The sequence below is a fragment of the Balaenoptera borealis genome (genome assembly GCF_965194805.1).
Source record: "Balaenoptera borealis genome assembly, chromosome: 16".
Lineage (NCBI taxonomy): Eukaryota > Metazoa > Chordata > Mammalia > Artiodactyla > Balaenopteridae > Balaenoptera > Balaenoptera borealis.
In genome coordinates this window covers 21,346,359-21,566,758 of record NC_138872.1, presented here as the reverse complement: position 1 = coordinate 21,566,758, position 220,400 = coordinate 21,346,359, and the positions used below count along the sequence as shown (strand labels likewise).

Sequence of the window (220,400 nt, the reverse complement as noted above, 5' to 3'; positions counted from 1 at the left end):
GGCCTGTTCACATCACTGGGGGTACAGTCAAAGGGCACCGGGGGGGGGTCTCTGAAGAACCCCTGAAATAGGGGCTGAGGGAGAATACTCAGCGTCAATTTCATGCCCAGCCTGGAGAGAAATGTTTCCCCCATCTCACTCGTCATTCCATCTGATCCTGGAGGTATTGAGAGTGGGGGTGGGCTGGGGAGAGTGGGCAGAAACCTGGTGAAGAGGAACACATTTGCATAAGTAAGGGGAGAAGGTTCCCATCCCCTCCCAGCAGACAGCAACCCACCCTATGCTTGGCCCCAGTTGGTGGAGAGCAGAGAAGTCTGACGTATCAATGATCATTGAAAACATGATTAATACATGAGATGGACATTTAAAATAATTGAATGAAAACTATGTTCCCCATTTTTAGTAATACAAGACTTGTTACCTAAGAATGATCAGAAGACTGATGACTGCCTGATATTTTTCTAGGGGCAGGGAAAAGGTACTTCCACTTAGAAAGTTTAAAGAGACAGGCAAAAAAAAATGTTTTTATGATGACATACCAGAAGTCCCTCTTTCAACATACTGGTCACATTTATAAAGGATTGGGCTGTGGCTGGGAGGCCAACATTCCATCATCTTGGAGTTTGTGACCTCACAGTGGCTGAGAGATTCGTGGAGCCTGGAGATGGGGGGGATGGGGAGATGGGGTCTCGCCTGGCTAGACAGATTTTCCCATGGAGGTGATGCCCAGGGTCTAGGCTGGAAGTCAGCAGCTGGCCCGGTGAGTCCCGCAGGATCTCCAAGCCCGGTCCCCGCACTAAGAATGATCAGCATGCTGGCGGTCTTGCTAATTCTGTTCATCTTCCTCCTCGCCGTCTTACTGATCATCTGTTACTGCATCTTTCGGGAGGAATAGGCTTGGGCTCCTGCAGGCTGGGACTGAGGCCCATTGGTAGCCTTGGCCAGTCCAGCCACCCAGGGCCTCTGCTGCCCCATGGCCTGGGTCTGGGCCTGTTTGGGAGCCTCCAGCAGCCCCCAGGCCCTCACTGGATGCTCAGACACACTGAGATGAGACAGAGGGTCTCCTCGGCAGGGTCAGTTCCCACCGAGGTGTCAGCATCCCCTCCTCCCTGTGTCCCCTCGCTGGTCCTCTGACCCCCACAGCCTCTTTGTCACTAGTTCCGCTTCTGGTTCATTTCTGTCCTGGGCTGAAGGCCACTGGTTCCGGAGAGGGGGGTCAATGTGGGCTCAGTGAAAGTCTAAATGGCTCAGGCCTCTGCCATGGGGACAGACAGGAGAAGAGGTGGCCCACTCCCTTCCCAAACAGGCAGGGCTGGGCCCTGGGGGACCAGAGTCGAAGCAAAAGACTGATAACCTTCGCTGGTGACATCACACTTTCCTTCTATCTGTGGTGGACAATCCTTGAAAACGACCTTCTTGACTAATGAATCTGGATGGTCTTAGCTAATTAACTTGGGTTTCCCTGAACAACAACTTTGGACCTCCTTTGCTAACTAAATAACTGAGATGTTTGTCATTAATTATACTTAAGCTTTCCTGGCTTGAGAATCATGAACTTTCTTGCCTGAATACCTGGGCCTTCCGGGATAACAATATTTGACTTTGGGTCGTTATCTCTCACCATGCTAGCTGACTATATCAATTCTTTACTCTTAAGACCTTGGGTTGTCCTGGCCAAGGGCAGCAGACATCCCTGACTATTTTTCTGGGACTTCTAGGATAAAAGTAGAAGAATTCTTCTATGATTTCACCATTACATGTGATATTGACCGATGGTTTATGATGTATATTCTATTTTTAGAATTCTAAGACTCTTTCAAAGTTATGAATGAATAGTAATTTTTATCAAATTATGATAATCGTGATGATGATGGTGATAGCTAAAATGTATTACTAGCTGACGATAAGCCAAAAGCTAAAAAAAAAAAGCACTTAAGGTACTCATGTATTTCAATGCATTATTTTACCTATTTTTAAATTTTTGAATTGTAAAGTACACATAACATAAAATTTACCATCTTAATCATTTTATTTTATTTATTTATTTTTGGCTGCATTGGGTCTTCGTTGCTGCATGTGGGCTTTCCCTAGTTGCGGTGAGCAGGGGCTACTCTTCGTTGTGGTGCGCAGGCTTCTCATTGCGGTGGCTTCTCTTGTTGCGGAGCATGGGCTCTAGGCGCATGGGCTTCAGTAGTTGCGGCACGAGGGCTCAGTAGTTGTGGCTTGCGGGCTCTAGAGTGCAGGCTCAGTAGTCGTGGCGCACAGGCTTAGTTGCTCCGCAGCATGTGGGATCTCCCTGGACAAGTGCTTGAACCCGTGTCCCCTGCATTGACAGGCGGATTCTTAACCACTGCACCACCAGGGAAGCCCCAGTCATTTTTAAATACTCAGTTCAGTAGTGTCAAGTACATTTGCATCGTTGTACAATCAATCTCCAGAACTCTTTTCATCTTTCAAGCTGAAACGCTGTACCTGTTAAACACTAACTCCCTATTTCCCACTATCCCCAGCCCCTGGCCACCACCATTCTACTTTCTGTCTCTGAATCTGACTACTCTGGGCACCTCATATAAGTGGAATCATATAGTATTTGTCCTTTTATAACTGGCTTATTTTACTTAACATAATATTATTAAGGTTCATCCATGTTGTAGCATTTGTCAGAATTTCCTTCCTTTTTAAGGCTGAATAATATTCCATTGTATGTATAGACCACATTTTGTTTATCCATTCATCCATCAATGGACACTCGAGTAGCTTCTACCTTTTGGCTATCGTGAATAGTACTGCCATGCACATGGGTGGACAAATATCCCTTTAAGACCCTGCGTTCATTTGTTTCGAGGATAAGTGGAATTGTTGGATCCTATGGCAATTCTATTTTTAATTTTTTGAGCAACCACCATACTATTTTCCATAGTGGCACACCATTTTGCATATTTTATCTACTTTGAAGTTGAAAACTTGAGGTTCAGAAGGATTAAGTAGCTTGCTAATGTGTAAAATGTGGTAGAGAAAAATTTCAAGTATGTCTATTGAATTAGTTTCCTAGGGCTGCCATAAGAAATTACCGCAGGGCTTCCCTGGTGGCTCAGTGGTTGAGAATCTGCCTGCTAATGCAGGGGACACGGGTTCGAGCCCTGGTCTGGGAAGATCCCACATGCCGCGGAGCAACTAGGCCCGTGAGCCACAACTACTGAGCCTGCGTGTCTGGAGCCTGTGCTCTGCAACAAGAGAGGCCGCGATAGTGAGAGGCCCGCACACCGCGATGGAGTGGCCCCCGCTTGCCACAACTAGAGAAAGCCCTCGCACAGAAACGAAGACCCAACACAGCCAAAAATAAATAAATAAATAAATTAATTAATTAAAAAAAAAATTTACCACTGTTTAAAAAAAAAAAAAAGAAAAGAAATTACCGCAAACTGGGTGGCTTAAAACAGAAATTTATTCTCTCACTATTCTGGAGGTTAGAAGTCTGAAATCAACGTGTCAGCAGGGCCATGCTCCCTCTAAAACTCTGAGTAGGAGTCTTCCTTTTCCTAGTGTTTGGTGGTGTCCATCAATCCTGCAGCTGTGTCACTCCAATCTCTGGCATTCTCCTGGGGTGTCTTTCTCCTCACTTATAAGGGCACCAGTCATGTTGGATTAATGGTCCTCCCTCCTGCAACATGACCTCATCTTAATTTACATCTTCGTTACATCTGCAAATACTATTTCCACATCAGGTCACATTCCCAGGTACCAGGTGTTAGGACTTCAACATAACACCTTTTGGGGGTACATAACTTAATCCATAATATCTGTCTTCCTCCAAATTCTGTGATATTTACCATACTTTTGACCTCTTAATGTGATAAACTACCAGACTTCCCAATAGAAAGCCATGCTTGCATTTATGGGACAGAACTTATTTGATATTAGTGGATTATTAGACTCTAAGCTTGGAGGAAGGCAGACACAATAGGCTTCTTTCATTCATCCCTTTGCCTCCAGTCATTATACAAAAACAAAAACAAAAAACAGTATTGGAAAAGTGGTATAGCTTTTCCAGTGCCTTTATGGGGAAAAATCATTTGAACAGTTGTTTGGGGAATTATTTAGGTGGTAGTTTTTGTTGTTCCTTTCTCAATTTCCTGCCAATCAGGCTGTTGTTGACATCTGTTGGACACACCCACCAGCATAGTGCCCCATAGAGCGGAAACGCTTATTTACCATGTATTGAATGAATGAATGAATAGAAGGTTCATTGGCTCAGCAGTGCCCCTGCCCCCTTTTTGCTGCTACTGTTCTGTCTTGATGACCAGTGGCTCCAAGTGGCTGGTGGCTCCTCCTCCCCCTACAGCCTCCTTAAGCCCCCGGTGTCCACTCCTGAAAGAGCCTTGGTCCAGGCAGACCTAATCACCAGCCTACTTCTGCCTGGGTAGGTCCCCAGCACATCCCCTTCTGGCAAAAGACCCACTTGAAACATCCATCCCTTCTGGAGCTTGCAGAGTGTGCACTGCAGTTTGTTTTGTTTTTAACGTCTGCAGACACATTGCTGACTGACAAATAAGGACAAGCCACTGAGCATGGACTGTTGTCTGAACGCCAAGAGCAAAGGTTGTCGTAACACATTTATTTCAAGACCTCAACATGCTGCCCTGTTTGCTGGAATCTCCAGTTAGGTAGGCCAGTGTCGTAGATGGGAAAGTCATCTGAGATAAGCATGCAGTGCCTCGTGCAAATGCCAACCTCCCCCCCCAACCCCCACTGATGGAATACCTTAATAACTGGCCATTTAGGATAAGTTAAGGAAAAGACTTGGGCATTTAGCCAGGAGTGTTGGTGACAGAAGCCTAACTTATGCTAAAAAAAAAAAAAAAAAAGAATTACATTCTTAGAAAGCTTATGTAACCGAACAAAAGGAAAGGCAGAGGTGGAACTGGGCTTCCAAGATGACAAACACCAGGGACTGAAATTCCACCAGTACTCTCTGTCCTGCATCTCCCCCTCTCTCTGTGTGTGGATTTCTGACTTTACATTTACTCCGTTTCTTGTATATGGCGTGGGGGGGCCATATGCTACATTTGCCCTGAAGTACATCTCCATACATCTTCCACTGTAGGTAGGCAGGATTGCCACATATGGTTGTGCAGGTTGTGTACTGCCCAACTCATGGACGTGCCATTCACATCATAGACTCTGGCTGAAAAGCAGAGATGTTAGGGATACTTGGCTGAACATAGAAAACACTTGATGTTTTCCTAGCACATCCTTCTCTCGTCGAGCAGAGTCACCCTACGTTCTACCATCCTGAAGGGAGGGGTTCAAAAATCTCCATTCTAATCCTTAAATGGTGGGCCCTTCTAATGAAGACTCTTGGGAATATCTTTAAAGGGCAACACTTTGGGGGAATTTTCCCAGAAGCTTCATGAGGACAAGCAGATGATAATTAAACCTGTGACAGTGTAACCCGTGCAGGTCCATTAGAATAAGAGAAAGGTTTGCAAGAAGTAGAGGGGCCTTCTGAGAAATGCAGCCCTTAACGCCACAATCTTGGAACTCTCAATCCTCAAAGTTACTTTCCAGGCCAAAGGATAGGTCCTCCTACCTTTTCATAGCTGTGGGAGGAGTCACCCATCTCAGAGGTCTCTCATCTCATGGGTGGGTTGGGAGGTGTTGAGCGTGCATAGGTGCATAGGTGTTGAGCGTGCATAGACTTCAGAGTCTCTGTGGTTTGCCCTGCTTCGGATGCTTGGCCAAGACCCAGCTCCTTCCTGGATGAGCTCACTGGGCAGGCCCTACCCAGTGATGCAGTGGGCGGAGTGTGGGCAACAACGGTGAAAGGAAGAGGAGCCTGAAGGTGATCGAATCTGAGCTGGGTCCTCTGTTAACCTGTCATCACTAACCAAGGCTGCTTCCGCCTGAAACTTACCAATATACTTTTAGGATGTTTAGGTCTACATTACTGAATAAATTAACCTGAAATTTACTTTTCTTTTATTAACCTTTTCTAATTTGGGGATTATGTGAACTGAGAACTGTTCTCTCTTTATAATCTGGGAGACTGTGTAAGGCTACAAATCTTTGTAGAATTTACCTATTAAGACAACTGGGGGCTTCCCTGGTGGCGCAGTGGTTAAGAATCCGCTTGCCAATGCATGGGACACGGGTTCGAACCCTAGTCCGGGAGGATCCCACATGCCGCGGAGCAACTAAGCCCTGCGCCACAACTACTGAGCCTGTGCTCTAGAGCCCGCGAGCCACAACTACTTAGCCTGCGTGCTGCAACTACTGAAGCCCACGTGCTGCAACTACTGAAGACTGCACGCCTAGAGCCTGTAATCTGCAACAAGAGAAGCCACCACAATGAGAAGCCCGCACACCGCAATGAAGAGTAGCCCCTGCTCGCCGCAACTAGAGAAAGCCCACGCGCAGCAATGAAGACCCAATGCAGCCAAAAACACAAATCGATAAAATAAATAAATTTTTTAAAAAAATAATAAATAAATAAATAAATAAATAAATTTATTAAAAAACAAAAAGACACCTGGGTATGATGTTTTCTTTGTGGGAAGATCGTTAACTGATTCAATTTTTTTAATTGTTATGAAATTATTTAGGTTTTCTATTTTTCCTTAAGGCAATTCTGTTAAATATATTCCAGGAATGTGTTCATTTTACCTAAATTTAAAATTTTATGGGCAAAAAGTCAAATATATTGTTCTCTAACTTTTTACCCTCTGCTGACTGTACAAAGTCCCTTTTCCCATTCCTAAAGTTGTTTGGCTATGTTGCTCTAAATATGGTTATGCTCATTTTCTGCCATTTTGGTTTCTACTCATTGTTTTATCGATGTTACTTTATTTGGATCATTTCAGTTGTCCTTTTCCTCATTTTTTTAAGCCCTCAGGAACCAAGAGCAGACTGAGACACACGGAATTTTTCTTACATTTCAGAATCAAGTGAGTGCCTCTCCCATTGCAACAATGAGAATTTCTTTCTTCTCTTGTAACATTTAAAGATTCATCTATTACAGGCCATGCAATGAGATGCCCTATCCAGTTTCTAACTTCTTCACATCCCAACACATGTATCCACTCCCCCATCCCTTCCCCCACATCAGCTTGTGCGTCTTCCTTTTCCTCCCTTTTCTGAACAACTTCCCCTTCCCGCTTTCTGTTTGAGTCCTTCAAAACACTGCTAAGGTACACCACCTACAAGAAACCACCTTAGTCTGGAAATTGATTGAAGTATGACTCCACTCATAGCTCCACAACTAGCCTCCAAGCTCCTTTAGGATCCCTGCTCTCTCACACTCGAGATACATAATTAAGGAAGAAAGTATAATTTTCCCAGCTTGGGTCCCACGCCCAACCCTTTCTCAGGAGAGGGCAGGACACCATAATTGATATTCCCAACAAGACTGAATTCAACAGGAAAAGTGAATGCCACAAGAAAATCAGGGAGAAGGAGTAGACAGGTCAAAACTACAGATGTCCTAGCCATTTAATATTCAGATGGGTGGTTGGGAAGAGGAAAGGATGCTTGGAGACTTGGCAGGTCAGAGTTTCAGTTCTCATCCACAAGGGGGCGCGAAGGAACCGCTTGCGCGGGTTCCGCCCTGGGAGCTGCCTCTCTAGGCGGCATCCCGAACCTCGACTGCATTTCCGCTGGCGTTCAACCGCTGGACGCTGGGCCCTGCGTCCTAGTCGCTGGGAACCGTGCAGCATCTTCTCACGTCGTCCCCTATAACCTGCAGCCGACAGTCCCTACGCACTGGGTGAGTCACTGCGGGGCCGCGCTGCCCAGGGACCCGCGGCGGCCTCCAAGGCCGGTGCTCCGTCTCCCCGCTCCCGAAAGGAGGGGAAACTGAGGCCCGAGGGGGCGGGGAGCTCCGGCCGCTGGTCACCTCGGAGCCCTTGTCCCCTCCCTGTTCTGAGCCCGTCCCCTCTGCCGCGTGTGGACCTTTCGGGACTCGTGTCCTCGACAAAGAGGCCTCGGGTCACCGCGCCACCGGCCGGCGCCGTCTCGGAGCCTCACCCGCCCCGTGGGGAGACTTGTGCCCGCTGATGTCGAGAGACCGGTCGGGTGACGCGTGGGCCCGAGGTCCCGCAGGGGGTCGTGCAGAGCCCGTGTGAACCTGGCCCGAGGGGCGCCAGAGCCCCTGATTCACTGCCCATCACCTCCGACTCCAGCGTTTCACGCCCCAAAGCCGCTCGTCGGTTACCGGCCAAATACTCTGGTGACCGTTAGCCCATTTCCCCTTAATAAGCTTTAAGGGAAAGTGTTGAAACCTCCATTTTCCAAACGGGTGTTTGAGCTTTAAAGTGAGGGCGCCCCAGGGCCCCCGAGGGGCAGAGTCTGGCTTCCTGTCCCTGCTTCGCACTAAAGCCCTTCCGCACCCGTTCCCTGGCCGGGCCCCGCGCTGCTGAAGACCCTCCCTCGAAGGGCTTTGCTGCGCCTGCCTCTGCCAGCGCCCCCTCCTCTCCTGCAGGGCCCTGAGCGCACTGCCTCTGCGCCCCACTGTGTCCAGGGGCTGAGCTGTCCCTTGGGCACGTGCTGCTCCTGAGGGCCTTGAACTGGGGGCCGTGGCCTTCCTGCCCCGCCGCAGAGGGGGTGGTCCCTGGGCTCACGGGGGGCGGGTCTGAGAACTGACTTGCAAAGCCTTGTGCAGGAGGCTGGGGCTGGGTGTGGGGGCCAGAAAGGCCTGAGTTCAGGTGCTGACGCAGCCCCTCCTTAGCCGTGGAACCTCGGGTGAGTTACTTCATCCTCCTGAGCTTTCCTCTCCTTCCACAGGGGAAACAGCAGGCAGTCCGGGAGGGCATAGGCCTGGTCTGTGTCTTTGAACCCCCAGTGCCTGGCAAGTGGTTAGTAGGTACTTAGTTGGTATTTTGTGGGTGGATGAGTACTTGAGGCATTTTTACGAGAAGCTGGTCTTCCTGTGGCCTCTATTGACGAAGGGAGATGGAGTCTTTCCATGAAGAGAGGATAGCGTTGGCGTCCCGGGCTTGGCTGGGCAGCTTTCCCCTGTCTGGGCGGAGAGCCGGCTGTTAACATGGGCTCCTCTGCCTGGCTCTTCTTCTGCCCTTTGTTGCCCCTGCATTGGGAAGTGATCGTGGGCTGGCTGTGCCCTGGTCACTGGTAGTGCCAGCAGAGGAGTTGCTGAAAGCGTTTCCCCGTGTTTGGAGGGTTCACTCCCGTCCCTTCCGAACTCTGGAGCTGTCCCACACGGCCTTCCTCCCGCCGCCTTTTACATCTGCCTCCTGGCCCCTGGTGTCCGGCTTACTGAGTGCTCCCTATGCGAGGCCCAGTGCTAGTTTCAGAGAAGCTTTTAAAAAAGGAAGATAGGGCTTCCCTGGTGGCGCAGTGGTTGAGAATCTGCCTGCCGATGCAGGGGACACGGGTTCGAGCCCTGGTCTGGGAAGATCCCACATGCCGCGGAGCAGCTAGGTCCGTGAGCCACAACTACTGAGCCTGCGCGTCTGGAGCTTGTGCTCTGCAACGAGAGGCCGCGACAGTGAGAGGCCCGCGCACCGCGATGAAGAGTGGCCCCCACTTGCCTCAACTAGAGAAAGCTCTCACACAGAAACGAAGACCCAACACAGCCAAAAATAAATTAATTAATTAATTAAGTAATTTTTTACAAAAAAGGAAGATAAAGCATGGGCTGTGTCTAAGGAGCTATGGGCTGGCTGTGGAGCCCCTGTTCGGGTAATTTTCATCAAGGGCTTCCCTCCAGGAAGCCAGGTCTGCCTCCTCCCTCTCCCCTTTCCAAGTCCTTAGTCAAGCATGTTTCCTGGTGTGATGTAGTGTGGGAAGTGGCTTGATGTGAGATGAGGCCATTAATCGTACTTCATGGAAATCGTTGGTTTTCTTGTATTTTTGCCTCTCTCTGCTCTGATCTCAAGGCCAGTGTCTGAGTTTTGCCTCTCCACGGGCTCAGTGCCTGGCAGGTGTCCGGTGCTCAGCAACTGTGGAACAGCTGTCCAGCAGGAAAGAAGAAAAGGACAGACGCATCCCGGTGAGGTGGCGTGGCCCATCATGTCATGGAGAATCAGGGGAAGACTGCTTGTGAGCCAGCCAGCCGGGGGAGAGGTGAGGGCACTTCCTGTGTTTCCTTTTCTTGGAATTGTTCTTCCTATTGACCAGTATTTATCCCTTGGCATGAGATGGAGCCCAGTCCGCCAGGGGAGACTTTCCCCCTGGCCTGCGGTTATGGTGGCAGGAACCAGAGCGTATTGCAATTGGACAAGGCTTAAATAGACACCAGACCTCACCTCCGCAGGCAGCCTGAGGTGCCTTCACCCCTCCTATCCCACCCCCGGGTCAAGGCCAGACCAGGCTGGGCACGGCCTGTCAGGTGCTGCATGCTCCCAGACCTGTCCTGGACTTTTATCCTGTTCAAGATCCAGTTTCCAGAAACTGTACAGTGTCATTAGAGTTTGCACAAAAGACGATCTGAAAAGGCCTCTGCCTCAGATGCACATGAGCTATTGTCCCATGTGGAGTAATAACTTCCGTCCTGTTCATGAGTAGGTGGCATGGCTCGTGGGTTGGTAACAACAGCCCACTTCACTTTCGTGAAGTGGCTAGCCGCTATGCCACGTACTCTGCCTGGGCTTCCCAGGACATGCTGTGACCAGGTGGGATCTAGGTTACTCATCCAGGGCTTCTCGATTGTTGCAGAGGAGACCCTTGAGAGGTGACCCCATCCTGTCAAGAAGCGGCTGGACCACGTGCTGCTGAAGTGAGCTTTGTTCCCTGGAGGTCTGAGGCTTTGCCTCCCTCAAGGTGCACGCAGGTCCCGCCGTGGTCTGGGAAGCAGCTAGAGGAGAGACAAGAGTGGCTTCGACCCGGCCCTCAGCTTTACCCTCTCTGGGGCCTTTGAGAACACACCTGGTTCCTCTTTATGTGCTTGTTTCTGAGAGCCCCTGGGGAGCCCTTCCTCAGACTGTTATGTTGGCAGCAGAATGTGTGAACGGAGGCAGGGAAAGGATTTTGGTGTGTCCACCTGTACCCAGGTGTCAGTCACTTCTCTGCCTCCTCCTAACTTTGGGACCTTCTCTTATCGCTGGTTTCATCCTCCATAAAGCAGGACTACAATGAGGCCATTTGTCTTCAGATCACCTAGTCCCTGTCTTTTACAACCTAAGAACTCTGTCACTTTTCTTTCAGAGGTGTCCTCCTTTTGTCTCTCCCTTCCGGGCCACGTGGAAGGTTTTTTTGCAGGATTAGAAGCAGATACTGGGCCCTTGTGCTCCATTAGGCTGATTGCTCCAGGCCTCTGCCATTGGCCTCCTTTTTCAGCAAGCCCTCTGTCCTTTCCTGCCCCTGCACTTGGAAGTGATCACGGGCTGCCCGTGGCCTGCACTTTGGTAGTGCAGGCAGAGGAAACGTGGTAAGGTTGTCCTGCATTTGGAGGATTCACATCCTCACCCTCCAGTTCCGGGAGCTTTCCCACACACTCCTGCTTCTTCCCTGCCACACCTCAGGCCTCCGGGGCCTTGGGGTCTATCATGCGTGCATTAGTGTCATTGTTGGGGCATTCGCTTCCTGCCCCTGCTGTTGGGAACCAGGCCCTGTGTGCTGCTTAAGTTCCCCTTGATGCCCAGTTGCTGTCAGTCGGCCATGGCACGTTCCCGTAAACCTGGCAGTGGCATCCTTTTCCGCCTGTCACTGATCAATTACACATTGATCAGCGCTGGCCACCCTGCCATAGGCCATCCACTGTCTCCCTTTTTAGAGTTAACTACTATTTTTTGTATGAAGAAATAGTGTGTCTGTTCAGGAAATAATAACAGCCAACATATGCAGAACGTTTGCTGTCTGGTAACTCTTGCACTAAGTCCTTTCCTGGTGCCTGACATGCTCTGCTGTGAGCAGGGACAAGTCGGGTGCTCATCCTTGGCTTCTTGTCTGTTGCAGATGAGTCCACTGTGTGCAGAGGTGTCATGGAAGTTGTCATGTCAGGAGTGGTCTAGACCCCAGTGTCCTTGAGGTAAGGTCTCTGGTCCATTCTCTGGAGTGTTGGGTCCTCTCATCCGGTAGTCGTGTGTGTGTTCCCAGGGGCTTTGGGTGAAGATGTAGGGGAGCCGAGAGGTGAGCTGAAGGCAGCATCCACGAGTCCCCAGGTCTGCTCACCACCCCAGCCCTGGGCATCCTGGACCACATCTGGCCCTGCAGTGGCTGCTGCAGGGGTGGAGCCTCTAGAGTTCCACTGGGACAGTGAGAGTCGTGGGGTATCTGTCTTTCCCTGGAGTGTGGGCAGAAGCATGTTGTGATGGAAAATGGGTGGACCTGGGCATCAGAGATTCCTCCCCTGGCTTTGAATCCCCTTCTGCTGCCATCTTAGTCAGTGTCCTATTCAGAACCTTGTTTTCTTCATTTGAAAAACCAAAGCTGTGTTAGAGGTGACTTTGTGGTTCTTAAGACCACATGATTTCTGTAATTTCCAACCGTAGTATTTTCCCGTTTTTGTCCAAAGTGACTTCTCTTTTTTTTTTTTTGAGTGGATCTTTTACTATGCCTTTTTTTTTTTTTTTTTTTAATTTATTTTTGGCTGTGTTGGGTCTTTGTTGCTGTGCGCAGGCTTTCTCTAGTTGTGGTGAGCAGGGGCTACTCTTCGTTGTGGTGCGTGGGCTTCTCATTGTCGTGGCTTCTCTTGTTGCGGAGCACGGGCTCTAGGCACACACGCTTCAGTAGCTGTGGCTTGCGGGCTCTAGAGCACAGGCTCAGTAGTTGTGGCACACGGGCTTAGTTGCTCCGCGGCATGTGGGATCTTCCCTGGCCAGGGCTCAAACCTGTGTCCCTTGCATTGGCAGGCAGATTCTTAACCACTGCACCACCAGGGAAGCCCCAAAGTGACTTCTCTTTGATTCCCCTTGGGAGAAGGTTTCTGTTGGGCTTTTGCAGGAAAGAGTGGCCACTCCGTGGGTCCTGTGCTTGGCTGGGTGGTTTTTCCAGACTCAGTCTACCCTGTAGGCCACTGGCACTCCCTTCTCTTCCTGGAGCTCTCTCTGCCTTGTATGCACCTGCATTCAAAAGTGACCATGGGCTGTCCGTGCTCTGGTCGTTGATAATGCAGGGAGAGGAATTGTGGAAAGCAATTTCCCGTGTTTGGAGGGTCCACACCTGTCCCTTTCAAATGCTGGCGCTTTCACACACTCCTGCTTCTCTCCAGCCCATGCTTTCCAGCCCTCAGGCACTGGGGGCTGCTGTGTGACAGGCAGTGACAGGAGACTTCCGAGCTTGGCCTGTCTCAGCTTGGCCTCCTGTTAGCAGAGCCAGGCTACGTCTGTGTCAGGTTTAGATACTTTAGGGGTGTAAGGAACCAGGATGAATTACACATAATGAATAAGCACGATGTTGGGTGGTGTATAGTGGTTGCCATAAGATTTTCAGAGGGAAGCAGCTTGTTGGAGGTGGTGGACCTGGCCTTTGGAGGAGTGGGATGTGATAGGCCGTAGGAAGGTCTTTGGGGGGAAGGGAGGGACACGAGGACGATTTGAGGCGGGGGTGAGCGTGAGCACCTGGGAGTCCGGTGTACAGGCAGGTAGTGACAGTGCGGGGGACAGCTGCTGGGGGTGGCGGTCCCCACTCCTGCCACAGGGGGTGGGGCCGAGTGGGAAGAGCTCCTGAGAGCAAGCTCTCCAGCTGTCTCTCTGCCAGTTACTACATTTGCTCTGTCGCCGTGAGAAGGCCCATTTTTTAAAGACAGTGTTCATTTTGACTCTTCTCTGGGAGTTTTGAGATTCCTTTTTGAGCCGAGTTTGGTGTGAAAAGCCCTCAGCTCATGCCTAACTAATTGGGGGCACTCTCACATGTATCAGCTTGAAGGAAGACGAGGTAACGCTGGAGAGTTATCCCTGGTCCTGACCTCCTGCCCCGTGGCCTCCTCATCACTCTGGGGTGCTGCCTTGGAGGAAGCCTCAAGGGATGGAAGCTCTGGCCTCTCAGGATGGTGACCTGGGTCCCAGCTCCCCTGGAAGGGCCTCCTCATGGTGAGTAACTGCCAAGGGGCCAAGTCGGCCTGTGTTTCTGAAATAGAAATTCCAAGCTGCCGGCTTCATGTGACTTCCTCCTTTAGGTTGTTTTGGGGCTGTTCACGGATGCTGGCGTAGCAGAGTGGAGAGGGATGTTGCCGCTGATCATCACCAGACCTTCTTCTCCTGTTGCCTTAGCACAGTATAGAAGGACTTTGCCCCAGTGAGCGGGGCAGAGGGAAAGTCCTGGGACTCTGGGGACTTGGGATTCAGAACTGGAGACCTTCAGCTGTCTCTGCCCTTCCCAGCAGGTGCCACAGAGCACCGCAGACCCAGAAGACTGCTTTCCTTCCGTCTGGACCAGGTCATCCAGTGGCCTCCGTGTCCCCTTGTCTGCTCCTGGTGTAACTTTTTAGAAACAAGAGTTCCCATTGGAGTCTTCTGTGCTGGCCATCGTGTCCTCTCACCCACTTCAATAAATCTTGAAACTGCCTTGCCGCTTTTTATGGTTTTGTTTTCTTTTTTTAATACTTGCTTCCATGTGCACAGCTGGGTATAGAGACAGTGGGTCACAGGGGCAGGTCTTCCAGGTTTCAGTCATTGAGACTTTCCACTTAGCACACTCCTGAGGCCTGACCTAGGGATGGGGATGGGTTGTAGAATTGACATGGGGTTAAATAATCCCAAGTGCTTCTGGGGGCTCAGGTTTAGCAGAGACGGGAATTGTTGGCGGAGGAATGTTTGCTCCAGGGCTTTGGAAGAGAGGATGAGGGCGGGGTGGACGTAGAGACAGTCAGGGGCTGAAGTCCTCGAGGAAGGCAGGAGAGCCTTGGGCTCTGGGGGTGAAAGTACACGGGGTGAATTTGGGGAGATGGTTTTGAGCAGGGCTGGGAGAGGGATGTATGAGGAACAGCCGCCCTTGGGAGAACTGGGGGTGTGGTGGGCAAAGGCCAGGTGTTGGGGTTACTGGTACAGTAACAATAACGGCAGTGGTGCGCTTCACCGCCCTGTGGGTACATGGTACTCTGCTCACCTTTCAGGTGTCGTCCACACGGGAACTCTGCCAAAGGCCCTGGTGAGAACGGAGGAGTTCGCTGTCCATTCCTTCCAGTGACGTTGAATCACCTGACTGGGGCTGAGGTAGAAACCAGGTGGTTAGGCCCACCTTTGTGAGGTCAGCAAATTGATGGCTTCTGTCAGTGGGAGGCATTCTTGGGCCTGGAGGGTCCACGCCGCCGGGCAGCCGCAGCAGAGGTCCTTGTTTCTGCCGTTCCCCTCTCCTCGGTACCTGCCCAAGGGCCATGTGAAGTCTCCCATTTGCTCTCTTGAAGACCGCCCACCTGCTCCGACTCCTCCCTGGGCCAGTTTCATCCCACCGTGGCCCTAGTCCTCTAGTGAAAAAGGAGCACATGTCCGCCCACTTAGCCAAAGCCCCTTCCTTTCCAGCGAGATTTCACTGCTGGTTGTTGCCTTGACGCTTGGAGCCCTCTTTCTTTAACACCGACTGTCCCCTCATTGCTAAGCAACTTCCTGTCAGCTTTTGGTACCAGTGTCTATGCCCCATTCCCCTCCCCTTTATTCTGTTTATTCTTTCATGGTTTTCTGGACCCCCTACCTCAATCCTATAGCCTGGGGGCCCCTGATGCCATTTTGTCTGTGTTCTGTAGGAAGGGGCAGCAATGGAGCACTGGAGAGGGGAGAGGCGCGAGGTGCTGTGGTTGGTGAAATGGGGGAGGGGAGGGGAGTCACAAGCCTACGGAGGTGTGATCTCTGACCATGGCTTGGCCCAAGGGCACCAAAATTTCCTTCGTAATTCGCCAGACTGGTCGCTTTCCGGAGGCGTCACTCATTCCTCGCCCTGTTTCCGTGGCATCCTGGTATAATGACTGGAGGTGGGGGTGGGTGAAGTAATGCATTAGAAGTGCAGGTTGCACCACCCTGCCTGCCCGCCCCGCACGTAGCACTCAACAGAGGACAGCGCTTCCTGATCGTTAACCTGTTCACTTTCAGATTATAAGTGATGCTCACCCCTGACCCAGCCTCTTAAGTCTGCCCTCCCCTGCCCTCTGCTACCCTCAGCCCCAGCTTAGGCTTCCCACTCGCCAGGGTAGACACGCAGGGCCCTCCCCTGTGACCGTGGTCTACTGTCCACCCGCATCTCACACATCACGCCCCACGAGCACCACAGGCCCCAGCCATGCTACCATGTAAGGTTCCTGACCATGCTGCCCTTTTCCTGGCCTGCGTGTTGTGTGCCTGGAACGCCCCTTCCATTTCAGATGCTCGCCTGACTCAGCTTGTGTCACTTCCTGTGGGAAGCCTTCACTGGCTAAACCTGCACCCAGACTGGATCCCCTGCCCTTCCTTTCACTCACATCAAGTTCAATTTTGGATAGGCATAATTCTAGGAAATGATAAATAAAAGAAGGCAAAAGAGCGAAAACCCCTGCCTTTATGGTGCTTCCATTTTAGAGGACAGGGACATACCATACACAAAGTACTGAAATGTCTAGTGTGCTAGAGAAGGACTGAGAAGAAAACTCATCAAGCAGAGAAACAGGACAGGAAGTCTGGGGGCCAGCAGGGGGCATGGCCTTTGAATCTGTAGATGGAGGAGGCCTCACCTAGGAGGTGTGACTGGGGTAGAGGGGGGAGCTCTCACCTCTGGGCGTTCGTGGCAGCCTGTGCAGTCTCCATCACAGCACGGACCAGCGATGGGAGGGATCTTTCCCCTGGGATACCAGGCCCAGGGAACTGGGGGGACGAGACACCTCTGAGGCCTCTGCAGGGCGACGGCTAATTAGCAACGTCTGCCGTGTGGTGAGGGCGGCAGCCGAATCAAGTTGGGATTAGCTAGTCAGACCAGGCTGTGCACGTCTGGAGGGCAGGCTCCGCATTGTCAGCGCGCAGCCCCTCGCCCCACCCCCCGACCACGGCTCGGTGGACTCGGTGCCATCACCCATGGGCAGGCCTAACCCATGACCCTGGTCTAGGACCAAGAACAGTGCTAACCAAGCCAGGCATGTTTTCCTCTTGGGGAGGAGTTCTTAGCGTGTCAAGAGCCTGAGTGATTGGTTGCAGGAACAAAAACAGGAAGAGATGGAAGAATTAAGTCCCTTTAACAGCAGAGTCCAGAGGTGCAGAGCATTGAGCTCCTGTTGTAGGCAAGAGAACCATTTCTAGAATTTTTACAGGGAGAGGATGAGATTGCAATTTCCAAACCATGTTTGTGCTGCTGTACGAGGCCTGGCTATGGAATCTGAGCAGCACTTGCTACAAGGCCTGGGGTTCAGTTTTCCCTGAATTCTTATAAGGCGTGGCCAAGTGACCAAAATTCCCGTCTTCCTTTTCTTTCTAAGAGACATTACATTCACCATCGCTGTACCATTAGTAGAGGGAGCTAAATGAGTCTCTGCTCATAACAGCCTACAAGGTGTTACTTACCAGTGTAGTGGCTGACACAGGCGAGGAGCTCAATCTGCATTTAAGGATGAGGGATGAAGCCAGTGGTGGCCTCGACCATGGGTACCAGGAATGGTTCACTGAGGCCCCTCTGCCCCCATGACTACAACTGCCATGTCACCAGGATACCTAACTCGGCCTGCATTAGGAAGCGACCTAGAGAAATCATTAAGAGCCTGTTGAATTCTGATGTTGTCCCTTAATTGCTGTGGGGCCTGGAGCACATTCTTTTGCCTCCTTGAGCCTCGGTTTCTGGCTCTGTAGTTTGACCATCAGAATAGGACCTACCACAAATAGTAATGATGAAATAAGATGATGCTTGTTAGATGCATAACACAGTACGTGCCTCGCACTGAGTGCTCTGTACACATCAGCTATTTTTATTCGATGAGCACGTCTAGCTTGTTGATAGTTAAAATGAAGAACAAATATAAAATGTCATTATGACAAACTCACCTATTAACGTGACACCATAAATACTTACTTCTTTGCAAATTTGCAGACGTCCCAGTGGGGCTGGTGTTAATCATCCCTACCATTGATTGAACTTTTATTAAATTCCATGCACTGTACTAAGTGAGCCTGTATATATAATTACTTCACTTAATCTTCACAACAACCGGTGAGGTAGACTTAATTATCCTCCGTTTTATAAATGAGGAAACCAAGGCTCAGAGAAATGAAGGGACCTGTCTCCCTTCCAATGAACGGTTCAGCTGGTTTTCCATTGCCTGGTGTATCAAGTAGTGAAAAATGTTGCAGGCTGATTTCATAAATAGCACAAGCATACGAGGCTGTCAGATGCTTGTTTGTACTGGGAGACTGGAAATTAGGATATTTTACTATTCCCTCCATCTGTTTCAAATTATGGCCTATTATCCAATCTTCCTAAAATAGTCCCCATCTAAATCACCAGTCTTGAGGACTGAACTTGTGAACCTGACATGTACAGAGATGATAGGCATGTTTCAGCCAACGTCAAAGTATCAAGTGCGCATCTCATTACGGTTGTGTCTGAGGCAGGTGTCATCCTAGGTCTTCTAAGCTTGAAAAAACCTTGGCAGGGTATGACCAAGGTGGCCCAAGAACCAGGATTAGGGTCAAGAAGGGCCATGATCCTATCAGCAAGTTGGTGCCTGGTACCAGAGGTGAGGCAGCTGGTGGGAGTTTTATATACAGTATAATCAAGCCAGGAGAACGGACATCTGGGAGAATGAAGGTTTATTTGTCCATGCAAAAAAGATTTGTCAGGCATTGTGCTGAGAAGCAGGATCTGCCCTCATGGGGTTCACATACAGGTATATAGATAATAAGTTCTATTTCCAGATATTTATGGAACAGTCACTATGTGCGGGCCTTGCTCTAAGCTGTGCACACAATCCTGAACTAAGCTGAGGAGGGGCCTCATGGAGTGTACAGTCTAGAACAGCACTGTCCAATATAAACCCATACATGTAATTTAAAATTTTCCTACTAGCTGCATTAAGGAAATAAAAAGCAGATGAAATACATTTTAGTAATATGGTTTTATTTGATTCACTACATCAAAAAATATTGTCATTTCAACATATAATCAATATAAAAATGATTGAGATGTTTTATATTTTTCCCCCAAACGAAATCTTTGAAATCTGATATACATTTCATGCTTATAGCACATCTTGGTTATGCTTGTAGCACATGTGGCTGGTGGCTACCTTATTGGACAGCACACAGATCTAGATGATGAGGGGTTCGAGGCTAATTCCATGAAAGAAGAGTGCCTGTAAAGGATGCCTCCTTTACAGGAAGGTTGCTGCATCTGGTAAAGAAGTTCCTCCAGCCTGGGTTCCCCATCCCCTGGAATCCCTCTTCCCCATCTTGGCAGAGCAGGGCCAGGTATATATCAGGTGTGCCAGCTGGAATCCCTGCATCATGTTCCAGCACCTTCTGGAGGCAGGATGCCAAGTTCCATAGTGCTCGTCCAGCATAAGCCACACCTCCTAGAGTTAACCTTAGTGTGCTGGGAGTGTGTTCATTCAGTCAGTTACTACTTGTTACTGAGCACCTACTAAGTGCCAGCCTCAGTGCTAAGTAAGCACTGGGAACACACACCAGTGAACATAGACAGTTGGTAGCTCACAGTTCCATCATGATAAACAAGTAACCCATAAATGAAGAAATCATTAAAGACTGTAAGAAATGCTATGGAGGACAAATGACAGGTGCTATGAGATTCAGCAGGGCCACCTGACCTCTTTGGGGGTCAGAGAAGTTCTCCTGGAGGAAGTAGAATTAACTGGGCAAAGGAGGAGTGGTCCACGTGCAAAAGCAGCGTGGGGGATGTAGGGAGGAGCTCTAAGACAGCCAGTGGGGATGGCATGCACCACTGAGGATTAGGGCAGCAGCCTGGAGTGGCTGGGAGAGCGCTAGCTTTAGAGTCGCACAGATCTGGTCCAACCCAGCCAGAAACTTGGGTGACAAGTTTCAACCTGTCTGGGCCCCAGTTACCTCCTTTAGAGGGACGTGGTGAAGGTTAAACAGAGTGATGAATGAAAACTCTTGATATAGCAGATGCCCTACCTCATTGTTAAATTATTGACCTTTGTTATTATTTATTGAAGGTTCTTCTGCACCATATCAAGAAGATGGCCAAGTTTTGTGTTTGTTTCCTTCTCTTGGGGACTTCAGAAGGCTCCAAAGTAGAAGTGTTTGGAGAACTGGAGACAGAAACCTCCCCCACCCTTTATTTCTTCCCTTTATTTTTACTAGAAAATTTGAACAGTACAAGTAATAGATGACTTTTAAAAATAAACCCTTTATTTTGGAATAGTTTTAGATTTGCAGAAAAGTTTAAAACCTAGTACAAAGAGTTCCCATGTATCCTTCACCCAGGTGCCCCTAATAAGCAAATTTGTCAAAATTAAGAAGTTAATACTGGTACCTTACCATTAACTGAACTCCAAGCTCAGTTTAGATTTCACCAGTTTCCCCACTCATGTCCATTTTCTGTGCCAGGATCCAATCCAGAATACCACATTACATTTAGTCATTATGTTTCCTTAATCTCCTCCAATCTGCAACAGTTTCTCAGTCTTTCCTTATTTTTCACGACCTTGACAGTCTTTTGTTTTTGTTTTTGGCTGCTAAGTATGTGGGATCTTAGCTCCCCCACCAGGGATCGAACCTGTGCCACTTGCATTGGGAGCACGGAGTCTTTTTTTTTTTTTTTTTAAGGTCACTGCAATAGTGGTTGGAATAAGAGGCTGAAAGGATTTTTTTTTTTTTTTTTTTGGCTGTGTTGGGTCTTTGTTGCTGCGCGCGGGCTTTCTCTAGTTGCGGCGAGTGGGGGGCTACTCTTCGTTGCTGTGCGCAGGCTTCTCATTGCGGTGGCTTCTCTTGTTGCGGAGCATGGGCTCTAGGCGCGCGGGCTCAGTAGTTGTGGCTCGTGGGCCCTAGGGCGCAGGCTCGGTAGTTGTGGCACACGGGCCTAGGTGCTCTGTGGCATGTGGGATCTTCCTGGATCAGGGATTGAACCCGTGCCTGCATTGGCAGGCAGGTTCTTAACCACTGGGCCACCAGGGAAGTCCCAACCTTGACAGTTTTGAAATGGGTTGGTAAGATATTTTGTAGAATGTCTCTCAATTTGGGCTTTTCTGATGTTTTCTCATGATTAGACTGGAGTTATGGGTTTGGGGGAAGAATATCACAGAGGTGAAAAGCCCGTCTCATCACATCCTATCAGGGAGTATATAACATGACTTACCACCAGTGATATTAACCTTGATTACTTGCTTAAGGTGGTGGCTGCCAGACTTCCCCACTATGAAGTTACTATTTTTCCCTTTCCATACTCTAGTCTTTGGAATATAGGCTTGATTTTAATAGATACTTAAGAAAACATATTTGGAAATCATTGCCCAACAGTGAGAGAGTATACCTCTTTCTCAAGCACATTTGGAGTATTTACAAATAATGACCACATTATCTGCTGCAAAGCGAGTCTCAAATACCAATGCATCAGTATCACATAGATTACAATATGACTACAACATAAAGATACGTAAAAACAAAACTTTAGACAATACTTAGACTTGAACTATTACGAATATACCATATATCAAAACTTGTGGAGTGCGGCTAAAACAGTACATAAGGAGAAGTTTGTAACTTCGAAGGCCTTCATTGAGAAATTCCCTATAGTAAAGGGAGCGTGTGACTCATCACATAGGAGACTTACCTCCACTGACCAGTGTGGACAGGAGTTCAGAGGGTTTCTCCCCAGTGTTATGGTCTTGGGCACTCCTCCAGGACTTTACCAAAACCCTGAGGGAATCAGAACCGCAGTGAACCACTGAGATTGAATGTCCCATCAGTTCTGAAAAATGGAGGCACAGAACAGTTCCTATTCAATTCTACAAAGAAAAGGGATAAAGGGAACTATGTTCAATATGCTGTGATAGGGACTTCCCTGGTGGTCCAGTGGTTAAGACTCTGTGCTTCCAATGCAGGGGGCGCAGGTTCGATCCCTGGTCAGGGGACTAAGATCCCACATGCATGCCGTAACTAAGAGTTCGCATGACACAACTAAGGAGCCCGCCTGCCGCAATAAGACCCAACTCAACCAAATAAATAAATAAATATTTTTTAAAAATCCTGTGGTAAACCATAAAGGAAAAGAATATAAAAAAGAATATATATATGTATATAACTGAGTCACTATGCTGTACAGCGGAGATTGGCACAGCATTGTAAATCAACTATACTTCAATTAAAAAAAAAAAAAGAAAAGGGATGAGATATTTTCCCCACCCTAGCTTTGTGAAATAAGTTGCAGTTGCGATATCCATCAGAGGTGTTGAGGGAAACCAGAGTTTATGTTATCTTTGATTTAGGTCTGCTAAAGACATTGTTTTGTTGGGAGCAAGAGTTTTATAATTTTTTTAAAAAGCTGTCCTTTCCAAATGCAAGAAAGACAGCTTCTCAACAGTGAAAAAAGTACACAAGAATATAGGTTTAACCTCTTCTTAAAATAAAAAATTCTAAGTAACGAAGTTTGCTCCGACGTCACAGGTATTGCCTTTAAGTGCTACCTTTTTCAGAATGTGCCACCTCCTTGTAAAACTCTCGCCACTTCTAATAGACCCTGTGCGGGTTCTGCTGTCATAGGTTTAGCTGTCTTCTGCTTGAGGTGATCAAGCCTGGGAATACAAAGCTTCAAAGGGCCGATTCTTTGAGCTGTTCCCTGGCAGCTCTACCAGGGAGATCATTAACGGTTAGGGTGGGATTCCTTGAGCTCCCTTGGAATGGGCTTGTCGAGGACCACCCTTCCCCACCAGAGAAGAATGTACTAAGAAAACCTACCCTTCTGTTTCAGTCAAGCATTTTCTATGGCGTGGGCTCAACCAAGCACCCGCAGCACCTCTGCTTCTCAGCTATGAAGTGTGATGCGAACGGCTCCCAGGAGGTGTACAGTGTACGTCCGTATGTGGCAACCTGCCTACCTTCAGTGGAAGGCGGATGGAGACTTGCCTGGGATAAACCTAGGGTATGTCTCTCACTGTATGCAAAAAACCGGAGTGAGTGTGGAGTCAGAAGTCCACACACAGGGAGAGGCAGAGCTGCAGGACAGGGAGTCCCAGAGGAATTCCAGTCCCCCGTGCTTGTTGTCTGGAAGGCCCAACTTGACCTCTGCCCTCCCCTTATTTGACGACATAAGCTTTCCAATAAATATTTCTTTTTAAAGTATAAGTTAGATTTCCATCGCCAATGCATCCTCGCTAAAAGCCCGAGTTTTCCCCTTAACTTGCCCCAAATGGCCAGTTGTTAAGGCGTTCCCTGGAGGGTTTGCTTATCCAGGTTGACCTTGCCTACCTAACGGGGATTCCAGCAAACAGGGCAGTGTATTGAGGTCTCAGAATAAACATGTAGTGAGAGCCTTTGCTCCTGGCATTCAGACATCTGTCCATTCTCAGTGGCTTGTCCTTATTTGTTGGTCGCTAAATTTACTTCCTGGTATTCAAAATAAAAGAGTAGGCTCACTCCGTCCATGTGGGAGATGTATGTGTGATTTGGACCTTTTGACTGGAGGGGATGTTCTGGGGCAGCCACTCCAGTGGGGGCCCAAGTTGGCAATTAAGACTGCCTGGAAAATGGTGCTTTCAAGAGTGGGGGAAGTGAGCTCAGAGGAGCTCAAGGGGCCTATAGGGAGAAGAGGAGGACACCAGCCAAGGCAGTCCTAGTATGTGCAAGGTCTTGGCAAATATTTTTTGTAGAGCCCCTGTCTATATAAACAATTTTCTTAAAAATGTATTACAGAGGGGAATTCCCTGGTGATCCAGTGGCGAAGGCTCTGCACTCCCAATGCAGGGGGCCCGGGTTCGATCCCTGGTCAGGGAACTAGATCGCACATGCCTCAATGAAAAGATTCTGCATGGTGCAACTAAAGATCCTGCATCCTGCAACTAAGACCCAGTGCAGCTGAATAAATAAATAAATAAATATTTTTTTAAAAATGTATTACAGGGAATTCCCTGGAGGTCCAGTGGTTAGGACTCCGTGCCCTCACTGCCGAGGGCCTGGGTTCCATCCCTGGTGGGGGAACTAAGATCCCACAAGTCACACTGCGCGACAAAAAAAAAAAAAAAAAAAAAATTCATGGGCCCCATGTGGAGCATTGTGATTTACTGATGAAGATTTAGATAATGGGTAGAGAAGAGGTGCTGAGACTTTATTTCTTGTCCTATCAGTGCACGTGAAGATTCTTGGTAATATCCAGACACCATCTCTTCCTCTTCAACTCCAAGAACCATCTCTTCATGTTATTTATTGTGAAATGTGCCATTCTTGCTTAGTTTCTTATTTCCCACTGCAAAAAAAGGTATGCCGTTTGGAACCTGTTAGTATTGAAGCAATATAGATCTTCTTAACTTTGTATTTCTCTATAATACGTTTCTTTACTTATATATTACATTACAATTCATACATTACTCATGATGCTGCAGCATCCGTGGTGGTGGTCCCTACTTACTGGCTTCCAAGGACTCAAAGATTTTTACTGTGCCTCATTGATGAGAACTACGAATATAAATCTTACCCAGAGTATGCAGGAAAATGAGAATGATGATCTATTTTCTGGTCATGTTAAATTTATCATTTGCAATATTGTTTTGTAAATGTGGAGTAATACATCTTCCAATCATGACTTGAACTCTCTTCTTTTTTGGTAGAAAGGAAAGTTGCTTTAATCAGAAAGCCAGCAATCTGGGGAGAATGTAGACTCATGTCCTAAGAACAACTCCAAAGATTCTGCTCAGCCATGACAATTTTTAAAGGGAAAAAGGGGAAATAATCTCAGTTAAATATTAAGAAGGTCATATTCTTTGTCATTTTTCCATTGCGTGCAGACCTGCCGACTTCTCCTGATCTTCCTTTGGATGCTCTCCTGTCCGTGTGGTCTGCCTGCAAATTTACCAAGGGGAACCTAGGGGTAGATAGTAAGTCATTCTTTAACTACTTAATTCTTCATTATTACTCCTTCTAATCCAGGAAAGGAATCAACAGGTTAGGCAAGGCATTGTGTACATTCAGTAAAGCAAAAATCAGGAGTTAGGTTAAATGTTACCTAGTGATATCATTTTTATGATTAAGGTCTGAGGAAAACAGAGATGAACAAACAGAAAAGGGACAAAAGAGATGCTTACATATCTACTGTACAAAAGCCTAGATTTGCTGAGAACACCGTATTTCTCTTTTTATTACAAGTCTTTTCTCTGAAGTCAATATTTCATTCTGTTTCTTGGTAATATATATTTTCTCTCTAACTAATTTTATTCTTTTTATTCCAATTCTGGTTTTATTTATTTAAATTAATTTTTATTGGAGTATAGTTTCTTTACAATGTTGTGTTAGTTTCTACTGTACAGCAAAATGAATCAGCTATACATATACATATATTCCCTCTTTTTCAGATTTCCTTCCCGTTTAGGTCAACACAGTGCATTAAGTAGTTCCCTGTGCTATACAGTATGTTCTCATTAGTTATCTATTTTATACATAGTATCGCTAGCATTGAGAAGCTAGCATCGTTTTGGATTTGGACTCTGCTATCCAGAGTATTCACCAAGACTCGGGGCTTCATGTCTTTTGAGAATCGGCTCAGCTGGTTTTCTAGGTTCTCATCCAAGTCTCTGCAAGAAACTGTTGGGTCAGCCAGAGCTTAGGGCTGAGTCCTCTAGGATTCTATTGGAACACACTCTCCAGCTTGGCTTTGACCCTTTGGAGACTGGCTGAACTCGCTAGGCAGTCAACCAACTGCGTTACTGTCCAGCTTACATCTCTTTATCTCAGTTAAAAAGATATCATGAGGGTTTGGGTCAAGGGCCTTTCAGGCATAATATGGTTACACACAGGCCTTCCCAACCTATTAGTCTCTGATTCTATCACAAAAACCAAATAGGATTACTTGCTATAACTTATTCTTGGGAATCCTTTACTGGCTCCTAGAGCTCATTGGTCCCTCTCTAAGGGTCTACATACTACCTATTTGGGAACAATTATAGTTTGTTTTTTTAAATAAATTTATTTATTTTATTTATTTATTTTTGGCTGCTTTGGTTTTTCGTTGCTGTGCACGGCTTTCTCTAGTTGCGGCGAGCGGGGGCCACTCTTCGGTGTGGTGCACAGGCTTCTCATTGCGGTGGCTTCTATTGTTGCGGAGCACGGGCTCTAGGCATGTGGGCTTCAGTAGTTTTGGCTTGCAGGCTCTAGAGCGCAGGCTCAGTAGTTGTGGCGCATGGGCTTAGTTGCTCCACGGCATGCGGGATCTTCCCAGACCAGAGATTGAATCCGTGTCCCCTGCAGTGGCAGGCGGATTCTTAACCACTGCGCCACCAGGGAAGCCCCTCGATTATAGTTTTGAGTGAGCTAGAATTTGCCGCACAGTTTGTCAGGTCTATCAGAGTTTATTGAAGGGCTTCTTAACCTAGGGTTTGTGAACTTGCCTGGGAATAAATTACATCTTTATTTCACTAATCTCTAACTGAAATTTCGCATGTTTTCTAATTGTTAATGTAAGCAACAAATCACAGTAATATTAGTTAGCATGACCTTGACTTTGTCGCCAATACAAATCATGGAGTTTTTACATCACGCTGGAGTCGTAGACATTTCAAAACACCTTTCAAGTTCAAAACTACTTCAAAATTGTGGTACTTATAAGACCTGCTGCTAGATCTTGTTATTTAATGCATTACTAAAGAGGCACGTATATTACCATATTGCAGGTTTAAAAAATATTCTAATAGCTTTATTTTAATATAATCGGCCTCCCTTGCAATCTGACGTATTTCATTTGATGCATTTAAAAATACGACTCTGAGAAGAGGTCTGTAGGTGTCACCAGTTTGCCAAAGGGGCTCATGTACAGAAATCCATGCTTGTCATGATGGTAGCAGCCCCTCCTCAGAAGCCTCAGGGGCCAGAGCTCTGCCCGGAGCTCCCCTTTGCCCAGACAGATCTCTCGAGGGGCAAAAGAACCCTCACCTCAACTTTGGGTTCTTGTCTTCTCTTCACTCAGACTAAGCTAACACTAATGAAGCTTTCCTTTCGACTACATGTCTTGAACTCTTTAGGCCATAATCACTGCATTCCTGAATTATGATTGCTTTCAATGCTGACCACAGTCCTGCCTTCCACACACCACACCAGTGGGGAGCACAGGAAAGGGGCCTGTGAGCAGAGTGAGAAGAGCGGCCCCCTTCATACAAGATACATCCATCCCTTGTTCTCCATGGCTTAAGACAGATGAGAGCACCATGTCATCACACTGATTGGAGGCATGAAAAGTACATCAATGGAAAGAGCACATCGGCATTGCAGATCAGCATCTCAAAAGTCCTTGGAGGAAACAGGCATGGCCGCTTCTGCCAAAGGGAGTGAGGTGACCACCCTGGGGGCTAGCTGGGGAAGGGACAGCAGGACACACAGAGTAAAGGACATCTGCTGCCCTTTTCTCCCATTTCCCTGGCTGCAGTAGGTCAGAGGGGCACTGTGGTCTGAACAGAGAGGTGCAAGCCAATACCTGGGTCCACGCTTGCAGCTCAAGCGTCTGCAATGGATTGTTGGTGGCTCACAATCTTAAACCCAGCCTGGTTCCAAAGTGAGTGAGAATCATCTAAATCAGCATACTAAAACTATTTTGGCAGCCCAGTCTTGCACAAATGGTGAAAGAACTACTGTATCAGATAGCAAGAGTGAGGTCCTTGCCTGGCTGTCCTCTTGGAACCAGAGCTGGCTATGGGGCTCCATGATATGAATCCTGGAGTATCTCAGGGCATCTGGTCAACCCCACACATGAGTGAGAGAGGGCTGGGGGTAAGATAGAGGGTTGAAGAGTTCTTCAAAGAAAAGAAATGGAGAATGAGACCCACCGGGGATGGACATGGTCTGGGACGGGGTAGCTGTTCCTGGACGGCACCTCTGGCCAGCCCCAACCACTGAAGTGAGACTTAGAAGATTTCAAGGTAGAAATTTCTGGCCAACAGGACCCACATGGGGCCTGGTCTGGATTGGGGCACCTGGCCAAGATGTCATTGGTGGTCTTGGAGGGGCACTCAGAAAATTTTGGGGAATACCAATCCAAAATGCAATACCACTTGAGGCACAAGGTCTGGGGCAGGGGACCTCTTACCTAGATCTAATGATATTTTCTACCTCTACCACTGGATATTATTCACTAAGACTTAACGGTCCAGCAAGAAACTGGGTTCAACGCTGAGCCAATGAATCTTCCAACCACCCACCCATCCATCCAACAAATGTTCGTTGAGCACATAACACTGTGCTAGTGTTGCGTTAGGTTCAGGAGAAATAGAAGTGGATCTTCTTAACCATTATCCACACCAAGCTAGTTCTGTACAACTGAAAAAGGAAGAAAAGGAAAAAAAAACTGGCTACAGATGACATACCTCTCATACATCTGTTCAGTTAAACACTTTTCTCAATTATGGCTTTCGAAAACTGTTCCAGTTACTATGGTTCCACACAATTTACCCCAAAACTTAGTGGCTTAAAACAATGACAATATTTATTTTGCTCATGAATCTGCTATTCGGGCTGGGGTTATCTTGTCTCTGCTTTGCTTGCTTTCAGGTGAGTTGGCTTGAAGCCTGGGGACTGGAATCATCTGAAGCCTTCCTCACTCACATGTCTGGCCATTGGTGTTGTCAGCTGAGACAGGTCATCTCAGGTTGTCAGCTGGAACATCTCCACATGCTCTCTTCATGTGGTCTGAGCTTCCTCCCAGTATGGTGACTGGGTACTGAGGGTGAGCATTGCAAAAGGGGGTAAGCCAGGTGGAAGCTGAATCCTCTTTATGACCTAGCCCCAGAAGTCACCAAGCATTACTTCTGCCCTATTGGCCAGAACAGTCACAGCAGCCAACCAGACTCAAGGAGAGGGAATATGGATCCATCTCTCAGTGGCAAGATGTTGGTTACATTGTAAGAAGAACTGGGGGATGGATTATATATATTGGTGAGGTCAATTCAGGAAAAAAGTGCCACATAAGGTTGATACAACTGCTCCATTTTTTTTTTCCTTTTTCAAATGCAATACCTTTTAATACACAGTAATTAAGTACATGATACAAAGTGATTATTCTGACAGTACAGTTTCAGATGAAGACAATTCCCCAATTCATTCTACTTTTATAGTTAGAATTTACGATGCAGAACAGATTTGAATTGTGCCCTGTTTGGATAATCCAAATGTTTTATTCTGTATAGCATTTCATATGTCTCTTCAGTCCATTGTGCATGCACACTTTTCGCATATGTTTCAAAGTGTTCTGATGTTTAATTTTCCCTCAAGGTGTTTTGTGTGTGTTACAACTTTATTTTTATGTTGGTTTAAGAGAAACCCTGAAAATTTTTTTTAAAATTGTAAAAGAAAAAGATGCAGAAATATAATATCACCTTTAAAAAATGACTGCTCACTTGTATCTTTCCTCCACCCACCACCCCTCACCTAATATTACATCTTGTCTTCTTGGTCAGTACATTAGTCCTTATACGTTACATTTTTATGTAGAAGCCACATTCTTTTTTTTTTTAGCATTTTATTTTATATTGGAGTATAGTTGATTAACAGTATTGTGTTATTTTCAGGTTTACAGCAAAGTGATTCAGTTTCATTTATTTATTTATCTTTTGGCCACACCGTGTGGCCTGTGGGATCTTAGTTCCCCGACCGAGGATCGAACCCGTGCCCCCTGCATTGGGAGCGCAGAGTCTTAACCACTGGACTGCCAGGGAAGTCCCACAAAGTGATTCAGTTACACGTATACATGTATCTATTCTTTTTCAAATTCTTTTCCCATTTAGGTTGTTACATATTATTGAGCAGAGCTCCCTGAGCTATACAGTAGGTCCTTGTTGGTTATCCATTTAAATATAGCAGTGTGTACATATCAATCCCAAACCCCCTAACTATCCTTCCCCCCACCCCCGTAGAAGCCATATTCTTAATTTAAAATTATTTATTTATTGCTTATATGATTTTTGTTTCCATTGTTCCATTGCTACATTTTTGTCTGTTAAAAATATTTAGGTGTCTTGGGTTGGAATTGAACACCTATCTTTTTCCCATTAAAATTAACGGAAGGGCTTCCCTGGTGGTGCAGTGGTTGAGAATCTGCCTGCCAATGGGGGACACGGGTTCGAGCCCTGGTCTGGGAAGATCCCACATGCCATGGAGCAACTAAACCAGTGTGCCACAACTACTGAGCCTGTGCACTAGAGCCCATGAGCCACAACTACTGAGCCCACTTGCTACAACTACTGAAGCCCAAGCGCCTAGAGCCCGTGCTCCGCGACAAAAAAAGCCACCGCAATGAGAAGCCTGAGCACCGCAACAAAGAGTAGCCCCCGCTCTCTGCAACTAGAGAAAGCCTGCGCACAGCAACGAAGACCCAATGCAGCCAAAAATAAATAAATTAAATAAATAAAAATTTAAAAAATTAATGGAAATATATATTTTTTTCATTTATCAGCTTTTCACTTAGAGGCAGGATTTTCAGCAATGAATTAAAGTCATCAGGTGGGAGATAGATGTACTTTCATCATCTCCCTAAAAGCTTTGACAGCCTCCCAGTCCTGTGTCTGTCATTTTTCCAGTTCCCACCACCCATTGCTCTTCTAAGCCATCACCTCCATTATCAGCTCCTTACCTGTCTGATATATTACAGATGTTCCATATTTATTACGTTAGGAATGAGTCTGGTTGAAAGTAACAGGTAACTTGACAAACTGTCGTCTAAAAAATATTTTTTCCCCCTCATAAAACAGGAAGGCAGTCCAGGGTTTGCGCAGCTACTTGAGTATGTCCTAAAGTACCAGGCTTCTTTTGTCCTTTTATTTCATCTTCCTTAGCACAATCCTCCTCATGGTCTCAAGGTGATTGCTGCACCTCCTGGTGTTGTGCCTTAGTTCCAAGCCTGAAGTAGGGGAAGGGTGAAGGTCACAAACTTCTCCAAAGAGTTCCTTTTTATTCTGGAAGGGAAGCTGTCCCTTGGGACTGCTGCCTACATCTTATTGGCCAGGACTTTGTCTTATTGCCACTTCTAGCTGCAAGGGAAGTTGGGAACTGTGTGCTTTGCTTTCCAGCCTCTGTAGTTTGGAAAGGCAAGGGATAAGTGGTTGGAATAAATATTGAGAGCCTTTTACATGTGCCACACTGCGTTTAATTGAAATGTATTGCTTCGATCCACAAAGTATCCTGGATATAGCCTGTTCTTGTCCTGGAACATTCTTCCTTTTCCTTTTCTCTCCTCTAGTTACTTTCCTGGGTATGTATGTATGTGTGTGGGAGGAGACAAAATATTGAGGAAACACTTTTTTTTTTTTTCCGTGAGGATACCAGTTCCCTTGTCTCTCCTTCCTCCATGGTCTCTTCTAACTGAGGGTAAGGAGGACGAGTCAGCATCTTCTTTGCTCCATTCTGCTCTTTTCACACACCGTGACTTCAGCACTTCTACCCTGATCCCTTCCTCTCTGACTAGCAAGGAGAGTCTCAAGGCCAGGTTCTCCCTCCTCTTCTTTCTCAGGGCAAGTTTCCTCCTTTACACTCCCAAGGGACTTGAGCTGTATCTCTCTAATGGTATTTATCATTTTCTTCGTTGAAGCTGAAACCAAATGATTGGAAGTGGTACTGTTTACGAAATGTGTGGTGCATTGTAGGTGCTCAAACCGGTAGCTCTTGCTATTATTACTACCATTAATAATGTCTTATCGCCTATATCAGACTCAGCTCCTTAATGACAGGCTCTGAATCTGATGTCCGATTCATCTTTGTGACACACATCTGGCCTGGAATTGAACATTGCTCATAATGCTATCAATATAACGGGGGGGGGGGGCGGGTAAAGGACAACATTTCAAAGGAAGGGTGCTGTAATGGTGTGAGAAATTCCTAGAACCTGAGTGGGAGCCAGAATCTTGCGGAGAAGACCCTTACTCCGTCCGTATCAAAAACACGCAGAATCCCAACTATTTCGTAGGGAAGCATGTGGACCGCCTCCACGCCTGTATTGCGATGAGGTAGGAGCGTCTGTCACCTTATCCCTCCTGCTCCTCCGGAAAGGGAGGCGGGACTATACCCCGCGCGCGGCGATCTGGGATAGCTGCGCACGCGCAGCTTCCGGCTCCGTGTCTGGGGAATTATTTGACGCCGCCGCTTCGGCCCCCACACAAGTCTCTGATCAGGCGCGCCGCGCACGCGCAGTGATCCACTAGGCTCGGGGAGTTATTTGACGCTGCCGCCCCTGGCAGTCGGAAGTTGCCTGAGCAGAGCCCAGCCGGCCGGCCCGAGTGGCCTTCGTCGACCCGGGCGCCCTGGGAGAGTCGCTGACGGGTGGACGGAGCGACCGCCTGAGGACAGCCGGCCGGGGCAGCGAAAGCGCCGGGCCTATGGCGCGGGTGGCGTGAGGCGGAAGGCCGAGTGCGGCCGGCGGCGGCGGCGGCGGCGCCCGCCCCAGCAATGCGGGCCCCGCCCGTTGCCTCAGGTAACCGGGCGGCCCTCCCCGTCGCGACCGGACCCTCCCTTCTCCTCCCCTCCGGGTGGTCTAGGGATGGCTAAGCCTTGTTTCTCGGCCCCGGTGGCTCCAAGGGCCCTTCGGAAGCGCATCTCATTTTGGGGGGGACCCACGGGGTCCGGGGGAGCTTGGCCGTGGAGTCGGCGGCTTCTGTCGGGTCTTTTCAAACCCGGGGTGGCCCTTGAGAGCTGCCCCGGCCGGGCGAAGCTCTTTCCTGGCAGCCTGGGGGAGGGGGCGGGTCTGGAGCGGAGCTAGACAACTCTGGCGAAGAATCTGGTCCAGCAGCAAGGTTGGTCGAGTGGCTGTCTCCCGGTGGGGACGATGCTGCCCATTGCACGGTGACTGTCGGATGAGGAAGAGTTAATAATGAGAATAAACAGCTAGCCCTTGTTAAGCGCTTACTGTACGCCGGCCATTGTGCCAGACCATTACGTTCACCCCATCTAACTTCACAGCAACCCGGTAAGGGAGAATGATTATCCCCATCTTACTGACGAGGCAACTGAGGCCCTGAATGGTTAGGTGACTTCCTTGCCCAAGGTCACGGAGCTGGTAAATTTGACTCGAGATTCAAGTTCTTAACAATTAGGTCAGTGGCTCTCCAACTTCGCTGCACGTAGAAATCACCTGGGGCAGCTTTTAAAGATTCCTGATGCCCAGGTAGCAGAGCCAGGCCAATTAAATCACCGTATTTGGGAGTGGGGTCGGTGGGGGAAGCCAGACAGCAGTATTTCTTAAAGATCCCCACATGAATTCAGTGTGCAGCAAAGTTTGGGAACTGCTACCGTAGATAATTCTGCATCTCAGTAAAACGTTTCGGTGTTTCTCCAGTTTAAGTGTGTAAGAGACTTTTTTGGGAGTTTGTTTAAAATGCAGTTTCCACCCGCAGAGATCTTTTCATTAGGCCCACGGACTACTACACCTTGTGAAAGCCTGTTGGGGATGGGAAGTAACTTTCTCTGCAGGATTTGTGAGTCAGCTGGACCTTTTAAAGTGCGTGCATCTCATACAAAACTGTTAGTTTGCAATTTTCCTGGATACACAGTACTCGTGGTTACAGCATCTCTGATCTCTGGGTCTTGTTTGAATATGCTGTTCTCTGCCTAGTCTGTCCTCTGTGCTTTCTCCCTGCTCCACCCAGACACACACACTTCTGCTGTTTCTTACACACATGCACGTAGTCTTTTCTTCCCATCTCTGGCTGCGTAACTCCCAGCATTCAAGAAGCCACTGTGACCCTCACACCTCTCACTCCCAACCACCTTGGGTCTTTCCTGTTTGCTCTTTAGCATCATCATAATGGAATTTACCAGTGATTTTTCTGTGTTGTATTTATGTCTGTTTTATTAGATTGTGAGCGACTTGAACCATGTTTCCTCATCTCTGTATTCCTCCCAGTTCTTTGACATACCAGACTCACAAAAGTTTTACTGAATGGAATGTTTGTGTCCCTTTTATGTCACAGACTGCATGCTGCAAACCGATTCTTCTCTATTTCCAGTTTTGCAAAAGGTGTTTGGTAGTTCTTGCTCTACAGAGTTTTGTTCTTTTTGCTTGAAAATACTCTAGTTAGGTCTGTTAACTTTTCCATCCAGCAGTTAAATAAACACATTGAGTTCTTACAACTGGTGAGACACTAGGGAAGACTATGTGCTGTCAACATTGGTTGATTTTTTTTTTTTAATTATTTATTTATTTATTTATTTTTGGCTGCGTTGGGTCTTCGTTTCTGTACGTGGGCTTTCTCTAGTTGCGGCAAGCGGAGGCCACTCTTCATCGCGGTGCGCGGGCCTCTCACTATCGCGGCCTCTCTTGTTGTGGAGCACAAGCTCCAGACGCGCAGGCTCAGTAGTTGTGGCTCACGGGCCCAGTTGCTCCGTGGCATGTGGGATCCTCCCAGACCAGGGCTCGAACCCGTGTCCCCTGCATTGGCAGGCAGATTCTCAACCACTGCGCCACCAGGGAAGCCGGTTGATTTTTAATATCTAGTTTTATCACAGTCAGATACAATCAGTTCTGTAGTGGAAACCCTTTTATTGCCCTTAGGCCTTTGCGTGTGTTCCCTACTAAACACTATGCTGTCCAAACTAGTGTTTAGTTGTCATCCACTAAATGTTGTTACCTTTCTGGTACTTGGTAAATACTAGTAGATGGAAATGCTGTTGGTAGTAGTTCATCCTGTTACCAGGAGAGATGACTTAAGAAGTACTTAGATTAAAACCTTGATGTCAGAGGAGTTGACAAACTTAGTATATATTTATTACAGAATGCCTGAACTGCTGTTGCCCAGCATATTTACAAATTATAAAGGAAGGCAGCCCGGTAATTCAGATTATATTTGTTCTTGGCTGGTCTTAAAACCATGTAAGGTTTATAAAAGTGAGTGAGTGAGTATGTGTGTGAAGGTCATTATGAAGAGGTTTTTGGACAATAAAGTTTTTTATAGTAGTTAAATATGGTAAAGTATGTGGACTGAATAAGAAACACATTTCACGTAATGACATTCTTTACATCATACAGATTGTTATAGAAAGAGTTTTCTTCTTTCTGTTTTGTACTGTTTACTCAAATTTTAGGCTAAGGCTAATGTAGAAACTGATGGGATAATTTATGTTAAATTCAGATACTCAAGAAACTTGCCCTTGTTTCTCGGATCAGATATGGGCAGAGTATCCAGTTCTGGCCTCAGCACATGGAAGAAACTCAATCTTCAAGCCTGAGGTTTAAGTCTCTAGTTTGATCCCCCAGAAAAGGTGAAAAACTACACATGCTCAGTTAAAGACCAAAAATGACTCTAATCATGATAGCCTGAGACCTAGAAATGGATTCTTTTTAATTTGAGGTACCCATCAGTGTTAGCAGATGTGTTCCCTGACATGTGTAAAGGCCTTTTCGATAGAATACATGATTTTCTTTGGTGCAAGACGATTAAACGTTTTAGAATTAAGGTACATGGAGTTTAAGTTTTAGATGCAGAAAATAGGTAACTTGCCCAAGACTACTTGGTTGGCTGTAGCACATCTAAGACTAGAATGCAGGTCTCCTTCCTCTGGACTCAGTATCCCCTTCCACCCTCATGCCCCTCATGTGAGAGGATGTCTTGTTTCTTGTTGTTGTTGTTGTTGTGTGTGTGTGTGTGTGTGTGTGTGTGTGTGTGTGTGTGTGTTGGGGATGGGGGAAGTGGACAGAGTAGTCTGCTACGTTTGAGATATTAAGTTAGATATGTAATGAGTGCTTGTAGTATGACATGTACTTTGCTATATAAACTGGGGATACTAAGATAAATAAGACACAGCCCCTTTCCTTCAGGAATCTATAGTCTAGTCAGGGTTGTAGTAAAAGTAAAAGTATAGTATCTAAGGCAGCTCTGTCAAATAGAAATTTCTGCAGTGATGGAACTGTTCTATATCTGCACTGTCCAGTATGGTAGCAGTTAACCACATGTGACATTGAGGACTTGAAATGTGACTAGTTTACCTAAGGAACTGAATTTATAATTTAATTTAAATTTAAGTAATATGTGGTTATGGCTGCTGTGTTAGAGCAAGTCTGGGGCATAAAAGATGAGAACTGTGGTGGGGGTGGGAGCAGGCAGGGTATCCATACTTTTTTGGACAGACTAGCAAAAACTACCTGTTTTCACTTTTGGGGAGGAATGCAGGCAGAACCTGTCTCCCTTTCTTGTAATTCAGGTGTTTGATAGGATCCTTAACAGAATCTGGTGCACAGGTGAATACATTCCTTTTTGGCCAAGCTTGATTGATATTTTCCTTGGGGGTCAATAGGACTACAACAGAAATATGAAATATGTTCCTTTTGCCTTTATTAGTTGTAAAGGTTATATGGATGACCTTGAATGCACTTATGCACCTTAAAATCCAGCATTTATTTACTCAGTTCATTTATTCAGTGTTTTGGCACCCTGTACCCTATTTTTCCTAAGAGAAACAAGGCATGCCTGATAGTGTGTACCTTGCATTTGTACAGCTCAAAGTATGTTGACTTACGTTGTTTTATTTGATCCTTTTCCCAAGTCACTTTAGCTAGGTACTGCAGGTATTCTCCCTGTTTTACAGGTGAGGAAACTATGACAAAGAAATGCCAAGTGACTTGTCCAAGGTCATATGGTGAGGTACGGAGTCAGAACAAAAGAAGGAGCATTGGACTTCGAGGCAAGAGGTGGAGTTTCTTGTCCCAGCTCTACTGTTACTTGATGTGACCCTGAGCAAGTTGTAGAGGCTAGTGACATCTGTCTTGCTTAAATTTCTAGGCTTGTTATTGAACTGCAATGAAGTAACATGTGAAAGCTCTTTGAAAATGATCAATTATGCGAAGGTACATTGTTATCAAGCAAGATCTGCAATAGTTTTTCTGTTGTAGGATGCCACCTTTGTAACTCATCACGTCAGTTACCATGTTGAATACTGCTGTAACATGGATTTATTTATCATGGATTTCTCTTGTCTTCTTCACTATGAAACTTTCTCTTGGGCAGCCATTGTGTCCTATTCATACCTGCCTCCCTACATGTTAGGACAATACCTGACACATAGCAGGTGTTTAATAAATGTTTGTTTAATGAAATGACTGATGTACAAATTTACAAAGTTAAAAAAAAACTGTTCTCTGTAATTAGATTTGAAGCTCCTTGGGAGCAAGGATGATGTTTATTCATTATTATAGTCCCTGTGTTTGGTGTATAGAAGGCATGTAATAAATATTGGCTGAGTTAATTGATGTAATTAATGCCAAGCTGTGGTCTTAGTGTGTCTACCACTGTATTGATCATTTTGGTAGTTTGTCAATTAGACCAAACCTTCATGTTACTTTGTGGTAGTACCTACAAGTCATAAACTGTTACCCAGCACACAGTGACCTGATAGCAGAAACATACAGAGATTACCTAGAAAATGGATACATGCAGAGTTGGGAAGGAGATTAAGTGATCTGCAGGGTAGCACTGTCATCTTTGCTTCCCTCCTATCACTTCTGAAGTTTGAAAGTGGAGACTTCTCTGCTCGCAGCTCAAGTTGATAGCCAACAGAGCCTAGCTGGGAAGGAGACTCATATGATCCTAACACAGCAGTCAAAGCCCTCAACCGTCTGACTTCAGTATCTCACCACAGTGCCCAACCCTCCCTGCAATGTTCCCATCCTTCCTGCCCTCCCCTTCCTCAGTATATTAGAGACACTGGAGTCTGCTTTCCTGCTGTCCCTTCAGCCTGTCTTAGATACTTCAGTCAAATTTCCTTAATAGGAATTCAGTTCCTGTTGTATTATTCCTATGATAAAGTTAAACTTTCTCTCATTCTCTGCCCTCAGTTTTTACTAAGTTAATTTCAAATCTCCAATCTGAGGATTCATAGTATTCTTCCTCCATAAGAGCTATCGTTTGTTGATTGCTTACTATGGACTAGATAGGACATGTTCCAAACATCTTACATGTCTTGATTCTCTAATCACAACTCCAAAGTAGGCTGTTATCCTACTGTTATCTCCATTTAACAGATGAGGATGCTCAGGCACAGAGGTAGAGCAACTTCTGCAGGATTTTCCAACTTGTAGGTGGTGGAACTGGGATTTGAATCTAAGAAGTCTAGTTCCAGAGTCCTGGCTCTTAACCAGTCTCCTATTTGTTTCCATGCTTCTCATCTCTGTGTTTAATGGCTACATTATAGTATATAGAGTTAATATGCCCTAATTGCGAAGGTATTCCATTATTGATGGACAGTTAAATTCTGATCACTTCCCCATCTTATGTGCAATACTACAGTGAATGAATGCCTTGTGCATTTTTCTATTGAGTTGTTTATCAGGATAAATTAAGTGGTATTACTGGGTCAAAGCACCTGATATTACTATGTCTCCCACTATGTATTGGCAAAACATTCGTGCTATCCTTGGGTGAATGGTTAGAAAAATGGCATTAGCCTGAGGTGCCTTACAAGTGTGTCAATTTATCGGCAGGATAGAGCTACAAACAATTCCATGGCAAGTGAACTAGGCAGTCAGGGCCCAGCAGGGTTTTGCCATGGTGCTATCCTGAAAGGTTGATGCACATACGAACATCTTTGCCCAGGAGGACCTAGGCTGTGAATCAATTCTGGTTCTTGAAACTACAGATGTTCTCTGAGATCTCTGGGTTGCTTTGGACAGCCTGAGCTGCAACAGCAAGAGGAGGTTCTTATTTGTGTGTTTAAGACTAGGCTGGCCACTGACAAAACTGGACCCAACAGGACTTACCCTGCCAAATCTGTGACATTACACTCTGCCCTCATCTTTTTTTTTTTTTTTTCCTAACAGCAACAAACATGAAACAAAATGAAGTTATAGGACTTCCATAGTTGGGTTATAAGCCCAGACCCTGGAGCAGAGGTGGGATAGGGTGACTTTCAGGGCAGCAATGGCTCATTCATAGTGTATGCCTCCCTACCTTCCCTCCACAAGAATCATGCTAATTCAGTTACCAAAACTAGCATATGCCTTTATCTTTGATCAGAGGTGTAAGTTGACCCATAGATGAGTTCTTCTTAGCTTACATCCTGTTTTGTTTTTTTTTTAAACTTGAATTAGTTGCCAACATTTAAAGAGTGGACTTCACAGAGATGTCCAGATTTTCTGTGTCTCTTGAAAAACTGGATTATCAGGCAACACTGGGTCTACATTCCTTCAAGGTAATAGTTGGCTAGGGCTGAGTAGTGATTGTGTCCTTTAAAGAGAACCTTAATTCTCTAATTTGCCCCAATGTGCACCCTACCCACTTCACCCCATGTTTGGTTTCTTAGACTGGAGGTTTTCATCCTTCCCAGACCTAATGACCGCTTCACTATCCTGAAATTAACAGATAATATATAACCTACCAACACATAGAATTTTAAAAAAATCTTTGAAACTAACAATAACAAATGAAAACCATAAATTACTATCCTTCTAATAAAGTTGGTATTTCGGTAAAAATGCTCAGGTAGAGCTATACTAGAGGACATAACAAAGTGGTCAGATGCTTGTGTCTACTTATAACTTGAGAAGTAAGACAGTAATATGGCACTTTATATTTGACATTTTGAAATAAGGGCTAAGTAAGTAGCATGTAGTTCTTGTGATTGTGTTCCTGACAGCAGTGTGTGGTATTAGCAACTCAGACACCACAAAAGGTATGGCCTTAGGTGATGTGATTGTTCTGAAATGGTGAACAATTCTTGGTATGGTTAAGGTTCCAAACATAAAAAAGTTGAATCTTTCCTCGGTTTGCATGGTTAATTGTGTTACTGGAAAATTAAGTGTATATTAAAATAGCACAAAATATTTTGTATTTATGAGTAAAATGAAGTTAGATTTTTAGCCTTAGACAATTAAGAACAGAATGATTTTCTGGCAGACATTAGAAAGTCAGGTGAAATGTAGCAAAATTATTCATTGTGCAGGACTGTCACCTGTGTTACAGGATGTCTAGATATCCTGGATCTGCCCATAAATACCATAAATACCAGTAACATGCCCCAATCGTTGCGTTAACCAAAAGTGCACTTAATATTTCCAAAATACCCTGGGGGGGGTAGTCTTTTTTTTTTTTTTTTTTAATTGAAAATCATTGCCCTAAACTCTTGAGTGTGTCCTGTTGGCCTTACCTCCTAAATCAGAGTGAGTTTTTATCACTCATTTTGCTAGTTTAATATTTACAAAATGATGCCTTAGTTACTTTACTTTGTGTTTCTTTGATTTTTTTTTTATGTTTGTTTCCAATGTTTATTTTCTCTTCATTGTTTAATTTGCCTGTGCAGTTGGCCCTTTCTGTTGGTGGGTTCTGCATTTGCAGATTCAATCAACCATGAATCAAAGACACTTGGGGAAAAAAAATCCAGAAAGTTCCAAAAAGAAAAACCTGAATTTGCTCTATGTAGGCAGCTATTTACACGGCATTTGTATTGTACTTACAACTATTTACATAGCATTTACATTGTATTAGGTATTATAAGTAATCTAGAGATGATTTACAATATATGGGAGGATGTGCATAGGTTATATGCCACATACTTTTATATAAGGGACTTGAGCATCTGTGATTTTGGTATTGTCGGAGGGTCCTCGAACCAGTCCCCCATGGATACCAAGGAACAACTGTAATTATAAGGTACATCTTTGTCTTATTATTTTTTGTCTTTTATGCATTTTGTTGAAATTTAGCAGCTGTGTTTTTCTATTACATGCGTTAAATATTTTAGTTCAACTTTTTCTCTCTCTCGGTCTTAGTTGCAGTACGTGGGATCTTTAGTTAGGGCACGTGGGGTCTTTAGTTGCGGCATGCGGACTTCTTAGTTGCGGCATGCATGCAGGATCTGATTCCTGGACCAGGGTTTGAAACCAGGCCCCCTGCACTGGGAGCGCAGAGTCTTACCCACTGGGCCACCAGGGAAGTCCCTACCTTACATGTTTCTTAAAGCATTTATTTCATTTTCTTCCATGTAATCATTTAAACATTAATAGATTTGGAGAATTTAAATTTCTTACATTTAAAAACTTTTTAAAAATTTTAAGAAGAATTTAAGAGCTATTAATCCTGTTTTGATTGGTCTTTCATAGTGTTTTTTCAAGAAAGATACTCCTGTCTTTACTTCAGAATTGGGAAGGGTGGTAGCTGTTTCTTAAAAATGCAAATTCCCAGGCCCTAACCCAAACCTACAGAATTGAGCTTTTTAGGGATGGAGTTTTGAAATCTACATTTTAAACCAGAGGGCCCCCCCCCTCAATGATTCTTATGTATACAGTGGAGTTTGAGAGCTAGCTTGTCTTTTTTTTTTTTTTTCCTTAAAACATTTTTTTCCCTCTAACAATGTATTATCCGAAATGGCCGCTAAATATTATTTAAATATTCCTTGAATATTTGAAAACCATCCAACTACTTTTTTTATACTAATAAATAGCTTAAAGCAAATGGACATTTTCAATTTTTATATGTATACAACATGCAAAATTTTGGACTTCCTTCAGTGGCATAAAGGGAACATCTTCTAACATCTTCCTTTTTCCCATTGATAAACCTTGGCATTCTGAAACATTCAGTATTCACTGTGTGCCAAGGACTTCTCAAAAATTCAGGAAGTGAGGTTTCCCCTCAAAAAAGGTTGACACACTTGTGGTGAAGATATCTTTACAAAGCTAATGAATAACCAAACGTGAAGCTTAATATGAATAGCCTGTAGGCACTCAGAGCTGGTGAAGAGGGGTGATGGGAGGAGTCAAAAAAAGTTTTACCAAAGAGGACATTTGAGCTGTGCTATGAAGTGTGAAGACTTCGTAAGGTGGATAGAGGTGGGGAACAGCATGAGCAGTAATATAGGGTATGAACAAACTTGTTGGTTTTGAGCAATCATCAGTAGTACTTTGGGTCATAGCTTGGAGGATGGGGTGGGAAAGTGGCCGTAGAAAATAAAACTGGGAATGTGGATAAGCAATTTTAATTAGAATTTTAGCAAGGTTTTTTTCTTTAATTGGATAAAATCATCTTAAATTTTATATAAAAGAGTACATGCCTGAGAATAACTGATAAAGTTTTGAAAAAGAGTAGTCAAAGTAAAGGGGGCTTCCTTTTCAGATGTTAAAACATTCTGTAAAGCCACTGAATTTAAATCATTATGGCTGGACTTCCCTGGTGGCACAGTGGTTAAGAATCTGCCAATGCAGGGGACGTGGGTTCTAGCCCAGGTCCGGGAAGATCCCACATGCTGCAGAGCAACCAAGCCCGTGTGCCACAACTACTGAGGCTGCACCCTACAGCCCACGAGCCACAACTACTGAGCCTGCGTGCCACAACTACTGAAGCCCGTGCGCCTAGATCCCGTGCTCTGCAACAAGAGAAGCCACCGCAATGAGAAGCCCGTGCACCGTAACGAAGAGTAGTCCCCGCTCGACACAACTAGAGAAAGCCCACACGCAGCAACAAAGACCCAATGCAGCCAAAAATAAAAATAAATTAATTAATTTTTAAAAATCGTTATGGCATTAGTATAGGAATAGACAAATAGTTGAACTGAACAGATTTGTAAATAGATTCCTATATAAATGAGAGTTTAATATATGACAAAATTGGTATTTCAGGTCAGTGGGAAAGGACGTGCTTTTATTTTTTTTGTTTTTTGGCTGCACTGGGTCTTCGTTGCTGTGCATGGGCTTTCTCTAGTTGCGGCGAGTGGGATCTACTCTTCATTGAGGTGCGCGGGTTTCTCATTGCGGTGGCTTCTCTTGTTGTGGAACACGGGCTCTAGGTGCATGGGCTTCAGTAGTTGCAGCATGCGGGCTCAGTAGTTGCAGTGCATGGGCTTAGTTGCAAGGATGTGTTTTTAATAGATGATGTTGACACAACTTACTATACATCTCTAAGAAAATAAAATTGGATCTTTCCTATACCACTTGTAGAAGTAAATTCCAGATGATATAAAACTTAAATGTGAAGAATTAATTATCTTGCATGGAAATCTAGTAACTACATTATACACTCTAGGGTTATGTCTTTAAACTTCTGGACCTAGACGCATAGTAAATATTTTATGTATTTTACATTATGACCCACAACATATGCATATATAAAAAATGAAACAAGTCTCAGAACATTGCTTACCTTTACTGTGTGTGGTGCCTTTATTGTATATTCTGTTCCATGTAATTAAAAAGTATTATCTATTTCATTTATTTTATGACCCACAGTTTGAAAAACACTGATACAGGGGATAGGAGGGAGAAATCACCTAAGCCAGACTCAAAACTAGAAGTTATAAAATAAAAAAAAATATTTGGCTAGAGTAATGAAATTTCACTTCATACCTACCAAATTGGCAAATAAATAAATATGTAAATAAATCTGATTCTTGGCAAAAGATTGGGAGTGAGAGGAGGGAAGGGCTCTCATCCATTCCTGATGTAAATGGGAGTTGTTACAGCTTTTTGGGAATCTATCTGGCAAGACCTATTAACATTAAAAATACATATACTCCTTGATCCAATGGTTTCACTCTTGGAAACTTGTTCCATAGAAATTAAAAGGCCACTACTAAAGGATATATAAACAAGCATATTTATTGCATCATTATTTCCTGGTGACAAAATATGGGAAATGAAGTAAATGTAAATCATTGGGAGACTGAATAAATTGTATCATATCATGGAATATTACACAGCCATTAAAAAGAATCTTATTGAAGGATATTCATAAGGTACTGGTGAGTGGAAAAAAGATGTAGAAGAGTATATAGTCCCTAGCTATGTGTGTATATAAATTATTTTAATATGATTGAGTTAGGGTGGAGCAAAATACACAAGGAAGTGTTAGGTTGGTTAAATGGATTATCTATTCAGGGAAGTGAATTACTTGGATAGGGAATGAAGACAAATATAAAGGGTAAAAAATCACACTAAAAACAAAAAACCTTGTAGTATAATGTTCTTGTGCATTTATTGAAGAGATTATAGTGTGTGTATATATATTATACTATATACTATATGTATATGTGTGTGAGTGTGCATTTATATATATGTTTATTAAAAAAAGGTGAGAAAAAATGTTGTGTGGGTATAAGTTATCCTCTGATGAGAATGGCAACCTATCAGAGTCTCCCCTTTTTACCCTTCCATTTTTTAAAAAATTCTTATTAGTCATCAGTTTTATACACATCAGTGTATACATGTCATTCCCAATCGCCCAATTCATCACACCACCCCCCCCACCACCCCCATGGCTTTCCTGCCTTGGTGTCCATACGTTTGTTCTCTACACCTGTGTCTCAATTTCTGCCCTGCAAACCAGTTCATCTGTCCCATTTTTCTAGGTTCCACATATATGCGTTAATATACGATATTTGTTTTTCTCTTTCTGACTTACTTCACTCTGTATGACAGTCTCTAGATCCATCCACGTCTCAACAAATGACCCAATTTCGTTCCTTTTTATGGCTGAGTAATATTCCATTGTATATATGTACCACATCTTCTTTATCCATTCGTCTGTCGATGGGCATTTAGGTTGCTTCCATGACCTGGCTATTGTAAATAGTGCTGCAATGAACATTGGGGTGCATGTGTCTTTTTGAATTACGGTTTTCTCTGGGTATATGCCCAGTAGTGGGATTGCTGGGTCATATGGTAATTCTACTTTTAGTTTTTTAAGGAACCTCCATATTGTTCTCCATAGTGGCTGTATCAATTTACATTCCCACCAGCAGTGCAAGAGGGTTCCCTTTTCTCCACACCCTCTCCAGCATTTGTTGTTTGTAGATTTTCTGATGATGCCCATTCTAACTGGTGTGAGGTGATACCTCATTGTAGTTTTGATTTGCATTTCTCTAATAATTAGTGATGTTGAGCAGCTTTTCATGTGCTTCTTGGCCATCTGTATATCTTCTTTGGAGAAATGTCTATTTAGGTCTTCTGCCCATTTTTGGATTGGGTTGTTTGTTTCTTTAATATTGAGCTGCATGAGCTGTTTATATATTTTGGAGATTAATCCTTTGTCCGTTGATTCGTTTGCAAATATTTTCTCCCATTCTGAGGGTTGTCTTTTCGTCTTGTTTATGGTTTCCTTTGCTGTGCAAAAGCTTTTAAGTTTCATTAGGTCCCATTTGTTTATTTTTGTTTTTATTTCCATTAGGAGGTGGATCAAAAAAGATCTTGCTGTGATTTATGTCAAAGAGTGTTCTTCCTAAGTTTTCCTCTAAGAGTTTTATAGTGTCCAGTCTTACATTTAGGTCTCTAATCCATTTTGAGTTTATTTTTGTGTATGGTGTTAGGGAGTGTTCTAATTTCATTCTTTTACATGTAGCTGTCCAGTTTTCCCAGCACCACTTATTGAAGAGACTGTCTTTTCTCCATTGTATATCCTTGCCTCCTTTGTCATAGATTAGTTGACCATAGGTGCGTGGGTTTATCTCTGGGCTTTCTATCTTGTTCCATTGATCTATGTTTCTGTTTTTGTGCCAGTACTATATTGTCTTGATGACTGTAGCTTTGTAGTACAGTCTGAAGTCAGGGAGTCTGATTCCTCCAGCTCCGTTTTTTTCCCTCAAGACTGCTTTGGCTATTCGGGGTCTTTTGTGTCTCCATACAAATTTTAAGATTTTTTGTTCTAGTTCCATAAAAAATGCCATTGGTAATTTGATAGGGATTGCATTGAATCTGTAGATTGCTTTGAGTAGTATAGTCATTTTCACAATATTGATTCTTCCAATCCAAGAACATGGTATATCTCTCCATCTGTTGGTATCATCTTTAATTTCTTTCATCAGTGTCTTATAGTTTTCTGCATACCGGTCTTTTGTCTCCCTAGGTAGGTTTATTCCTAGGTATTTTATTCTTTTTGTTGCAATGGTAAATGGGAGTGTTTCCTTAATTTCTCTTTCAGATTTTTCATCATTAGTGTATAGGAATGCAAGAGATTTCTGTGCATTAATTTTGTATCCTGCAACTTTACCAGATTCATTGATTAGCTCTAGTAGTTTTCTGGTGGCATCTTTAGGATTCTCTATGTATAGTATCATGTCATTTGCAAAGAGTGACAGTTTTACTTCTTCCTTTCCAATTTGTATTCCTTTTATTTCTTTTTCTTCTCTGATTGCCATGGCTAGGACTTCCAAAACTATGTTGAATAATAGTGGTGAGAGTGGACATCCTTGTCTCGTTCCTGATCTTAGAGGAAATGCTTTCAGTTTTTCACCATTGAGAATGATGTTTGCTGTGGGTTTGTCGTATATGGCCTTTATTATGTTGAGGTAGGTTCCCTCTATGCCCACTTTCTGGAGAGTTTTTATCATAAATGGGTGTTGAATTTTGTCAAAAGCTTTTGCTGCATCTATTGAGATGATGGTTTTTCTTCTTCAATTTGTTAATATGGTGTATCACATTGATTGCTTTGTGTATATTGAAGAATCTTTGCATCCCTGGGATAAATCCCACTTGATCATGGGGTATGATCCTTTTAATGTGTTGTTGGATTCTGTCTGCTAGTATTTTGTTGAGGATTTTTGCATCTCTATTCATCAGTGATATTGGTCTGTAATTTTCTTTTTTTTGTAGTATCTTTGTCTGGTTTTGGTATCAGGGTGATGGTGGCCTCATAGAATGAGTTTGGGAGTGTTCCTTCCTCTGCAATTTTTTGGAAGAGTTTGAGAAGGATGGGTGTTGGCTCTTCTCTAAATGTTTGATAGAATTCACCTGTGAAGCCATCTGGTCCTGGACTTCAGTTTGTTGGAAGAGTTTTAATCACAGTTTCAATTTCATTACTAGTGATTGGTCTGTTCATATTTTCTATTTCTTCCTGGTTCAGTCTTGGAAGGTTACATCTTTCTAAGAATTTGTCCATTTCTCCCAGGTTGTCCATTTCATTGGCATAGAGTTGCTTGTAGTAGTCTCTTAGGATGCTTTGTATTTCTGCAGTGTCTGTTGTAACTTCTCCTTTTTCATTTCTGATTTTATTGATTTGAGTCCTCCCTCTTTTTCTTGATGAGTCTGGCTAATGGCTTATCAATTTTGTTTATCTTCTCAAAGAACCAGCTTTTAGTTTTATTGATCTTTGCTATTGTCTCCTTTGTTTCTATTTCATTTATTTCTGCTCTGATCTTTATGATTTCTTTCCTTCTGCTGACTTTGTGTTTTGTTTGTTCTTCTTTCTGTAGTTCCTTTAGGTGTAAGGTTAGATTGTTTATTTGAGATTTTTCTTGTGTCTTGAGGTAGGCTTGTATAGCTATAAACTTCCCTCTTAGAACTGCTTTTGCTGCATCCCATAGGTTTTGGATTGTCGTGTGTTCATTGGCATTTGTCTCTAGGTATTTTTTGATTTCCTCTTTGATTTCTTCAGTGATCTCTTGGTTTTTTTAGTAACGTATTGTTTAACCTCCATGTGTTTGTGTTTTTTACATTTTTCCCCCTGTATTTGATTTCTAATCTCATAGCGTTGTGGTCAGAAAAGATGCTTGATATGATTTCGATTTTCTTAAATTTACTGAGGCTTGATTTGTGACCCAAGACGTGATCTATCCTGGAGAATGTTCTGTGCGCACTTGAGAAGAACGTGTAATCTGCTGTTTTTGGATGGAATGTCCTATAAATATCAATTAAATCTATCTGGTCTATTGTGTCATTTAAAGCTTCTGTTTCCTTTTTTTTTTTCATTTTGGATGATCTGTCCATTGGTGTAAGTGAGGTGTTAAAGTCCCCCACTATTATTGTGTTACTGTCTGTTTTCTCTTGTATAGCTGTTAGCAGTTGCCTTATGTATTGAGGTGCTCCTATGTTGGGTGCATATATATTTATAATTGTTATATTTTCTTCTTGGATTGATGCCTTCATCATTATGTAGTGTCCTTCCTTGTCTCTTGTAACATTATTTTAAAGTCTATTTTATCTGATATGAGTATTGCTACTCCAGCTTTCTTTTGATTTCCATTTGCATGGAATATCTTTTTCCATCCCCTCACGTTCAGTTTATATGTGTCCCTAGGTCTGAAGTGGGTCTCTTGTAGACAGCATATATATGGGTCTTATTTTTGTATCCATTCCGCAAGCCTGTGTCTTTTGGTTGGAGCATTTAATCCGTTCACGTTTAAGGTAATTATCGATATGTATGTTCCTATGACCGTTTTCTTAATTGTTTTGGGTTTGTTTTTGTAGGTCCTTTTCTTCTCTTGTGTTTCCCACTTAGAGAAGTTCCTTTAGCATTTGTTGTAGAGCTGGTTTGGTGGTGCTGAATTCTCTTAGCTTTTGCTTGTCTGTAAAGCTTTTGATTTCTCCATGGAATCTGAATGAGATCCTTGCTGGGTAGAGTAATCTTGGTTGTAGGTTCTTTCCTTTCATCACTTTAAGTATATCATGCCACTCCCCTCTGGCTTGTAGAGTTTCTGCTGAGAAATCAGCTGTTAACCTTATGGGAGTTCCGTTGTATGTTATTTGTCGTTTTTCCCTTGCTGCTTTCAATAATTTTTCTTTGTCTTTAATTTTTGCCAATTTGATTACTGTGTGTCTCGGTGTGTTTCCCCTTGGGTTTATCCTGTATGGGACTCTCTGCGCTTCCAGGACTTGGGTGACTATTTCCTTTCCCATGTTAGAAAAGTTTTTGACTATAATCTCTTCAAATATTTTCTCTGGTCCTTTCTCTCTCTCTTCTCCTTCTGGGACCCCTATAATGCGAATGTTGTTGCGTTTAATGTTGTCCCAGAGGTCTCTTAGGCTGTCTTCATTTCTTTTCATTCTTTTTTCTTTAGTCTGTTCCGCAGCAGTGAATTCCACCATTCTGTCTTCCAGGTCACTTATCTGTTCTTCTGCCTCAGTTATTCTTCTATTGATTCCTTCTAGTGTAGTTTTCATTTCAGTTATTGTATTGTTCATCTCTGTTTTTTTGTTCTTTAATTCTTCTAGGTCTTTGTTAAACATTTCTTGCACCTTCTCGATCTTTGCCTCCATTCTTTTTCTGAGGTCCTGGATCATCTTCACTATCATTATTCTGAATTCTTTTTCTGGAAGGTTGCCTATCTCCACTTCATTTAGTTGTTTTTCTGGGGTTTTATCTTGTTCCTTCATCTGATACATAGCCCTCTGCCTTTTCGTCTTGTCCATCGTTCTGTGAATGTGGTTTTTGTTCCACAGGCTGCAGGATTGTAGTTCTTCTTGCTTCTGCTGTCTGCCCTCTGGTGGATGAGGCTATCTAATAGACTTGTGCAAGTTTCCTGTTGGGAGGGACTGGTGGTGGGTAGAGCTGATTGTTGTTGTGGTGGGCAGAGCTCACTAAAACTTTTATCTGCTTGACTGCTGATGGGTGGGGCTGGATTCCCTCCCTGTGGTTGTTTGGCCTGAGGCAACCTAACACTGGAGCCTACCTGGGCTCTTTGGTGGGGCTAATGGTGGACTCTGGGAGGGCTCAAGCCAAGGAGTACTTCCCAGAACTTCTGCTGCCAGTGTCCTTGTCCCCACGGTGAGCCACAGCCACCCCCCGCCTCTGCAGGAGACCCTCCGACATTAGCAGGTAGGTCTGGTTCAGTCTCCACTGGGGTCACTGCTCCTTCCCCTGGGTCCCAATGTGCACACTACTTTGTGTGTGCCCTCCAAGAGTGGAGTCTCTGTTTCCCCCAGTCCTGTCGAAGTCCTGCAATCAAATCCCACTAGCCTTCAAAGTCTGATTCTCTAGGAATTCCTCCTCCCATTGCCGGACCCCCAGGTTGGGAAGCCTGACGTGGGGCTCAGAACCTTCACTCCAGTGGGTGGACTTCTGTGGTATAAGTGTTCGCCAGTCTGTGAGTCACCCACCCACCAGTTATGGAATTTGATTTTACTGTGATTGTGCCCCTCCTACCATCTCATTGTGGCTTCTTTGTCTTTGGATGTGGGGTATCTTTTTTGGTGAGTTCCAGTGTCTTTGTGTTGATGAGTGTCCAGCAGCTAGTTGTCATTCTGGTGTTCTCACAAGAGGGAGTGAGAGCACGTCCTTTTACTCCACCATCTTGGTTCAGGGCCACAAATTTCCCCTTCCGTGTTTGAGAGTGCTTATTTTAGGGCGGTTGTGCCAGGGGCGGGGGGAACATCAGGATATCCTTAGGGGGGTTCCTTATAAATCCTAAGGAAATTGAGGGAACTTTAACAGTCAGTCGCATCCACCCATCCTTCACATTGTAGGTACCTTGTTTGATTCTGGTTCATCCTTTCTGCCTTCCCATTTTCAGGGCCTCTTGGTTCAGAGGAGGACCATATCCTCTTGAAAAACACTGATACTTACTGATCTGGAATGAGGTTTTGTAAGATAAAATTAAACAAAGCTACCAGTTTGAAGAAAAGCTAGTTTAAGGGATAGAACTTTTTAAAGCTTAAGTGTATCCTTAAACTCTGCTGGCTGGGCAAACAGATTTCAGAGCAAGTAGAAAATGAAAGTTAATAGAAATTAATTGGAAAGGACTAACCATCCTTGATTCTCCTCATGGGTATGGCATTTATGATTGTAATACTTACATTGCATTCATATAGATATGTTTTCTGTGACTAAAGTTTTTCATTTGTATGGTAGACTTAGATATCTTTACATGGAGAATATACAGCATAGGGAAAAGTAGGACATGTCATGGAGAATATATAGGTTAGGGAGGGGCAGTACATGCTGTGGTTAAGAGCATGGTCCCTGGAGCCCAACAGATGTGGACTGAAAACCCACCTCTACCATGTTATAGTTCTGAAGCCTCAGGGAAGCAGCAGACCTCTCTATGCCTCAGTTTTTTCATCTGTGAATTAGGGATAGCATTACTTAATTTTCATAGAGTTGTTATGTGATTTCATGAGTAGTATGTAGTAAATGCTCAGTAAGTGGCAGGTCTTTATATGTTTTCTGAAGGACATTGACTTCCAGGGGTTCCATTACCAGAAGAATGTATGCCACTGCTGTAGAGAATGAAATATTCTCAAAGAATTTTATGTCTGATTTGAGGGCATTGGTGGAAAATTGCAGGGGTATGTTTCTAGCAAGTAATAGGTGCTTGGAAACTGTTGACTGAAAAATCTGGGGCCTAGAGTAAACCCTTTCCTTTGTCTCCCTTTCTTACTTAGAGCATACCCTTCTTGTATCTTTTTCTATCCTGGAACATGGAATGTAGAAGGTTCCCTCATGCTGTGAGTGTACCAAATTTGATTATTTTATCCCCTTGCACGGTGGCCATCTGCCCCAGCTCTACTCTGGGCTTCTGAGGGCTCTTTTGGGGAGGTACTCAGACAGCTGCTTCCCAGGGTCTGCCTTTCCTACCTGATCTCACTAAGAGGCTATTTAGGACATTCTCAAGACATTTAAATGTTTTTTTTCCTCAGTCTTCTCGAGGCAATATATTTACAACTTCTTTATCTTGCTATGTAGGGTAAATATGTATTTTACTAAGTTTTATTAGTTTGCAGCAATATAGTTTGACTTGTAATTCTCTTTTGTCTTTTCAGGTGCCATTTGGATAGTCCTTTAGCGGCACGATGTACTCTGAGTGGAGGTCGCTGCATTTGGTGATTCAGAATGATCAGGGCCACACCAGTGTGCTACACAGCTATCCAGAGAGCGTTGGGCGAGAGGTGGCCAATGCGGTGGTTCATCCTCTCGGGCAGGCCTTAGGTACCCTTTCAGCGGCTGGTAGTGAGAGTTTGTTGAAAACTGACAAAGAAGTAAGTGTTTTCTCACTTCATTCTACTCTGTGAAAATATAAGTTTGTTACAGAATAATTTGTTTAACATTGTCTTTTTAAGTGGATTTCTGCTCAGTGTAGTGTGATGTCTTAATTTGACTGTATTTGGGTTGAGGGTTGGGGCCCAGAGTCTGTGGGAGTTATGAGGAATAGGTTGTACCATTGTGCTGTTGGGACTTCCTGCTAGCCGGACCCAGTTCTCCACTTGAGCTGTGAGCTGAGACAGAGACTTGCCTGTCAGGTCCCTTTCCCTAAGTCTTAGGCTCAGATTTCCATTCAGAGGTTGTGTTTGGAAGGTCTTCATTCCTACCTCTAGATAGCCTCTGACTGAAGGCTTATCTTGTGTTGTCTTCAAGCTACACATGTGCGCTGCGCTTGAGGCTCTCCCGCTGTCTCCATCCCAGTCTACCCTTGTCTAACTTCTAGGTTTAAGAGTGCTACAGAGCAGCTAAGTCTGTATGGCTGTGAGCCCACGTGTTTGGAATGGGGGTTGTGTTTGCTGTTTCTAAAGATGAGGAGCTTTTGGAGTGGCTTGGCCTAGAGCTGGTCCTCTGTTCTTGGGTTCAGGGGACGGGGCTGAAGTTAAGTTGCCAGTGGGGAGTCATGAAGGGGCCCTGAGAATGGAGTGATACAGAGCTTGCTAGTATGAGGTCTGGCTAAGATCGGGATTAGAACTTGTCCCCTGTGCTTGAGGACATTCATACAACCTTTAGGCTTTGAGTTTACCTATTTCTCAGACACCGCCCCCGCCCCCCGCACCGTTTTTCACTTACATTTTGATTTCTTGTGAAGGAGAGATTAGACTTAATCTAGATATAAGACAACTCTAGATAGGAGACTAAGGTTTATAGCTCAGGAAGCATTTTATTTACCCTCTGTAGGCCAAAGAGCCGGGGTTGCCGAAGGGGAAGCCCCTCATACTGAGGAGCATTTTGTTCCCAGAGTGCCCTGGCAGAGACTTACCCCGAGGACCAGCGCTTGTCCTGGCGCACTCTCTTCTTGGTGTGTCTGTAATTCCTTGCTGCCCTCTCCTGGGAAGAGATGGCATGTGAGTAGATAAAGGTGCTCAGTGCAGCCCTTGTTTTTTCTCCTTTTCTCCCCTCAAAAGGATATGAGAGAATAGGTCTTGAATCCAGTGTCCTCTCGAATTATACAATTGAACTATTGTGTGAAGATATTACCAAAGATATCTTCTCCTTGGTCTTTCTTGTGATAATTAGGGACTTGCAACCTCTTTTAAAATTCTTTCTCTTGTTCAGCTAAATCCCACCCCCTCCATACCCCTTCCCACCTCATTTGTAACAGCTTCACTGTGTTTTTATAGTCACTTTTAACATTTATTGCTGTTATATGTTACTTTCTATTATATTATATTGTTGTTATGTATTTTCTACCCTTAGCCTTTGTAGTTCTGAGGTTAAAAATTTCAGTACATGTATTTATCTTGTTAGATTCAGCTTTAGTTTTAAGCTGTTATAATCTTTTTTTAAAATTATTACTTTTTATTTATTTATGTTTGGCTGCATTGGGTCTTTGTTGCTGCGCACGGGCTTTCTCTAGTTGCGGCGAGCAGGGGCTACTCTTCATTGCGGTGCACGGGCTTCTCATTGGGGTGGCTCCTCTTGTTGCGGAGCACGGGTTCTAGGCACACGGGCTTCAGTAGTTGTGGCACACGGGCTTCAGTAGTTGTGGCACACGGGCTTCAGTAGTTGTGGCTCGCAGGCTCTAGAGCACAGGCTCAGTAGTTGTGGCGCACGTAATTGCTCCACGGCATGTGGGATCTTCCGGGACCAGGGCTTGAACCCGTGTCCCCTGCATTGGCAGGCAGATTCTTAACCACTGCGCCACCAGGGAAGCCCAAAGCTGTTATAATCTTTTTGAATCCTGAATTTCTATTTAACAAGTTAGTTTTGTTTTTTTTTTTAGCTTTGTGATATCTACAAATGGTCAGCATGTAATCTGTTTTTCTCTAAGTTAAAATCTTGGCAGAGCCTTTGGCATGCCATTGGGCATCTTCTTCCAAAATGATCTTGGTACAGTAATCCACTGCTATTCTCCCATGTTATTTTGACCAGTTACAAATCCAACCATTCTACCTCCTTCTGGACTGTATCTTTCCATCTTGTCCACAAGGACCAAATTTCTTGTTAAAGCCCAGATCCGCCTTTGCCAGAGAAGGCTGTTAATGGCATGGTGAGAATAGCTTTAGATTTCTAGTTGGAAGACCAGGGATCAAGTTTTCAGCTCCAGCATTTTCAGACGAGTGCCATGGGCCAAATTGCTTAATTTGCTAAACTTCAGTTTTCTTATGTATGAAATGAGGATGGGGACTTCCCTGGCAGTCCAGTGGTTAAGACTCCACGTTTCCACTGCAGGGGGTACACGTTTGATCCCTAGTTGGGGGACTAAGATCCCACGAGCTATGCAGTGTGGCCAGAAAATAAAAATAAAATATAAAAATAAAATGAGGATAGTTTACCCTTTCACACCGGTTATTTTGATGTTTAGATAATATTTATGAAAGTACCTCAGAGACTGGTTTTAAATCAGTGCCAGGTTTCTACATTTGTCAGCTGCTTTCATAGTAACCCTCTTTTTTTTATTTTTTATTTTTTAAATATTTCTTTTTTCCACTCATTTTGCGTTTTTTTTTTTTTTAATTATTTATTTTTTTATTTTTGGCTGTGCTGGGTCTTCATTTCTATGCGAGGGCTTTCTCCAGTTGCGGCGAGTGGGGGCCACTCCTCATCGTAGCGCGCGGGCCTCTCACCATCGCGACCTCTCTTGTTGCGGAGCACAGGCTCCAGACGCGCAGGCTCAGCAGTTGTGGCTCACGGGCCCAGTCGCTCCGCGGCATGTGGGATCCTCCCAGGCCAGGGCTCGAACCCGTGTCCCCTGCATTAGCAGGCAGACTCTCAACCACTGCGCCACCAGGGAAGCCCCCATAGTAACCCTCTTAATAAAGGAATGAAGCTTGTCTGGCATGACTTGTTCTTTTTGAGCAGGCTGGTTCTCAGTGACCCTGCTTCCCTTTCATAAGTGCTCACTGATCATCTGCTTAGTAATTTGTCCTGGAGTTTTGTCTGGAATTCACTTAAACTTTCCAGTCTACATTATCTGGAATATAGTTTCATCCTCTTTTGCAAATTAGGCCATTTCCCCTTTCTCATTGTGCCTTATTCGTTCATGACTGCAAGCAGTGGTTCAGCAGTCTCTTAGGCAACTTCTCTCGGCCCCTATGATTCAGACAGGTCAGGAGGCTGGAACTCGTTTAGTGCAGCTAAGTGCCTTTTTAAGATCTTACCCAGCTTCAGTCCCTTCTGACCTGTGTTTGTTCTTGCCCTTCCATTTAAAATATTGTTTTCTTTGCCAATGAAAATAGTCACAAAATAAGAGTTGGGCAGTTCATCTTCCTTCCTGTTGTTTGTTAAAGTTGCGTAATCTGGAAATGGAATATAATTAAATTTATGTAAGTGATTTCCTAAATGACACACATACCCGCATGCAAATTAAGTGGAGAAAAATATCTAAAATTTTCTATTTCTGTGCCTCCAACCTCTATGGAAAATCAAGATGACCTGTACTTACTTTTTATTTTACAGAGCAAACAATAATAATGTTTAAGGGGTGAAAGCCAGCATAGGCTTAATAATTAGAAATAAGTAATTTATTTTCTTCTTAAATCTTTTTTTTTTTTTTTTTTTTATAAATTTATTTATTTATTTATTTTTGGCTGTGTTGAGTCTTCGTTTCTGTACAAGGGCTTTCTCCAGTTGCGGCGAGCGGGGGCCACTCCTCATCGCGGTGCGCAGGCCTCTCACTGTTGCGGCCTCTCAACCACCAGTGGATTCCCAACCACTGCGCCACCAGGGAAGCCCTCTTCTTAAATCTTTTGCTTAGGAAACGTTGTCTGAGTATGTCTTATACATGGAAAGTACATTCTGTAGAATTAATCTGATGTATGTTGAGATGAATATACTTCAGTTGAGAGGTTTTTGACAATAAAAGAGGTTAACATTTTATATCTGTCTACTGATATACAGATAGGAATGTATAATAATTCTATATGTATATTTTCTTTTGTTTAGGTAAAATGGACCATGGAAGTAATTTGCTATGGACTGACCCTTCCATTGGACGGAGAGACTGTAAAATATTGTGTTGATGTATATACTGACTGGATTATGGCTTTAGTGTTGCCGAAAGATTCTATTCCATTGCCAGTTATTAAAGAGCCTAATCTATATGTTCAAAGTATACTAAAACACCTGCAGAATCTTTTTGTACCAAGGTAAGCTATACTAGTCTATCTGGCCTGTTATCAGGATCATAATAAACTACTCATCAATATTACTTTTTTATATTATAGGAACTAATTTCATTGTTAGACCTTTGAACAGTAACTTTCATTACTTGTTCAGTTAAAGAGTGTGTTAATATGAATGAGAGAGATGGGCTTATATAATGTTTACTAGGACTCTTTAACAAGTGTGTGTTCATTTTAACGGCTTTTGGCTTTGCTTCTAAGATCTGATAGCTATTAGACGTTAAAATACTGTGACCCCTTTCCCTTCCAGTCAAAAAAAAACATACTTTTGCCTAACGTAATTCTTTTCTCCACTTAAGCTAAAGGCGACTAAGCCATCTACCTTAAAATGAATCTTTCTTATGAGAAAATGAAGACATTGAAGTAAGCAGATTTGAAATTATAGGCACATTTGTAGTAGGCCAAAAGAATACTTTTGACAGTTTGTTACTGAGTTTTTCCCCTATCTCTGCAGCAGAGACCTTAAATATTGTAATGTAAGATTGCCTTACTTGTGCCTAAAACATTTTTTTCCCATTCTAAAAGAATTATATGTCAGTATAAAGGATTTTGGAAATACAGAAAATAATGGAGAAGAAAGCATTAGTTGCCTACCTATTTGTAGGGATTTCCTTTGAGAAAAATCTGTTTTCAGCTGTTTTTTATGTCTGTGGAAGGGGCAAGTGGGCTTCCCTCCTTTTGGAAAAGTTCTGATTAGGGCTTTTGGTCTGTCAGATGATGAGGACTTTGAATCATCCAAAAACCAGCCCTGTAGATTTTAACTTTTTAAATTTAGAAGGAAGATTACTTTGGAAAATCTGAATTAAAAAAGAGGAATCTCCTTTAAGAGCTCTGGTCTATAGGATCAGTTGTACAAACATACCTCAAGATATTGCAGGTTTGGTTGCAGACCACCACAATAAAGCAATCATTGAAATAAAGCAAGTCACATGAATTTTTTGGTTTCCCAGTGCGTAAAAGTTTTTATACTATACTGTAGTCTGTAAATATGCAATAGCATTATGTCTAAAAAAACAATTACATATCTTGATTAAAAAATACTAGCATTGCTGAAAAATGCTAACCATCTGAGCCTTTAGTGAACTGAAATCTTTTTGCTGGTGGAAGGTCCTTCCTCAATGCGATGGCTGCTGACTGATCAGGGTGGTGGTTGCTGAAGCTTGGGTGGCTGTGGCGATGTGTTAAAATAAGACAGCAGTGAAGTCTGCCACATTCATTGACTCTTCAGTTCATGAACCATTTGTCTGTAGCGTGCAATGTTGTTTGATAGCATTTTACTTACAGTAGTTCTTTCAAAGTTGGAGTTAATCCTCTCAGACCCTGCTGCTGCTTTATCAACTAAGTTTATGTAATATTCTAAATTCTTTGTTGTCATTTCAATAATTTTCACAGCATCTTCACCAGGAGTAGATTCCATCTCAGGAGACCACTTTCTCTGCTCATCCATAAGAAGCAACTCCTCTTCCATTAAAGTTTTATTATGAGATAGCAGCAATTCAGTCACGTCTTCGGGCTCCACTTCTAATTTTAGTTCTCTTATTATTTATACCACATCTGCATTTACTTCCACCACTGAAGTCTTGAGCCCCTCAAAGTCATCCGTGAGGGTTGAAGTCAGCTTCTTCCAGACTCTTATTAATATTGATGTTTTGATCTCTTCCCATGACATAAATATTCCTAATGCCATTTAGAATGGTGAATCCTTTCCAGAGGGTTTTCAATTTCCTTTGCCCAGATCCATCAGAGGAATTGCTATCTGTGGCAGCTATAATCTTAAGAAATGTATTTCTTAAATAATAAAACTTGAAAGTTGAAATTGCTCCTTGATCCGTGGGCAGCAGAATGGATTTTGGGTTAGCAGGCAAACATTAATCTTGTTGTACATCTCAGTGTTGACTGAAAAAACTGCACAGTCTAAAAGTTGAGAATTATGTTTTATTCGGCGGACTTACTGAAGACTATAGCCCGGATACTGTTTCTCAGCTCTGAGGGGCTGTTCCAAAGAGGTAAGGGAGGAGCGAGGATGTATAGGACTTTTGCTGGGAAAAAAACAAAAAAACAAAACTGTGTAGTGGAACATCAAAAGATTACTGCTAATCAAAAAACAGACATCTCAAGTTAATGATTTTAGTGCCTTTCTGTGTATGGGAAGGTGCAAGTGTTTGGGCTCATTGAAATTATTCCTTTGGTATGCATCTTAACTATCTAGGGCCACTATTTTGTTTCCCTCTGTCCTGAAGTCCCCTCAGGGTGCACCATGGGGGTGGGGGGGCAGCTGCAGCAGCTGATGGCTATGGCCACAATATTGTTTGTTTACTGAAATGGCAGGTGACATTCTTTGTCCACATCCATTAGATCTCTTGGATGACCCAGGTACATTGTTAATGAGCAGTAATATTTTGAAAGGCATCTTTTTTTCTGAGCCACTGTAGGTCTCAGCAGTGGGCTTAAAATGTTGTAAACAGATGTGCTGGCATCCAGGCTTTATTGTTTCATTTATATGGCACAGGCAGAGTAGATTTAGCATAATTCTTAGGGGCCCTAGGATTTTCAGAATGGTGAATGAGCATTGGCTTCAACTTGAAGTCACCAGCTGCATTAGCCCCTAACAAGAGAGTCAGCCTGACCTTTGAAGCTTTGAAGCCAGGAGTTGACTTCTCTATAGCTATGAAAGTCCTAGATGGCATCTTCTTCCAATAGAAGGCTGTAGGCTGTTTTGTCTCCATTGAAAATCTGTTGTTTAGTGTGGCCACTTTATCTTGGCTAGATCTTCTTGATAACTTGCTACAGCTTTTACATTAGCAATTGCCGCTTCATCTTGCACGTTTTTTTTTTTTTTTTTTTAATAGAGACATTTCCTTAAACTTCATGAACCAACCTCTCCTGGCTTCAAACTTTCCTTCTGCAGCTTCCTCAGTGCTCTCAGCCTTCATAGAACTGAATAGAGTTAGGGGCCTGCTCTGGGTTAGGCTTTGGCTTAACGCAATGTTGTGGCTGGTTTGATCTTCTATCCAGACACTAAAACTTTCTTCATATCAGTAGTAAGCCTGTTTCTCTTCTTATCATTTGTGTGTTCACTGGAGTAGCACTTTTGATTTCCTTCAAGAACTGTTCCTTTGCATTCACAATTTGGCTAATTGGTGCAAGAGGTCTAGCTTCCAGCCTGTCTTGGCTTTTGACTTGCCTTCCTCACTAAGCTTAATCATTTCTACCTTTTTACAATGTTGTGTTAGATTCTGGTGTACAGCAAAGTGATTCAGTTTTTTGTATATATATATATATATATATACACACACACATACATATATAAACACACACATACATATGTATATTCTTTTTCAGATTCTTTTCCATTGTAGGTTATTACAGGGTACTGAATATGGTTCCCTGTGCTATAAGGTAGGTCCTTGTTGTTTCTAGCTTTTGATTTAAAGTGAGAGACATATGATTCTCCTTTCACTTGAACACTTAGAGGCCATTGTAGGGTTATTAAATGGCCTAATTTTAATATTGCTATCTCTCAGGGAATAGGGAGGCCTGAGGAGAGGGAGAGAGCAGGAAAATGGCCGGTTGGTGGAGCAGTCAGAACACACACAACATTTATCAGTTAAGTTCGCTGTCTTATATGGGCATGGTTTGTAGTGCCCCAAAACAATTACAATAGTAACATCAAAGATCACTGATCATAGATCACCATAACAGATATAATAATGAAAATATTGCGAGAATTATCCAAATGTGGCACAGAGACAGAAAGTGAGCAAATGCAGTTGGAAAAATGGTGCCAATAGACTTGCTCAGTCAGTGCAGGATTGCCACAAGTCTTCAATTTGTAAAACAACTGCAATATCTGTGAAGTGCAACGGAATGAAGTGCAATACAATGAGGTATGCCTGTAAACTCCTTATCTTGTGTGAAATGCCTGCTGTAATCTGGCCCCTAACCAGGTTAGCTGCTGCTAATTCTGCGTGAGCCCTGCTCTTTGGTCAGACTCATAAATTAAACATTCTCCCAAGACTCCTAAAAGATCTTCCCCATCATTATCTACTCTTTTGCCATCCTCATCCTCCTCTCCCTGTCCTAGTTGTCCACATCTCTCTCTTGATGGTTCATCTTAAATTCAGCCTTACCTGATCATCCAGGCCCATAGTGATCACACCTTCTTTGACCCTGTAGGGTACTTCCTGTGTACTTCTTGTATCTCTCCAGTTTTATTGCTTATCTTTTAAAATGTGTATGTCTCATTTCCCCATCTAACCAACTTGAGGGTAGGAACTAGGTTATATGTAGTTTGGACTTCCACAGTACCTAGAGCAGTACTGGTATTACATTAGGGTGAATAAAATGCTGGTTGCTTATATTTATTGATTTCAAATAGAATTATAACAGGAAATGATGGGAAGTAAGTGGCATATTGTTTGTGGCTAAGCAGGTTCTTCTAAAATAATATAATACTTCTAATGCTTTCTTGTCATCCCATTTAGGAGACTAATTTACTAGGCTTTTTCTTAGTGCGTGGGACAGTCTCATGGATAGTACAGTCACTGTGTTTCTTTCCTCTTTGTACTCTTACCAACTCTCAGTGCTCAGTTAGTTTGTATTGATGAGAAAAATCAATGGCATTTGAGTTAATTAGGATTTTGCTTTGGCTTTTCTCTTTTGAGAAACATGACTACCTTATAAATTGTTCATCTTACTGTTTGGTAATTAGCTTATTTTCTCAAAAGTGTGTGTGTGTGCATACTTCTGAGTGGGTGCTGAACTGAGTATTAGAGTTCTCATGGCCAGTAATGTCTTAGGGAGCTGAATATTTTCAGTGCTAAATATTGGGAGTTGTGATCTCATCTCCTATTACTGGAAGTTTCATTTTTTTTTTTGATTCAGATAGTTCACAAAATTGTCGTCAAGTTTACTTAATGAGTTGTTTTTATGAAAACTAACACTCAGAATAGAGGAAACAGCCTCTACTACTTTGCTAGAGATTAAGTCAGAGTGGATGTAACCTTTCTCTTTTGCCTATCAGTTTTTTGGGTTTTTTTTTTTGCATAATTGAGTGAAGAGTGACCCATCGTTTAAAATTGTTTAGTGTTTTCATTGCTCAAATAAACTTCTTTAGAAAATGTGATGTTCTTCTAAAGCAGTGGTCGGCAAACTTTTTGTGAAGAATCATATAGCAAATATTTTAGCCTTTGTGGGCCATACGGTGTCTGTCACAACTATTCAACTCTGCTGGTGTAGAGAAGCAGCCATAGATGATATATAAATAAATGAGCATGGTTGTGTTCCAATAAAACTTTATTTACAAAAACAGATAGCAGGCCAGATTTGACCCATTGGCCATACATAGTTCACCACCCCATGTTCTAGAACAGTTTTCTGAAGTTCACAAGTTGCTTTTGAAAATATTAAGGGGAAAGGAACATCTTTGGTGTTTAGACCTTTCTGTTTATTTTTCAGTAAAGATTACCTTGTTTCTCTTAGCTGTAGAAACTTGGACACTGCTCTTAAATTTAGGCTGTCTGAGTGAGGCTACAGTACCTAAGGAGCAGATGTTTCTTTTTCTGCCACTGGGCAGGTAGTACCTAGAAAGGGTGGGTAGGCCTGGGTTACCATTTGGAAGGCTTCTAGTGTCATTGCTATCTTGCAAGAGTGTCACCCCCAGGACTGCTAGTGGTATTTTTCTTATTCTGGGTTTCCTCTTACATGGCTACATGAGGTTTGGGGCTGTTATGTATTTCTTACTCTTCTTTAGTAGCCAGAGCAACAGACACAAACTTGGGCCTCATGGCTTCCCATGGACTGGATTCAGATCAAACTGAACATGGGACATCTTCCTGCTCTTGGGGACTCTTGGCTTTGCCTAAGTGAATGTCTCATCATTTTACTTTAGATCTGACTTCTTTAGGGAAAACTTAAGGTTGTCATTTTTTGGCAACTCCAGTGTAAGTTTCTGGTTTTCTGGGTCATGGCCCAGAATCTGAGAATCTTTATTCTAAGGTTGTAATGGGAGTTCTAAGGGCACTCACTTCATTTTCTGGATTTCTTGAGGCAGCTCTGCGATTCCCTACTCTGATTCAGACATGTTTTATGAATTTGTAACATGAGTCATAATATATAGAAACTTGGCCTCAAGATTTATTTCAGTAGTATTAGTTACTTGTCTTGGGTTTCACATGGGAACTCCAGAGGGCAGTTCAGCATTTGCTGATGCAGTGGGTTTACTACGATTCTTGAAATTCTCACGGTGATCCACTTTGGACAGTGGGGATAAGGGCTGGAGCTTGGACCTGATATATTGATCTAATTCTGTTGGAGAAAAATGGTCCTGTGGACTAAAAAGCGTTATAAAACTGTTCTTTGGGAGTATCTTGGGGTACCTTTGGAGCCCCCATCTTGGGTTATGTTGCCTTTTTTTTTTGTAGAGCAGCAGTAGCAGGTGCTCATTTCTGAGGCAATTGCCTCTATATCTCGTCAGTTTTGGGGACCTGTTAGGATATTCTGTTCTGTAGGCTCTTCTCTAGCAGACATTAGCTTCAGAGGGACTGTGAGCACTATGAAATCACGTGCAGGATTCTTGTAAATGTATGTTTAAAATTTTTAAAAAGAATACAAAGGCCATTCTGCTGTGTGAGCAGCAGAAGTGGCTGTGGGTATTTGCTCATTCATTCAGCAGAAACCTATTGTGTATCTGTTGTATGTGCCAGGCACATTTCAGACTTAGAAAATCTAGAGGTGAAGTTTATTTTGTATTATCCTCTATCTCCCCAGGAGCTCTTCAAGCTCTTTAAGAGTGGTAGGCTGAGATCCCAGAGGGCCAAACTGTATGACGAGGAAGTAGCTTTGAACTGAAGAGGGTGCACCTAATTCTGTCTGCTGATGCTGTTAGGGAGTATCATTGGATCATTGCTTGCTGTATCCAAAAGTTGCCTGTCCTTAACTGTTGCATTCTCTCCTCAAGGCTTGTCAGTGATGTCTGTCTGTCTTCTTCAGACAGGAACAGGGCTCCAGTCAGATCCGACTATGCTTACAGGTCCTGAGAGCCATTCAGAAACTGGCCCGTGAGTCATCCATTATGGCCCGAGAAACCTGGGAAGTCTTACTGTTGTTTCTTCTGCAGATTAATGACATACTTCTAGCACCACCAACCGTTCCAGGTTTGTTAATTTTTTTTCTAATTTATTTCTGAGCTCCAAATGCTGTTTACTTTTAGTCTCAATGAGTAGTAGACTCTGTGGGGATTTAAATTTTGGCACTACAGTTGACAAACCAAGATGAACAGTTCTTAGAATGGAAAACCCTCAAAGGCACAATGCAAAGTTATGTTACCTTCAGTGATGATTTTGCTAATATAGGGAGGGACTCAGTGAATTAATGCATGTTTGATAATGACAGTAACAGTAGCTTGTTCAGTATATTAGGATAGAGCCTATATACGAAACAACTAATGTACCTGATTACAAAGTAGTTATCCAGGTAGACTCTGAAAACTTGATAGCTAGAAGATATTTTGTTTAGCAAATGAACCCTACAGAATCTTAAAGTGTTCTATTTGGAAGTATGACAGTATGTCATTCATTGCCTAGCCATTAAAAAGCCTCCAATTTTATAAGATTTTAGAGTGTATTTTAGACATCCTGCTTTGTATGCACAGTATACACAGACAATAAGTTGATATTCTAGATCCAAGTTCCCTTGTTGCTTATTCATCTGTGCAGTCTCTTTACTAACACATGTGAGTGTGCTTGTGCTCTCACACAAATGCAGTGTCCCGGAAGATATCTTAAAAAAAAACTAGAATTTTAGTGTTGCAAGGGACCCCATAATAGGAATGCCCTCTCTGGTATTGATGATAGCTGGCCAGACACAGATAGTGTGTCTCTCTGCTACACACTCCCCATGCCAGGGATTTCAGCACCATGAGGCAGGCAATCCATCCACTTCTGGGGCTTATTATTGTTGAAACTTCATTTTTGCACATTTGAAATAGGAATCCTTAGAACTTTTCCTTCTCATCCCAAGTTTGCCTTTGGAGCTATGCAGAGTACAGACCACTGCTGTTCTTCCTAGTTCCAGGGCTTGGAACAGAGGAGCAGCTCTGTTTTCATGGTTGAGGCTCTGTCCTGCCCAGCACCAGTCCTTCGGCTCCCTTCTTTGTCTCCCTCTCCCTTGAAGGGTAGCTTTCAAACACCTGAAGCATTTTATAGCAAAGTTTAGAGGTAAAAAGTCTTGGGTATTTGTTCTGATTCCTTTACTTATTGGCTGTGTGAACTTGGGCAAGTTACTTAAATTTCCTGAACCTGTTTTCTCATCTTCAAAATGGGTATAATCGATAATTGGTAAGAGATACTATAAACACCTATCCTGCAGAATTAATGTGTATGAGCTGTGTGCACAGAAACTGACTTATAGCAGTCGTTCATTATAGACACTCATCCTTTCCCTTCTTCCCTCTGTACTCCTTGTCCCACTGCTGGAAGATTAAGATCTTCAATACGAATCGAGCAGGGCCACTTGAAAACTTTCAAAGTGATAATGGGTTGATGTATCCATGATTTCCTTCATGGGAGCTTCTAAGAATAGTTTTTTGTTCTCACTGTTAAGTGGTTATTTGAAAGTCAAAACTTAACATTGCAGTTATTTTAATTTTTTGACCAGTTCTCCCAAGTCAGTGAATTAAAGATTCTGCTCTACAAATAAGTATGCCAAAGATGTTTTCTTTTTGTTGGTAAGGTGGCATTGCTGAGAATCTAGCAGAGAAGTTGATTGGTGTTCTCTTTGAGGTTTGGTTACTAGCTTGTACTCGGTGCTTCCCAACACCTCCTTACTGGAAAACAGCCAAGGAGATGGTGGCTAACTGGAGGCACCACCCGGCAGTGGTGGAGCAGTGGAGCAAGGTCATCTGTGCGCTCACTTCCAGGTAAGTTACCATCATCCACTTGCCTTCCTTCATCCGTCTGGCCTTGGGTAGCTTTCCCCTAGTTCTGTGTCTTTCTGGGAGTCACAGAGTACATGGTAAAAAGTCTCTATTCTGTGTCTCTTATTACTGTACTTTAGATAGAGAATCAAACCACTTTTTAAAAATAGATGTGTCAGTTTGGCTAGTGCCTGTCTAATCCAAAACATTTTAGATTAAGCAAGTATTTTGGAGAGGCAGATAAATTCTGAGCCCCACCACTCCCACCCCCAAAATCCCACTCTTATTCTGATTATTAAAATATTCATGATCATTATTTTAAAAAAACAAACCAAAGAAAGGTGTAACAGAAAGAGTTAAGTTCACCAGAAGTCTTATTATATATGTTTATACATAATTTTACAGAAATAGGACCATACTATAATGTTCTCCTGTGTAACCAAAGTAGGCAGTATTTTATTATAATAATTTAACTTTTTTTTTTTTTTTTTACCATTTATATGTAATGCCATCACTATTCTGTGAATAAACTGTTAGGCTTCGTTTTTTTCAGACTTGTTTTTTCATTTCTTTTAATATGACTCTAAAAGCTGAGCATTCTTTTTTAAACATAATCACAATACCACTTACCACACCTAAACAAAATGTTAATAGTTTGTTAATATTGGTTAGCTGTTGAGTGTTCAGATGTCCCTGAATGTCTCAATTTTTTTTATAGTTGATTCCATTGAATCGGAACACAAACAAGGTTTGGACATTGTATTTAGTTGACATGTTTCTTAAGCCTATTTTAAACTGTAGGTTACTGTTCTCTCATTTTTATTTCCTTGCAGTTTTTTTGTTGAACTGGATTGGTTGTCTTATAGAATGCTTCACATTTTGGATTTTTCTGATTATGTCCTAGTTGTGTTAATTAGCATGTTCCTCTGTCCCCTGTATTTCCTGTCCACTGGTGGTTAGATCTAGAGACTTGATCTGATTCAGATTTGATTGGGGGTGGGGTAGTGGTGGAGGTGAGAACAGATCATTCGTAGGTGGTGTCATGTATCAGAAGGTAGACTGGTCGTTTTGAGAGTTACTAAATGTTTATCTCTTTATCATCGTTTAAACTAAGATGAAGGTTTGGAATATTCTATTGATTCTGGTATATCTTTGTGAATGTCAATATTATGAATCTATTTTTAAATAATACATCCTTTTATCTTGATTATAAAAGCAATACATGCTTATAATAGAAAATTTAGAAGATGTAGGGGGAAATATCCATCACTTACAAATAACCAAAGTTTGAATGTATTTTTTGTGTTTTCTCTTTTTTAAAAAATCAATTTGAGATTATTTGATATAGTATTATCTGCTTTTTTTATCTGTTGTCTGATTCTTGTCCCAGTAATTACATGTGCCTTTTTTCTTCTTAAATAGATCTCAAGATCATTTTTAATGGCTTTATAGTTTTTCATTTTATAAATGGAATTATAATTCATTTAATAATTTCCTTGCTGTTTTGATATTTAAGTTTTTCTCTGTGTTTTATTTTAAAAATATTGTTGATATGTGAGTACTTTATACATAGTCTTTGTGTATATTCTGGTTATTTTATTAAGACATAATCTTTAGATTATATAACTATAATAGAGTATAATCTATTCTAATTATAATAGGTTAATAATTGGGTCAGAGGGCTTTGAACAGTTTTAATACATTTGGAATATTACTATTTAGTTAAGTAATTGAATTGTCAGATTCATTTTATGGCACACAGACCATAAATTCTAAACTTCATTTAAAGTTATGTAGCAGTTATTATGAATAAATTATAGCTTAGTTGTGTTGAAGGCATTTGCAGTGTGATGAATCTTTTAAAAGTAATTTAAAGAATTTATTATTTATATTATATGACTATATAATCAACATAAGCATAATTGTGTTTATGATTATATGATTTATTTGCAATTATAAAGTAAACTTTAGGTAATTTAATTTTATAAAGTAATATTTAATTTGTAATTTATATTATAGTATATATTATAAAATTATATTATGTATAATTATATACACCATTGTATGTTACATGTTATACATATTATAATGTTATATACAAGATGTATTATAAAATTTATATGAGATATAATATTTAATTTAAAAAATCACTTATTTGATAATTATAATAAAATCATATAAGTAAAATAAACTTACAATTAAATACATAAATTTATAAAATTATAAAGAAATTTTATAAGTAAATAAAATAAACTTATAAATTTTATAACTTAAAAATATATGAACTAAATTATAAATAACATTAATTATTTAAAAAAAGAAATACATGTTTTAAAAAATCCTTTACAAAGCTGGAAATCCTATTCCAGTTTATCTATTTTATAAGGAAGGGTTTTCATTTATTTTATTCACTTCAATGAGGTATAAGACAAGTTTCATCTATTTTCTCTTATCATATTTCTCTTAGTATATTTTAATGCTTGAATGTATTTTCCATTCTGTTACAAAATGAACTTGGTGGTGTGACTTTTTTTATTTTCTAGATTGCTACGCTTTACATATGGTCCTTCATTTCCTCCATTTAAAGTTCCCGATGAAGATGCCAGTCTGATCCCTCCTGAAATGGATAATGAGTGTGTTGCACAGACATGGTTTCGCTTTTTACATATGTTAAGGTACTGTTGTTGTATTTCATGTGGTCTTTACACAGTGAGTGTCTTAGGGCAGGAACGGTGCTATAATTCCTTGTTGGAGTTCACAGTGTGGCTGTTAAGCCCAGTCATCAGATGGAGCCAAATTGGACAGCACACACATCTACATCATGTGCCCCTGCTCTCCCCGTCCCAGCAGGGTCAGGCTGTCCTCAGCTGCTCTTGGGCCACACTCTCTAGAGGCTTGTTCCCTACAGTAGTTGCAGCATTTGTTCTCTTGCCTGTTGGTGCAGCTTGGATGATGATCTCTCTCCCAGGACTTTGTCACATTCTGTGGGGACTGGAGACTAGCTTGTTCCTCTCTATGACCAGCACTGACTGGTCAGTCTGGCTCTCAGGACCTCTCCTCCAGTAGCGTTGTTTAAAATTTCACTGAGGGTACACCATAAAATTTCACAGAGGGACAAATTGCTAAAAGTAATACTTCATGCTCTTTCTTTTTTTATAGTAATTCTATTCAATTCAATTTCATTGCTTCCTACCTTTCTCTCTACTAGCCCCATCCTTGTGCTCTGTGGAACTTTGGTTCTGTTGTATACTGTCTTGATTTGTAAACTTTTTCCTTGCATATCTTTTCTTTCTGGTTTGACGAGCCTCATTTTTCTATTTGTGTATTAGTGATTCTAAATTACTCTGTATGACCTGTTTATAAGTTAGGGATCTTAACCACTTTCTATCATTTTTTTTCAGTTGGTATTGTGTGTTTTTCATCTTTCAGTGATTTTAGTTTATTTTTTAAATCTGTCTTTTTCTGTGATTATTTTCTGTTTCCTTTAAGATTAGAAAGTTTTTGTGTTCTTTGATCAGATAGATATTCACCTATGATTTCTTCTGACTTTGTTTCCTTTGTGCCATTAAGTTCTTTTATATATATGGGTTTTGTCTTTGGGTCACATATTATTCCATTGATCTCTTAATTCATTCTTATAGGAGATTAACACTTTTAATTATTTTAACCTTATAATAGTTATTGATATTTGGTGGGACTAATATCTTTTTCCCTAAAACATTTCTTGGAATATTTTTAAAGATCTCTTCTTGCCTGTTTAACATTTTAGATGAATTTTAGATCTGTTTGACATGTTACAAAACACAAGTGAACAGAAGAACCTCACAAAACCTTTTGGGGTTTGGAGTGTATGTTAATTAGGGTAAGGAACATGTCCTCCTTTAGCAGATGAACCTGAAAATCTTAGTGGCTTAGTACAGTATGTTTCATAAAGTCTTGGGTAAGGAGCAGCTCTGCTTAGGTAGTTGTTCAGGGACTCAGGCTGGCAGAGTCTCTGCCATCTTCAGCATGTGGCTTTATTAGGGCCTTAACTTTGTAGGCAGGTGCCTCTGTATCTGGCTAGAAGATGGAAAAGAGAGAGAGCAGGAAAATTGTGTGGAAGGTTTTCATGGACCAGCTCCTGAAGTGTGATGTAAGTCACTGCTACCCATATTCCATTGGCTGGAACTCAGACATATGCCACACTTAATTGCAAGAGAACATAGGAGGAAAAGAGAAGCTAGTGAACATCTAACCAGACTCTGCCAAAGATGAGAATTGCATTAAGCTTGTATTTATATTTAAGAACAGCTGACATCTTAATATATTGTGTTTGCTTTTCTAAGAGTAGGTATTTTTCTTTTTTAGAATCTTATTTATTTAATTAATTAATTTATTTATTTAGGTTGTGTTGGGTCTTTGTTGCTGTGCATGGGCTTTCTCTAGTTGAGGCAAGCGGGGGCTACTCTTCATTGCGTTGTGCAGGCTTCTCATTGTCATGGCTTCTCTTGTTGCAGAGCACAGGCTCTAGAGCGCAGGCTCAGTAGTTGTGGCACATGGGCTTAGTTGCTCTGCAGCATGTGAGATCTTCCCGGGCCAGGGATCGAACCCATGTCCCCTACATTGGCAGGCGGATTCTTAACCACTGCACCACCAGGGAAGCCCCTAGAATCTTAAATATCTTGCAGAAGTGTTTTGTAGTTTTCTTCACAGAGATCTGCATAATTTTTTTTCTTTTTACCATTATTCCTATGTATTTATTGCTGATGTTGTGAAAGGCTAACTTTTTTTCTACTGTTAAATCTTGTAAGTGGCTATTGCTGCTGTGAAGAAAGTGTTTTACTTATTTTATTTTTGTATATTTTTTATATGTTTGGGATTTTAAAATGCTGTATTTCACTAATTCTTTTTAAATTTCTAGATATAATGAACACATATCTGCAAATAAATGTCTCCTTTCTAGTAATTCATACTCGAATCTGTGGTAATTAATTATAAGTGCTTTGATTGCAGTAAGATCTGTATATGAGTTCATGTTCTGCTACTTTTTTCTTTGTGAACTTGAGCAAGCAGTTTAGTCTCTCTGAGTCTCAGTCTCTTTTAATCTATACAATGGGGATAATAATAGTATCCATCTTGTTATAAGTATTGAAGATAAAGTATGTAAAACAGTACGTCTAATGCTTGAAAAGTTGCCATTGTTATAATTATTTTTGTATGTGTTTTACTACATTAGGCAGAATTTCTAGTACATTGTTGAGTTAAAATGATACTGTTTTGGCATCCTTCTTTCATTCTGATTTTCATTGGAATGCCTCTATTGCATGAAATTTTGAGTGGGATATTGGTTGTTGATATTAGATAGTTATTCTTTTTTATGTTCCTGATTTCCTAAGCAATTAAAAAATTTTAAATTTAAAAATATAAGTAAAATCAGAAATAGTACTGAATTATTTTCAAATCATATTTTGGCATCCATTTAAACAATTAAATGTTTTTTCTTCTTTTACCTATTGATAGTATGTTAATTTTCCCCCAGTACTGAATCATCCTTCATTGTTTAGAGAAAAATTCTGCTTGGTTATGGAATGCTGTTCTATTGAATCATCCTTCATTCTTTAGAGAAAACTTCTGCTTGGTTATGGAATGCTATTTTAATGTTTTCCCAGATTATCTCCGTTTCTATTTTTTGACTAATTTATATTTTGGTAACTTAAATAGGAAACTACCTATCTTTTTCTATGCTCTGTTGCATGAAAGTTATATATTTCTTAAGAGTTTGTAGTTCTTGGATAATCTTTTCCTATTCCTTCACTATTAATTGATCTCTTCAGGCTCTATCTTTCTTCTTGAGCTGAAAGATTTTAGTATTTTAGTCAGAGTTTTTTTTTGATATACAGAATAGGAACTTACTTAAACAAATGCAGGTGAAAGAGGGGTTATTGTGTGATGATAGAGAGGTCTCACTGGGCTCCAAGAAGCAGTGAACATTCAATCATGATAGGGAGGGATCAAGGCAGCCTTGGGACAGGCTGCTCTATTGTCTGTCTCTTGGCATTTTTGCTCCTCTTGGGCATATGCACTGCTATCCTTCTCTGGCAGGCTCCCCCTGAACCCCTGTTTCTTCCTCCCCAGTTTTCAGTATCAAACAGATACGAATTTAACAGAGCTCTGCTGGACTGAGGTGTAGTCCATTCCAAGCTTACTGCTTATTTTTATAATTTTTGAACATAGAACTATAATCCCCAGTAGGTACTGCTTCTAGAGACTTCTTATCTTCTCTATGCCACATAGTGGACCACAGTTCTTTGGATACAGTGTACTAACACTAGAAGCCCCTTTTCCATACATGCACACACACGCCCCTGTCCCCATTTGCAGTTATGTGAAATTCAGAGTCTGAGTAGATGGAGAAAGGTTTCAAAGGCTCAGGGCATCTATAAACCACTGATTTATGTTTCTCAGCCTAGTTCTTTTCGTCTTGAAGCTAGTGGAAGTTCTTTCCAGGTGCTGGCTGTAGGTTGACTAACAATATTACTTTGGGTTGGAAAGGCTGTTTAATGGACAGTTAAGCAGACTATTTTGAGTGGAAGCCTAAATCTATTTTTTAATGGAAATGTTTAAAATTATTTATATATAAAATATACCTCAAGCCCATTGTTTTAAATACATTGAAATGGGTCTGCTGCCCTATCCTACCTCTGCCACACATGCTGGGGTGTTGCTCCAGGACCTTACTTCAGACATCCGTGTGGCTGACAGGGTCGTGGTGCTCCGGCCTGGTGTCAGGCCTGAGCCTCCAAGGTGGGAAAACCAAGTCCAGGACATTGGACCACTAGAGACCTCCCGGTCCCACGTAATATCAGTCGGCAAGAGCTCTCCCAGAGATCTCCATCTCAGTGCTAAGACCCAGCTCCACCCAATGGCCACCAGCAAGCTCCAGCTTGGCTGGACGCCATACCAAACAACTAGCAAGACAGGAACACAACCCCATGCATTATCAGAGAGGCTGCCTAAAATCATACTAAGTTCACAGACACCCCAAAACACACCCCCCACCGGACGCAGCCCTGCCCACCAGAAAGAGAAGATCCAGCCCCACCCACCAGAACACAGGCACCAGTTCCCTGCACTAGGAATCCTACACAAGCCACTGAACCAACCTCACCCACTGGGGGCAGACACCAAAAACAACGGGAACTGCGAACCTGCAGCCTGCGAAAAGGAGACTCCAAACACAGTAAGTTAAACAAAATGAGAAGACAGAGAAATATGCACCAGGTGAAGGAGCAAGGTAAAAACCCACCAGACCAAACAAATGAAGAGGAAATAGGCAGTCTACCTGAAAAAGAATTCAGAGTAATGATGGTAAAGAGGATACAAAATCTTGAAAATAGAATGGAGAAAATACAAGAAATGTTTAACAAGGACCTAGAAGAACTGAAGAGCAAATAAACAATGATGAATAACACAATAAATGAAATTAAAAATTCTCTAGAAGGAATCAATAGCAGAATAACTGAGGCAGAAGAACGGATAAGTGACCTAGAAGATAAAATAGTGGAAATAACTACTACAGAGCAAAATAAGGAAAAAAGAATGAAAAGAATTGAGGACAGTCTCAGAGACCTCTGGGACAACATTAAACACACCAACATTTGAATTATATGGGTCCCAGAAGAAGAAGAGAAAAAGAAAGAGTCTGAGAAAATCTTTGAAGAGATAATAGTTGAAAACTTCCCTAATATGGGAAAGGAAAGAGTCAGTCAAGTCCAGGAATCGCAGAGTCCCGTACAGGATAAATCCAAGGAGAAACATGCCAAGACACATATTAATCAAACTATCAAAAATTAAATACAAAGAAAAAATATTAAAAGCAGCAAGGGAAAAGCAACAAATAACATACAAGGGAATCCCCATAAGATTTAACAACTGATCTTTCAGCAGAAACTCTGCAAGCCAGAAGGGAGTGGCAGGACATATTTAAAGTGATGAAAGAGAAAAACCTACAACCAAGATTACCCAGCAAGGATCTCATTCAGATTCGACAGAGAAATTAAAACTTTTTTTTTTTAAGATTTATTTATTGATTCATTCATTGATTGATTGCTATGTTAGGTCTTCGTTTCTGTGAGAGGGCTTTCTCTAGTTGCGGCAAGTGGGGGCCACTCTTCATCGTGGTGTGCGGGCCTCTCATTATCGCGGCCTCTCTTGTTGCAGAGCACAGGCTCCAGACGCGCAGGCTCAGTAATTGTGGCTCACGGGCCTAGTTGCTCCGCGGCATATGGGATCTTCCCAGACCATGGCTTGAACCCGTGTCCCCTGCATTAGCAGGCAGATTCTCAACCACTGCGCCACCAGGGAAGCCCCTAAAACTTTTATAGACAAGCAAAAGTTAAGAGAATTCAGCACCACCAAACCAGCTCTACAACAAATGCTAAAGGAACTTCTCTAGGCAGGAAACACAAGAGAAGGAAGACCTACAAAAACAAACCCAAAACAACAAAGAAAATGGTAATAGGAACATACATATCGATAATTACCTTAAATGTAAATGGATTAAATACTCCAACCAAAAGACATAGACTGGCTGAATGGATACAAAAACAAGACCCATATATATGCTGTCTACAAGAGACCCACTTCAGACCTAGGGACACATACAGACTGAAAGTGAGGGGGTGGAAAAAGATGTTCCATGCAAATGGAAATCAAAAGAAAACTGGAGTAGCAATTCTCATATCAGACAAAATGGACTTTAAAATAAAGACTGTTACAAGAGACAAAGAATGACACTACATAATGATCGAGGGATCAATCCAAGAAGAAGATATAACAGTTGTAAATATTTATGCACCCAACATAGGAGCACCTCAATACATAAGGCAAATGCTAACAGCCATAAAAGAGGAAATTGACAGTAACACAATCATAGTAGGGGACTTGAACACCCCACTTTCACAAATGGACAGATCATCCAAAATGAAAATAAATAAGGAAACACAAGCTTGAAATGACACATTAGGCAAGATGGACTTAATTGATATTTATAGGACATTCCATCCAAAAACAACAGAATACACTTTCTTCTCAAGTGCTCATAGAACATTCTCCAGGATAGATCATATCTTGGGTCACAAATCAAGCCTTGGTAAATTTAAGAAAGTTGGAATTGTATCAAGTATCTTTTCTGACCACAACGCTATGAGACTAGATATCATTTACAGGAAAAAAACTAAAAAATACAAACACATGGAGGCTAAACAATACGTTACTAAATAACCAACAGATCACTGAAGAAATCAAAGAGGAAATCAAAAAATACCTAGAAACAAATGACAATGAAAACACGACAACCCAAAACCTATGGAATGCAGCAAAAGCAGTTCTAAAAGGGAAGTTTATAGCGATACAGTCCTACCTCAAGAAACAAGACAAATCTCAAATAAACAACCTAACCTTACACCTAAAGCAGTTAGAGAGAGAAGAACAAAATAAACCCCAAAGTTAGCAGAAGGAAAGAAATCATAAAGATCAGATCAGAAATAAATGAAAAAGAAATGAAGGAAACAATAGCAAAGATCAATAAAACAAAAAGCTGGTTCTTTGAGAAGATAAACAAAATTGATAAACCACCTGCCAGGCTCATCAAGAAAAAAAGGGAGAAGACTCAAATCAACAGAATTAGAAATGAAAAAGGAGAAGTAACAACTGACACTGCAGAAATGCAAATGATCATGAGAGATTACTACAAGCAACTGTATGCCAATAAAATGGACAACCTGGAAGGAATGGACAAATTCTTAGAAAAGCACAACCTTCCAAGACTGAACCAGGAAGAAATTGAAAATATAAACAGACCATTCACAAGCACTGAACTTGAACCTGTGATTAAAAATCTTCCAACAAACAAAAGCCCAGGACCAGATGGCTTCGCAGGTGAATTCTATCAAACATTTAGAGAAGAGCTAACACCTATCCTTCTCAAACTCTTCCAAAATATAGCAGAGGGAGGAGCGCTCCCAAACTCATTCTACGAGGCCACCATCACCCTGATGCCAAAACCAAAGATGTCACAAAAAAAGAAAACTACATGCCAGTATTACTGATGAACATAGATGCAAACATCCTCAACAAAATACTAGCAGACAGAATCCAACAGCACATTAAAAGGATCATACACCATGATCAAGTGGGGTTTATCCCAGGAATGCAAGAATTCTTCAGTATATGCAAATCAATCAATGTGATATACCATACTAACAGATTGAAGGGTAAAAACCATACGATCATCTCAACAGATGCGGAAAAAGCTTTCGACAAAATCAACACCCATTTATGATAAAAACTCTCCAGAAAGCAGGCATAGAGGGAACCTACCTCACCTCAACATGATAAAGGCCTTATATGACAAACCCACAGCCAACATCGTTCTCAGTGGTGAAAAACTGAAACCATTTCCTCTAAGATCAGGAACAAGACAAGGTTGCCCACTCTCACCACTATTATTCAACATAGTTTTGGAAGTTTTAGCCACAGCAATCAGAGAAGAAAAAGAAATAAAAGGAATCCAAATCGGAAAAGAAGTAAAACTGTCACTCTTTGCAGATGACATGATACTATACATAGAGAATCCTAATGATGCTACCAGAAAACTACTAGAGCTAATCAATGAATTTGGTAAAGTAGCAGGATACAAAATTAATGCACAGAAATCTCTTGCATTCCTGTACACTAATGATGAAAAATCTGAAAGAGAAGTTAAGAAAACACTCCCATTTACCATTGCAACAAAAAGAATAAAATACTTAGGAATAAACCTACCTAGGGAGACAAAAGACCTGAATGCAGAAAACTATAAGACACTGATGAAAGAAATTAAAGACAATATAAACAGGTGGAGAGTTATACCATATTCTTGGACTGGAAGAATCAACATTGTGAAAATGACTGTACTACCCAAAGCAATCTACAGATTCAATGCAATACTTATCAAACTATCAATGGCATTTTTCACAGAACTAGAACAAAAAGTTTTGCAATTTGTATGGAAACACAAAGACCCCAAATAGCCAAAGCAATCTTGAGAAAGAAAAACGGAGCTGGAGGAATCAGGCTCCCTGACTTCAGACTCTACTATGAAGCTACAGTAATCAAGACAGTATGGTACTGGCACAAAAAACAGACATATAGATGACTGGAACAGGATAGAAAGCCCAGAGATAAACCCACACACATATGGTCACCTCATCTTTGATAAAGGAGGCAAGAATATACAATGGAGAAAAGACAGCCTCTTCAACAAGTGGTACTGGGAAAACTGGACAGCTACATGTAAAAGAATGAAATTAGAACACTTCCTAACACCATACACAAAAATAAACTCAAAATGGATTAAAGGCTTAAATGTAAGGCCAGACACTATAAAACTCTTAGAGGAAAACATAGGCAGAACACTCCATGACATAAATCACAGCAAGATCTTTTTTGGTCCACCTCCTGGAGAAATGGAAATAAAAAAAAAATAAACAAATGGGACCTAATGAAACTTAAAAGCTTTTGCACAGCAAAGGAAACCATAAACAAGATGAAAAGACAACCCTCAGAATGGGAGAAAATATTTGCAAACGAAGCAACTGACAAAGGCTTAATCTCTAAAATATACAAGCAGTTCATGCAGCTCAATATCAAAAAAACAAACAACCCAATCCAAAAATGGGTGGAAGACCTAAATAGACATTTCTCCAAAGAAGATATACAGATTGTCAACAAACACATGAAAGGATGCTCAACATCACTAATCATTAGAGAAATGCAAGTCAAAACTACAATGAGGTATCACTTTACACCGGTCAGAATGGCCATCATCAAAAAATCTAGAAACATTAAATGCTGGAGAGGGTGTGGAGAAAAGGGAACCCTCTTGCACTGTTATTGGGAATGTAAATTGATACAGCCACTATGGAGAACAGTATGGAGGTTCCTTAAAAAACTAAAAATGGAACTACCATACGACCCAGCAATCCCACTACTGGGCATATACCCTGAGAAAACCATAATTCCAAGAGAGCCATGTCCCACAATGTTCATTGCAGCACTATTTACAATAGCCAGGACATGGAAGCAACCTAAGTGTCCATCGACAGATGAATGGATAAAGAAGATGTGGCATATAGACACAGCCATAAAAGAAACGAAATTGAGTTATTTGTAGTGAGGTTGATGGACCTAGAGTCTGTAATACAGAGTGAATGAAGTAAGTCAGAAAGAGGAAAACAAATACCATATGCTGACACATATATTTGGAATCTAAAAAAAATGGATATGATGAACCTAGGGGCAGGACAGGAATAAAGACGCAGACGTAGAGAATGGACTTGAGGACACGGGGGTGGGGAGGGAAGGGTAAGCTGGGACGAAGTGAGAGAGTAGCATGGACATATATACACTACCAAATGTAAAATAGATAGCTAGTGAGAAGCAGCTGCATAGCACAGGGAGATCAGCTTGGTGTTTTGTAACCACCTAGAGGCATGGGACTGATTCAGTTTGTTGTACAGCAGAAACTAACAACATTGTAAAGCAATTATACTCCAATAAAGATGTTAAAATAAATAAATTAATTAAAAAAATATGGAACAGAAAAAAAAATAAATACATTGAAATGTATGGCTTTAGTATGTTCATGTGAACACAAACACTAATCCCAATTTTCACATAGTTTTTAAAAAATTGGAAATGTTAATATTAAAGTAAGATTTTCTCCTTGGGGTTCTTGTTGATTTATTTATAGTTTTACCATTCCATTGCTTAATTCCAAACATATTACAAAATATCCATGTATACGTTAAAAAAATTAAAAACTAGTCTTATTTTGATTCTCATTCTCTGAATAGGCAAAGTAGCTTCATGTAAGCACACTGCAGGTCTTCTGTAAAGTAGTGTTGATGTTTGAGTCCCTAGCTTATTAAATACAGATTAATCTCCTCTCTGAATCAAAGAAATAGGCACAAACAGCCTGTTCTTAAATTAGATTGCATGCATTTTATTGCTAAAGAAATTTCTAAATGTATAATTAATTCTTGCTCTCTCTTTTGATAGTAATCCCGTGGATTTGAGTAACCCAGCCATTATAAGCTCTACTCCCAAATTTCAGGAACAGTTCTTAAATGTGAGCGGAATGCCGCAAGAATTGAATCAGTATCCCTGCCTTAAACATCTGCCTCAAATATTTTTTCGTGCCATGCGTGGAATCAGCTGTCTGGTGGATGCATTCTTAGGTGAATTTTGTGTATGTTGCTAGATGTTTGAAGATAACTCTAGAGTCTAGTTTTAGAAACTTTTGTGGACAGCCCAAAGCAAAAGATGAACAGAGTTGATTACAAATAATAACCTGGGAAAAATTATTTGCAACGAGTGTGATAGCTAGAGGGTTTTTGTTATTATTATATAAATAGATCAAATAATGCAAAGAAAAAGAATAAGACCTGGTAGATAAATGGACAAAGACTATGAATAAATAATTTGCAAAAGAGAAAAGTGTTCATTCTCACTAGTAATCCAAGAAAATACAGATTAAAATGCATTAGGTATCATTCTTATGTGAATCATTAGGAAGCAGTTTATACTTTTTGTGAACCGTTGTTTTAAACTGTTTTTCACATGAAAAGTCAGTATTTTTTTAACCTGTTAAAAGGCAGCGATATTTAATACCTATCATTTTCAAAAACATTTTGTTATGTGCAATTAATATATTACAGAGGTAATATATTAGTTCAGTTAACTTTGGCTGCCCCCTAGCCAAAAGTACTAGTGGTTTAAACAAGGTAGTTTACTTTCACACGTGTTAAGTGCAGGACTAAGCTGTATACAGGGCTGCTATAGCAGTTCCACCATTGTCAGAGACCCAAGGCCCTTCCATCTTCTGGCTCTTCATCCTTTGTACACACTCTCATGGGCCGTGATGGCTGAAAGAGTTCCAGCTATCCTGTTCAGGAATTGGGAAGGAAGGAGCATCTACCTTTGATTGATTCTTTTAAGGAGATTTCTTGGGGAAGACCCACCCAATAATTGCCCACTTCTCTATGGTCAGAACATGGCCACATCTGGCTGTAAGGGAGCCTTCAAAATGCAGTTGTTTATTCTGGGTAGCCATGTCTAGTTAAAATTTGTGTTTTGTAACTCAGGAAGAAAGGACAAATTGATATTGGGAGGCAGCTAGCAGTCTCTGCTGTAGTCTGTTGTGAGCCTTCACTGGTGTTGCTTGAGGAAGATTTACTGACCACATATTTTGAACTATGAAGAATAACTCCATTTGTCTTTCTTTAAAGGCATTTCTAGACCCCGATCAGACAGTGCTCCTCCAACACCCGTGAATAGATTGAGTATGCCTCAAAGCACTGCTGTCAATACCACCCCACCACATAACCGGAGGCACCGGGCTGTTACTGTGAATAAGGCCACCATGAAGACAAGCACAGTAAGTTTTCATGACCGTTGTTATACTGTATAAAATGGGCTTTTTAATCTGCCCTCCTTTTAAAAAATCCTGCTGTTTTCTCAAACTTTTCATGAGTGTGGCTATATTCTTGTGTTCTTCTAATAGGTTAGTACTGCTCACGCCTCAAAAGTTCAGCACCAGACATCCTCCACCTCTCCTCTGTCAAGTCCAAATCAGACTAGTTCAGAACCCCGGCCACTGCCTGCCCCACAGAGACCAAAGGTTAACAGCATCTTGAATCTCTTTGGATCATGGTTATTTGATGCAGCATTTGTTCACTGTAAACTTCATAATGGGATAAACAGAGACAGCAGCATGACTGGTAAATATTGCTCAAGAAATACGTTGTCATTTTTTTCTTTTCTTTTTTTTCTTTTTAATCTTTCCTACCTGCAAGATTAATATGTATCTTAAAAAGCTCTCTGTCTCTGACCAAGCAGTGTCTTGTGCTTAACCCCTTCCAGCTGAAGTAATTTTGAAAGTTTCCCTACTTGTCCTTTTTATGTTTGTTCTATGAGGTTTGGCTTTTGTCTGGCTTTTGTCTAACACTTCAGGTTAGCCACTTTTTGTTAAACCAGATTCCTTTCAGTAGGTGACCTGGAAGTTCCCTTCATGTCAGCCAGGATAATAATATTGATATAAAGAATTAAACATAATTGACCAGAAATTTATTCATAAGAAGTGTTTTCTTAGATTTTGACAGCCATTCACTCATTACTACATATAAATATCAGAAATTTTCTGCTTCACAGAAGACTCTAACCTTTTAGGTTTTAGTCTAGAGAACTTTATTTCAAGGGCACACTTTGAAAAATATATTTTCTCTGAAAATAAATAAGACTGGTGAAGAATTAATAACTCAACCCTGATATCTTCATTTAGATTTTGTTACAGAAATGAAATTCTATCTAAATCTGATTGATATTTGTCATCTTACCATTATACATGGAAGTAGTGGCATAGGGTACAGGATGGAAGGCTGGGGTACTGCAGAATATACTGAATATTTATGACTGTTTTATAGAGCTGAACAATAAAAATGGCTAGCACTTATTGATCTGCAGTTACTCTGTGCCAGGCACTATGCTTTATGAATTAACTGTGCTTTATGTAATAATATAATTAATATTGGTTGGTTGGTAAGAGAAGCACTTTTCCACTGGGGTTGGAAATAACTTGAGATAAAAGGATGCCTAATTGCATTAGATTATGCATCTCTAGGGAGAGTGTTAATTTCAAGGATAAAACTAATAAAATGGTCATAAGGGTCTCTGCTTTCTCTCAGAAATGCATTCTTATTATGTATCATCTCGGAACTAAGGGTCTATGACTGTTAGCATTATATACATGTAAATTATTTTGGTTGTTCTTACAAATCTTTAAATAATTTAGAAAAGTAGTGCATATAAAGGCATTTTCAGGAATATAATTTGAGATTGCATGATTGAGTTGAGGGATTCCTTTGTTTATTTTCTTCAAATTCAGACACTTTATATTCTACCATTTCCATATTTTATTTGCAAGTTTGACTTATGGATAAGTAAATGTACTTATTTGATGACTAAATGAAAACATTTAAAAAACATTTTGGCTTATGTTTTCTTATGTTCATGTGCCCTATATTTTGAGTTTTATGACCCATGTTTATATTTATTAATTTGTATTGTATATTCTAGATTGAGTTAGTCATATTTTTATTTTTTATTTTTATTAAGATACAATTCTTTACAGTGTAACTTTTGGGTATCAAGCTGTTGACACTAAAATCCCTGAATCCAGAGTGGTTCAACCTGCTGCTTCCTTGGTCGGCTTGCTTAAAGGGAATTTATAGATCTTCCCACTCTCTAGGGAGTTTTTAACAGCTTTTCTCACCCTCTTGTGCCGAAAGATAGAAACTAGAATTCAAATCATGTGTGGGCTACAAATTCCTACTTTTAACTCTTACCATTTTCTTTGGTGGGGAAAGGATAGAAGCTCTTCTTCCCCCACCTTGTGTTCAGAGATGAGAAAGGCTGTTGTATTTATTACCCAGGAGATAGGAGGTGTCCAGATAGCTGAATGGGTTAGAGTGCTGTTGGGTGCTACTCTTGAGGTCTTGGGGGTGGTGGGAAGTTTGAGAATACTGACTCTGTTAGTCTGTTCTCTAAGTACTGGCTGCCATCAAGGAATTCTGCCATGTAGTTCACCTCTAACTTAAAATGTTTGCTTCTGTGAACTGGTTAGCTTTAGAGTTACATGACAGTACACTGTGCTTTGTAATTGTAACATTGAGCTGGGAAGGGTTAATGAACTAAAATTTTAATGCACGTTATGGGCAGTTCAAAACCTCAATTTTTTGTAGTTGTGTAATTTTCTTCGTTCATTGTTTTGCATGATACAAAAATCATAATTTTGGATCTGAATGCACAATTTCCTGTTTTTGAACTAGCTTGTGGTATCATAAAGCTTTTAATCTAACTTTTAAAAAGCTAAAAAGCTTCTTAACTTATTGTAAAATTTCACCATCTTTAAAGTATTTTATAATTACTACTGTCCTTTGATTTGTTTCCATTTATTTCTATTATCTTGCAGCATCTTTTATCCAAATTCTTCTTTCTTATAAATCTTGTAAGTAGGAACCAGAAGCTTCTCCTTAATTGCAGTCATGTTTTTATTTTTTTCATAATTCCATTAAAAATTTTGATTGTCATTGTCTCTTGTAGTTTTTGCACTTGGGAAGAAAAATACTTTTCTGTGTTTTGAATGGGGAAGATTGTTGGCAAAAGCAAATTAATCTGCCTGAATCAGTCCCATTATTTTCGTACACTAGTCTGGTCATGTCATGAATTCCAGGATTTTGCACTAACTGTGTTTTGGCTTTTTTTTTTTTTTTTAATTTAAAGCTTTAAGCGTATTTTTATACAGATTTAGTGTTTGATTTGTATGCATTCTGCATGTAGTGTTTTTCAAATGTATTATTGCTGGATAGCTTATTCAGGACTAAAAATGGCTCATGGGAAGTTGCATAAAGATTTATGCTTGACTCTGCATTCTGTTAAATCTGTTATTACAAATAATTTAAACATTTCATGTAGAGTGATAAAAGATTTCAGAGTGATTTTCAATACACTGTGAAATCTTTAGTTAAAAATAAAAGCAACTTTCGAAGGGCTTCTGTTTCAGTGACAACGAATGACCATGATAATCTTTCTTACCAATCCAATTTTCTGATTTATCAACCTCAAGTTAGCTGCTGTCTGTGGTTGTTAAAATTCATTCTCATTTTGCTTGGTTGGGCGATTCTTTGGTGTGTGTTTTGGAGTTGGGTGGGTGGTGGGAATGCTCTCTCTTCCTCCCTACCCATTTCTTATCCTTACCTTGCCCTCTCCCTAAAGTATACAACCTGGCATGGGATTACCCATTCAATTATGATGTCTGTCTGGGGTAATGTGTAAATTTGCAGTACCTATTTTTCTTAATGTTTAAGCATCATTTTTTAGGGAGAGGAAAAAAACAGAATAAATAATAGAAAAGCCAAATTCTGTGTTATATATCTGTATGTATGTGAATACAGATATATACAAATGTACTCTGCTAATCAGAAATTCAGTTGAAAAATGCATCTTGTAGAATCTGTTAAACTGACAGTACCACTGTAAATTGTTACCCCTTTTCAAAGAAGATTTCAGAGAGCCCTTTTTAAAAAAAAAAAAAAAAAAATTAAGACATAATTGCTAAACAAAAGCATTATTGGATTCTATTCAAGTAGCTATTTAATGACACCAACATTTGATCTTTGTGTCCAGGGTCCCATGAGCCTATTTACATATCAACAAATATAATAAAACCCTCCTTTTTTCTCCCCAGCCATTACAACACAAGCTAGCATGGAGTTTCGACGGAAAGGGTCACAAATGTCCACAGACACCATGGTTTCCAATCCTATGTTTGATGCAAGTGAATTTCCTGATAACTATGAAGCAGGAAGAGCTGAGGCTTGTGGGACACTGTGTAGGATTTTTTGTAGCAAGAAGACTGGAGAAGAGATTCTGCCAGCTTATTTATCCAGGTCTTAGAATTTTTTTTGTTTATTTTTCCATTTATATAGTTGTGATAGTGAAACTATTATAGCATGGCGTAGTAGGTTGAATTGTTAAGTAAACGTTGGTTTGAAATACCTGCAAATGTATGTAAGTAACTGAAATTTTTTGCTTGAATTCTTCCTTTTTACCTGCCTTACCAGATTTGGTGAGGACCCCTAACACCCTTTTTATTTTAGATGTATTGTTAATTCCATCTTACATGATGTTTGTTAATTACAGAGAGATTTGAAGGGCCACACTAAATTTTTAATACATTTTTACCACAGTACTAGACACTATAGATGGTCCAGAAATGTTAGCTGTCAGTCCTGCCTCTAAGGAGCTTATTTTCTCAAGTGAGCAAAGCCATGTACACAAGTAACACCAATCCAATAGCAATAGGAAGCTGGTAAGAGAGAGACACAGAAAAAGTGCTATAGGCGTTCAGAGGAAGCAGCAGCATACACTTGCCCTGGGGGTTCAGGAGAGAGTTACAGAGGATTGGGTGATTGTGCTGGACTTATAAAAGGTGACTAGTATTTAGACTATGTTAGCAAGTTGGGTAGGGTCATCCTATCCAGATTTATGACTTCAACCAGTCTTTTTGAGTGGCTCTGCCATCCATTCAGTTGCTCATGCCAGAAACTAGGAGTCTTTAGGCTTCTCTTCTCTCCCTCTGTATCTTTAGATGGTCAACCGACTCTTGCCTTTCTGCTACTTAACCCTCGAAAATCTCTCCACTCTGTCCCCACCATGACACTTCAGGCCTTGTCACTTTTTTGCTAAATTAACTTGTAATGGCCTCCTATTTTTCTTGACTGTCTTTTGCCCTCCTCAACTGATCATTCACACAGCTGCTGAAGTGATACTTACATTAATAAGAACATTCAGGTGTCTGTACATACTAGGTTCTCAGGAGAGAGGATTAAACTGACTCAGAAGGAAAAAGTGTAGAAGAATACAGATATGAAACAGAATGGTACATGCAAGGAAGTAAGCAGTATCTTAATAGGCACTTGACTTTAAGTAACAGAAAACTCTTTCAATGTGACTTAAGCAAAAGGGGAATGAGTTATGAGAAACTCACGCTATTGAATACTTTCTAAGGTCAGGACATGCCGCAGGGTCTCACGAAGGGCAGGAACCAGGAGCTAGAAAGTGTTCAGGGACCAAAACAACTTTCCTCCTTTTTGTTTCTCTGTCATCATGGTCTCCCAGAACTGCTTCATTCTTCTCTTACCTGCAGATCATGTTTTTATATTGTAGTATGCTTCTAAGTTCAAATTTCCGTGACCTTTGTCTAGGTGACCAGCAGGGCCAATTAGCATTCTGAATCCTAATTTCAGATTCCTGAGAAAGAGGATCTGATTAATCAGGTGTCTACCTCTGGTCTAATCAGCTACAGCTGTGAAGATGGGTCCCATTGGATACTGGCACCCCATGTGGTGGGGGCACATTTCTTAGGAGGGAAACGATGGGTTGGGGCAATACTCCAAACGGTATCAATAGCAGTAAGGGAGAAGGCTGTGAACACGAGCCTTCCATCTGGCCCATAAGATTGGGTGGGTGGTAGTGTGACCGAAGAAGGGATTTGTGAGGGGGCCAAGGATGGGGTTAGTGTTGAACCTGTTGAATTTGAGGTGCCTGCGGGCTATTTATCAACAATTATTTATTAAGTTCCTACTTTGTGCCAGTCGCTGTGCACAGGGAGTACTAGAGTAATCAGTAGACATGTCCTGCCCTCAGGTCTCCAGTATGCTTTTGGCTAGTAGATCTGGAGCTAGAGACTGATCTGATTATGTTTGGTGGCTTAAGTAGTGTTTAAAACCAGGCTAGTAGAAGAGATAGCTTAGAGAACTGAGGTTGGCAGCCTGAGGAACACCAGTGTTAGGAGGCACGTGGAGTAAGAAGATCTGTTAAAGGAACTAGCCATAGAAGCCAGAGAAGAATTAAGAGCAGAAGGGAGTAATCAAACGGTTGAATGCTTTAAAAAGGCAAAGTTAAGACTTAGACATGTCTTTTGGATTTAGCAATTCAGAGGCCATTGGTTATTTGCTATAACATGGTTTTAGTTGAGTTCTAGAAAGAGAAGATAGATTGAAATGGGTTGAGCAGTGACCAGGCGGTGAGGAAGTGTTTCTGAGGAGGTTTGTGGGGAAAGGTACCTTACAGTAGCAGAAGAGTATACTAGTGTAGTTGCTCTTGAATGATGGAAGATTGAATGCTTAGTTCATTGGGGGTTAGGGGAGGATGTTGAAAGTAAGGTATGTTCAAGTACATTCCTAAAAGGATTCTTATTCAGAGTGACCTTCATATCGTGGGGAATACAGGGTCGAATGAGGTTTCTTTCTTTCACTGTGCCCCCAAAAATAATGGGGGAGGGGGAAAGGGACACAACACACTTTTTTTCAGGAATTGTGAAACGCTACAAAATTTTACTGACATGGAAATCAATTCAGTAATTCCTCCAGTTTATTGATAATTACTGCAGCCTTTTGTTTTTATCAATACTTACTTCATTTGCAGGCACCTGTAACTGAGTTGCAAGGCTTAAAACTTCAAGAAAGTGTAATAGACATGAATCTTTTTTTTCTTTTGATTAGGAAATATAACTTGGTTCTTAGTGTATTTGATTCTGAATTGTTCTAACTCCAGTAATACCTTTTAAAGGATAGAAGTAGTGAAGATTGGAAATAGACTTTAAGATGACTGTGTAGAAAATATTAATAATTATGAAAATAATTGATCAGCAGTTTGTTTAAAATTTTTTTCTTGCTTTCCTAGATTTTACATGCTTTTAATTCAAGGTTTGCAGATAAATGATTATGTGTGCCATCCTGTCTTGGCCAGCGTTATTCTAAACTCCCCTCCTTTGTTCTGCTGTGACTTGAAAGGGATTGATGTTGTGGTTCCTTACTTTATTTCAGCTCTTGAAACCATTTTGCCTGACAGGTAAGCTTTCATTCTGTACTAGTATGTCAGTTGTCGGTTTTGGCCTGGTCTGTTTTGGTGCTTCCTCCCCAGTTTCCCAATTTATCCTGTCCAGTTGTCTTCATGGCCCAAGGGAACTCAGGCCATATTAATTGAGTGCAGAACATCCAGGCCTGTCTCGTCCCTGAACTCTTTCAGTTCTCTTTGTCCACGGGCGTGTTGAATCCTTCTTGGTCTGGTCTAGAGGGGTAAGAACAGCCCCAGCCCAGAGGTCTTTTGTGGAATAGGCCTTACATTTAAAATCAATCAATCAATCAGATTCTAGTTTAATTCCATAACAGTTTAACATAGAGATTCTCTCTCACACACACACAAATTGCAGAATATAAACTCAGTGGAAAGTAATTACTGCATTCTTTATAAAACCAAACCCAGTACGTGTATTGTGAAAAATTGGCATAATGTATATTTGGCAATAGCTAAAAACATACTTTACTTCAGAAATACTAATAGCTGTCTTTATTATTATTTTTTTTTGGCAGAGAACTCTCAAAATTCAAAAGCTATGTAAATCCAACGGAATTAAGAAGATCTTCCATTAATATCCTGCTTTCTTTGTTGCCCCTCCCACATCACTTTGGCACAGTCAAATCCGAGGTAGAGTTTTATTAAAGTTTTTTATATTCTGTATTCTCTTTTGTGTGTTAATTCAAGTCAAATTGAATTTTTTAAAATGGAACAGGAGCTTTTAAAAAATTTTTCAAATTATTTCAAGTGAATCAACAAAGTTGATTTGTTGAGGTATTTCTTCTGTCAGTGAGCCAGCACGCCCTTGGCCTACCATTTCAAGCGGTGATGAGCTAGTGATGTCTGATCTCATATGTTGTGTGAGTTAGTGACACACTTAGCACAGTGGCTAATGTTAGTCAGACTGAAAGCCTTGCTTGTTAGACTGATCTGTGTGTCCACTGTAGCAGTTCCTACATGGGCATAGCGTACCACAGCAGACGACGTTAAATGTTATTTGTTTCTTCCGTAGGTGGTCCTGGAAGGAAAATTTAGTAATGATGACAGCTCTTCTTATGATAAACCAATAACTTTTTTGTCACTGAAGTTGAGACTTGTGAATATACTAATAGGTGCCTTGCAAACGGAGACAGACCCCAACAACACTCAAATGATACTAGGTTTGTGTTCACATGTTTTTTTGTAAGTGAAAACCCAGGTATGTTGACCTCAGGCATGTTGAGGAGGCAGGGGTCAGGGATGGGAACCTAAGCATAATATAGCCCTACTTATTCTGAATCAGAGGCAGAATTTGTTTGCTTTTATATGTGAAAAATTTTGAAGGGGTGAGATGAGGGAAGGAAAGCATCCTAGTTGCCTTGGTAGGTCATGTTGGCTTAGTTTTATTTGTGTTCTTTATTTTTCTCGTTCCCTCTTGCCCTTCCTCTCTCCTTCTCTCCCCTTTCCTCCCCTTCTTCTCCCCTTCCCTCTCTTCTCTTTCCTTTCTGCCCTCATTACTTCTGCCTCTGCCTCTTCCTCCTGCCTATTACATACATGTGAAAATGTTTGGAGTTGGGTGTAATTCTGGAAGCCATGTTTGAACAGCCAAGAGGAGATTGAGGAGTAGCTGTTGCTGTGCCTCCTCCCTTTTTCCTTCTTATTTCCTGTTGGTTTTCTAATCATACTGACTCTCTGTCTTAAGTGGCTCCTTATTATTATTGCCACTTACATATTTTAAACCCTTATCACCTCTCAGCTTGGTTACTGCAGCTGTCTCTTACTGTACTTCTGGTTTTTTATCAAAGCCAAGGGCATGGTCCTATGTGCAGGTACTCCAAGGAGAAAGAAGAGAATGGCATGGCTTTTATCCTTGAGCAAGTCTCATTGCAGAGATTGGAACACCTTCACAGAGTACTCAGATAACAGCAGAAGGCAGTGCTGATTGCGTGTCATGTTGAGTGTCTTCAGGGTTGAGAAAGAAGAAACCAAAAGAGCAAGGAAACTTCATAGAGGGAAGTGGAAGTTAAATTGCATCTTGTAGGGCAAGATTTGAATAGGTGCCAGTGAGGTTAGGATTTCATTCCAGGAGAGGAGATGACAAGGCCAGAGAATTGGTGGTGGCAGTAGTGGTTGGAGTGGGTACTCAGGAAGTATAGTATGTTATGCAGCAAGAGAGGGGAGTAAACAGGGAAGAGTAAATCCTTTCATTTTGGAAAGGAGTTGAAGGAACAGAGGTTAAATCTCGATGTGAGAGAGCCTCCAAATTATACTTTTTTAGGTTATTCAAATAACATCACTTGAAATCAGATAATTTCTACAGTTGATAGAGTATTTAGTTCCACTTTATCCTTTTTCTGAAGAAGCTCCTATGTGTGTTCCAAGGAAGAATCAATTGTCGGTCTTGCCATAGATTGGCAAAGCTGTGTCTGTCCTCTCTTTATCCATAGTGCACAGGAGCACTCCCCCACTGGGATGAGAAGCAGTGTGCTAGGCTCACTATCTTGTTTCTGTCCTAGTCTTTCTAGGGCTATGAGTTCCTTGGTAATAAATACATACAGCTTGCCTTCAGAATATGCAGCCATGGGTGAGCCCTAAACCATTCGTAAAAAGCAGTTGGTCAGAAAGATATAGCTGTGATTTCTATTTTGTTATTTTATATTGAAAAGATCAGGGCTTCCCTGGTGGCACAGTGGTTAAGAATCTGCCTGCCAACGCAGGGGACATGGGTTCAAGCCCTGATCCGGGAAGATCCCACATGCCACGGAGCAACTAAGCCCGTGTGCCATAACTACTGAGCCTGTGCACCACAACTACTGAGCCCGCATGCTACAGCTACTGAAGGCTGCATGCCTAGAGCCCGTGCTCTGCCACAAGAGAAGCCACCGCAATGAGAAGCCCGCGCACCGCAAGGAAGAGTAGCCCCCGCTCACCACAACTAGAGAAGGCCCGCGCGCAGCAACAAAGACCCAGTGCAGCCAAAAATAAATTTAAAAAATAAATAAATTTATTTAAAAAAGAGAAAGGAAAGATCAGAATCTGGTTTTGAAAGTATTACATAATATTTTTCTTAGTTTATATTACCCTCGAAATTGAGATGTTTACATCTGGTCTTTCACACCAATTAAAAAATACCTGAAAACGGTCTTTTTTTTTTTTTTTTTTTTTTAACCATTTTAACTATTTTTTTTTCTTTTTTTTTCTTTTAATCATTCATCAATTTTATACACATCACTGTATACATGTCAATCCCAATCGCCCAATTCAGCACACCACCATCCCCACCCCACCGCAGTTTTCCCCCTTTGGTGTCCATACGTTTGTTCTCTACATCTGTGTCTCAACTTCTGCCCTGCAACCCGGTTCATCTGTACCATTTTTCTAGGTTCCTCATACATGTGTTAATATACGATATTTGTTTTTCTCTTTCTGACTTACTTCACTCTGTATGACAGTCTCTAGATCCATCCACATCTCAACAAATGACTCAATTTCGTTCCTTTTTATGGCTGAGTAATATTCCATTGTATATATGTACCACAACTTCTTTATCCATTCATCTGTTGATGGGCATTCAGGTTGCTTCCATGACCTGGCTATTGTAAATAGTGCTGCAGTGAACATTGGGGTGCATGTGTCTTTTTGAATTACGGTTTTCTCTGGGTATATGCCCAGTAGTGGGATTGCTGGGTCATATGGTAATTCTACTTTTAGTTTTTTAAGGAAGCTCCATATTGTTCTCCATAGTGGCTGTATCAATTTACATTCCCACCAACAGTGCAAGAGGGTTCCCTTTTCTCCACACCTTCTCCAGCATTTGTTGTTTGTAGATTTTCTGATGATGCCCATTCTAACTGGTGTGAGGTGATAACTCATTGTAGTTTTGATTTGCATTTCTCTAATAATTAGTGATGTTGAGCATCTTTTCATGTGCTTCCTGGCCATCTGTATGTCTTCTTTGTAGAAATGTCTATTTAGGTCTTCTGCCCATTTTTGGATTGGGTTGTTTGTTTCTTTAATATTGAGCTGAATGAGCTGTTTATATATTTTGGAGATTAATCCTTTGTCCATTGATTCGTTTGCAAATATCTTCTCCCATTCTGAGGGTTGTCTTTTCGTCTTGTTTATGGTTTCCTTTGCTGTGCAAAAGCTTTGAAGTTTCTTTAGGTCCCATTTGTTTATTTTTGTTTTTATTTCTATTACTCTAGGAGGTGGATCAAAAAAGATCTTGCTGTGATTTATGTCATGGAGTGTTCTTCCTATGTTTTCCTCTAAGAGTTTTATAGTGTCCAGTCTTACATTTAGGTCTCTAATCCATTTTGAGTTTATTTTTGTGTATGGTGTTAGGGAGTATTCTAATTTCATTCTTTTACATGTAGCTGTCCAGTTTTCCCAGCACCACTTATTGAAGAGACTGTCTTTTCTCCATTGTATATCTTTGCCTCCTTTGTCATAGATTAGATGACCATAGGTGCGTGGGTTTATCTCTGGGCTTTCTATCTTGTTCCATTGATCTATGTTTCTGTTTTTGTGCCAGTACCATATTGTCTTGATTGCTGTAGCTTTGTAGTAGAGTCTGAAGTCAGGGAGTCTGATTCCTCCAGCTCCGTTTTTTTCCCTCAAGACTGCTTTGGCTATTCGGGGTCTTTTTTGTCTCCATACAAATTTTAAAATGATTTGTTCTAGTTCCGTAAAAAATGCCATTGGTAATTTGATAGGGATTGCATTGAATCTGTAGATTGCTTGGGGTAGTATAGTCATTTTCACAATATTGATTCTTCCAATCCAAGATCATGGTATATCTCTCCATCTCTTGGTATCAGCTTTAATTTCTTTCATCAGTGTCTTATAGTTTTCTGCATACAGGTCTTTTGTCTCCCTAGGTAGGTTTATTCCTAAGTATTTTATTCTTTTTGTTGCAATGGTAAATGGGAGTGTTTCCATAATTTCTCTTTCAGATTTTTCATCATTAGTGTATAGGAATGCAAGAGATTTCTGTGCATTAATTTTGTATCCTGCAACTTTACCAAATTCATTAATTAGCTCTAGTAGTTTTCTGGTAGCATCTTTAGGATTCTCTATGTATAGTATCATGTCATCTGCAAACAGTGACAGTTTTACTTCTTCTTTTCCAATTTGTATTCCTTTTATTTCTTTTTCTTCTCTGATTGCCATGGCTAGGACTTCCAAAACTATGTTGAATAATAGTGGTGAGAGTGGACATCCTAGTCTCGTTCCTGATCTTAGAGGAAATGGTTTCAGTTTTTCACCATTGAGAATGATGTTTGCTGTGGGTTTGTCATATATGGCCTTTATTATGTTGAGGTAGGTTCCCTCTATGCCCACTTTCTGGAGAGTTTTTATCATAAATGGGTGTTGAATTTTGTCAAAAGCTTTTTCTGCATCTATTGAGATGATCATATTGTTTTTCTTCTTCAATTTGTTAATATGGTGTATCACATTGATTGATTTGCGTATATTGAAGAATCCTTGCATCCCTGGGATAAATCCCACTTGATCATGGTGTGTGATCCTTTTAATGTGTTGTTGGATTCTGTCTGCTAGTATTTTGTTGAGGATTTTTGCATCTCTATTCATCAGTGATATTGGTCTGTAATTTTCTTTTTTTGTAGTATCTTTGTCTGGTTTTGGTATCAGGGTGATGGTGGCCTCATAGAATGAGTTTGGGAGTGTTCCTTCCTCTGCAATTTTTTGGAAGAGTTTGAGAAGGATGGGTGTTAGCTCTTCTCTAAATGTTTGATAGAATTCACCTGTGAAGCCATCTGGTCCTGGACTTTAGTTTGTTGGAAGATTTTTAATCACAGTTTCAATCTCCTTACTTGTGATTGGTCTGTTCATATTTTCTGTTTCTTCCTGGTTCAGTCTTGGAAGGTTATACCTTTCTAAGAATGTGTCCATTTCTTCCAGGTTGTCCATTTCATTGGCATAGAGTTGCTTGTAGTAGTCTCTTAGGATGCTTTGTATTTCTGCAGTGTCTGTTGTAACTTCTCCTTTTTCATTTCTGATTTTATTGATTTGAGTCCTCTCCCTCTTTTTCTTGATGAGTCTGGCTAATGGCTTATCAATTTTGTTTATCTTCTCAAAGAACCAGCTTTTAGTTTTATTGATCTTTGCTATTGTTTTCTTTGTTTCTATTTCATTTATTTCTGCTCTGATCTTTATGATTTCTTTCCTTCTGCCAACTTTGGGTTTTGTTTGTTCTTCTTTCTCTAGTTTCTTTAGGTGTAAGGTTAGATTGTTTACTTGAGATTTTTCTTGTTTCTTTAGGTAGGCTTGTATAGCTATAAACTTCCCTCTTAGAACTGCTTTTGCTGCATCCCATAGGTTTTGGATCATCGTATTTTCATTGTCATTTGTCTCTAAGTATTTTTTGATTTCCTCTTTGATTTCTTCAGTGATCTCTTGGTTTTTTAGTAACGTATTGTTTAGCCTCCATGTGTTTGTGTTTTTTACATTTTTTTCCCTGTAATTGATTTCTAATCTCATAGCGTTGTGGTCAGAAAAGATGCTTGATATGATTTCAATTTTCTTAAATTTACTGAGGCTTGATTTGTGACCCAAGACGTGATCTATCCTGGAGAATGTTCTGTGCGCACTTGAGAAGAACGTGTAATCTGCTGTTTTTGGATGGAATGTCCTATAAATATCAATTAAATCTATCTGGTCTATTGTGTCATTTAAAGCTTTTCATCTTTTATAGCTGTTAGCAGTTGCCTTATGTATTGAGGTGCTCCTATGTTGGGTGCATATATATTTATAATTATTATATCTTCTTCTTGGATTGATCCCTTGATCATTATGTAGTGTCCTTCCTTGTCTCTTGTAACATTCTTTATTTTAAAGTCTATTTTATCTGATATGAGTATTGCTACTCCAGCTTTCTTTTGATTTCCATTTGCATGGAATATCTTTTTCCATCCCCTTACTTTCAGTCTGTACATGTCCCTAGGTCTGAAGTGGGTCTCTTGTAGACAGCATATATATGGGTCTTGTTTTTGTATCCATTCTGCAAGCCTTTGACTTTTGGTTGGAGCATTTAATCCATTCACGTTTAAGGTAATTATCGATATGTATATTCCTATGACCATTTTCTTAATTGTTTTGGGTTTGTTTTTGTAGGTCCTTTTCTTCTCTTGTGTTTCCCACTTAGAGAAGTTCCTTTAGCATTTGTTGTAGAGCTGGTTTGGTGGTGCTGAATTCTCTTAGCTTTTGCTTGTCTGTAAAGCTTTTGATTTCTCCATGGAATCTGAATGAGATCCTTGCTGGGTAGAGTAATCTTGGTTGTAGGTTCTTTCCTTTCATCACTTTAAGTATATCATGCCACTCCCCTCTGGCTTGTAGAGTTTCTGCTGAGGAATCAGCTGTTAACCTTATGGGAGTTCTGTTGTATGTTATTTGTCGTTTTTCCCTTGCTGCTTTCAATAATTTTTCTTTGTCTTTAATTTTTGCCAATTTGATTACTGTGTGTCTTGGTGTGTTTCTCCTTGGGTTTATCCTGTATGGGACTCTCTGCGCTTCCAGGACTTGGGTGACTATTTCCTTTCCCATGTTAGAAAAGTTTTTGACTATAATCTCTTCAAATATTTTCTCTGGTCCTTTCTCTCTCTCTTCTCCTTCTGGGACCCCTATAATGCGAATGTTGTTGCATTTAATGTTGTCCCAGAGGTCTCTTAGGCTGTCTTCATTTCTTTTCATTCTTTTTTCTTTAGTCTGTTCCGCTGCAGTGAATTCCACCATTCTGTCTTCCAGGTCACTTATCCGTTCTTCTGCCTCAGTTATTCTGCTATTGATTCCTTCTAGTGTAGCTTTCATTTCAGTTATTGTATTGGTCATCTCTGTTTGTTTGTTCTTTAATTCTTCTAGGTCTTTGTTAATCATTTCTTGCATCTTCTCGATCTTTGCCTCCATTCTTTTTCTGAGGTCCTGGATCATCTTCACTATCATTATTCTGAATTCTTTTTCTGGAAGGTTGCCTATTTCCACTTCATTTAGTTGTTTTTCTGGGATTTTTTCTTGTTCCTTCATCTGGTATATAGCCCTCTGCCTTTTCATCTTGTCTGTCTTTCTGTGAATGTGGTTTTTGTTCCACAGGCTGCAGGATTGTAGTTCTTCTTGCTTCTGGTGTCTGCCCTCTGTTGGTTGAGGCTATCTAAGAGGCTTGATGGGAGGCTCTGGTGGTGGGTAGAGCTGACTGTTTCTGTGGCGGCCAGAGCTCAGTAAAACTTTAATCCACTTGACTGTTGATGGGTGGGGCTGGGTTCCCTCCCTGTTGGTTGTTTTGCCTGAGGCAACACAACACTGGAGCCTACCTGGGCTCTTTGGTGGGGCTAATGACAGACTCTGGGAGGGATCACGCCAAGGAGTACTTCCCAGAACTTCTGCTGCCAGTGTCCTTGTTCCCACGGTGAAACAGGGCCACCGCCCCCCCCCCCCCCCCCCCGCCTCTGCAGAAGATCTTCCAACACTAGCAGGTAGGTCTAGTTCAGTCTCCCCCGGGGTCACTGCTCCTTCCCCTGGGTCCCGATGCGCACACTATTTTGTGTGCGTCCTCCAAGAGTGGAGTCTCTGTTTCCCCCAATCCTGTCGAAGTCCTGCAATCAATTCCCACTAGGCTTCAAAGTCTGTTCTCTATGAATTCCTCCTCCCGTTGTCGGACCCCCAGGTTGGGAAGCTTGACGTGGGGCTCAGAACCTTCACTCCAGTGGGTGGACTTCTGTGGTATAAGTGTTCGCCAGTCTGTGAGTCACCCACCCACCAGTTATGGGATTTGATTTTACTCTGATTGCGCCCCTCCTACCATCTCATTGTGGCTTCTCCTTTGTCTTTGGATGTGGGGTATCTTTTTTGGTGAGTTCCAGTGTCTTCCTGTCGATGATTGTCCAGCAGCTAGTTGTGATTCTGGTGTTCTCGCAAGAGGGAGTGAGAGCACGTCCTTCTACTCCGCCATATTGGTTCCTCCTCTGAAAACGGTCATTTTTTTATGTAAAGCAAAGTTTGACCTTCAGAGTTTTTTTTTCTTTTTGACCTTCAGATTTATTTTAGGAAAACGTCATTTTAAAATTTGGGGGTGAGATCAGGAGATTAGGTCATTTCTAAAGAATATCTTTTCTGACCAACCAATGGATTTATTAGTAATTTTATGGAACCTTCAGGAATACTCAGCTAAAGTAATATTCTTATCTCTGTATTAATGGAGATGTTTTAGCCATTTTAGTATTCTTGTCATGTATTTAAATGTATTTTTTTGTTGTTTCAGGGGCAATGTTAAATATTGTTCAAGATTCAGCACTTTTAGAAGCCATTGGTTGCCAGATGGAGATGGTAAGAAGCATACAACATGTAATTTGTCAGAGAATATCAACTTCTGTTTTTATGTAAATTATATTCCAAAATGTCTGTCCATGTGTTTTTTAAAGGCATTTGTTTGTAAATTCAGCTCATTGATTCAGAAAGGATCCTTTTTAAAATATCTATTTTGAGGTTTCTTACCTTTCAGTGCCTCATCAGGTCCCTGAGAGATTCTGCATGAGAGAAATTCCAGCTAAACACTGTCTTTATTCCTGGACAGTGTTTACTTAAAGCTCTTACTTCTTTTGCTGTGTTGGTGAATTGGCTTGAATAATCTAGAAAAAGCCCCCTACTGCATAATTCCTTGTATCCCTTGTAGATCTAGTGTTGGCTGTAAACAGCATCTAGTTTATTCTTTTCTATCTCATCAGCTCTTTCTGGCCCCTCTAGACCAAAGTTTGAAGATCCCCCCAAAGCACCAATGCTTCTAAATCAAAAAAACTTTCCAGAGACTCCCAGTTCCCCCTGCTTCTGTCTTCAAGATATGTGATCCCTCTACCTGGAGTAGAGGTGGGGCGGTGGGTGGGTGGGGAATTAACAGAGTATACTGGAGTGAGATGGGTGGATGTTGGATGGGTGGTCAAGTTATTATTAAGGAAATTATGTTCATGTCCCAGTAGGTGGCTAATAACAGTCACCTTATCTGGATAAAAGGAATTGTGTTTGTAGGGGAAGAAAATGAGGAATGTCTTTAACAGATACCTTTGTTAGCCCCTATACATACAGGAGTTAATCATATGTTTTATTGTTTGTGTTTTATCATATAACTACATTTGAAAGTTGTTTGTTTATTTGTGTTTTGTTTTTTTAAGATTGTATTCCTGTTCTGATGTTTTGCTTGGGAGGCACTAGGGTATTTCTTTAAGGACCCAGAGTCATTAGCTAGTGAAGTCTAGTGAAGATGGAAAAGGTCTGGCCCTTTTAAACAGCAGCAAAGAAAACCCCAGAATGGGTACCCTCTAATCATCAGACCTTTGATACCTCCAATAGATGGTGTTTATGTGAAAACACCACAGCAGTTTTAATCCTTTGTCAATTTTTATCTATGTATCAGTTTGTGCTGTTTAGCTGGCACATTCCATTTTATCAACATGGCTTTAGTGATTGACTTCTGTCTATACTTGTAAACTATGGGTCTAGCTGTCAAATATTTGATTCATTTTTATTTGACTAGGGTGGTGGAGAAAATAACTTGAAGAGTCATAGTCGCACGAATAGTGGTATTAGTTCAGCAAGTGGTGGAAGCACGGAGCCCACAACTCCTGACAGTGAAAGACCTGCTCAGGCTCTCCTAAGAGATTATGGTAATCCATGTTTGTTTTTTTTTTGAAATCTAAAGTTTATAGAATAACTTTTAATGCACAGATATACAAAACAAGCAAAGAAATTTTAAACCAGATTTTAAGTTCATGACTTTTATGTATCTAAGTGTAACAGAGTGGCTATTAGTCCAAAACATTAAGAACAAGAAAACATTTAGCTCTGTAGCTTTTAGTAGTTAGATTTGGGGTGGTTTCTTAGATTTTATAAGTGATTATAATGTGTGGTTAGGAAACATTTCTGAATTCTGTACCAGGTGCTAGTAGTACAGAGTCAAATAGGATTTACCCTCTGCCTCAGAGTCTAATGGCAGAGTCAGCCAGTATATCAGTTTTTGCAGTGTGGTAAGGGTGGGTGATGGTTTATGCATTAGATGGCAACCCAGAGGAGAGTCTGTCTTTGTGTTTGAAGGCTATATACCCTACTATATCTGGGTAGATTCTTCAGTCACAAAATGTAAGAAAGAGTAAGGAAACACTTGCCATTAGAGCATCCTATTCAATAATGTCCTTTATCCTGGGCAGTTACTTGATGGGTTCTGTGAGTTTATGGGTGCCTTTATGTTTTTACACATAAATACTAATGGTGTATTGAATCTGTGAGTATTAATCCAGCTAGATTGGGATGAAATCTAGCTCCTTAGATATGAGCTTAATTTTTTTAATCATTTGGAGAGTTCATGAGCCCAGGAGTCCAGGCATATTTCAGTGATTTAAGTTTGTTTTAAGTATCCTTCAGCATGTCAGATACATAAGGTCATTATGTGGCTATTAAACACATTTAAATATTGCATTTATGAAGAAGTTATTTAATTGCTGTCTTACTCATTATGCTTGTGGATTTAAGTGTAGGTGAAAATTTGTTTTATTTTTCATGTTTCTAAGACACTTTTAAACTAAAGAAATTTTTGCATTATATGTGTTCTAATATAAATGTTTAAAGTGGTTATTGTTTGTTTCAGTATTTTGAACTGGTGTTAGTGAGTTCTGCTTGTAATGTCATAAAGTATTTTTCCTAAGAAATCCAGATTTGTGTTAGTGTTGCATGAATGTCTCTCTTTAATGATCATTCCTTTTTTTGTTGTCACTGCCCTCTTTCTGATAGGATCGACAGGTATAATGTCCCTAAAGCTTCCTTTACAAATTCAATTTAATTTGTCCTAATTTATTATTAACCAAGTAGTAATTACTTTTAAATATAGAATTGGAGGCTAAATAAAAACACAATAACTTGGTTATTTAATTTTTTTAGAAGTATTAAAGTTGTCTTAGAGAATTCAATGTTAAAATTTGTTTGAAAAGGAATTGCATGTAACTTTTGGTGGTTTAAACCCTGAAAATAATTTCAATAGATGCTTTAGGGTAATTCCCAGCATCTGAGGAGATTCTAAAGTTTGAATTCTTTCCTCTATAAAATTCCAAGGAAATAATTGATAGCCTTTTCATTGTTTTGCTTTTTTTTTTTTTTTAAATGTAACTCTGTGATTTAATTTAGAAGTTTTAAGATTTACATTGTTATAAGAATGATATTGAAACTTTCAAATCCCAGTGGATGTCTGTATGAAAGTACCTGAGCTGGGAGCTAGAAGCTGCTCTGGTCCAGTGTGTATGCCCTGTGCACTGTTGTTCAGTCAAGCTTGACGCTCAGGCCAGTGGGGCGGGGAACATAGTGCTGTGTGGGTGCCCATCGTGCTCACTGTGGCTGCTGTGGTCTGTGCCTAGTGGAATGCTGTGCTTCTCGTTACTAATGCTTAGTTGTTTTCCCTCCCTGTGGGATGTGGCATTGGGGTTATATCCTAGCTCTTAATACAGATTCAGCTGCCGGGCTCCTGATTCGCAGCATTCATCTCGTCACCCAAAGACTCAATTCCCAGTGGCGGCAAGACATGAGCATATCACTGGCAGCTCTAGAGCTCCTCTCTGGCCTGGCGAAGGTGAGAAGGACAATCCTTTTATCTTAGCCCAGCGGCCTTGGACTATGGCTCTTTTTTCTGTATCTCCTGACCCCTTCTTGGGGTATTGCGGTGTTGGTTATATTCAATGCAGTTGATATCAAGGTGTGCAAAAATGAGCCTCCAAGTGAGATTTTACAAAATAATCTTTACTATTTTGTTTAATAGGTTCAAAGAGTGTGAATGATATTTTTTGCTGTTAAATTACTGGAAACATTTAGATACTTGCTATTCATTTGTACATAATAATAGAATACCTGTTGATTTATACCTGTTGATTTTGTATTTGCTTATAATACCCTTAAATTTTCAACAACATTTTGTGCCATTATAAGATCATCTAACTTCAATGAACAAATGCAGATTTGGCAACAAAAGAAAAGCTTATACTAAAATATGCCATTTGGGACTACCTGTGATTCTTCCATCTTCCATTATCAGGGATAAGTGAAAATTGGCTATATTTTCAAATTTCTTTCATAGCTCTTTTTCAGTTTTGTGGAACCTTAGAAGCTGGGTGTCCATTTGCATTTCTCTAAGTATTTTCTTTTTTTTTTACTGAGGTAAAATTCACATAACATAAAATTATCCTTTTAAAGTGAACAATTCAGTGCCTATTAGTACTTTCACTGTGTTGTGCAACCACCACCTCTATCTAGTTCCAAAACATTTATAACCCCAAAAAGAACCGTGTACCCATTAAGCGGTTGTTTCCTGGTCTCCGTTTCCCCTAATCCCTAACAACCACCAATCTGCATTCTGTCTCTATGGATTTACCTATTTTGGATATTTCTTATAAATTAAATCATACAATCTATGACCTTTTATGTATGGCTTCCTTCACCTAATATGTTTTTGAGGTTGATTTATGTTGTAGAGTCTGTCACAACTTCATTCCATTTTATGGTTGAATGATATTCCATTATATTTATGTACCAATTTGTCCGTTCCTCTGTTGCACATTTGAGCTGTTTCTACCTTTTGGCTATTGTGAATAGTGCTGCTATGAACATGGACATACATGTGTTTATTTGAATACCAATTTTCAGTTGTTTTGGGTATATACCTAGGAGTGGAATTGCTGGGTCGTATGGTAATTCTATATTTAACTTTTTGAGGAGCTGCCAAACTGTTGTCCACAGCGACTGAATCACTTTACGTTTCCACCAGTGATATAGGAGGGTTCCAATTTCTCCACATCTTCACTAACATCTAAATGTTTTCTTATCTGTAAAATGGGCAGGATTATCTTCTGTATAACACCTGGTGATGTGAGGATGAAATGAAATGAAATATATAGAACACTTTGTAAACACAAAGGTGATGTACACACATAAGGTGATATTGTCTGAGATAAAATTTAAGCCCTTGTTTTACAGATGAGGGGACAGGTAAACAGAGGGTGTGACTTACCTAAGTTATGAGAGACAAAAGAGGCAAGAAAACCTGAGATGTTCTCACCACCACTTAGAGCTTACCTTTACCTCAGAGATTCTCAAGGATAGATGAAATGGCCATAGTTTTGTGAGGAGCAGTATTGATGCAGAAGGTAAGAATAGCCATTTGTGAGACATGCAGGACCACACTGTCTTTGAGAACAAGGTACTGTTGCCTGTGACCTTCAGTACACTTGCAGTGGTAAGGAATAATTAGTCCTAGATGGAGTGCTCTCTGGACCTAACAAACCATAAAGGGCTAACACTACGTGATTTCAAGACTTGCTGTATAAACCTATGGTAATCAAAACAGTCTGGTATTGGTATAGGGTTAGGCAACTAGATCAACAGCGTAGTATATAGGGAGTCCAGAAATAGATCCACACATGTATGGACATCTGATTTTTGACAAAGGTGCCATGATAATTCAAAGGAGAAAGGATAGTGTTTTCAACAAATGGTGCTGGAACAATCAGATATTCATATACCAAAAAAAAAAAAGAACTTTGATTCATACTTTGTACTATGTACAAAAATTACTTCATAATGGATTGTAGACCTAAATATAAAACCTATACTCTAAACTTCTAGAAGAAATAATGGGAGAAAAATCTTTATTGGTTGTACAGAGATTTGGGTTATACAAAGATCTCTTAGATATTACACCATAGAGGAACAAACTATTAAATTGGACTTTATTAAAATTAAAAACTACCATTCTTCAAAAAATACTGTTAAGAGAATGAGATGACAAGTCACAGATTGGGAGAAAATCTTTACAGAGTATGCTTGTGGTGAGGGACCTGTATCCAGATCATATAAAGAATTCTCAAAACTCAGTAATAGCCTTTCGTTTTGGTGTGTGCAGTAGTAATATGGTGGTGAAAATTTCCAAGAACAGGACGTTTGTTGTTGATGGCTTTTTCAGAATTAAACTGAATGAGTTCCTCACTCAGAGGCTGGCTGAAGATGACTGCTCTGGAATTGAGGTCTGAATTATACCAACCAGGACAGAAATCATTACCTTGGCCTTCAGGAGCAGAATGTTCTTGGTGAGAAGAATCCAGGAATTGACTGATGTAGTTCAGAAGAAGTGTGGATTCCCTGAGGGCTACGTAGAGCTTTGTGCTGAAGAGGTGGCCACACGAGGTCTGTGTGCCATTGCCCAGACAGAATCTCTGCATTACAAACTGCTAGGAGGGCTTGCTCTGCAGAGAGCCTGCTGTGGGGTGCTGCAGTTCATCATGGAGAGGGGGACCAAGGGCTACAGGGTCATGGATGTCAGGGAAACTCCAAGGACAGAGGGCTGAATCCATGAAGTTTCTGGATGGTGTGATGATCCACAGTGGGGACCCCGTTAACTACTATATTGATACCCCTGTGTGTCAGTGTTGTGCTGGCCATCAGAGTGAAGATCATCTTGTCCTGGGGATGCAAGTGGTAAGACTGGCCCTAAGAAGCCCCTTTCTGACCACATGAACATTGTGGACTCTAAGGATGAGATATTATCCACCATTTCCATCTTGGGACAGAAGGATAGGAAGCCAGAGCTACCTGCCATGCTCGAGCCAGTCCCCACTGCATAACATGGTCTTCTTGGCACCTGGATCTGGAGTCTGGATGTTGCTTTGTAAAGACCTTTAATACAGTCTTTTAAAAAGACAGTATAACAATGACAGCAAAAGCCCTCAATAATACAACAAACAACCCAATTTTAAAATGGGCAAAAGATTGGACAAATATTTTACCAAAGAAGATATACTGATGGCAAATAAGCACATGAAAAGATGCTCATTATCATTACTTACTAGGGAAATGTAATTAAAATCACAGTGAGATACCACTCCATACCTTTTAGGATGGTTAAAATTTAAAAGACTGACCATACCAAATGTTTGGTGTTGATATAGAAGAATTGGAGCTCTCATATACTGTTGAAGGGAATGTTAAATGGTGCAACCATTTTAGAAAACAGCTTGGCAGGTCCTTAAAAAAATAAACATGCATCTATCATATGATTCAATCAGTCCACTTCTAGAAAATAAAAGAGCATATACGTGTACAAAGACTTGTACATGAATGTTTATAGCAGCTTTATTTGTAATATTCAGAAGCTGGAAATAATCCAAATGCAACAGGTGACTGTATGAATTAATTGTGGTATAATACATTTAATGGAATACTACTCAGCAATAAAAAGGAATGAACAACTGATACACACAAAAATGTGAATGAATGTCAAAATAATTGTGCTGAGTAAAAGAAGCCAGACTCTCTCCCTGACCCCCACTAAATAGTACAGTACTCTATGATTTTATTTATATAGAACTCTAGAAAATGCAAGTTAACCTATAGTGACAGCAAATCAGCAGTAACCTAGGGAAGGCGCAGAAAGGAGTGAGAGGAAGGATTACAAAGGTGCATGAGATTTTGAGGAGTGATGAATATATCCACTGTCTTGATTGTTGTGATAGTTCACAGGTGTATACTTAGGCTAAAATTTATCAAATTTTACACTTTAAATATGTGTAGTTTACTATATGTTAGTTATACCTCTGGGCAGCTGCACAGAACTTTGTAGCCCATAGAGCATTGCTGTGGGGTTGGGTTAGGGGGCTTAAAAAATGTGCACATGTTCCATTGCCAGCTATTCTTGTGATTTGTGGCAGTGATGAGTAGCTGCACCCCAGGAGTTTAGGTTTTAGAGCATGAAAAAGTATTCTAAAGTGAAATACTGTTTTAGGGTTTGAAAAATGCCCTCTTTTTATAGAGTAGTATATGATAATACATCTGAAATGTTATGTTCTTCTATATAAATAATACTTTAAAAAGCAAGGCTTCCTGTGGTGTGTCATATTCTCAGAAAGGCTGGGCCTCAGTATTGAGTTTTTGACATTGGTACAGTGGTTCCTGGCTAACTGTGTTCACCGTACGAATACGCTCAGGTGAAGGTGATGGTTGACTCAGGTGACCGGAAGCGAGCCATCAGTTCCGTGTGCACCTACATTGTGTACCAGTGTAGTCGGCCAGCTCCTCTTCACTCCCGGGATCTTCACTCCATGATCGTGGCAGCTTTTCAGTGTCTCTGTGTCTGGCTGACAGAGCACCCTGATATGCTTGATGAAAAGGTTAGTCTACTAGATCTTAAACCAGTAAATAGAAACAAAAATGTATGTTGGGAAAATATCTTTTGAAAGAGAATATCTAAATGTAAATACAACATTGCATACTTTAAACTGAATATACTTTTTATATTTCAGGAGAACACTTGTCCTAGTGAGCATAATTCAAAAACTGTCATTGTACTTATATATTTGACCCTTGAACAATATGAGGTTGAACTGTGTGGGTCCACTTATATGCAAATTTTTAAAAATAGTAAATACTACACTATTACATGATTCCTGATTGGTTGAACCCGTGAATGTGGAACTGTGGGTAAGGAGGAACCGCATATATGGATGGCTGACTATACATGTGGATTTTCGACTGAACTGAGGGTCAACGCCTCTAACCCCCATGTTGTTCAAGGGTCAGCTGTATTTGGTTGCAAATTAACCCATAGAGAAGTTCTTTTCAAAGATGGGGCTTTGAATAATTTATCTGTGAACTGTCAAGAGATGGCCAGTAGGTACTTTGGTCACCTGTCATCAAACCAAGAAGGGCAGTTGATAGCCAGGCTGCAAACCTAGAGCACTGCTTGTTCATAAAGGTTGCTTGTATCTAAAAATTTCATTTCACACACCTGTCTTTCTTTTCAAGTAGACACAGATATCTAGGCTGCTTTCTCTACCATTGTTCCATGTAATACTTTTCTTATGGGAAGGCAGACAGTTATAAAGAATTCACAGTGTAAATAAAAGAAGAGATACCAGGTTTATTGGAAAATTATAGAGAGCTTTATATAGTTTTTAAAAAATAATACTGTTGATTAATTCTTAGTCATTTTCATGATGACTTGTAAAGTTATCATACCAGAAATTGCTTTAAAATGTCAATAACCTATGAGCTTCCCTTTGGATAATGTAACATGTTTTACACCATCTAGGTTTAACTGAATTACTGTTACATCTCTTTCACTCGACCTTTCACGATTTACAGTCCATGGTAATTTTACAAGAATTGTGACTGATAAAATTGAATTGAATTTATCATTACTTATTATCTAAATCTCTTAACACTCAAATTTAGTGTTTTAAAGAGAAATTGGGGGGGGACAAGTTTATTTTAATAAATTATTATGAAGTTAATATATACCTATTCAAGAAAATGAGAAATTAGAGTCCCACCACCAAAACACACCCATATTGACACTTTCATGTATTTCCTTGTCGTCTCATAAGATAGGTGTATTACAAAAGCTAATCTGCTTTTCCTTTTTCTAGGACTGTCTTAAGGAAGTGCTGGAGATTGTGGAACTGGGTATTTCAGGAAGCAAGTCCAAGAACAGTGAGCAAGAGGTCAAGTACAAAGGAGATAAGGAGCCAAACCCTGCATCTATGAGGGTAAAGGATGCTGCTGAAGCCACCCTAACATGGTATGAAAGTGACTGCACAGGGATTGTGCCTAAGAGTTAGATGGGATAAGATGTGATCCTATGTTGTTTCATCTCCTCCCCAGTTGTTCAGCATTAAGTGACACAACCCCGTTTAGGATACTTTTTCTCCAGAAATAAAATGGAAAAGAAAATGTCTTGTTTTTTGGACCAAAGGAAACCAGGAACTTGGGGCTGAGAGTTTGGGTCCTTGTTTTTCTGTACTGGTTGTCAGTTAATTCAAGTCATATCATTTTAGAGCTGGAAAGGATCTTGGAGAGCCTTACCCACCCCCTCACTTTGATGGCTGAGTCCAGAGACAGGGTATGTCCGTGGTCACACCATTAGGTCTCCTACTTGCCAGCTCAGTGGTTTGTATTCTCTGCTATACCATTTATATTACATGTTATAGGTTCATTCAGCAAGATTTATAAACTTCCTCTTATGAACTGGTAATAGGATTGTAAAGATAAATCAGATTCAGTTTTCACCCTCAAAAAGCTTCTTGTCCAGTAGGGAAGATAAGATGTGAACACAAATATCTATAATGCTAGTTAGATTAAATGCTCCAAGAGAAGAGGTACAAATGAAATGCCGGGGTGTTGGAAGGAGGAAATGAATACTTCCAGATTCGGGGAAATCAAAATAAGATTCCTAAGGAAAATGACATTGACCTGACACTTAGAGAATGGATAAAGTTTGAGCTGTAAGTCAGGTTGCAGGGTGGTTAGGCAGCAAGAGAAGACTCCTGTGTCGAGCAGTTTGGTAGTGAAGGGACAGAGACAGGTTGGTATCTTGAAAAAGTATTAGAGAATTGAAAGAGTGTGTTTGGCCAGTTAGTGAGCAGAGTAGAAAGAGGGAAGAAAGGCAGTTTATCAACTGAAAGGAAGAGGTAGGTGGAGAAGATTAGGTGGAATTGGTACAGATGGAAAGATGAGGCTTATGAAAGGGTAAATGTGGATGAGACCCCAGAACAACATAAAAACAGGAAGGAGGAATGTCAAGTCAGTCTGGGTTGGCTCATCTTGGTCTTCTTGGTAAAGTGGTAGGTAAGACAGCTTGTAGATTTGTATGTAAATCAGCCCTTACCAAGATCCCAGAATCTTTTCTGAGTTCTGTGACCCGTTGAAAGCTTCACAGTAAAGTGTGCACAATAAAGTTGGGTTTATTTCAGTTCCTCACGGGCTTAGGTCATTCGGTAAAGTTTTAGAAGCGCACTTGCTTTAGTTCAGTCCTGCTCACTATGCTAATGATGGACTTTCATTGACTTTGTGGAGGTTTGGCTAATAACTAGAAAATTAGAAAAACGCGATTGAGTACTAGAGATAATAAAATTCCAGAGAGAAGACCATGTGTGGGCTGGGGCGGACTTAAAAGCATTATTAAAAAACTAAGACTTGATGTGTGTACCTTGAAGAGTAAGGAATATGGAGAAAGGGGGAAGGACATTTCTCACTGGGACTCTGCATTATATAAAAATAAGTTTGCTCCGTCCTAGGCTGGATGGGACATTCCATTGAGAATATGATTGGCAGTGAGGATTGGATATGAGCTCGGAATAAGTAGAGAGTCCTGGGATGCTTCCAGGACTAGCCAGCAGTTATCCAGGTGGCTCATCTGTCTTATCTCTGCTGGCAGCTCTACAAAAGGCATCTTCAGTTTTAAGTCTTGAAGAGGGCCCTGAAGAGTCATCATGAAACATATCCAAATCACGTTTTCTCTGTTCCCTCACAATTACAGCTTTATGTCAGTATCATTGCTGTTTTCCAGTTATGCAAACACAAAACTTTGACTCATTTTCTGATTTATCTCTGCTTTATCTATTATTCCCCATATGAAGCCAGTGACTGAGTCCAATAGACTTTACTTTTGAAAGTATTTCCTCCATTTGCTCTGACCTCAGATAGCATTCCCAGTCCAGGCCCTTATCACTTCTTGCCTGATTTCCCTGTTTTCAGTCTCTCACACTTTTCATTTTGCATTCTGTTGCTGAACTCATCAGGTACTGTGCTTATTCTGCTGCTTGAGTGATTGAAAACTGAATAGATTGCTGTTTACTGCCATATGGTGTGAAATTTTTGGTCTCGTTTTCAAGGCCCTCCTTGAGTGCCCCACTCAAACTGTCTGATCTTTCCCAGCACATCCTTTCTGCTACAGCTGGCAGGCCACTTGTGGCCATGAAGTGCACATGTTCATACCTGTCTGTATACTTCCCCTGGGTTTCAGGACTTCCCTCTTCTCCTCTTGGCCACATCCTCCATTGTTTGGTGCTCACATCATATCCACTACTTCCATGGACCTTCTTTGGTCATTCTGCTTCTTTTCCACACCTCTGTGCTCAATTGGTCTGACCTTACCACACTGCATGAATTCTACAGTGTCATGATCACACCTGGTTATATTTGATAACATGCTAGTGTTACCTCCCCAACCTGGGTAAAGGCCACATTTCCCTCTTCACACCCCTCACAGTGCTGAGCACACAGGAGATAGTTACGGAATGCAGATCAGCTGGTTGGTGTTTTTCCCCTTGTTGTATAATATACATTAGGACTCTTGGAAGACATTTCAGCGGCCCCTCTGCTTAGTCACCTTTAAGACTTATTTAGCAAGTTATTTAGCCTCTAATTTTGGGATACTTTAACCCCCAAGTTTGCCCATTTCATTTTAATTGTTAAAACCTTGAAGTTTACACTGAGCTGAAATCTCTCCCGCTTTAACTTCTACCCATTGGTTCTGATTCAGACTTTTAATAATGAAACCCTTTTTTCCGAGGAGTGGTGATATCCGAAGACAATGCTCATGTTCTTTCTGATTCATTTCTGCCAGTACCTTCAACTGTTTCTCATATGACAGGGATTTAGAGTGCCTTTATCATCCTCATCTTTTTCCTTTCAATGGCGCAGGTTTGGCTGTGTACCTCTTTAAAGGTCAGTGACGTTTAAATTGTAGAATATTATATTTTCATTAAAGTGTACTTAGAGACTGCATTGGGTTTTTGAGAACCTGGTGATTTGTACTAAGTCAACTAAAATCTAAGAGGCTTTTTTTTAACGCATTTACCTTTTGTCTTTCTCATCCTATACTTATTTTTGGGGGGTATTTGGATGTAATATGTAATGTACAGAGTTTTACATTTAAACTTGAAATTTCTTTATGTAAGATTTACCTCATTATTATTAATCTTTTAAGATTCTTTTGGATCCCAGCTCTTACTCTGATATATTAACTCTGCAGCTCAACTTTTGGTCAACTGCAGATTTATTTTATTTATTTATTATTTTAAAATTTATTTATTTATTTATTATTTATTTTTGGCTGTGTTCCGTCTTTGTTGCTGTGTGCGGGCTTTCTTTTAGTTGCAGCGAGCGGGGGCTACTCTTCGTTGTGGTGCGCAGGCTTCTCATTACGGTGGCTTCTCTTGTTGCAGAGCACAGGCTCTAGGCGAGCGGGCTCAGTAGTTGTGGCTCGTGGGCTCTAGAGCACAGGCTCAGTAGTTGTGGCGCACGGGCTTAGTTGCTCTGCGGCATGTAGGATCTTCCTGGACCAGGGCTCGAACCCATGTCCCCTGCATTGGTAGGCGGATTCTTAGCCACTGTGCCACCAGGGAAGTCCCCAACTGCAGATTTAATGAGCCTGCCCTGTGTGTCCTAATCATAGATACTGAGAAAAATATTGAACAGGGACTTCCCTGGTGGTCCAGTGGTTAAGACTCCGCTTCCATTGCAGGGGGCACAGGTTCTATCCCTGGTCGGTCGGGGAAGATCCTGCATGCCACACAGCGTGGCCAAAAAAATAAGTAAATGGTTAGTTCTTTAAAATATATATATATATATTGAACAGAGAAAGACTCACAAAGCACATGATAAGAGGTTTCCCTTCAGGTTCACAGAGGTTTTTAAATCTTGTCTATAAGTTTATAATGATACACTGCCAAATACTTGCATGTCTTGATTTCAGAGATATTTCTCTGCCTTTCCAGTCTAGTAATCATCAAGAAGAGAAAATGTGATTAGGCTGGTGTGACCTGTACCCTTGCCAGCAACCTATTTGATAATGTCTTAGAATCTTGCATGGAACATAAGCTCACATGGTCCATATGCTTTGTGACAACCATCTCTGTCCCATATTAGAAAACCCATATTTTCCCATTACTCGTCTCTTGGTTTTCCATAAATCCTTAGGTCTGAACTCATCATGAAATTCTCCTGGTCCTTGAAATTCTTAGATAGTCCTCCTCCTAGGAGGAGAGAAAATGGAAGGAAAGTATCTGTTGAGCAGTGTTGCCTTCTGTTATCAGAGAGATTTGGGTTTCAAGCATTAGAATGAAAGAGAAAGGGAGAGGATTGCAATGGTGTTGGGGAATACTAATTTTCAAATGAGTTACATATGAAGGATCAGGTGATATTAGGACCACAAGATAAAATCTTTAAGTTTTCTTAACAAGATTCTTTCTGTGTTTCAGTTTCTTAATTATAAAATGGTAATAATAATGATACCTATCTCATAGGGTTGTTATGATAACTAAATAAAATGTGTAAAGTACTTAGACCCAGTGCCTGGCACATGGTAAGTGGTATATGTAAGTTATTACTATTATGCATTGAAGGTATGCAGAAATCTCTGTGGATATAAACATTTCAGAATGGTAAGACTTGATCAGTTGAATTCCAGTTTATAAAGCATTTTTTCTTATATATTCTCATTTAATCATTACAGTGGTTCTGTGAGATGTAACTACTAGTGCATCAAGTTCCTTATCTGTAAAATGATGTTTTCTATTCATGGCCACACAGTGAGAAGGCAGTAGGCCCTGGTTTCTGGTCTCTTGATCACTTATCTCTTCTGAGCCTGGGTTTCCCCGTCTGAAAAATTGAGGGGGCTTGGCTGATCTTTGGATCCTTTTCTAGGTCTAGAATGCTTTAGCATTATCCTGAAACCTGGAGCACACACATTTTTTAAAATATATCTTTAGGAGCTTCATGATTTGGAAGTATGATTAGTCAGGTTCCCTGGGTAGCAGACTTCGAGAGAGAGAAATTTGCTTGCAGGAAGTTTATTGGAAAGTGCTCTCAGGATCAACCCTTATGAGGGAATGAAGGAAGTAGGATTGAGCAGAGGGAAGACAAACTGTGATGCATTTGCAACAAAGAGCTCTGGAGCTGGCCTGGCCCTTCAGGATTCTCTCATGTTGGGGCCAGGGGGCTGGGACTTTATACCCCTGCATTAACAGTTCATTGGACGAGAACTGTCCCAGGAGGAAGCTGTGATCTTGAGTGAAGTGGTTCTCATTGGCCTCTCCAGGACTCAGCTGAAAGCGATGGCCACCATCTCCCTGCATCTGGGGGACTGGGTCTTTCAGTCTCGGAGAGGGAAATCTGGACAGTACACCACAGCATCCGCCACAGGGAGTAAATCTGACTCTCAAAGAGGAAACGTGGCTGTGGTCAAATAAATCCAAAAGAACAGAAGGACAGATTGATGCATGAGGTGAACTTAAGATTTCCCTTTGGGGATTAACTGTTATCTTTTGCATTCTCCGTAGTATTATGCAGTTGCTTGGCGCATTTCCTTCACCCAGTGGTCCTGCCTCTCCTTGTAGTCTGGTGAATGAGACCACTTTGATTAAATACTCCAGACTGCCAACCATAAACAAGCATAGTTTCCGGTACTTTGTCTTGGATAACAGTGTCATCCTGGCAATGCTGGAGCAACCTCTTGGAAATGAACAGAGTAAGTTTCAGCACTTTGGGCTTTTTCCACTGCTAAATCAACATGTTCATCAGTATTAGCAAGCTGTTTCCAGGATCGGGGAAGGAAAGACTGCAAATTCTAAGTAATTTTGCATTTGTCAGAAAGCCTTCTAGCTGATGAGATAATAGCAACTAAAAAATAGAGGGTCAGAAAATGCAATATACATATTAAATAGAATCTTTTAGAGGCTCTTTATATCTATTAGAAAAGAGCTCCATAATTTTATAAAAAGTTTACTTTAGTGGGATATTTCTGTTGTTTACTTTGTATAAAAATCATTATTACTCTTCCGTCCTTCTTGAACTTTGGACCCTGCCCCTCTCCTTTCCTGCCCTTCACTCCACATTGTTCTTTTTCAGTTATTGGTGCCACCCAAACAGGCTGGAAATTGGAGGAGTCATCTTTGCCTGCTCCTTCCCGTTACTCCCTTATGTAGTTGGTTTCCAAGTTTCTACCCCCCTAGTGACTTTGCAATCTTCTTTTCTCTGCATTCCTCCCAGTACAGCCAAATGCAGGACTTTATTATTTCTTACCTGGATTATTGCAGTTGCTTCCTACCTGATCTGATTCTTCCTCCTTCCAGTTCCAAAATTTGTTACCGTTACCTCCATCCTACTTGCTGCCACCATTGCATTCATCCTCAAATGCAGATCTGACCATGCCAGTGCCCTCCTGAAAATTCTTCAGTGATTTTCCATTGACAAAACATGCACTGTTTTCTTCCCCTCTTTCCCCCAATTATAAACCATCTCAAGGTGTGTGATTACCACTGCAACGCAGACTACTCAAAGTACATTTTTTTCTGATGGTAATTGGAATCAGCCAGTATGTAAAGGAAGCATGTTCTTAGAGAGACCCTTATTGCTGGGAAGGTAAAGGAAAGTGAAGGTTACAGAATCGTTGGGCATACAGGGAATCACCTAGCGTGCAATTCCCTCATTTACAGGTTAAGAAACTGGGGCTCAGAGAGGATATGTGACTTGTCCAGGGTTACTTGAGAAGTGTATGGTATGACCAGGACTAGAGTCCAAATTTTCTGAACCTCATACTGTCTCTTTGTTATTGTTGCCCCCACAGTGATAGGATTTCCTCGGTGATTAAACACTTACCTTCTTACTTTTGCAAATGTGAAAAGGATCTTAGAGTCCCATGCAAATTCTGTTGAGTATATATAGGTAGGATCTCATAAATCCATAAAATGAAATGAGACGTTTCCCAGTAGTTCAGGGACAAGTGAATACCATCACAGGTTTCCTTCCTCTTGTGGTAAGATACAGTGACTTTAATATGAAGTGGATGGAGGCTTTAATCGTTGCCCAACTCCAGAAGCACTGGTCCCAAGTCTTTCCTTCTTAAGGCACCTCATCCTTCTCTACCTCAGACCTGGGTGTTGCTTGACTTTCTTCCCTGGTTTGTGCCAATTATTCATGATTCCTCCAGTTTCCCACTCCCAAGCCACCTGCTAAAGAGTCTATAAAATCCCAGTATCCTCTCCAGGTTTCCTGGCCTGAGGGGTAAATGTCAACCCTTTTCCAGATTTTTTAGGTTCCTATTACTCTCATTCTAAGCAATTTCATTGCATTAGAAGTCTACCAAAAATATAAACAATTGGGATTTTATAGAAGTACAGGATATTTTAATGGTTCGTTGTAATAGTTAATAACAGAAGTAAGAGAGAGAAGTTTGAACAAGTTTGACTCCTACACCAGAGACAAAAGAAGGGAATAGGAAGAAGGATCTGGGTACTCAGGAAGTCCATCCTGAGTTCTTTACCTCCCTTCTTCCTGCCCCTGAACTTGTGTTGGGATGAAACAGTGCCTGCCTGTGGTGGGCCGTGGTGCACAAAGGCATGGGTGAATGTAACATCAGCACCGCAGGCACCCAGCCTGTCTTCTGCACTTAGGTCATTCCCAACACTGAAAGTTAAGAGTATTTGCTAGGATAGTGTTACCCAAAAATGTGTATGTTTATTGCTGGAGGTATGTGAGATGATGTTGGTTGATACATCGGTGAACATTATTTTATGTATTTTTAAACATGTGTTTTAAAAATATATAATTAGCACACCAAAATTCATGGTTTTCCTTTTAAGGTAGAAATATATCATTTCCTTCAAAAATTTTAAGTTTAAATTTAAACAGTAATAACGGTACTTGAATATGGCAGAATCCACAGAGATGGTTCACAAAGGATATAAGTTAGGGAAGCACTGTGCTAGGGCTTTGATTATTAGAGGCTCTAAAATTGACAATAGGTGTATTTTATATGTTGTCAGAAATAAAAACTTTTCCACCAACATTTTATTCTAGATGATTTCTTCCCCTCTGTCACTGTGCTGGTCCGGGGAATGTCTGGAAGACTTGCTTGGGCACAACAACTTTGCCTTTTACCCAGAGGAGCAAAAGCAAATCAGAAGGTATCCATCAGAAGTTACAGGGAAGTGACTAGGAGTGAGTGTGTGTGTGCACGTGTTTGTGTGTGTTGTGATTTAAAGGTTAAATAATATTACAACAAAAATCACAGATAAATATTTTTGATCCTAGCCAGATTCTCAGTCAGTGAGTTCACATCAGAATCATCTTAGCAGCCTAGAATTCCAGGTCCACTGAAATACTCTTTAAAGATGTCTTCAAGGCCAGGTGTATTTTCAGAAAGCTTTCCGGGTGACCCTGACATCCACTTATGATTAAGAACTACTGTTCTGAACAGTGGCCCGAATTTTTTTCATGCAGTGTTTAATATAATAAAATTTAGGTACATGCCATTATGAAAAAAATTTTGCCAGAGCCTTGATGTCTCTGGCAACAGCTCTATAATTTTTTAACGTGCTGTATAATTTAATGAAATCTTTCTTTGCGGTGGCACAGTTTATTTTCTTTATAACAGTTGTAATTATGTGAATAAAATTTGCTCACGGGAGAAAGTTGGAAAATTCGGATAATGAAGAAATTTTAAATCACCTGTACTCTTACTCTCCAGAAGTAGATAGCCACTGTTAATATTTTAGTGGATTTCCTTCCGATCTTTTTGTTCCTTTCTGTACATAACACTTAAATAGAATTTTAGTCATTTTTGTATACTGCTCTTTTCACTTATCACATTGTAAGCTTTTACTTATGTTACTAAAAATTCTTTAAAACATAACTTAATAAAATTTTACCAGCATTTAAGAGAGACGCTCACAAAATTGGAGCAAATGCCTAAAACAATTGAACATTCCAGATGTCTCTGTTAGATGAAATGTGTTTGCTGTGAGGAGCGCACCCCTATTTGCTCCTGGTGACGTCACGCCAATCACATTCTGTCAGCAGCACTATATAAGCCACTGAATGCCATTAAAGACTGAGGAAGAAGGAGATCAGGAAAGGCACTAAAACTGATTGATAGTTTAATATGTGCCATATATTTTTTTGTTTAATCCTTATGACAGTCTTGTGGTGGATTATTTCCATTTTTCAGGTGTGAAAACGGAAGTCACAGCTAATATATATTAAAGCAGGGATTTGGCGCCATGAAGACCTTGATTCGGTGCCATATCTTTTCAGTTAAGCCATGCTAAGGTTCTAATTATTGAACTCACTGTCTAGAGATGCCCAGTGGATGTAAACTTGTACCTTATTATATGGAATGATTTGAGAGCCCTTAGGGAAGAAGGAAGTTTGAGCCTTAAGCTCTGAAATGGCTTACCTATTGGCTTACCACTGAATATGGAAGGTTCAGGCCTGGTGCTGTGGAGGTCCGTAACCCATTTATCAGTCGCAAAAATCTATCATAAGTTGATGAACATTTTTATAAAAATAAAATAGAGTACATTGGTACCTTTACCATTAGCAGTAGTATTTGCAGATTCTTACTGAATTTCTGTGTTATGCAATCCTAGGGAAACACAGGCATCTAAGAGACCAAGGAAATACATGTCATTTCAGATGGCACCCAAATGTAATAAAGATAATGTTATTTGTTTTATTTTAACAGCTTTTTGTGCCTGAACCTCGTCCAGTTCCTAAAAATGATGTTGGATTTAAATATACTGTGAAACATCGACCATTTCCTGAAGAGGTGGACAAGATTCCTTTTGTGAAAGCAGATCTGAGCATTCCAGATTTGCATGAAATCGTCACTGAAGAAGTAAGATAAATTATTATCAGCTGTTGTTAAGAGAATGACTATTAACATTCTTCAACAGCTTCTGTGGTCAAGACACTGCCTTTCTTTGGTATTCCTGGAGGTGATTCATAAGATGACCTGGGTATTTGTCATCCAGGAGGTTACCATGTAGTAAGACAAATATAGATTGTGGCTGATTGAAAGGAACTGGACATATCTTATAGAGGGGTGGCACTGGGCTGCCTGGGCTGGTCTGTGGTTTCAATAGTGTTCTGATATGATCAGATCCTAGTGGAGGATATTTGGAGAAGGGAGCCCAATTCAGAGACAGTTATGACAATCTAGGCAGGGGATGGGAAGGACTACCTCATTGATAGTGGAAGTTTAAATATATGGCATGTCTTGTAGAGGTAGATCCAGACAGTCTTGGATTGACGAGGGAAGGAAAAGAGCCGAAGAACTTTAGATTTCAGGCTTGAGTGACAAAGATAACAGTGCCATTTATAGAAATATAGACATTAGGAAGAGGACAGGTTTGGGAAAATGGGAAAAATTTATTTGGTTTTATATTAATTTAGATACTTAACTAGGTTAAGTAATTGGTCGCTTAGGTCAAGAGAGAAGAATTTTAAGAAATGGAAGGCAGGTATGTCAGGGCATGAGAGAATATAAGGGTAGGAGTGGAGGCTGCCTGCAGTTTCAAATGCTAGAGAGATCAAGGAGAAGGAGCACTAAGAAGAGGCCCCTGGATTTTGTCATGAAATGTTGGTGACCTTTGAGAGCAAGTTCAAAGGAGTATTAAAGTGTAAGGGTCTGGGGAATGAATGGTTAAAGAGGAAAGAAAAGGCAGTGGATATAAACTACACTGTTACTGTTAGCAGTAAAGGAAGGGTACAGAGTGAAAAATAGTGTGAGGAAATAGCCTTAGCTAAGGAAAGGCAAGGCTAGTTTTTCTTTTTCTTTCTTTTTTTTAATTCAAGAAGAATTAGAGGTGGAAGGAGCCAGTGGAAAAGGGTCTGCACCTGCTAACACTGTAAGGTGGGCTGGGGAAGTGATAAGTAACAGAGTAAAGCCCTGGAGGCAGTAGGGTCAAGGGTCTGTGATTGAGTCTAGAAAAGGGACACTTCTGGTAAGACAGGAGAGGAGAGGGTCAGTGAAGGTTCAGAGACATTTAGAGGCGGAAAGGAGGAAAATTGAAGCAGCTTATGTAAATTTTAATCTTAGTTCTTAGCAATGAAATAGGGGAACAAAAATGATTCTTAAAATTTCCAGGCAGCCCAGCTAGGTTTAAGTAGCATCATCTGTAGTGAAGTTACTTAATGCACTCTGCTGACTTTCTTCAAAAGTCCTTGGTATCCAGAGGCATAAGTAAAAAATTTGAATGGTGTGGAGATTGGCTGGGTGAATAAGGAAGAATAAGGAACAACATAGCCGTGTTATATGCTTAGAAGAGGGTATTAAGAAGTCACATTTGGGGATTTAGTTTTGGTTGGGAGGTAGATGAAGCCAGAAGGATGCTAATGGCTTGGGGAAATATGGGGAGGGGTTGTTCGCCTCTCAGTGATAGTAAAGGGGGAGAAGGGGTATGGGTGAGCTGTAGGAAAGGAATTTCAGGAATGTAGCTCTTGAAAGTACAGCACATCTGAGGTACGAAGTGTGTCATGGATGGCCAGAGTTGTGAAGGTTGCGGAGATTGTAGGAATGTAAGCCAGGCTGTTCACCACAGAGGATGGAATTTTAAATAGGATGGATCAGAAGGGAAGCAGAGATAACTCCAAGAGTATAGCAACTAATGCATATGGTTGTGGACTTCAAAACATGAGGGGATCACTGCAGGATGAAGATGGACAGGGATCTGGCAGAGAGCAGCAGCTCTGCCCCCTGTCTTGCCACTGTGAAGGGAAGCAGAGACAGAGTGGTTTCACTTACAGCGAAGAGATGAAGGAGCAGTTTTTGAGGCTGTAGGGACGTGTTTTGGGTATTTGTTTTAACCTTGTAACGTATTTGTTTGATTGTATGCTCTTGGTTGTACTGAATTGAAACTCAGTGTTGATCACTGAAAATTACCTTCATTTATTTTGTTGCTTGTAGCTTTATTTTCATTTAAAACTTAAGATTAATTCTATTACTTTTTTATGATAATTCCAAAAAAATGAAATGTTCTGTTTATTTCAGTTAGAAGAGAGACATGAAAAATTAAGGAATGGCATGGCCCAGCAGATTGCTTATGAAATACACCTTGAACAACAAAGTGAGGAGGAATTGCAGAAGAGAAGTTTTCCTGATCCGATTACAGATTGTAAGCCCCCACCTCCTGCCCAGGAATTCCAAACAGCACGCCTTTTCCTTTCACACTTTGGATTTTTGTCCTTAGAAGCATTGAAGGTAATTTCTATAAACTTTTATGAGTAAATATATTCATAAATTAACAATCAGCTGATGATAGCTAAAGCATTTTTATGAAGATAGAAGGAATTTTAAAAACCAAAAACTGTTTAAAACCTTACCCTTCATACAAGGAAATGAAATTCTGTGATGCTGTAGGTTATAATATGAGCTCCAAGACAGTTTTCCCATGAATGTATTTAGAGTTCTGTCTGAGGGGACTGCTTATAATATAATAATATATGCGCCTCTGAATTTTCCTAGGTAATGTAGGACTCATATCACACATATTAATGAAATCTATAGATAATTAGAAAAAAGAATGTTAAAACTCTTCCCCAGTAAACTTTATTACTGAAAGTATGGGCTACAATTTACTCTGCTCTTTTATGCCACTTTTAGAAAGGAACAAGTATAAGCACTTCTTATGTTGTGCAGTTCCTGAGATCAGACTGTCTAGGTTTATGTCCTGGCATCACTACTTGCCAGCTATGTGATCTTGGGCAAGTTGCCCAACTTTTCTGAGTCTTAGTTCCTCATCTATAAAATAGGGGTGGGCTTCCCTGGTGGTGCAGTGGTTAAGAATCCTCCTGCCAATGCAGGGGACACGGGTTCGAGCCCTGGTCTGGAGGATCCCACATGCCACGGAGCAACTAAGCCCGTGCGCCACAACTACTGAGCCTGCGTTCTAGAGCTTGTGCGCTGCAACTGCTGAGCCTGCGAGCCACAGCTACTGAAACCCGCGCACCTAGAGCCCGTGCTCCGCAACAAGAGAAGTCACTGCAATGAAAAGCCCGCGCACGGCAACAAAGAGTAGCCCCCGCTCGCCGCAACTAGAGAAAGCTCGCGCACAGCAACGAAGACCCAATGCAGCCAAAAATAAATAAATAGATAAATAAAATAGGGGTGATAAGGGTATCCATCTCATTATGATCGTGTCAGGTGCTTCATGTAGTACGTAGTACAAAGTCAACCAGCCTGTAAGGTAAATAATGTCATTATTCTTAATTCCATTAAAACAATTTTACAAGGAAAGTAATGGTATCTCTATTTCACAGATGTGGAAACAGGGCCTCAAAAATGTGAAATGGCTTCCCTGAATGTGGATTTAGAGTTTGTACTAAGGCCTGTTTGTTTTGAAAAGCACAACTGAAGATTGCCAGGCAAGAAGTTGCTTATTGCATAAGTTGCCCCCTGCCTTTACTCTCCAGCAGCTACTTGGTTAAAGGCCATTTAACTTTTAAGGAAAGCAGAGGGGAACATTGCTGACTGAGTTTGGATTTCAGCATGTAGATGAAACATATTTTATGTTGTAGAAAATTGAGTTAGTGGTGGAAAGTAAAAAGTAAAAAACTCTTAAAACACAGAAGAAAACAACAGAAAGAGGAAAATAATGAGAAATACAGCGGTAACTATGGAAGGCCAGGAACAAAGATACAGTCTACAAATGATTAGTGGTATTCCTAGTGGAGAAAATTGAACAGAGTAGAAGCAGTAAATAAAAATATACTGGAAGAAAATATTACATTCTGTGGACTGAAGGGAGATAAGAAGAGCCTTAACAGCCCTGTCTCTGAGATTGCAGTTTTCCTTTCATGTTATCTATTCTGCTTGAAATTTTTAAGCTTTCAAGGAAATAATTCTCATGCTTTCTCACCTGGTTCAGAACATAGGAAAAAGGGACTTCCCTGGTGGTCCAGTGGCTAAGACTCTGCACTTCCAATGCAGGGGGCCCAGGTTCAATCCCGGGAATTAGATCCCACATGCCACAACTAAGAGCCCGCATGCCGCAACTAAGAGCCTGCATGCTGCGATGAAGATCCCGCATGCTGCAACTAAGACCCAGCACAGCCAAATAAATATTAAAAAAAAAAAAGAGAGACAGAACATAGGAAAGAGTCAGAAAGTAAACTGGTTTATTTTATGAATCTTAGCTTATCTCTAATAACTTAAACCGGACAGCACACACATATGAAAAAGCTATAAACCAGTCTTTACTTATGAATATATGTGCAAAAGTGTTAAGGAGAATGCTAGTAAAACTGAATTCAGCAGCGTGTTAAACAAATTAACTTCTACAACCAAGTAAGGTTTATCCTAGGAACTCAAGGAGAGTCAGTTATTGGTAAATATTAGTAAAGTTATTAAGAAAATAATTTGATCCTATTTTAGCAGATCAGTCAATAAAACAGTCAGTATTCAGTAGAATAATATTCAGTCTGATTTTTAAAAAATGAATAAACAAAAAACCAAAAACTTAGCCACGGCCAGTAATGTAGATCTCAGTAAATGGCAGCCTCTTTAGGAAACGAGATGGGGAATGAGGAAACTAGAACCACCCTTTGTTAAAAATCAGAGGTAAAGGATATCTACCTTGGCCACTGTTTAACACTGAGAGTTTTTTAGTTAATGGAAAGTTGTTATTTTTTTATTTTTAATTTAAAAAAAAAATTTTTTTTTGGCTGTGTTGAGTCTTCATTGCTGCACGTGGGCTTTTTCTAGTTGTGGCGAGTGGGGGCTACTCTTCGTTGAGGTGCGCGGGTTTCTCATTGTGGTGGCTTCTCTTGTTGCAGAGCACGGGCTCTAGGCGCATGGGCTTCAGTTGTTGCAGCACGCGGGCTCAGTAGTTGTGGCATGCGGGCCCTAGAGCACGCAGGCTTCAGTAGTTGAGGCACGTGGGCTCAGTAGTTGCAGCGAGTGGGCTTAGTTGCTCCGTGGCATGTGGGGTCTTCCCGGACCAGGGATTGAACCCGTCTCCCCTGCATATGCAGGCGAATTCTTTTTTTTTTTTTTTTTAATAACTGGAGAAGAAGTAACTCTTTTTTTAAAAATTATTTATTTATTTATTTATTTATTTATTTTATTTTTGGCTGTGTTGGGTCTTCGTTTCTGTGTGAGGGCTTTCTCTAGTTGCGGCAAACGGGGGCCACTCTTCATCGCGGTGTGCGGGCCTCTCACTATCGCGGCCTCTCTTGTTGCGGAGCACAGGCTCCAGACGCGCAGGCTCAGTAGTTGTGGCTCACGGGCCCAGTTGCTCCGCGGCATGTGGGATCTTCCCAGACCAGGGCTCGAACCCGTGTCCCCTGCATTGGCAGGCAGATTCTCAACCACTGCGCCACCAGGGAAGCCCCAGGTGAATTCTTAACCACTGCACCACCAGGGAAGTCCCTATTTTAATTTTTAAATAATTATAGATTAACAGAAAATTTTTTAAAAAATGTGCAGGGAGGTTCGCCCAATGGGTAACATCTTACATAACTACAGTATAGTATCAAAACCAGGAAAGTCAGTGAAATATTAAAAGAAACTAAATAAGAGGAAAAAAACCATTAGAAAGGAAAAGACAGTTCCCAGGTAATATGATTTCTAATTAGACAGCCATAAGAGAATCAATAGAATGTTTAAAGTAAATGAGAATTAAGATCACTACACACAAAGTGCAGATATTAATGACTGTGGCTCTAATATCCAGTTAGAAATATGATGCCAAAATACCTCAGTTACAACTGCGATATTGACAAAAGTTATTCTAAGAAAATGTATTAAAACACAGACCTAGAGGGAAAAATTTTAAATGAAGTTATTAAGAGTTAAGAGATATAAAACATATGCATGTTATGTTCCTGAATCAGAAGATCATCCAGAAGAACAAGCTGATGAGATAGCTTATTTAAAAAAGAAAGAATGAGGAGCCTTTGTCCTATAAAGTGTATCATAGCATGCTGCAGGTCTACAGTTCCTTATCCATGATTTCAAAGTAAAAAATGAAAACTAGAAGTTCTTTTGTATGTTTGTATAAAATTCACTTAGTGGAAAAATCTGACCTGAATTGATGTGAGGCTATTTGTAGTCTTAACTTATTTCATAGTGTGAATACTCTTCTGTTTGACTGCAAAAATAGTAATGTTTTTGATGATAGGGTGTTGCCTCAACCCCTGTTAGGAATGTTACATAATGGACTAGAAGACCAGGCTCACGATCCTTGCTATTGTAGAGGAGAGTAATCCTTGCCGTCTCTGGGGGATGCTTTCCTGAAAAATATCGTGGATGGCCCAACCTGCTGGGCAAGATCAGGGTCTCAAAGAAGATAAGGGATGGGGGGAAACAAAACAAAAAATGCCTTAAAAAATTAATAGACTATTTTTTAAAGCAGTTTTAGATTTGCAGAACAATTGAGTAGAAAGTAGAGAGACCTCCCATATAACCTCTCTTCCTCCACACACATAGTTTCTCGTATTGTAACATCTTGCATCGTTGTGACACATCTGTAACAAGTGATGAACCAGTATGGGATGGATTATTAACTGAAGTCCATAGTTTACATTAGAGTTCACTCTGTGTTGTACAATTCTGTGGGTTTTGACAAATGCGTAATAACATGTGTCCATCATTATAGCATTATACAGAATAGTTTCACTGCCCTAAAAGTCCAGTGTAATCTTCTTAGACATATTTCCTCCTCCTTCCCCCACCCAACCCCTGAGTTTTTACTGTCTCTACAGTTTTGCCTTTTCCAGAATGTCATATAGTTGGAATCATATACTATGTAGCCTCTTCAGATTGGCTTCTTTCACTTAGCAATTTGCATTTAAGTTTCCTCCATGTCTTTTTGTGACTTGATAGCACATTTCTTTTTATCATTGAATAATATTCCATTGTGTGGATGTATCACAGTCTACGTATCCATTCACCTACAGAAAGACACCTTGGTTGCTTGCAAGTTTTGGCCATTATGAATAAAGCTGCTGTAAACATTTGTGTGCAGGTTTTTGTGTAGACATGTTTTTAATTCATATGGGAAAATACCAAGTTATGTAATTGCTTCACTGTATGGTAAGACTGTGTTTAGCTTTGCAAGAAACTGCCAAATTGCCTCCCAGCATGGCTGTACCATTTTGCATTAACACGGGCAATGAATAAGAATAAAATACATATAAAATTTTTTCCTAGAAAGCTTGATATTTTATAGAGAAAATAGGATTTTAAATTATATACATATTAAGATTTCAACTGTCTTTCAACAGAAAAAGGCAAATAAGAGAACTGGAAGGAAGTACACAAGCATGTTAAATAGTTTCTGTAGTTTGGGATTATCGTTGTGCTTATTGCTGCCACTTTATAATTTTTTTTTAACTTAATGTTTATTAAAACATGAGCAAGTATTGCCTTTATAATTAGAATGATGAAGAGAGATAATAATTTCTCCTTTCTTCCTTTGGCGATAGGAACCTGCAAATAGTCGTCTACCTCCTCACCTTATTGCACTTGACTCCATGATACCTGGATTTTTTGATGACATTGGGTATCTGGATCTCTTGCCATGTCGTCCCTTCGACACAGTTTTTATTTTCTATATGAAGCCAGGTCAGAAAACAAACCAGGAGGTAAGATTTCTGGATTTTGGGGGTAAATTTTTATGCTGTAAATTTTATAAACCCTTGAGGTAATTCTTACACCGGTTGAGTTTCCTTAGCTTTCTAGGGACTGAGTGTGACTAGAAAACAATAAGATTCTCTGAGGCCTCCTTTAGAATGGCTGAGACCTGCCTTCCCTAGCCACAGGGAAGATTTAGATTAATTTCCAGCTGCCAGCCAGTGGCCTGCGAGTTGAATTTGGCTTACTTATTGCATCTTGACTAAATTTTCAAGTTGTTTATTTTAAAGTTTCACTTCTGAAAAAAATTTTTAATTGGAAGAAAAGGAGAACTGGCTGTCAAATCAGTTTCCTGGCACTTAGAAGAACATGAAGGGACATGGGTGAACTAAACAGGTACACTTCTAAGGAGATGATGTGTTTAAGAGATGATATGTTTAAGAGATAATGGCCTGGCACCGATGCCCAGTGGATTGAGAAGTATTCGACGTAACACACCACATATTTTACCTTTATTAGGCCTCCAGATGGTCTTGCCATTGATTAACATTGTATGAACTACATCAGTGATCTATGGACTGGCTGCATCAAAAGTTACTTGGGAGAGCTTTTAAAAGTAGTAATTCCAGGATCTTATCTCTGCTGATCTGATAGAGAAGTTCTGGAGTAGGCTAAGAGAATCTTATGTTTTAAGAGATTCCCCAGATGATGTTGATACACTACCCCTCTCCCCATCTCATTTTTAATTTGTAGAGGATTTCTCCTTTTTCTTCCTTTAGCATTGGGTTTTCAACAGAAGCACTGTTGCTATTTTGGGCCAGATAATTCCTTGTTATGGGAGCTGTTCTATAGAATAGGACATATAGCAGCATCTTTGGCCTCTACTCACTAGATCCCAGCGGTGCCCCACCAGTTGTGATATCAAAAATGTCTCCAGACATTGCCACATGTCCCCTGGAGAGCAAAATCACCCCCATGAGAACCACTGTTTTAGAACAAGGGACTTATCTTTCTGAAGCCCAGGAATTAAGTTTGGTACTTGGTAAAGAGGAGAGACCCTTCTGGTCACTTCATTTTTTTCTGGAATGGTTGCATTCTCTTCTTTGGACTAAGAGAAGGATGTTTTCCCACTCATTAATTATTGAATTTTTAATAGGTTTATACTTTTTATAGCATTTGTCAAGATTTGTAAGTAAATAATCACATACCTGTGTAATGTTTTTCACTAATCAGACTCTGTGAAGGTGGGGACTTAGTGTTTTTTGTTTACTTTTAGTAAACATGTCTAGCTCAATAATTATTTTGCTAGGGAGGGAGCTAAAGGACTTTCTTGTATTATCTCACCTAATCTTCACAACCATCATTATTACTCACTTTACAGATGAAGAAACTGAAGCAGTGGGGTTAAGAAACTTGCCCAAGGCCCAGCCAGGATTTGAACCCAAACCTATCTAACTTGGAAGCATGCGTTTTTAACTACAGTGATATATATAGTCCCCAGTTTATTCTAAGCTTGGGCTTGATTTATCAGACACTTCAAAGTGAATCGATTTTTATGAAGCTTATTTTGATACGCTCTTTTGTTTCCTTCATTATATCTGATGATTGTTATGTATTTCAGATTTTAAAGAATGTGGAGTCTTCCAGAAATGTTCAGCCACATTTCCTAGAATTTTTGCTCTCCCTTGGCTGGGCGGTAGATGTGGGCAGACACCCTGGCTGGACTGGGCATGTTTCCACTAGTTGGTCTATTAACAGTTGCGATGATGGTGAAGGACCTGAACAAGGTAAAACTCATATGTTCATTTGTTTTTTCTTGTTTTGTTACTCTTGACTCTTCCCCCTTTACTATTAGTTTGTAGTCTTAAAAAAAACAAGCAGAGGTATAGAATGGAAAAGCCTCTTTCCTCTAATCCTCACAGGAGGTCACTTAATAATTGTATAGTCTTCCAGACATTTTCTGTTAATATGGGGAATACTTATGTATATGTATATATAAATGAATGTATATGTTATATACATATATAATGACAGAGTTAATTAATATAAAATTAATGGCCTAATTATCACAAGGTTAATAAGTTCCTTTTTTGGAGTGTGAGTGAACAAATTCCATTTTCTATAACAATATTATAATAGATTATAGCAAACAGTACAGTTTCCTAACAAGTGTATTTTGTCTAATAAATATAGTTTTCTATTAACAGGTGTGTTTTTTAGACTTTGTGGCTGTCATTTAAGTTACATTCTTGAGATATTATATAAAAATCTTTGTAGTAAACAGCTGACTATCTCTGAGAGATTCATGCCCATCTCTGCAAATCCTCCTGAGGAACTGTAATCAGGATAACAAGTACCAGAGCAAGTATAAGTTTAAACTTAAGGCCTTTGCCCCACCTGGCTAGTGCTTTTTGTTCTGGGGGCTCTTGAAATCACTGGAAAGTTAATAATACCTTTCTCAAGTGGGTAATGCCTATGTCCGTGCTTTGAATTAGCAGAGTTTTTCTGTCAACAAGATTATACTCTCTCAAGGTTTCCCATTGAATATCATTGTGACTTGAGACTTGTAATTTTTTCTACTTTCAACCAAGGTTGAATCAAAGTATTTGAGGATATGCTCTAATTTTAGTTGCCACATAACCTTTAATATGTGCTTGAGTGTATTTATAGACTAAGTTCTCATAAGTAGAATTGATAAAGGATTAAGTTTGATAAATGTATCAGCTGGATGCTTAAGGTTGCAGGTAATAGAAAACCCAACCCAAATTGGCTTAGATTTTGGAGGTCATTTATTGCCTCATATAACTGAAAATTCCAGAGATTAGTGTACATTTTTTGTTGCCATTTGATCAGCAGTCCTGTTCTATTTCTCTGCAGTTTTCCTTTAGCTCTGTTTTCCATGTGTTGGCTTTGTCCCAGCCTGGCTTTCCTCATAGTGCAAATAAGGCAGTTCTAGGCTTTACATTCACATACCACACTAGTCTGAAGAGGAGAGATTAGCTGAGTCTCAGAACCTCCCTTCTCCCCAAATCCTGAGATACGCAGTGATTGGACCACCCTGAGCCTGTCGCTGTGGCAAGAGAGATGGAATGATCCTGGTAGAAATAAACAAGGTAGAGGAGGGGAGGGTGGAGTGGATGTTGGGGCAGTAACCACAGTGTGTACTGCAGTAGACACAAGTGCCTGCCCAGCATCTAAACCGGGAGTCAGCAACTACAGCCCATGCCTGTTTTTGTAAATAAAGTTTTATTGGATCTCAGCCACGCTTCTTCATGTATTATCTGACTGCTTTCATGCTACAACGGCAGACTTAAGTAGTCGTGACAGAGACCATATGGCATGCAAAGCCTTATTTACTATCTGATCCTTCGCAGAAAAAGTTTGCTAACCTCTGGTCTAAACTTCTGTTTGCCACATCCTCACCAATTCAGGTGTCTTCCGGTCTGTTAGATGAGGAATTTTCTATTTTTAATTATGATTGAGTTTCAGCATCTTCTCATATTTTTATTTCTTACCTGAGAACTACTTGTTCATTTCCTCTTCCCAGTTTTTTGTCAGGTTGTTGATCTTTTATGTATTAAGGGCAGGGCATTGTGTTCATTTTAATTGAAAACTATACTAGCTCTCAGGAGTGTTACTTTTGTTAATTCAATCTTGCTGGCTTAGAGCAGATACTATTACTAAACTGCCTGTACACTTTCATATTATATCACTGATCACTGGAGAAAGTGGAACAGAAGCAAAGCTGAGGAGCAGTAGAGAGAGACCAGGGACAGGAAATGCCTTGAAAGCAAGAGTACACACACGCAGGCATCTGTCCCCCTTCCCTTCAGAGGGACTGTGGTAGTCTTCTCCCTTTTGATTACTGTTACCTCTTCCAAAAAGACTGTTCCCTAAATCTGCCTTATACAGATGAGCTAAAGGTCCTGCTAATCAAAAGTGGTCTGATTTAGAGTAGTTTCAGAAAGTATGAAATTAAGATTTTATGATTTAAAGTTAGTGTACGTGCACCACAACTACTGAGCCTGCACGCCACAACTACTGAGCCCGTGTGACACAACTACTGAAGCCCGTATGCCTAGAGCCCATGCTCCACAACAAAGGGAAGCCACCACAATGAGAAGCCCGTGCACTGCAACGAAGAGTAGCCCCCGCTCGCTGCAACTAGAGAAAGCCCGCACGCAGCAACGAAGACCCAGCACAGCCAAAAATGAATAAATAAAATAAATTTTAAAAAAATACGACTTCTAATTTAAAAAATAAAGTTAGTATAAAGACATTTAATGAACATTTATGGTTTATTCTTCTTACACATTAATTGGTTCATGTTGAAAATGTACCTTCTATTTATTATCACTTTATTAACCAGTTAAAATTTCATGAAGCAGGATGATATTGGTTTTCCCCACTTTTTAGAGCAGTAATGTAGTGTTTCTCATTCCTAGATGAAGTGATTTCCTCTGAAGATGCTGGGGCTAGCATTTTCAACGGACAGAAGAAGGTGCTGTATTATGCTGATGCCCTTACGGAAATAGCTTTTGTGGTTCCTTCTTCTGTGGAGTCCTTAAGTAAGGGCATTTTTTTGTATGGAACTATTTTTGTATTCACTGGTTTGTGCAGTAGTATTGCATTGGGGGAGATTCTGAAGCCATCTAAGACATTCTTCAGCTTCGAAGGCATGATAGCTTTTAGATTATGCAGAGGTACAGGATGTTATCCCCTCTTAACTAAAGGAAAGTAGTTAAAAACAAGAAGACTGGCCCTCTAATAATAATTTTTAAATAAAGGAGATCCACTTTGGCCCATTTTTTAACTTTTTTTAATCTGATTAATACATAGAAGCCCTATTTTCCAGTTTATTCATTTCTTTCTCTAATTATGAGTAAGCCCTCACCTGCTTCCTTGTTTCCATGTGAGAGCCTTTATATGGAACCCCAGAGAATACTGCAATTGGAAGGCTCTCATGATGGCATCTGGCTGATCTTCTAACACTGAGGAGGAGAAACTTCAGCCTAGAAAAGGTGGTGATTAGCCTGTTCTTCTCAAGGATCAGGAGTGATCATTACTTCTCAGTCTGAATTCTTAGTCTTATTTTGCCTAGAACCTTTGCTTCCTGCAAATTAAACTCATTTCTTTGTGCCTGACCAGGCAGTAGGTGGAAAACTTCAGCTTCTTCATTGAGACCATCCATAGGATAGAATGCTGCACATCACACTTGGATGATCTCATCTCTAGGCTAATGACTTGTTGTGTACCCTAGCCTACCTAGGCAGCCTCCTAACCTTTGTATTTGGACCCTTAATTTTGCACTCTAGGCCCCTCTCTGTCTCTTAGTCTGGGGCCAGTTGTGTCCCTGGCAGGAGGGGCCTTCCATGGTCTAGGTCAGTGTCTTAGCAGCTGTTTGCCTTCATGTCAAGGCTGTGATCTACCACCTGAATTCCAGAAGCCAGGCCCCATCTGTCCTCTATGAACTGAGTCCCTGCCTGGTGTCTCTGGCCCAGCCTGTTTGCACCAGCTCAGTAGAGCCAGAGCCAGCAAATTACGGCACACAGGCAAAATTCAGAACACTAAGAATGGTATTTACATTTTTAAAGGGTTGTAAATAAAATACAAAGAAGAATATGCAGTAGAGACCTGTATAGCCAGCAAAGCCTGAAATATTTATTACCTGATCCTTTGCAGAAAAACTTTGCCAACCCTTGCTGTAGAAGCAATGCTTTGCTTAAGTGACTTAGGTTGGAGTGTTAGCATAACTAGTTTAATAAACACGTTTGCTCTAAAGAAGTAGTAGGTATTATAATTATTTTTTTTCTTTACGCTATAGCTGATTCGTTGGAAAGTAACATCTCAGACCAAGATAGTGATTCAAATATGGATCTTATGCCAGGAATTCTGAAACAGCCATCCCTGACGCTTGAGCTTTTCCCTAATCACACAGACAATCTTAATTCCTCACAGAGGGTAAGTCACTTTGTTGATAAACCTCCAAAAATTTGTAGTGAAATGGAAGTAATTATAGAATCGCACCTGAAAAGCTTTTAACTTTAACCCAGAGAGTAATTATAGCAGTACTGATTCATTAGTATCTTAATTTTTTTTAATCAAATTCTTATGATTTTCTTTTTTTCAGCTTGCAACAAATATTTAATTTTAATTCAGCCTTTGTTGTTTTCCTTGGTTTAGCCATTTCAGTTCCATGCTCGGTTCTTTCACCCATTCCGTCTCAAGCCTAGGTTTTTATTTGGTCCCTAAAATATCCACTAATGGTACAACAGTTACTATACATTTCATAGCATTAATCATGCAAAATTCAACTTAAGTCTGACAACATACAGATGATAGCATTTTGAAGAATCACCCAGTGTTTGAATAAATGCACTGAGTGAGGCAACACAGCAGCTACTACAAGAAGACAGCATTTTACTTTTATCCTTTTTTCTTACCTTTTCAGATGTTATGTCTTATCTGTGTCCTCCCCTCATGTTATGTCTTAATCCTTACTGGAAAGTGACCAAGTAAGTGATAACAAGAGTACAGGATCAGTTTATAGGTGTAAGAAAATTGATTTAGAACAAATAATAAAAAAGACGAAGTGTAGTGTAAACTTTTCTGAAGCCCTTCTTCCATTGTAAAGGGGTTTAATTTGGCTCTTTCTACACTTAAAATTACTTTTAACGTAAGTATTTGCTTAAAAGAATATGGGAGAGGTTCACCTTTAAAATTGATTTAGGAAAAAAAGTTAACTTACATAAAACTCTCTGAAGTAGACTGATTTTGAAAATCATGAGTTGCTACCTTTAAAAAGGTTTCACAGAACACAGTTTGGAGAAGAACAAGTCAGGTAATGCAGAATTTTAGTCAGATCTAATAGTCAGGGATTGCTACTCATTTTCTGAATGCCAACGTGGTTACGATCAGAAGGGAACTTCCTCAACCTGAAACAGAACTCTACTAGAAACCTGCAGCTAACATTATACTTACACATTATTCTGAAAGCTTTCCCCCCAAATGGAGGCAAGGATGTTTGCTCTCACTACTTCTATTCACAAGATAGTAGAGGTTTTATGCAGGGAAATAAGAAAAAGAAATAAAACACATAAAGCTTGGTTATTTCTTAAAATCCAAAGAATGACAACTCTTAAAGCACCATGTTTTTATATACCACATACTTTGCAGACTACTAACAAACTTAAGGAAAGAAAAATCATATCATTGTATCAGTAGATACAGGAAAAGCTGTTGACAAGAATTCAACACTGAAAGGATCCCCAGGCAAATCAGTGATGTTGCTATGATGGAAAAGTCGTACTGCTTTCTGACCATAGAGATAGACTCAGATCCTTTTTAAGCACTCATTAAGACATTGCATCAAATTTTATTTTTATAACTATAATTGTTTAGTGTTCCTTATCTTTTTTTCATTTGAAGTTTCTAGACCTTCATTTCCTTGTTCTAGTTTGAGACTTGATAAACAGAGGAACCAAAGAAGGGCTTTTCTGCAAACATATTTTATACTTTTTTCCAGAAGTGACTTCCCATGACGTGATCCTTATTTCACTGGGTAGCTTGATGAATGTATGGTTGTAGTTTTATTAAGCCAGTGTTTTTTATTTGTTTGTTTTTCTTCCCCTCTTCTGCTTTTCTCTGCCTCATATAGCTCAGTCCCAGTTCCAGAATGAAGAAGCTGCCTCAGGGGCGCCCTGTGCCTCCCCTTGGACCTGAGACAAGAGTTTCTGTAGTCTGGGTGGAACGCTATGATGATATAGGTACTGTGTAAGGACTTTGTCCATAAATAAGATTATAATAGGATGACGATGACTTGTTAAATGTCTAAAGGGAGTGGCAGCATAGGCCCTATATGGTGGCCAAGAGCTGGGACTGGAGTTCAGCAAGCCTGGATTTCATTAAGCCTTAGGTCACTCATCTGTTAAATGAGTGATCAAGCACTTATTTCATAGTTGTGAAGATTTGATGAGACTCATGGTTACAAAAAGCCTTTAGCTCTTCTTGGTATGACAGTTACTGGTTTGTGGCCACTTGGTCCCACTGCATGTAGCCCCCAGTTACCCCAGAACCTCTGGAAAGGAGAAGGGGGAACACCTCCCTCACCCTCTTTCCACAGACCCTACTGTCTTATTTTAGTGTAAAGACTAATTTGTCCTTAGGGATTCTGCTATGGATATGTTTCTCATGATTTTTATGTAAGCTGCATAAGAACATTAGAAATGTGTATTTATCCTAGAATCTCATCCAGCTCAGAGTTTATAAGAAAGTTGTGATAGTTGCTTTCCAGAACTTCTAAAGCTATTTCCAAGCCCTCCAAGACTATAGATTATGTTCTGTAAAAACTCTCTGCTTTAGATGAACTTACCTAAAATATGTCTTAAGGGAGAATTTTTTTTTTTAATTTGTGAAGAATAGTTAGGATTATATATTTTAGGATAGTGCAGTCCATATATTTGTTGCCCGCTATGTGAAGAGATTAGGAAAATAGGTTTCCTAGGAGGGAGATATTAATTGTAATGCTATGATTTTCTTCCAGAAAACTTTCCCCTCTCAGACCTGATGACAGAAATCAGTACTGGTGTGGAAACTACTGCAAATAGTAGCACTTCTCTGAGGTACGCTCTTCACTTGCTTGAAGTTTATCAGCATTGTGTTTAAGCGTAGAGAAACCTATTTTTTACAATATGTTGATTGCAGTTTAATTAAGAGATAAAGACTTTAATGAAACAAAAGGGATGAAGGCAGTAAGAAGTAAACATAATTAGGGGAAAAGAATCAGAGAGAAGTTTGTAGATTAATGCACAAGGTGATCAAATTAGCAAGGATTTTTAAATGGCATAATTAATTGCTGTTTAAATTTATCTGAGGGAAAAAGAAAGACGGAGAAGTGGAGGCAATTAAGTATTAATGAAGGCTGATAATAGAGTAGCAATATTAGATAGAAATAATGGAATTAAATTGGTCAAAACATTCTGGATAGATAGCAGTTAAAATATCCTCATCACATAGGAGCTATTTAATGGAAAAATATTTCTAAGTAAAACGTAATACTAACTTTATTATAATATTAAGATTTTTATTTTAACTTTTCATGCACAAAAAGGATAAAAACAGAATAATATGATTCTAGGAATAGTAAGAATGTATCTGTGCAGCTTTTACTGTTTCAAAGCTTTTTGCTTGCTTGTCTTTGGTTTAAACAAATAATTTATATCAAGCTAAACTTGATATTTTAACTTTGAATAAGTTCCTTCTGTTTCCATGATCTGGTTTGTATTGCACGTGAGATGAATTTAGATTACTGTTGTAGAAATGAAGTCAGTAAAGGTGGTTTATTTTGACATTATCATATTAAATTTCTAGAATAGGGCAAGTCATTCTTAAAACTTCCATGTTTGTTTTGGTTTTTTTTGGCCACACCGCGTGGCATGCGGGATCTTATTGACAGTTCCCCGACCAAGGATCGGAACCCGTGCTCCCAGCAGTGGAAGCATGGAGTCTTAACTACTGGACTGCCAGGGAAGTCCCCATGTTTTTTATGCTAAAGTATTTTAAAGCAAATTACAGATTTTCTAACATTCTAAATATGCACCTCTGAAGATTAAGAACACTTTTCAAATAGATAAAGATAACATTATCACAGTAATAAAGTTAGTAGCAATTCCTTAATTTCATCTAGTAGCCAGCTCACATTCAAATTTCTCCATTTTCCCTAAAATAGTCTTTATAGCTGGTTTGTTTAAACCAGCATCCATTTCATCCATCTGGTGTTAATTCCTACAGTCTCTCTTAATACAGAACAGTCCTGTTTTTCTTTTTTTCGTCCATGACAGTGACTTGCTGAAGAGACCAGGATAGATTTCATGAGGGGTACTTTTCTAGAACTAGTTTGGAAGAGAACTTTTAAGTCTCTTGTACTGTTTGTTGTTGTTTTAATCTTTTTAGGTCAAAAGTTGTAATATGATTGGACTGTAAAATTTGTGTTTTACTAGTAGTTTAGCAAAGTTCAGAATTTGTCTTGGGGACAGAATTAGTATAGGATTGGTTTTTATTAAATGTCTTAAAATATTGACTCACTGTCCCTTTGGCCAAAATCACTTTAGAAAGAAAGCTCATTGTGTTGCAAAACAAAAACAAACCAAAACCCTGGCATATAGCATCGAAGAGTAACATGGGTACCTCTAGATGCATTGGCATAGCCCCGACACATGATGTGCAATTCAGTCTTCTAAAGGTATGGTTGCTGACCTTGGCAGCTGTGTTACCTGTTCAGAGACTTTGAGGGCTTTGACTGTGATAAGATTCAGCCATTTATCACCTCTGCTGAGGAGGACACTTGCAACTGACCCAGACTAAGGTCCTCCCGACCTCTTTCCCCAGCCCCTAAAAAAAAATCATATCAGGGATTCCCATAGTGAGCCTAAAGTGTATTCCCACTTCTGCTCTGAGGTGCCAGCATTGACTGTGGTGGAATTCCCTGCCCTCTGGCCAGCCGCACTTTTGTTCCCTACAAGAAGGAGGAACTAAGTAAAAGTCCCATGGCTGGTTGCTATTGATGGTTCCCCACCATACATTTTTCTGGCCTTTCCTTCCACCCCGTGTCCCCAGTGGTTTTCTAAGCACAATTTTTAGCCCCTTTTTTGGTCAGCTTCAAAAGTCCAACCCCAGTGATAGGTAATTAGGGTCAGGTGTTGGTGTGGGGAGCTTCACCATGGGCTCCCAGAAAGAAGATTCTAAGCAGACTGATCACTTGTCTCTTCTCAAATACTGCCTGGCAGTAAGTCCCCTTGGTATTCTTATATTACACATGGGGGACTTCAGCTCTTGAATATCTGGGGTAAAAAGAGTTTTTTCTTTTCTTAAGATCTACTGCTCTTGAAAAAGAAGTTCCTGTCATCTTCATCCACCCTTTAAACACTGGATTATTCCGGATTAAAATTCAAGGAGCCACTGGAAAATTTAACATGGTCATCCCTCTTGTGGATGGGATGATTGTCAGTAGGCGAGCACTCGGTAAGCTTCATATGTGGCTGAAGGATTGAATTTTCTTTTCATTTCTTTTTTTAAAAATAAATTTATTTATTTATTTATTTTTGGCTGTTTTGGGTCTTCGTTGCTGTGCGTGGGCTTTCTCTAGTTGCAGCAAGCAGGGGCCACTCTTTGTTGTGGTGAGTGGGTTTCTCACTGCAGTGGCTCCTCTTGTTGTGGAGCACAGGCTATAGGCGCGCGGGCTTCAGTAGTTGTGGCACACGGGCTCTAGAGCACAGGCTCAGTAGTTGTGGCGCACGGGCTTAGTTGCTCCGCGGCATGTGGGATCTTCCCGGACCAGGGATCAAACTCGTGTCCCCTGCATTGGCAGGCGTATTCTTAACCACTACGCCACCAGGGAAGTCCCATTGAGTTTTCTATTTTTTTTTCTTTTTTCTTTTTTTTATTTAACATTTTCATGAACCAAAAAGAAGTATAAATAAGGAAATGGTGATATTACTTAGTAGGTCCCACATGTAGAAAATCCTGTGGCTCTTGTTAAAAGGAAGCATGTTTGGTTCTGTTTTGAAGTGTGCTTAATCTGCTAAGTATGAGCACAACTATAATTCACAAACTTCCAGTCCTGGAAAACGAGCATAGTTGTTTACAGTCCAGGGCAGGAAATGGGTTGTCAGGCTAGATTTTGATTTTGTTTTTCCATGTCATTGTGTGTTTCTTCTGACAGTTTTATCTTAGTAAAGCTCTGTCTCTCTGGGGACAAGGAGTTTTGCAAATGGAATGAAATAGTTTGAGTTTGCAGAGAATAGTTCACTTGAATACTGATAGTTCACCTAGCTGACTAAAACCCTCTGTTTTCAAGGTTTTCTGGTGAGGCAGACTGTAATTAACATTTGTAGAAGAAAGAGACTGGAAAGTGACTCCTACAGTCCACCACATGTCCGCCGGAAACAGAAGATCACCGACATTGTCAACAAGTACCGGAACAAGCAGTTGGAGCCAGAGTTTTATACTTCACTTTTTCAGGAGGTTGGACTCAAGAACTGTAGTTCTTAGACCACTGTCTGTCTAGGACTATTGAACTCTAGTTTGGAGCTATAATATCAAAGCAAAACAATTTGATAGGTGATCACTGTAACAATAAAACAAATCACTCCCCAAGAGCTTACTGTTTAATCACCAGAATAGAAGAGACACACATTATAAACCCATCTGAGAGAAGACTTTTCGGCTTTTTAGTGAAATTGGCTCCCAGACACAATCATATTCCTGCTGGTAATGATGATATACGTTTTAGCCATAAACTTTCTTTTAAAAGTGGCAATTTTAGTTAAATATAAGCCTTTTGAGGAGAAAGGCTTTTATGCATCTCAGTTAAACATGTGCATTGGTAGTTTCAAATTTGCAAATTAGAAGTTGAAGATAGTTTTATACCTCACTTTTTAGGAGGTTGTGCTCAAAAGTAAAATCTGTCTCAGAATCTTCCAGGACATTTAAAGACTCGTGTTGATAGCATGGAGGAGAAGGAAGGAAACCTCAACTTTCTGCTCACTCGTAGGTCCATTTGTCATCCAGCTGTCATCCAAATGTCATACTGACGGGAAAGAACTTAAGTGTTTTTTGCTCAGATAAGAAGTCTGAGATTAAAATATTTCATAGTCTCTCTCCACATTTCAAAAAGTTACTCTCATCACTGCAAAGGGTCTGTCTGAAGGCCTCAGTTTCTGGGCAGCCCAGGAACAGATCTAAAATGGAAGCATGGCCCAGTCCTTTAATGAGGATACAAATGGAGTTTGTGGAGTTAAGTTAGAAGACGGCTTTGATGCCTCCACTCTCTCCGTTATTGTCTAGTTCCGTGACATTATGACAGGTTAACCATTTGTAATTCCTTGGTAATTTCTTGGTTAAATATTAAGAAATATAAATTCACAGCAAAGGTTAAACATTATTTGGTTTCATCCATTGTCTCTTATTTCAGGACCAAGCAGGAAACTGCAGTAGTTTATGAAGGATTCTAATTTGGGGTTCAGGAAATAGCCTCTCAACGCTACTAATTCAGATCTCTCCCAGAGAGCTACTAGATTTCATCATAATTGACAGACATTAGTGACCACCTCCTTGGGTGGCTTGCTTTTAGAAATGGCTGTTGTCATATTTTCTGGACTTTGCTGGCTGAAGGCACAACAAATCCCTGCCCGGGTTTTTGAAATACTTCTGTTACCTCGCTGCTACTTTTCTGCCAGGGATAAATGTTTTGAGGTGGCCAGACCCAGAACCTCCTTACAAGGATTCCTGTTACAGTGCTAGCATATACACTGCTCATTTCTCCTATTCTTGTGTGCTTTCTTCTTTATTAAGATTATTTTATGTTAAGAAAATAAGTGACATTTAAAAGTCCAAAGAGGAGTGATCACAGTTGTATAAGGGGTGATTTCCCACTTGAACTCTGATGTCAGTAGATTCTGTAGGTCAGGCCTACAATGGTCTGTTTGGTTTGATGTTTTGGTAGTTTAATTAGAGGGTGGGGAATAGTATAGGATTTAATTCCCTGTGCAGATATTTCTATTCCAGAAGTACATGTTGATATCTGTGAGCAAGAAACGGCATAGCAGCTCTTGGTTTTAAGTTTGCCGTACCTTTTTCTTCATGTTTGTTTTAAGCTCAGGTAAAAGTAACCTCCTCCTTCTATGACTCCAGTTTCCATTCAGGGTATAATATTATTCAGTAATTGATTTTCTTTTTAATCTGGGCAATAAATTGATGTTTCCAGATGGTAGCATGGGGGAGGGGGTTGTATGATTAGCACGTTCTACCCTAAAAATGTTTTAGTAGCTCAGCAGGTGTAAAGTGAGGTTTAACAACTTTCATGGAAATTCCAGATTGACATTTCATGGGAAAAAATAGGCCCTTGTTCTGATGGATGTGGACAAAGAAGGCTATAAATTAATGTGCAACTTATAACATTCCAGAGGTTAAAAATAACTGATGTAGGTGTACCTCTTCAGTGTGACTCTTCAGATAACACTTTTACCTTTGGCATAGTTCTGCTGTCAGCAGAATGTACGGTGGTGTGTGTGTTGGGGTGGCCTTCCTGTTGCTTCAGTTTGCTCTAATTTCTGACAACTCTTTGTAATTCTAATGGCTTTGATAAGTCAGTGAACAACCATGTTGAATGCATTTATGATCTGGGAGACTTTGTGGTCCCCCAGGGAAGGAGGGATGGATTTAGGACTGTGCTGCTCCCAAAGGCATGAAACCCCAGTGTGTACGGCACAGAGTGTGGGGTACACGTACCTCGTCAGGTACTCCTTCTGCTCAAAACCACATCTACCTAAAAAGGGAGTGTGGTGAGGACCCTTGGACCTTTCACTAGTGTGGGTTTGAGTTCATGGTCACTAAGTTCTCTCAACTGCCTTTGTAAAAGTCACGTTGAGTACAGTAATGCCAGAGGAGCATATTTAGTCCCTAATAATAATCTTTAGTAGTCCACTTGATAAATTTGCTAACATAGGTTCAGAACCTTTGGGGGGAAGCCAGGACCACTTTGGTCTTTGGCTTAAACAGTTTAGTTGCTGCATGTGACAGGACCAGGGTGTGGATGAGTGTGACATTTGTTGACAAGGAAAGCGTTACCCAGGGGACAGAGGCAGGTAGCCCCTCGTAGTCCCTTCTCACATTTGGGGGATAGGGGCTCTCTCCCCCTCTCTGACTGGGAGCACTGAGGACAGAGAGGAGGGCTTTTGCCTTTTCCTGTTCAGCCGGCTCTCTTTTGTCCAGTGCTTCCTCCTAAGACCCCCTCCTGTCCGTTGGCCCTTTGACCTGGATAGTTACATGGTGGTTTGACCCCCTCCCGTCCTGGCAATATATACACAACATGCATGCATGCTGTCCTCCATTTCCAGGTCTTCAGGTCCCCTGAGGCTGCCCATTCTCCTCTGGACTCATTTATAAAAACAAAATACCTACATCTTTGGCCAGTAATGTCAGTTCCCTACAGGTTGTGTGTGTGAGGCCTTCATGAGTGGTTACTTCCTGTATACACTGAGGAAGCATTTGTCAGACTCTGCAGAGTGATTTTTAGAGAAGCAGTGTCTTCAAGAGTATTTATTTATATTGGAAGGTGGAATTTTACCCAAAGAAAGTGGGAGTCAGCCTTGCTCAAAGACATGTAGATGGTAAAAAATGTATCGGAGGTAATTTGACACTCCTGCTGGTAGTTCTCCATTCAGCATTTTAAAACCCGTTCAGGTTATATCTTCCTAAAAAGAATTGATTTATATGTTTACATGAAATGGTAAGTTGCGTTAGGTGGTCTGTTTTAGGGATTTCCATGACAGCCTCTTTTCCCGAGATGGAGAGATTGGAGGTAATCCACCTGTTCAATGTGGAATCAAACTGTGGGTTCTCAGTAGCTAAAGAAGCCATGTACTGTATAGTGTTTTTCTCGGAGTATCAACTCATGTTTTTCAGATGCTTTTCTTTTTTTAATGGTGAGGGAAAGGTATAATTTGGGATTCCACAGTGCCTTGCATACAGTAGGCGCCCAATAAATATTTGTTGAAGCAAACCAAGTTTCCCAAGTCCTTATCTCTTGCAGTGACCAAGAACATCTTTCTCCTCTGAAGGGCTTGGCAGTTGTGGCTAAAAAATAAGCAGTATCATTATTTGCTTGAAATCATATACACAATTTGTATGAATTTTGGTATGTTGCCAAGACATGATCTTTTTCTTATTGTATTTTCTGTAAATATTTCTGGCACTGAACTGTAAAGTAAAGGCGAAATGTAAATATGAAGGTGTCCTGTGTACCCTCGCCTCCTGTGTTTCCTCTTCGTCAGTTAGGGAAGAAGGCCCAGAGGCTTGTTTGTATTTATGCAACCCCTTTGTCCAGAAGAAACCCATGGAATATTGAATGTAATACATTTAGTCAATTAAATTTTAAGGAGATTCTTATCTAAAAATGTCATGTGTGCTTTTGGTTTGCCTCTGGCATGGGTGTGCTTCATAATTTAGATCAGTAGGTTTTCACCCTGGTTTTGTAGAATATCATGAAATACTCAAAATTTGATAAATTTAAAAAGAAAATTATTTGGCCTTCTAGGCTGGAAGGAGCTTGTGTAACTAAGGCACTGCCAGCAGAGACCCACCTTACAGAGGCTAGCAATTGCTGAGCGGCTGGCTGGCTCTCTGTGTCCTGGGAACAGAAATGCCAGCTGAGCTCCCTGCCTGCAGAAGATCTGAGCTCTGCCAGGGCTGGCCAATCAGGAAAGCAGAGATGCAGGGGGAGGTCCTCCCGCTGCCCACTGGCCCTTTGAGTAGGGTCTTGGCTGCAGAAGGTTCCATGGGGCCAGATTAACACCTAATGCCTAGGTCACACGTGGGGGGTGGTGGTACCACTTGAGCAAACAGCTGTGGTGCATGACTCTGCCAAGAGCCACCCCTCCAGCCTGGCACTGACTCCACGTGACAATGCGTGACCCCCCAAACTGCAACTGGAAGCCAGGGCTGCGAGTTGCCTCCCCTGCAGGTGTGTGTCCACACCTGCTTGCCTCCTCACCACAGGACCTGCTGCTGGGTTCTGGTGGCCAGGGGGGCTTAGCCCTGGGCTGACTGCACGGTGGCCCTGTTTTGGGGTCTGGCAAGGATATGTGTGTTCGAGCCTTTCTCAGCTGTGCTGCTCAGCTCTTTCTGACCCCAGCCCCTTCAGAACCCAGTGCCAAGGGACTTCCCTGGTGGTCCAGTGGCTAAGACTCCGTGCTCCCAATGCATGGGCTCAGGTTCGATCCCTGGTCAGGGAAATGGATCCTGCATGCCCCAACTAAGAGTTCGCATGCTGCAACTAAAGATCCTGTGGGCCACATTTACGACTGGCACAGCCAAAAACGAACAAACAAACAACAGTGCCAAGAAATCACCCCAACCCAGACCACCCAGCTCTTGGTCTTGGCCCCTGGGCCCTGAGTGGCACAGCTTGCCAGGCTACTGTGTTTCATGGATGCACATTCTAATACCATCTGCCCTGACCCTCCTCTGCTGGGGACTCGGGTCATTCCACAGCAGGGCTAAGACTCCCTTTAAACACACTGGCCCTGCAAACCCCAGCTGTCCCCGCCCCCATTTTTACTGTGGCTGGACCCCTCTTACCCTTCTCCCTGGGCCAGTGTCTTCCTCTAAGGGGGTCCTTCCACTCCATGTCTCCCCTAGGTCTACCACCCACTTCCTACAGCTGCTCCCCCAGCCTGGAACGGGGTCTACCTGACTTTCCAACCTATGCTCCACGAGATGCCGTGGTCTCAAAAGCAAGTCGGCCTCAGACTGGTTGCCCATTGATGCGTGGAGTCCGAGCCTCACCCCCTGGAGGTTCTGACTCAGCAGAGCAGGGTGAGCATGCCAATCGGCATGTCTCATAAGTACCGTCCAGCCCCCTCCGCCCCTCTGCTGGCAGTGGCTGAGGCAGGTGGGCCAGCTGGAGAATACCACGCTTCTGCCTTCCTGCCCTCCACAAGCAGCAGCCGCTCTTCGTGTGGACTTCCCGCACCCACCAGGCTCCCAGCCTGGCCAGAGTCTCCCTCCAGCTTAGGGGCTCTCAGGCCCTGGGAGGTCCAGCGCCTCCTTCCTGTCGTGGGACCTGACGTGGAGATTTACTGACTACTCCATAATGAAGGAATGACAGAGGCGAGGGGGAGAGAGAAGCTCGGCATTTGGGGGTGTCTTGCCCACTTGGGAGATAAAGGAACAAGGTTAAAGTCTTAGAAACTCTTCACTGAAAACCCTAATAAGGAGAGATGCAGAAGCTTCCAGATTAAATAACAGTCATTTACTGAGGGCCTTGCTGGCTCCAGAAGGAATATGTGACCTCAGATATATGAACACCCACCTGGGGGCAATTTGTATCCACTTTTCTAACTTTTAGCAGCTTGGTGAGGTAAGGATTATTTCCATTCTGCAAGAGGGTCGGGGAGGTGTCACGTGAACCCACAGCATCTTATGAGGGTTCAAACCCAGGCCTGGAAGCCTGGGCTTTTGTTCTCAGTCAGATTGTCCCACTACCCCTGCTTCTGCCCACTCGTCCAAAACAGCTCTCTCTTCAGCTGCCTGAAGGACCTTGTGGTTTCCTTATTACGTCACCCGTTCAGTCACAATTGGGCTGAGAGCGGAGCGTGGCTCGGCCCGCCAGGTCCCCAGGGCATCCCTGCCAGCCCAGCCCAGGCCGGCCTGGCCTAGCCACACACACACCATGAAGTACCCTCTGGTGCCGCTGGTGAACGAGCTGACGTTTTCTTTCCTGGTGTTCTGGCTCTGTCTGCCCGTGGCTTTGCTGTTGTTCTTGCTGATCGTCTGGCTACACTTCTTACTCAGCCAAGGTGAGCTGCCCAGGTCGGGCCCTAATCCTGGAGGCTGGGCAGGACTTGGGATAGGGTGGGAGTCCCAAAACAACTGCCGAGAGAGGGTTGTCCTTCAGGCAGAGGGGTTTCCTGCTGGCTCCGAGTTGACAAGCAGTCACCTGCAAGAGAAAGCATTGACTTGGGGTAGTTTAGCGTTTCTTAACCTGGAGTCCCAGAGTGAATCCTGAGTTTGGAAAACAATATGTATGTGTGCACATCTGTCCCTTCAGGGCCACTGCTAGCATATAAGGTCTTTGGTACATATGAAATTATTGTGAATGTGATTGCGAATTTAGTTAAGATATTCTAGATAGAAGATAAAACAATTTATTACTTTTGCACTATAATATAAATATATTTGTGGTAAAATAAACTTGGAGCAGAAATGTACTTGGAATTGGTTATCGTGTATACAGAATTCATATTATTTCTGAAGAAGCAGTAGTCATGTACCACCGGTAATAGAAGCTATTATTATCAAAATGTGTATGTAAACTATATATATATACACAGAATAATGGAACTATAATTTTTGTGTGAAATATGGTGTCAAATGTAAAATGTATGTTTCAGCATGGCAGTAAATGCTTTCTGTTTTTGTGACCAATCATTAATTTAGAAGGAATTGAATCTTTATAATAAATAAATAAACAAATAAATAAATACACACACAGAAAGGTGCCCCTTCAGGGCCACAGCTAGCACATAAGGTCTTTGGTACAAATCAGAAAGAGGTGGCCCCTCTGGGCAGATGAATTAGTAAAAGATGTCCCTTCCTGTGAATGCAGCCAGGGCACAAGGCTCGGTGAGCAGAGCATGGGCTGGCTTTCAGCCCCTCTCGGCCCTCAGCCCTGTGCTTTTGCAGTCAACAACCAGTTCGATGGGTACAGCAGCCTTCAGCATTTAGCAGGTGCCCAGAGACCACTCACACAGTTTCCTGCCCAGACCACACATCAGGGAGGATCTGGGTTTCTGTGGGACGCAGGATTACGGAAGCTGACCGACATCTGTCCTGAACTCAGCATGCCACCCAGAGGAGTGGGAGGCAGGGCGAAGCAGGCCTGAGAGAGGCTGGAAGCGGTGGGCCGGTGGGGACGGGGGACAGCCTGGCCACGTGGCAGGAATGACACTCTGCTCCTCAGGTGTCCCGTCTCCCCCGGCACTCCCGTCACCTAGGGCCCTCTTCCTGGGCACTGCTTGACCTCCCACCTCCTGCTCAGCAGCCCCATGACCTTTGACCACCTGGGCAGGGAGGGCACTGAGTGTGCTGCCAGCTCTGCTCAGATGGTGCTCAGACAAGCTGAGCAGTTCACCCCCAACTTGCCCCATGATCTCACGTGTAGGAGCTGGCAATTGTGCAATTGTTAGGCGTTCCTGGCGAGAGCTTCCAGAAAACATTTGTTTAAAGTGTGTTCTTCTGTTCCCAGGGTGGACGGCAGCCCTCCCTGAGGGCCAGTGTTGGGTAGGAGGCAGAGCCCTTGCCTGCAGTGGCTATAAAATCCCGTTTCTCCAGAGTCTAGGGGATGCGGGCCGGGTTTCAGCTTTGCCCCTTAATCATTCATAACAATAGCTTTTTTGAACACTGTGCTAGGCCTTGTGCTAAACACTTGGTGTACCTTATTTCATTTAATCCTCAGACTAACCCTGTGAAATAATCCTTATCGTACAAGTGAGGAAACTGAGGTTTGGAGAGAAGTTACCTCCAAGGCCACACCCTTAAGAGTGCCGACTGTCCAGTGTCTCACCTGGGCTCTGACACCTACCAGCTGTGTGACTTGGGACAAATCCTCTCTGAGCCCCAGTTTTCTCACCTACAAAATGGAGATAATAATGGTCCCTACCCTTTGGGGCTGTGGAGAGATGCATGTCAGGGGCAGGGTACCTGTACACACACGGCACATAGCAGGTGCTTGGAAGCTGAGAAATAATCCAGGCAGTGTCGGTTTTATCAAGGTAGGAGGAAGTGTAGGCGTGGCTTTGGATGGCTTTTCCGGAAGGTGGGACACCTTCCCTGAGGTCCAAGGCACTAATCTCCTCCAATTCGTTCTCCTTGGAGGCCCATCTCTAAGCCATCCACAACCTGCCCTGTCCGACCCCCCTCTCAGACTTTCTCCTGAGAGGCTGTTTACCCACCGACGTCTCACGCGGCAGTTTGAAACAGGTCCTTTTGTTGATTTTGCATTGAAGAGAAACTGTCCTTGAAGTGAGGCAAGCAGCCCTCCCTCAGGGTCCCCGTCTTCTTGGAAATCTCAGTATTACTGTGTTCTGTCTTTGTGCTGAGAATTGGCTCAAACCCAGGGTCTGGACCTGCCAGGGTTTGGGGGGCTGGGGCTCCGGACACCCTGGCCTGGGGTTTTCTATTCTGCCATGGATCTCTTGATTGGAATCATTCTGGCCTGGAATCCAGTATGAACAGCCGTCAAGAGGAGCTCTGATTCCCCCCTCCCCACCCCAACCTGGCCTGGCTCAGCAGGGCGGTTTCAGAGCCCAGAAGGCAGAAGGTTGAGCAGCAAGTGCCACGTGGCCCATGAGGATGTGAGGATGCCAATGAGCTTTTCCAAGTGGAGGCTCGAGCAAGTGGGGAGAAGGAGGGAGCTGCCTGGTGAGATGGGTGCAGAGGCAAGAAAAGATGGTTGGCAGCTGAGCCCTGGAGAAGCCGGCCAGGGAGGTCGATGCTGGTCCCCAGCCTGACATAGGAAGGGACGATGAAGCCTCCGAATTCCCTGCCTTTGGACAAGGGACCCCATGGAACCGCACGGGACTGTGGTGCCAGGACCTGCTTTTGCGTCCAGTGCTGCCACCTCCCAGCGGCAGGAAAACCTACACGTGTTATTAGATGGGTACCTGAGCTTGCTAACACGGCATATCTCGGGAAGGCAAGGTGAGAAAAGAGGGGGAAGGGGGAGATTCTTATTTTTCTGAGTATACTCAAGTTGTTTCACTGGTTACAGAGAAGTAGAGGAGGTTGAAGACAGCCCCTCAGATTTCAGACCAAGAAAAGGCCGAGGGAGTTTCCTGGTGGTCTAGTGGTTAGGATTCGGTGCTTTCACCACCGGGGCCTGGGTTTGATCCCTGGTGGGGGGCTTTGGGGTGGAGAAGGGGATGTTCTTATTTTTAAGAAAGGGATTCTACCATATACTTCTCTGCAACTTTCTTGTAATATACCATAGACATCCAGCAAGTTAAAAGATACAGATCTAATGCGGGTGTTTTAAAAGCCTCATGACATGCCACACGTGAGTGTGCCACACTTCATCACCCAGACCTCTCATGATGGACACACACACGGTGTCCAGGGTATTTTAGTGTGTGTGTGCGCATGTGTGTGTTTCACCATAAAACAGTGCTATACGGGACACCATTGGACACATATACTCAGACATTTGTTAATGAATGAACTGGTGGACGGATGGATGAACAGGTGGGTGGGTGGGCTTATGTCTCCTCAGTGTCCCCTCCTGGACCATGCTCAATACAGGTAGGTCATTTGCTCACCCCTAGGGTCCTTCCTCTTCTAGAAGGTGGATGTGTCATGGGCCAACCTTCTTTCTTGGTCCCTGGTCATCATTCAAGGCCCTAAAGTCTTCCTGAGGTCTTGGGGCTGTCTCATCTGCCAGGATTCTGCCTTGGTCCCCTGGCCTCAGATAAAGCTTCAGGGGATGCCTGGGCCCGGCAGGGGGCTCCTTTAGCATCGAAAATAGGAGCTAGGATGTGACCACCGAAGAGGCCTTGTCTTGTCCCTCCACAGATTCAGAGGAAAATGACTCAGATGTTTGCTTTGATTGGGAGCCCTGGAGCAAAGGCCCCGCCAAGTTTTGCCAGAAGACACCCCATAGCCAAGAGGAGGAGAGGCCCTGCTAGTGAGCCTATTCTGCCAGGTGAGGCCCCTCTAAGAGGTGGGGGCTGGAAACAGGAGCCTCAGGGCTGCCCAAAGCCTAGGGCGGCTGCCATGTTGGAGCTCTTCTCCCTCTACCATGTTGGAAATCTTGCTGTCTCTGCCATGTCAGAGAACCTTCTGCCTTATTGTGTGGGAGACCTGTTTTTGCCACGTTAGAGGACCAGTCACCTCTGCCGTGAAGAGTTTCTTTACAAAGGCCCCCCTACCCATTATCTCTAGGACCTCACCTCCCATCACCCTCCTTAGGCTCTTTGCACTGGCTGTTCCCTCTGCCTGGAACCCTTCTCCCCACACATGCCTCACCTCGAAGGGTTCTGCTCAGATGTCACTTTTTCAGTGACAGCCACCCACCCTCCTTAATACTGTAATCTCTTCCCCACTCTGACTCTGTTCTACGTTTTCTTTTGCCATAGCACTTATTACCCCTGACATGCTCGATAACTGATGTCACCAAAGCATCTATAGCAATGCCTGACACACAATGGAGGCTCCACAGATATCTGTAAAAGGAAGGAGAAAGACATGATAACAGTAGTAATAGTAATAATAATGGCTGATATCCACTGAGTGTTTAATAGGTACCAGAGCCCGTGCCAAACATTCACAAGCTCATTTACGGAAGTCCTACGGAGAAGATATTATTCTTATCTTCATTTTACAAATGGGAATTCAGAGCGTCAGTGCAGTTAAATAATGTGCCCAAGTATCAGAGCTCTATCCTCACTGAACAGCGAGGATACCTCATCCATCCCAACGGGATTAAAGGCCATTTCTATGCCAGTGACTCCAAATGTATCTCACTCTAATCTCCCTTCTGAGCTCTATTATCTGTCCCCTCGATGCCTTTCCATGGCTAGAATGGGATTCTTAATTCCCTTTGCTACCCAACAAAGCAAAACACAGCACCCGATCTTCTGCCAGCTGGTCCCCATCTCCATGAACATCACTGCCGTTGGTTGGTCTAGTTGCTTGAGCCGCAAGCCCGGGAGTCAGCCGTCATGCTTTTCTTTTCCTCCCACCCACGTCCAGTCCATCAGCAAGTCCTAAATGCCATCTCTCATGCGTCCACTTCTCTCTGTCCCCAGGGCCACCATGGCCTGCCCTACCCCAAGGTCTGCCCGTACGTCTCACTCTTGGAGCCCCTGCCTGTCCGAGTGGAGAAAGGAGGTGGTGGCGAGAAGCAAGGACCCTCACTTAACCTCAGTCACACTGACCTTGTCAGGTCATGACCTTGACAGTTAAGAGCCCTTTCCCCGGAAAACACACGCTTGGACACGCACTCAGAGTTTTGTGCTCAGGACCAGGTTCACAGGTTGTCACCTGTGCAGTCCCACAAGGTCACATGTTCAGAAGAGCCTCGTGCTTCATTTAATGTTCTGCTGTCGCTGTCTTGAAATTCTTAATTTTTTTTTTTTTCTTTTGGCTGTGCCACGTGGTTTGTGGGATCTTAGTTCCATAACCAGGGATCGAACCCTGGCCCTTGGCAGTGAAAGCCCAGAGTCCTAACCACTGAACCACAAGGGAATTCCCTTGAAATTCTTAGTTTTTGAACAAGGGGACCCACATTGTTCATTTTTTTAATGGGCCCCACAAATCACATAGCCCATCCTGTTTGCGTACAATTAATGGGGTAAGAAAAGGAGATATTCGGACGCTGATATAGAGCCCTTCCTGCCCCATCGTGGGTCTGTCTCCCTCTTACTCTTTCATCTCATTGTCACCCTAGGTCCAATGTTCCACTGCTTCCCAGCCTGGTTTTCCCAGAGTCAGCGGGGCTGCGGCAGCGGCTGAGGTGGATGGGAGACTCGCTGGGGAGGGGAGAGGACTTTGGCGAGTGAGGTGCTCCCCAGGGACCCCCGACTCGTCTCCTCCACTGATGGACACACGAACGCCTCCAGAGACCCAGCTCTTCTCCGTTACAGACCACCTCCCAGTCCCCCCAGGGAGGAGCCTGAGCCTGTGAAGACAGTATAAGCCAGCCCTTGGGGAGAAGCTGCTGACTGAACTCAGAGGCCTGTGAGGACAGGCCCCTGAGAAACCTACTGGGCCTGACCAAGTCCACTCTTCTGACAAGCTGTGCAGCCCGGGCCCAGCCCTGGCACCACCTTGAGCCATTCTGACCTTTGGGAATATCTTTCCCACCTGTTCAAAGGGCTGGGGATCTTGCTCTGAACTTCTGTTCTCTAATTTCAAACTCACTGTATGTGAAATCAAGCTCAAAATCACTCATCCTTTTTTTTTTTTTTTTGCATGCCACGCAACTTGCGGGATCTTAGTTCCCTGACCAGGGATCGAACCCCGGGTCCCCGGCAGTGAAAGTGCCAAGTCCTAACCACTGGACCACCAGGGAATTCCCTCAAACTCACTCCTTGATTAGTCTTCAGGTTGATTTTAATAACAAATGTTCATTTTATAACTATGTACATTGTCTACCATTTGCCTAGTTACAATAGGAAGAGCTCATCTTTAGTGGGTGCTTACTGTGTGCCAGGTGCTTCACTATGCATTTTTTATACACATGATTTTTTTTTTTCTTTTTTTGCCGCGTTGGGTCTTCATTGCTCCGCACGGGCTTTCTCTAGTTGCGGCGAGCGCGGGCTACACTTCGTTGTGGTGCACGGGCTTCTCATTGCAGTGGCTTCTCTTGTTGTGGAGCACAGGCTCTAGGCGCGTGGGCTTCAGTAGTTGTGGCACGTGGGCTCAGTAGTTGTGGCTCGCGGGCTCTAGAGCGCAGGCTCAGTAGTTGTGGCATACGGGCTTAGTTGCTCCACAGCATGTGGGATCTTCCCAGACCAGGGCTCGAACCCATGTCCCCTGCATTGGCAGGCGAATTCTTAACCACTGTGCCACCAGGGAAGTCCCACATGATGGTTTTTAACCCTCACAAGCATTCTGTGAGGTAGGGTCTTTGGTTATTCCTGGTTTACAGATGGGGAAACTGAGGCACAGTGTGGTCAAGCAACTTGCTCAGCGTCACACGGGTCGGGTTGGGATTTGAACCTGGACCCTGACTCTAGCGCCTGGTCCCCGATCCACTGTGCCAGTTCTTCTCCAGGTTGGGGTGTTGGAGGAGAATATGGAGGAGACACAATGTTCTGACCTTTCAAGAAACCCCCTGTCCTTGTACCCCTGCTGGCTACGGGCAAGCAGCAGGGTTGATGGGCTGGAGAAGGGGACAGGCCCTCTCAGGGATCACCTGGGTATCATCTTTGTGTCCCCTCTTTCTCTCTCACCCCACATGCCACCAGCCACCATTAAGACTTCTAAACAAAGGCAAGAGAATGAGTCTGAATTATTAGCACCTGAATTATTAGCTGGTCTCCTGGACTTTGTTCTCTCTGGCTCTGCTTTTTTCTGCCCTGTTAGAACAATCCATCCAAAACACAAATCGGAGCATGTCTCTCCCCACCACCCCTATCTTTCTCCCTCTCTCTCTCTGTCTCTGTCTCTGTCTCTCTCTCTGTCTCTGTGTGTGTATGTGTGTGTGTGTGTGTGTGTCTCTCTCTCTCTCTCACACACACACACACACATGCCCCTTTCTCCACACATGCTTTGTCACGAGCTTCTGTCAGTGCTGTGCTTTCTGGAGACTCTCCTGGCATCGAATAAACACTTTTAATAACAAACCTCCCCTTTGGCTGAAGCTTCCCCCCGGCTTTGTCTGACATTTTCTCCAACTGCCCTGCTCCGTGGAGTGCCACATACCGTTTAGTGCCACTGCCCCTTTGCTGTCTGTAGGGGCTGCTGGGGCATCGTTCGGCTTCCTGCTGACCCAGAAAAGCCACCAAGCCCCACCCCGTCCGCCACCCGCCCCCAGCCATTCTGGAGGAGCTTCCTGGGGCGAGCCCAGACCTTGAGGGAGGGTGGGCACAGCCTGGCTCTGCGGGAAGAACGTCCACTCATGCTCCCGGGAGCGGGAGCGGGGGCGCCTGCAGCAGAAGGCGGGGCAGACAGCTCCCTGGGGCCCCTGGAAAGCTAGCAGCTCCGGAGGATTGTTGGCTGTGTGTGTACGGGTTGTCTGTGGAAAGATGCCCTCCCTGCTTGGGTGGGAGGCTGAGACCCCAGGCCTCTGAGGGGATGGATTGAGGCCCCCTTTCTGGCATTTTGTCTGGTAAGGCAGGAGGGGTGTGTGTGTGTGTGTGTGTGTGTGTGTGTGTGTGTGTGTGTGTGTGTCCTTCTCCCTGCTACCCAGATGACCCTGGTGGCCCTGGCTTCACCGTGTCCCCAGATCCCACGGGCCCTCATTGCCAGGTGCCTGGGGCGCTGTGCCTGGCGCTGGGCAGACCTGGGCTGCAGGTACAGGAATCCCAGGAGAGGAGAGGGAAGGTTTGGGCCACTGGTGTCTCAGGGCCAAGCCCGAGGGGCAAGGGGACCAAGTTGAGGACCCATATGTGCTGGGGGTGTGCTTCATCTCACTTCATCCTCACCACACACTTGTGAAGCAAGAATTTCCCTCTCATCCTACAGATGAGGAAATAGACACTCTGGGAGGTCAAGTAAATGGCCCAAGGTTACCGCCAAGGGGTGGAGTGGGTTTCATTTTTTTTTTTTTTTTTTTGACTGTATGTTGAATCCATGCCCGCTGCAATGGAAGCACGGTATCTTAACCACCGGACCACTAGGGAATTGCCCAGATCAGAGTTTTTAAAACATCCTTTCTCCTCGACTGTGATTACAGCATATTACAAACAATGTGATTCTGACAGAAATTCAAACAGTACAGAAGTATATGCGCCTACTTCCCAGAACCTACTACTGTTAAGGTTTAGACATATACCTTGGGAGAATGTTGTGACATATATAAAGCTGTACCTATATAGTTCTACGCAAATACGATCATGGTAGTGGTTGTGCCTTTACGCTTCCTTTCAACCCTTAATTGATGTTATGGACATCTTTACATGTCAGTAACATAACGATCTAACTCATTCATTTTAATGGTCTCCCAGAATCCACTTTTATGGGTATCCTTTCGTTAATTAGTTCCTGGCTAATTTAGACATATAGATTGGCTCCAATTTTTAACCATTCTAAGCAATACTGTAATGAACATCTTTGGGGATTTGTGTGGATAAAACTCATTCCTAGAAGGGTAATTGTAGGTTTTAAAGGAACAGTTAGAATCTTGATAGTTCCTGCCCAATTGCCCTCCAAAAAATGCTGTAGCTCAGAACATGCCTGCAGCAAGGAAGTCCGGTTGGTCTCCTCATTTCCACCTGAGGACCAGATTGCTGCCCCCGACCAGAGTTTCTAATTCATTAATTCTCCGGCAAAGACTGAGAACTGGCAGAGTAGATTCACATATCCAAGTTTTCAAGCATCCAGTTTTAAATTTAAATTAGTTAAGATTAAATAAAAATTCATTTTCTCAGTCATACCAACCACATTTCAAGAGCTCAGTAGTCACACGTGGCTAGTGGCTACTGCACTGGCCAACACAGCATAGAAAATAGCCTGATTAAGTGACTCAGGCAGGGACAGGCTCGTGTCTATGACCTTGGTCAAAGGAAGGATCAGGGCAAGCCCCAACCCCCTGGGGAACTTCCAGAACCTCTCTGGCAAGCCCTGCAGGGAAGCCCATTGAAGGGGCAGCCACTGCTCAGCTTTAGCAAATTGTCGTCCCTCAGGGATGGGGCCCCAGGATTATCCTCTCTTTTGATTTTTTTTGGAGAGGATTGGAGCTAGAGGATTTATAAATGAGAGACCTCCCTATGTTCAAACGATGGCAAGCTATATTAAATGCGTTAACATCCAGTGGGGGTAGTAGCCACTCTGCTACTTCGAATGGAGATTGTTCGATCCTGATCTTCTGGTTGGGAACATTTGTCATCTCAGAGGTCACAGGCAGTACCATAATCTCCCTCAGCCATCTCAAAAATGCAGGTGGCTCCTCCCAGAAGTGGTATGTGAGAATTTTGATGCAATCCATCCGTTTCACCCGACTCTTGAAAACTTCTGTGCAATTCTCTGAACCCAAGTGGCATAATGATGCTTCCAGCACTGCTCCCCAGCCTTGGCTGCACAATGGAATCAAGTGGGCAGCTTCAAATAATACAGGTGCCCATGTCCCATTTCCAGTGGCTTTGGTGCAATTGGTCTGGAGTGTTGCCTGGGCATTGGGACTTTGAAAGCCTGCCTGGGTGATTCCAGTGCACAGTCAGGGTTGAGAACCACTGGTCTGTGGGTCTGGTCTCCACACCTAGAATGCGGCTTCTTGGCCCGGCAGGTCTCCTATTTCTCTGGCTCTCACCTGCCTTGACCAGCTGAAGGGAACACCCACAGCTGTGCCTTTCTCTGTCTCCTGGCCCAGCCTCAGATCGGATTCAAGAAGCTAAATTATATTGATTCTATTTCAAGATGTTTTCATTCTTGTTTTCTATAACACAAAATAGTCATGTTTGAAAATTTTACAACCCAGACATCAGCTCTAGCAGAATTACTTCGTGGAAGAAAGGTGGAGAGCATCACTGGACAATTCAAAGAATGAGCACACTGCTTGGAATAAACCTTCTTGTCTTAAGGGGAAAGTTGTTGCTTTATAGGGGTTTTAGGGGCTCAGTTAAGATGATACTCAAAAGGTTAACTGAGGATTTGCCTTTTATAAGATCTCATTCCTGTCCGGCCCACACATGGTCCCCACAGGGATTGCTTCATAGATGGCAGTGTTGTTGTGTACTGCATAAAGATGTTCCATCCAAAGGGGCACCATCCACATCATAGTCATATACTAAGTTATGTGAGAGTTCCTGTGTGGGCATGGAGAATCCAGACTTCCTGGAAAGTCCTAAAGCAGCAGAGGAGAGATCCTCCTTCATAAGCTCCTATTGGCACACATGACCACATACACGTTCATGGGAGAGTATGGACCTACACATTCCCTGGCACACGCATGTGCACTTGGCTATGCCCTGCCCTGAGACTGACTTTTCAACCTCTGCTCTCAGAGGCTTGATTCTCACCCTTCACATGACTCAGAACCTGATGTGTAATTTCATCTGGGGGTTGGGGATAGGGTGGGACATGGTGTGGGTGTGTGTCATGTGCATCTAGCATCTAGGAATGTGTGTGAGTGGGAGAAAGTGGGCCTTCTGCTCTTCTGGGCAAGCTGTTAGGGTTGTTCAATAATACACTGTATGTGTCAGCTATGACAGTGTAACAAATGATCCCAAACTCACCAGCAACCATTTATTAAAGCAACACTTATTCACGCCATGTGTCGATGGTCAGCTGAGGGTTGGCTGATCTGGCCCTAGGCTCAAGCTGTGAGTGCTCACTGGGCTCTGGCCTGTGCCACATGAGTTCATTCTGGGACCCAGGCTGCAGCCATCCAGGGATAGTGCTTCCCATGGTGATGGGAGGTGCAAGAGGGCCAGCCCCACCACACAGCCTCAAGTCTGCTACCATTCCACTGACCAAGGCACATCATGCACCCAAAGCCCAAGTCAGTGGATGGGCCAGGGGGACAGTAGCCCCTGCCTCTGTTGGAGGAATGGCAGATGCCTTAAGTAGAGGGAGGGGTAATGAATTGATAACAATAATTTGGTTTATCTGGTATTAACTTAAATGACAGAGGGACAACACAAGCTGCACACCTAGGACTCTGTTGGGAGAACTTTTCAAACACTGTAAAATATGTTTAGTGGCATAAAACAACAAATATGTGATTCTGTTCATGGATTTCGTGGGTCAGGATTGGGGCAGGGCAAGTGGGGATGGCTGGTCTCAGCTCCATGATTTCCGGGGCCTTGGCTGGGAAGATTGAACAACTGCAGGTGACTTCACAGCTGGGGACTGGAAACATCTAGAAGCTTCTCTACTCATATGTCAGAAACCTAGACCAAAATGACTCAAAGGCATGGTTCGACTGGCTCTGTTACCCGGAGCGCTTAGGGGTGACCTGATACCTGACCTGGGCTTCTCAGCATCACAACCGAGAAGGAGCAAGCAGAGGGAGAGAGCCAGGTAGGGGCTTTTATGACCCGACTCAGAGGTCACAGAGCTTGACTTCTGCTGTGTTCTGTTGGTTGCAGCGGTTGCAAGTCTGCCAGGTTCAAAGGGAGCAGACGTAGACCCCACCTCTCCATAGGCAGGGTGTCAAAGAACTCGGGGACCGTATACTATATACACTACACCTACTATTTGCCAGCAGTGTTCTAGGCACTGGGGAGACAGCAGTGACTAAGGAAGACAATCCATCGATATTTCCAGGAAGAATGAATGAGTGTTATCCAAAAGCAAAATAGCAGAGACCTAATCCAGGTAAGGGATCTGAGAAGGTCTTTTTGAGAAAGTGACTTTCAGGCAGGGACCTGAGGAAGAACTGACAGATGAGGGAAGGCCACTCCAGGCAGAGGGAGGAAGAAAGGACAGGGGATGAGGTCGGAAAGGGAGTCAGGCCAGACCCATGCCATCTTAAGGTATCTGGATTTTATCCTCAGGGTACTCTCAAGCAGGAGACTGATAGGTCAGCTTCGAGAGCTTGGGAGATCTTTCTGAACCAGATAAGGGTACCTAGAAGCCATGTAGGGAGACTGTGATGGGGCTGTGGTCCAGGCAAGAGGGGAGGGTAGCCTGAACCAAGATGGCGGCTGTGGGAATGGGGGGAAGTGGGTGGATGCAAGAGATGTATGAAGGGCCGAATTAATTAGTGGTTAATTGAATGTGGGGAATTACAAGAAAGCATTCTTCAGGAGTGGCCCTCAGCGCACTTGAAGGTAACACCTGGTGAGACCAGGAATTCAGAAGGGGAATCAGAGTTTATGGTGGGGAAAGAATGGGTTCAGATTACTTCCTTCATACCTAAGGGCTTCCTGAAACCACAGCGCATACCAGTTGAGAGCACTGGAGCTGGGGCTTGCAACGTGGGTTCGAATCCTGGCTCTGCTGCTTGCCAGCTGGGTATGTATGGGTGGGCCGTCTACTCCTGGGTCTGTTTCCTCACCTGTAAACTGGGGACAATAGCACCCACCTGTGAATATTAAACTGATGCCTGCACGTGTCTGGTGCTGGGCATGTAGTAAGTGCTCAGGAAACACTGGAAACAAAATGACAACAGGAGACAGTTATTCATGCTGTACACGGAGGATCTGTGCACTTTTCTGCATATACTGTACATCAGTAAAACACTGAAAATAAAACAAACAAAAAATCGGCTGTTAGTGATGTTCAGAACATATTTTGTGGATGTGCTGAGTGCCCTTGTTCTCTGGTGAAACGGGGGACTCACTGCAGCACTGCGTCACGTGACCTTGGGACAGTGACGCCATTGGAACTGTTAGGATTTTATTTCATTTCTGTCCCTTCCTGCGTCCCATCTGACCTCCTCAAAAAGTTCACCCAAAGAAATGATCACTCCCCTCTCCCTGCTTAGCTGTCAAAACGGGGACAAAGGTAACGACTTTTGTTTTGGTTTAGTCACCGCAGTTTTCAAATTGTCGCGAAAACACCCAGAGGCCGGTAATTTCCAAGCAAATCACAAAGCAACTAAAGAAATCGTGCTGTGCACCAGCAGGGGTTTCCAAACGGACACAGGAGGTTCCCGGACTGGCAGTTGTCTCGAAAAGCATAAATCAAGCTAAACGGCCAATTTTATAATTAACTGGGAATCAGTCTCCAGTTAAGCTTCTGCTTGGTGAAATTGGCCAAGAGGTTGCCCAGGGAGAGCTGGTGCCCTGCCTCTTCCTTCGGGCACTGGCAGACCTGAGATTGTTTTGCTTTACCACTGTCAAGGATGTTTCAGGATGGGAGGGTGGAGCTCGGCGTGTGGGCGGGACACTTGGGGGAAAGGCACAAGCCAGGGCCTGTGGGTAAGGTGCTGGCGGGACAGGCCACATGCAAAATGAGCATGGGGGCCTTTGTTCAAAAATTATTAAGAATTTCAAGATGGTGAAAGCAGAGCACTAAACCCAGCATGGGCTCCTCCTAAGCCTGGGATCCTGTGGGACTACCCAGGTCACACACCTGTGATGCGGGTCCTAGGTACTGGATCACACCTCCAGAAGTTGGGGGAACATCCATGGGTGGGCTGTCAGGCTGAGGGCAAAATACAGCCTCAGAGACTCCAGGGCACAGGACCCCACGAGGCAGAGGCCAGGTAGACAACAGGAGCAAAATTGGCCCCCTGTTCCAGGCTATAACAACTACGACAACAACAAACAGAGAAAAATCCAATAGAACAATTCCGGGGGGGAGGGAGGCAATTTGGCAGGAAGTGTCAAAATTTTCTACAAACCCTTTGATTCAACAATTCCACTTTCGACTCTCTTCCACTGTTACCTCTGAGCAAAGGTACACGGTAATAAATCTGAGGATGCTTTTTACTCATGATCTGGACCCAGTGGAAGCAATCCAAGCATCTGTCAAAAGGGCATGGATTAAAAAACCAAGCTACCTCCCCAGGTAAGGATATTTCAAATAAAATGCACTCTGTGGGTGAACTTCTTATGATTCGACTGCTCAAGATATTATCTAAGGCCCCGCTTCTAAAATTTCTTTTTATAGCTGTGCGTGATATCCACTTTGTTCTAAGCCCGGATCCCTGCTGGGTGACTGCCAACACCTGGAGGTGTTATTTTCCGCACATGTCTTCAGCAAGTTGTCTACATCTCAGAATTCCCAACGAAAGTCCTGAGCTTTATCTTCTTGAAACAATTCCTGTGGCTGGAGGAATGCACGCAATGGTTCTTTTCTGTTTTTTTTTTTTAAACAATAGCTTTATTGAACTATAATTCACATATCATATAATTCACCCATTATAAAGTACACAATCCAACCGTCTTCAGTCTATTCCTAGAGTTGTGTAATCCTCATCACAATCGATCTTAGAACATTTTCATCCCCTTAAAAAAACGCTGTACCTATCGGCAGGCACTCACACAACAGTTCTTAATTCAAGCTTACCTGGACCTGCGTCTGCGACTAGGCTTGGGGGGGTGGGTCACAGCTGCTATAACGGGGGATGCGTGGAAAAGATGCTGGGGAGGTAGCCACAAGGCCCACCACATCTGTGCTCCGCTCACTCGTGATGTTGTGATGTCCCTTTGTCCTCGTCTGGCCCCGAGATGCTGACGGCCTCCTGCAATATGCCTTCCTTACCTCGCCAAGCTCTTGTTGTAAGACTGCCTTTAGTGCAGTAAGAGTGGGCCAGATCTCATGTAAAAGGGATACGGTGGCCAGGATTGGGGAAACCCAGCCCTGGCTGGGGGAACAAATTATGCAAAGACACGGAGGTCTAAGAGAAACTGGAGAACTTGCCAACTCATAACTGGAAAGCAACGTTCACGTGGGGAAATGGCAAATGATGAGGCCCGCGTGTTTCTGTCAATCTCACATTTCTAGCCGTTCTTGTTTATTTTTCTTGCTGTGCTATGAAGCGCATAAATGTTCCTCACGGTCATAGGTTCTTTGTGGATTTACTCTTTTTCCCTCCTTAGAATGCTTCTCGATCTGAAAGTGCTATTGATATCTCATCCGTTGTGTTAACATTTACCCAATATTTGGCCCATCTTTTTTACTTTTAACTTTTGTTCTTTTACATTACGTGTGTTTTCCCCAGCTTTATTGAGATATAATTGACATATAACATTGTGTAAGTTTAAGGTATTCAATGTGATGACTTGATACACATATATTTTGTGAGATGATTACCACAAAAGGTTATTAAGATCTTTATCACCTCACAGAGTTAGCACTTGTGTGTGGTGAGAACATTTAAGATCTACTCTGTTAGCAATGTATAAGTATTTTAACTGTAGTCGCCATGCTAATCATTAGATCCCCAGAACTTACACGTTGTACAACTAGGAGTTACCTTTTGACCAGCATCTCCCCATTCCCCCCACCAACCCCTAGCAACCACCGTTCCACTCTCTGTTTCTATGAGTTCTGTCTCTGTGAGCTGTTTTAAATTCCATCATACAGTATTTGGCTTTGTCTGAATTATTTCACTTAGTATAATACACTCAAGGTCCACCCACGTTGTCACAAATGGCAGGATTTCCTTCTTTTTTATGGTTGAATAATATTCCTGTGTGTATGAACACAAACCAAAGTCTCCCCTGTGGAACGAAGATTCCAGTGGAATTCTTAGTCCTAGGCTCAAATTCCCAAATGTGTCTCCATCTCTTTCAGAATAATAGACAACTGTAGGTTCCCATTACGTATTATGCGTAACAAAGCACCCCAAATTTAGCAACTTAGCAGTGTAAAGCAACTATTATTATTATTATTATTATATCTCACTGTTATGGGGGTTGACAGGGCCCAGCTAGGCAGTTCTCACTCCGGGACCCTCATGCAGTTGGTCAGATGGTGGCTGAGGCTGGAGTCACCTCAAAGGATTTCTCACTCTTGTGTCTGGTGGGGGATGTGACCATCAGCTGGGCCTCACCTGGAACCATCGCCTGGAAAGCCTACTCTAGGCCTCTGTGTGTGGCCTGAGTTTCCTCACAGCGTGGTGACTGGGTTCTAAGAACAAGAGTTTGGGGGAGGGACGGGCAGGGGGAGAGAGAGAGAGCCAGGCAGAAGCTGTCTTGCCATGTATGACCCAGCTTTGGAAGAAAGACAGCATCACTCTACCACATCCTATTTCCCTACGTCCAGCCCACATTCGAGGGGAGGGGAATTAGACCCCCATCTCTTAATGGGATGAGAGTCAAAGAATTTGGGGACATGTAAAACCACCACATCACAGCTTACCAGGCTTTGCAGAATTGGCCCTGTGCCCCGCTCTGCCTCCCCTCCTCCCACCCCCCCTTCCCATCTCCCCACTTCTGCCACTCAGGCCTCCTTGCTGTTCCTGGACCATGAAGTAGTTCCTGGACCACTCCTGCCTCAGGGCCTTTGTCCTCACTGCTGCTGCTGCCTGGAATGCTCTTCCCCTGGGGATCTGCCTGGCGTCTTCTCTCCAACCAGAACTGGGCTCAAACGTCACCTCCTTGGAAAGCTGTCACCAACAGCACCCCTGCCCTGTCACTCACTAGCCCCTCGACCTGCTTTATTTATTGTTAGAGCATTTATCACCACCTGACATCACATAGTGCATTTATTTGTGCATTTGTTGATGTCCTCCACTAGAATGTAAAGTCATGAGGCCAGGGACATTGCCTGTCCTTCTCACTGCTGTAACCTCAGTGCCTAGAACAGACCAAGCATACACAACTATGGGGGACCACAGGCAAATCCAGAGAACAAGGAAAGGAAAATTGCTTTTATAGGGAAAAGTTGGAAATTGGGAAAGGGTGTGATAACCAAAGAGCCCATCAGAGGAAGCCGGAAGACCAAAGTATGGAGGCTTCTTATTGGTTGGGCTGCTACAGTCTTTGGCTGAGCTGAGAGAAATTTTCTTCTTCCTGACGGATATTAAGTAGAGGCCCCTTCCTGTTGGAGTTGTAGGCATAGGTCTCTTCCTGTTCGGAGCAATTGGTGATGCATGGCAGGGTGTGATAGCTCCCCCTACAGGCCTGTTCCGACTCCAATTCTAGCTGAGGTTTCTTTAACTGCATAGCTTGCATGCGCTATGTCCCCATTTTACATTAGGTCTTCGTCAGCTGTGTAGGCCAATATGTATATGCCCGTTGCCACTGTGCGTCCTTGGGCGGCCTGAAAGCTTAGGTTCTCTCTCTATATAGCCATTATCAGTGCAACTCTCATACTTTTTATTGTCATTTATATATCCTGCTGGCACTTGAAACCTGATGGGTTGTGGGCATCTTCTTTCTTGGAATAGATTTGACGTGGCATAACCCAGTGATTGAAATGATAGCCACTGAAAGCAGAAAGACCTAGGTCCCAATGCCCACTCTCCCACTTAGCAGTCACGGGATCTTGGGAAGACCTCTGAGCTTCAGCCGTTCCATCTATGAAGAAAGGGTAGTGAGTGGCTCCTATTTCCCTGGGGTGTGTGAGTATCATCTGCTTCCCACGTGACTAACTGGAAGCTGTCTGTAATTTGCAAAGGAAATGTCTCCAGAGAATGGAGACTTGGGTGTGAAATGGAACCAGTTCATTTCCAGGGCTTTTGAGTCTCCTCCACATAAGGGGCCTTCACTCTCCAGGGCCCTGGGAATCCTCCAGGCTCCATAGAGGGGCTGCTCTGTGAAGTGAGAGAATGTGCACACTTCTGAGCATTTCTGTCTGTCTGCCTTTCCAGCTTGAGGGCAGTAGGAAGGGACCCTGAGGGGAAAACTTGGGCCCTTGAGTGGACTTTTCCCATCAGACCCATGGGCTTCAGCCTGGAAAATCACTTCCTGGGCAATGAACCTTAGCTAGGAAACCACATCCTGGGGCAAGGGACTTAGCTAAGAAATTACTTCCTGGGGCAAGGGCCTTAGCTAAGAAAACACTTCCTGGGGCAAGGGCCTTAGCTAGGAAACGATTTCCTGGGGCAGTGGGTCTGAGCTCTAAGCTTTTTTATTCGATCCTGGGGCTTTGAGCTTGAGCCTGGAAATCACTTCTTGGGCCAAAAGGCCTCAGTCCTCAGCCTAAGAACTTGCTTCCCTGAGTCACGATCTCAGGCCCTGTATCCTAGGCAACTGTTACTGAGGTTCCTGGGCCTGAGCATGGGCACAAGCCTGGGAAATCACTTCCTGGGGCTCTGGGCTTGGAGGAGGTAGGGAGCCAGCGGTCCTGACAGTCTCTCTGTTCTGCTTCCCCACAGCAGCAGAGTCTGAAGGGCTGCAGGTGCAGGCTGGCGGGGGAAACCTTCATCATGGACTCCGCTTGCTCCGAACAAGCTGTGCTGCTTCTGCAGAGAGGCAGGCGGCCCCCGGAGGCACCTGCACCTGTGCCGGTGATGTTGCTGCCCAGAGGGCTGGTGGCTAGGCCCTGCCTTTACGCACCAGCACATCCTGCGCCTCCCTCCTCCCCCTTCCCATGCTGCCGGGCACCCAGCAGACAGTTGTTGAATCACGCATTCTTTTAGTTCATTCCACAAATATTTACTGGGAAGCAGGGAACTACAGTCAGTTATGTTCTTCTTTATTTTCATTTATCCTTTTCTTCTTTGCTTTTATGCGTTGAAAGTCCTCCCTCATCCAGCAAACTAACTATCCACCTACATGTGTTTTTCTTGTTGTGTTTTTAAAATTAATTTTGGTGTCTGGTGTGAGAGACCCAACTTCTTAGTTTTTTTCTTTTCCAAATGTTCAGTTGTCCCAGTACAGTCCCAGACTCCCAGTAAAGTGCACAGATATTTACCTTGCACATCTTGATGCGTGTACCTGTGTAACTACCACCAGATCAAGATATGGAACACTCCTATCACCCCAAGGCTCCCCCATGTCCTTTCCCAGTTAATCCCCCCTCCCCCCAGGGTAACCAGGCTTCTGATCTCTCATCAGGAAGAGTCTTTCCCAGGTCCTCGTGCTGCTGAAGGAAGAGGTTCTTTATTGATCATATTTTGATGTGGCTGGATAATCCTAGGTAACATTTTACTGAGGGCTTCCCTGCCCCAGGAGTTGCTCCAGAGGCATCATTCACACGCACTGGCTTGTTTCCTTACCTCACCCTATGAGATGGGTGCTGTCATTGTACTCCCGCTTTATAGATAGAAAAAAGAGAAGTGAAGCTCAGAGGGAAGTGATGGAGCTAACTGAGCCCCCAGCAGCCTGACCCACAGCCTTGCAGATTGACCATTACTCCCTCTTGCTTAGGAAATTTGCCCTCCACACCTGCAAGAACCCCACTCCAATATGAAAGCACTGTCTTTCCCTCGAATGGAATCTTCTTTTAAACCTTTTGTTTTGAAATAATCTTAGACTCACAAGAAGTTGCAAAAATAGTACAGAGTCCCCATGTATGCTTCACCTACTTTCTTCCAGTGTTAATATCTTATGTAACCATAGTTCATCAAATAAAATTTTTAAATAATGACTTTCTATTCCTAAAGCATCAGAGATAATTAATGTTCAACATTATCTTATCTTCTCATCTTGGTAATTTGATTTTCCCCACTCAGCTATGAATGATGATAATAATTAATGCTAAAGGGTACCACATATTGCTGACCTTTTACCCTGGATCAGTTATTAGACCAAGTACTTTATATACATGATTGAATTTCATTCTGTTATGTTGACAGTAATTATCTATAAATAAACTAAGAAATAGTAATAGTTATAATGACTGAGTACTCAGTATATGTCAGGTGCTGTGTTTTTTGGCCGCGTGGCTTTGGGGATCTTAGTTCCTCCACCAGGAATTGAACCCTGGCCCTCAGCAGCAAAAGTGCAGAGTCCCAACCACTGGACCGCAAGGGAATTCCCTCAGGAACTGTGTTTTATATGCTTTATCCAATTTAACATCCCCAACAACCTTGTGAAGTAGATGCTATTATTAGTCCCATTTTACAGATGAGAAACTTGACTCACAATAGGGTAAAATTACCCAAACTCACAGGTAAAGTCAGAATCCGAGCCCGGAGAGTGTGACTGCATAGCCCATACAACGAGCACTAGGCTGTATTATAGCCACAGCATTATTACCGACAACCACAGCATGATTCCTTTCCCTTCTTAGAGCACTCTAATGGTGCACTGGGGAATATTCTGGTTAAGTCTTCTGGTAATACTAAAGAAATCTGTCCCCCCCTCTCTCGGCATTTTTCACCTCTGATAGCAGGAATGCCTGCAGATCCCCACTATTGCCTCTAGATGGCGCAGTCTAACATAATTTATTTTTCAATTAATATTCTGTCGTTACGCAGAGTGCGGAAGAGGAGCATCGGAGCTGTGGGTGACACGGCCAAGCGTAGGGACAGATTGGGTGAGAGAGAGAGCAACAAAGGACCTGAATAGACACAATGAGGAGAGGCCTGTGGGGTGACCCCTTTCTTCCCGCCCCTCCTGTTGGAATGCAGGTAGTAAAAGCATCTTCCATTCACTGGGGCCTCTGGCACCCGAAGCGCTTTACACCCCTTAGCCCATTTTACCATCACAAAAACCTCACAAGGTAGGCACAATTTTATGATTACAAACGGGGAATTAGAGGCTCAGAATGTGACCCCATCAGTCAGAGGTAGAGCTTGGACTTGAACCTGGGATGCAGTCCTGAGCCCCTGCTCTTCTCCACTCTGCGCTTCCTCTTCCTGGTTGCCTGGGCGGACGGGGGAGCCTCAACGCACATACTGCTGCATGGCTTGAACGAGTGTTTTTCCTTTTCTCCCTAGAAATTTAGGATCCCCAAGGGCAGACTTGGCCTGACTAGGGTAGGAAACTTGTCCTTACAGGATATCAGAAGGTCCCTGCCTTAGCCCTTATCGAGCTGACCACGCTCTGTGACGTCCTGGGCTTGGACCTGAAAAAGAGCAAGGCCGGCAAACGGAAGGCGACAGGTCAGCGGTCCCAGCGCATCAAAAACCCCGAGGCTAAAGTCCCAGCTTTCTCATCGAGGGAGCTGCCTGGGGAATGTTCCACCAAAACATGCTTAGCTGCGATATTTCTTATATATATAAAATTTTGCATGTGAAAACAATTCCTGCTCGTTGTAGGACATTTGGGAAATAGAGCAAAAATACAAAAACGAAAAATGCAATTCAGGTATAAGCTCTATTAACTTTCAGGGTATCATTTTCCTTTTTGTTTTTCATGTGTGTGTATAGCCTTTTTTCACTAAATATTCTAGAATTATGGACACTTCCCAGTCACTGTATCATTCAGCTATTGTCACAGTAATGCTACATAATAAGAACCCCCAAACTCATGACTTAAAACAATTATTTACTCTGTTTGGGGGTGAACTGGGGGTCAGTTGGCTGATCTAGGCTGTTGGCAGGGTCTGGGTCAGCTTCATATTTCTCTCGTTCTCCTGGGACCAGCAGGCTATCTGGAGCCTGTCCTTAGGGCAAGAGGGCACGAGAGGGCGAAGCCTACCACACCACGCATTTTAAACCTCTGTGTGCATCACGGCATCTACTGTTCCACTGGCCAAAGCTATCAGCTGACTGACCAGCAAGGAGTGGGAAAGTACTTTCTGCTTCTTTCATGGGAAGGATTGCAAATTCACATGGCAAAGGATATGGATACAAGGAGGGGTAATGAGCTTGGAACAGTATTATCATTTACCACAACTATTAAACATTCTTTGAAAACATGATTTTTAATCAGGGCACTATTTCCCTCCTTGTGGATGTGATTTATTTAACCATTTCTTATTAGTGGACATTTATTATTTCATGATTTTCTATTATAAAACACAATCACTATGGCTGCACACACAACTTTGAATGCATTTTAGATTATTTTAGAATATACTTATTCAGTTCTTGGTATATATTAGCCTTCAATAGTGTATGAGAGTGTTCATCTGACTGCATCACTGTCAATATTACACACTGTGATTTTTTTGTTTGCTTCTTCAGAGACAAGAGGATGGGGGATAAGAAAGGCCAGGGGTAGGGGTTTCGCAGAGAAACACGTAGGTGGTTGAAGGGAGAAGGAAGGAAATTAGAGAAGATTGGGAAGGAGGAATTTGCCCAAGAAGACTGCAAGGCAGGATGGGAAATACATTTCTTCAGAACTCAGCCTGTCCTTGCAGACCTAGACCCTCTACCCCAGGCCATTGTCACATGTCATACCCAGCACTCCCTGGGGCTGCAGCACGTTTTCCTTTGAACACCTCTTTATCCAGCTGAGATTGTCTGCTCTGTGGTGCACCTAACGTTTTCATGATCACTGAGGCCAAAGGTTCTGTTGGAGAGATGTGGAGAATTTTGAGCTCAACCATCCTCCAGAGAGCTCAGTCCTCACGCAGGGAAAAGAGTCTGATTCTAGTTACCCACGAGATCTCACAGGTTGGAGCCCAGCTGTCACTCCAGGAAGTGAAATGCCCCTTCTGGTCTTTGACTTCCGCAGAAACTTGCCTTTTCAGTGTGTCCCTCGACACCTTGCTGGAAGCCGACCGCAGATCCCTCCCCAGCACCCAGGTCCCGCTGGTCCTTCAAGCCGGAAGTTATCCCCAGATTGGGCTCATTTAGCCCATGAGAGGCTGGCTCTGGAGCCATTATTGGGAGACGTCTAGCCTGGGAGATAAGAGTGTGGACTATAGAATCGGGAGACTTGGGTTCAAATTCGGTCTCTGACATTTGGTAGCTGAGAAACTTGGGATGAATTTTTTTTGAATTTTTATCATAGGAGTCTTTAATAATGTCTTAAATGTAAAGAATTTTTGCACAATCAAATAACAGAATTTAACATTCACTTGGAAGAGAGTCAAATTATTACGATTGACCCTTGAACAGCACGGAGGTTCGTCCACGTGTAACTTATAGTCAGCCTTGGGATGAATTTTTAAACCTCTATGAGCCTTTCTTTTAGTATCTACAGAGGAAGGTTTAGAATAACAGCATGCTCCTTTTATTACGGATGAAATGAGATAAATGCACGTAAAGCTCTCAGAACAATCCCTGGCTCATGGCAGCGGCCAAGAAAGCTGTTCTTCTCATTTTGAGGGAAACCTCCTCCAAACTCTCTCTTCTTTCTGGTTTTCATGGAAGACAAACATACATGTTTGAATCCCGCTTTCCAGTGGTTGCTGGTTTAAACTTTGGTTTCTTTCTCCCATAGCTGCTGTCCTGTTTGGAAGAGAGAGGGCTGGACACATCGGGCATTCTCAGGGTGCCAGGGTCAAAGTTATGGTTTGGCTTCCCCATTTCTTTGAGGCTGCGTCTCCCAGCACCCTCCTCTGTGCGTTTTTTTAAAAATAAATTTATTTATTTATTTATTTTTGGCTGCATTGGGTCTTCGTTGCTGCGCGCAGGCTTTCTCTAGTTGCGGCGAGCGAGGGCTACTCTTCGTTGCGGTGCCGGGCTTCTCATTGCAGTGGCTTCTCTTGGTGTGGAGCACAGGTTCTAGGCGCGCAGGCTTCAGTAGTTGTGGCACGTGGGCTCTAGAGTGCAGGTGGAGTAGTTGTGGCACACGGGATTAGTTGCTCCGCGGCATGTGGGATCTTCCCGGACCAGGGCTCGAACCCGTGTCCCCTGCACTGGCAGGCGGATTCTTAACCACTGCACCACCAGGGAAGTCCTGCCAAGTCTTTCCTGAGACTTTTTCCCTAAAGAGAGCAGATGGGTCTTGGAAGGAAATGGTGCTTCCCGGAGTGGGCACTGCAAACATTAGTGTTACGTGGTGTTAACAGGTGTCACTGGGAAAAGGGGCTCTGTATCCAAATAAGATGGGTAAACATTGAGTTAATGAAACAAAGTTAAGGATCATTCTTTCCTACAAGACTTCTCAGAGCCTTTGATATGCTAAGGCTTCCTGAATCTCCAAGTGGGACTAGAGAATATAGCATTTTCCAAACTTAGTTGTTCACGGACCTCTTTTGTTGTGGAAGACATTGCATGGCACTGGTATTCTCTGGGGCACTCGTTTGGGAAACAGTCTTAAGGAGCTCCCACTGTGTGTTATGAGAGTGGGCGCTCAGCACTGGGGGCTGGGGCTGGATGTAGGCTTCACTTAGCCCCCAGCACGCTCCTGGCTGTCCTTGGGTCGAACTCAAGATGAACCTCGAGCGTGAGGCTGTGAGGAGACACCAGGTCTACTGGAATCCTTGTCTGATGTAAACATAGGAGCCCCCGAGAGGTCTTTGTAAGCAGGTAGTGCTGGGCTCAAGGGACCTCCTCTCCTTATGCCTTAGCTTTGGTTACAGAGACAGCCTCTTAGAATTTCTGTTCCTTTTTCAGTAAACTGAGGATAATAATAGCATCTTGTGTGATTGGGGAATTACAAGAGCTAACACCTGAGGAATCATAGAGTAGAAGATGTAATACTTTTCAGTATTTGCCCTTCCTTCTTTCCATCCTTTCTGCCTTCCATCATCCATCCTCATCCACCATCCATCCATCCATCCATCTTTCTATCCTTCCATTCCTTCCTCCTTCCCTTCAGCCTTACTGGCTATGTGGCCTTGGGCACATTCTCCAAACCACAGTTTCCTTCTCTGCAAAATGGGTACAATAATAGAATCCACTTTATAGAGTTGTTGTAAGGATTAAGTGAGAAGATAAAAGTATGTAAGGTGCTAACAAAGGGGCCATGAGTACAAAGAATACTTAATACCTTGTAGCTGTTTTCATCTTCCCCTTTTCTTCCCATTGTCTCTGCTTCCCTATTCTTTCCTTTGCATCCTGGGCAGATCCAGACTTCAGAAGAAGGAGCTGACGTGAGGCTCTCCAGGAAAAGACCCACTTCCTGGAGTTGTGGTCCTTTCCTGCCTGGGAGCTGTGGTCTGACCCAGATGTCTCAGTAACATCTGGGGGAGCAGGGAAGTGGGAGGGTTTGGGCCACTTTTTGAGGAGCAGGGAACTGAGACACGGGTTGTGGGATGGGCTGATGGCAAAGCTGAAACCAAAACCCCTATTCCAGTCCCTGGCTCTTTCCAGGTGTCCCCAGGTCGTGCAGCATGATGTTCTGGGGAAGGTAAGGAGCACCAGGGATGTGCTGAGATTTGAGGGAGGCTCTGTGTCCCCCTCCAGGCACTCCTGGAATTCTTCCCAGTGGCCCGGGAGCCGAGCAACAAGATGATGTTGTGGAGTGTTTCCACGGAGATGGCCCCTCATCTCTTCCAGCACCGAGGGCGGCCCCCAAAACTCCCCAGGGGCAGAGAGAAGCAGCTGGCAGAGGGGGCAGCTGAGGTGGTGTGGATGATAGCGCAATACCAGGATCTGCCCTGGACGGTGAGTGCTGTGGTCCACCACGAATGGAGGGGATGGCTCGTCCACCCAGGTAGCAGGGACAGGCCCCGTCTTCCTCCAGGTACAGCTGTCCTGATGCCCCTGCCCTCCAGGATTGTGGGTGCTGTCCTTTCAAATCCCTAGTTGTATCTCTTGTGGGACCTTTGCTGGATCCTATGTGTAGGCCAGAGTCTTCTTCCTCCCCCTGCCTTCGCATCCAAGAGGGGTCTACACTTTCTGTCTCCACTGCCACACCTCAGTCAGTCCACTGCCGTCTGATGTACCCCAGGTTATGGGTGTTCTCTGAGCCCCCGCAAAGATTCCTTCACATCAAAGCGTTAATGATGCTGAGAAAGCCCCACCCCTGAGGCTCAGGAGCACAGGGGCTGCCGAGGCCGGAGTCAGAGGACCAGGACACCCCCGCCCCACCATGAGCCTTGCCCCGAGTGACAATCCAGAGCAAGAGGGAGGGGCAACAGTAGGGAGAGAGACCCCTCTGTGGTCTATCTGTGGTCACATGCCAAGGCCCGTGGAAGTTGAGGGTGGAGCGGGAGCACAGAGAAGACCCGGCCGGTACTCCCATGAGCACAAGGTAGCGCCGCCACCGCTGCTTGTCAGGCCACTTCACTTAGACATGCAGCCTCCTCCATCCATCTCTCCGTTCGTCCTTTCATCCAGTCACCCACCCATACACCTCCATCCGTCCGTCCATCCACCCACCCAGCCACCCCCCAATCCAGGCATCCATCCACCCACCCATCCATCCACCCCTCCACGCATTCATCCATCCATCCATCCATCCATCCATCCACGCACCTTTCCCCCCTCCCTTTCTCTCTCTCACCTTCCCTCTCTCACTCTCTCCCTCTCTCCCTTCCTCCCTCCTATCCTTCCCTTCATCTGTAAAGTCATAAGATAGTTGTTTTTTTTTTTTAATTTCAGAAACCCGCAAGTGAAGCTTTCTGAGTGTTTCCAGTTTCTCCCCCCTCCCAACTCAGGCCATTTTTTCTGTTCTAAATGCACCAAATGCCAGCGCATTCTCCAAACTCAACCTGCACTGCACGCCTCTGCGTTTTTGCTTAGGGAGTTCACTCTGCCTGGAATTCCCTTCCATTTTAGAAACAGCAGAAAGCTGGTACCCTCTGCTGATTCTTCAAGACCCAGTTCAAGCGTCAACTCTTCTGCTGAGAACTCCCACCCTTCCCCCACACAGGTACCGTCCTACACGCCCAGAGTGCCTTTCTTCTCTGTGCTCTTTCAGCTCTCTGGGCTAATGGGACTACTAAAACACTTTTTATTGCACGCAGTTTTTTAAATTCAAGAAATACCTTAATGACTTCTTGTAAAACTTTCAGGCAACACAGATGTAGATAAAGTAAAATGGAAGAATCCTCTTCCTCTCCCTCTCACACGTGTCACCTTGTTTGGGTGTCACACAGCCAGTAAACAGAGGAGCCCAGAATGGAACCCAGTTCTGTCAGAGCCCAGGGCACATGCTCTTTATTATCAGGGTCCATGGAGTCTGGATTCTCCTAACTGTCTGCTGGGTTCTGATTCGACAGAGGGGTATGGGTCGATCCGGGGGTCTTTGGGGATCTGCCAGTGAGGGCTGGTTGGGGTTCTCAAAGCCTTAGCCCACTGCAGGTGTGTTCTTGGGGACACCCCTGCTTGGGTAAGACAATGAGCACCTGTCCCACAGCAGGTGCAGTACCCTCCAGCCTCTGTCTTGGGAGATCCCTGTCAGGAAGCCCAAGGGTGGGCTCTGCTCTCAGAGTCCCCTACTCCATGGCCCCCTTTAGGGACTAAATGGCCCCCCTCCTCCCATCAAACTAGTGCTTCAGCCCCAAGTTCAACAGATACATATTGCCAAGCTCTGTTTGGGATGCTGGGACAGGGAAGAGGCCCCAGTGACCCTGGCGGCTCTGCTTCTCACCCCAGCAGCCCGACCCCGCTGCTAAGACTTGATTCTTTCTGGCCAGGTTGCCTTTCTTGGTGGCCCAGGTGTGAAAACTGAACGACAGCATTCGCCGGTGCCCCCAGCTCTGAGACGGGGGACTCAAGACCTGGCTGCGAAGGATGCACGCAGACAGGAACGAGGCGATGGACGGCCCCGAGTTGGTAAGTGAGCCCTGCACCACCGCCCCGCCCCGACAGGTGGAAGAAGAAAGGGGCAAGGGGTGGAGGGAGGGCACCTGGTGGCCGGGCCTTCGCATCCTCTGCATCAGCCGGGACTCACGACCAGGCTGCCAGGAACGGCGCTGCCGACTGTGGCCACCAGGGGGCGTCCCGGGCCCGTCGCAGCGAGAGAGGAGGCGGGGTCTTAGAAACGAGGGAGGTGACGCGGCTGAGCAAGGAGGAAACGGTGGGGCGGTGCGGGGTCTTCTGGAAGCTATCACCCCTGCCTCATTTTTAGGCAGCACTTGTGTGCTTTGCCAAGGGTTGGGAAAGTGGGGTTTGCTTTGTGGGGTGTCGAGTGATTGGGGTGGGGAGGGGGCCAGTAGAAGAGAAGGGACTTCTAAGAATACTGTTTCCAGGAGGAGTCCAGAATGGGGAAGTTGGCAGTGTCGCCTTGTGCATCATGTGTACTTATGTAAACCTAGATGCACGCGTCTGGAGGTGCCCTGCACGCGCTCCTGTTGTTTGTGAGGGTGAACGCATGTGCACACGTTTCTATAGCCTGTGTTTATGTATGCACGCTTTAGGGGACATTGTGTATGTGGACATATGATCCGTGCCCACGCAGCTGGTGTGGGTGTGTTGTGTGTGTACATCCAGTATTCTGAGTGCGGGCCACCTCCCCCCGTTACAGGAGCCTCTCCCGTGCAGGAAACAGGGTGCTGGTGCAGGGAGAGGTCAGCCCCTCGGAGCTGAAGGCCACTGAGGGGAGTTGTGCCTGCTGTTGACCTTTCCCTTTCTGGGGTGGTCAGAGCTGGGTTCTCCGGCCTTCTCAGAGAACTTCTGGGCTCCAAATCGTAATGGTGATAGCCATGATTCATTCATTTATTCATTCATTCATTTCACAGGTATTTAATGAATGCCTACTCTAGACCAGGTACAATGTGGAATGCTAGAATCACAAGGAAAAGAACAGACAAGGGCCCTGGACCTACAAGCTCACAGCCCTGTGGAAGACATAGACATGAGTCAAATAGCCACAAAGTAAATATCAAGTTACAAGCTGTATTAGGTTGTATAAGAAATACAGGGAACAATGTGAATGTAAAACAAGGCACCTGGTATAGTGTGGGAGATGAGGTAAGGCATCTAGGCACCAAAAACTGCATGTGCAAAGGTCCTGAGTCAGTGTGGCCAAAGAGCTGGAAGAGGATCCATGGGGATGATCTGCAGCTGTCACTCCAAGATGTAAGAAATAGCTTGAACTCTCAGGAGCCTCCTTGATGGAATTGGCACAAAGGACTCTTGGACTATTGGTCCTTAGCAAGTGTCTAGTCCAGTTCCTCCTTGTACAGATGGGAACACTGAGGCCCAGAGAGGGAAAGGGCTTTGCCCAGAGCCCCACAGCAAATTGGGGACAGACTTTGGAATTGAGCTCAGGATATCCATAATTATCATATGATAATTATATGATACTTATATACTAATTATAATTAACATACATACTCCTACAACATTCATAATCCATCTTGACTCGCAATTTGCCCCTCACTGCAGGCTCTTGTCCTCATCTGTCACTCCTCATCCCACCACTCCCATAGCTTCCATTCTGATGCCCAGCAGGAAGGGGCCTTGTGACAGGGGACCCATGGCTGGCCCTCCCCTAGTGCCGTCCAGCTGCCTCTTCCCTGCCTCTGGGTGCTGGGCTCCTTCCTGAGCTCCGGCTCTCTCAGGAGGGTCCATATGTCTCATCTCCCACCTGTGACCAAAAATCAGTGAGGCCACCCCTTCCAGTCCTGGGCTCCATACGCAGTGGTTGGTCTTGCTGCCTCTAGAAGAGTCAGTGGCTTGCTTCTCTCTGTCTTACAGCAACAGGTCCATGAAGTCAGCCGACATCCTCCTCCACGAAGTCGGAGGGAATATCAGTGAGTTTCCCTGTGGGGAATGAGTCTGAGCCCAGGTCACTGGGAGCTCTTTGACCTTGAGGGCTCACTGGACCCCTCTGGGGGAGGCCAGAGTCCACCCTGAGATGAATCTCCCCCTCAGGCCTCTGTCTCCCGTGAAACCAAGTGGAACCCTGCTGTGAGGTCAAGGGTCAGCTTGTGCACGCCTTAGGATTCCGTCCTGGAGTTTGGAGTTTTGCCTGGAGCTGGCATCAGACACGGAGCGGGCAGAATTTTTTGTTTAGTGTGACAGTTGTCAGTACCTCCAGTGAAATTGATGCTTCTGGGCCAGCCTAGCTGAAGTGGACCTCCTCCCGGGCCAGTGACCATGGATTCCTCAAGGAATTCTGTAAACATGTGTCCAGCTCTGAGAGTCCCCAGCTTTGTGGGGACCGAGGATAGGCAGCTGTCCTCAGTTGCATTCTCTGGAGCAGTGATTCTCAAACTTGAGTGATGCATCAGAATCACCCAGGGGGCTCTTAAGACACAGGTGGCTGGGCCCTGAGAATCTGCATTTCTAACAAGTTTCCAGGTCCTGCTAACACAAGGACCACACTTTGAGAGCCACCAGCTAAGGAGCAGAGGCTAAAAGACAAGGCTTAGGGTGTAGTGATGCTTTGAGGGAGTGTCCTCAGGCAAAGCCTTCCAAGGGAGGGAGGGAGGGAAGGAGGAGAAGGGGTGATGTCCAGCCGTGGCCACAAGAGGGCTCTGGAGTGCAAATTTCATCAGAGCAGTTCCCTTTGGCTGCGGGGAGGGAGGCTGGTCTTTCCTACCTCAACCTCCTTCACCCCCGCTTCCCACAGGTGAGCATCGCCTGGACCCAGATGCCCACCTTTTAGATCTGTACCGCACCAACCCCCATGGCGAGTGGGGGTCATCAAACAGAACCCCACCTAAGCCCCTGGACTCTAAGGGGCAGCCTGGATACCACATCCCTGCCGCTACGGGCTGGGTGTACTCGGCGTGGGAGCACAGCTACTTAGGGAGAAGGTCTAGGTTGTCCTCCAAGGTGACCTTCGTCTCTGAAATGCCTCTCAGAACCCACAAAGGACCCCGTAGAACCACACACATTGAGCCCTCACTCCAGGGTGGACTCCTACACCACGCTTGCTGTATGCCAGCACCTCTTGGGGACTTAGACCTGCATGGATTTTTGTCTGTGATTCCCAGCCCTGAGGAGAATAAAAAATATAGCACCCCTATCAAGGGACAGGTTTTTCTTTTTTCCAGGAAAAAATTGCTTTGAGAGTGGCCCTATGATGTATAGTGGACAGAACTGGAGAAGAAGCCAGGAGAGCTCTGTGGCCTTGGGCAAGCCTCTTGCCCTTTCTGAGCCCTTGTGAAAGATGAGAGGATTGGATCTCAGTGAAGGGGAGCAGGTACTGTGGCCAGGAACAGCCCCAGAGGGGACTGGAAAGAAGAAAAACCTCTCCCTTCACAGTGCCCATATTTTAAATATTGCTTTGGACAATCATGTCATTTTGTAAAATGGTATTTAAGTTCTGTTTGAACATTAAGGGCATAAATTAAATGTCACTTTTACTTCATTCAAGTTTTTTTCTCCCCAGTCTAGCTCTCAGTGGGTGTTGTCCTTCCAGTGAGCTAACATGGGAGCTTGGTGATGAGGATGTCTTGCTGTGTTTCTCAACGTGGTCTGTCCACACCTTGAACCTGAAGCCACCCAGAGGGGCCAGGAAGAGAATCAGAGGGGGAGGCTTGGAGTCATGACGACAATTGTTGAAGGGTGGGGGGCTTCAGGGGCAGCTTCTCTGGGATCCTGTCCCACCCCTCTCCTATGGTCCCAGGTCTCTTCCTCCTCTTTCCCCTACCCTGGGTCTGTCTCCTTGGGACAGGTGAAGCCTCATTCATTCAACAATGAATTTATTAAGCCCTTAATATATGCCAAGAGCTTTATAAGTTTAATCTTCACAGTAATCCAGGTCTTCATTTGTGTTCCCCCAGAAGCAGACCCTGAAACAATGATTCAAGTGCACAGAGTGATCCCAGGAAACACAAGGGAGTGGGAAGTTAAGAAGGGGAGGCAGCCCATAAAAGGATGCATCATCAAGCAAGTTACCACTGTGGGCACCAGAGCTTAATTCTCCTGGAGAACTCTGAGAAACAGTGGAGAAGATACTCATCAGTTATCCACACCCAGAGGGCAAGGGAGCTGGGTATTTATTCATCAGCTCCTGTGAGTGATTGGCTGAGGGCTCCTCCTGACAAGGGTGGGCATTTCGTTCCCTGGCACTTCCAGCCAGCATGAGCACAGGCATAGTTTGCTCCAGTAGCCAGAGATAACCCTCAGGTAAAGGAATGTAGATGCTGGCAATTAGAAGTTAACCACTGGACACTGAAATGGTAGGTGATGAAAGGATATTGCTGGTGCATTGATAGTACCTGCTTGACCCTGTAAGGTGATGATGATGATGGTGATGAGAATGAGTGTGATGGTGATGTTGGTGATCATCATGGCGATGGTGATGGTGATGATGGTGATGCTGGTACTTCTGCTGCAGCTGCCGATAGTAGTGATGATGATAACGATGATGGTGATGCTGATGATAGTGACGATACCGAGAGTTTTATAAACTTAATCTTCACCACAATCCAGTGTTTTAGTTTGAGTGAGGATGTGATGACGGCAGCTAATGGTCACTAAGCACTAAGTATGTACCAGATGCTTTACATATGTTAGCTCCTTTAATCCTCACAACAATCTTCTGAAACACAATATTATTATGGACAATAAATGACAGGATTCAATACCAATGCAGGTTAGTCTGGTGTCAAGATGCAAGCTCTTAACTATTTTAGACTACAAATCCACACTATTTTGCCTTAACTATCTATATTTTAAAATATTTTCATGATAATCACTTTGTCAGTCTCCCCTTCTCTCTCCCCACCTCCCACAATGCAAACACCCTCAGAAGCAGAAAGAGGGAACCAAGAAAACTTAGTGAGGAGGGATCGACATTAATCCTAGAACTGCCTGGCGGGGCATGTGGAGATTGTAGCAAGTTACAAGCCTTTAAGCGGTCTCAGTTTCCCCAGCAGCCCCATCCGAAGAGCATAGACTGGATGAAGCATGAGTCTAGCCCAGCAGTAGCCCCAAAGTCCTATGAAATAGGTATTACCATGGTCCCATTTTACATATGAAGGAACTGAAGTTCAGAGAGGCTAAACCGTGTGTCTAAAGTCACACTGAGAGTGAGAATCTTGGATGCCCGATTCCAAATCCAGTGCTCCTTCAGCCACACCACGATTGCCTGAAGCAGGAAAAGGACCTGGTAGGTGCTAGTGAGAGAGGACAGTCGAGAGCAGAAGTAGGGAGATTGGGTAGATTTTCCGTATTGGGTTCAGCTAGAGTTGCTGCTTCTGTTCCCCAATTCCTCCCTGCCCCCTACAGACCACCTCCAAGCCCTGCTGGACCTCCCACCAAAATATATCCCAATCCCCCCACTTCACTCCTTTGCTCCTACTGTCATCCTAGTCCAAGCCTCTGTCATCTAGATGCCTTTGACGATGATGATGATGATGATGATGGTGATGATGATGTGATGGTGATGATGGTGGTGATGGTGATGATGATGATGGTGGCGGTGATGATGATGATGATGATGGTGGTGATGATGGTGGTGGTGATGATGGTGGTGGTGATGGTGGTGATGATGGTGGTGGTGATGGTGGTGGTGGTGATGGTGATGGTGATGGTGGTGATGATGATGGTGGTGGTGATGATGATGGTGGTGATGTTGATGGCAGTGGTGGTGGTGGTGGTGATGGTACAAAGTCTCAGTGGTTTCCATGCCTTTTAACTACTCTCTCTCCTTGCCCTCCTATCTATCCTCTGTACGGCAGCCATAGTGACCCTTGTAAAACAAAAATTCAATTCTATTAAAAGCCCTCTTACTGAAAACCTTCCAGAGGGATCCCACACCACTTAAAGTAGTATCCCAACTCCTTACCCTGGCCTATGAGGTCCATCCACTGTCTCTGATGACACTTCACCCACCCTGCCTGTCGCTTTGCAGAGCCAGCCACATGAGCCTCCTTTCCATTCCTCAGACATACCAGGTTCATTCCTGCTTTGGGGCATTCGCACGTGCTGTTCTCTCTGCCCAGAACATTCCCCCCTCAGCTACTCTCACAGCCAGCTTCTTTCACCTCCTGGTCTCAGCTCACATGTCCCTTCCTTCCAGAGGCCTTCTCTGACCATCCTCTTTGAACTGTTTGAAGTTGCTTCCTCTCTTCCTCTCTCTCTCTCATCACCTTAATTAATTTTCTTCCTAGAATTTATCATTACCTGAAATTATCATATTTAATTAGTTTTTCCCCATCTGTGACCCTGACTAATATGTAGCCCCATGAAAGCAGAGACCATGTGGGACTTTGCTCACCTTTGTGGATATAATGGTGCATAGTAGGTGCTCAGTAAAAATCCACTGGATGAATGAACAGATACATGAATCCCTGTCTGCTCCTCTATTTCCTCCAGAAACTGTTGTCCTCACTACCTGACTCTACCTCCCTGGTTTGATGTGTGAAAATGAGGAAATGACCTATAGCAAGTGCTCATTCAGGGCTGTCATTATTATTATTAATTATCAACAAGAGCCAGGCGGCCTGAAATGGTGAGTAATGATATTATCTCCCCCATGGTTCTCAGCACCTGCTCTGGTCCCATGGCATGCCTCACCCCTCATTAACAGGGCTGGGATCCCAGGGAGCTGTGTGGTTGGAGGGACAATCCTTTAACCTTAGCAGGAGGAGGAGCATGTGCCTTGGTGGGTGCTGGGAGCCCAGGCCTGGCTGTGCTAACTTTGTACTCAGAGAGGGCCGTCAGCCATCAGCGGAGGAGCCGAGTTTAATCGCATGTTGGTTTCCCCATTCATCTTCAGCGCTATCCGAGGGCTCACCTTTTCCCACCCTGTGGCATCATGGTGACGGATGATCTCACACCAGCCCTGCTGCTGGGTTAGCACAACTCACAGTGCGTGCCCAGCTTCTGCAGGCTCTTTGCCGTCTGGACTTGGGCCGAGATCATGTTTCTTTTAAGGAGCCTTGTTTTGTTATGGTGGTAGGTGCGAAGGGGCGTGCGTGGAGCCAATGTGCACGGAGTGTCTGCTACTGAACACCTCTCTGAGGAGGTGACAATGAAACTGACACCGAAATGAGAAGGGGCCAGCCATCAGAAGAGCTGGGAGAAGAGGTTTGCAGATAGAGGGAACAGAAAGGACTCAGCTATGGCCGTAGTTGCTGGAGCATCACGTGCCGGGGCAGAGAGGTTGTCTGAGGCAGCTGGGCTAAGGGATGGATCAGGCTCCCTCCTTGAGATTCCCCAACCCTCCCCCCCCTTCATCCAGGCTCCTCCCACCCTTTGTCCCCACCTACAGCAGAGTCACTCCACACCTGTCCCCTTGCTCCTCCTCTGCTCCCCATGTTGGCACCACATTTTCTGAACTTACTCTGTCTTCTCTGGCCTCAGAGCCTTAGCTTGTGCTTTTCCCTCTTCTGAGAATGCACTTCCACCCCATTTCTGCCTGCTGAAAATTTCCAACATGCAATCAGCAAAAATTTCTACTGAGAGCCAGGCACTGGGGATGGAGCGTTGAATCAACACAGACCTTCCTTTCAGAGTTTACCATCTAGGGAAGGAAGAATGATGTTAAAATAACTCATCCCACAAATTGCTATTTGCTACTTACCATTGTACTGCTAATTACAGTTGTGGGGAGTGAAAGGAAAGAGAGGGAAAGTGGACTAGGTCTGAAGTTTCCCAGGAGGCTGAACTTGAAAGATGAACAGGTGAGAGGTGGAAGGGCCCTCTGGGCAGGGGGAACAGAGCGTGTTAGCCTCTGAGCGGAGGAACTTAGCGTGGAGGAGACACTGAAAGGCTGGCGTGGCTGGAGTTGAAAGAGGGCAAGGGGGCAGTGGGCAGACTGGGCAGGGGCTGGAAATGGATCCAAAGAAGTTTGGGAGACTGGAAGGGTTTAAATCTACCAAACCACCGGCCTGGGAATTCTGAGACTGCCCCCAGGTTTGCTCTTAGCAAAACTAAATATGGCCCCAAACGCCCTCGCATGGGACTGTCTGTTGGTCTGCTCTGGGCTCTGGTTGGTGCCCCTCACTGCCCCAGGCCCTCCCAAGGGGTCTCGTATATTCTTCGAGGCCTACATTCAAGTCCCTCCTCTCGGAGAAGCCTTCTAACCTTGAAATCAGAAGAGATTTCGCCTCCCACGTCCTCCCCACACTTGGCCCTTGGCTCTTAGGGGCACTGGTGTGAAGGTGAACATTCCTCTGGCTGCCGCTGGGGGAAGGGCAGCCCAGGCTCTGCAGGGGATGAGGGCGGGAGGGTGCTGCCTGGTACCTGGCTGTGGGCAGGTGACTCTCCTCCTGCATGTCCCGGGATCCACACCCCTGCCTGCTCCTCACACCTGGATCTGTAGGATACGTGCTATTGCGATCTATAAGGGACTTCGTCCATAGACTGCGGGTGGCAGGGAAGGGTGGTCTCCTGTCCTGATTCTCAAGTCTGGATGGGGAACAAGCCAAGGTCCGCTGCTGTGCTTTGCAAGTCCCTGGAACCACGGCTAGGGTGGTAGAAATGAAAAACGATTCCTGGCAAACCCATCCTGCTGCCCCCTGCCCCCTCCGCGGGCTGCTCAGAGGGTGGGAGATGCCTTCTATTGAGAACCCCTCTTTCCACACCAGCCACTTTGCGTTCTGGGAGAGGAGAAGGGGAGCCACTTTCATTGTCCCTGAACGTTGGCTGGCAGGAGGCCCAGGGAGGGGGGGGGGTCCTCGATAGGGAATCTGCAGCTGCCTGTCTTTAAGGTAAAATTACCGTAATTACTCCAATTACCAAATCCATCAAGAGCTTTGGACTGAGGAGGCCGGTGAACAATCACTTCTGAGGAGTGTGAGTCATGGGGTTGGGGGCACAAAGTGTAGGAGGGGGCAGCGGTTGACGTTAGACCAGGCTCTTGATTGGGGTGGGGGTGGGGAAATGCAGAGAAATCATGATTAGCCAAGACCCTGCTTTGCTGCCTCAGTGAGATTTTTCTCCTATATTGGAAAGAAAATTTTTAAAAAACCCTCTCTCTGGCTTCTCCTTTCACAGAACCCTGCACCCCATGGCCAACTGACTTTGTTTGTCTTTACCTCCTATGAGAGTTAAAAGAAACAAAACAAAATAAAACAAAAAAAAAGCAGCTGGCATCTCCTACGCTCTTGCTGAGGGCCAAGCCCTGCGCAAAGAGCTTTTCAACTTTCATCCCTTCCAACCTCATGGAGCAGGTTTACTCCAGTTTTACAGATGTGGGCGTTGTGCCTTTCCTCTTGGCTTAGATGCTCCAGACGCCAGACCCTGGGCGTGGTTTGCTTCTGTGCCCCTCAGCCCTGTCGCACCTGGTAAATCTGCTCTTGGCACATAAGAGATATTTGGTGAAGGAAATGAAGTATGAGGCTGGCAGGTTTGGTGGGTTAGTGGGAAAATCACCTTACTGGTCAGGCCCCCTTAAATCACCCCATCTCCTCCCTCCCTTCTCCATCCAGCTTACAGCCTGGACTTTGGGGCCTGGAGATCCTGGTAGGGCTCACTCAGAGTGCAAGATGACCATGACCCCCGGGCCCACCCACTTAGACAGAAGGGTGACCCTGATCACTCATGAAGATGATTTCAATGCTGTGTAGTTGTGTATATTTTACCACTACTCAAAATGTATACATAACATAAAATTTGCCATTTTAACCGTTTTTAGGTGTGCAGTTCAGTGGCATTAAGTACATTCTCATTGTTGTACAACCATAGCCACCATCCATCTTCAGAATGTTTTCATCTTCCCAAACAGAAACTCCGTACCCATTAAATAGTAACTCCCCATTCCCCTCTCCCTCCAGCCTCTACCAGTAACCACCGTTCTATTTTCGTCTCTATGAATTTGACTACTCTAGGTACCTCGTGTAAGTGGAATCATACAACATTTGTTCTTTAGTGTCTGGCTTATTTCACTTAGCAGGATGTCTTCAAGGTTCATCCATGTTGTAGCATGTGTCGGAATTTCATTCCTTTTAAAGGCTGAATAATGTTCCCTGGTATGTATAGACCACATTTTGTTTATTTGTTCGTCCATTGATGGACATTTGGTTGTTTCCGCCTTTCGGTTATTGTGAATAATGCTGCAATGAACAGGGGTGTAAAGTATCTGTTTGAGTCCCTGCTTTCATTTCTTTTGGGTATAGACCCAGAAGTGGAATTGCTGAATCATACAGTTATTCTATGTTTAATTTTTTAAGAAACCATCATACTGGTATATATATATTTTACCACAATTTTAAAATACCCCCCAAAATGATGTTAACTGTTACATGATTATTTCCCCCAGATGCTGAATAAAATGGACATTCCAAGAAGGGGCACCCTCTGGTACTCTGCCAGACTACTCATATACCCCTTTGAAAAGCATGGCTATCATTCATTCATTTATTTACTAATTCTGCAAATATTGGCTGGGTACCCTGTGTCAGGGATCCTACTAGATTCCGGGGATATAATGATGAGGAAACTGGACACAATCCCAGACTCCAGGGCTTACAGCCTGGAGGGGAGGCAGGCCTCGGAGGCATTAAAGGCCCAGAGCCATTCTCAGAGCCCAGACCTAGACGCAGTGTCTCAGCCCGCAGCAGGGATGGATGCTTCTTGGTGGGCTGACCCAGACCCTGGTGTCCCTTCTCTTCCCTAGGTCTCAGGTTTCTCATTTGTGAAATGGGGATGATCAGTCCCCCCTTCCCACTTCATTGGCATGGCAAGATGGGACTCTCTTCCTCTCATTTTCCTTCCCTATGTGTGAGATCAGTAAGAGAATTATCATGTCCATTTTACTGACAAGCAGACTGAGGTTTAGTGAGGCAGAGCCAGTCCCGTGCCAGCCCTACTGAGTTCTCAGCAAGGTCTTTCACTGGACAGTCTCCCTCTGTGGATCTTCTCTCCAGTCCCCAGTTTTCCTCAGCCTGTGGGGCACTGACCACTCCTCCAGCTGGGCTCCTGCTGAAGGTCAGTGCATCCTGGTGTCTGAGGGCAAAGACACTGGGGCTTTGCAGGAACCTCCCAGGGCACCTCCCCCTGACTTGCTTCCTTCCACCTGGCATGGACCACTGGGCTCCAGCTGAGACATCAGTTCCCACAGTTCTGGAAGTTGGAAGTCCAAGATCAAGATGAGGCAGGTTTGGTTCCTCCTGAGGTCTCTCTCCTTGCCTTGCAGATGGCTGCCTTTTTGCTGCGTCCTCACATGGCCTTTCCTCCGTGCGTGTGCATCCCCGGTGTCTCTTCCTCTTCTTACAAGGACCTCGGACCTTTATGATCTAATTTAACCTTAATTACCCCCCTTAGAGGCCCTATCTCCAAATCCAGTCACATTGGGGGTTAGGGCTTCAACCTCTGAAATTTGGGGGCAACGCTTGTGGACACAATTTAATCCATAACAACTACTCAGAAATTAAAAGGAAGAAATTAATGATAAATAAGAGAAGCCAGACACAAAATGTATACACTGTGTGATTCCCATGATACGAAATGCTAGAAAGGTCAAAACAAGTCTATAGTCATGGAAAGCACATCTGTGGCAGCTGGGGCTGGAGGGATGGGTGGGAGAGTCAGTGAAGGGTTTGACTGCAAAGGGGCAAGAGGGAACCTTCTGGGTGATGAAAGTGTTGCCTCTTGATTGGGGTGGTGTCTGTATGGATGTATACATTTGCCAAAACTCACTGAACTGTACACTGAAAATGGGTGCGTTTTATTCTATGTACAGTTATGCCTCAATAAAACAACAAATTAAAAACCCTACCTCAAAGGGTTAAAAATAAGGTTCAAGTTAGGTGGTTGTTCAGAGTAGATGAGCTAATGCCTGCAAAATGCTTAGATTGGAGTCTGGCACAGAGTAAGTAAATGGTAACCATGGTAACCGGAAAACAAAACTTTTGCTCAATAAGTGGGGCAAGAGAGAGAAATAAACACAGAGGGCACACATGGGAGGGGAGGGGGAGGGGGAGGGGGATGAGGGGAGAGGAAGAGCAGACAAGCAGGGGCTGTGAACTTGGTTCCCTGGGATCATCGCTCCCTGCTGACCCAGGGGAGGAACCCCCATCACCTGTCAGCATCTTCTGGGCCCCGGGGACCAGCCACCCACAACTCAGCCCCTGCTCTGTCCCCAGCCTGCTTTTCTTCATTCATTCATTCATTCATTCCTCCACTGAACATACACACTGGACCACTACCCAGTACATCAAAAGGCATCAATAGCTGCTTGTATTTACTGAGTGCGTTTTGGGTGCGGGACACTGCTCAGCGCTGGACATTTTAGGTTGAACCAAAAGAAAGAGCAGATGTTTGACAGGTTTTCACTCCCCAAAACAGCAGCTTACTGTGGTTCAACCAGATACATGATCATGTTCCATCCTCTGTAGAGGAGATATTGTTATTCTCCTTTTTGTGGCTGAGAAGAGTGATGTTTGGGAAGGTGAAGTGGCTGGCCCAAGGCCCCACAGCTATAAGTGACTGGATTTGAATGCAGGTCTGACTCTGAAACCCTTATATTACATGTTCCTTGCCCTTAGAGAGCCATTCTAGGGGCTTCCCTGGTGGCGCAGTGGTTAAGAATCTGCCTGCCAATGCAGGGGACACAGGTTCAAGCCCTGGTTTGGGAAGATCCCACATGCCGCGGAGCAACTGGGCCCGTGAGCCACAATTACTGAGCCTGCGCGTCTGGAGCCTGTGCTCCGCAACAAGAGAGGCCGCGATGGTGAGAGGCCCGCGCACCGCGATGAAGAGTGGCCCCCGCTTGCCACAACTAGAGAGAGCCCTCGCACAGAATTGAAGACCCAACACAACCAAAAATAAATAAATAAATAAAATTAAAAAAAAAAAAAAAGAGCCGGTCTAGTGGGGAGATGAACACATTAAGTATGCCTCCCTGGGTCCCCCTGAGGATCTCCCCTGAGTCCCCAGACAGGCTGCCCTCTGCTCTTTAGACCCTGGATATGAGAGTCCTTGGTCTTCTGAGGATGCCGAGGCCCTACCACGCCTGACCCCGGCTCCCTTGCCCACCAGGACATCCTACCCCTGCCTGGCCTGCCTCCTTAGGCCTTGGGGGGCTTGTTGTACGGGCAAAGCTGGCTGGGCCCCCGGCTGCGGCAGTATCCGTGCTCTTCTGCTGCCCCAGGATTTGGCCTCATTCTGCCCATCTTATCCTCACTCTGGGCCAACCCCTCACCAGCCTTGCCCTCTTTCCAGCCTCCCTCTGAGTTTCTGTTTGTCTTTAATTCACAGCTCATTAGCAGATGAAAGAAGTAGAGATACCTTGTGTCCAAGAGTCCCTCAGGCAGCCCCCTCCTCATACTCTGTGAGGTGCCGCCCTTGGCACAAGGCAAGGGACTCTCCCTTGGGTGCTCTTCGTGAAGCAAGAGAGAGGCCGGGACCTGGCTCCGGGCTCCCCCATCCATAGCTGGGCCAGACACTGAGCTGGCGGGGGCTGAGGCCGAGGCGCTGGGAAGCAGCATCAGCCCCCTCCTCCAGAGCCTGAGCAGGACAAGGACAGTTAATTCCTCTGGTGTTATCAGCTGGGCACAGGCGTTGGTTGCATAGCAACCCAGATTGCTCTCTGTCTCCAGTGCTCAAAAAGAAAAAAAAAAATCAGCATTTTCTCCAATTCCACATCAGTGAGATGGAAACGGACCCGGGGCAGCTCTGACTCCCTGCCCCCGAGTGTGACTAATTTCCAGGGAGCTTCTACCCATACCCCTTGGTGGGGTTCCCACTCTTAAGGCCTGCACCTCCCTCTTGCCTCCCACATACCAGGCTGGGTGTAGGAATCCACCAATCACAGTAGCATGCAGCTGGGCCAGGAGCTGAGTCTGGGTTTGTGCAGAGGAATGCTGGGCAGGCCGGGGATCTGGGTGATAGGGTGTGAACTGTGGGAGCCCCGGCCAGTGCTGGCAATGGCATTGATTTCTTCATTCATGAAGAAATATTTATTGAGCACATACCGGATGCCATAACCCTAAACTCCCCAGATTTGGTGGCTTAAAGGTGGCTGCAAATTCTTTGCCACCCCTCTCATGGACAAGTGTAGTCTATTTCCCTTCCTCTTAAATCAGGGCTGGTTCTGTGGCCTGTTTGACCAGTAGAATGGGACAGTAGTGACACTGTGTAACTCTGAAACTGGGTCCTAAGAGATCAGCAGCTTCTGCCTTTGTCACTTGAAATACTCCTTCCTGGAACCCAGCCACCATGATGTGAGGAAGCTCAAGCAGCCATGTGGAAAGGCTCTCCTGAAATCTGTATCATTTGCCGTATGAGAAAGTCACATGATGGCATGTGAAGCAGAAAAATCATCCAGTTGAACCCTACCAAATCCTTGACCCACAGACTCACAAGCAAATAAAATTATTCTCGCTTTAAGCTAGTAAGTTTTTTTAAATTAATTTTTATTTTATATTGGGGTGTAGTTGATTTACAATGTTGGGTTAATTTCAGGTGTACAGAAAAGTGATTCAGTTATACATATACACATATCCATTCTTTTTCAGATTCTTTTCCCATATAGGTTATTACAGAATATTGAGTAGAGTTCCCTGTGCTATACATAGGTCCTATCTACTGTTGATTATCTATCTTATATATAGTAGTGTGTATCTGTTAATCCCAAACTCGTAATTTATCCCTCCCCCCTACTTTTCCCTTTTGGTAACCATAAGTTTGTTTTTGAAGTCTGTGAGTCTGTTTCTGTTCTGTAAAGAAGTTCATTTGTATCATCTTTTTAGATTCCACATATAAGTGATATCATATGATATTTGTCTTTGCCTGACTTACTTCACTTAGTATGATTATCTCTAGGTCCATCCACATTGCTGCAAATGGCATTATTTCATTTTTTTATGGCTGAGTAATATTCCATTGTATATATGTACCATATCTTCTGTTGATAGACATCTAGGTTGCTTCCATGTCTTGGCTATTGTAAATAGTGCTGCAGTGAACATTGGGGAGCACGTATCTTTTCAGAGTATGGTTTTCTCTGAAAGCTAGTTAGTTTTGGAGCAGCTTGTTAGGCAATAATAACCGAGACACCAGGAAAACTTACTTTTTTCATTCATAGATTCCCAGATATCAACAACATGGCTTAGGTACCTGATGTTGCTGGGCCCTGTGCTAAGCGCCAAAGCAAAATGCCACCCAAGAGAGCTGAAGTCCAAAATGCTGGAGGGCTGAGAGGTATCAAGAGATGGCAGAGAGAATAGAACCAGGAGCTGAGACAGAAGCAGATAATGACTAGAAGTCACTTGTAATTAGAGGGGTCAAAAAAGGAGGTGAGGAAGGCAATCTTGGTTCCTGACCAGACCATATAGTTTTAAATTTGGGTACCAGCTCTGCTTATTTGGAAATGGGTGTCTGGGCCATACTGGGAAACATTCTGAAGCTAAGTCAGTTCCAGAGAGCTGTGATTGATTAGTGATGTCTACAGTGGGTAGGCAAGGAGAGTAGAGACATATGTGTCATACATATGCCTCTTGAGCCCACACTGTCTGCTGGCCTCAGTGACTAACTCTCCTTGGCCTGCTTGGGTGTGGACAGAGGCTGGAAAACAGGGTGTTCAGGCAGGTTTCAGGAGGGCTGGAGCAGAGGACCCCACGTGTGCACTCATACTTTGAGACCCGGAGTTTCAGAGCTCCACATAAACTAGCAGGGCAGCTTCAGAGGGTTCATTTTAGCTTAGTTTTTGTTTTGTCTTGTTCATGTCTTGTATTCAATTCATTTCAAAATTCCATTGTCTCATTCTGTGAGGTTGGGTCAGATTTTCTTGACCCCTACCACACATCAAAACCACTGACTGGGACTTCCCTGGCAGTCCAGTGGTTAAGACTCCGCGCTTCCAATGCAGGGGGCATGGGTTTGATCCCTGGTCAGGGAATTAAGATCCTACATGCCACGCAGCCAAAAGATTAAAAAACAAACAAAACAAAAAGCCGCTGATCATGGCCAACAGGCATGGGGTGGGGCAAAGCTGTGGTGTGTAGAGGGTGTGGGATGGAATGGGAGGAGATGTGGCTGGAGACCTGGGTTCTCAAAGTGTGATCCACTGACCAGCAGCATCGGCATCCTGGGAACTTGGAAATGCAAATTCTTAGGCCTTTCCCCAAACCTACTAAATCAGAAACTCTGGGGCTGGGGCCAGAGGCTGTTTTAACAACCCCTTCAGATGGTTCTGGTGCACACTTACATTTGAGAAGCCCTGGGTTAGGAAGAGCAGAGGGAAGAGCCATGGAGGGTCTTCTGTGTGACATGGAGGGATTCCGGGTGGTTTGCAGGTCTAGGACTTCCCCCTTGCTGCCTCCAGAGTTTTCCTCCTTCTTGGACACCCCTTGACAAGAGCTCAGTGGAAGAAGCAATTTCCTCACTCTCTTTTGGCAGCCCCTGTCCTTGTCTCTCTCTCCCGCTCGAGGGACACTTTTGCCCTGTATTCCAGCATCAGTCACAATGATGTCATCACGGGTAACTGTGGGTAATTCCCTTACTCTGATATGTCCATGATGTGTGCAAGTATCATATCAACCACTCCTACAGTTCAGTCCTCGAGCCCTGACTTCCAAGTGAAATGTGACTTCTGAGCCAACTTCATGTGTGTGAGGCCTGGAGAGGGCTCCGCCAAGCACTGATGGATTTGCTGATGGGATAGTGATGGAGAAGGAATCCCCTGGAAGCATCCTCCACTCCTTCACCCCAGTCTTTGACCTACTAACTGATTCCCACACCTGGCCTTCCTGGGATGCCCCCTCTTCCATGAAGCCCTCCCTGCCTGCCACTCCCCACCCCCATCTGGATTATGCCCCTCCATCACTATGAGCCTACAGCCCCCTCGACCTTCCCCACTGTAGAAACTTTCATGCTGTTCTCTGATCACTTGTTTAACTGTCTCTTTCTCCACCACAAGGCTGGGATCTTGTGCATCTTACTCAACGTGACATCCCCAGGACCCTGCCCACAGTCACCTCCATTCCAGTTCCAGTGTCACGCCAAGGGCTTTATGGGCATTGTGTCATTTAAACTTGATACCTGCCTTATGAGATGGGCATTTTTTTCATCCCCATTTTACAGATGAGGAAACCGAGGAACAGGAATAAAATACATTGCCCAAAGTCATACGGCTAGTGAGTCACAGGCAGCCTGCCTCCAATAGATAACGACATCTTGTTTTGTGAGTATTATTGTTCTTTTTGTTTTCGTTCCAGGGAGGGGGAAGATGAAAAAAATTTCCTGAGCATCTTCATGGCCCCTGGAGTCTGCAGCCCCCTCCTGACTGCTGGCCTGAAGTCCAAGCAGCACTGCTTTCATTCTGAGGGACACTGAGGAAGGACCTGGCAGAGCTGAGTCTTGTCTGAGACCGGGGGCCACTACATTTTGGGGACAAGGAGCCAGTGTCTCTGCCTAGACTCGGTCATGGTCCAGGGATCTCAAGGGAACTGTCCCTGCAGGGCGCTGGCTGGCAGCTCTGGCAGATAGTACCTCCCAGCTCCCCCTCACTGGGGGCTGTAGCCATTAGCTCTGCAAATTAGCATCGTAATTGCCTTTTAACTATTCATAGATGTGAAAGAGATCAGGCTGGCCCCGCCCCTCCCCCTCCCTACCCAGAGAATGCCTGGGCCTCCCTCTCTGGCCAGGAACACCCCCTGCCCACCCTCCCAAGAAGGGAGCTTCAGGTGCTCCAGCCCCTAAGTGAAGGTGATGATCCAAACCTCAGAGGCCCATTGTGAGGCATGGAAAATGCCTGGCACAGTTCCTGACACCTGGGAGCGCTTGTTGTCGCTGTTGTTGTTGTGTTTGGAGACCCAGGGAGGGCAAACATTTGCAAGTCGGTAGCACTCAGGTTTTCTCTGCAACCAGCTCAGGGCTCTTCCTGCGCCGCTGTATCAGTCTTCATCATTCCCTGCCAACCACGACTAGAGGACTTGCAATCACATGAGCGGAGAGTCAACAAGACTTGCCTAAAGATATTCCCCTTTCTCATCATAATTAGAAGATTTTTTTTACTATAAACCAATCAGGGCTTAATTAAGACAGGGGATTTACCCCAACTGTGTTGGCTACTGGATCATCTAGTTTGTCTACTGTAAATGTGAAGATGCAGCAGAGTCGTGGTTAAGGGGATTGATCCTGAAGCCCAGCTGCCTGGGTTCAAATCCAGTTCTGCCACTTCCCACAGGGTGACCTTGGGCCAGTTGCTTAACCTCTCCGTGCTTCAGTTTCCCACTCTACAAAACGAGGATGAAAATAACAAACACGTCCCCTGTAGGATTGTTGTGAGGTAGCAATCGGTCAATGTGTGTGCAGTACCTAGCATAGTGCTAAGATATAGTAAGTACTAGGTGCTTGCCCTTATTACTTATTAGGCGTCTTATTTTTTACTCGCTTGTATGGCTTCTATATTGCATTTTTGGGGAGGGAGTTTCTGCAGTGATCTTCAGCAAGATGTTCTTAGGCCAGTCACCAACACATGGACCACAGACAAAGGGCTTTCTTGCCTTTAGTTTCCACTTGAATCTGAGTCAGGCCAGGAGGGGAGAGCCTCAAGCTGGCCCCATTAACAGATGGGAAAACTGAGGCTCAGGAAGGTTAAATGACTTACCCGAGGTCACACAACCTGTAAATGGGAAGCCTGGTTTTGAATGCAATCAAGCCACCGGTGCTGGGAGCCAAGTGGCCATGGGCCACAGCAGGCCCTGCATCTTCTCAGCCCTCCCGGCAGCCCCTGTCACCAGCATCTCCATGTTGGATGCAAATGCTAGATCCTTCTTCAATGTGAGAGGCAAGATACCACGCAGTGGTTAAAAGCACTGATAAACTGAGGTTGATGCGAGGATTAAACAAACTTATATTTATAGTGACCAGCACGGTGTAAGGCACATAAGTGCACAATGAGTAATCTCTATTATTGTGACTAGTCCTGTTATTATTTAGCTCTGAAGATCAGCCCTTAATGAACTCACCCGATACGCCACTTCCACGCCTGGATTTTAAACCACCTGCACAGTTTAGTGCTATGTCCTGGCTTCAAATAGGTAAATCCTGTTGTGAGAAGGACATGCCCTCATTAGTCATATTTCAATTTTGCTTGGGCAGAGAAGAAAGTAGCAGCTTGGTGCTGGTGTGTCTTTAACACCTGCCTAGCACTTCCAATCTCCTTTTTTTAAGGGGAAAGCAAGCAGCCTTGTCTGATTTGAGATTTGTAGCATTGTGGTGCTTCATTGTATTTATAGGTATTTTACATTTATGGCCAGAGATACTGATTTTCCATTTATGGCAGTAATATGAATTCCCTATTAAATAAATGTAAAAATAGCAAACAGCAATAGTTGAAATTTAGTAAAATAGTTGAAAATAGTACCAGTTGAGTCAATTTAAAGAAAGATATTAAGTAAATAATTAATAGTACAGATGGCATACAGATAAAGCATAACTTTTGGTGGTGAGTTGTAGATGATTAAAACAGGGGACTCTGGGACTTGCCTGGTGGTCCAGTGGGTGAGAATCTGGCTTCCAACGTAGGGGACGCGGGTTCAATCCCTGGTCAGGGAACTAAGATCCCACATGCCTCAGGGCAACTAAGCCTGTGCGCAGCAACTACTGAGCCCACACGCCGCAATGAAGAGCCCTCATGCCACGACTAAGACCCGACACAGCCAAAAATAAATAAATAAAATATTAAAAAATAAATAAATAAAGCCGGCAACTCTGCCTTAATCCGGAGGGTAAGAAGCCTGAGCATTCAGAAAGAGGCCTGGAGGAGACTGGGGGCTGTGGGTAGCCCTTGGAGCCATGGAACCCAGAACTGGGATCAGCCAGGCCACTGCGTACTTCCCCTAGTGTCATCTGTCAAAGGTAAACAAAGCTGGACGCTGGCTGAACGTGGTAAGGATGGTTTTTAATCAGTAATGTACTACTGCAATAAGGAAAAGGGTCCAGTGTGAACTGAACTCAACCCTGATTTGTACAGAGGTGACTGGTCGTGTCAAAGGGAGAATGAGGGGATGGGGGTGGTGAGCGGGGGCTCAGTGGAGTCAGTGAAAACTTACAAGAAGTGGGAATTGGGGGTTGGTCCATGTGAAACCCATCTGGGTTTGCTCCCACCCTCCCGCAGAGGCAGGGAGACAGCGGCCCATTTTCAGGTGTTGGTTGGCAGAAACGGTCAATTCATTAGGCAGCCTTGAGTTTTCTCAGGCAGGCACTTTAAGGGGGGGCTTAAGGTATCCTAGGGAAGTGGCCTTGAGCTGTTGGAAACTATGTTAGTGTTTGTTCAAGTCTTTATAGGCCAAGGTTGCGGCCTGGCTGAGAAGAGGGCTCAGGAAAGCAGCTGGAGTTTGGTCAAGGAGAGAATCTTTGTCGCTTCTGAGAGGGTCTCAGGCTAGCCAAGACTCCACCTGTGCTCTGCTTGGGGTTTGTGGGTGCAGGCGTTGTCCCCAGCTCCCATTTGTCCTCATTCAGTTTCCATTGTGTTTGTTGAAGTTCCGCTGGGAGCCCAGAGATTGAGGGTGGGAGGGGGTGGGAGGGGACAGAGGTCATCTCCCGAGATGACCTTCAGAGTGTTTTAAATAATATAATGATGCCAACAGCTATCTATGAGGGCTCACTGTGTCAAGAGCCATCCACACGTCATTTAATCCTCCAAAAAACTGTGAGACAAATAATATTACCCATGTTTCACAGATGGGGAAACTGAGGTTCAGAGAGGTGAAGTGACTTGTCCAGGGGCACCGAGTAGATGCATGGTGGAGCCAACTGGACCCAGAGCTTCCTGATCCCAGAGTGTTTTTACTTGGCTAGTAGAGAACCAAAGGATACTGTGGTGGCTTTAAAACTTGCCCCCAAACTCTTGCACACTCACTGTCAAGAGGTAGAGTTTATTCCCCTCCCCTTGAATATTGCTGGCTAGGGGCCGAGGCGCAGGCCTACGGAGTAAATCAGACACTCTGTCCAGCACTGTCCAAAGGAAATATACTGCAAGCCATAAATGTAAGCCACATATATCATTTTACATGTTTTAGTAGCCATATTTTTAAAAAATAACAAGACAGGTGAAGTTAATTTTAGGAATATATTTCATTTAACTTAATGGATCCAAAATAGTATCATTTCAACATAGAATCAATATAAAAAGTTATTAATGAGCTATTTTACATACTTTCCTTCACACTAAGGCTTCAAAGTTCCGTCTGCATTTTATGTTTGCTCCACATCTCCAGTGGAACTCATCACCTTTCATGTGGCCAGTAGCCATGTGGCTTGTGGCTCCTGTACGGGGCAGTGCAGCCCTTCAGCGCCAGGTTCTCAGAGTCTGAGGCTGGATTGGCCATGGGGGCCTCGGGAGTCAGGTCAGAGAAGGCCCCGCCCACCATGAGCACCCGCCTTTCCTGACCTGACCTGCCAAGGAGATGCGCTCTTTGATCTGTCCACCCTGCCACCTTCTCTTCCATCATAGCTCCCTTGAGCCTTCACTTCTCAGGAAGAAGGAGGGGGAGGGGGAGGAGAAAGGCGAGAAGAGGAGGAGAAGGAAAAAGAGAAGAACCTAAGACAGGCCAGGCACTCAGCTGGGTACTTGAGAAAGGGGTAGTGAGGGAGAAAGAGGCTGTCCCGCTTTGATGAAGCTTTAAATCAATCAGTGTCTAATTACAAAATTTGCCATGCCTTGAAAGTGAAGAAAATCAACAGGGTGTTATAGGGACTAACAGAAGTGTGGGACTCTACTTCCTAAAGGATGTTCAGGGAGGGCTTCTGGAGGAGGTGACAGTCAGCCGAGAGGGAAGGAGCCCGTCAAGCAGAGTGGGTCAACAGCTTTCCAGGCAGAGGGAAGAACACGTGCAAAGACCCGAGGACACGAAAGCGATTGGCTTGTCCAGGAAACAGAAAGGACACTGATGTGTGGGGCACATTAAAGGGCGCCATGGTGGGCATGGGCTGCAGCGGGGCGGGGGTGGGGGGGCCGATCCCACACGGTCTCGTCACCATGGTGAGGAGTCAGGATTTACTCAACCCTGGGAGTCAGAAAGGATGGTCCACCCCAGTGCCCTGATAGGACGCTGTATGTCCGGAAACACTCGAGGTTGGGCCCAGTCTGGCAGGCCCCGCAGCCGCTGGGGGCCCCAGGCTTAGCTCCTCTCTTTCTCCGCCCCCAATTCTCCCAGGGTGGGGAGGGAGGGGACGCTAAAGGCCCCCCCGAGCGGCGTCCTCGCCCCTCCTGCCGTTGTTTAATCACAGGGCTCTCATTTTCCCGGCAACAAACAATTTTCCGCACGGCTCCAAGCGGAACAGCAAAAGCAAAGCAGGGCTTTTTACTCGTCCACGGATGGCGGCGGAGCGAGCGAGCGAGCACCTCCTTATCTCGCGTCCAGGCCCGCCCCCGGTCCTCCCCCAGATCCCACTTCTGGACCGGAGAACCAGCGCCGGACCCGACCTCCGACCTCAGTAGCCCGGCCTGTGGCGAGCGCCCGCCCCGCGCAGGCGCAGAGCGCGCCAGCCTCGGGGTTAGGGGCCGGGGTGGAGGCTCTCGGGCTCCGGCAAGTGCGCGGGCGTCCGCCTCTTTGTTCTCCGGCTCCCGGGGGCGGAAGGCTGGGGGGCCGGCTGCACTGGGGGCGGCACGTGGTCGCCGACTGGGAGCGCCCCCGCTCCCGCCCAGCCCGTTATTCAGACTGGGGTGGCGGGTCGGAAGGGAGTTTGCGGGTGAGTTCTGATCAGTCCTACGCCAAGTCGCGGGACCCGGATCTCCGCACTCCTAGCCCAGAGCTCTCCCGCTTCTTCATTCAGCGCGGATATCCCTATTTAAGATGTGGGAGGTATTCTCAGGCACTCTGGGAGCGCCAGAGCAGGGACCCCAAACTCACCTGTGAGATCTGGGAAGGCCTCCTGGAGGAGGCGAGTCCACATGCCCGGAGCCGGGGTGGATGGGGTTTTGTCTTGGAGGGCCTTGAATTCCAGGCAAAGGACATGGGGCTGTAACTGAGGGCAACAGGATCTGCAGGGAAACGAGGTTGGGGTGGGTAGTGGGTCTTGATCACATTTGTGTTCTAGAAAGATCCCTCTGGCTTCGGGGGCTGGAGGGATGGGGCGGGGAGACTGGAGTCCAGGGCACCAGGAACCAGGACGCTGCTGTTGTTCTGGCAGGAGAGGGTGTTGTGAAACCTGGGAGAGGTGGGTCACGGGGACAGAGAGAAGACATGAAGAGCTATTTAGGAAGTAAAATCTACCGAGCTAGTGACTGGTTATATTTAGGGAGAGAGGGAGGAGGAGCTGAGGACACCTCCGGATTGTGACTTCGGTGACCGCGTGGAAGGTGGCACCACTCCTGAGAAGCAGGGAAGGAGGGAATGTTGCTGGATTCAGCAGAACCTTCCCCATGGCTCCCCCTGCCCTGCCCCTGCCCACTCTTTATCCACAGTAATGACCACCTGAAGTTGTATTTGGATTTGTCCATTGGTTTCTTGTCTGTCTCCCCGACTAGGCTTTGAACTCCTTGAGGGCAGGGGTTTCCTTCTGTTCTCTGTGGCATTCCCAGGTCTTGGAGCAGCACTGGCTGATATTTGTTGAATGAATGAAAGAGGCAGTGCAGGGACCAGGCCTTGCTGGTTTATCACTGAATCCCAGGCCCAGCCCTCAATAGCCGTTTCTTCTAGAAATCCATGAATGAATAAATGGTCACTTCAACACCTAGCAGACAAACTCTAGAGGCAGAATGTGAGAAGTGGTGCCATGAGATACCACGCAATAATAGATGAGTAATAGCTATGTTTATTGAGTGCTTCCTTCACCCCAGGGCAATGAGTTACCTCATTTAGTCCTTGCATCAACCCCATGAACCAAGGATTGTTGGTGCCCCCATTATGCAGATGAGGAAACTGAGGCTCAGAGAGGTGGAATAACATGTCCAAATTCACATAGCTAGTAAGTGGCAGGACCAGGATCTGAACCCAAGAAGTTGGCTCCAGAAGCTGAACTATTACCACGTCACAGCACAGTAGGTAAATGCTCTGGCTTGTTGGAAAGGGTGAAAGCATCCTCCCAGCCACATGCAAGGCTCTTCCCAGCTAAGATGATCCCCTTCCCAAGGGATCAGAGGCTCCACTTTGCTCCCAGCCAGGCCCAGTGCCGCACAGATCTGAGTGAGTGGAAACACCAGCACTGAGTCAGCTGGCCCTGGCCTCCACTGGGACTGTCACTCTACTTTAGGTGTGTTACAACATTTAATCTTCACAGCAAACTCAATGAAGCCCCCATTGTTATCATTATCCCAGTTTTCCAGAAGGAGAAAGGGGGGCATAGGGGGGTTAGCCAGCTTACCTAAGGCTGCACAGCTATCACGTGGGAGAGCTGGCGTCCAAACCCTGTCAGTCTGACCCCAGGTACCACAATCTTGCTTTCTCTGCGCTGACAGCAGTGGGAGGCCGGGTGTGGCCGGGCCAGCCCAGCCAACCAGTCGGTGTGCCAGGTGATGGCTGCCAGATATGTCTGGGGCAGCATTTACCCTGCGGCCACCCTGTCTCTGCTCAGGGATGGGGCAGCCCCTGGGAGCATCATAAGCCCAGCTGAGGCTGAACCGAGATAGCAATCCTCATCCTCCATCCCCTGTCACTGGACATCCTGTATTCAATCACCCACATATTCATTTCGTTTAATCGTTCTCTTCTTGACTGTGATAAAGTTATTTTTATAGCGCTGAGAACGTGCATTTCATTTGAATTAAGCGTGGTGGAGTCGATCAATTTTGTTGGAGAATCGGGCTGATAAAGGAAGACATATTTCAGTGGTTCCCTTCCTTTTAACTGATTGTTCTCCAGGACACTATTATGAGTCTCATTCAGGGAGTTTTTGTATGTGACAATTTGCATACCGACTTCTAGAGCTCTAGAATGCTAAGGAAGGCCACCTGGGAGCCTGTCTCTACGAAGGGCATCAGGGTTTTCAGACCCAGCAAGGGTCCCTGTGTACATGGTTGACATTCAGACCTCAGAACCACATGTCTTCAAGGACTACAGTCAGCCCTCGGTATCCGCAGGTTGTTTGAGTCCGCGGATGCAGAACCCGCGGATACAGAACCTGTGGATACAGAAGGCCGACTGTACTACACCATTTTATACAAGGCAGTTGAGCATCTGCAGATTTTGTTATCCTGGGGTGGACCAGGGTGGTGGTGGTCCTGGAACCAGTCCGCCACAGACACAGAGAGATGACTGTATATGAGTTTGAACAATGAGCATTTCAATAGCAACCAGTGGGAATGGAGAACAAGAGGATTCTCCCCAAGCGACCTGCTCTGAGTAAACCCTTATGACCTCAATTCAACTGGCAGAGGCGGAGGTGAGGTGGAGAAAGCTCAATATGACTAGTTGAATTTTCTTCTTGGCCAGCTGGATGCGGATTTGAAACTGATCACATTTAATTTTAGGAAATAAGTGATGTGACAATTCTGACTCCCAAAATGATGGAGTTAATTCAACTTATTTCAGGGTTGTTAAATGGGGTTGCACAAGTACCCCTGATCCTGGGAACCTCTTTTAAGTTCTTCCCCTTGTCAAGGTGATTGCTTTGTTATAAGAGCTGGCATCTCCAAGAGGCCAGGTGTCCTGAGGCCTCACAACCAGTGGGCAACCTGTGGCTGAAAGGAGAGACTTTTGAAAGCAACCAGCCTGGGCTAGAGCTGCCTTGTCTAGGGACAGCATGTCACCTACTCCCATGGGCCCACTCTGCCTTGGTTCCCTGCCTCATCTCATCCCCAGTCACCTCCTCCTTCCAGGGAGGGACTTCAGCATGGAGTCCCCCAGAGGGAGAGGTGGCTATTAGGTACGTGACTGTGCATGCATGTGCAGACCCCCGTGTGTGCATCTATACGGGTGTGCTCTTTGTGTGCATGCACTTTTGTGCCCTGTTATGGGTGTGCATGTGCATGTGCCTCTGTGCTTTAGTCTTTATGCACATGTTTGTGCCTGTCTCTGCATATGTGTGCACAGTCATATATGTGTGTGCCTGTGTGACCATGGGAGGTGGGACCCTTTGGTGATGGGAGGAACTTCCTCATACCTCACCTGCTCCCACAGCAAGAAGATGTGTGTTGGCTAAGGAATGGGCTTCTGCAGCAAGGATTCACCTACTGGGTGGCCCAGGAGGTCCTAGTCACAATCTGGGGTCAGCTGCTTCTCTGCCTCAGAATTCTCCTTCATGGTCCAACCACTGAGAAGCAGGTTATTCCCACATCAGGAAAAAACAGTGACAACCTCAGTTCACCTGTTTGAAGAAACAGTGCAGCCCTGGCCCCAGACTGTCCAGGATTCTATGGTGTAGATGGAGTGGTATCGTCCAAGCCATCCACTGCTTCTCTCCTCCACCAGTGAGTAAGAGAGGGATGTCCATCATGCAAGGGCCAGCCATTTTCACCTGGCTGTGCTAAGACCTTAGGAAAGTCATTTCACCTCTCTGAGCCTCAGGTCTCTTAATTAGATAGAAAACTGCACAAGACTGTTGCAAATTCCATAAAATTAAATCCTATGTAAAATGAGAAAATGCCCTCTGACTGGGTTCTTCCTGAGGGCATGAGACATGTCTTCTTATCTTTGTCCCCTAGTACTTTGTAGGGGACTTGATGAGTGGCAAGCTCTTAGTTTGTGTTTCCTGGAGGCATGGATGAGTGGATGAAAAAAGGAAAGTGTCTGAAACACAGTGGGTACACAATAAAAATTAGATTTAATTTTCATGTACTCTCAGGCTAAATTTCTCAATTGTGTTCTAAAAGCATTATTGTTCTTTGAAGACTCAATAGGAAAAAAAAGTCATGGTAAAGGACTATTCTACAGTTAAATAATTTTGGAATATGGAAGCCCTTGGAGATTCCCAATATTAATTAATTCAGTGCACATTTATTGAGCATCTACTATATGTCTGGCACCATTCTGGGTGTTGGGGATTGAAAGAGCTGTCAATAAGAGTGGAAAAAATCCCTGTACTCATGGAGCTTACTTTCTAGCGCATATTTGTATCTCACGTTAGGCTCTGAGGCCAGCAGTAAAGAAAGTTGATAAATTTTGTTTGATCCAGTGTTCTCCATATTTATTTATTTATTTTTATTTTATTATTTTTTGGTTGCATTGGGTCTTTGTTGCTGCGTGCGGGCTTTCTCTAGTTGTGGCGGAGGGGGGCTACTCTTCATTGGGGTGCATGGGCTTCTCATTGCGGTGGCTTCTCTTGTTGCGGAGCACAGGCTCTAGGCATGCGGGCTTCAATAGTTGTGGCACAGGGGCTCAGTAGCTGTGGCTTGCGAGCTCTAGAGCGCAGATTCAGTAGTTGTGGAGCACGGGCTTAGTTGCTCTGCGGCATGTGGGATCTTCCCGGACCAGGGCTCGAACCCGTGTCCCCTGTTTTGGCAGGTGGATTCTTAATCACTGTGCCACCGGGGAAGCCCTCCATATTTATTTAATTATGGAATCTTCCCCCTTTTTTCTGAAATGAAAATTTAATTTTGCCTCATTTCTCATTACCTGTCACACTCCAAACTCCAAGGTCACCCAGAAGAACTATGGAATATAGCGATGAAAATAACCAGTTCTAAAGCCAGGTTCTTGGTTCTGAATCACATCCGCACCACTTATTAGCTATGCGACCCTGAGTAAGACTCACTTTATTCATGTGTAAAATGACGATAATAGCAAGGATTAAATGCTGTATTTCCAATGCTCAGTAATGTGCCTGATATTTGGTAATTATTCTTTTAAATAATATTTGTCACTCCAGGTTTCCTCAAAATCTACAAGATAATGGCCAAGTTCCTTACATGGTATCCAATGCCTTACTCACCTCCCCAGAGTCATCTGAAATCATTCTCCCTTTTATGACCTGGCCATTCAGAACCACTTCCCAATCTCTATGGCTCCCAAACAGCCCCCAGCCAGTTCAGGCCTTTGCTTACATGCCGATTCTTCTTCCTAAAATGTTCTTCTCAGTGTTGGCCACCTGGAAGACACATCTTCCAGACTCATTCCTGGAATCACCTTCATTAAATTTGTACTCGCTGTCTTATCCCCCAGCCCCAAAGGATCCACTTGCTCGTTACAGTTGTGTAAGTTTCCCAGGCAAGGCCAGTAGAAGAATCACCCAATCAGCAGAATCACAATAAATAATTGTTGTGTTATGCCTCTAAGTTTTGGGGGTGGTTTATTATCCAGAAATAGACAATTAATTCAAGCTCCTTGAAGTCAGCAACAACTGGCTTTAATTCGTCTTCATCACCACTGTCATGCAGATGAGTACATAGGAATCCCTAGAACCGCTGGTGAAGCCAGGAGATAGTGAATACCCTGGATTATCTTCACTCCAGACTATAGCTGGGATAAATGAGGGACATCCATAAATCATCGATGGAAGGACCCTAGTAGGAAAGAACTGTCCTGTCTGAGAGTGTGCCAATAGATCAATGGCAGACATCTTGAGCTGTCCAGCGTGCTGACTCTCTTGTTCTCCATACCTGGCCTCTCCTGCCCCAGGATCACCCCACTCAACCCCTACCCTAAGTTTGATAGCATCTGTCCAAATCAAATTTAAGTAGAAGGTTTGTATCTTCACCTTCCCTTCTCCCTTCCAACCTCCCTCTCGGGAACCATCTGACCATTATAATAAAAATCCAGCTTTATGTAAATACCCTATCCTCCAAGTAATAAATGCCATTAGCTGAGCCTGTCTGAGAAACCGCAGGCTTTTAAACATCCATTTGAAGATCTTTGAAAGCTCTCTCGAGGCTGTTTCTCATAATTCACTAAGTGGGTGTTGGTAATAACTGTGTTAAATGGCCAGGCCCAGCAATTCGCAGGAGGTGTGTCTGTTTGTGTGTTCGTGGTGGTGGCAGTGGGGGGATGTGCTGGGAAGAGGATGCCCTTTCTTCCATGCTGATCGGTTACTTATTTTTAAGAGTCCCCCTGGGGGCTCACAGTCCTTTGATGAGCTACTAATGAAAGAGCCAGATCTAACAATTAATTTCCCCAGAGTTATTATGTTGTTTTGGCAACAGTTCTATGAAAAGCCTTAATGCTCACCTGGCTTCTCAATGGTTGAGGGGAGCCGTGAGTTGAGGGCAGAAATGGATTCTACTCATTCAACAGTCATGTATTGAGCTGTGTGCTAGGCACTGCATTAGATCAAGATACACCCCCTGCCTTCATGGATCCTTCAGTCTGGTGTATGAGTGGGAGGGTGGGAGGTTGGTTAAGACAGGCGAGTGAATAGGAAGTTACAATACATGTGATACATACTATGGAGAGGACAATGGAGGGGGCTATGGGAGTATGGGGGGCACATAACCCAGATCTGAGGAGTCAGAGAAGGCTGCCAGGATTAAGAGTCCTTAATGACTGCCTAGACTTAGCAAGATAAATAAGAAAATAGGGAAAGAGAATGCTCTAAAAAGAAGGATCAGCATGTGCAAAGACTCTGAAAAGAGAGAGTATCCATAGAATTCTGGAGAGAAGGAGGAGTACCACAAATTCTCAGTCATTGCTAGTGGGAGTGCAAGTTGGTACATTTTATAAAACAGTTGGGCATTATCTAGCAAAGTTGGAGATATGCAAGCCCTATCACCCAGCAATTCCATTACTTTCCAGAGACAGTTATGTACATAACATTAGAAGATTCATACACAATGATCATAGCAGCATGGTTTGTAATGGCTAGTAACTGGAACCAACCCAAATACCCATCAACAGTAGAATAATTAATTGTGGTGTAATCATACAATAGAATACTATACATCAGTGAAAATGAATGAACTATAGCCATGCATAGCAACATGGATAAATCTTTCTTATATTGACACCAAAGAATACCTACAACAGGAGTCCATTTTTATTAAATTCATAGTAGGCAAAACTAAGATACTGTTTTGGGATGCATGCAAATGTGGTACAACTATAAAAGAAAGCAAGGAAATAAATGACCGTAGCAAATGGAATAGTGACTTATTCTACGGGAAGGATGGGGGCATGATTGTAAAGGATCACATGGGTGGTTTCAGGCAATTTTCCATTCTTTAATTTGAGTGGTAGTTACACCGATGTCTACTTTAGGATTATTAAATAACCGTGTACATTTATGTCATAAGTTTTTCTAGATGTGTGGCATATTTCATAATTTTTGTTAAAAAAGGGCAGAAAAAGAAAATATCATTGTAGCCTCAATGAGGGGTCTCTACTCTGGTCATGTCCATGAGAAGCCCAGCATGCTGATGGGAGGGCTGGAGGTGGTCTCAGGAACTGAAGCCAGCATCCTTCATCTATAAAGATAGAGAAATGGTAACACAGAGGGGAAATGAGTTGCTCAAGCACACCAGAATGCAAATATCAGAGCTGGACAGGGTCACACCTCTAGATTCCCTACACAGGGTTTCTCACCCACTCTACAGCTTAGATCCTTGTGGTAAATTTTCTGGGAATTGCTAGAACAAATTTTCTCAGAGTATGATCTTCCTTCATCAGAATCATCTGGTGCTTCATTAAAATTCAGATTCTGGAGTCATACCCAAATCCTATTGAATCAGAATCTCTAGGAAGTAGAGCCAATGAATCTGCTAAGAGAGCTTTTAATGCTTTTCTTATATTCACTAAAGTTAGAGAACCATTACCCTAAAAGCTCAAAGTCCTTGCATAGGCACAAAGGGAACTGTCTAGGAAGACAGGGGTGGAGAAGTCAATGGGAAAATGGCATAGTAACTCTTCCCTACACCACCACCAGCTGGAGGGAAAGCCTTTAAGGCTGAAGCATCGAAACAGAGTTATCACTAGGGACCTCTTGGCCTCTTGCTGTCTTTAAGCCAAAAGCAAGCTTTTGTGGCAATAGGGGTGAATCTAATATATCACTTTCTTGCTGGTATAAAGGTGTAAGTGTCAATTTCTTCTCGTTTTTGTGAAGATTTGACAAAGCACTTAGAGCAGCACCCATTTTAATCAACAAAGAAACCAGAAAGATCACAGGGCAGCAAGTGTGCCGTATCTATCTGAGCTCTAGGTGGATTTGAAAATTGCACTTTTAATTAAAATTGGCATTTCTGAAGCTCAGGGTTGAAGCTGGCCGTTTTGCTGGGGAATTGCAGATCATGAGGCAAACAATCTGAGAGGGAGGTTTAAACGAGCAAAGAGGAAAGCTTGTGTATGAACAAGAGGTTCTTGTTTAAATAATGAAGTAGAGAAAAGATGATGTAAAAATGCCTTTGTCTGTGTTTAGATAGGTTTCCTCGGAGACCCGTGTAATTGTAGCTGAGCTGTCCGAGGTGCTGACGGCTGGATATGAGAGGAAATCTTGTCAGAGGTAAATGCCTGGTGCCTACTTCTCAGTCCACCAAGTTTGGCCTCTTTCAACAGTTTCTTTCCAGTCAATGATAAACACACAGCCAGATGTTATACTACAATATTATTCATTCAGTAGGTCTGCAAAAGTTACTGATTACCTACTATGTATAGTGGGTGGTGCTCTGAGGAATGGAAAAAATGTCAACCCAGAATCATTGAGTTCTGTTTTGCAGATGTGGCAATGAACCTCAAAGTTGATGTTATTCCAAGATTTAAGGATTTTGTGAACCAGTAAAGTTAAAAATGATCAAGGACAATTCCAAGTAAAAGACATTTAAGAACATCAACTATCACCTACTCTCTCCATCTTTTAATAAAAATCAGCACATTTAAAAACTGAAAAGGTAGGAGGGTCATAATCTCAGACTAAAATACAGTTAGTTAAAATGAATTTATAAAAACTCCCTTCATTGTACTTATCTTAATCATTTCACTAAGAGCCACAGAAAATTTTATCATGCACTGGCATCATTTTCAAAACTGTCAGTTGGGAGTAATTGATCCAACATCTAGGCCCTCAGGAAATAAATAGTATCTCTATAAACATCCAAATCAGGTCAACATCTAGGCCCTCAGGAAATAAATAGTATCTCTATAAACATCCAAATCAGAGGTCTTCTACCTTCTAGGTGCACATCTGACCTCCAGGTTAGCCTGTTGGGCAGTCTTGTAAGAAATTTTTTCCTCTTTCCATAGTTGCAGAGTCTTAAACATGGAGGAGGAGAGTGTCTACGGGAGTGGGTGGGAGGCGATGGAATTACCACTTGTTGAGAACCCACTATGTGCCAGAACTGTGACTGTGCCAGATCCTATACTTAATTTACTCCACATAATCTGATGTTCACTCTCATTTTGTGAGGGGGGTATCATTAGCATTCTAATTTGGGGATGGGAAATGTGTTACATATAATTATTTAATTTATAATAAAAGAACTTTCAAAGATCAATTTAGAGAGAAACAGTCAATAAATAGCATAAGGTTAATTGGTTAGGAAAAAAAATATGTTTCGACCTTCACATCAGAGGACTAATCAAATAAATTCCAAATGAATTAAATACTTAAATACAAACCATACAAACATATAAAGTATTTTTTAAATAGAAGACATGACATTGAAAAGTTGTCAAATCTCAGGAGGAAAATAGATTTTCAAAGCTTAGAAACAGTTGAGGAAAAGGAAAGTTGAACAATTTTAATTTCCAGGATAGAAGGATTCTATTACACTTTTAAATCTCATTTTGCAAAAGCTGTAATTTGTAATTGTGGATGTTTTAAATTTAAAAGTGAAACCCATAGTGATCACTTCTGGGGTAGAGGTATTGACTGGGAATCCTATAGGGGAAATATTCTCTATTTTGATCTGGGTGAAAATTCACCAAGCAGGATGTATACTTGAGATTAGAACACTTTATTGTGTGTTAGTTATACCTTGATTTAAAAAAAAAAAACAGGAAAAAGTAAAATCCAATCTAAATGTAATACCCCTGTTTTGGACTACTTAGGGGAAGGAAACCAATTCCCTATGGCAGTAAAATCTCTTGAGATCACTGTGTTTTGTATGAATTCAGGCCGGACAATACTGACTCAGTCCCAGTTCATATGAGAAAGATTTGAAGGTTCTAGTTGACCACAAACACAAGAATGTCAACCAGGTGGTTGAGCCAGTATCAAGAAAATGCACAACCCAAGGTTTTACTGGTAAAAACATAGGGCCAATAAGGGAATAATAGACACCTGGTTTAGTGACCATTACCACACCAGACTGGCTAATTTTTGAATAAATTAGTGAAACTGACTTATTGTTCTACATGACAAAGTGTAAGGAGAGAGGCAATCCAGCCTGAACTTTGGAGTTTGAATCCCAAATATACCAAGTACAAGTGAAGTAAGTCACAAAGAGAAAGACAAATACCATAGGATATCACTTATATGTGGAATCTAAAATATGACACAAATGAATGTATCTATGAAAAAGAAACAGAATCAGGGACATAGAGAATAGACTGGTGGTTGCCAAGGGGGAAGGGGGTGGGAGAGGGTTGGGATGGGAGTTTGGGATTAGCAAATGCAAACTAGTATATACAGAATGGTTAGACAACAAGGTCCTACTGTATAGCACAGAGAACTATATTCAATATCCTGTGATAAGCCATAATGGAAAAGAATATGAAAAAGAATATATATAACTGATACTATATAGCAGTAATAACACAACATTGTAATTCAACTATACTTCAATAAAAAATAAATTTAAAAAAGGAATACCAAGGAGTTCCCTGGTGGCTCAGTGGTTAAGAATCCCCCCTGCCAATGCAGGGGACATGGGTTCAATCCTTGGTGCGGGAAGATCTCACATGCCTCGAAGCAACTAAGCCTGTGTGCCACAACTACTGAGCCTGTGCTCTAGATAGAGCCCGTGAGCCACAACTACTGAGCCCGTGTGCCTCAACTACTGAAGCCCGCGCGGCTAGAGCCCGTGCTCTGCAACAAGAGAAGCCACCGCAATGAGAAGCCCGCGCACTGCAACAAAGAGCAGCCCCCCTCACCGCAACTAGAGAAAGCCCGTGCGCAGCAACGAAGACCCAATGCAGCCAAAAATAAATTAATTCATTCATTAATTTAAAAAAAAAAGAAAGCCAAATCTACCAAGTACATGTTGTATGACCTTAGGAAAATGTCACTTCTCTGAGCTCAGTCTCCTCATCTGCAAAATGGGAATACTAATAGTACCAGCATTGGAAGGCTGTTGTAAGAACTAAATGAGGTACTGCATGTAATACACTTGGTCCAGTGCCTGACATAATAACACCCCCCCCAGTGTTAGTTATTGTTAATGGTATTATTAACCGTGAGTTCCAGGGATCCTGTTTGTATGTCATCTCCATGGTATTCCCGAGGAAGTTCCTCTTTTGAGGAGCTAGGAAAGTTGTGCAATCATTTGCGAAGAGAACCAAGTTGCCTCCTCCCTCCACCCCTCCTCTCACGCCACTGACCTAGAGATGCCCCAGAGCCTGCATAGTCTCATTTCGCTGCTTGAGTTGCTGCAATCAGTGTCCAAGGCAGCAAGCAAGGCAGGGAAAGGGGCTGTGCAGGAGCGAGGAGATGGAGAAATTGAGGAGCCAGCACAGCTGCGACAGGAGCTCATTGACTCCTTCTCCCCAGGGGCCAGCTCAGCCAGCTGGGGAGGCCTGTCATTAACTCTCTTTATTGTCTAAATTTTTTGCCTCACTGACTCATCTGAGAAGGCAAATGGGACTGGCTTTAAGTCACTCCTTGCAGGGACATTGCTTCATTGGCTTCTGGATCTGGGAGGAGCTGGAATCACTGAAAACACTGACTGCCAAGGAAGCATTCACACGTGTGAGATGGGAAACTGAGTGTGCACATAACTTGGGGTTTTGTCTTGGGAATTCATCCTAAAGACTATGGCAGTTTCCACCCAATCACATCTTCTTCCAAGCCCAGAGTCTCCTACCACTGCCACTTGGAGGGTCAGCCTTGTCCTTTCTGGCAAGACTCATACACTCACCCCTTCAATTTTTTTAATGTGTTCATATGGTATTCCCCCAGAGGCTAGAAGCAGTGTGGCATGGACTTTGCATGTAGACATTGATTTGTTGCACACTTGCCATGAAACCTTAGACTCTCTGAGCCTCAGTCTCCCCGTCTGTGAAATGGGGATGATTACACCTGTCTTGAAGGGGTGGGTGAAGATTAATAACATTAGTCTCCATATTGAACATATACCAGACCCTAAATGCTTGACCAAGAGTTTTCTAAATCCTACCCTCAGAACAATCCAGTGAGGAAGGTACTAATATCATCCCCATTTTGATGATGAAGAAACAGACACAGAAAGGTTGAGCAACTTGTTCAAAGTAACTCATCTCTCTCCCAACCTCCTGCAGGGAATTCACTCATTCTCATAGCTTTTAATATCATCTTTAGACAATGGCTGCCATGTTAATTTTTCCAGCCCCATCCTCGCTTCTGAGGTCCAGCCCTGTTTATCCAATGGTCTACTTGACCTGTCAACTTAAGGGTTAAACAGATCTCTTGAATTTAACTGTCCTCAGACAGATGAAGACACTAAGTGACTTTCCCAAGGTCAAACAGCTAGGGAGTCACCGAGCCAGAATCTGAACCTGGATCTTTGTCTGCAAAGCTTGAATTCTTGGGCATGCATTATCTGTCTATTAACTGATTCACCCTTCAAAATATCCCTCTACATTCTCTGACTTACTAAGCCAGATATCAGATAAGATCTTAGAAGTTTTATAAGTCAGATCTACCAGATCACCAGGAATTATGTCCCTGGAGATTCCTATGTGCGTGAGGGAGGATTTCTGAGCTTCCCCAAAGAGTTAGAGTGTGTGACAACTCTCATTTATCCAGGCTACCCAAACCTTTTTCCATCTGCTGTTCACCTACTCCCAACTTGCCCAAGGTTAAGCTCCCATTAGCAGGTGCTCCCCCTCACATCTCCACCTCCAGTTTCATCCTCAGTGTAGAACACAGCCTCAGACACAGAGATGGGGCTATGCTACAAGGCAGTGAAGCCCTTCTTGACTTTACAAAGAAAATTAGATGGAGAAAACTCACACCTATTCAGTAGCATGTGCCAAGTATCTGCCCTGTTTGAAATTGTGGGGCCTCCATGATTTATGGAGAGAAGCGGTGTTTTGCTCAAAATCACTGAAGGTTGACAGCAAAGCTAAAGTTTGACCTTGGGTATATACTGCTTTTCACCTAGCTATTCCTTTCACATTGGATCAGCCAAAGGCACATGGAGCTTTCCTGAGATAACCTTATATTTGATGCTGTCAAAGGTCCATTTACATCACCCCTCCTTGGGAATCAGCCACAGAGTGACTGCAAGTCAGACCTTGGGGCCTTCCCTGATCAGCAACCTCCCTGCTGCAGAACATAGGGAACCAAACAATGCACTGGCTGATTCCAGCCCAGGAAAATCTAAAAGAGCTTTTTAAGTTACACGATGGAAAACATAACTCCCCTTCTGCAAACATGAGGATACGTGAGCCAATGAGTTAAGGAGAGACCAGTTTTGCATTGAAAGTTCAAAGAGATACAAGACACTCAAAGAGGATGGAGGGTGATCCGGAAGGGGTGGAATGGAGGGGAAGATAAGCAGAGATTTCTCCCCTAGTCCCAGGCATTGCCATCTCCTATAGTGTGACTTCAGTCTAGTTATTAAGCCTCACTTATATTCTGTTTCCTCATTTGTAATATGAGGGATATGATAGCACCTATATCACAAGGTTGGTGGGTGGATTACATGAGTTGCAGCACATAAAGAACTTAGCAGAGAGCATGACACAGTAAACTAACTGATTATTGTTGTCATTTCCCTCAAGTTCCTTCTTTGGCCGATATTGATGTGGAATCTCTAACTGCCCCAAGTCCTTCCTATCTAACATCCGAAAGACTTAGCCTCACTCATTCTGCCTTGGCCAAACAGTCAACCTTTTCTTCAACCACTGAGCAAGTTGAAAAGTACAGACCCCAAAATAACACACCATTATTTGGCCTGCAAAAGAATTCTCCTTCCCCTTCCCTCACCATTCTCTGCCTCGTCCCTCCCCCCTCCCTCTTTCCTTTCCTCCTTCCCTCCCTCCCTCCCCCCTCCTTTTCTTCCTTCCACCTTTTCGTGGAAAGCCTTGCGATGCGCTGTCCTTGGTGCTGACTCTTTTTCCTCCCTTGCTCAGCTGGGGAAGGAAACTGTACCTAAGTGAAAAGATGTGTAATTCCACACAGCTAGTGAATGCTGAAGCTGGGGACATTCCCCAAGCTTAGTTCTGTGCCTTTGGCATGGCCAGAACTGCCACAGTGCCCCCAGAAAGATGCCTGGAGATACTGACCTGGCCTGGAGATGCCAGTCTGGGTGTTACCCCCTCCCCACAGCCATTGACTTCAGAGCTCAGGGTACAGACAGCTAGTGCCTTACCTGGGTACCCCAGGGGCTGCTACTGGTACAGTGATGGCTCCACTGGGACCGTGAACGTGGAGCCGAAGCAGGATACACAGGCCGGAGATAAGGCCAAGAACAGATTCCCTTTGGCGCTCAGGTGGTGTTCATCAGAAATCGACAGCCCCACAGCCCTGGCTGGTGACAGGCACAGGATGATAACAACGCCATGAGATCAGTGGCCTTGGCGGACAGGCTGTCACTGGCTCACAGAGATAAGGGAAATATGAGCAACCTCTCCACCTAGGGAGGGGTCCTCAGAGAGCCTACAGGGCAAAGCAGCAGCAAGTGAAGCTTGTCTCTGACCCCTACGCCTCGCCACAGCTCACTCCTCTCAGCAGGCCCCCAGAGTTCCCTCCTGTCACCCAGGGATCCTTGGCCCCCATTATGCACCCACTTTTCCAATCCTTGTTCTCTGGACTTAATCATGTTATTTCTAGAGCACAAGTGTTAAAGGATGATAACAGAATAGAGGTTTCCTTCCCACCTCCCTGCCCCACAGAGGCTGCTGAGGGTGTGGAGTGTGTGTGGGGTGGCAGAGGGACAGAGTTTCCTCCAGATGGTTTAACTGCCCTACCCACTATAAAAGGGAACTGCACCAGGGCATGAATTCTAGGAGGTGAGAATCACTAGGGGCCATCCTGGAAGCTGGCTTCCACAGTGGGAGATGTTCCCAAGGGTGAAACCACCTGCTTGTTCATAAATTCAGAGACTCTCAGTCATATCTGCCTGTGCTTTGGGGGATATCTGTTAGTCTTTCATTGTTTATCTCCCTTTGCATTCAAGCTCCGTGAGACCAACTAACAAAACATATTTCTCTTTCGTTACAAATGCACGTGTGTAAATTATCACCATGTCGCAGGTAATGATAACAGCCAACACTGATGTAGCAGTTACTATGTGCTGGGTGCGTCCTAAGCAATTTACATATATTAACTCGTTTGACCATCAAAAAACTCTATGAGGCAGAAGTTATCATTGTCCCCATTTTACAGATGAGAAAACTGAGGCACAGAAAAACAAAGTAACTTCCCCAAGGCCACATAGCCAGCAAGTATCAAAGCAAGGATTTGAACCAAGGAAATCTAGGAGGTAGTGCTCTTAATCATTGCACACTTGACCACTAGCAGAAGGGGTAATAGATTGCATGAGACATGGGCGGTTTCCAAGTTCCCCTGGGAGCATTCAGAGGGGGTCAGTGACTGGGAGCTTGAAAGCACCAACACATAAGGGCAGCAGCCAAGGAAGAGCTTGGGAAGGAGATGGGAAGGGGCAAAGTAAGAGGTAAGAAAGAAGCAGGAGATGGGTGTTCACTGGGAATCAGATGTGAGAGGATAGAATTTGGCCAAAAGCTGCACAGGCCACCGAGTTGTCAAGGAGAATGAGGATGACGTTAGAGGCTCCAGATGCAGCAGTTTGGAAGAATGGTGAGTGGGTCCCAGATTACAGTGGGCTGGGAGTGGATGGGAGGTAAAGCAGTGGATATAGACCCCTCTAGGGGAGGGAGGCTGGCTGTGAATGAAGAGAGAGGCAGCAAGGTGAGTGCAGGGAGAGAGGGAAATGAGCCATCCCAGCATGACCTGAGGGGTGCAGGACAGAGCTCAGCCTGAGCCCCTGCCTCCCACCCAGGCCAAGTCGAGCAGAATCTGTCTGGCAAAATTTGTTCTTGATCCCAGAAGGAAACCTCATCCCAGTGAGTGCCAAGCGAGGCCTGAAGACACAAATATTTGCTCGGCTTCTGCCCTTCTTGTTCAAATAGGGCTTTGGCTTTGGGGATTGAGGCTGGCTACGCTAGCAAGGAAGTGAGAAATCAGTGAGGGTGGAAGCCTGTGTAGGCGCAGCAATTGCTCCTGGGGCCAGTAATGAATCCCCCAGGCTCACAGCTACTGGAATCCATTAGCTCATCAAAGCAGCTAAATAACACCCCTGCTCCTTTAGTAGACATCTGTTCAAATAAAGGCAACCTTTCCCCTCACCATCAGTCTCCACTGCACCCCGTGTCTGCCCTGCTCCGTCTGACTGTGGCCGAGTCAGTCGAGTTGGGTTGTGTGTTGCTGCCTCTCCGTGCCCCAGGCTGTAAGATGGTCTATTATTTCAACAGAGTGTGATGTTACATTAAGACCATGACCGTGACCATGTGCTTCTCTGAGGCTGTGCTCTGTGTGGGTTTCTTTTTGCCTGTATGTAAGTGTCTGTGTTTGCTGCTGTGCCTGAGTTACTCTGTGTGTATGTGTTTGTGTGTGTGTGTGTTTGTGACACCATCTTGCTGTGCAACTATATTATGTGGTGTGTGGCTATGTCACCACAGACTCTAAAGTGTTTTTTTCATGCTGTGACAATTTGTGTGCCACATGTTATTGTGAGATGGTGCGCTACTATGGGTGATTTGGTGGTTTGCTGTGAGATTTCTCCTCTGTGTGTGTTGTGTGCACACACAGCGTAAAATTGTCCCTGAGTTTGTACATGGCTATATTATGCCATCTGGTTGTGTACAAAGGTACAAGAACAGCGGTCAGCCTGTGTGACACTCCTGGAATTGGGGATTGTGCTACATACATTGAAGTCGTGCGCCACTCTGGGGCACAGTGTGTTTTAGTAGGACGCCTTGTTGTGACTGCTGGTGTGAACAGAACGACCTCCATCTGATTTCTTTCCCCGTGGACCAGGGATACCCTCAGGAGCATCTGGCCAGATGTGGCAGATGTGACTGGATGGTAGATGGGGTGGGGCACCACCTCTCGACTGCTGAATGAAGGTCCAAGCCCTAAATCCTACAAAGGACCCATCAAGGGCAGAGGCAACACCCAAGATGCAGCCATCCCAATGGCTGGTCGAGAGAAGGAGCCTGGAGAGAAGGAAGGGAGTCAAGACAGTGGAATCCAAGCCCAAGAAGTCAGGTGGTCGGGTGGGGGCAAAGGCAGGGCCTGGAGATTCCATAACTGACCGGAAATTCCCTGCTGTCACCTTGCTGTAATGGGGTTAGGCTAGCAACGTCCACATGTATCAGATTCCCTTGGGATATTTGTTTAAATGCGGATTCCTAGGCCCGTAATCAAAGGTACTGGTTTAGTAGGGCTGAGGCCCTGCTATCTGCAGTTTTAACAAAAATCCCAGGTATCGAGGGGACCGCACTTTAAGAAACATTAGATTCCAGGAACTCTTGGAAAAGGTGCTGAGAACATGAGGCACGGTAAGGATCTCAAGGTGAAAGGAGGAAAGAAGAGAGGGGGAAAAAAGGAGAAAGGGGAGGAAAGACGGAGAAGGGTGACATAGCAGGTGTCATCGGTACCTGCCCACATCTCGTGAGAAATCCCCATCCCAGTCTGCGCTGTGTCCTGTGGGCTCTTCCCGTGAGCTGGTGCCTGGGGCAGCCCGGAATGCCTGGGAGTCCATCCCCTGCACCGAGCTGCCCTCAGCGGATGACGGGGAATAAATGTCCTGATCCCTCACTCCTCGGGCAGCACAGGTGTGTTCTGTGCTCTCTCCCAGGGGTCCCCAGCTGGGTCCCCAGTTGCCCTCAGCGGATGACGGGGAATAAATGTCCTGATCCCTCACTCCTCGGGCAGCACAGGTGTGTTCTGTGCTCTCTCCCAGGGGTCCCCAGCTGGGTCCCCAGTTGCCCTCAGCGGATGACGGGGAATAAATGTCCTGATCCCTCACTCCTCGGGCAGCACAGGTGTGTTCTGTGCTCTCTCCCAGGGGTCCCCAGCTGGGTCCCCAGCTGCCCTCAGCGGATGACGGGGAATAAATGTCCTGATCCCTCACTCCTCGGGCAGCACAGGTGTGTTCTGTGCTCTCTCCCAGGGGTCCCCAGCTGGGTCCCCAGCTGCCCTCAGCAAAACCTGCTCAGTAAGCCCCTCCCATTTGTTTCTTACCTCTCTTCCCTTCCCTCTCTTGCTTGCTCTCCTACTGAGGTTCCCGGAATCACCCGCCATCTAAACTCCCAGCACCCACATCCTTGTCTCAGAGTTGGCCTCTCGGGGGCCCAGCCAAAGACAGGTAAGGGAAAGGAACCCCAAATCTCCTCAGTGTGAAGAGTCAAGGGGTGCTGGGTGGAGCTGACCCACTGGAAGAACAAGTGGGGTGGGGAGTCCCAGGCTTCCCCTCCCACTGGCTGTTTTAGACCCTCCCCTGCTTTGGAGGGAGGGGCTACAGTGGCCTGCTCACGATCCCAAGGACTAAGTAGAGAAGGTTATGTCATTATACCTGTTTCCGATCTGGTCTTAGCGGTTTCTGGTCAATTTGATGGATACTTAGAAGTCTCCACCTCCAAAACGTTGTTCTTGGGGCCACAGGGTAAGATCCCCAGGCCTGGCAGTTCCACTCAAAGACATCTTCCAGGGCCACCCTCTTAGCTCCTGGCCTGGGGAGGCAGCAGGAGGCCTGGGCAGGATCTGCTGAAACCTCCAGCAGCTCCAGTTCTGGAGGCCTCCTTCCTGCTCCATCTGGATGGAATGTCTCTGCTCAGACGGTTCAGAAGCGCTGCCTGTGCTGTCAGATGCTGCCGCTCTCTGGTAGACCCAGCCCGTCTCCCTTGGGTAGCCCCACCATCTGCTTTGGAAATTTCCTGCAGGAATGTACTGCATGAAAAAAAAAGACCACTCTAGGATGAGACCCAGCTGCCCAAAGGTCAGCCCCAGTGAGCAGAGACTTTGGACTTTGTTCTGAGGTCATTTCAATGACACTCGCTGACAAACCCCCAGTACTTCTCAGTCTACACAGCCCCGTTCCAGCCTTTCCCCCAGTGCTGGAAACTGGGGGCTCTGGGTCTGATCCGTGGGTCCATGCATCTTCTCTAGAACAGCAAATATGTTTCATTTCGAATGCTCCCCTGATGAATGGATGGCTGCCGAGGGCACCATGGTGAGGATTCCAAAGCTGTGTCTGAACTCAGAAGATGACTGCGGAGTGGCTTGGTGATGGCTTGGAGCCTGGAGTGGACAATGGTAGCAGACTGTTGATGTCCCCCGCCCTACATTCCCTTGGCCACCTCCAAGCTCATTTCCAGCCTTGGTGGACAGTTCCAGGGCTCCCTGGCGGCTTCCCATCTCAAGTGCTGGTTCACTTTTGTCCTCAGCCTGAAGGCTTTCTCTGGTGCCATAAGAGTTGGTCCAGCCCACTCACAGGACACCTTGGAAGTACTGGGGGTTGCAAGGGGGGTGCTGGGTATCAATGGACTAATACTCCACTTTGTCTCTTGGTGGGAAAATTCTGAGACACATTCCACACGCTTCCTCTGAGGGTCTCCAATGGGATGGCACCCCAGTGGTCCACAGCGGCAACCCACTTGTCAGTACATCTTTCCTTCCTCGGCTCTCTCCCTTCCCACTCCCTCACTGAGTTTCCTAGGATCACCTCACAACTAAACCACTTGCACCCAAGTGCTCGCTTTGGGGGGAACCTGAACTAAGACAAGAGTGATGGCAAATGCATCCCCCGCCCCAACCTGTAATGGGGCTGTGACACCTACACTTAGTGGCATCAACTCTCTGCCAGCGCCAGGAGCTGGGGATGGGGAGGCGGACAAAGGCAAATGGGTCAGAATCACAGCCTTGGAAGGGCCCAGTCTGTTGGGGCTGGTGGACACCTAAGTATCAGTGATGTCCTAAGTAATGCAGGACAGGGGGAGCGTGGGGAGGGAAGCATGTGTCTCTGCACAAGGAGGCCAGCGAAGGCTTTCTGGAAAAGCTAACATGATGGGCTGAGCTTTAAGGATGCGCATGATTCCTTGTACTCCACATCCATGATGTAGGGTCAGCTCTTCTTCCGGGAGCACTGTCTTCACCTCCTACTTCCTAGAATGAGTTACATCCCCTTCCCAACGGCTGTTACAGCTCCGGAATCTCTCTTTCATTGCACACCACAGCCCAGGGCTATTTGTTTGATTTTCTAACCAAACATCTGGCTCCCCCATTAGATCACAATTTCCATGAAAGCAGACTGGTTTTAGTGACGGGACAGTCTCCAGCATGGAGGGCACCTCCTTCCCTTGCCCTCTGCCATCTCTCAACGTCCGACTTCATTGCCTCTCACCTGGATTCTTGTACCTACCTCCTCACTGGTCTCCTTTCCTCCTCAAAGCCACCCTGCCCAACCGCTGGTGTCAACCCCTGCTTCCCCCAGGTCCCAGCGGCTGTAGTCAGTCCCCCTCCCCCGGGCAAGGGGCTAATTCTGACCTCGATGGAAAGGCATCATATCTACTGCCTGAATTGTTCACACCTAACCACTGAGCCACAGCTTTGCCCCGAGAGTGCTCCAGTATACAAGTTGGTAAACTTGTACCAGAGAGCCCTCAACATTTAATCTCGCAAAACTCTTGGATCTCTCCTTCTCCGGGAAGTCTTCCACAACCCTCTCGCCTTGGGCTGTGTTAGGTATTCCCTCGGTCCCCCGTGCTTCCCTCCGGCATCTGCCCTCCAGGACGCTACTGGGTCTGGATCCTTGCCCAGAAGCCCATCAGCCCAGCCCTCTCCAGGTCCCCTCTTTCCCTAGAGACTGCTTCCTTTGGGCCCCAGCTCTGGCCCACCCCATGTGGTGGGGTCACAACATTGCCCCTCCCTGCTGTCATCCTCACCCCGCCCCGAGCCCCAGCCCATCAGTCCCCTCTGACTGGAGGCGTCTGGCTCTGTACCAGGTCAGCTCCCCAATCCCTCCTCTTCTTCACCAGCCTAAGTTGCTTGACCCTCCCTTATGTACTGAAGGTCCTGTGTCCTTTCCTTGTGTGTCCCCTGGTCCAGCCAATGAAATACTTGCAATTTCCCAAACGCACCTATTGCCACCTCTGAGCCTTGTTATATTGCCCTCTCCACGCCCTCTTCACCTGGACAACTCCTTCTAGGCCCGCAGGGCTCAACCCAGGTGTCACCTCTTTCCGGAACGCTTCTGAGAGCACCCTTAAGCTAGGACGTCCCTTTCCCCACCTTGTTCTTCTGGTCATGAGACTGTTTCTTCTGGGGACCTCTCCCCCACATTACTCTACAGCTAAGCTACCTAACGTGAGCCCCACTCTATGACCTTGTTGCAGGTCATGGTCAATGGTTTCCTGATTCCTGGTATTTAGAACACAATGTGATCACATTCCGCCTTGCAGCTCTATCTTTCCAATTTGTTTTCTCTGCTCCCTAACTCCCTCCACACTTGACATTCCCTGTTCCTAGACCTTGCCCGGAGCTTTCCCAGGTCAGTGAACAAGAAGTGGCCCAGCATGCCCCCGATTGCCACCTCAGCATGTGCCCGGTACAGAGAAGGGTGGCTGGACGTTCAGACGCTGGGGGATGAGAACTGAGGCACATGCACGGGAGCAAGGTGAGGCTGGCACTGCCCCTGGGCTCCTTAGAAATGTGGGGTTTGACAGCCCTGGGGTGGAAACTCAGATTTGCCACATACTAGCTCTGTGACCTTGGGCAAAGCACTTCAACTCTCTAAGTCTTCGCTGTCTCCTTTGTAAAATGGAAGTATTAATACCTGCTTGGCAGGGCTGCTGTGAGAGTCCATTGAAGTAATGAGCAGGAAATGCTTTGCTTATGTCTGATATATATAGTCAGAGCATTGTAAAGATAATTACCATGAGACAAATCAATTAGAAAACCTCTGCCACTTTTCCAGCCAGAGCAGTGGCCAGGAGTGGACTTTTTGCTCAGACCTGACTGTGCTTGATTTGTAAAGACTCAGGATCCTCCAAGATCCAGCCATGGGGGGCTCAGGACAAGCCAGTTCAGGAATTTGTGTTGAGGACCTGGGTCATGGAAACCCTGGAGGTGATGAGGCTGAGGGGGTCATGGGAATCTTAGCTGCAGGGTTGCAGAGGGGAAGCCTCCAGCTGTAGCCTTTCCCGTGGGTGTCCTCATCAGAGCTCTTCTTAGAGGCAGAATGTTTAGTCCATAAGTCTTGACCCAAACACAAACTCCAAAATGAGGATGCAGGATGAGACATCCACCAACCAACAGTGGCCGGGTAGGCAGAGTAGTACCCAGGCCAGAGGGGGCTCAATTGCAGACCCCCAGCCTACATACCTCCCCCTTGTCCGCTTTGAGCTTCCTGCCGCTTCTTCTGCCTAGGATCGCTCCTTTAATTCTCTTCTCATGTGCAGGCCAATCTCCAAACTTTTGGTGCAGGAAAGTCTCCCATAAATAAGCTCTGGCTTTGACTGGGTGAACTCACCCCTGTATCCTGTGGGCCCCTGTCTGGTCTCTAGTTTGAGGACCTGCTTTTGCTTATAATACCAGAAATGTCACTTAACCTTGAGTGTTCATCTCCAACCCAGCAGAGGTGAATAAAGAACGACCAAACACATAGCACTATTCCCTGCTACACTCAGGGCAGACAACACTAATTGATCAGATAATCCTTGCCACTGAGATCCAGTGAGCCTCCGAATCCAAGTCTCCTGCAAGCCACCGCCAAATGATTAGGAAACCCATTTCATTCTAGCAAAGGTCTTCGGGGCCCAAGTGATAGCAATGATAATGATGTTAATGACAATGATGTTGATGATGTTGACAATGGTGATGATGATGATTTTATTCGCAGATGCACCTTGTGCCTTGAGGCCTGCAAAGTACTATCAACTACATTACTTCCACCGTTTACCCCTGTAACCCTCAAGGATAGGTAATTGTATCATTCAGGCCTCTTTAGGTTGTAAGGAAGAGGATTTTTTCTCAAACGTGCTCGAAGAAAATTCCCTGGGTCACATCTCTGTCCCTGGGACCTGCAGCGTTGACCCCACCCATACCATAGGCACCAAGGAGGATTATTATGAAATGGGGGCAGGGCAGGTGATTCTCCAAGAGAATGGATTCTGGAGGCAGAAAAAAGCACAAGTCCACAGGAGTATGATTGCCTCCTCCCCCACTCCTTTTTCCAGAGGAGGAAAGTGGTTGCTCAGAGATGGCAAGTGCCTTGTCCAAAGTCACACAGCCAGTGGATGGAAAAACCAGGATGAGAACACAGGGTCCTAAAACTCTGGGTCTTGGATGCTCTTCCCTTCACAAGAGCCGCTTCTCAGAGGCTAAAGCAAAGTGACCCTTAATGCCTTCGAGAAAGTATCCAAGACAGAGCACCCTGCAGTGGTCTCAAGTACCGCTGGCCAGAACCACAAGGTCTTTTTGTCAAAGTGGACAGAAGGTGCCTTTATTCTGCCATAGTTCCTCCCCAGATGGCCTGGGCATGGATTCAGAGAGGACAGTGGAGGCAAGACGTGGAGGGACACTCCCCTCCCAGCCATCAGCCAGCCCAGGCCCAGGCCCAGGCAGGAGCTGTCCTGTATCCTCCATCTAGGTGACAGCAGGAGTCCAAAGAGGCAATTAATTACTGCCTGGCAGCCGCTGGCTCCTCTCCCCCTCTGCTCAGCCAAGTGTGTAATGGAAATGGGACCAAAACAGACTTCCCTGCCCAGAGGGACCCTGGCCCTCTCAGCAGAGGATGAGCTCCAGGGGACCCGGGGAAGGGGGCTGAGATGCAGAGGTGAGTTTATTAAATCAATGAGCTTCATTGGGCACCTCATCCCTCACCTTTCCCTGACTCTTGGCTGCAATACCATCTTCTCAAGGCCCTGCTCAGAAGTAAGTCCTTCCTGGCAGCCTCAGTATAGGAGTACCGTAGACATTCATCTTAGGTGATATTCACGGCAGTGTGTCCTACATACTTTACAGACATGATCCCTTAAAATCCTCAGGTCAGCCCTTTGATGTAATTTTTTATCCCCATTTTACAGGTGAGAAAAGGTGAGGCCCAGAGAAGTGAAATGGGCTCTCAGGGAATGGGATAATGTAGTGGTTGGAGTACAGCCCCACTTATGTCCCTTACTACTCATTCGGTCCAGGGAAGTTATTTAACTTCTCTGTTCCTCAGTTTCCTCATCTATGATACGGCGATGATGGTTATATTCACCTCACAGGGTTGCTAGGACAGTGTGCCATGTGAAGCATTTAATTATAAACAGCAGCCATGTGACTTTAGAAGGTAGCTGCTATTATATCCTCGTTCTATAATAACTTTAAAATAGTAAATGCACCAGAGGCATAAAGTGGATCATAATACATACGATTTGCACCCCAGGCACATGACAAACACCACAAGGAACTAAGGAACTGTTCATTCACAAAATTTCAGGCGCATTCTGAATCTTCACACTCTGCCTTCTGTATCCTTCACCTGCCAACACCGCAGTCGGGTATTATTTTCTGTGCTTTGTGTTAAGAACATTATGGGAATTTTTGTTTGTTTCCAGAGGAGCCATGTAAATGCTAATGATGAATTTGCTTTTCTAAAACTCAGGCAGGGACTTCCCTGGTGGTGCTGTGGTTAAGAATCTGCCTGCCAATGCAGGGGACACAGGTTCAATCCCTGGTCCGGGAAGATCCCACATGCCGCGGAGCAGCTAAGCCCGTGCACTACTGAGCCTGTGCTGTGAAACCTGCGTGCCACAACTACTGAAGCCCGCACGCCTAGAGCCCATGCTCCACAACAAGAGAAGCCACCACAATGAGAAGCCCACACACCACAACAGAGAGTAGCCCCCACTCACTGCAACTAGAGAAAGCCTGCACGCAGCAGTGAAGACCCAACGCAGCCAAAAATAAATAAATAAATAAATAAATAAATTTAAAACGTAGACACATACACCTCTGCTAGAGATTCTTAGAAATACCCGCCCCGCCCCAAACCTAGTTGAAAAATCCTTGCCCCAGAATAGGGGAAATTGACTCCTCTGGCCATCCAGAAAGCCAGATTGGTGGGTGTGTGGCCATGGTGTAGTAAAGGTAAGAAAGAGAAAAACCCAGTCCAGACCAGTGGCCTACAAAAGACAAGTCACTCACGACTAGAGTAAACCCGGGACTGCCCCCTCCCCACTCACAGCTTGCTGGGGGTGACTTGGCTCCCACCAGCCTCTGAGTCCTGAGGAAGGGGGCCTGGGCTAATTCATTTCTGCTGCCCCAGCACCCTGCACAGAGCAGACGATTGGTGAACGCTGAATAAACGGATGAATGAATGAATGGCATATCTATTTGGTGGAAGCGGTAGAATATAAAGAAAAGAAGGAAGGAAAAATAATTAGAGAATGCTATTCTCAGCTCCTTTAGAATGTTGAGTAATTTCTATATTCTGATGTGAAAGATCTCCAAAGATAAATTGGGCAAAAAATTAACCCCCAAAGCATAACAGGGAGTAGAATGTGCCACCTTTTGTGTGACTGAAAAAGGAAAAGGACAATAAGAATATATATTTGTACTTGTTTGCATATTTATATTTGTTGTATAGGCAAATGGAAAGAAGCCAGTAACAGCGGCTGGGGAGAATCAGAAAGTAGGCAGATGGAAAATAGAAGTCAGAGGGAGACTTTTCACTATATACATTTTATATATATTTCTTCGCAACCATGTAAAACGAAAAGTAAATCAAAAAAGGAGAGCAAAACAACAGAAAGAGGAAATATCTGCTCCAAGAAAATGCTGAATAAGTCACTTCCTTGTTTGGAGGGAAAAGAATGCTTAGTTAATACCTAGTTACAGCTCGTCTTCTCAAGGACTTAGCTTAGTTAAGGGCTTGGAGATCTCCTCACCTGTTGATCTTGGACCAGAAAGCATTAGGTGAATTCCCAGGAGCCCTGAGCTTTCCAGAATTGTTTCCCTAAATTCCACATCTCTCTTGTTGTAGCCTCTGCACCCAACATGATGGTAGTAGCTACGGATGGCAGGAGAGAACTCTTGGGGGGAATCAGAGGCCATCCTGGAGGAGGGGGAGAGAGGGGAAGAGGAGAAGAGCATAAATACAAAGGGCCAAGGAGCAAAAAGAAGGAAACCTCGTGGTCCTTGCCTCATTGCCCCTCCCCGCAGACCCACCTGCTGAGAAACATCGGAAGATCCAATATCTTGGAGAGAGACTTCTGCCAGCCGTGGAATCAGGTGGGCACCCTCTCCGATCTCCAGGGTCAGGGAGCATCCCCTGAAATCAGGGTTACATTTATAATAGCCCAATATGGAGGTTGCACCAATGCTTTTACCCAGCATTGAACACTGAAGGCCCAGCTGGGAGAACAGAGTGGTGGTGGGATGTTGGTGGGGGGAAGGGAGGATGGGAGGGTGGGATGGGGGATAGCCTACAGCACCTGCACCTGAGGGCAGAGTTGATTCTGGAGTCAGAGAGAGGAGGCCAGGGCTGGATCTGACTGGCCCCACTCCGAGGGCCTGGGGTGCTGTTCAGGTACAAGGATTTCTCCCTGTCTATGGGATCTAGACCCAGAGACCCCACAGAGAGGACCTCCTGCCTCAAGCAGGCCTATGGCCTGTGAATTTCTGACATCGAGGGACACCCTCTATAGGAGGCCCTTTGGTGAGCGCATTCATTTGGCTTTTACATCTTTGCATGGAGGAGACTTCCTTGCCTTTCGGTGACCTTCATTTAACAGACAAAGTAGCCCAGGCTGCGAGTCCCTAAGAGGACAGCCCCAGTTTTGGTCTGCAGCTGCCAGGATCAAGGTCAAAGGGAGACCTCCAGCAGGCTTGGAGAGAGCCCCGTCCTTTGAGCCCTGCCCTAGGGCCTGGTCATCCCCCTGGTGAGGCGACAGGCTGGGTCTGGGGCATGGTCTCTAGTGTGAGCAAATGTCCTTTTCAGAACAGGGTCTGTTTCAAGGATGAACAGACCCAAATCTCATGGGTTCCAACCTCACATCCCCGCCTATGAGTGTCACATCCTCCTAAGCTGAATATGATCAAAGCTGGTAATAATAATAACAACAACCACAGTATTAATCACAGCCACCATTTACTGAGCGTTTACTACAAGGCACGAGACTTTAATGCACATGATCTCATTTAATCCTCGCAACAACCCTGCCAGCAGGGCAGACACTCGACTTGAGCTGGCAGACAGCTAGTCTCCCTCTGGTGATGACAGCTATGACATGGGAGGCTTGGGAGCTATTGGGCAGTCATGTTCCCTCGACATGGAAACAGTCAGTTTGCAGCAGAAGAAAACAAAGGTGACGTATTAAGGAAACAGAAGTAAGGAACGGGGGCAGGGGGGTGGGGTCCCTGGTCCCAGATCCCCTGAGGCCATGCTGCTTCCTGTCCTCCCATAATTACCTGAGACCCCAGCATCCTTCCAGCAACGCCCCTTTAGACTAAGCTAGTGGCTGAGGTTGAGGATAAATGAGATACTACATTTAATGAGATGCTACCTTTAATGAGATAATGCATTTAGCACATTAGATGGATAAAGTAAGACTTCAGTAAGTGGTAGCTGCTATTACTATTATGAAAAGAGCACAGACCTAGCTCAAATACACACCCTGAGAGGCAATCCATCTGTGTGGGGCAGACAGGCAAATTCTATTTTCTATGCAGTACTTTGTGGTCGGTGGTCCTGGAAAGTCCCTTGGGCAAGACAGGCTTTGGAGGCCAAGAGGAGGGTGAAAGACATCCCAGCAGGGAGTACAGTCTGGATAATGGTCCAGGGGCTGGGATGAGGAGACAGGTCCCACTGAAGCATAGACTGGTGGCTTGCGGACTCAGCCCCACCTCCCCCTGGCTCAGGGCTTGGGAGCCAGGGGTTCTTGGCATCCCCCGACCTGGTCTTGGCTGTCAGGACAGTGGTTTGCCCAGAGGCCCATGGAGAGCCTCCTCCGTGGCAGGCTCTGTGCTGAGCTCCAGAATACAAGGACGAGTAATACACAGGCCACACCTGTCTGTACCTGCCACAGGGCAGGGCAAAGCACAGAGGGTGGTTGGAATACTTAGGAGGGGCAAACCCCAGACTTGGGGAATCGAAGAAGGCTTCCTGGAGGAGGTGGCATCTAAGCAGTGACCTAAGAATGCATAATAATACAAGCTAATATTCATGAAGGGTGTATTACATGTGAGATATTTTAATCTTATTTATTTATTTTTGTTTTTGGCTGCGTTGGGTCTTAGTTGTGGCGCGCGGTTTTCTCTCTAGTTGTGGCGTGCAGGTTCCAGAGCATGTGGGCTCTGTAGTTGCTGCACACGGGCTCTCTACTTGAGGCGCACGAGCTCAGTAGGTGTGGCGCGCACAGGCTTAGTTGCCCTGCGGCATGTGGGATCTGTGGGATCGTGGTTCCCCGATCAGGGATCAAACCCGCGTCCCCTGCATTGTAAGGGGAATTCTTTACCACTGGACCACCAGGGAAGTCCCCATGTGAGATATTTTAGCTGCTTTATCTCCTTTAATGTAATCCTCTCTGCCACCCTGGGAGGGAGATCTGATTATCCTCATTGACAGATAAGGTTACTGAGGTTCTGTTAGGTGGAGTGAGTCTCCTGACCACACAGTTACAAAGTGGTGGAAATTCTATTTGAAGGCGGCCCTGCCTGCCTTTCAGTGTGGGTTCTCAGCCACAGAAATGAGAGTA

General features: G+C 43.9%; 3 protein-coding genes across 9 annotated transcripts; all 3 read left to right on the top strand.

Moving 5' to 3' along the window:
* The first annotated feature begins 32,192 nt into the window (after positions 1-32,192).
* RALGAPB (Ral GTPase activating protein non-catalytic subunit beta) lies at positions 32,193-138,405 on the top strand. Of its 7 annotated transcripts, none has more exons than XM_082361918.1 (32): positions 32,193-32,466; positions 36,573-36,675; positions 51,439-51,654; positions 55,763-55,965; positions 62,992-63,155; positions 64,732-64,918; positions 67,459-67,590; positions 77,996-78,174; positions 79,225-79,373; positions 79,500-79,716; positions 81,966-82,001; positions 83,241-83,442; positions 86,240-86,407; positions 86,929-87,043; positions 87,426-87,573; positions 95,667-95,731; positions 96,933-97,062; positions 98,878-99,011; positions 103,411-103,593; positions 104,851-105,002; positions 110,545-110,732; positions 113,063-113,169; positions 114,729-114,881; positions 117,036-117,245; positions 122,471-122,629; positions 124,240-124,405; positions 127,064-127,186; positions 128,443-128,579; positions 130,276-130,384; positions 131,161-131,239; positions 133,489-133,637; positions 134,473-138,405. In XM_082361918.1, the coding sequence occupies exons 3-32, from the start codon at positions 51,469-51,471 to the stop codon at positions 134,664-134,666; spliced, it is 4,524 nt and encodes a 1,507-aa protein (XP_082218044.1). In that variant the 5' UTR covers positions 32,193-32,466; positions 36,573-36,675; positions 51,439-51,468; the 3' UTR covers positions 134,667-138,405. The 7 variants fall into 7 exon arrangements, with proteins under 7 accessions (XP_082218044.1, XP_082218043.1, XP_082218046.1 ...); XM_082361917.1 differs by having other exon boundaries at positions 36,573-36,734; XM_082361920.1 differs by lacking the exon at positions 36,573-36,675 and having other exon boundaries at positions 98,890-99,011.
* A 140-nt stretch (positions 138,406-138,545) lies between these two features.
* On the top strand, positions 138,546-148,659 carry ADIG (adipogenin). The gene is made up of 2 exons (XM_082362036.1): positions 138,546-140,974; positions 144,744-148,659. Exons 1-2 carry the CDS (start codon positions 140,848-140,850, stop codon positions 144,854-144,856), a joined length of 240 nt encoding a protein of 79 aa, XP_082218162.1. The 5' UTR covers positions 138,546-140,847; the 3' UTR covers positions 144,857-148,659.
* A 375-nt stretch (positions 148,660-149,034) lies between these two features.
* On the top strand, positions 149,035-175,921 carry ARHGAP40 (Rho GTPase activating protein 40). Its single transcript, XM_082362341.1, is given in 16 exon segments — positions 149,035-149,269; positions 159,463-159,583; positions 159,585-159,801; positions 162,058-162,121; positions 162,124-162,222; positions 163,742-163,833; positions 164,453-164,653; positions 166,339-166,563; positions 168,540-168,544; positions 168,546-168,564; positions 168,568-168,603; positions 168,607-168,678; positions 168,803-168,930; positions 170,545-170,600; positions 171,308-171,489; positions 171,492-175,921. Coding segments are annotated over 16 exon segments (1,725 nt in total). The 5' UTR covers positions 149,035-149,085; the 3' UTR covers positions 171,516-175,921.
* The last annotated feature ends 44,479 nt before the right edge of the window (positions 175,922-220,400 follow it).

Coding starts and splice junctions, on each gene's coding strand:
- RALGAPB (XM_082361916.1), top strand. CDS start 51,469: ATGTACTCTGAGTGGAGGTCGCTGCATTTGGTGATTCAGAATGATCAG. Junction 86,408..86,928: donor GAAACCATTTTGCCTGACAG/GTAAGCTTTCAT, acceptor TTTTTTTGGCAG/AGAACTCTCAAAATTCAAAA. Junction 95,732..96,932: donor TTGGTTGCCAGATGGAGATG/GTAAGAAGCATA, acceptor TTATTTGACTAG/GGTGGTGGAGAAAATAACTT.
- ADIG (XM_082362036.1), top strand. CDS start 140,848: ATGAAGTACCCTCTGGTGCCGCTGGTGAACGAGCTGACGTTTTCTTTC. Junction 140,975..144,743: donor ACACTTCTTACTCAGCCAAG/GTGAGCTGCCCA, acceptor GTCCCTCCACAG/ATTCAGAGGAAAATGACTCA.